The following is a 237,098-nucleotide window of genomic DNA, read 5'->3' on the forward strand; positions in this document are numbered from 1 at the left end:
ATGCCACATGTTCAGGCTACACTAAAGCTGTGATCCCTAAGAATTTACACAATGGGCGGACATAGAATTCACAGTATCTATGCCGCTACAAAGGGTATATGGTACAAACAATAGTCTAACCTAAACAATAGTCAAAACACTGGAAAAATACAAATTTATACACAAATTTATTTACATATTTTCGATGCCGACTCGTGGTCCGCAACATTGGGATAGCCACTAAGCTATAATTCTCTCAAATTTAAAAATAATTAGGTAAATATTGTAGAAGGAAAACTAAGGAACTGAAAAGGAAATAAAAACAATACACAGGTACTCCTGTGCATTGTTTTTTATTTCCTTAATTGGCAATCTCAGATTATGCACAGCTACCTGGGCACCGCTGCCAAGAAAAGATTCTCTTCATTTGCGTTTTTAAACGATATTAAGTTTTGCAAATGCAGACTAAACGTTTTATTATGTTTTAAAGAGAGTGTGTATACTATTGGCCACGATACAACGAACCTACTCTTTCCTCCCAGCCGTGGAGATACTCAGATGTATATATGTATTTGTTACAAATACATATATAAACAAATTTATCATCGAAGTCCATACATAAACAATGAAACAAAATTAATCTTATATATAAAATTCTCGTGTCACAGTTTTCGTTCCCATACTCCGATTCCACTGGTGCCCCGCCAGTTATGTATACACTATTTTAAGGCTGGCGGGGCACCAGTGGAGGATGATAATATTGTTAGAATTTTATCATTATTGTAGAAAAAATCTGATATTTTAAAAGAAGGTAGTTTGTTTTTAGTACTAATGAAGTACCCAATGTAAGGATTATTACGAATATTGTAAATAGCGCCATCTAGTATTTATAGACCAACCTACTACACTGACTTTGGTCTATAAATACGGAGGTCGGTAGTTGAATAATCCTCTTTCGTTGCGTGAGCCGCGGCATTCAGTCGACGAGCGCAGAGCGTGCCGATTGTGTTTTGGATATTAAAGTGAATTGTATTAGCAATGGGTTTATCCCGGACTTAGTTGAGCCTGGGGGGAAGCTGCAAGTAGTGAAGGTGAGTGTTAATGCATTCTAAAAGGGCCTTTTAAACCTACACCCGTGTCACAAGTCACGGGCGCTACTTGGGGTTTCCCTTGCGGTAGCCGGCTTCAAAGCCTCAGTCGTCCATCATAAGTAGTGCTTCTTACAATATGAACTTGAGTTCAGATCAAGTGAATTTATCATAATGGTTCCTAAGAGTGGGTGACCCGCAATGGGATCATTAGTTCACATTACTAACAATCCCCATCCCCCTAATATTAAAGTATTTGTGTAAGTGACGGCCTCGGTGGTCCAGCGGTCCACACCGCCTTATCTCCGATGGTCGCGGCTTCGATTCCTCGCACGACACAAACATTTGTATTCATGAGTATGATTATTTACATATATCGGTCTGGGTGTTTTCTATTTATAATATGTATGTATTTACGGAAAAATATATGTATTTGTATCAGTTGTCTAGTACCCATAACACAAGCTTTAGCTAGCTTAACTTTTATCTAGATGGCGCTGTATGAATTGTCCTGAGTTTATTACTATTACTATATTACTAAAAGTATCCAACAGAGAAAGAAAACATTTATACAATAACTAGCTTTTGCCCTCGGCTTGACCTATGTCTCGTTGCTATTATTGGAATCATTAGTCCACATTATTAACAATTCCCTTCCACCTAATATTATACTGTTTAAACAACACAACTTGTTCGGCACATGGCCTACATTATGCTAAGTTATAAAAACAATTTAATTTTTCACCAGCTGACCCGGCGAACGTAGTTTTTCCATTATAAATTAATCCGTTATCGACCACCGAGAACACAAAGTTATTAAAGTACTAATATCGTTAAAAATAGCGCTTAATGATAGAAGGGTGAGAAATAAATAAAATGTTTGGGGTGAACCACCCTTATCAGTAGGGTTATAAAAAATAGTTTACGTCGTATTCTCAGACCTACTGAATGTGCACACAACATTTCGTCGGTTAAATAGAAAAATGGCATTATTCAAAATGTACATTTTTTTTGTACAAGACATTTAAAGTTTTTGTTTTAATTTATTTAAATTATTCTTTCTATAAAGTTTTAAATTTTAACAGAAGTATTATATAGCATTTTGAAAGATTTAGATAATGATTAAGACGGCGTGGTTAATTTAATTGTCTTATATATAAAGGAGGCAATTCTTGATTCTAATTTTGAAAAATGTTATTTTTCTATATATTCGATGATTTCAAACAATAGGTCAACCCATTCGGGAGGAGTTCTGTTACAAACACTGTGACACAAGAATTTTATATATTAGTGTAGTATAGTATACAGTACAATTAGATTTATTTTAAATCTATATATGGTTATGAAAAATATAATTAAAAACGAAATTGTATTCATCAAGAATAGATACAAACTTCATAGACGACAAAGATCAGAAACAAGATCATAGACGTGAGTAGAGTAGCTGCATTTTATTACATTTAAATTAATTTGTACTCGAAATCTTGACAGTAACATTCATTGTTTCACAATTTAATATTTATCATACATACTATAATTATTATTATTTTTTATCTCAAATTAAATTATAGTATCTCAGTATTTATAAGGTCCGGTACTCCAATTATAATACCTACTTTCCAAGTTCCTTTATTATTTATTTATTACACATTATTTCGTGAATGAACTGAAGTTCATTTTAGTTTATAAAAAAAAAATACATTTTTCACCCTCGAGGACATAGCTGAAAATCAGTGTTTTGCTCCTTGAGTGATTCTCCACGCTGAGCTATGTACCAGTTTTGTATTGCTGTAGCGCATGTTTACCCTTATTGAATTGTTATATTGTAGGTACTTGTCATGTGATGTTATAATTAAGCCTATATGTGTGTACTAAGATACAAATAAAAACTATTATCTATCTATCTATCTATCATACAACAATAGTATTAATTAGTTTGAGACTAGATGGCGTTGTGTGATATGTTCAGATTACTTATATGTTGCGATTTAGAAATACACTTTTTTATGGATGAATCTAGTACGATGGTAGAGTGTGGAGGGATTATAGTATAACGATTAAGTCTGGTCAGTCAGCCTATTCTGGTTAATTCACAAAGAATTAACTAAGATGGCATCCTTCCTCTTTAAAATCAGCCTGGTTAAGTCAAAGGTAAGGTCCTGGTAAGTAAGGGTCCCGCGGGGTCCATTTGACAAGATATTGCTAGCAATGAGGGTACTAATCCCATTATCAACAATCCCCTCTCCCTAGTAACAGCGTTATTCAATAATAACTTAAGAACCACTTCTTTGTGTGGAGCTCTTGCTATTTTCCTCAATCTTCCATCAATCCCTTTAATTGTTGATACGACACGACTCCAACGTTTTCCTTAATCTGCAACAGCGTTATACACACATTTTTCTATAGCTATATATCTATATATATAAATAAAATTGGAGTGTCTGTTTGTAATATTGAAATGACCGTTTTTTACTACATGCATATAAATACGCTATATACACCAAAATAACATTTTTACTATTGTCTGTCTGTTTGTTCCGGTTAATCTTTGAAATGGCTGGACCGATTTTGACGGTACTTTTTTTGGCAGATAGCTGATGTAATAAGGATGTAATTAGGCTACTTTTATTTTAGAAAAATAAAGTTATTTAAATTCCACGCGGACGTAGTCGCGGTTACAGTTAGTATATCATAATATCGCTAGATTCATCTATTTTATTCGCAAAAGAAAATAAATTAAATGCTACCAACATCATATTTTCAGCGGGCTATAAAAATACTTATATTACATTTCTTTACTGCCTTCAATATTTTTATAACATATTTTTCTTTATGCTACATACGTGATATACCTGAAGTGCCTATATATACATACATATATATACGTAGCAGTATTTTTTCTGCGATTACATTTAAATAAATCTCAACGCAATCCAACGTAATTTATCCCCTTAGGGGTGGAATTTATCAAAATCCTTACTTAGGGGATGTCTACGTCATAGTAGCTTTATGCGTGCAAAGTCTCAGCCCGATCGGTTTAAAATTTACAAAATTTCATACAAACTTTCATCCCCTTGGGAGTAGAATTAATAAAAATCCTTTCTTAGCGGATGCCTACGTCATAACATCTACCTGCATGCCAAATTTCAGCCCGATCCGTCCAGTGGTTTGGGCTGTGCGTTGATAGATCACTACGTCAGTCACCTTTGAGTTATATATTTGGATGGTAACTGCCGATGGTATAAATAAGGAGACATTGTACAAAGTCGTATAATTCTGACGATAATAGTTTGTATTCTGATACTGTGATACTTTGAAGATAGTAAGTATAATTTACTTATTACTTATTTACTGCTATGCCACACACACATGCCACTCTATCTTTAAATGGAAGATTAAAAATTATATTAAAACTATATACATACGACTAGTAATTATTTTTAATAAAAAAATTACATTGTAAAGTATAGTTCAGAAAAAGTCAATAGGTCTTTTATGGGAATAGCTATGAAAAATTACAACAAGATACCAAAGGATATATTGGAATTACCCTTAAATAAATTCAAAACATCTGTTAAATCATATTTACTGAGCAAAGCCACTCACTAAACGATTACTTGAATGACGATAGTTGTTCATGCACGGATTTTCATTTAATGTTAGACATATGTAGACACATATACATTGTAAATAAACTGGCTTTAAAAAAAAAAGTAATTTAACTGACTTTCTTGCCAGTTCTTCTCTCTTCTTCGATATATATACCGAACTGAACGGTAGGGAAAAAAATTAATTATAATGTAAAAATTTGACGGTTTCACCCCGGTGTATTATACATATAAACCTCTATCTACCTCTTGAATCACTCTATCTATTAAAAAACCGCTTCAAAATCCGTTGCGTAGTTTTAAAGATTCAAGCATACATATGGACGGACAGACAGTGACAGCGACTTTGTTTTATACTATGTAACTAGCTACTCGCCCTGGCTTCACCCGGGTGTACATGTATTATATATATAAACCTTCCTCTTGAATCACTCTATCTATTAAAAAAAACCGCTTCAAAATACGTTGCGTAGTTTTAAAGATTCAAGCATACATAGGTACGGACAGACAGCGACTTTCTTTTATACTATGTAATGATATACATACAAGCAAACAAGCGTGAAGTGAACACAAGACATACAAACAATCAGACACTACCAAGTGGTATTATTCAGCGTAAAGCGCTTCAGAAGCGGAGACGGCCACGCTTAATTAGACAACGAAGGTACGACGGCATCCCTTAATTTGTGCACATACGTAATAAAAAAATAATTAAAGCGCTTTAACTAGCGGACGGCCGGTAAATTACGCGATGTTGTGCCGTACCTTTTCAACCTCTGCTGTCCGTTCCGATTTGTCAACGTTCACGGCTTTTATACTTTCATTTTGTTAAGCTCTACGTAAACACGGGATACTCGTGTACGAAATCGAGTGTGTACCTACTCTGTACGGAACAAATAGAGAATAAGGATATTGCAACTAAAAATCATAGAAAACAGGAATTGAAATACTCGTTTGTTCAATTTCATTCTTAAGACTGCTTGTACCTTACCCCTCCTTCCATGTGAAACGTATTACTATATGTTTTTTTTATAAAATAACTAATTTATATGTTTGGGAAACTACTCTGCTACCAAAATGTTAGGGAAACGTCAGTCACGTACCTGTATGGTTCTGCGGATTTCTTGGGCTTCAGGGTCTCGAAGATATCTTCGCTAGCTTTCACACACTTTCACAGTAGGTTTAACACAGTTCTAATTTATTTTAATTCACAACAAATGCGCGCGCGCGTCAAGGCCGTTGTACGGTCAGTTTGTTACTAGTTAGGGAGGTGAAGGGAACGACGCGGGAACAGAAACTAACGGACTCTAATATAATAATCCGTGCTTACGATGGTACAGGGTAGATTTTGAATAACTAATTAAACTCGATGAAATTTTGTCCATAGACTAAAGTGACTAATACCAACGTTGTACACAAGTTAAAGAAAAGAATAGAAAGTCATTTATTCAAATAAACTTACATTCAAGCACTTTTTAATAGTCATAACATTTTTTTTAATCTACCACTCATTCGGAAAGCTGTCTCATCACAAGAAGAACGAGCAAGAAACTTGCGTGTTGCTCTTTTAAATAATTTTATTCTTATACATTTTTAAGTTTAAGTGTGTGAATACAAACTACCAATTAGCACTAATTCAATACTCAAATAGATAAAAATATTGAATATACAACCAACTGGTTAAAGAATTAATAATAAACAGTCATAGTGATTAGAGCAGACCAGTTCACGACATCACTACAAGCAACGCCGTTCACGAATATGACGGATGAGCTAGCCATCACTGCGTTCGACCATATTTTAGGGAGCCCAATGGCCCGGCCTACCACGCAGCTACAAGTCTGGACATTTTAGTGAATTATAGTGTTTAAATTTAGACAAGTTTGTTTTATGTAACTAAACAAATGGATTTCACCAAATAAGAACCAAATAACTGAGAGATCAATTTAAAAAAAAAAGACCTAATTTTAGCTCTTTTCCATGAACAATGTTAGAAACGGAACTAGAGACCCAACTGCCAGTAATATCACTCGTTAGGTGGATCTCCACGTCTTCCTCTCAGATGACATCGTGGTTGACTGAGCTGACCTGATCTTCTCATCCTCTATTGGTGCTCTTGGCATCAGCATTAGTATTATTATCAGCGGGTGCATCATTCCATCATCATACAATAAAATAAATGAGTGATATATTGTTGTATTATTACACTTATTTATATATCGGTCTCGGTGGTCTAGCAGTGTAACACACCGTTTTCTGATGGTCGCGTGTTCGATTCCTCACACGGTGCAAATATTTGTATTCATGAGTATGATTGTTTGTATCGGTCTGGGTGTTTTCTGTGTGTATTATGTATGTGTATATTATCTATACATATAAATAAAATTGGAGTGTCTGTTTGTAATATTGAAATAATATTTATAATAATCGTTTTTTACTACGTGTATATAAATATAAATATGGTACATACACCAAAATATCATTTTTCACAATTTTTGTCTGTCTATCTGTCTGTCTGTTTGTTCCGGCTAATCTCTGAAATGGCTGGACCGATTTTGACAGAACTTTTTTTGGCAGGTAGCTGATGTCCATCCATTTTATTTTAGAAAAATAAAGTTACATTCCACGTGGACGAAGTCGCAAGTCCAGCTAGTTATTAATATTTAAAAAAATATCTTAGTATTTATATCAGTTGTCTAGAACCTACAACACAAGCTCTGCTTAGCATGAGACTAGATGACGCTGTGTAAATTGTCCATTTATTTTATTTATGTATTTATTTATTTATACAGTTTTATTAAGTTTACTAATTTATTGTACCTACCTATCTAAATATATATAACTCAAAAGTGACTGGCATAGTGATCTATCAACGCACAGTCCAAACCACTGGACGGATCGGGCTGAAATTTGTCATGCAGGTAGATATTATGACGTAGACATCCGCTAAGAAAGGATTTCGATTAATTCTACCCCCAAGGGGATAAAATAGGCTATGAAAGTTTGTATGAAACTTTGTCAATTTTAAACCGATCGGGCTGAGACTTTGCATAAAGCTACTATGACGTAGGCATCCCCTAAGAAAGGATTCCACACCTAAGGGGATAAATTCATGCAAGCGAAGCCGCTGGCAAAAGCTAGTCTTTTATAATTCTTCAATGCAATAAAACATATTTTATCCATCCACTATCTCTATATAAACATACATTGTCAAGTGTATGAAATTTTTAATAAAAAATATAAAGTGTTGTTGTCTGTCACAATGTTTATTTGATATTAAAGTTCTGTATACAAAAAATGTATAATAAAATTCTTTAGAAAAATACAATATATGAAGTATAAAAGTATATGGCCAGTACGTCAGCAACATGGCGCCCCGCGGTGTGAGCACCGGTTTAGTTTGAGCTGACATGCTGGCGGTCTAGTAGAGGAACCAACTTTCGGGCTGGGCGCTTGAGGATACCTCCTTTGGTGGCGACCTCTGCCACACGGATCGTTTTGTCGGGACCGAGGAATGTTTTAAAGATACGGCCCCGTGGCCATGAACCGCGCGGAAGGTTGCCGTCGGCAATGAGAACCGGGTCTCCGACTTTAAATTCTGGTTTTTCTCCTGGTCGTCTCGGAATCAGTGTGGGGAGGTATTCCGTCAACCATCTAGCCCAAAAGTGGTCAGCAAGACGAAGGCCCCTTTTCCAATTTACTCGTCGGAAAAGGTCGCGTTCATCCATCTCTCTGAATGATCAGTGGGGGGAGGAGCAACCAATTAAAAAGTAAAATGGCGTTATACTTTCTTCGACATTAGGGTCTACGGAGACGTGGGTGAGTGGCCTTGAATTTATTAAGGCTTCGGCTTCTAGGAGGAGTGTGTGTAGAACCTCTTCTCGTGGGGATTTTTCTTTTAGTGTTGTGGAGAGAGCTGTCTTTACGCTTCGGACCAGCCTCTCCCGATGTTGTTGTCTGAGTAAATTTTAATTGGGCATCCACGCCTTGATATAAAGCGACGTAGAGCCATGATTGCCGCATCCGAGGATAAGCTGCCAACAATTTCTAGGTGGATGGCTCGTACTGTCAGGCAAGTGAAGAGTGCCACATAGCGTTTTTCGGTTCGTCGGCCAATGGATACAGTAACTGGCCCGAAATAATCTAGCCCAACAAAGGAAAATGGGCGTACGCTATGAGCCATCCGTTCTGCAGGTAGATCACCGAACGGTGGGGTCGGTGGGTTCTTTTACGAAGGTGACACATCATGCATTCGTTAGCGACTTTCTTTACGGCTGGACGTATACCGAAGATGAAATAGTTCTGTCGTAATTCGTTGACAATTAATTCTGTGTTCGCATGTGCTGCTCTGTTGTGATGGTGTTTTATTAGAAGTTTTACGATGGGATGCTTGCCGTCGAGCACAATGGGGTTGCTTGTGGTGATTGAACCCGCACAGGCTCTTGTCCTCCCTGCTAATTTTAATATTTGGGAATCGTCCAAGGTGACAGCTAGCCGTCTCAAACGACTTCTAGAAGGCAAGGGCTTTTCGGCTTTAATAAGGCGACGTTCTTCTCCAAAGGAGTCTAGTTGGGAACGCAAGAGTAAGCGGAATTCTGATGCGACTAGATCTGAGGCTTGTAGCCGTCGAGAAGGGGCTTCGTCAACCCTATTCCCTATCTTACGAAACAATAAATATATAAAAAACCTAGCAGCGAGGGCAACAGTAGCTGTAGCGCGAATAGACGTAACCAGTTACTGAAACGACAGTGATTAGCTACTACTGGCGATAGTTCCGGAGAATTATCTGTTGTTAGTGCAACTAGCTCTCGATCACATTTCATTTCTTCGGGGCCTAGTCGCACATTTGTGGAAGGTTCCTCAGGCCATTCATTTTGACCGAGTAATAGAAAGGGTGGCCCGGAGAACCATCGTGAAATTTCGAATTTTGATTGTGGCCTCGTAGCGTCGTCAGCAACATTCAGATGAGTTGGAACATATTTCCAACAAGAAATGTCTGTGAGTTCTAAAATTTCTCCAACCCGATGTGAAACGAATACTTTAAAATTGCGAGCATCACTACGAAGCCATTTGAGAACTGTCAAAGAATCTGACCAAAGGAAAATTTTGACAGGCTTATGTTTATGAGCCTCTATTAAATATTTACAAAAACGAGCAGCGATCAGAGCTGCCTGGAGCTCTAATCTAGGTATGGAGGCTGGCTTTAGAGGAGCTAACCTCGCTTTTCCACCAATAAGGCTTATTTTGCAATCGTTGGGCGTTATGAAACGCCAATACGCTACACAGGAGTATGCGTATTCGCTAGCATCAGCAAAGACATGGAGTTGTTTTTCCGTCCACTCACATGTTGTGTAGCAGCGTGGAATAGAAGTTTGGCGGAGATTTGATAGGTGCTCAAACCAATGTTTCCATTTTAATAGAATTTCGGATGGTAAGTGATCGTCCCAGTTGATACCGAGCCTCCAGGTTTGTTGAAAAAGAATTCGACCTCTTATGACAATAGGATAAAAGGCCTAGAGGGTCATATACTTGCATTAGTAATGATAGGACATGGCGCTTAGTCCACTTAGAAGACTCATGGATAGGGGGTAAACTTCGCAAAAGGCCTAGAGAGTCATCAACGATGTTCCAAGACACTCCGAGAATTTTATGGTTTGGAGCATTGTTTGCGAGATTTACCTCTAAGATATTTGTGGCACATAGATCTCGAGGAATCAAGGTAAGAGCTTCTTTAGAATTAGAAACCCAATTTCTCATCTCGAAACCTGCGCGAGAGTGGACTTCTACAATATCAGCTACGAGACGAGCTGCTTCATCTGCAGAGTCGACGCTACCCAGGTAATCGTCCATGTAGTGGTTGTTAACTACAGCATCTACGACCATCGGAAATTCTTTTTTATAATCTAATGCGTTTTTATTTTTCAGGTAGAGAGCTGTGCACGGACTGGAGACCGCACCGAAAATCATCGACGACATCCTGTATTCCAAAATCGGTTGGGATGGTTCATTACGCCACAGGAAACGTTGAGCGTCTCTGTCCTCCTTCCGGATTTTAATTTGGGGAAACATTTCCCGAATATCGCCGTTGAGAGCGATGCGGCCTTCACGAAAACGCATCAGGATTGCTAACAGAGGTTGCAGTAAATCGGGACCTGCTAAAAGCATAGAATTGAGGCTAACACCTTCAAAAGTGGCTGCTGCGTCGTGTACAACCCTAAGTTTCTTTTTTTGTGGGTGTACGACGCCGAAATGTGGCAGATACCAAGTGATTTTGGAGGGGTCTGCAGGTTCTATGCATATTTCTGCGTAACCCTTGACAATGTTGGCATTTATCTGTTGCCTATATGATTCTGCAAGCGACTTATCACCTATGAGTTTTCGTTCTAGGCTTTTAAAGCGGGACAAGGCAAGTTTATAATTATTGGGCACATCTTTTAAGTTGTCTCGCCATAGGAGACCTGTTTCAAATCGCCCTGAAGGAAGGCGAGTAGTGGTGGACTCTAGTAAATCTAACGCTCTTTGCTCAGTAGGGGTGCGATAATCTTTAGCTACAATGCCTATATCTAGTTTGTAATGTTCTTTTATAGTTTTTCTAACGATGCATAGCTGTTTGACGGATTCACAGTTGTGGAAATGGTATGGTTTACAAACTCGATTGGTTTGGTTTTACTCGAGCTGAAACCGAAAAGGACCCAACCAAGAGGGGTGAGACCGGCTACAGGCTGAGACTTAGAGCTCTGGCGGATCTCTGTGGGCAGGGTGAGGTTCCAGTTGTCGATACCAATTAAAAGCATCGGTTTAGCATGTTCATAACATATAAAATCGACCAAATCAGATAAATAATGTAAACCTTTAACAAACTCGCGATCAATATGTTGTGGACCAAGGTTCTGGTTAGAAATAGAACGAACATTTTCTAAAGAAGGCCACTCCGTACTATAACGTCCTTTGATTGTGATGGTCGACTAGGGATATATCGGACTCGGTTGACATATGTACTTTCTATACCATCGATCTTAATATGGCCTCTTCGTCCCTTTGCACCCATGGCGGACGCTACTGAAAAGTCTAAAAGGGTGGCTGTAGAGCCATCATCTAGCAAGGCAAAAGTATCGAAAGTACCTTTAAATATGTGACGGGAACTACCTTCAGTAGTGGACGCTGGGACGTAGGGAGCGATCGACTGTGGGTGACGGTTGCCGACGAACTCGGCGCTGTATCGTCACTCGATGGACTTGTGTCGTTTTGGGTCTTTGTTGGTGAGGTATATATATATATATATATATGGGGATTGCTTTGGAGGCATTTGTAACAGACTTTGTTAGCAATGACCCACTTCCATCGATCTTCTACTGTATAATATATGCACGTTTCAATGTTGTATTTGAGCAATAAGGACAAATAGCAACTTTGTCTATGGTACTATGACATGACGTCAGTGGATGACATTGACGTTTGGGCGGTTCGGGCTTTACTTGTTCAGAATAGGTTCCATACCGAACACGTAATTCCGCCTCGAGCATAAGAAATTCGGACAGTAGTTCGAGTCGAAACTTGCCCAGAGTCTCTTTGCTTGCTGCATAGTCTGCCCAACGGATCCTGAGTAATGGCGTAAATTTTGTTAAGATCTCGTTGGCCAAATCGGGTGACGCCAAATACTCTGGTCGGTTGAGCAGTCGCACGACTTCCGTGCATCTGCGTACTTTGCAAGCAAAAAGATTGAGTTCCTTCATGCTCTCATTATTACTTATTTTTGGGAGAGCTCGCATTGCCGAGATCTCTGAAAGTATTATGAATTCGGGTCTAGCAAAGAATACCTCAAGAGCATGAATGACCTCACGAGGGTCGCGCGTGGCCGCTAGCAGTATAGCTACGTGATCGCGCGCGGCCCCACGGAGACTAGCATTGAGCCTCGCCAAGTTCTCCGTTGGTGTTAGCGCCGGGCTGGACTCATCGTATGACTTTTTAAATATAAGCCAATCCGTCGCGCGACCATCGAAGAGTGGGAGCGGTGCACTTACCTTGGATGATTGGGCCGCTTTTATAGCGACGTCAGCGACTGCTCGAGCAAGGTGTAGAGTGTGATGGTTTTCTATGCTTTTATTTGTGATACAGTTATGCGTATGTGTGCCTATGGTGTTGTTTTGTGGTATGTACGGGTCCGTCACAATGGGGTGCGCCGAGAAGTGCCCACTATGGGCCGCCTGCTCCTGTGGCACGGCCTTGAAGGCAGCGCCGTGAGGGCCCTCCATGGGCATCGGCACTGCAGGCCCTGCAGGTACTGCATCGCATGCAGCAGAAATGGCAGGTGGGCTGGCTGGGTTCTGAGTCTCCGGCGCGCAGTTTGTTGCTATATCTTCTCTCGGGGCTGATGCGCAGTTCTTGGATGTCGTAGTGAAGTTAGCGTCCAACCAGCTCTCTACTGAGTTCTTGGAGCTACGGCGGCTAGAACGACTATTTAGTGCTGCTATCTGGGCACGCATTTCTGCTTCAGAAGCAGCGCGTTCTGCGGCAAGCGCTCGCTGTTGTGCCTCGCGTTCGGCAGCTAAGGATCTACGTTCGGCTTCGGCAACGCGACGTGCATGATCTGCTTCTATTGCTAGCCTCTCTGCTTGCACGGCGCTTGTTGATGAGCGATTGGAAGGTGCACTTTTTGCGGAGGTTCGCTTTGTCATGCTCCGAGTTAGCATTTTTATGAAATTGGACTAGTACTTACGTAGTGAAAATAATATACAACACAGTTTTGCACTAATATATCGATAATAATATTAAATTATTTTGTGTAGGCGAAGATTTTTATAATTTTTCAGCTTCTGACACCAGATGTTGTTGTCTGTCACAATGTTTATTTGATATTAAAGTTCTGTATACAAAAAATATATAATAAAATTCTTTAGAAAAATACAATATATGAAGTATAAAAGTATATGGCCAGTATGTCAGCAACATAAAGTATTGCGTAAAATCAGGTATTATGCAAGCATCGCGATGTTCTCAGTGTCCTATAATTTAAAATGCAATTAACGTGAGGAAACATCGCTAATTAAACGCAGATATTCGTTAATGACCCTCCCCCACCCTCGGCTGGGCCTCGCCCCCGGCCGTTCATTTAATTTGCAATGACACCGCCTCTTACAACAGCCTCTGGAACTTTGAAGAGGGATTGATTCAACTTTACAGCAGGTTTATAATAACTTTTGTTGAATATGAAATAACTCGGGGTAATTATAAAAAGTTTTAAATTATCTCATTATTGTCTCTACCCATTTATATCTTATTTATTTAACTTTAATCCACATAATACAATATATTGTAGACACACATATTATTGCCTGGTAGAAAATGTCGCATGGTGTTAAGTCCGCCAAATGTACTGTACATTTGGCGGACTTAACACCATGCGACATTTTCCACCAGGCAACCATATGTGTTACAGAGCATAATTGTTACCAAAATGCAACTAAATATAAACAGAACAAAAAAAAAATACTATATGTATATTATGATATTTTCAGGGTTTCTTTATAAAATAAACTAAAAATTGTTTCTCTGTAAACAGATAAATGTTTTATTTAATTTTATAACACAACAATTATATAACACTGAAATAATGAATCACACATATAACTCATCTGTAAACAAAGAAACGACATTTAAAGTTTATTACAATTATTATTCAATTATTACTGTTTTTAATAAGAAATAGAAATAGAAATAAACTTTATTAAGTTTATTTGAATAAAGATTATTATTATTACATTTAAGCACTTTTGAATAGTCAAGTTTTTTTATTCTACCACTTATTCGGAATGCAGATTCATCACATGAAGAATGAGCAGGAAACTTGTGTGTTGCTCTTTTAGATAAATATTGATTTACTTATATTTAATTAATAATAAGGATTAGGCATGCGACAATCAACATAAAAACCTAAGATAACCTAACATAAAATAATATATTTTATATAAACTTATTCACGTTTTTACACGGTCCCTCTAACACACTTCGCAATTAACTGCGCGGAGCGCGCCAAAATTTATATTGTTGAAATATTTAATTATATTATTATAAAGAATTTCTTTATATATATATATATAGAATAAACTTAAATATATACCAAATTATCATTTAGTGGATTGTCTATATATGGCCTGTGCCTATTTAATAGGAATGACGAGTGTTTAATCGTCTTTTGTAAATTTAGTTTACACAGTTGTCACTAGATGGTGCTGTTCAATTTCTACAACGCGATATGTTTTCGTTTTGTAGTTACTGACTAGTTGTAAGAATTATTATTGGACAGTGGCTTTTGATCTGTGTACATATTGATCCTATTACCCACCTCCGATCGATCCCTCGTCCAATTCAAACGGGGATCGATATTACGACGGCCTGAGCCGAGGTTCGAACCCCTAGTGCTGCCCTCAGACTAAAGTCGTATCCGTCAAGCGCGAGTTGGCCTTCAGCCGCTCCATAAGTCCTTCCTTTGGTTTGGAGTGCCATCTGCACTCGCCCCCTACCGTCCAATGAAGCTGTAAAGGCCAGCTGCGGCCAACAGCATTAGAGTAGTCCGAAAAAAATTATCCCATTACACTTTTGTCGTAAATTAAAGTGTTTTATTTCCCCTGACTTTGATTGTAGTACTTGAAGTGTAGTTGTGAAGCATCGGCGAATATACAACGAGCGTGCATGGCAATAGTTGATCTTCATTTAATGTTAGACACTTAATAAATATAAATTGAAATAAACTGTCTTTTAAAAAAAAGAAGTTGAGTTTCTAGCCAGTTCTTCTCAATTGGATCTATATACCGAACTGGACTGTAGGGAAAAAATAAATTATTAATATGTTAAAATGTTATTTTGGTTAGGAATATAAATACGGTACATATTTATATTCATATGCATGTAGTAACTAACGATTATTTCAATATTACAAATAGACACTTCAATTTTATTTATATGTATAGATTTAACTCCGAAAATATTTTTTTGATATATACCTGAATAAAATGAGATCTAAAGAAACTTGTTAATATTGCTTTTACGATAAAAGAAAGTTTATAAATAAAATGATTTTTTTCCTGATTATAATAAATCACCCCTCCGATCGATCCCTCGTCCAATTCAAACGGGGATCGAAATTACGACGGCCTGAGCCGAGGTTCGAACCCCTAGTGATGCCCTCAGACTAAAGTCGTTTCCGTCAGGCAAAAGTTGGCCTGCATAAATCCTTCCGCGGATTTGGAATACCATCTGCACTCGCCCCTTAACGTCCAGTGAAGCTGTAAAGGCCAGCTGCAGCCAACAGCATTAGAGTAGTCCGAAAAAAGAAATCATTCAACTTCATTTTCAATCAACGAATAAGAAAAAAGATTATAATCAACAAACAACGTACTACCCTGTTAATAAAAAGTAAAAAGCACACTTCATTTCTTAACTTACTTTTGTCGTTTGGCTTAATTACCGCACAAGATGCGTGGCATACGGAGGCGGTCCGCGCACATGAACAGCGCGAATATGCAAGGTGAACTTTGAAAATAGTGTTAAAATAAGATTTCATATAATTGTATATGCAGTGTAAGAATTCATAATGTGTATTGTTACATTATGAATTTTTACATTGCACAATGTAATGAAAACTGTGAATTTAGTAGTAGTGTAAGATTTATATAATTGTATATGCATATTGGTAAATCTAATCCTCCAAATAAAGATGGGTGACACTGCATGTTGTCAACTCACCCGGCCGGCCAGCGGTGGTTCTGGGCCAGACGGATAAGGTCTGCCTCGGTGTCACTGTTAGGCAAATTGTAACATCTCGGCTGGCGTTGCACCCAAGTGGAAATTAAATAAATATTATAATATTAAAGTAAATTAAAAAAAGGCACGGACGAATATATGTGTGGAAAGATGTATTTAAGTATGAAAAAAAAAATATGTAAGGTGATCACTTAACTTAATAAGCGTCGGCAGTGTTGGACGACCGCCAACCGCCGCTCGAGTTACGACCCAGCACAACACACCCGAGTCAGCTGTGATTAAGATTTTCGCATGACCCACAGAATTCATGCTCCGACCCAATTCAAAAATCATTTATTCATGTAGGACATTTTAGCCACTTTTTTCTGAATGATAATGGAATGGTGCACCCGCCTGCACTAACGGTTACGCTGGCGGGGCACCAGTGGACTATGATAAGATGAACATGAGGTCAGGTCAGTTAGCCAATCGTGACAAATTCACCAAGAATTTATCACGATGGTTTCCAGGTGAACCGCATGGAGGTCAACCTGACTTGGTCTTTACTAGCAATAAGATCATCAGTCCACATTACTGACGATCCCTTTCCCCCTGGGCAGTATATATATTTTTTTACAATTCACACAGCGCCATCTAGACCCAAGTTAAGCTAGCTAAAGCTTGTGTTATGGGTACTAGATAACTGATACAAATACATAGCTATTTTTTTTTTGTAAATACATACATATTATATATAGAAAACACCCAGACCGATACAAACAATCATACTCATGAATACAAATGTTTGTGCCGTGCGAGGAATCGAACCCGCGACCATCGGACGTAAAGCGGTGTGCTAGACCGCTGGACCACCGAGGTCGTCAATTATAGAGTTATAGATAATTTATAAAACTAACGTGTCTCTGGAATTTTTTTTATACTATGTTGGTAGTAAACAAGCGTACGTTTTATCTGGACGTAAACGGTTACCATAGCCTATGGACGCCTAAAACAGCAGGTCACGTATGCGTTGCCAACCCTTAAGAAACCTTAATTGAACCTTAATACAAACACTGTGAAATAAAAAAAAAAATGATAGGAAAATAACATGATCACACGCGATAGAGTGAACAAAAAAAACTGGCTATCTCGCTCTATCGCGCGCGCTCCAGATCGCGCGTGAAAGAGTCTCGTGTAAAGGCAACAAAAGGCACTGTTTCTGAGAATCCTGACTTTTTTGTCGTGATTAACCGCCGCCATCGCAACGTGTCAGACCGCGGTACGGGCAATAACTCGTGAGACACCCTAATTCCTTTCCACGAGATCAAGTATTCATTCAGCGATATGAAAAGGGGCGGAACGTAAAGGAGGAAAAAGGAATACAGAATAATTCTAAGCATTATAACATCCATTGGAGCTCGTACGTGACAATCGGGTGCAGTGCACGCCCGCGGGATGTATACCACTCGTACTTAGGATTTATCGCGCACACGTGATTGTTGTGGCGATGAAAAAGGGAGAAATAAAGCGGCGCACCCATCGAGCGCTGTAATCGCTACATTATTGATAATAGCGCTGACAAATCGGGTCGGATCGGGCCCTTTTAGACTTTCGCGTTAATCCGCTGCGAGTGTTTCAACAGCCTTTAAGAGATATGGTGTGAAATAATATATATAAAAATGGAAATTACGTATAAGAAAATGTATACTAAAGATTAACAGACATTACAACATCTGCTTATATATATTTTTTAATATATGATGATGGAATGGTGCATTGGTTATGGCGCTAGCGATTTACGCTAGCGGGGCACCAGTGAAGGATAAGATGAAAATGAGGTCAGTTAGCCCATCGTGGTAAATTCACCATTATTTATCACGATGGTTTCTAGGGGAACTGTGAAATAGAAATTGATATAATCTTTATTCAAATAAACTCATTACAAGCACTTTTGAATAGTCATATTTTATTCTACCACTCATTCGGAATGCAGATTCATCACAAGAAGAATGAGCAAGAAACTTGTGTGTTGCTCTTTTTAATCAACATAGAAATCGCTACGCACTCATTATTAGTGTAATCAGATAATATTGTCAGTTTTTAGATGTTGTTTAAATCTTTTTGCTGGCAGATTTATAACAGACTCTGGTATTTTCTTGTAAAATTGCCATAAAACGAATTACTAACTTTAGCCAAACGACATTTAGGTAAAATCAGTTTGTTATTGTTACGTAAGCTTTTATTAGTGCAATCACTAACTCTTCTGAAACTGTCTATATTCTTCCTGGCATACATGATATTTTCATAAATATATTGAGAAGCAAGAATTGTGGTAAAATAGATACTTTTTATAGACCAACGTCATATTTATTATTCATTGTTTAATGACATCCATCCATCTGTTGTTTAAAGGGATTGTATCCTATCCCCTTAAATGTTGGACGCATAGTGAATGGCCGGCTTAAGGCGCGAGGCAAACAGGATTGTTTGCGTATCGGGCGACCACCTGCGGGCCGCCGCAAGCCCCTCGATTCGCAGATGTCGAACCTGTTCAAATATACTTTGAATAATTTCTTTTCTACAACAATATTGATTGTTTACAGTCACTACTAAGAATATATAAGGAATTGGGGACAGGGAATTGTTAGTAGTGAGGACTAAAGACCCTTATTGCTAGTAATGCACTTGGAGTACTGCTCTCATCTTTGGGCGGGAGCACCTGGATACCAGCTCGGTCCTTTTGACTCGGTTCAGAGACGTGCTATGAGAATTGTCGATGATCACAATCTCTCTAGCGGTATCGAGCCACTTAACTTGAGGCGAGACTTCGCTTCGCTTTTGTGTTCTACCGATTATACAACGGACTGTGTTGTGAGGAATTGTTCGACATGATGCCGACAGCCACCTTTTACCACCGCACCGCTCGCCATCGACAGGGAATTCATCCCCACACGCTGGAACCTAAATGGTCCCGAACAGTGCGGTTTCAGAGGAGTTTCCTCCCGCGTACACTTATGAACTTCCTGCCGAGGTTTTCCCACGAGACTACAGCATGGGGTTTTTCAAGAAGGGTATATTAAGGTTTCTTAAGGGTCGGCAACGCGCACGTGATACCCCTGGTGTTTCAGGCGTTCATAGGCTACGGTAACCGTTTACCATCAGATGGGCCGTATGCTTGATTGCCACCATTATAGTATAAAAAAATATGCATGAATCGGTATGAAGCATTACTAGCAATTCAAGTCAAATTGATTTTCACGTGCATCCAGAGGGCTGGTTTCCAGAGGGAAACCTTCGTGTTAAATTCCTGATGAATTAATAACGATGAGCTGACCTAATCTCATCCTCCACTGGTGGCCCGCCAGCGTAAACCAGATGCACAGGTGGAAGCACCAATCCATAAAAAAATACTTAAGCAATTCCATTGTTTTTTAAACTAACGCCCATACTAAATCATAAAAATATATCATAAGTCTAGCGTAGAGTGTGAATGTTTGCAAAACTAAAGGTGTCACTTGTTAAATCCTTGCGACATTAACTAACTCTCTGTGCGCAAAAAGATTTAGAGCACCTATTTGTACTTTGTTTCCCTGGTCGCCTTTTGTGACTTTCTTGGTATGATAAGAAGTCTTTCTTTTGCCTCCCTCACTCCATGGACTAATAATAGTAGTACATACATACTACGGTTTTAGAATACAATACTTTGGTTGACAATATGACATTTGAGATAAGGCTGATGTAATTCATGTATATTATATATTTGAAGTGTAATATATTTCTAAAATTTACAGCAATTTACAGATAAATCTTGCATGTATTCTCTTTTAAAGCGACCTCAAAAAAGGAGGAGGACGATAGAAATATGACTGTTTTTTTTAATGCTTGTTACTTAAAACTCCGTCATTTAGAAACTGATTTCAAAAACCTATTTTCATTTGAAAATGTATAGAGATAGGCACAGTTTTTTTAAATATTGGAGTCGGTTTTTTTTAAGAAAATTATTGTAATTTAATTTCACCTTGTTCGGATTGTTACGGTATTAATTTCTTAACTATTAAGGTTTAATTTTTTCATAATCTTTTTTTTTATTCTTTATTGCACTATAAAGAGTGTACAAGAGGCGAGCTTGATGTGATATGCCATAATCTACCAGCTAACCTTTGGGTAGCTGGTAGATAATGCTATTATCAGGTACTAGGACCTACAGGTCCAGTGCTACACACTGCGACCTGTATAAATCTATTGTGCTCACCCTCTTTCAAAAATCCCAGTCTAAACTTGTCAGGCTATAATTCAGGGATATTCTTAGGAGCGATGGTTTGCATCTTCTCAATCATCATCATCATCATCATCGCAGCCCGGAAGACGTCCACTGCTGGACATAGGCCTCCCCCAAAGATCTCCACGACGATCGGTCCTGCGCTGCTCGCATCCAATGCCTTCCAGCGATCTTGACTAGATCTAGTTATCTTCTCAATATAGAATGTATACTTTCTAAAGGAGATATTTCTATACATGAGTGGGCTACAACCACATAGGATGTGTAGTGGCATCCCCTCTTCATAATTATACTTATACTTTTACAGTAAATTTAAACATCTGTTATATTGCCAACAGGAGGAACTACGAGACAATCTGACGGTGAGCGTGATGAGCTTCGTGCCCACGCTGGACGACGATGGAAAGCCGATCACCTGCAGAGCGGAGAACCCCAACGTGACCACACTGTTTATGGAAACGTCGTGGACAATTAGTGTAGTTTGTACGTATCAATATGTAAATGAAAAATTACTAGTAGTTACTCTATTCTCGCTAATTTTGAATTTAATAATTAATCTGTATTTTTGTAAACTGAGTGGGAATACAATGACTATTTTAGTAAAAATAAGTTCACTTTAATAAATGCGTATATTTCCCAAAAGGGGTCACAGCGAAGAAGTAACAGTCAAAAATGACATAGAAAAAAACAGACATCAAAAATACAAAGTTTTTAAAAAGAAAGGATCACATGTACAAGCACATTTGAAAAGAATAAGACCTGAGTTTCTTGTCAGTTCTTCTTATCTCTAATGCTGAACTGACGGCAGTTTCTGACATATCATAAGAGTCTGTAATAGACCTACATGAATGTAGATATTTAGAATTGATGTTTGTGATCATGATATTTGTATTGCCAGATCCTAGCAATACAAATTTAAACAAAAGTTGATATGACAGTGAGGTTTCTAAAACTGTAACAAATCTTAAAGTGTTGTTGGACGCACAAATAAGTGATATAAAGGTATCTTTTATACGGCTTTGTATAGTTTTCCTCAGATTAAACTGTTCTGTTCCGTTCACGGCCACTGATTAGACTATGACCTTTTGACAAAATTGCTATAGCATATGCTGGTGGTCACTCTATTCTCACTAATTTTGAATTTAAAATTCAATCTATACTTTTATAAACATATACTAGCATATTTGTCCTTTACCTCGAATGCTCTCAGACTTGACAGTAGTTTCTGACATATCATAAGCCTGTAATAGACCTACATGAATATAGATATTTAGAATTGAGATTGTGATCATGGTATTGGTATTGCCAGATCCACCGGTAGTGAAGCTGCGGTTAGGCAGCTCACTGGCGGCGGGAGATATCAAGGAGGGTGACGATGTTTACTTCGAGTGCCACGTGCGAGCCAACCCGCCCGCCAGGAAGCTCTCTGGCTTCGTGGCGATAAATATATTTTACCATAAAATAAACGTATACGATTGATTTATATTATTTTTTTTATAAATGTCATACAAATATACATAATTCCTCAATATCAATTTTCTATATAAACAATTACAAAAAACAACATACGTTAAATATATTTTACCATAAAATAAACGTATACAAGGTATTGTTTTGTATATTCGTATATTCTTTTTAAAATTAAGATTTATGCCAATGTATCCACACACGTGGCATCCAATACTAAACATTTTCCGAGTTTCCACGGGACCAGGGTCATACCATCAGGCCGTTTCCCGTCTTCGCGAACAATGCCTCTAGTACTGCCGGTATTTGTGCCGTAGATTTATATTATTGTTTACATTTACGATCGCTATCGACAGGAAATTAATCCATACACGCTAGAACTTAAGTGGTCTCGGACAGTGCGGTTTCAGAAGAATTTCCTCCAGTGTACTTAGATTGTGAAATAAACTACCTGCTGGGGCTACAGCGTGAGGTTTTTCAAGATTCCCCTAATATACCCTATATTAGGGATTCTGAAGGGTAAAAAAAATTAAATTAATGCAATTAGCAACAAAAACACATTGGCAACCAAAACGGAAGGTTGCAATGATGCCTATAGGGGAATGCAATATAAACACAACTATTTCGTTATTTTTTACCGTCTTTTTCAAATTATTTAAAATGGCACGATGTAAGTTTCTCCTAGATTATGTAAAAGAGTAACACGCAAGTTTCTTGCTCGTGCTTCTTGTGTTGAGACAGCTTTCCGAATGAGGGGTAGATTAAAAAATTAATTATTGCTATATCAAAACTGCATAAATGTAGATTTACTTGAATAAATAATTTTCGATTCTATTTTACTTTTCATCTAAGGACCTTTTCTGATAATTGTGTAGCATTGGTAGTGAAAGAAAATAAAATATATCAATTTATTTACTCAATACAGAAAACAAATTAATTTTCGAATATCAGGGACTCTTCCGAAATAAATTCCACTCGAAATGAAGCACTGCGCAGTTGAAATTAACACTACTTGGAAGCAAATATAAATATGAGGCAATTGCCTGAAAACCATTGGACTTTGTAAATTGTGGAAGAGTTCATTATTTTGTTTTATTCCACCAAAACATTGGTAACTGAAATAAAAATACAATTGATATACAGAAATTAAATAAATAGGTTCACATGGACGACAACACATTGACGGCGCTGTAAATATTCATAATGTTAATACTAGACTTAAAGACAAACTTGCTGTCCCCAAGTATCGTTTAGAAAAAGATAATAGCTCTATTACGGGAATAGGTATAAAAATTTACAATAACATACCAAAGGATATACTAAAATAACCCTTAAATAAATTCAAAACATCTGTTAAATCATATTTACTGAGCAAAGTCTATTACTCACTAAACGATTACTTGAATGACGAGCGTGCATGGCAATAGTTGTTCATGCACGGGATTTTCATTTAATGTTAGACATAGACACATATATAAATATACATTGTAAATAATCTGGCTTTAAAAAATAAAGTAATTCAGTTGAATTTCTTGCCAGTTCTTCTCAATTGTATCTATATACCGAACTGGATGGTGGGGAAAAAATATAATGTAAATGATTTAACGTTCATAAGCGGCTAAAATGTCCTACATGAATAAATTATTTTCGAATTTGAATTTCAAAATTTGCAATTGCAGCGGATCGTCTAATGTTATTTTGTTTTATCTAACACATTGAAATTTGATATAGCTAACAAAAGATTGACTGAAACAAATCTGTCGTCATCATGTGAAACAATAACGAGTTGCGGAGGCAGCAACAGGAGCGTGATGCGGGGACGGGGGTGCAGGGGCGGGGGTGATATGTACGAGTTGGTAAAGTACTAGACGCTGAAGTACGGTCCGATAATCGCTTTGTACTGTGTCGTTCGCGTTTTAATCAGCAGTTTTATTTTTATTTTTTCAACTCACCCTTTCAGAGGCAATCAGTCGCACGTTGTTACACGGATCGCGTCGCACATCACCGCGCCCGCCCCCCACGCGGCTTGTTTTCCTGTATTGTTTCCACGTTTTTGTTCATGGGCCGACCCACTTACCCCGGCGACGGCTCTCAGTCGGAGCACTGAGCGTACTTGTTTCAAATGCGATTGTTTTACATTGGGACGTTACGTTTTGTCAGATGATGCTGAGGCGATTCACTGGCTATATAGTTCATGAAACGGGACAGCTTCTGTTTATTGTTATTATCCATTGTTGGTGCTGATTATTTTTAATTCTTTTGTTTGCTTATCATCCAATTCAGATTAAAAAATAATTTATTCATATAGGACATTTTAGCCGCTTATGAACGTCAAATTTTTTATATTGTATCTTTTTTCCCTACCGTCCAGTTCAGTATACAGATACAATTGAGAAGAACTGACAAGAAACTCAATTATTATTTTTTTTAAAAGCCAGTTTATTTACAATATATATATATAGGTGTCTATGTCTAACATTAAATGAAAATCCCGTGCATGACCAACTATTGCCATGCACGCTCGTCATTCAAGGAATCGTTTAGTGAGTAAAATAGGTTTTGTTCAGTAAATATAATTTAGCAGATGTTTTAAATTTATTTAAAGGTAATTACAGTATATCCTTTGGTATCTTATTGTAATTTTTATACCTATTCCCATAAAAGACCTATAGACTTCTTCTAAACGATACTTGGGGACAGCAAGTTTGTCTTTATATCTAGTATTGATATTGTGAATATTACAGTTTTTTGGAAATAAGTGAAGATTTTTGTGAACATATAGAATATTTGAGTATATAAATTGAGAAGCAACGGTAAGAAATCGTGAGATACTTCAATAATGTAGCCGTAAACTGAATCTAATTGTTTGACTGACAAGCATACTGTAGGTACTACATATATACTAACAATGAAACAAACAAAATGTTAGATTCTTTGGAAGGAATCTTTGGAATTTCCGTAAGTGGATTGTTCTATACACACCTATGGGTAGACCGGTGCGTCGGATGGTCGGATCGTATGGAGATACTCCACCTCGCTCCTACAATATTCACACCGCTTTTTGGAGCTACAAAGCGCTTTAAACGTAGCTTCCATTTGTTAGGTTCGCGACGATACGTGTCATTGTTTTATATTGTGATTGTTTTTGAAAAATGGCGGCGTCCACAGCGCCAGAATTAAACTGGCGAAATTTACTGTGGCCATTTGGTAGCGGGGCGGCCGGGCCTCGCGTCGTGGGATTTTTGTATGGGTAATATAAATTTTAATTGGTGTTATTTTTGCGATGCGGACAATTTTTGTTTCACGGCGGCGTGTAATGGCGGCCGGACGGACCCGGCTAATGACCGAGGCGGTCATCTCGTAAGAGGGTCACTTAAAAGCTTTCTCGCGACAATGTCTGCCTCGCCCACTCGGGAGCCCAAATTATTCATTATTAATGTTAACATTAGCTCGCACATTAAAAGGGGATCGGCGGTATCACATGGGAAGTACGTCTGCACTCATTACCTACCTATTTTGGGAATACCTATATACCTTGGAACTACTATATATATATATATATATATATATATATATATATACTAGTACCAAGTTAAGCTAACTAAAGATTGTGTTATAGGCACCAGATAACTGATAAAAAACATAGACAATTTTTTCGTAAACACATACATATCAGACCGATATAATCAATCGTACTCATGAATACAAATATTTGTGCCGTGCGAGGAATCGAACCCGCGACCATCAGAAGTAAGGCGGTGTACTTAACCACTAGACCATCGAGGCCGTCAAATATGATATATATTCACACATGTGTGTCACAGCATCATAACCTAGTGGTTTAAAACACAGACTACATAAGTCTACAACGGTCAAGAGTTTGAATCTAGCTGGCGTACAAAAAACTAATTATCCAAGATCCATAACACAAGCTCTGTCTTGCTTGGGACTAGATGGCGCTGTATAAATTGTCCAAGTTTTTTTTTATTTTATATTTACATTTATTCATCCTAATTATAAGCTAGTGTAACACAAACATATATGTCTACAAACGTCGAAAGTTGGAATCTAACCGACGTACAAAAAACTACACTAGTTGTTTGTTAATAATCCAGTACCCATAACACAAGCTCTGCTTAGCTTAGGAGTAGATGACTCTGTGTTATTATCCAAAAATATATCCATTTTTTTGGAATTTGATCGCCACTGGAGAAGCTGGAGAAGGTCGTAGCGCTGGTCAGGCCGATGGCGTCGCCAACCAAACCGCGACTCGCGCGTCGTCGCCGAGGAGTCAACACTACGCTTCCGAGCTGTACCCGAACTCCATTCAACGGCTGATGATACGTCGTTCAGAGGCGAAACACGTGTCGCGATATGGGTGTAGACTCAATAACGGTCGGAATTTGATCGCCAATAGAGAAGGTCGTAACGGTAGTCTAGTTTCCACACCGAATATTCGTAATCTCACATATGTTAATTGTAGCGGAACTAAACAAAATTATATAAATCCATCGAGTAGTAATATATTTTTTTATTATATTTGTTCGTTCACTCACACCGTTTTATAAAAGGCTGTATGGGACTGTTGTTTCATGTTTGATACTATTAAAAGTAAAATAATGTACTAATTCTTTATTCACGAATTCAGGTCCATTATCAGATTGCACTACAGAAACTCTTTTATTATTAATATATTTTATTTATCCGTCTTACTCGTGAACGGGTGCTGCTTGTAGGGACTGGTCTGCTCTAATCACTACGAGTGATTTCCTCTTATTTAGTTCTTTACCCAGTTGGTTATATATTTAATGTTTTTTTCTATTTGACTAATTAATTGAATTAGTGCTAATTGGTAATTTGTATTCACTTAAAATGTAAAGTAACAATAAAATTATTTAAAAGAGCAACACACAAGTTTCTTGCTCGTTCTTGTGTATTCAAAAGTGCTTCAATGTAAGTTTATTTGAATAAATTATTTTCTATTTTTTTCTATTACTTCTTTATATTCTCTAATCTCTCTAATGTCACTGTCTACCATTACCATAAAATCATTTTTCCTTTATAAATAGTTTTACATATTTCTACAAACAATTTATTTTTTACTAGCTACTCGCCCTGACTTCGCTACACCCATGTATTATATAAACCTTTCTCTAGAGTCAAACTATCTATTAAAAAAAAACTTTTCAAAGTCCGTTGCGTAGTTTTAAAGATTTAAGCACGCATAAGAACAGACAGCGACAGCGACTTTGTTTTATACTGTGTAGTGATAATATTAACCATATGTAAAAACCAGCTTTTGCCCGCGTCTTCGCTCGCGTAGTAGTATATTATTAATTAGTGTATTATTATTATTTATATGTAGTTTTTGTGGATTTATTTTTGTTTAGCGTGTGTAAAAAATTAGGGCCTACAAAATGTAAGAAGATTTTACAAACTTTTATCCCCTATTTTATCAAAATCCTTTCTTAGGGGATGCCTACGTCATAGTAGCTCATGCATGCAAAGTCTCAGCCCGATCGGTTTAAAATTGACAAAGTTTCATACAAACTTTCATTCCCTATTTTATCGCCTGGGAGTAGAATTAATCAAAATCCTTTCTTAACGGATGCTTACGACGTAACATCTACCTGCATGCCAAATTTCAGCCCGATCCAGTGGTTTGGGCTGTGCGTTTTTAGATCACTATGTCAGTCTGTCACCTTTGAGTTATATATATTTAGATATTAGTATAGCAATAAAGACTTTTATTTTATTTTATTCTATTTACTTATTTATATGCAAGTACATATGAAAACCACGAGCCTTGGGAAATCTTGACTGTCTAACAGGCACCAGGCAGAAAATCGGGCCCCGTCCAAATGTATTCAGATAAAATAATTCCAAGACAAAGTGCACAACTATTTCTGAGCCACGAACCGTTGTTTCCCGCAACAAATATACAAACAATAAAGTTAAAAGTCGGTTCGGGAAATATAACACAACTGCCTAAAAATAATTTGTTATTTTTGACGGCGCGATAGTAGAGCAGGATGCATGCATCAATAACTGACTCGTAAGATATTTACTTCAGCACGTGTACGTGTGGGTACAGCTCTACAAGTTCTGTATTATTTAACAAACTAGCTGCTACTGGCTTCGTATGCATGGAATTTATATAATACTAGCTGTACCCGCGGCTTCGTCCGCGTGGAATTCAACAAAAAAGTTAATTTTTTCGATTTTAAAATAAAAGTATAGGCTACTTAATACAATATTACAAACAGATTATTTGTATAGGCATCTGTTTACTTTCGTAACTTTCTGAAAAGAGTAAAGAAATGGTCGAGCGAATATTTTTAGCAATACAAATCAAAATATATATAGAGATTTTTTAATATTTTTTTTTATACAGAAAAATATAAGGATGTAAAGGGAGGGGACGCCCTAAGAAAAGATGAATGGATTGTGTGAAAGATGATATGAATAAAAGAAGAGTATGTTCAGATATGACGACCGATAGAGAGCAGTGGAAGAGAATGACATACTGCGCCGACCACAAATAATGGGACAAAGGCGAGGCAATGATGACAGAAAAATATAAATATACATATATAATACATATCAAATAAATATATTTATATATGTACAATAACATAAAGTATAATACTAATTAGCTTTCCTGACTACGATTGCTTGTAATAAACATTGTCACCTTCCGACGTCATAGTCAATAAGAGAATTCAAAGTAACACGTTGTCAACTCTCGTAGAGATAACTTTTTTGTCTATTACTAGCTAAGTTTCATTGTTCTAGCTTCAAAAATGACACATTTCCATATAAACTTCCAAGAGAATAGAAAAATGAAATAGGATATTTCATTTTTCTTCTTAAGGGTAAAATTTTTATTAATTTTAAATGTCATATTTATATTTAATCAACAGCCTAAAAAATAAGTTTCAAGCTTTAAAAATGACAATACTTTCATACCACTTTTCATCTCCTATTTCAATTCCTTACAATAATTTTTTCGCATTACAAATAGCTCATATTCTCAGTCACTGATCTGTTGGTCTTAAAAACATGCTGGCATGGTTCGATTGTATATTTATAATATTATAATTACAATTTGAATTAAAATTTGGCATGTCAATATAATAATTATTAAATATGTTTGCAATGTCATTCGGATTATCAACTATCTCATCATTTATTAGAAGTCAGTCATTCAGTAGTTTTGGCGTAAAAACACAACAGATAGACAGAGTTAGTTTCGAATTTATAATATAAGTAATGAAAACCAATGATAATATTCACAATACTGGGGTACGACAAGGGTGAGTACTACAACCCCGGGTATGGGGGGGGGAAAGAAGCCACGTGTCTGGGGAAATCTGGATAACTAGTGTCGCGCCCGCGACGTGCGCCGCGGGCTGCGGGCTGCGGCCAAACTGCTTTCCCCTGGAATTAAGTTTAGCAATATGTTCCGCAACTACTTGCTCTAAACGAGCTACGTGATATATTGTCACACAATATCTATATTAATATTGTAAAGAGGTAATTTGTATGTTTGTTTGTTCGTTTTAACCTAATGGACATATTCAGTTGATTACACATATATAGCAGTAAATATAATTTGTTCTAGTTCCGATCAGTTGCACGTTACATATCAACTGTTACTTAGCAACATGATTACTTATTTTAAATGAGATGGATTACATTTTTTCTTCTAAAATCAATGTACCTAATACGGTACCTTAATCCATTACATTTAAGACACTCTACAGCTATACATTTAAATAACATACATAATATAAAACAATATACAGAAGAGTAAACAATAGTAGCAAAAAACATATCCAAAATTAAATCTGTTAAAATACTAATCACTAATTATAGTTGGACCTATACCTGGGCCTATAACCTGATGGAGATATACAGTTGATTACAATATACAGTAAACAATAAAACAGTAGCAAAAAAAGTATAATTAAATCTGTTAAAACACTAATCACTAATTATAGTTGGACCTATACCTGGGCCTATCTGTTGCACGTTACATATCAACTATTACTTAGCAACATGATTACTTATGTATTTTAAATGTCTAGGATTAGATTTTTTCTTCTAAAATCAATGAGCCTAATATAATCTGCAGTGGTGCTGCTCCAGTTTTAAAACACTTAGATTATGAACTGAACTACTTGCCGAGGTTTTCTCACGAGACTACAGCATGGGGTTTTTCAAGAACGGTATATTAAGGTTTCTTAAAGAATATCATTTATTCAAATAAACTTACATTGAAGCACTTTTGAATAGTCATCACATTTTTTTTAATCTACCACTCATTCGAAAAGCTGTCTCTTCACAAGAAGAACGAGCAAGAAACTTGCGTGTTGCTCTTTTAAATAATTTTATTATTACTTTACATTTTTAAGTTTAAGTGTGTGAATACAAACTACCAATTAGCACTAATTCAATTAAATACTGAAATAGAAAAAATATTGAATATATAACCAACTGGTTAAACAATTAATAAGAGGAAATCAGTCATAGTGATTAGAGCAGACCAGTCCCTACAAGCAGCACTCGTTCACGAGTATGACGGATGATATATCGGATGATATCTTAAAGGGTCGGCATTGCCACACCACTGGTGTTTCAGGCGTCCATAGGTTAAAAGAGCAACAAATAAGTTTCTTGCGTGTTCTTGATGTGATGAGAAAGATTTCCGAATGAGCATTAGATTAAAAAAAAAGTAATTAATTCAAAGTGCTTTAACGTGAGATTACTTGAATAAACAATTTTCTATTCTATTCTATTTTAATTATCGAAGATTCCCTCCGAGAAAGTATATACGCTCTTTTGGCATACATCGTTTTTTTTTTTAAACTACTCTAGTGGCAAACAGACATACGGCCCATCGTCATCTGCTTCTTCCTTATCCCATTTATTTGTGGTCGGCGTAATATGTTTTTCGCTTCCATTCATCCCTGTTCGCAGTCATCGCGTTATTTACTTCCTTTCTTACCATATCATCTTTCACACAGTCCATCCATCTCTTTTTTGGCCTTCCTCTGTCCTTATAACCATCCAGGAGGAATGTACATACGGCCCATCTGATGGTAAATGGTTACCGTAGCCTATGGACGTCTGAAACACCAGGGGTGTCACGTGCGCGTTGCCGACTCTTAAGAAACCTTAATAAGGCTGAAAAACCCCATGCTGTAGTCTCCTGAGAAGACCTGTCTTATGACTCCGTAATGTAATAATAATAATATCTCAGGACAATTCACACAGCGCCATCTAGTCCCAAGCTAAGCAGAGCTTGTGTTATGGGTATATATGGGTACAACTGATATAAATACATGGATACTTATATGATATTTTTTTGTAAATAAATACATATTATACATAGAAAACACCCAGACCAATACAAACAATCATACTCATGAATACAAATATTTGTAGCGTGCGAGGAATCGAACCCACGACCATCGGATAGTAAAGCGGTGTGCTAAATCACTACACCACCGAGGCTGTTATCAAATATTTTGCTTAAAAGCAAACTATTACAATTAGAAATGATCACAAACCTGTAATACACGTCAGCCGGTCAATATTTACATTGTGTACAAAATTTGTTTGCATACACGAGTTACGCCGAGACTACATTTCGAAGTCTTTATTTGACTTTTGTTCCGCCGTCACTCGCACACTTTGTTACGTTATAATGAATTGTTTCCGGTTGTATTGCATGTGAGGCGTTGTTTACAAGTCCACTAAGGTCACAACAAGATGTTTCGTCTATGAATAGAATAGAATAATAATAATAATAAGTCAGAAAATTTCTATCTTCATCACATAACTCATCCATGCTTGGCTAAGGCCCGCGTGTTTGAATCTATTACCCCCGTAAAAAGGGAGATATAATATATATGTATATATATATATATATATATATATATATATATAATAATAATCTCAGGACCATTCACACAGCGCCATCCAGTCCCAAGTTAAGCTAACTAAAGCTTGTGTTATGGGTACTAGATAACTGATACAAATACATAGATATATTTTTTTTTTCGTAAATACATACATATTATACATAGAAAATACCCAGACCGATACAAACAATCATACTCATGAATACAAATGTTTGTGCCGTGCGAGGAAATGAACCCGCGACCATCGGACGTAAAGCGGTGTGCTAGACCGCTAGACCACCGAGGCCGTCAGATAGAAAATCATTTATTCAATTTTACCTAAATGTCGTTTAACTAAAGTTAGTAATTCGTTTTATGGCAATTGCGTAAGGTTTTGCAACAAAATACCAGAGTCTGTTATAAATCTGCCAGAAAACAGATTTAATTGTCATATAGAACACTTCCTTTGCAAAAAAGCTTACTATAAAACTGAAGAATTCGTTAACAACAATAATGTTTTTATAGAAAAATTTAAAATCTATAGCACTGACAATATTATCTGATTACACTAATAATGAGTGCGTAGCGATTTCTATGTTCATTATCGCATGCCTTTTACTTGTTATACTGTATTTATTTATATAAAAAAAAAACATCTATTCAAAAGAGCAACACACAAGTTTCTTGCTCATTCTTCTTGTGATGAATCTGCATTCCGCATGAGTGGTAGAATCAAAATATGACTATTCAAAAGTGCTTGTAATGAGTTTATTTGAATAAAGATTATTTCTATTTCTATTTCAAATAAACTAAATTTAAGCACTTTTGAGTAGTCATAGTTACCATGTTTTTTTTTAATCTACCGCTCATTCGGAAAGCTGTCTCATCACAAGAAGAACGAGCAAGAAACTTGTGTGTTGCTCTTTTAAATAATCATTGTTACTTTATGATTGTTTGTATCCGTCTGGGTGTTTTCTATGTATTAGGGTTGCCAAGCCCAAATTAAAAAACCAGGATTGAAAGTCAAAATACCAGGACTATCCAGTTTAAAAACAGAACGCAGTAATAGTGTTGCAATAGTTATATTAATATGTAGTGAAATTCAAGTAATTAATATAATCAGGTTTTTAATAGCAAGTATTTGATAAAATTATACTGTTAAAAATCAGTAATCAAGAGGCGCGTATATTTTAAAAACCTAGGAAGCTGACAAATGGCTATTCAGGACTTTCCAGGACACTTCAGAAACTAGGACATGTCCTGGCAAAACAGGACGGTTGGCAACTCTACTATATATGTATTTACATAAAAATAATATATATCAGTTATCTAGTACCTATAACACAAGCTTTGGTTAGCTTGAGACTAGATGAATTGTCGAAAGATACATATATTATATACATCATCATTACATAGTATAAAATAAAGTCGCTGTCGCTGTCTGTCCCTATCTATGCTTAAAACGTTAAACTACGCAACGCATTTTGAAGCGGTTTTTTTAATAGATAGAGCGATTCAAGAGGAAGGTTTATATATATATAACTAGCTTTTGCACGCGGCTTCGCTTAATTTATCCCCTTAGGGGTGGAATTTATCAAAATCCTTTCTTAAGGGATGCCTACGTCATAGTAGCTTTATGCATGCAAAGTCTCAGCCCGATTGGTTTAATATTGACAAAGTTTCATATGAACTTTCATCCCCAATTTTATCCCCTTCGGGGTTGAATTAATAAAAATACGCCTACGTCATAACATCTACCTGCCTGCCAAATTTCAGCCCGATCCGTCGTGGTTTGGGCTGTGCGTTGATAGATCACTATATGAGTCACCTTTGAGTTATATATATTTAGAAGATACACGTACACCCGTGCGAAGCCAGGGTGAGTAGTACTTACATAAAAAAACATCGTCAGTGAACGGTGTTAAATGACGGAAACAATAAACCCATCTGATAAGGTTATTGAGGTGAGGTGAAGAAAACGAATTACCGCCATTCAACCCCTCGGAAAGTGCTCTTGTCGCCGAAACAATAAGTAAAAGACAGGTGAGGGAGCAGGTCGGGGCCACTCGGCGCGGAATATGACATTGTGACGGAGTGCGGAGGCCGGCCGCGCCCTCAACAGACCCCTCGGGACCTTATCACGCGGGTTATTACTCCAAATAAGAATGGCAATAGTGCCCTAATAAAACTGCGAGCTATGAACAGATCATAGTTTCGTGGAATATAAGTATTCTCAGGCGTAGTGTGTATGAGAATACTTATTCCCCGAAACTATTCGCGTGAGAATACAATTATGGCGGTCGTTATTGTTTTGTGATTGTATTGTATGCTTTATTTACTAAACGTTTCGTATTCTTTGTGTATATTCTTATCTAGGCATCCGCTAAGAAAGGATTTTGATTAATTCTACCCCCAAGGGAATAAAATAGGGGATGAAAGTTTATATGAAACTTTGTCAATTTTAAACCGATCGGGCTGAGACTTTGCATGCATAAAGCTACTATGACGTAGATTTTGCATAAAATAAGGGATAAGAAAGATTTTTTGATAAATTAAAACCTATGACCCCTAATTTTGGGGTTTAAACGCGATCGAAGCTGCCGGCAAAAGCTAGTATATATATATATATAATAATAATAACAGCACACACACATACAGTATATATATATATATATATATATATAATAATAATAATAATAATAATCTTTATTAAATTCAGAAGGATCGTTACAATATTATTTATACAATAGTTCCAGACAATATCAATCCTTTCAGTATTTATGTGTAGTCCTGACTTCTGAACTAGCATTAGCCGTATGACAGAAGCCAGTTCCTTCCCAATACATGTACTTTTATTATAGAAGGATGAAAATTATTATAACATAATATATATAAACAATATTTAATCAATAGAAATAGAAATATATATATATATATATAGTGAGTGACAAAGACTTGTTTTCCTGAACGTATTTATTTAGTGACGTTTGAATTCAAACAAATTCGCGAGTGGCTGCCACTTGGGCGAGAAAAATATTAAACTGCGAGAGGGAAGCGAGTTCGTGACTCGCATCAGACCTGTTTAATATTAAAACTCTCACTCCAGCCGGCGACAACCCTCCCTGATTACTTGACAAACATTTTGATAATTATTTAATCATGCTACTTTCGCGCCATTTTTGTGTTGTATTGAATTTTGTTGATATGCTCCGATTGTTCTGGTGTATAAAATAGAAAATCAACAATGTTGAAATTGATACTTTGATGGTTATTTTTGTATCGCCCGGTTTTAAAGGTGATCTATTTTTAAGCAATTTCAAATTGGAAACGATTCTCAATTCTGACGTAGTTATTTTTTGTATGTAATAATAATATGATATCTCAGGAGAATTTACACAGCGCCATCTAGTCCCAAGATAAGCAGACCTTATATTATGGGTATACTATATTACTGACATAAATACGTAGTTATTTTTTGTATGTAATAATAATATAATATCTCAGGATAATTTAATAGCCCCATCTAATCCCAAGATAAGCAGAGCTCGTGTTATGGGTACTAGACAACTGATATAAATATGTACAGAAAACACGTTATCTTGTAATAATTAATAACCATCTGGCAATTCTTTGTGGACTCCCGCGATTCTGATTCCCCTAGTGCGGGATCAAATGAATAATCAACTTTATAATATTTGTGTGTTTTAATTACATAGTATAAATCAAATTCGCTGTCCTGTCTGTCCGTACATATGTATGCTTAAATCTTTAAAACTACGCAACGGATTTTGAAGCGGTTTTTAATAGATAGAGTGATTCAAGAGAAAGATTTATATATATAATACATGTACACCAGGGCGAAGCCGGGGCGAAGAAATCTTTCTCTTGAATCACTCTATCTATAAAAAAAAACTATCTATCTATCTAATGTGGACTTATAATCCCATTGCTAATAATGTACCTGCTATGTCAGGGTGACCTCCACGTGGTTCTCCCTGGATACCATCGTGATAAATTACTGGTCACTTTAGCACGATGGGCTAACTGACCTGATCTCATGTTCATCCTATCATCCTCCACTGGTACCCCGCCAGCGTAAACCGTTAGCGCAGGCGGGTGCACCATTTCGAGTGATTTTCATATCTAAAAATCACAGAAGCATGAGAAGTATTTTAAGTAATCAACATATAGGAATTAGCTAGTCTTAATTTTTTTTTTACTATTATTATTTTGTTATTAATATTCTTATTATTTTATTGTGAAATTTTTATTAAAAAATAAATATTGTTATTAAAATTTCAGTACCATAACCGACAGGTACGCGGCTATACGTAGGAAATAGCTAGTCTTAAAATTTTTTTTTAATATTCCTAATTTTGTTAGGTACATTGTTATAAAATATTCTTATTAGGCTATACATAGGAAATAGCTTTTTGTTTCTTTTTTTTTTATTTCTTGGAGAAATCCGTCATGGAGACCCGCCCGCTCCAGGGGTAACGAGCGGGTACTGACGAACTCCTACCGGCTAAAACCCCAATCTACCGCAATAATAGTTGTGTAAGTAAATAAATAAATAAATAAACTCCGACGGCGGGGACCCATCTCAGTAGACGGGTCACTACTCTTCTTCAGGAGAAGTAGCACCTTCTCCAGGCTGCGATGTATACAATGGAAATAGCGAGCCTTACAATTTTTTTTTTTAATTGTTATTTTTTTAATATTTTATATTATTATTATAACTGGCAGTTACGCGGCTATACGCAAACCTGTACAATGTACAAGCACCTCAACATAAGCATTAACTACCCACGAATGAGCCGTCAAAATAATAAGACACAGCATAAATTTTACGTCTTAAGCCACCATAAATTTAAGGGAAATTTATATATATTATAATCTGAACAATTACTCAGGGAGGAGTCAGCGGGCCGATAACTCAGTCGCCGGTGTGGGGGCAGCTGCCGCTCGCTATGCCGATTCATATTTTATTACTGGCTGTACCCGCGGAATTGTCCGCGTGGAATATACCTTACTTTTCGAAAATAAAACAGTTTTTTTAAACAAAAGTAGCCTAAGTTACTACTTGCAAAAAAAAGTCCCCCGTGTGTGGAATTTTACTTTATATTTCAAAAATAAAAGATTTTCTGAAATAAAAGTAGCCTAAGTTACTACTTATTACATCCGCTACCTGCAAAAAAAGTCCCGTCAAAAATCGGTCCAGCCATTGCAGAGATTAGCCGGAACAAAAAGACAGACAGACAGACAGACAAAAATTGTTAAAAATATTATTTTAGTACTTCCAGAAATGAGCTTATTCCTGTTTAAAAGGCCGACAATGTACTTGCAATTCCGCTGGTGTTGCGGGTGCTCAGGGGCGGCGGTAATCACTTACCATCAGGTGAGCCGCATGCTCGTTTGTCCCCTGTGTTACAAAAAAAAACAAACTACCGTATTCATATTTAAATACACGTAGTAAAAAACGGTTATTACAATATTCAAAATCAAATTTAAAAAAAAAATCCCGTCAAAATCAGTCCAGTTATTTCAGAGATTAGCAGAAACAGACAGACAAACAAAAATTTATAAAAATGTTTTTGGTGTACATACCGTATTTATATTCATATGCATGTAATAAAAAACGGTTATTTCAATATTACAAACAGACACACCAATTTTATTTATATGTATAGAATCCGAATCCAGATAACGGAATGGACGAGTCGTATTGCTTTATTTTGATTATTCAAATTCAAACTCAAACTCAAACTCAAAGTCAAAGTCAAAGTCAAAGTCAAAGTCAAAGTCAAAGTCAAAGTCAAAATCAAAATCAAATTCAAAGTAAAATTGTAAGTATCGAAGTCGCGGGAACAGCTAGTTATATATATATAGATATGGTATTTGCAGTTTGCTCGTGTGTTAATTTCAATGTACGAAACAAATCTGAAACTAGCGCGGAATCAGTACCAAATACTCGGGCCCGGGGGACCCCGCCAACTTGTTCCCAGCTCTGCGTAATATCTTTAAACTCAGCTGCCGATCCGCGCAGATAATACCAATCTACGGCGCCGTTACAATGGCATTTCAACTAAGTTGTTATGACAGTATTCGTAATTGGGTTTTGTGGAATGGAGTTATCTAATATTAATACCTAAATGTTAGTGGATCGCGTCCACTGGGACCGTTTCTGTAATTTGAACGGTATTTTAATGTTGCCATACTACCGGTATGTAATTACTGAGCATGTTTATTGGAGCGCGATCCGATAATTAATCGCTGCGTGTTACAGTTAGTATTGTTAACGATTTGAAGCTGTTTTTATATGTCTACATATTGATGAAAGGCCTCAAGGGTGGAAGGGCTAATCTCTGAAATGGCTGGACCGATTTTGACGGGTCTTTTTTGGCAGGTAGCTACCTACCTCAGATACGCGCAGGTCTATGTAACGGATCGTATAACTATATGCATGTGTTGTACACATAAACTATACAGAATTAATTATCTGAATAATAGTTAAAACTCTATCAAAATCTGTTACGTCGTTTAGAATAAGCAAGTCAGAGGTTATCAGTATTACCAGGGGAAGAAACTTATCTGCGCCTGTCACCAAGTTGTTAGCTGTTCTGTGTTGATTAAAAGACTTTTGTTATTTAATAATTTAAAGAGCATATAATAAAATAAGTAATTATCTGTAGCTAGCTACTCGCCCCGGCTTCGCACGGGTGTACAGGTATTATATATATAAAGTTTCCTCTTGAATCACTCTATCTATAAAAAAAACCGCTTCAAAATCCGTTGCGTAGTTTTAAAGATTTAAGCATACATAGGTACAGACAGCGAGAGTGACTTTGCTTTATATTATGTAATGATATTGAAATAACCGTTTTTACTACATGCATATGAATATAAATACGGTACATACACCAAAATAACGTTTTATACAATTTTTGTCTGTCTGTCTGTTTGTTCCGGCTAATCTCTGAAATGACTGGACCGATTTTGACGGTATTTTTATTGGCAGGTAGCAGATGTAATAAGGAGTAACTTAGGCTACTTTTATTTCAGAACTATAAAGATAAACTCCACGCGGGCGAATTCGCGGGTACAGCTATATGAAATAGGAATAAACAAAAAGCCTAGACTTGCCGGCCATAAGTAGTGAGCACATGTGTACATTAAAACGTAGATTTCATTCCCTTTGATGTTTTAAATAAATTCACCATCCCTACGTGTAATTTATTTATATTACATATATTATTTAAACATATGCTTACATTTCAAATAATTATTCCCTTTAGTAGCTGCTATTGTTTCAAATATATACGTGACGCACAAAGAAATACTCACAGTGAATCCAATAACAGGGCGCCGTGAATACCTCTCTCGCAGAACATAAGCAAACAGTGTTATCAGGTGGAAAATTCTCTCTCTTTTATCGTTAATGGCACCTATTTCCCGGCCGGGGGTGCGAGGGGCGCGAGCGGGGCCACGGGGGGCGAACGGCGGCCTCCTATGATCATCCACGAGATTGTGCCCCAATGAAACTCGTCCCGCTCATAATGGACATCGTGATTGAATCACTCGCACTTCTTTCACGTGCCCGATTGATCCCGCGATCGAGATTTCGGAGACGTTACCGTGTCCGATGAGAAATGATATACATACGATCGTCTTTTGTAAATTTAGTTTACACGGTTGTCACTAGATGGCGCTGTTCAATTTCTACAACGCGATATGTTTTCGTTTTGTAGTTACTGATTAGTTCCAAGAATTATTATTTGATCAGTGACTTTTGATCTCCCATCTGATCGATCCCCGTCCAATTCAAACGGGGATCGATATTACGACGGCCTGAGCCGAGATTCGAACCCCTAGTGCTGCCCTCAGACTAAAGTCGTATCCCTCAGGAGTTGGACTTCAGCCCCTCCATAAGTCCTACCGCCTGGAGTGTCATCTGCACTTGCCTCTATAGTCCTTTAGGCCAGCTGCGGCCAACAGCAGTAGAGTAGTCCGAAAAATAAGAAACAAAAGGACCGGGCTGTTTCCTTCGCACGTACGGCGAAAGGGTTCCCCCACGTTTAACATTTAAAGAGTCCGGATTGCGAAGGTGGGGAAGTGCTCATTAAAAAGGGCAAAGGGATGGCGCGGAGGGCGCGGTGGGGCGCAGTGCGATTTCCCAAACAATTAGTACGGTGCACACAGTCCGTACTTTTTCAATGAGGATCCGATTCAATTTAAAGAAACATTTAGACGTATGCTAAATATAAACTGCTATTGTATGAACAAAGTAACGTAATTCGATATATTGTAAAAAACCAGGTATTATATATATGTATGAATATGTTATTGGTTGAATATAGACTTGATTCGGTTGATTGAGAAATTGAAATGAAATAAAATGTAATTTATTTATTTGCTACAAACATTTTCTAAATAAACATCAATCTGTATATATAAATAAAATTGGAGTGTCTGTAATATTGAAATAACCGTTTTTTTACTTCATGCATATGAATATAAATACGGGACATACATTAAAATAACATTTCTTACAATTTTTGTCTGTCTGTCTGTTCCGGCAATCTCTGGCTGGACCGATTTTGACGGGACTTTTTTTGGTAGGTAGCTGATGTAATAAGGAGTAACTTAGGCTACTTTAATTTTAGAAAACTAAAGTTAAAATCCATGCGCAAGTCGCGTGTACAGCTAGTTACACTTAATATATAAATAAGAACAAATAATAATAAATAATAAAATTTATTTTATTAATTCATGTATTTTCTATATGTTATGTGTCTGTAATTGGTGAATAAAGAGTTTATCATCTATCTATCTATCTATAAGGCAAGTAAATTGCATGAAAATGAATATAATAAAATAGTCATTGATACCAAATTCCCACTAATATTTGTAGACTTTTTTTTTCGGACTACATACTCTAATGCTGTTGGCTGTTGGCTGTCTCTCTGTTGCTGGTTGGACACTTCCATACAACCCTTCATCTCGCGTTTCAACCCCTTGCAGTACTTTTTTCGCATTAATAAATAGCCTATGTCCCTTCTCTGGGTCTACACTATCTGTGCACCTAAGTTCACTTTTTTTTCGGACTACTCTAATGCTGTTGGCCGCAGCTGGCCTTTACAGCTTCACCGGACGTTAGGGGGCGAGTGCAGATGGCACTCCTAACCCGCGGAAGGACTTATGGAGCGGCTGAAGGCCAACTCCCGCCTGACGGATACGACTTTAGTCTGAGGGCACCGCTAGGGGTTCGAACCTCGGCTCAGGCCGTCGATCGATCCCCGTTTGAATTGGACGGGGGATCGATCGGAGGGGCATTTGTAAAGACATCTTTATCAATCTTTTATACTTTTTCAATACACGTAAGAACTTCAGTTCTAATATTAGTCCACAGTATATAATTAAACACCAAAATTTCATGCAACCCACGCTGTTCCAACTAATTTATATATATATAAAAAATCGAAATAACGTTGTTTACAAGTTGTAATGTAAAGACGGGTAGTCTTTACATTAAAAAAGTCAAACAGGGGCGTAGCCTCCGCCGTATCTGCCGTATCAATTATACGGCGCCCCCGGGACATGTGGGCCCCAACGTGCGTAAGCAAAAATTAACTTCCCAATTTTTTTTATATAACAAATGTCATAGAAAAAAAAAGCAATTTTTTGCTGCATTACCTATAAATGTTTTAATAAATAAGTTTTACCGAAAAAAGGCTAGGATTATGATGAACAATATTTCTATTAATTTTATGCATTTTTTTTTCTTTTGTGAGTAATCTTTATGTAAGGACCCTCAAACAAATTTTTATACGGGGCCCCGCCAAGGCAACTACGCTTCTGCCATTAACGTCGTCCAAGTAAGCAATTAAAAATTAACTTCCCAATTTTTTTTATTTCACAAATGACAACAGTCTAAATAAGCAATGTTTTTTTGACGCATCAGCAGCAAATGATTTGAAATCAGTTTGCCGAAAAAACGGCAAGGAGAGTGTACGTTTAATTTGAATTGTTTGTAAAAATTTTGAAAAAATAATAGATAATTATGATGAATAAATATTTCTATTAATTTTAAGCATTGTTTTCTTTCTTTTGTGAGAAATATTTACCGTAAGGGCTCCAAACAATTTTTTATACGGGGCCCCGCAATTAACTTTAAATAAAAATTAACTTCCCAATTTTTTTTATTTCACAAATGATAAATGTAAAAAAAAAGCAATATCTTTTTTCCTGCATCAGCTATAAATGATTTAATTAATCATTTTGCTGAAAAAAAGTCAAAGATACTATATTTCATTTGAATTGTTTGTAAAAATTTTGGAAAAAGTGACAGATAATTATAATCAATAAATATATCTTTTAATTTCATTTACCTTTCGTAAAAAACATACCGAAAAAAAGGCTAGAAGAGTGTATATTTATAATTATGAAGAATATTTCTTTTAATATTATGCATTTTTTTCTTTTGTGAGTAATCTTTATGTAAGGGCCCCCAAACAAATTTTTATACGGGGCCCCGCCAAGGCTACTAGACTACGCTTCTGTCGTGAACGTCGTCCAAGTAAGCGAGGCGCCGGGAGCCGTCCTCGCTAATTACTCCACAAAGAGACCGCCTGTCGATTACAAGGATGCCTGCGTCAGCCATGAAACACCCCTAGCTGGCCCCTTACGTTTGATGTTGATACCCTCACTCGTATGGATCAGAGTCGCCCTGATAAACCGCATGCAACTGAAATGAGAATGTTGAGGTGGATGTGTGGTGTGACTCAACGGATTATACGATAATTCTATCAAATTATTACAAATCTGATGTGAAGCAGATGATGATGTATCTACTAGTACCTAGAGTGCAGAGTCGTGTAAACACAAACCTACATTCCATCAAAGAACCGTCAAAGGGTATTAAACAGTACTGTATACTTACTATTGCGTCAATTATTATTTAACTAGGTAGCTTCCGATATAACCTACATCTTTCAACAATATCACTAGTACAGTTACGTACTCACTGACCCATATATAGACTTGAATAATTGGAATCTATTTCGAAAATCTTTAAATTCAAATTCAATATACCTTAGTTTTTTTTTCCAAAATAAATTTATTCGTGTAATTCAGAGTCTTATGATATGTCAAATCTACCGTCAGTTCGGAATGATCGAGATTGACGAGATGAGAGAGAACATAGACGGCCTCGGTGGTCTAGCAGTTTAACAAGATTTAACTCAGCAAATATTATTCGTATTCTTTTCAAATTTTATATATGTTTTATACATGTTTACAAAATTCAAAATTCAAAATATCTTTATTCTTTTTCCGAGGCAGCTAGTATGTATATATATGTAGGTCTATTACAGACTAGCACAAGATTTAGCTAGCTTAACCGAACTGGATGGAAAAAAAATAAAATTATATGATAATTTGTTAAATCTACATGAATAAATGATTTTTGAATTTGAATTTAACTTTTATCCTGAGATTATTATTATTTTTATCTTTTCGGAATGATTTAGAGATGCCAAGTGAAAGCCAAGAAGAGCTCGTATTCTTTTCAAATAAATGTTATACATGACAAATTTAGAATTGAAAAAACTCAGTCTATTACACTCTTATGATATGTATTCAGTTCGGAATTTCAAATAAATGTTTTATACATGTTTACAAAATTCAAAATTCAAAATATCTTTATTCATGTAGGTCTATTACAGACTCTTATGATATGTCAAATCTACCGTCAGTTCGGAATGATTTAGAGATGAGAAGAACTGATCAGCTCGTATTCTTTTCAAATAAATGTTTTATACATGTTTACAAAATTCAAAATTCAAAATATCTTTATTCATGTAGGTCTATTACAGACTCTTATGATATGTCAAATCTACCGTCAGTTCGGAATGATTTTGAAATTCAAATATGGACATTTACTAAAACATTATAAAAGAATTCGTATAATTTCGAATATTTACTAATTACAAGGAAAATAATAGAAATAGTGAAATTACTATAAAAGGATACATCTTCGACGCGATCTTACGTCTACGATACGATAACATCCTGTTCAAACCTGGTCGAGGATTTGAGGGTAGGTTGAAAGATTTAAAATATATTTACGAAATAAAAATGAATTTCGATAATGTCTCATCATTTGAATTTGTTCTTTTTTCAACTTTATTTTTTATTGTTTTACGGACATGGCAACGCACGTATTTATAGGCTGCCAGTTACAATTTAGATTTTTCTTATATAGAATTGTACAACGTTTGTATTTAATTTTTTTATAACGAAACTGTACATCTACTTTAAAACTTAACTCTTTGGATGTGTATCAAATTCTAATAGCTGTGTATCTATAAATTCAGTTTTTGAAATGGTACCTTGCAAATTTATAAAATTACAATATTAATAATAAAATCTATAAGTGATTTTATAGGAAATTAGTTACTCGCCCCGGCTTCGCCTGGGTGTACATGTATTATACACATAAACCTTCCTCTTAAATCACTATTAAAAAAACCGCTTCAAAATCCTTTGCGTAGTTTTAAAGATTTAAGCATACATAGGGACGGACAGACAGCGACAGCGACTTTGTATTGTACTGTGTAATGATTCTACAATATATTTATGTTCATTATAATAATCTTATATTCATTGCTCGGTCTGTTCCACTTCAATTAAACGCCAGTTCATTGTGGAAACTTCACTAATTCATATCATTACTTTGATTAATTAGTTTTTCTGCTGGTTTCATTACACGTTTCCTAATGGTATATTGCCAAAGTAAAGCATACAATTAATATTTATTAATTTTACTCTTTATTTTGGGATGCCTGTGTATAATAGGATGCATGTCAGTGTAGTTTGTTGTGTAAACATTCCTACAGGTATAGATTATAGAACAGCATAGTTATTTTCATATCGAATGAACTTCCTGTCGAGGTTTTCTCACGAGACTACAGCATGGGGTTCTTCATGAAGGGTATATTAAGGTTTCTTAAGGGTCGACAACAAGCACGTGACACCCCTGGTGTTTCACGCGTTCATAGGCTACGGTAACCATTTACCATCAGCTGGGCCGTATGCCTGTTTGTCATCATAGTAGTATAAATATAAAAAATATAGCAAATCCATTATCCCAAAGAGCCATCCTTCTGCTTTCTCCTAGACATTTTTGTTTAATTCGCCATAATAAACTGATAGAATACTTGGATACGTATAAAGTAAATAAGCAGCGCTTTATGATTCTACTAATTACTCGCCCCGGCTTCGCACGGGTGTACATGTATTATACATATAAACCTTCCTCTTGAATCACTCTATCTATTAAAAAAAACCGCTTCAAAATCCGTTGCGTAGTTTTAGAGGTTTAAGCATACATAGGGACGGACAGACAGCGACAGCGACTTTGTTTCATACTATGTAATGAAATGATAATGATTAAAAGCGAAAATTTATACTGAAGTAATTACCAATCATCCGTGAGCAATTGTAACAATATTCCGGAATTGAAAGAAGTAGATCTTGCAGATCATGCATCAATTTGTGATCTGATAATCGTATCAGATATCAGTATCAGGTTCTTAGATTAACGAGAACGATACGAAATCGTACAATATACCTATATATCTATTTGTAGAGTAGTTTCCCTTTTGTAGAGAATCTTCGGACGCTCCCAGCGATCTCACAGGAGAAGCTCCACACTATTAGGTAGAGATGTGCTAACTCGTAATAAACATGACTATAGTTAACTCGAGTTGATTCGAGTTACCTGGAATATTTTTTTTTTAATTTATCGACCAATTTTAATGTTTTTGGACGCACCTAGCTTTGAAAGCTTCACCGAACTATAGAGAGCACTGGCATTACAGAGAAATGGCACTTTAAAGACGCTGAAGGACTTATGTAACGCATAATCATTTTAATTATAACATAATCGGACGAATATGCGAAAAAAATTGATAACAATCTCAAATTAATATTGAAATATTTATGACGAGTGAAAATTGTATGATATCAAATGATCGGAAAATTTCATGTCATTGTCGGTTCGATGACAGAATCATGCTCTCGCTCTTTCACTTGATTCATTCATTTACCAGTTGAAGTCTTCATACTCGAGTTGGCAGAATTCAACTCGAGTTAACTCGAATTATGCGCAACTCGAGTTAACACATCTCTACTATTAGAGAATTCAGCTCGGTCGTGTGAGGGAGGGTAAGGTGCGATACGAATAATGAAACGTCGGACACACCTGTTGTACCCCAGTAAGATTGATGGCGAAGGAGGCCTCGCGGAGGTCGGCTCGCTACAATGCCGCACCGCCCTGCATCTTGACCCACTTATACATTAGTTACACACGCTTGCAGTTTTGGAATCTTAGTGTTCTTTGATGCTATTTAGGACTCTATTGGCATTGCATTAAGTTTTACTTTAAATCTAAACCAGAACCCAAATATTTATGTTATGAGGTCGATGTGCTCCCTCTAATATGGTTGAGTGCAATGATGGCTGGCTCATTCGTCGTACTCGTGAACGGGTGCTGCTTGTGGGAACTGGTCTGTTCAAGTTGCGAACACTGATTAGATTTTTTGTTTTTTGCAATAGCATATGCTGGTGGTCACTCTATTCTCCCAAATTTAAATAAATCTGTATTATCGTGAACATGTACAACATTTATTTAAAAAATAAATACGAGCTGAGTTTCTTGTCAGTTCTTCTCATCTCGAAATCATTCCGAACTGACGGTGGATTTGATATATTATAAGAGACTGTAATAGACCTATATGAATAAAGATATTTTGAATTTGAATTTATCTTCTAGATTGAGACTCGTATTTATATAGATAATGATTTAAATCGTTCCAAGTTACAAAATTAAGACATCCAAATATAAAAATGAGGTAAAAAATCATCAACAACAAAATCGTTGTTAATTCTAACAACGATTTTGTTGTTGATGATTTTTTGACGACAATTTCTTATAATTCCATAAGAAATTGTCGTGATTTCTTCAGATATTACGTAATATGCTACAGAAAAGTGGATCGATGTAGAATTGCTTTAAAAACTATAAACTTTTTCAGAATGCACAATGAGAAAACATAAGTAAATAAGTTACAATTCAAAAGAAATCTGCCGCGGACGTAATGAGAGCAAAAAGCGTACGACCATTTCGTGCAGGCATACAAAGCTTTTTCCTAATTTCACGCAGCTTTTAAAATGTCTTTTTTAATTTTCCTCTTGTTCTACAAAACAACAGAGTCATCGAGGGTAAACAATTTCTGTTTGTACGGGGTTCGGCGACTTCATTAGTTGAAATTAAATTTTGCATCCCACGTTAAGCCGTCGTATATATTTGAGTGTCGGGACCGGACCCTCCTATCTCGTCACCATTTATTGGATATTGGTCCACCATATCTACACAACACACGGTCACCACTGTTTTTGGAACAAATTACGAACGACCTGAGTGGTCTAGCGGTTTAGCACACCGCTTTACTTCCAATTGCCGCAGATTCAATTCCTGGCATAGTACTATTTGTATCATATGATTGTACTAATAAAAGTGTTTATAACAAATAACTACACTAATAACAAATGTATAAAACAATATATGCATCAACATCATCATCGCAGCCCGGAAGACGTCCACTGCTGGACATAGGCCTCCCCCAAAGATCTCCACGACGATCGGTCCTGCGCTGCTCGCATCCGATGCCATCCAGCGATCTTGATCAGATCGTCGATCCACCTTGCTGGAGGCCTTCCCATGCTGCGTCTTCCGGTCCGCGGTCGCCACTCGATGACTTTACTGCCCCAACGGCCATCTCTCCTTTGAGCTATGTGCCGTATACATATAAAATATGCAGATCTATACAAATGTATTCATCTGCATATTTTCTATATATATTATGTATGTATTTGGAAAAAATACTATCTAAGTACCTGTATCAGTTGTCTAGTAATCATAACACAAGCGTTACTAAGCTTGGAGCTAAACAGCGCTGTGTAGATTGTCCAAAAAATCTATTAAAATTGTACTAATTTGTGTCATTGTTATAATTTTTCGTAATTACATTTACGTGATGAACAATTTGTGTTATTCGTCTGTATAGGTGAGGGTAGGCAAACCAATGGCACGCGTGCCATTGACGGCACGCGACACAATATTTTGGGCACGTCGTCGATCATAAAACTGTTTGAAGAAGCTGGCTCATGCTATTTTAACAATATTTTTACCTACCTATACCTACGAGTCATTATTTTCGGAGATGAATAACATTAAAAACTCGGTTAGAAACCGTTTGACAGATGAATCCAGTTCAGCATGCATTTTGCTAAAAGTAACATCGTACAATCCTGACATAAATTATTTGTCATCTAACCTGCAGCGACAGAAGTCACACTAATTTTACAGTAATTTAATTTATGCGTGTAATGAAAACAATCCAAAATGTACCTCTCTTGTGTTTACTTTATTTCATAGAGAGTTTTGTTAGTATTTATTATTATTATTTTCCAAATAATCAGAAAGTTAAAATTATTTGATGGCACGTCAATGACCCCATTTAACATTTTTTGGAAAAAATAGCACGTTAATAAAGGTGGTAACCCTGGTGGTGGTAACCCTGGTATAGGTACTTCTATCTCTTGTATTTTGGTACTAAAAAGCAAGTGGCTTACTTTGCAATCTTTATTCTGAATGGTTACATATAGCAATGAGAGAGTTACCAAGCCCGTCACAAGAAGAATGAGCAACGCACAAGTTTCTTACTCATTCTTCTTGATGAGTCTGCATTCCGAATGAGTGGTAGAATAAAAGAAATGTGACTATTCAATAGTTCTTACACTAAGTTTATTTGAATAAAGATTATTTCTATTTCTATTTCAGAGCTTGTGACGTTTATAGTGCTATCTCTAACCAACTCAAACGACACGTAGTTAAAATTTTTTTCACTCTACTTCCATAAATAGAATACCTCTAACCTCCTAAGAAAATAATTCAGCTAACCCCACTTTAGTCCCGTGTGCCTATTTTAGGAACAGACAACTGCGACCTTTCTGTGTAAATACACTGTGATAATTGCTCTTCTACCTTTTTTATAACAATAGTAATGTCTTTTTATAACTTCTTGTTTAGATTGTACTCTACATTTCTTTGGTTAATTATTGTTTTTTTTTTTGGTTAATTTGAATATACAATTAACCTTTTTCTAGCCCGTGTTATGTTTAATGTTTTTTATAAATAAACGTAATATCACCACGTCCAGTTTAGTGTTTATATAAGTGGAAAAATTATTAATTTTATGGTTTTTGCGACTTCAAACAAAATTAAAAAAAATGTAATTATGAACAATATTTATTTAAAAGAGCAACTCGCAAGTTTCTTGGTCGTTTATCTTGTGATGAGTCTGCGTTCCAAATGAGTGGTAGAATCCAAACAATATGACTACTCAAAAGTGTTTATTTTAATAAAAAATAATATTACATATTATAATATTTAATGGCTGATCTAGGCGGATAACTTTTTGAACATATTTCTTATTTAAGAAGATATAAAGATAACAAATGTGATAATAGCGAATGTACATGAAACAGGACCGGCCGCTGGCCCACAACGTGACGTCCCGGGTGTTGCACAGCAACCAGAGCCTGGTACTGCAGAAGGTGACGAGGCACAGCAGCGGACGGTACGCGTGCTCCGCACTCAATGCTGAGGGCGAGACCGTTTCCAACGAGCTGCACTTTAGGGTCAAATGTAAGTATCATCGCTTTCGAAGGCCACTAATGTATTCTAGAACCCTACTTAAACCTAACTTTTGTTATACTTTGTCTGGAAGAAATCTCTTTTAACCAATCGTTGTGCTTCTGTATAAATTTTAGATGATATTTTTATTTAGGCAATGTAATGCTATAGAAGGAACAATAAGCAATAGTTGCTTAGAAACCGTATAAATAGTGATAAATCTTCTACGCTGTTCAGTGTCTTCACCAAAATCCAAGTAAATTATTTCAAATTGCTTTATCAATGTCACTAGCCCACCTGTCCAATGTGATGAATGTAAGAGCTGTAACTTAGCAATAAAAGAAACCAAAAAGTGCCATCTCAAAAGTACAAAGTCAATAAAAAAGTAATAATTTCCTACACCACGAGATCATAGTCGAGGCGTGAAGTCGTTAGACTTCGCCGAACATAATATTATTGAAAACAAACTTAATGAGTCTTGAAAGTTGGCGTGAAAGTTGCGTGCTAAATAGAAAACTCGTCAACAAGCCGGCTTCATTACGGCACCTCTCGAAGCTGATTCAAAACAATCGACGCAAATCTGGAACAATGCGAGCCAGCGACCCACACTTGAGGCGCTCCAAATTAATTAATCGCGACGTCCGCGCATTGTCCCGCAAATACACCGCACAAATTAAGAAGCACCGCGGGGGTATCAACCCCCGACTCCCGCCCCGCCCCACTCTACCCTGCCTCGCTCGCGACGCTCGTATTTCCCCGCGTTATCGCGCCAGCTCCGGCAACTAAACTTTCCTCTAATTGTTTTTTCTCCGACGTTTGCCTTGATGCCTTCAGAAAGGAAATACTGAATGGCTAAACTTCCTTGTTTTGCGATTCGAGACTAAATGGAGTTGGTTTGTGTTTTTATTGGAATAAGTAATTCTTAACAGTTTTAAAGAGGCCGTTCAGTGTATTAGCCCGAGTTGTTGAATTGGCCGCGTTTACTGTACGACAATAACAATTTACATTTGTATTTTATTTTTCACTTTGTATAATAGACGTCTATTTAGAGTTAATTTATGTCTTTCTATTATTAAGTAATTAGTATCTACAGAAGATTAGAGAATTCGAATACTAGATATGTTACTTGTATATAATGTTCGTCATGAACAGTATCAAAATTTCATTCTAAAACCTAAACTACATTTTAACTAACATCTCAAATATTTCCTTATAGCCAAACCAAATATAGATACACACTACACTGCTACAGAGCTCCACTAAATAGAATTGAGAGAATTAATTTAGAGGAAACAGAAGCAAGTCGCAGACAGCAAGACGATTTAAATGGCAAATTTTTCCCCCCTAATTTATAGAGGCGCCTGAAAGGATTTCTAAACAATAGTCAATTAGAGTGCGGATTGGATTGCGGTGATTAAAGTCAGCTCGGTTGCTGAAGAATAAATAAAGGATATAAATTAAAGCCCCGTTAGTAGTGAGGCGCAGGTGAGCGGGTGCTCCGCTGACTAGGCCGCGGCGACCGAGCCCAGTGTTGCCACTCCAACTGTATTACCTCTAAATGTGATAGATTTAAACCCCTCTTTGGAGGGCAAAATCTGTTTTGGTGGCTCAGGCTTAGAAAATAATGATTGTAAATAAGATATCGATTAGTTATTTACTGGTAACGTTTAAAATTACCTTTTAACATATACATATTTTGTTTTTAACTTCGTCTATAATTAAACAGTTATTGCTGTTTTGCAAATGTTAAAAGAATTGTAGTTAGAAGTTTTTTTTTAATTTATTACATCACCAACAAGGTTTATACTAACGCAATTACATTATATATAACACATTCTAATATATATATTAATTATAGGTAACTACGACTTTTATATGACTTTGTGCTTACAATTAACAAAACATATAACTTCAGAATTTTACCTTATTAAAAAATATACTTGTACTGATTCAACTAGAGCAGTGTTTGCTGTTGTATATTGTTATTGAGATATCTCTTTATTAAAATTTTGTAGTTCTTTTTGAAGTTTCGTTAATATACCTCTACATTCAGATTGGTAGTGTTTTAGTTGGTTTGGAAGTCGAACTACTGAATCTTTGTTGGAAACACAACAGTGCCCTCTCCCGCCCCATCCCGCCTTCTCCTTCGGTAATAGCCAGCTATCTATTTCACCAATTGCAAGATATAATCCTGCCAAATAAGATGGGATTTTTAATAGCAAGCATAACTGTGGGTGATGCTGTAATTTTTCAAAACCGTCTTGTAATGAAGTCGTTGCGGCACGGCTCGTTCTGTATACTGGTTTTTTGATTAAACCGATTACTCATTTGTTGATTGATTGTGGTTATTAAATTAGAACATGAAATTGTTTATTATGATTCCTTTCAAATTTTGTTTTTATGTCAATATTTATTGTTGCTGGCAGCTTGTCTACCATTACTTTTATGAACTTTATATTTTTGATAATTGTTTTTATTAAGTCAGTTTTAACTCCTGTAACTTTCCTCTTCGCTGTGAGCGATTCTGGAAAATAAACAATTTTTTACTATTATTTGATTTTTAATGAAAATAGTAGTTGTGTTCCGGCTACAGTCACATTTATAATATTGAAATATTTATGTTTAGATGCAATCTTTTCTAATCCACAATTTACAAATAAGGGAGTTACTTTTTTAAAAATTTTTGTCAACTTTAACGTTTCAGAGTTTTAAGTAAAAATTATTGATTGTAATGTACATTTTAACTTATAATTGAGCAACAGTGAATCTATGATACACATTGAATTATGAATTAACCAATTTTTCTACATCTGTTCAATATTATCCTCAACATTACATAATACCATATCGGTAAGGGTTTCCAAACTACCTGCTACAAATAACATATGGCGACCTATAGATACGATGACGGCGTTTGAGTCCCTCAATATGCTGTATCCATTATTAATCGCGAACGTAATAGTTTCTCGTCCCATTCGGCGGTCTTGACCTCGGATGCACTCGCACCAGCGCCCTTTTTTTTTTACAAGGGGAAATCCGTCATCGAGACCCACACGCCCCGGGGGAAGCGTGCGAGTACTGCCGGACTCCTACCGGCTACAACCCCTTGGTGTCCTCCGAGCCGATCCGAACCGAGTGATCACGTCATTTACGTGACGTGGCGGCGTTAAGCCGGCTCGGCGAGCAAAATATGCCTCCCACCACAGTACGCTTACAGGCGCCTGCTGAAAAGCAGGCGCCTTCCGGCCGGCTGGCAAGCCGGCCGTTAAACGAACGACGCTGGGGTGGCTCACCCCAGCAGTAGGCCCGGGCAAAGAGCCCTGCTCGAGGCCCGAACCCTGCAGTCCGCAAGGACCAGCGGACGACCTTAATTCATTCATTCGTCCTCCGAGCGCCTTGGTGCCGGGGTTACGGGATCAGGTGATATTCAACCGTAAACCCCGGCAGCGCGGGCTCTTCAGCCCCACTCCTGAATGGCACGCGCGGACACCACGCGCGCCTACTCCTGGCCTCATACCTCCTTAGGTGACAGCTGACGCCTCGCGTCAGCTGCCGTGAGGCAGCTCCCATGGTGGGAGGTGACGGACGCTGCTCCTCAGCATCCATCCTCCACTCTCGCCGCCTGTTTGGGCGGACGGCATACTTTGGTGCTTCCAATTTTGTGGTCCGCCTTCTTCTTCGCCGCCTACGGGCCATGCGGCGTAGGGGCCGCACCACCGCCCTACATTAACCCCGCCACGTTATCAGCCGAATTCACATTGATAATGGCATAACATGTCCGGACTTGATCATGACGTCACTCGGTGAGTTGCGGCTCGGGTTCGGATCGAGTTATGCTCGAGTAACCAAAGTGCCCGTCGAGCCAAAGCTATACCTAACTTCTATATATACTAATACTAGCTGTACCTGCAAAAGCTGTAAAAAAGTTTCATCGTTCTTGCTTAAATAATGACGAATTTACATAGAGAATTCCAAACAACACAATCAACAGCCTAAAAAGATAGAGTTGTACAGAATTCTGTATGGAAATTTTCATTTTTGAAGCTAGAACGATGAAACTTTTTTATTGGGTTAGATTACTAAATATTTTTCATTATTTGGTCAAGGTCACTATTTCACGCGGACGAAGTCTCAAGTACAGCTAGTACAACAATAATTCTAAATACACAAATATTTGTATGTGTGTTGGTTTATTTCCGCATATCTCCGTCCAATTTCACGACCAATTACGTCGCGTTATAAACGACGTCGCGGGGCGTCGCTCCACGCCGGCGCTCGCTCGCTACCGCGCGTGCTACCCTGAACAGCCACTTATATACCCTCGGATGCTAATGTCAACTGAGTACGTTCATCATTTACAACCGACTTCGAAAATAAGGAGTTCTGTGTTCAAAGTATAGAATAGAAGAAATTTATTCTATACACTTGAATCACTCTATGTTTGGGAAACTACTCTGCTACCAAAATGTTTGGGAATTTATATAGGTAAAAATATAGGTGCATTTATATAGGTAAAAATAGGGGGATCGTCAGTCTAAATACCTGCATATGCGCCTGGTTCTGCGGATACCTGCGTATGGTTCTGCGGATTTCTTGGGCTTCAGGGTCTCGAAGGTATCTTCGCTAGCTTTCACACACTTTCACAGTAGGTTTAACCCAGGTTAGGTTTTCACAGTTCTAATTTATTTTAATTCACAACACCCGCGCGCGCGCGTCAAGGCCGCTGTACGGTCCGTCTGTTACTAGTTAAGGGAGGGGCAGGGAAAGCCGCGGGAACACAAACTAACGGGCTCTAATATAATAATCTGTGCTTACGATGATACTAGATTTTTCTATCTACTAAGAACTACATTAAAATCCGTTGCGTAGTTTAAAAGATCTAACAGTGGCAACGATATCATTTTATATGTAAAGATATGTATCAACAGTTATACCCTATCAGGCATCAATTTATAATAGATGTGATTTAAGATTACATATTTTAATTTTTTTTTATAATACCACTTCTGCCCGCTGCTTCGCTCGCGTTAATTTATCCCCTTTCAATTTATCATAATCCTTTCTTAGGGCATGCTTACGGTTACGGTTATGGTTACAGTTATCCTTGATTATTATGAATACCAAATTAGGTGTAATGTTATATGATTTCTATAAGAAATCTTATTGTCTACTAGCTGCATTTGCGACTTCGTCCGAGTGGAGTTTAACTTTATTTATCAAAAATAAAAGTAGCCTAAGTTACTCCTTATTACATCAGCTACCTGTCAAAGAAAATCCCGTCAAAATCGGTCCAGCCATTTCAGAGATTAGGAACAAACAGACAGACAGACAAATTGCTAAAAAAAATGATATCGTTGTATGTACCGTATTTATATTCATATGAATGTAGTAAAAAACGGTTATTCCAATATTATAATTAGACACTCCAATTTCATTTATATGTATAGATGTTAAGTCTATATTAAGTGTGAGCATTGCTGAGCAGTGCTTCGTGTGATGAGACTCTCACGTTTGTACCACTTAATGTATTCGATGCAATATTCGTCGCATGTCACCGTTCATTTGCCGGGAATTTCCGTCAACTATCTCCTCTTTTTACCTGATTGGATAGCTTTCCAGGGACGACTGATTCCCGATAGTGACAGGTTGACTCGCTTTATAGCTTTATCTGGGGTGGGCCGGGATGCTATTATAAAATCACTATAATACGATCCCGTTTATGCAGAACTATGTTTTGTTCGCGGCTTCGCTCGCGTTAATTTATCCCCTTAGGGGTGGAATTTATCAAAATCTTTTCTTAGGGGATGCTTACGTCATGGTAGCTTTATGCATGCCAATTCTCAGCCCGATCGGTTTAAAATTGACAAAGTTTCATACAAACTTTCATCCTCTATTTCATCCCCTAGGGGGTAGAATTAATCAAAATCCTTTCTTAGGGGATGCCTACGTCATAGTAGCTTAATGCATGCAAAGACAGCCCGATCGGTTCAAAATTGACAAAGTTTCATACAAACTTTCATCCTCTATTTCATCCCCTAGGGGGTAGAATTAATCAAAATCCTTTCTTAGGGGATGCTTACGTCATGGTAGCTTTATGCATGCCAATTTTCAACCCGATCGGTTTAAAATTGACAAAGTTTCATACAAACTTTTATCCCCTATTTCATACCCTAGTGGGTAGAACTAATCAAAATCCTTTCTTAGGGAATGCCTACATCATAGTAGCTTTATGCATGCAAAGTCATTAAAAATCTAAAACAAAATATCTATAATCATTTTTCTAGTTTATATTTTATTTCATTAATTATATTTACAGAGTCTTATTACATGACATACTAGCTGACCCGCGCGGCTTCCTCTGCATCACACTTATCATTATCATCATTCATCATTGCCTTGCCTTTGTCCCATTATTTGTGGTCGGCGCAGTATGTCATTCTCTTCCACTGCTCTCTATCGGTCGTCATATCTGAACATACTCTTCTTTTATTCATATCATCTTTCACACAATCCATCCATCTTTTCTTAGGGCGTCTCCTCCCTTTACATCCATCCACATTCATATTATACACTTTTCATAAGATATATCGCCCAATTTACATAATATATTTTTAATTATTTATATTCTATATGTTACTTGGGTGTAAAAACTTTCATCTATTTTATTATCTACTAACTTTCATTCCTTTCAAAACTTCGAATGTCATATTTATTCATATTTAATCAACAAAAATGAGTTTCAAGCTTTTAGCTTCAAAAATGACTATTCTTCCTTACCATATTTCATCCCCACTTTCAACCTCTTACAACCCTTTTTTCGCATTCAAAAGTAGCCTATGTCCTTTCTCAGGGTCTAGACTATCTGTGTACCAAATTTCATATAAATCGGTTCAGTAGTTTTGACGTGAAAGCGAGACAGACAGAGTTACTTTCGCATTTATAATATTAATAACGAGATATAGAGTATGGAATTTATAAGTAAATAAATGGATTAAAAACGTAATATGACTGTAACTGTACTGTGACCGTCCAGACTCGCCGTCGTGCCGCAGCGGTGGTGTGGCAGTGGTGGGCGCGGCGCGCGGCGAGTCGGTGGTGATCGTGTGCGAGGTGGACGCCGACCCCCCCGCGGCCGTCTTCAAGTGGAAGTTCAACAACTCCGGAGAGACTATAGACGTCGCTGCTGACCGGTACACCTCCAACGGCAGCGCCTCCAGCCTCAAGTGAGATCCTGCCACCTTAATACACAATTTTACACTCATATTATCTTTATTAGAAACACATTTTTATTATATTATACTAGCTGTTCCCGCGACTTCGTCCGCGTGGAATTTAACTTTATTTTTCTAAAATAAAAGAATGTTTCAAGATAAAAATAGCCTAAGTTACTCCTTATTACATCAGCTACCTGCTAAAAAAAGTCCCGTTGTAATCGGTCCAACCATTTCAGAGATTAACCGAAACAAACAGACCAACAGACAGACAGACATAAATTGTAAAAAGCGGTTTTAATGTGTATGTACCGTATTTATATTCATATGCATGTAGTAAAAAACGGTCATTTCAATACTACAAACAGACACTCCAATTTTATTTATATGTACAGATAATTTTACTAGCTACTCGCCCCGGCTTCGCACGGGTGTACTTGAATTATATATATAAACCTCCCTCATCGACCCAAAATCTACTTAAAAAAAACCGCTTCAAAATCCGTTGCGTAGTTTTTAAGATTTAAGCATATGTAGGGACAGACAACGACAGCGACTTTATTTTACACTATGTAATGATTACCATGAAATTCTTTATTTTTACTACCTTATGCTGTGCACCAGGTACACTCCAGTAGCAGACCTGGACTACGGCACGCTGTCGTGCTCCGCTTCCAATGAAGTTGGCACCCAACTGGCGCCTTGTGTCTTCCAGATGGTGGCTGCAGGTGACATACCACTTCTCTATTTAGTAGTAGTAGTAGTAGTAGCAATTTAACACACCGTTTTACTCTTGATGGTCGCAAGTTCAATTCGTCCGGTGCAAACGTTTGATGGGCATATATGTATATTGTTAACTGACCAATGTAGTTTGTGTATTTATTTTGTATGTTTGCTTTATTTGTTCTCTTTAATATAAATAAGATTTATCTAACTTTCAAAGCAAGGCTTGACTGCTAAAGTATGTAGGTACCCAAGCGAACAATGAACAGTCAGCCCAAAAACCTCGAAATGAAACACCACGTATGAGGAAAGAGTATATGGATATTAAAAATGTTACAAAATACTAAATTATATATATTTTTCGTACTACTCGAATGCCCAATTTACACTCAGCCCGAGTGAGCGGGGTAATGAGCACGGAAGTGAGCAGCGCGAGAGTGTAAACACGAGTGGAAAGTACCCATGCCATTGGCGCTGCCCGGTGCTCCCTCGATTGTTGGTCTTTCGTGCGCGAGTCAAAGAACTGGCAGCGTGGTTTTTTTACATTCAGTCCTCTCGCTCAGTTGTCGCCCGGCAATATTTCCGGCAGCGGCTGAGGCTGAGTGTAAACGTAGCATAATGCTGTTGGCCGTAGCTGGCCTTTACAGCTTCACCGGACGATATGGGGCGAGTGCCGATGGCACTCCAAACAAAGGAAGGACTTATGGAGCGGATGAAGACTAACTCTCGCCTGATGGATACGACTTTAGTCTAAAGGCACAGGAGTTACGAACCTTGACTCAGTTTCAATATTTGTAATAATCTCTATATTGGGTACTTCATTAGTACTAAAAACAAACTACCTTCTTTTAATATCATTTTAAAATTTTGGATTTTTCTACAATATTGATGTGAACTCTAACAATAGTAGATATAGTGATGCTCTCAACACTGCCTTCATTTTCTGTTACTAGGTAAACCTCATGCGCCACGAAACTGCACGCTATGGAACCAGACAGCAGAGTCTGTCGAAGTCTGGTGCGTGGCGGGGTTCGACGGCGGCCTGCCGCAGACCTTCCTCCTCGAGGTGTACACCGATGACAGCCCTACGCCCAGGCAAGTACCTCATTACTCATCCCCTAATTATAAGTGCTAAGGTCTATAAATTAAGGTGACTAAAGAAAAAACGGACCACGAACAGCTAGGAGTCTAGCCCAATACACATACATGGATTCGAAAAATTTTAATAATTTCCTCAGTCAGGAGAATGTGTCTTGATTGAGAATCGAATCTGAGACTATATTTTCTCAAAAGAGATATCCTTTTTTTAAAATATTTTTTATAGATAGATAGAAATAGAAGAAATAATTTTAATTCAAATAAACTCATTACAAGCACTTTTGAATAGTCATATTTTGATTCTACCACTCATTCGGAATGCAGATTCATCACAAGAAGAATGAGCAAGAAACTTGTGTGTTTCTCTTTTGAATAGATGTTTTTTTTATATAAATAATTACAGTATAACAAGTAAGAGGCATGCGATAATCAACATAGAAATCGCTACGCACTCATTATTAGTGTAATCAAATAATATTGTCAGTGCTATCGATTTAAAGTTTTTCTATATAAACATTATTATCGTTAACGAATTCTTCAATTTTATAGTAAGCTTTCTTGCAAAGGAAGTATTTTATATGACATTTAAATCTTTTTTCAGGCAGATTTATAACAGACTCCGGTATTTTGTTGTGAATGTTTATAACATCATGAATATTAAAATCATCAAAAAAAATACATCATAGGTATTTTGTAGTCATAAAATATTTCATTACCTGTACATCTTACTCCTTCCTTCGTCACATAATTAAATCGCAACAAAATTGCAATTTAGGTAAATATATAAATTTTTTTTTTTAATTATCTAAATAATATATGTATAATAAGACAAATGTCTTATCTAATATATATATATGTATCAGTTATCTAGTACACATAACACAAGCTTTAGCTAGCCTAACTTGGGTCTAGATGGCGCTCTGGGAATTGTCCTGAGATTATTATTTAAATTGTAAGAAATCGGTAAAAAATAAAATCTTACGTCAGGAACGCTATGCATGGTCAAATACGGTTCTAAGTGATCTATAATAACAAGGCATTAAAACTTTCCACCCATTTTCCAAACATCTAAATATATATAACTCAAAGATGACTGACATAATGATCTATCAACGCACAGCCCAAACCACTGGACGGATCGGGCTGAAATTTGGCATGCAGGTAGATGTTGTGACGTAGGCATCCGCTAAGAATGGATTTTGATTAATTCTACCCCCAAGGAGATAAAATGGGGGATGAAAGTTTGTATGAAACATTGTCAATTTTAACCGATCGGGCTGAGACTTTGCATGCATAAAGCTACTATGACGTAGGCATCCCCTAAGAAAGAATTTTGATAAATTCCACATTGGGCAAAAGCTAGTTATATACATGTGGTTAGGTTGGCGTGTTGATACGAAGAGAAGGAGTGATATTAATAAAAGATTGAATATATGACGGTGTATAGAATATCAGAATTAAAAATAACAAATAATAATTAATTTAACAACTTATTTAGATCAGTAATTTGCAAGCGAATGAATTTGACATTTTACAATCTATTTTTTATTAAATGTATCTGTGTTATATGGCTAGTTCATGCAAGAAGGTTGGTAGCATACATACATATATATTATTAAGAGAATTAAATGTTAACGTTTTAAATTAACAAAAAGTATTTGGTGCTTTTTTTATTATTGTACACCTCTATTATGATTTTGCTAATTTAAAAACGGGCCACTACATTCACAAATCATGCATCTAATATATTAGGTCCGTATACAAAAGAAAGTATTTCATTTACACACGTAAATCGCCAACGCGTATAATTCAACAAATGATTTATTCAATTTAATTAATTGCACATTGTAATATTGAATAAATCGTTGTTATATGGTACTTAATGGGATTGTTTCACGAACTCACTTGGCGGCAATAAAAAAACCATTTGTATAATACGAAGCGAAGGGCCGGGCGTATGCGTATATCTTATGTCCTTGAACAATTCACATAGCGCCATCTAGTCCCGAGTTAAGCTACCTAAAGCTTATGTTATTGGTACTAGATAACTGATAAATACATAGATATATAGAAAACACTCAGACCGATACTAACAATCATACTCATGAATGCTTGTGTCGTGCGAGGAATCGAACCCGCGACCATCGGAAGTAAAGCGGTGTGCTAAATCGCTAATCCACCGAGGTATGACGATGTGATAAAGATAATAATAATATCTCAGGACAATTCACACAGCGCCATCTAGTCTCAAGTTAGGCAGAACTTTTGTAATGGGTACTAGACTGATATAAATTCATAAATACTTCATTCAAGAAACAAACAATCATTTTTGAAGATCTATATACCTATGTTAGGTAAAATATTGGTTAGTCCTTTCCCAGCGGTAGAATCAAAAAACTTGACTATTCAAAAGTGTATATTAAGTTTATTTGAATAAAGATTATTTCTATTTCTATTCCACCACTGCCCATCAACCGCTTTCTGTTCTTACCTGATGGTTAGCTGGTAGAGTATGCCATATGGCATTCAGCTCGCCAAATTGTACAATTTGAAATGAAAAGAATTAAAAGAATAAATAAAATTTTTAAATGAATCAATAAAGTCATGTTTATGAATACAAATTTACTATCTTATAATTCTTTCATTACGATTCTATAACAAACTGCCAAAATCTACACTAAATCTGACAGAGAGGCAATTCAAATTTTATATTAAACAAATGTTATGTAAAAAAGTCTATTATAAAGATAGATGAATTTATAGATGATAGCAATATATAGCAAGAATAAGTTTATTTGCGGACAACGTTATAATTTATTTTTCATACTGCTTTCTTGATATATGATAGCGTAGCGGCTTTTGTATTGATTGCCGCATGCATCCTCATGTAAAATGCGAATACTGTAACTACCATATAGTAATTTTAAGTAGCTGTGTCATGGTCGAGTGGAATGAGTAGTCATGCTCGCTAAAATGTCCAGACATGTGGCGGCGTGGTGGGCCGGGTCTTTGGGGGCCCTAAAATATGGTCGAGCGCAGTGATGGCTGGCTCATCCGACTTACTCGTGAACGAGTGCTGCTTGTAGGGACTGGTCTGCTCTTATCACTACGACTGATTTAATCTTATTGTATATTTATATTTGACCCTAATAAATTAGTGCTGGTTGGTAGTTTGTATTCACACGTTTCGACTTGTAAATGTAAACTTACAAGGATTATTTAAAAGAACAACACACAAGTTTCTTGCTCGTTCTTCTTGTGATGAGACAGCTTTCCGAATGAGCGGTAGATAAAAAAAATGTCATAACCATTCAAAAGTGCTTAAATTGAGTTTATTTGAATAAATGATTTTCTATTCTATTCTTGTATATCTATTACAGACTCATGATATGTCAAATCTACTGTCAGTTTGGGGTGCTTTCGGGCTGAGAAGAACTGACAAGAAGCTCTTATTATTTTCATATGTGTTTGAACATGATTATAAGTAGACATATGAATTATTAAATTTAATTAGATAGAATTACTTATCATTACACAGTATAAAATAAAGTCGCTGTAGCTGTCGGTCCCAATGTATGCTTAAATCTTTAAAACTACGCAACGGATATTGAAGCGGTGTTTTTAATAGATAGAGAAATAGAAATAGAATAGAAATAATCTTTATTCAAATAAACTCATTACAAGCACTTTTGAATAGTCATATTTTGATTCTACCACTCATTCGGAATGCAGATTCATCACAAGAAGAACGAGCAAGAAACTTGTGTGTTGCTCTTTTTAATAGATGTTTTTTTTTATATAAATAATTACACTATAACAAGTAAGAGGCATGCGATAATCAACATAGAAATCGCTACGCACTCATTACTAGTGTAATCAGATATTGTCAGTGCTATGGGTTTAAAGTTTTTCTATAAAAACATTATTATCGTTAAGAGTGATTCAAGAGGAAGGTTTATATGTATAATACATGTACACTCGGGCGAAGCCGGGGCGAGTATCTAGTAATTTATATACAAAAACGAATACATATAAAATGACATGTATATTTTTGGCACCGTCTGTATAAGAATCTCTTTCAGAGCCGTAACTACATTTTCATGAATATAACAAGTGTGGGCGGCCGAACGTATTCCAGTATCAATACATAATAGGAAAATATTAGTTTCTTTCACGGCCGGATCTCAATTAGTGTATGTGACAGTCTTGTTTTACTTCAACTATGGAGATATAATCTGTACATATAAATAAAATTGGAGTGTCTGTTTGTAATATTGAAATAACCGTTTTTTACTACATGCATATGAATATAAATACGGTACACACGACAAAATAACATTTTTGTCTGTCGGTCTGTTTCGGCTAATATCTGAAATGGCTGGACCGATTTTGACGGGACTTTTTTTGGTAGGTTGCTGATGTAATAAGGAGTAACTTAGGTTACTTTTAGTTTAGATTTTTTTTATTGTAGAAAAAAATTTATAAAAATAAATTCCACGCGGACGAAGTCGCGGGAACAGCTAGTAATAATAATATAATAAAAATCTCAGGACAATTCACACAGCGCCATCTAGACCCAAGTTAAGGTAGCTAAAGCTTGTGTTATGGGTACTAGACAACTGATACAAATACATAGATAATTTTTTTTCATAAATACATACATATTATACATAGAAAACACCCAGACCGATACAAACAGTCATACTCATGAATACAAATGTTTATGCCGTGCGAGGAATCGAACCCGCGACCGTCGGACGTAAAGCGGTGTTCTAGACCACTAGACCATCGAGGTTGTCAAATTATATTATTGTATGAAAGGTATGAGCACCCCACCTACTTCAAAGTGAAAATCCGTGTAAACATCTGGGTCTCATTAAACTTGCTGAAACAAAGTTAATTATAAATTAACATATAGCTACCCGCCCGCCCTCCGCCCCGCCCTCCGCCCGGCTCACTGCGACATACCATGTTCACTGCAATACAACACTTCATTGCTTCAAAGACAACAACAAACAGTCGTTATTTATACATATATATAAAGGATGTATTGGAATGAACATAGAATACTTTTTATACACACATTTTGCTACTTCAGCGTCATCTAGGTATTTAGTGGATTTAATGCGAGCGAAGTCACGGTTAAATGCTGGTAATAAATATAATTACATAATCTAAATATATGTATATAACTCAAAAGTGACTGACATAGTGATCTATCAACGCACAGCCCAAACCACTGAACGGATCGGGCTGAAATTTGGCATGCAGGTAGATGTTATGACGTAGACATCCGCTAACAAAGGATAAATTCCACCCCTAAGGGGATAAATTAACGCAAGCGAAGCCGCGGGCAAAAGCTAGTCTATACATATGAATAAAATTGGAGTGTCAGTTTGTAATATTGAAATAACAGTTTTTTACTACACGCATATGAATATAAATGCGGTACGTACACAAAAATATTTTTTTTTACTATTTTTGTCTGTCTGTCTGTTTGTTAATAACATCATTCTATATCAAACAATAGAGTGTAAAAAAACATAAATAATATGTATAAAGATGCGCCGTGCACAGTTACACACCCAGACCAATACGAATAATAATATTTATGAATACAAATGCAACCTGCCAGATATAGAACCCACGACCGTCGTAAGTAAGGTGTGCACAACCACGGAGCCTATATAATAAAGAAGAATATTCGAGAATTCCATGCTTTTACCCTTTCCGTTTGGTTTCTTTCAGTAGGTGGAAAATAACAATTGAATAATAGAATTGGGATCTCAATACAGTATTCAGCGGCTACACTCAGATTGAAATTGAAGTATGAAAAATTTATAAATCTTGCTCTTTCACACGGTGTACGGGAGTAGTTAGAATGAAATAGCATCTGTCTGTTGAGACCGAGCATATCGTTGTTGTATGTGCAAGATGGTATGGCTATTTCTATCAACTTTTACAAAAAACTGCCAGAGTCTGTACCCAATTGGCCAGTAAAATCGTTCAAATGTCTTATAAAATATTTTCTTTGTAAAAAAGCTTATTATAAAATTGAAGAATTTATAAATGATAATAATGTTTTTGTAAAACATATCTAACTTAAAATTCATATCGCTGACAATGTTATCTGATTGGACAGAGATTAAGTGCGTAGCGGTTTCTATGTTGATTGTCGCATGCCTAATCCTTGTTAATGTAAATATACTTACATCAATATTTATTTAAAAGAGCAACACACAAGTTTCTTGCTCATTCATCTTGTGACGAGTCTGCATTCCAAATGAGCAGTAGAATAAAAAACTTGACTATTCAAAAGTGCGTATATTAAGTTTATAAGAATAAAGATTATTTCTATTATATTCTAATCTATACCTAGAACAGCACACAAATAATATTTACTTAATAATAATAATAATATATAACCCTGGACAATTAACATAGCGCCATCTAATTCCACAGTAAGCAGAGCTTGTGTTATAGGTACTAGACAACTGATATAAATATTTTGATACTTTTTTTTGTTTATAATATACATAGAAACCACAAATCACAATCATACTCACGAATACAAATGTTTACATCGTGCGAGGAATCGAACCCGCGACCATCAGAAGTAAGATAGTGTGCTAAATCGCTAGACCATCAAGGCCGTGTTTGAAATACTCCTATAATCTTATAAACAGAACTCGTAACCTGGATGCGACCATAGTTTGTGCGATATTAGAGAAGGCCCACGTGGAGGCGACCGGTACGCCGATCAGTTATGGTTTAGTGAGTGGCGTTATCTCGCTGTAATGGCGCATCATTTTTATCTGGTGTAGAGATGTGTCAACTCGATTTGTCATAAATTCGAGACAACTCGAGTTCTGCTAAAATCGAGAGAACTTGAGTTGTGCTAAACTCGAGTTTACTCGAGTTGTGCTAAACTCGAGTTTACTCGAGTTGTGCTAAAGTCGAGTTCTGCTAAAATCGAGACAACTCGAGTTGTGCTAAATTCGAGTTCATTCGAGTTGTGCTAAATTCGACTTAACTCGAGTTGTGCTAAACTCGAGTTTACTCGAGTTGTGCTAAACTCGAGTTCATTCGAGTTGTGCTAAATTCAACTTAACTCGTGTTGTGCTAAATTCAGCTCGAGTTGTGCTAAATTCAACTTAACTCGTGTTGTCGTGTTGTGCTAAATTCGAGTTAGCTCGAGTTGTGCTAAATTCAACTTAACTCGTGTTGTGCTAAATTCGAGTTTCGAGTTGTGCTAAATTCGAATTAACTCGAGTTGTGCTAAATTCGAGTTGACTCGAGTTGACGCGAGTTGAATTCTCCCAACTCGAGTTAGAAATGAAAGAAGGTTAGTGAAAAAGCGAGAGCGTGATTCGGTCATTGGATTGGTCTCTTAGTATGTACTCCCGCCATTACATACCGCAAGTTTTTCTATCATATCACATCATACTATTTTCACTCGAAACGCCGTGTCTTAAAAACACCTTGTTTGGGATATTTTAGAATTGCCAGATTCCCAGTGAGTGGACGTGTAAAATATAAGAAATGCTCGGATTCATTTCAAATATGTAGGAAATACCAGCTCGTTATTGAAACTATTGACAATTAATGAAATGTTATTTTTTTCTAAACATTATTTGTTTTTAAAGAAACTTCTTACTTTAAAAAGAAATAATATTTTTAATGTAAGAAGTTATGATTTATGACTAATGTTTAGAATTTATAATGCTTTGATTACAGAATTATTATTTGTACTCTGGAAACAGCAGAATACGATGAAACTTATATTATACTAGCTGACCCGTCAAACGTTGTTTTGCCTTAAAATAAAAAAAAATTAGGGGTGGACTACCCCTAACATTTAGGGGGATGAAAAATAGATGTTGGCCGATTCTCAGACCTACTCAATATGCTCACAAAATTTCATGAGAATCGGTCAAGCCGTTTCGGAGGAGTATGGGAACGAAAACTGTGACACGAGAATTTTATATATAAGATATAATTTCCACCATTTCCAGCGTACAAATAGTAATTGTGTAATCCAATTCTGACAAATAAATATATTATTATCATTATAAAAAAAACACTCAAATAAGAAGAGTTTACCTGCAACTATGAATGTCCTCCATATGTCCTTCCACGGGTTTAAACTGCCATTTCCACTTCCCTATGGTTCGGTGAAGCTGTCAAGATTAGCTGCAGCCAATATTGGAATAGTTCGAAAAATTAAAAAAAAATTCTTCCAGGTAACTCGAGTTAATCCGAGTTAACTCGAGTTACTTGAATTTCAACTCGAGTTAACTCGAGTCGTGTTTATTACGAGTTAGCACATCTCTAATCTGGCGGTGTATCGCGGCGGCTCGTCTCTGACGACGTCACAAAGGCGAGTTATCTAGTCTCGAGACACTAAATATGAAGCCGATATTTTTAACCACCTTAAAAAAAGAGAATCGAATATCTAATTTTTTTTAATGAAATGCCAAACAGACCTATGGCTGATCAGCACCATCAACGCATCATTATCACCTGCTTCTTCCTTATCCCATTTTATTTGTGGTCGTAGTAATATGTTTTTCTCTTCCATTCATCTCTGTTCGCAGTCATCTCGTTATTTACTTCCTTTCTCACCATATCATCTTTCACACAGTCCATCCATCTCTTTTTCATCATCAAAACCATCACCAAAGTGATATCCTGGTTAATTCTAATCTGACGTACAAACGAATAAACATTCGTTTGTACGTCAGGTGATTAGAATTAGACAAAATTTCAAATTGTAGGTACAATTAATGTTTAATGAAATAAAATTACTGTACTACGTCATCATACCGCTAGTCATTAATCAATGAAAAAATAATAAGAAAAAATAATAATAGAATAGAATAGAATAGAATTCGATTCTTCGTATGGTACAAACGTACCATACGAAGAATCGAACCATCTGGTTAAACAATTAATAAGAGGACCATCGGATAGTAAAGCGGTGTGCTAAACCACTAGACCACCGAGGCTGTCATACATATTTTCATGTCATATATATTTTCATTTAATATTAGACATAGACACCTATATAAATATACATTGTAAATATGTTGTCGTCAAAAATTGTTTAATATAGGAACTGGGTTTGAATTCGTCTACTGGGTTTACACAAAAAAAAAAAAGTAATTCAATGGAGTTTCTTGCCAGTTCTTCTCGATTGAAATCTATATACTGAATTGAACCGTAGGGAAAAATTATAATATAAAAAATTTTACGTTCTATATGAATATACATTGTTAATAAAACTGGCTTTCAAAAAAAAGTAATTCAATGGAGTTTCTTGCCAGTTCTTCTCAATTGAATTTATATACTGAACTGGACGGTATAGAAAAAATAATAATAATACTTTATTTGCCAAATGTAGGAAAACAATAAGGTGTTAACAATGTTGTTGAGATCCGTACATTAACCTCGTAAGAGGTGTGCAAAATTTCAAATTGTAGGTACAATTAATGTTTAATGAAATAAAATTACTGTACTACGTCATCATACCGATAGTCATTAATCAATGATTTAAAAAAATAATAAGAAAAAATAATAATATAAAAAATTTGACGTTCATAAGCGGTTAAAATGTCCTACATGAATAAATAACTACAGTTATTAATTTATTATCATAATTTAATGCAACTAATTTAATCTTCCGGTTTCTTTATTTATAATGATTTAAAATGTCCTACATGAATAAATGAATTTTGAATTTGATTTTGAATTTGACACATCATAAAAGTCTGTAATAGTAGGTCTATTGAATGAATAAAGATGTTTTGATTTGATTTGGTTGATTTGTATACATCGGCTATTATTAGAGCTTAATAAACGTAACTCAGTGGTATTAATTTTACATCTATGACGTCACATCCGCCCGGTGACATCCGCGTCGCACGACGTAATCCCCCCGGAATGCTCTGTCATTTACGTAATTTTTATTTCTATGCTATTGTCGAGTGAAAATTGTACGCAGCCGCAACCCTCCAGAGCTCCATTAAAATGTATCACGTTTGGAAAATATTTACATTTTGTTTTAGGTATAGCGATATAGTTCCTTTATTTAATTAAAAGTCACTCACTACCTTCAACATATATTGTAAGAATATTTACAAGGGGAAGCGACGGTTCAGACAAACACAATACAGTTTATAACGTCGTGATAGAGAAAGTATTAAAATATGAACATTTTGTTTTAGGTGTCGTGATAGAAAAACTCGACCCTGAATGCATTCTATTCAAGGATCCAGTTTTTCGGAGTAATATTCAAAATTCAAAAATCATTTATTTATATTACAATTTTTCCCTACTGTTGAGTTCAGTATATAGATCCAATTGAGAAGAACTGGCAAGAAACTCAGTTGAACAACTTTTTTTTAAAACCAGTTTATTTACAATGCATATTTATATCAGTGTCTCAGTCTAATATTAAATTAAAATCCAGTGCATGAACAACTATTGCCATGCACGCTCGTCATTAAACTAATCGTTTAGTGAGTAATAAAATAAGGCTTTGCTCAGTAAATATGATTTAACAGATGTTTTGAATTTATTTAAGGGTAATTCCAATATATCCTTTGGTATCTTATTGTAAATTTTTATACCTATTCCCATAAAAGACCTATTGATTTTTTCTAAACGATACTTGGGGACAGCAAGTTTGTCTTTAAATCTAGTATTAATATTATGAATAGTGCTGTTTTTTGGAAACTGGTAAAGATTTTTGTGATCATGTAGAATATTTGAGAATACGACATTACATAAATATTTTTATTTCCTTAACGATTTTTGTCAATAAATTGACATTACATAAAAAATCGTTGCATTTATTTATTTCTTCATTTTTGCTCTGAATATAGATTTCTTTCATACGACATTACATAAATATTTTTATTTCCTTTGCTGATCGCATTTATTTATTTCTTCCTTTTTACTCTGAATATAGCATTTTTTTCATACGACATTACATAAACATTTTGGTTTCCTTTGCTGATCGCATTTATTTATTTCTTCATTTTTGCTCAGAATATAGCATTTTTTTTTCATACGACTACGTTTTTTATTAAGTTTATACACCTACACATGTATCCATTCTATTTAGAAGGGAATTCTAAATTACAAAAGCGAAAAGAAACAATACAGAAGTGGAATATAATTTATTGCCCTTCATAAAGCTTAAAAACTCATAAATCAAACAAATCTACGTCGTTCTAAAATAGCAGGTTATCCACTTCCTACGCTGTTCGCCTGGTAACAGGTACTTTACTTATAATTGAAGTATGTTTGAAGGTTACGACAAAGTTACTTATAAATGTTCGTGTTACATACTATTAATATATTATACTTACTAGCTGTACACGTGACTTCGTCCGCGTGGAATTTAACTTTATTAAAAGGAAAGTAGCTAAGTTACTCCTTATTACATCACCTACCTGCCAAAAAAGTTCAGTTAAAATCGATCCAGCCATTACGGAGATTAGCCGGAACGAACAGACAGACAGACAAAAAATGTAAAACATGTTATTTTGGTATACGTACCATATTTATATTCATATGCATGTAGTAAAAAACGGTTATTTCAATATTACAAACAGACACTCCAATTTTATTTATGTTATTTATGTTATTTATATATATATATTTGTTAGTAATTTATTTTAAATCTAATGTAAGTAAAATCATTATTTTATTATATTTAGACAATAGACTAAAAGTTGTTATAAGTTGGTACATCTTTACCTAATAAGTATACTAACAAAATGTTGTGTAATTGGTAGGTCAAATTTGATATGTGTGTGCAGGGCTCGGCTGCCGTCGTCGGAGCCGTCGTGGACGGTGCGCGGTCTGGAGTGGGAGGTTCGATTCCGGCTGGCGGCCGTCGCGCTCAACTCCAAGGGCCGCTCGCCGCCTGCCAGACTCGCGGATCTGCTCTTCCGGGACCCCGAGAAGAGAACCGGTAACCTGACACATCTATTACTTACTGTCTTACCATCCAGAGGCATCCCTCTACCTGCAGTACACGCTATGTTACTCCTATTTTGAGAATCAAATTTTAAAATGGATAAATTTGGAATTTATCTAATACAAATGATTAATTCGGTGGACCGACGATCTGGTCAAGATCGCGGGAAGGCATTGGATGCGAGCAGCGCAGGACCGATCGTCGTGGAGATCTTTGGGGGAGGCCTATGTCCAGCAGTGGACGTCTTCCGGGCTGCGATGATGATGATGATGATGAAATGATTAATTCATTAAACGAATAGGAATAGGTCATTGGGCTCCCTAAAATATGGTCGAGCGCAGTGATGGCTGGCTCATCCGTCATACTCGTGAACGAGTGCTGCTTGTAGGGACTGGTCTGCTCTTATCACTACGACTAATTTAATCTTATTGTGTATTTATGTTTGACCCAAATAAATTAGTGCTAGTTGGTGGTTTGTAATCACACGTTTCGACTTGTAAATGTGGACTTACTAGGATTATTCTATTCTATTCAAATTTTTTTTTTACTTATTGTTATATGTACACACTTTTTGGATGTATGTCACTTATATATTACGATGACATTAGAATATTATATATTAGAATGACATTGACTATATATATGATAAAATGGAAATCCCGCGCTCCATCCAGAATCTATTGAAGAACCCAGAAACTTACAAACCCATTTTTGAGTACGTTATATCAACTTTTCAAGATTTGTAACTTCTGAAGACAATTATTGGGAAAAAAATTATATAAGAAAATATTACTGAAGACAATGGCTGTATGGGCTGAGTCCTTTTGCCTTTCCCTATAAAGGGAGAAACCGAACCAAAAAAAAAATGTCATTGACTTTGACTTTTACACTTTACAATAACTGAGGGCTGACTGAATTGCAACACTTATATTATGCGTTTTCATTTACTAAACATACGAATGTATTATCCGAGAATTAAACGTAAAGAGTGGTTGATATATAATTTATATATCTACTAGCTGTTCCCGCAACTTCGTCCGCGTGGAGTTTAACTTTATTTTTCTAAAATAAAACTAGCCTAAGTAACTTAGGCGCCTTATTACATCAGCTACCTGCCAACAACAGTCCCGTTAAAATCGGTCCAGCCATTTCAGAGATTAGCCGGAACAAACAGACAGATAAAAAGACAAGACAAACAGACAGATAAAAATTTTAAAATGTTATTTTGATGCATGTACCGTATTATATTCATATGCATGTAGTAAAAAACGGTTATTTCAATATTACAAACAGACATTCCAATTTTATTTATATGTGTAGATTTATTGTTAACAAGTCGTTTCCTTGCGCGACAAAGCATAGTACAAAATTATTTTATACCACAAAGTAAGTGGCAAAAATTAATAGCAGTTATTGAATAAAGCAAACACATCCAAAATTAATTACTCCTAGCAAACACATACAAAATCGAAATCAATACAACCAACGCGTACTGACTCGTACGAACCAGACATTAGCTCTCATTAGATGGCTATTGAAATATACGAGTACCGCTCTCGCCCATCACTAGTTTTTGTTCTAAATCACTCAGCGAAACTCAATTTGGAGGGTAAGGAAGCGCGGGCGGGACAGGAAGCCCCTATATACGAGTTATTAGCCGAGGGAGAGCATCAGGCCCGCCGGGAAATGTATAAGTAACGGAGAAAAGTGGCGGCTAAACGGCTCCGAACGTTTGTTGCTGAGCCTAACTTGAGCATGTCGTGATTTCTTCATTTTGCGGGGCACAGTCGAGTCGCTGAATGATTTGCCCGCTGCCTCGCATTAGGCTTTTAAAACCAACGGATAAGATACTACAGATCTTATTATGGGACGCTCGTTGAATAAATTAGCATAGCCAAAATCTTAAACGGTCTACCTTCATTTCAAATTTACAAGTTCGAAGCCACAAGTCGACGGTTGGTAGATACGAGTAAGGTCGAGACCTTGAGAATTAATTGCTAAGATTGAAATATAAAACTTGAAAGTTATCATAGTGTCATTGGATTGAAATATCGTGTTTCATTTTTGAACTACTAAATTGATAATGAGACTTTTGGTGCGTTGCAGATTTAAACACAAGTAAGTCATATAATACAACAAATATTTATTTATTCTATTTCCATATATTATGCTAGCTACTAACCCCGGCTTCGCACGGGTGTACATGTATTGTACATATAAACCTTCCTCTTGAATCACTCTATTTATTAAAAGAACCGCTTCAAAATCCATTGCGTAGTTTTAAAGATTAGGGACAGACAGCGACAGCGACTTTGTTGTATGTAATGAGTTATATCAACAATTTTAGTCACGTTTGGTTTTGTTAATAAATAAGTTATATGCAACATTTGATTATTTTTATAAAAGAAAAAGAAAGATAGACTTTTTCTTTAAGATAAACTGCATTGAGTTAGAAAATATAAAAGTTGTATTAAATATAAAATGGCGATACTACGATAGCAAACCAACCATGCACTTGTACAATAAAATGTCACTTTCACCATAATGTAGATATTTAATATTATCACATCTGATATTACTTTTATAAGGATACTAACTACTCGCCCCTAACAATACAACACAATGTAATGAAAACTGTGAAATTAGTAGTAGTGTAAGATTTATATAATTGTATATGCATATTAGTAAATGTAACTGGCTCCTAATAAAGATAGGTGACACTGCATGTTGTCAACTCACCCGGCCGGCCAGCGGTGGTTCTGGACCAGACGGATAAGGTCTGCCTCGGTGTCACTGTTAGGCAAATTGTAACATCTCGGCTGGAGTTGTACAAAAGTGGAAATTAAAGAAATATAATAAATAATATTAAAAAAAGACTAATATTAAAAAATTTAAAAAAAAAACTACTCACCCCGGGACTTGTATCACTCTATCTATAAAAAAAATATGTCTGCATAAATAGGGACGGACAACGACAGCGACTTTGTTTTATACTATGTAATGATAAAAAATTACATACATGACACATATTTATCACTATGTCCTTAAAATTTAGTTGCGTGTTTGAGACAGCCAAGGAGCTAGGCCCATAGAAGTATTTCCTGGATCAATAACTCTTGAGTAGGGCGCACGTTTCGCCTGCAACCTCAAGATAATCCCATTTTAATTAAACGAGGCTCGGATTTACCGGCGAGATTAATCAAGAGCCTCTCTCTGAATGCGTCGACTTGGTACCGGCTCACCTCCAGTCTCCCACTCCCTTGAATCTAATTACATGATGACGAGACAAGCCAACTCGCAGGAAGTCACTTGTCATCTGTAGCGGCCACTTCAAACGACTCCACTCTCTAATGGATCACTGTAATTAGCAAACATTTAGAATAATTTTATCTGGGTACTGTGAAGCTTTTTAATCTAATAAACATGGTGTAATCACTGATCACTGACGAGGGTCATACTACGGTTATTAGACTAACTGAAATGCAGATGAGGTTTAGAATAATATCGGAATTGGTAGATAATAATAATAATCTCAGGACAATTCACACAGCGCCATCTAGACCCAAGTTAAGCTAGTTAAAGCTTGTGTTATGAGTACTAGATAACTGACACGAATATTTGATAAATTAGACTAAAGTCTCAGACTAAAGTAGCCGTCAGGCGGGAGTTGGCCTTTAGCCGAGACATAAGTCCTTCCGCGGTTTTGAAGTGCCATCTGCACTCGCTCCAAGGCCAACTGCGGCAAACAGCGTTAACGTAGTCCGCAAAAAAAAATGTAAATGCATAGAAAACACCCAGACCGCTACAAACAATTATACTCATGAATACAAGGAATCGAACCCGCGGCGGAAGTAAAGCGGTGTGCTAAACCGCTAGACCACTGAGGTCGTCAGATGAAGGCATTGCGCAGAGAAAGTTGCAGGAAACAATATGGATAATGGAACAATTAATTTATTAATTATTCATTCACGTATGTTATATTTGGATACCGCGATTTAATTATCTCGCGGCCACACCGTTGCCTAGTTACGACGTTGAGAGGAAATAACAAATCTGTCATTCGAGACAGATGCTTTTTTGTATATGCATCCATCACTATCTTATATATAAAATTCTCGTGTCACAGTTTTCGTTCCCATACTCCTCCGAAACGGCTTGACCGATTCTCATGAAATTTTGTGAGCGTATTGAGTAGGTCTGAGAATCGGCCAACATCTATTTTCATCCCCCTAAATGTTAGGGGTAGTCCAACCCAAAAAAAATTTTTTTTTTCGACAAATTTTTATTTTTTATTTTTTTATGATACAACATACAAAAATACATACAATCCTAAATATTCACCCTTCTATCATCAACCCCTATTTTTTATAGCGTTATTAATTAATAATTAAAATGGCAAAGCAACGTTTGCTGGGACAGCCAGTATAGTATAAAACAAAGTCGCTGTCGCTGTCTGTCCATCCCTATGTATGCTTAAATCTTTAAAACTACGCAACGGATTTTGAAGCGGTTTCTTTTAATAGATAGAGAGATTCAAGAGGAAGGTTTAATTGTATAATACGTGTACACCCGTGCGAAGCAGGGGCACACGCCCCTAGCTAGTTGTAAATATTTCATCAATATACATAATGTAAATAGTCATCACTGGACTCATCATTTCATCACCTCCTTTCCTGCTGCTGCTACAATACAGCACACAATATATATAAATTCAAATTCAAATTCAAAAATCATTTATTCATGTAGGCCATTTTAGCCGCTTATGAACGTCAAGTTTTTACATTATAATTTTTCCCTACCGTCCAGTTCGGTATATAGATCCAATTGAGAAGAACTGGCAAGAAACTCAATTGAATTACTTTTTTTTTAAAATCCAGTTTATTTACAATGCATAGGTATTTATATAGGTGTCTATGTCTAACATTAAATGAAACATGAAAACTATTGCCTTGCACGCTCGTCATTCAAGTAATCCTTTGGTATTTTATTGTAAAAATTTATATCTATTCCCATAAAAGACCCATTGACTTTTCTAAACGATACTTGGGGACAGCAAGTTTGTATTTAAATCTAGTATTAATATTATGAATATTGCTCTTTTTTGGAAATAAGTCAAAATTTTCATGAACATATAGGATATTTGAATATATAAATTGAGAAGCAACGGTGAGAATATTTGCCTCTTTGAATTTCTCTCTTAATGAGTCACGACTCTTCATACAGTAGATCGCTCGAACGGCACGTTTTTGTAATATGAATATATTTTTAATATCTGCCGCTTTTCCCCATAATAATATTCCATAAGAGAGTAAACTATGAAAATTACTAAAATAGACTAATCTAGCAGTATCAGTATCAGTGTACTGTCTAACCTTACGCACGGCAAAAGCTGCTGAACTCAGTTTCGCTGCAAGATTTTGAATTTGTGGACCCCATTGTGTTTTATTATCTAATGTGATTATAAAACACAATGGGGTAGATATAGATAGATAGATATATAGATAAATGCTTTATTCAACAATCACAAACACATAGAATACATGAAATACATTTTTGAGGAGGTGGCTTTATGTATCGCAATGATGAAGAGGAAGCCAACTCTACATGGGATAAACTGTACACTGTAGATATAAATACAATATAAATATATAAATATTTATATATATAAATAATATATACATAATACATAAATATGTTTAATACATAAATATATTGATCCAACATGTGTTAAACTATAAAGTAGATTGAGTTCATCGCCTATACAAATCAATATCAGTCAATGATTGCTAGAATTAACCAGCGTTGACACTATAGCCATGATGTGTGTAAAGAATAGAATAGAATGAAGAAATCCTTTATCCAAATAAACTTAATAAAAACAATATTGAATAGTCATAACATTTTCTTAATATATATCGTTCGGAAAGCTGTCTCATCACAAGAAGAACGAGCAAGAAACTTGTGTGTTGCTCTTTTAAATAATCCTTGTAAGGTTACATTTACAAATCGAAACGTGTGAATACAAACTACCAACCAGAACTTATTTATTATGATCAACCTGTATTTGTAAATGATAATAATGTTTTTGTAGAAAATATCTAACTTAAAATTCATAGCGCTGACAATGTTTTCTGATTGAAAGGAGATTAAGTGCGTAGTGATTTCTATGTTAATTGTCACATGCCTAATCGTTGTTAATATAAATCTAATTAAAACAATATTTATTCAAAAGAGCAACACACAAGTTTCTTGCTTATTCCTCTTGTGATGAATCTGCATTCTGAATATATAAATAATAAAACTTGACTATTCAAAAGTGCTTATATTAAGTTTATTTGAATAAATATTATTTCTATTTCTATTTCAGTCGTAGTGATAATTTACTAGCTCCACCTGTATTTGCTAGTCTACAGCACACGGGTTCTCTTCAATGTTTCGCCTCAAAGCGTCCCTCCGCGGTTGGATTATATCCAATGCTGTCCGAACATCAATCTGATTTCATTTACTGCAGCAATTTAAAAGTAATTATACTGTACATTGCGTTTTCATTTACTAAAAATACGAATTTATTTTACGAGAATTAAACGTAAAGGGTTGTTGATATATAATTCATATATCTACTAGCTGTTCACGCGACTTCGTCCGCGTGGAATTGAGCTTTATTTTTCTAAAATAAAAGTAGCCTAAGTTACTTCTTATTACGTCAGCTACTTACCAAAAGTCCCGTCAAAATCGGTCCAGCCATTTCAGAGATTAGCCGGAATAAACAGACAGACAGGCAAAAAATGTAAAAAATGTTATTTCGGTGTATGTACCGTGTTTATATTCATATGCATGTAGTAAAAATCGGTTACTTCAATATTACAAACAGACACTCCAATTTTATTTATATGTATAGATAATCTGTAGGTTAAACGTAATCGTCATTGAAGATTTTTAATATTATAGTATTATTTTATTTATACTCTGTATTGCAACAAATACAGAACGGAAATTGAAACCTATACATATAAATAAAATTGGAGTGTCTGTTTGTAATATTGACATCACTGTTTTTTACAACTTGCATATGAATATAAGGTACATACACCAAAATAACATTTTTCACAATTTTTGTCTGTCTGTCTGTATGTTCCAGCTAATCTCTGAAATGGCTGGATTTTGACGGGACTTTTATTGGCAAATAACTGATGTAATAAAAAGTAACTTAGGCTATCTTTATTTTAGAAAAATAAAGTTAAATCTCACGCGGACGAAGTTGCGAGTAAAGCTAGTATATTACTAAAGGATGAATCAATAAATCTTAATGACCTCTAAGAGAACACTACTTAGAGATAATACCGCCTATTGTTACCTCTCTATATCTTGCTTCTTCTCTCTCTCTCATCTCTTCTAGTGATGTTTTTATATTTATTATATAAATACGACCTCAGTGGTCTAGCGGTCTGACACACCGCTTTACATCCGATGGTCGCGGGTTCGATTCCTCGCACGGCACAAACATTTGTATTCATGAGTATGATTGTTTATATCGGTCTGGGTGTTTTCTATGTATGATATGTATGTATATACGAAAAAAACTATGTATTTGTATTAGTTGTTTAGTACCCATAACACAAGCTTTAGCTAGCTTAACTTGGGTCTAGATGGCGCTGTGTGAATTGTCCTGAGATTATTATTATTATTTCCAATATATATATATCGGGTATTTTATAGTGATCACAAGGACGGGCGTATATCACCAATTATTATTATTATTCTTTACTTATTTATTTTCTCAGCTTTTGCTGGTTTACTCCACACTTATTATAATTATATAAATGTTAGTTTTTATTTGAAATTTTGCTGCAAGTATAAAAGAGTTCATTTTATTATTGTTAAGTTATACAGTACTACGTTTCTCGCTCAGTCAATTCGTTTGCCTTAACTATACATTTGTTTAGGTGTTTGTTTTGCTTTTTTACGGTATTGGCTTCACTCAACACAGCCGCCATTCTGTTAGTTTTCAATTTCCACTGATTGTTTGCAATGTTAAGCCACCGTCTCTCTGAGAGTGCCAGTGGAAATCAACCTAGATGGAAAGGTTCGTGTCGCTGCCGTGAACGGGCGGAGTATAAGGAAATCATAGTGGAAAATATAGGAAGTCAAGTGATGGCTGGCTCATCCGTCATACTCGTGAACGAGTGCTGCTTGTACTGGTCTGCTCTTATCACTACGACTGATTTAATCTTATTGTGTTTTTATATTTGAGCATAAATAAATTAGTGCTGGTTGGTAGTTTGTATTCACACGTTTCGACTTGTAAAATGTGAACTTACAAAGATTGTTTAACAGAGCAACATGCAAGTTTCTTGCTTATTCTTCTTGTGATGAGACAGCTTTCCGAATAAGCGGTAGATTTAGAAAAAATTGTTTACTATTCAAATGTGCTTAAATGAAGTTTATATGTATAAATTATTTTCTATTCTATTCTATTCATATATCTGTAAATTAACAGTTTTTAGGTTCTCGATACTATGTAATATCAGTTATATTACAATATTTAATTGTAAGGATCATGTATTTATATTCATATGCATGTAGTAAAAAACGGTTTTCAAATTACAAACAGACATTACAAAAATCTTGAATTATTTCCAAAAATCAGCAATATTCATAATATTAATAGTAAATTTAAAAACAAACTGACTTTCCCCAAGTATCGTTTAGAAAAAGTCTTTTATGGGTAGGTATAGGTAAAAAAATTTACAATAAGTTAAATCATATTTACTGAGCAAAGCCTATTACTCACTAAACGATTACTAAAATGACGAACGAGCATGGCAATAGTTGTTCAAGCACTGGATTTTCATTTAATGTTATACATAGACACCTATATAAATATACATTGTAAATAAACTGGCTTAAAAAAAAAGTAATTCAATTGAGTTTGCAAGTTCTTCTCAATTGGATCTATATACCGAACTGGACGGTGGGGAAAAATTGAAATTATAATTTAAAAAAATTGACGTTCATATGCGGCTAAAATGTTCTACATGAATAAATGATTTTTGAATTCTAATTCAAATTCGAATAATAGAATAGAATAGAATAACATCTATATATATATATATATAGGTGACTGACATAGTGATCTATCAACGCACAGCCCAAACCACTGGACGGATCGGGCTGAAATTTGGCATGCAGGTAGATGTTATGACGTAGGCATCCGCTAAGAAAGGATTTTGATTAATTCTACCCCCAAGGGGATAAAATAGGGGTTGAAAGTTTGTATGAAACTTTGTCAATTTTAAACCGATCTGGCTGAGACTTTGCATGCATAAAGCTACTATGACGTAGGCATTCCCTAAGAAAGGATTTTGATAAATTCCACCCCTAAGGGGATAAATTAACGCGAACGACAGGCAAAATCTAGTTTATAACATAAAACTTAACTTAAGTAACATTGTAATTTATATGTATAGATAAGGTAATGGAATAGTGATACTGCAGTAACCATAAAATATACAAATAAATCAAATATTATTAAACGAAATGGTGTTAAATAAATAAATTGAGTTATGGCGTATGTTTGTTTTATTTAAGCTCGATGGATGTCCATATTCGATGGTTCAATTGGATCTACGATAGATTTGGATATGACGCCAGCATATTTTTATTTGCTCCCAATTCGGATATTTGGCCATTTGTTAGGTGATATTTGAATAGCGTTCAACAGCCCGAGTGGAGTGGAGCCAACTCGCGTCGCACTAAATCAGCTGCTGAAAATGACGGCCGCCCGGCTAATCTACATTTTATTTCTGACAGACTTAAAAAACGGATCCAACGAAACGATGGGACATTCTCAATTCGTGTGCTTTTTTTCAATGTCACCGAATATCTTTGAAAATTCCACATAAATCTGGATGGTTCGTTTTGCAATAGTATTGGCTCTCGTTTTGGGCCTCGTTGAATTTGTCCCGACTACCTTGCATTTTCTGAATTACATTCAATACGCAATGTTCGAGTCGAAATAGTTTTATACTAGTACAACTAGATGGCGCTTTATTTTTCCATACATATTTCTAAAACACGCTATTAAGATTTTTTTGTCATACCTATTATATTATATTGATCTAAGCGTGCATATTTTTATATGCACGCTTAGATCAATATATGTACAGTTGTAACCTCATAACTGTATTTCATTCAATAAGTACAAACGGTCCTGATCTCCAGAACTTCGATTTTCTACATGGTCCTTCGAGCCGGATTGATATGGCTTGGTCAGGTTTTTGGTTTATTCGTACTCGACGGGCAGTGGATCGCTGTTCAAGGGGTACCATATGTTATTGGCGGGAAATGTTTCAATATTTATTGCATTCCATAATATTACATTGAAAGATGTTCATAATTGGTGCATTCTGATGTAAATAAATTATATATAAATAACCAATTTAAATATAACATTAATATTAAAGATAAATTAATGAAGTATCTGTTATTGGCTTTACTAACTATGTAATACTATATATTGTCTATAAATTGTATAAGCTGTTGATTACCTAAAATAAATAAAATAAAAAGTAAAATATATTCTGATAGAAAACTGTATATAAATATCAAAGCAAATTAAGATGCTGATTGATGTAAATGTTGGAATTCTACCGATATAGGATCAAAATGTGGGCGATAGAATGAGTGGACTGTATGTGTGATGTAAATCAAACAATGGATAGAAAATGGTAAATACTTATAATGAAGATACGTGTACAAATTGTTGTAAGACAAAAAGTGACAATAAAAATATATGACAATTCTATAAAGAAAATACATTCAAAATTGATAGAAAAATAAACATATAAAAATATGCAAACAGTTTGCAACAATGCTGATTAATGTCATTCAAATTCTACACGTGATCCCTTCTTTTGCGACAACATGCTACCCGGATCATCAAGATCTAAATGTCAAAAGGTAAAAAGTTTCTTTAGTTAGTGTCCTCGCGTTTTGTCAGACCTTTCATTTTATAGTCTACGGTAGATGCTCGGGTTGTACCGAAACTATAAAGATTCTGATAGGTGAAACTGATAAATGATACTGATAGAAACTTGATTAAAACTGTATGTTGAAACTTAAAATATAACTGATTAATGATTGTAATGAGTACGCGCGGCGTCCTTTATGACCGAATGCGAACTGATTTTAAATGAAATGTGAAATGTAAAATAAAATGTTAATGTTGCGAAATAATGTGCGATGCTAGCTCGTACAGTACAAAATATATCTTCTATACATATTCTAGTGTCACAGTGTTAGCTGCCATACTTCTCCGAAACGAATTAATTTAAAGATATATACTAGAATACGCCTTTGAATAGATTTTCATCTATTTTTTATACCTCTAACCAATAAGGGTGGCCCACCTCAACTTTTTTTAAATTTTGTTAATTTTTTTTATGGTTTCTAAATCACTCTTCTAGCGTGAACTCCTATTTTTAATAGCGATATTATTTACATGTCATTAAGTTTGCTGAGTAAACTAGTAATATTATAAACACACGTACTGCAAAGTTACTTGCCTTGTAATTATGTATTACAAGTTCAGATATGCAGTTGTTAATATTCGCATGTGATAACATCCATTCATCTCCATTATCACGGAAGGTTGTAAAATCGCAGTGACAGCAAACAACCAGAGATGAGACGGGCGCGAGGCGACGCCACACGAGTTGCGGTAGAGTCGTATTAATTTTGAACGAGGCTGCCGCATGATAAATATACGGCCGCAGGTGAGACGACTCCCGTTAGTTGAGTATCGACCGACTACGCTCAGCCCACACTCAATAATGTACCGCTCATGTCTCCCAAATACTTCTGCATACTGCTAACTCCTCTACATTCTCGAGCACGTGTTGTGTAACCGTTTGTATTCTCGGAGTATACTCGTACGCTGACGGAGACTATTGTCTATCGACAAACACTATGCAATAAATTATAGAAACATTCAGTAAATATTTATAGAAATTGCACAACTTGTATGTATCTATATGCGATGTTTAAATGCATAAGTTTCGTAGCACTTCTACGATGTCGTAGCGGGTCTACGAAAATTAGCTACGTGAAGTCGTAGCTTAGCCTACGAATATTGTCGTAGCGTTTTTTAGAACTAGCTATATTCTGCGACCTTTGCCATTTCAATTTCGATAAAAAGTGTCTTAAATGTTAATTTATAATATAACATTGCTAATAAATAATGAATTAAAAATCTGTCAGTCGTAAAGTTATGATGAACAAACAAAAGATTAATATATTTGTTTATTACATATCATGCCCGCTGTCTCTTTCCTAATATATAAAATTATCTTATCATAGATTTATTAACAAAACTCCTCCGAAACGACCAATTCTTATCAAATTTTATGTGTATACTGAATAATCTAGGTCTGAGAATAGAATATAAACTATTTTTTATACCTCTTAGTGGTAAGGTGTAATATACTACACATCCCAATATTTTTTTTATTTTTTGTACAAACTTTTTTTTTTATTCGACAAATCAATGTCGGGTCAGCTAGTAATCAAATATTTTTTAAATAGGTTATATACATATTGCCTTAATTTGTAACGACATAAATATACATTATTTGACCTATTTGGACCATATAGCAACTTTGATACACGAGTAACGATGCACCTGCGATACGCTGCCGAGGGCGCGCGGTGACTCGAGCCAGTTTACGAGCGTATAGCACTACTCAAGATATGACATCTCACGTGTATTTACACGTGCACTTAGTAGCTTCACAATAATTTAGTGCAGATGGCAGTGTAGTAAAACTGTAAGTTTCTCTCTCTTAGCTCTATATCCTAGCTATGTACCCCACATTTTGATGAGGTCAGTTTTCCTTATTTTTCTTCAGTACTTGACGTTGTCCTATATATCTAACAGATCAATATCTATCAGAAAGAAAAAAAAAGAAATTATTTTTTCTTCTTTCTTAAAATTACATCATGTCTTTAGCAATTACATTTTCTTTGTCTGTCAATCAAAACTGCATATAATGGTAATATTATAAATTTAAAAATACATATATGTATATTTAATTCAAATTAAAAAAAATTGTAATTATCATAACATGATTTCATGTAGGAAATACTCTTAAGATCGGCATATAGTATAAGCCGAGAAGATTCTGTTCTTTACTTCCCTTCATGAAACTCTACCTCATCTATACATATAAATAAAATTGGAGTGTCTGTTTGTAATATTGAAATAACCGTTTTTTACTACATGCATATGAATATAAATACGGTACATATACCAATTTTTTTATTTTTTTATTTTTGTCTGTCTGTTTGTCAGTTTGTTCCGGCTAATCTTTTTTTGGCAGGTAGCTGATATAATAAGGAGTGACTTAGGCTACTTTTATTTTAGAAAAATAAAGTTAAATTCCACGCGGACGAATTCACGAGTACAGCTAGTTTTAATATAGTCATAACACTTAAATTTAGGAATAGTATAGTGACCCCATATCATCTCAGCCCGAAATATGTCCACTGCTGGACATAGGCTTCCCCCAAGATCTCCACGACGATGGGTCCTGCGCTGCTCGCATCCATCGCCTTCCCGCGATCTAGACCATATCGTCAGTCCACCTTGCTGGAGGTCTTCCCACGCTGCGTCTTCCGGTCCGTGGTCGTCACTCGAGGACTTTATTGCCCCAACGGCCATCTGTCCTACGAGCTATGTGCCTTGACCATTGCCACTTCAGTGTCGTAATTCTCCGGGCTATGTCGGTCACTCTGGTTCTTCTGCGGATCTCGTCATTTCTGATTCGATCACCTAAATAAACTCCGAGCATAGCTCTCTCCATTGGCCTCTGAATGACTCTGAGCTTGTTGTGTAGTGACCACTAGCATGTACTATTAAATTATTGCCACGAATGAAGACAATTCAATCGGCGGCCATAATCAAAAACCAATCAAATACATTACGCGTTTAATTGCTTTCACTAAAACATGTTTCAATTTCATGGAAACAGATAATGAAATGCGAAGTAGTTGACATAACATAGATTACGTAAATTCAGTTACAATAACGATTGCTAACAATTTTATTTATTGAAACGTAATAATAATAATTATTATTATTTATTGCAAGAACAAAAGATATATATATATATATATATATGTTTGAAAAGCATCACAAAGAATAATTATTAAAAAAACAAATTTTAGGCATTCCACAGAAATTTCTTGGCTAGCGGTTGCAATCTGACGTAATGATTTTTAATTATTTTTTTCTATGTTTTCTTATTAATATTTTATTTTTTCTTTTTAATCATTATCAATTACTTAAAATTATAACAAATTATACTCTGAACTATTTACATTATTTTTATTATACACACACCGCACAGACAGTCACCAATAATATTACTCTTTTTATTTTAATTATTATTTTCACGTCTCAAATCGGTTGAAGCTGAAAATCAGTGTTTTGTTCCCTGAACAATGTTCCACGCTGAGCTTCGACCTTTTTGTATTGCTACAGATCACACATAATAACACAATTTTATAAATCTTATGTCGTATTATGTATTGTCTATTCTTATGAACATGTTGTGTGTGATTAGTAACAACAAATAAACGATATATCTATTTATCTATCTATCGCATGTCGCAATTCTTCGGGCTATGTTAGTCACTCTGGTTCTTCTGCGGATCTCTTCATTTCTGATTCGATCACGCAGAGAAAATCCGAGCATAGCCCTCTCCAGAGGGCAATCTCTGAGTGACTCTGAGTTTGTTCATGAGGCCTATAGTTAGCGACCACGTCTCTGTGCCGTAAGTCATCACTGGCAACACACATTGGTTGTAAACCTTCGTCTTGAGACGAAGGACTTGGACGAAAAGATATATCGGACCTTCCCGAACGCGACCCTCTCATTTAATGAAATATAAATTATAAATTATGCGAGTTGCTACGTACGTACGTACGTACGAGTACATAATTTAAAATCGTGTTGAAAACGCAATAATTTTCGAGCATATTTGTCGGATTAATCATGGAAAACGGAAAAATACAATAACGCGGCAATAAATCAATGATAAAGTAAAATCTATGAATAATGATTATTCATTTCGTCGTTTTTGCGTATCGGCGGCCGACGGCGATGATTTATCTGTCGGCACTGCAGCGCCGTCACGCATGCGGGCTGCCAGCGGCCGTCGCCAGTCGCAGTCGCAGTCGCAAGTAGGGTTGCCAAGTTTTTTTCACAAATAAAACAATTAATAAGGATAAAGTATTAGTTAAAATGTTATGTTTTTATTTCTTTAGAAATGTATTTTTATGTGCTTTTAAAACTAGACTTTGACAAACAACTCACAGTTGACATCTAACATTTCGTTCAGTAAATATAAATCGTTAAGTACCCATAATGAGTATTTTGTTTTACGCATCACAGTGAAGGTTGAAAATAAAGTATATTTGCATACTTTATATGTATGTAAAAGTATAAAGTATAATTACCAAAAATAAAGTTAAAGATACGTTATTATAAAAAGGCAACCCTAGTTGCAAGTCGCAAGTCACAAGTCGCAAGTCGCAAGTCGCAAGTCGCAAGTCGCAAGTCGCAAGTCGCAAGTCGCAAATCGCAAGTCGCAAGTCGCAGTCACGACTCGTCACAGCGACGCACAAAATATCTCGCTCGCTCCTCACATTACTGTAAATCAACGCGCGCAATGCAACGTTGCCGACACGTTTATGGCCAACCAATGCAGTTTATTACTTTATTTATGTTTAAAATTGCACTGCATTACACATTTAAAGCGTATTCAAATTGCATACGACATAAATCAGTATTGTTTTTAATCAAGTTTATATCTATACATCTATACATATAAATAAAATTGGAGTGTCTGTTTATATCATTCTTTATACATTCTTATATATATGTATGTATATATGTAGGTTTATATATTTATCTAATGTAAGTATGTATATCATATAAATAAATAATGTGTGCCACCTACCCTATTCTATGTACATAAGTCCTCTCTTCTAGGTTGTGTAATATACCGCCTTTTGTTAACTATTTAACCATTATTTTTTGTACACAATAAAGAGTTTTTATTATTATTATTATTATTATTCTTATGAATATAAATACGGTACATACACCAAAATTACATTTTTTTCTGTCTGTTTGTTCCGGTTAGTCTCTGAAATGGCTAGACCGATTTTGACGGGACTTTTTTTAGCAAGTAGATGTAATAAGGAGTAATTTAAACTACTTTTATTTTAGAAAAATAAAGTTAAATTCCACGCGGATGAAGTCGCGGGAACGGCTAGTTGTAAATATGTGGACTGATTTGTAACCGGACTAGATGAAATGATATAGGTTCGGCGCGATAATGGCGGGCGTTCAGTTGTGTTTTAATTTCAAATTCAAAAATCATTTATTCATGTAGGACATTTTAGCCGCTTATGAACGTCGAATTTTTTACATTATAGTTCTAATTTTTTCGCCACCGTCCAGTTCGGTATATAGATCCAATTGAGAAGAACTGTCAAGTCAATTGAATAACTTTTTTTTAAAGCCAGTTTATTCACAATGTATGTCTAACATTAAATGAAAATCTCGTGCTTGAACAACAATTGCCATGCACGCTCGTTGTATCAATGAATAGCTCGCGAATGAATATATTAGCTGGTGAGGGGGCGCGGCGCGGCGTCCACCGACAAACTTTAATCATTAATACCGCCCTTATGATTAATATTTACATTAATTTCATGCAAATTGCCGGTTTGACGCTAATTTAATGTTATTTATGAGTACACCCCCCACCCCCCACCCCGCACACCCCTACCCCCTGCCAGCTCCTGCGGAGGCTTTGTGCGAGACGTTCCTCTTACGAGTTACAAGTGACCCCAGCTGTCAAACGGAGCTGTGTGCCGTGACTTATATTTTGCCAATACTTTGCGACATCTGGTGGCTATTTTGGGAAACACCTGGCTCCGTAGCGAAACTTGTACTATGAGAGTTTTAGGTGGCAGATGATGAGTTTATTGGCATGAAATTAATTTGAATAAAATAGCGGATTTTTTTTTTATTTCTTTTTAAATTTAGGGACTTTGTACCATCTAAGTACATGCCAGTCCCATTGTACCCTAAAACTAATCACTCCATCACCTCACCAGTGAACAAATTGCCTTAACCGTACCGTTTTAAGAATGGCAGATGTAAATACAAAAACTAGTTCTCCTCCATTCCCAATGCATTATGCATTGTCAATCTGAGTCGATGTACGCCCTCTAATATGGTTGAGTGCAATGATAGCTGGCTCACGTCATGCTCGTGAACGGGTGCTGCTTGTGGGGACTGGACTGTTCAGGTTACGAACACTGATTAGATTTTTTGTTTTCAATTCTATTCTATTCTTTTTAAATTTAAATGAATCTATATTATTGTAAACATGTACAACATTTATTTGAAAAGAATACGAGCTAAGTTTCGTGTCAGTTCTCATCTCGAAATCATTCCGAACTGACGGTAGATTTGACATATCATAAGTCTGTAATAGACCTACATGAATAAAGATATTTTGAATTTTGAACAAGCATTATATTCAGACCAATTGATCGGCATATTTATTTATTTATTTATTTAAAACTTTATTAATTTTATACAATTTAGGCGGACTTAATGCTAATAGCATTCTCTACCAGCCAACCTCGAGATACTCGAAGCCGGTTAGGTGTAATAAATTAATTGTAATTATATTAAATACATATAAGATCATACATATACGTGATAATATACTACATACAAACAAATTATTAACATACATACAGATATATATTATGGATTTAGGATCTTATTGGCAAAGCACTGGACATGTAATGTAATGCTAAAGGATAATATTTTAAGAAAGGTGTTACATATGAATGTGGATGGTTATAAGGGCAGAGGAAGGCCGAAAAAGAGATGGATAGACTGTGTGAAAGATGATATGGTAAGAAAGGAAGTAAATAACGAGATGACTGCGAACAGGGATGAATGGAAGCGAAAAACATATTACGCCGACCCCAAATAAATGGGATAAGGAAGAAGCAGATGATGATGAGTGGCAAAGCACATGTGTGAGTGACAATGGAAGATTACTACAATACCATTAGTGTCCTTTAACACTGAAATACCTAATATGATAAACATCCTACAGCTCGCAGTCAGCATATTACATTCAATTTGTTTATCACGCCAACAATAACTAATCTAAACTCCAATTACGACTTCGAGCGGTGTGAGCATGGAAATGAGTTTCTAAAACTCCATCGCAGTCGTATCTGTTACTAGTTACTCGCCCCGGCTTCGCATGGGTGTACATGTATTACACATATAAACCTTTCTCTTGAATCACTCTATCTATTAAAAGAAATCGCTTTAAAATCCGTTGCGTAGTTTTAAAGATTTAAGCATATATAGGGACAGACAGCGACAGCGAATTTGTTGTATACTTACTTATGTGTTAAAGGTTTTTTTATTAGGTTATTTGGGCTATTGTGAAGTGATTGAACTTGTAGTACTGCGACCGACATAGATCTATTGTGCTCGCCCTTTTTCAAAGTTCGCTACCTAGACCCGTCAGGGACAAGAATTGAAGGATATTCTTAGGAGCGATGGTTTTTATCTCCTTGAGAAAGAGTGTTTTCTAAATGAGATATTTCGTTTATGCATCAGTAGGCAACCACAACAACAACAACAACCACATAGGACGTGTAGTGGCGTTTCCTCTTCAGTTTGGCAAATTCTGTTGTGCATTAACTGGTAAGCCAGTAATAACATTTGCGGACCGAGATCAGGGCAGACAGAATGGGCCGCCGGCTCCCTCGAGTCTCGCGCCCGAGGCGTCGCGGATATCTATACATATAAATAAAATTGGAGTGTCTGTTTGTAATATTGAAATAACCGTTTTTTACTACATGCATTTGTACATAAATGTGGTACATACACCAAAATAACATTTTTTACTTGCCTGTCTGTCTATTCCGGCTAATCTCTGAAATGGCTGAACGGATTTTGACGGGACTTTTATTGACATGTAACTGATGTAATAAGGAGTATATATTTAGATAAAAACCATCGCTCCTAAGAATATCCTTCAATTCTTGTCCCTGACGGGTCTAGGTAGCGAACTTTGAAAAATTTGCGAGCACAATAGATCTATGTAGGTCGCAGTGCTACAGGTGCTACAAACATCTGACTATATCCCAAACAACCCCAAAAAAAATTAGGAGTTACTTATGCTACTTTTTATTTTCAAAAATTATTTTATGTTAGTTCTTTTAAAATTAAAGTTAAATTCCACGCGGACGAAGTCGCGGGTGCAGCTAGTAATAATACTGAGAGAGACTGTTGCGGGTTAATCTTACCCACATTAGTTTTGGTCCAATCTGCCCTTGTGCGGGGATAATCTTTAGTGTATTCATATATGTACTCCCCGGGAGGCTCTCCGTACGCTCGTAAATGTTAAGTCAGTCGACGCTGGCCTATTTTGGCGACACGCTCCTTATTAAGCTATTAACTCCGTGCCTTGTGGGAGATGTATTGGCCAAACAAAAATCATACCCTTGCTGAGATAGCCTTTGTAATGGAATTGGCTACGTGGGTACACTGTCTCACCTATATGTGCCGTCAGGGAACTTGCTTTGGAAGCTATATTTGAGCTTTGGGCTCCCTAAAATATGGTCGAGCGCAGTGATGGCTGGCTCATGAACGAGTGCTGCTTGTAGGGACTGGTTTGCTCTAATCACTATGACTGATTTCCTCTTATTAATTGTTTAACCAGCTGGTTATATATTCAATATTTTTTCTATTTGAGTATTTAATTGAATTAGTCCTAATTGGTGGTTTGTATTCACACACTTAAACTTAAAAATGTAAAGTAAGAATGAAATTATTTAAAAGAGCAACACGCAAGTTTCTTGCTCGTTCTTCTTGTTATGAGACAGATTTCCGAATGAGCGGTAGATTAAAAAATGTAATGACTATTCAAAAGTGCTTCAATGTAAGTCTATTTGAATAAATGTTTTTCTATTTCTATTTATAATTCTGACAGCTCACAGGAACACATATTTTTTGATAATGTTTACGTAAAATTGATAGAGAACACTAGAGTTGCCAGATTATTTTTCAGCCTATAAGAGGAAATTTAAGCATTTGCCTAAAACTAGTTCATCATCATCATCAGCCTACTGCAGTCCACTACTGGACATAGGCCTCTCCCGAGGCACGCCACTGGGCACGATCTTCAGCCCTTCTCATCCAGTTACCCGCAAACCTACGTATATCGTCGCTTCACCTAGCTGGGGCTGGGGGGGCTTCCCACACGTTTGCCAATTCCCGGTCTCCACTCTAGAGTACGTCCACTCCAGCGAGCATCGGTGCTGCGACAGATATGACCAGCCCACTGCCACTTCAACTTGTAAATACGAAGAGCTATGTCAGTGACCTTAGTTCTCTGGCGAATTACTTCATTTCGGATTTTATCCCTTAGAGAGACTCCAAGCATAGCTCTTTCCATAGTTCGTTAACCGACTTTGAGTTGGTGACCGCGAGCAGGTGAGGATTTTTTTGTGGAGGATAATGGAATGGTGCACCCGCCTGCGCTAACGGTTTACGCTGGCGGGGCACCAGTGGACAGGTGAGGTTTTTTTTTTTTGGATGATAAAGGAATGTTGCACCCACCTGCGCTAACGGTTTACGCTGACGGGGCACCAGTGGAGGATGATAAGATGAGCATGAAGTCAGATCAGTTAGCCCAACGTGACAAATTCACCGGGAATGTATCACGATGGTTTCCAGGGGGAACCGCGTGGAGGTCAACCTGACATGGTACATTGCTAGTAATGGGTTATGAGTCCGCATTACTAACAATCCCCTTTCCCCCCGGACAGGTGAGGTTTTTTTTTTTTATGGATGATAATGGAATGGTGCACCCGCCTGCGCTAACGGTTTACGCTGGCGGGGCACCAGTGGAAGATGATAAGATGAGCATGAGGTCAGGTCAGTTAGCCCATAGTGACTAATTCACCAGGAATTAAACACGATGGTTTCCAGGGGGAACCGCGTGGAGGTCAACCTGCCATGGTACATTGCTAGCAATAAGATGATCAATCCACATTACTAACAATCCCCATTCCCCCCAGCAGGTGAGGTTGACTTGGAGCACTGGGCTGGTGTTCGCGCACCCTTACATCCCAAAATTAGTTATTAGGCAAAAAATATATTTTAACCCCGGGATAAATAAAAAAACAAAATTACATAATCACATTCTTTATTATTTATACTTTCTTCTGAGGAGCAAGTCTGTTTTAACACATTTTTATTGGTTTTAACATATTTATAAAAATCAATACAATTATAATTAAAAACGGTTATCACTCGCTTTTTATTAAATTAGGGGTAGGAACGTTGCGTGCGTGAGTATTTTTGTCTAGCGTAGATTGATCTATTTTATAATAAAAATTAGGGTACAGTTCAGATACGGGACAGAGTCAGTCCTACCGGGACATTTTAAACTAAGCCTAAAATACGGGACGTCTGGCATCGCTAGAAAACACCCAAACTTATTCAAATGTATATTTTTACTTAGGAATAACTCTATCTGTTACAAGGATTGAACCCGTAGAACGTCGAGTCGTCAGAACAAAATGCAATGAGATAAACTACTCCCTACGTCATCAAGGTCAAGAATAATATTAATAATCTCAGGACAATTCACACAGCGCGATCTGGTCCCAAGTTAAGCTAGCTAAAGCTTGTGTTATGGGTACTAGACAACTAATAAATACATAAATATTTTTTTTCGTAAATACTTACATATTATATATAGAAAACACCCAGACCGACACAAACAATCATACTTATGAATACAAATGTTTGCACCGTGCGAGAAATCGAACCCGCGACCGTCGGAAGTAAGCCGATGTGCTAGACCGCTATACCACCGAGGCCGTCAAAGAAGATATTGATCTTTATTTATTTATTAAAACAATAATTGGATGGACCTTACTGGTTTAATAACAGCAACGTTACAACTTAAGTAACTTATTAAATAAGTCTCAAAAATAAATCTGACTTAACGCTAGTTAGTCCAAAATGTGAGCTGTACAAGCTAAGCTGGAATAGCTCACGTGCAGCAGCTGTGAGCGGCCGCGTGCCGAGCAAGCACTCGACGCTCTACAAAAGTACCCAGCGACGCATTTGCATACTAAACTCACATAAGTTCTCCTAATCAGGCTATAGATTATATTTTCAACTACAACGAAATATCTCTGCATATCAAGTCGGTGCAAAGTCACTCTGCGCATCTGTCTGTTTTAGGATTTCTATAAGAATTTCGTTGACAGATATTCCTTTATCAAGATTTGTGTCATCCTAATATACATATATATAATCTTAGATTCATCATCTAAATATATTTAACTCAAAGGTGACTGACATAGTGATCTATCAACGCACAGCCCAAACCACTTGGACGGATTGGGCTGAAATTTGGCATACAGGTAGATGTTATGACGTAGGCATCCGCTAAGAAAGGATTTTGATTATTTCTACCCCCAAGGTCATAAAATAGGGGATGAAAATTTGTATGAAACTTTGTCAATTTTAAACCGATCGGGCTGAGACTTTGCATGCATAAAGCTACTATGACGTAGGCATCCCCTAAGAAAGGATTTTGATGTATTTGCGTTGAATGCAAACAATACTGTTTCACTGATTACAATCTATTTAAACTTTAACAGGTACTTACCATCTTCAAGCCGATTCAATCCAAATGTTTTCAATATTTACCAATTCTCTTTTAAGTACGTTTCGAACACATTCCATTAATATGTGATGCAGATCTTCTACAGTATTGCATGCTTCGCAGTTGGAATCGATCGATCGAATGGAATTATGCATTAAAATGGCAAATGAATTGGATGTCCGGAACGCATTCTAAATGCTGTGACAATAATTTTTCTATTGTATATATATTTCTCGGGCATTGTTGCATTGAGTTCTTAACTCATCTTACTATTTATGGCGAATTTACTATCTACTATTATCAACACCGTTGCCTAGTTACGACGTTGAAAAGAAGTAACAAGTCTTTCGAGAATATATCCGCTAGCTTTTGCCCGCGGCTTCGGTCGCTTAAATTTAACCCCTTAGGGGTGGAATTTATCAAAATCCTTTCTTAGGGGATGCCTACGTCATAGTAGCTTTATGCATGCAAAGTCTCAGCCCGATCGGTTTAAAATTGACAAAGTTTCATACCAACTTTCATCCTCTATTTTATACCTACGTCATACATCTACATCTACCTGCATGCCAAATTTCAGCCCGATCCGTCCAGTGGTGTGGGCTGTGCGTTGATAGATCACTATGTCAGTCAGTCACCTTTGAGTTATATATATTTAGATTGTAAATATTTCGTTATTATAAATATGTACATGGTAACAACCTGGTCTCATTCTTCTTTGCTGATGCAACAATACAAAGAGCATGCATAAATAATATCGGCCCCAACACATTGTTAAGTCCAACGATTATTATACTTAAGCATAATACTGCTTAATGCCCTGTCACAGCGGTGTGAGAATATAATGGTATTTTTTTTATTGGGTTGTTTGTTATTGTCAGATGTTTGTAGCACCTGTAGCACTGCGACCTACACAGATCTATTGTGCTCGCCCTTTTTCAAAGTCCGCTACCTAGACCCGTCAGGGACAAGAATTGAAGGAGTACAGTAGGTAGTAGTCCAGCTTCAATTAAGAAGTACTGGCAAGAAACTCAACGGAATTTCTTTCCTTTCTTATCTATCTTTTCTAATCTTCCTATATTTATATCCAAATTTAAGTGTATTATCGTTCAAATATTGATAACAAAAAACCTATTAAAGTAGTATTTTGATGTTGGTCGCCAGAAACTGAAATACCATCCTGATCATCTGGATGAATGGCGGTCTTCCACAGTGCGGTTTTCTAGAAACTTTTTGCCCCGCACAACCACATTGTGGAATCACCTTCCAGCAATGGTATTTCCGAACCGATACGATATTGAAACCTTCAAGAAAAGAGCTTATTCCTTTTTAAAAGGCCGACAACGTACTTGCAATTCCCCTGGTGTTGCGGGTGCTCATGGGTGGCGGTAATCACTTACCACCAGGTGAGCCGCAAGCTCGTTTGTCCCCTGTGTTATAAAAAAAAAGGAAGTTGACGCTGGCGTTGTATGTTCAATAACAGATTGATTCCCAACTTCAAATGAAACTGATACCAACAGATATTGCTTATCTATACACCTCTTTATTTTGATACTAGCTGCAGCCGCGACTTCGTCCGCGTGGAATTTAACTTTATTTTTCTAAAATTAAAGTAGCCTAAGTTACTCCTTATTATATCAGCTACCTGCCAATAAAAGTTCCGTCAAAATCTGTCCAGCCACTTCAGAGATTAGCGGGAATAAACAGACCGATAGACAAAAACTGTAAAATGTGGTTTTTTGGTGTATATACCGTATTTACATTCATATGCATGTAGTAAAAAACGTTTATTTCAATGTTACAAACAGACACTCCAATTTTATTTATATGTATAGATTATAGATTATGCAATGACAAACCTTCAAATGTTTGTAGGTAAAATAGTGTACTCTCAAAAGCTATTCTAAGTTTTGTAACAGACTTGAATATACTTATTCCAGTCTTAATTAAGATAAAAATAAATAATCTTATATAGAATGTATACAATTAATAAAGTATAATTATTTTCTCAAAAAAAATCGACTTCATTATCCAATTTTATATTATTATATTCAAATATATTTAATATAAAGCCTTTCTTTTAATTTCTAATTAAGACATTTTTAATTAATACTAACATAAAGACCAAAACAATAAGACTTGGTTGAGGTCAAGGTTGGGCTGCCTAGATACGATGTTCAGTTGTTGTGCTGGTAATTAACAAGTACATAAGCGATTATAGGTTTATATATTATTATATATAGGTCGATTATTTTTGCCAAATCATTACATAGTATAAAACAAAGTCCCTGTCGCCGTTGGAGTGTCTGTGTAATATTGAAATAACCGTTTTTAACTGCATGCATATGAATATAAATAAAGTACATACACCATAATAACGATTTTTAAAATTTTTGTCTGTCTGTCTGTTTGTTCCGGCTAATCTCTAAAATGGCTGGATCAATTTTGACGGGATTTTTATTGGCAGATAGCTGATGTAATAAGGTGTAACTTACGCTACTTTCATTTTAGAAAAATAAAGTTAAATTCCACGCGGATGAAGTCACAGGTACAGCTAGTCACTACATAGTATAAAACAAAGTAGCTGTCACTGTCTGTCCGTCCCTTTGTATGCTTAAATCTTTAAAACTACGCAACGGATTTTGAAGCGGTTTTTTTTAATAGTGTGATTCAAGAGGAAGGTTTATATGTTTAATACATGTACACCTGTGCGAATACAGGGCGAGTAGCTAGTTTAAGATAAAAGCATCGAGTATATATAGTATAAATAGATTTTTTTATATATCACATCACTAGTCTGAAGGGCTGTCTGCCGCAGTAACGTGCTGCCACCAAAGCTCCACACTTGCTCATAACCACGTTAATAACTTTGAAGAAACTTAAAACATATTAACTAAAACCTATTTACCTTGCCAATAGACCATCTATATATATAAAAATGAATTGCTGTTCGTTAGTCACGCTAAAACTCGAGAACGGCTGAACCGATTTAGCTAATTTTAGTCTTGAAATATTCGTGGATGTCTAGGGTAGGTTTGAACAATGATAAAGTAGTGAAGAACTTGCATGTAAAATAGTAAAAACAACAATTATATTTTCCCATACAAACTGCTGATACCTGTCAAACAGGGTAGGTTCAGAAATTCATTGCGTAATTAAACTTCGAAAAACCTTTGTCATATTTAATTTTGAGGTGGAACGAAGTTCACGGGTTAGCTAGTATATAAATAAACTAGTTTTTGCCCGCGGCTTCGCTCGCGTTAATTTATCCCCTTAGGGGTGGAATTTTTCAAAATCCTTTCTTAGGGGATGCCTACGTCATAGTAGCTTTATGCAAACTCTCACCCCGATCGATTTAAAATTGCCAAAGTTTATACAAACTTTCCTCCCCTATTTTATCCCCTTGGGGGTAGAATTAATCAAATTCCTTTCTTAGCGGATGCCTACGTCATAACATCTACCTGCATGCCAAATTTCAGCCCAATCCGTCCAGTGGTTTGGACTGTGCGTTGATAGATCACTATGTCAGTCACCTTTGATTAGATAAATAAATAACCCTGGACAATTAACACAGCGCCATCTAGTCCCACGGTAAGCAGAGCTTGTGTTATGGGTACTAGACAACTCTTATAAATACTTAGTTATTTTTTTTATAGATATATAGATAATATACATAGAAAACATCCAGACGTTAAAAATTACCATGAATCGGGTACAGTTTTGAACCGTATTGAATTTAATTAGCCATTCCCTAATTAAGCTTTCGTAATGACCGAGCGAGCTCTACAAAGCGCTACTTATGAAATACTAGCTGTTCCCGCGACTTCGTCCGCGTGGAATTTAACTTTATTTTTCTAAAATAAAAGTAGCCTATGTTACTCCTTATTACATCAGATACCTGCCAAAAAAAGTCCCAAAATCGGTCCAGCCATTTCAGAGATTAGCCGGAACAAACAGACCGACAGACAGACAGACATATTATATTAATTATAAAAAATGTTATGGAATGGTTGGAATTTAACTTCATTTTTCTAAAATAAAAGTAGCCTAACTTACTCCTTATTACATCAGCTACCTGCCAAAAAGAGATTAGCCGGAACAAACAGACAGGCAGACAGAAAAAAATTATAAAAAATTCATATACTACATGTATTTTTGGCAGGTAGCTGATGTAATAAGGAGTAAGTTAGGCTACTTTTATTTTATAAAGAACGGTTATTTCAATATTACAAACAGACACTGCAATTTTATTTATATGTATAGATTACCGCCGGAGTACTCTTTGGCAGTAGTTGTTTTGCTCCAATAACCGTTTCTTTGAGCCGGCGCAGCGCGCCGGGCCCGGACGGAGGTGAAATTGCAAACTCCTTTAAGATCAGACACTTATCTGACTTGTGATATATAACCAATACAAGTTTTGCAGTTTTCTCACTTCACAATCGATAGTGTTTACATGGTAACTGCTGGTACCAGACATGCGGTACAATCCCATTGCAAATAGAAATAATCTTTATTTCAAATAAACTCATTACAAGCACTTTTGAATAGTCATATATTGACTCTACCACTCATTCGGAACGCAGATTCATAACAAGAAGAATGAGCAAGAAACTTGTGTGTTGCTCTTTTAAATAGATGTTTTTTTTATATAAATAATTACAGTATAACAAGTAAGAGGCATGCGATAATCAACATAGAAATCGCTATGCATTCGCTATTAGTGCAATCAGATAATATTGTCAGCGCTATGGATTCAAAAATTTTCTATAAAAACATCTAATCTGTTTACCCGCAACTCTAAAAATATCAGTAACAAATTTATTTTTCATTTTAGAGCACATTTTATTTTGTGGACACAAAATGTTGTGGACACAAAAAGCGTTAAAAATTGTTTAGCAAAAGAAACATATTCATTGTACGATGGTAGAGTTTTCTGGTTTCAGTCCTAAAAATTATAAATATATTAAATTTTGGGGCTGAAACCGTCACGAGCTCTCCCAGAAAACTCTACCACTTTACTTAAAAACGATTTATTATAGAAACTTGATTAAAACTGTAATATATAGTGTTGAAATATATATTACAGTTTTGGTAAAATAATGTTGAAACTTAAAATATAACTGATTAATGATTAAAATGATTACGCCAGGATCCTTGATGACCGAATGCGAATTGATTTTAAATGAAATGTGAAATGTAAAATAAAATGTTAATAATAATAATAATCTCGAACTTGAAGCCCTGGATCGGAAAGTCCGCACAACTATGACCCTCCATAGAATGCATCACCCGAAATCGTCAGTCATGAGGCTGTACATCCCGCGGAAGGCTGGTGGTCGAGGCTTGTTAAGCGTTAAGACCATGCACAACCGCGAGATTGACAGCCTCAGGACATATTTTCTGGAGAAAAGAGACGAGGGTTTGCATAGAGAGGTCATAGAATGTGACAAAGGATTCACCCCTCTTTCTCTGGCTAAAGAGGACTGGCGAAAACCCGAAGTCCTGGGTACCTCTCAGCGGGAGGCCGTGTGGAAAGAGAAGGAGTTGCACGGAAGGTTCTTCAAAGCCCTACGTCACGGGCCGTACGTCAACACGAAGACCTCCGTGCACTGGCTACAGTTCGGTGATCTCTTCGGAGAGACCGAGGGTTTTGTCTGTGCAATACAGGATCAGGTGGTTAAGACGAACAATTACCGAAAGCACATTCTGAAGGATGGCACTGAGGACATCTGTCGGGCATGTCGCCATCCCGGAGAGTCACTCAGACATGTGCTTTCGGGTTGTTCAGCTCTTGCCAACACTGAGTACTTACACAGACACAACCAGGTAGCCAAAATACTCCATCAAGAACTAGCTCTGAAGTACGGCCTCGCGAATGAGAGGTTGCCGTACTATAAGTACGAGCCCCAGCCGGTCCTCGAAAGCGGCAGCGTCAAGCTCTACTGGGACCGATCCATCACCACGGACAGGACCGTTCTTGCGAACAAACCTGATATCGTGGTGATGGATCGGGCACACTCGAGGGTGTTTTTGGTGGACGTCACCGTACCGCATGACGAGAACCTCGTGAAAGCCGAAACTACGACCTGGCTCACAGGTGACCGAAATGTGGGGGGTGATGGAAATCATTCCAATCGTTATGTCGGTGAACGGTCTTATCCCAACCAGTCTGGAACAACATCTCAGACGGTTGGGATTCCGGGGCGGTTCACTCCCGGGAAAGATGCAGAAAGCGGTGCTGTTAGATTCTGCCCGCATTGTACGCCGGTTTCTGTCCCTGGGGCCCTGAACCCCGGCCGACTGTGCTTCTGCCGGGGGTATGTTGCCATCTCCTCTCCTTAAGAGGGGAGATGAGAATTTTTGGGAAAAAAAAAAATAATAATCTCAGGACAATTCACACAGCACCATCTAGACTCAAGTTAAGCTAACTAAAGCTTGTGTTATGAGTACTAGATAACTGATACTTATATATTCTTTTTTTTTAATAAAATACATATTATACATAAAAAACACACCCATACCGATACAAACAATCATACACATGAATACAAATGTTTCTGCGGTGCGAGGAATCGAACGCGCAACCATCGGTCGTAAAGCGGTGTGCTAAACTGCTAGACCACCGAGGTCGTCAGCTAACGTTGCGAAATTATGCACGATGCTAACTCGTACAGATGTGTTTTTACTTTTTTATTCTTCACAGTTCAGCTATCGCCCAACATCGAATTTCCTTTCAATTCAATAATTACTAACGATCTCGAGCGTTTCCTCGAATTTTTATACAGAACGCTAATTCCTTTACTAGATTGCGATTCGATTTAGCACTTTTCATTGCGAAGAGAAAGTAAGCAAATCGCCCTGGAACCTGATCAAACAAGACAGCACTAAAAATAGATACTTAACGGTACAAGGACAGGATCCGATAAAACTATTCTAAATGTACGAATGAGAGTTCCTGCGCGACTGTAGTATTTGTGTTAAAAAATACATTATTTAATGCCTTTGCTACAACTTAGTGGACTCTGATGAATCACTATCTAACAGTTAGTATATTTGTGGGTATTTTTAATTGAAAATCATTTTAAATTTTTAAACCTTTTTAAATTTATAAAGAAGATTTTATTGACCTGGTTGTGGATGTGCCAGCCATCACTGTGCTCGACCATATTTTAGGGAGCCCAATGACCCGGTCCACCACGCCGCCACATGTCTGGTCACGTAATGGAGTCACGTCCACATTACTAACAATAGTATATAATTCTGTGTGTGTGTGCAGCGCGGGAGGCGGCTCTGGGCGTGGGCGGGGTGGTGGGCGCGGCGGGGGCGGGCGCGGGCGCGGCGTGCGCGCTGGTGGCGGCCGCGTGCGCCGCGTCGCTGCGCCGCCGCCGCCGACCCCCCGCCGCCAAGCCGCCGCCGCAGCACCAGCCGCCGCCGCGCGCCAAGCTGCCCGACCTCGACGACGCCGAGCCCGACCTCATACCCAACCATTACTGTAAGTTACTATACATTTTTATTAATATACACTAAAAACAACATATGCATGATGACTAGGGCCCTCACAGGACACTGCAAATTAAACAAACATATACCAAAACTAGGCCTATGCACGACAAAAATCTGCAGATTCTGCCAAACTGAAGAGGAAACGTATACACATCCTATGTGGTTGCAGCCCACTCATGCATAAACAAAATATCTCCTTTGGAAAGTTTACACTCTTTCCCGAAGAGATAAAAACCATCACTCCTAAGAATATCCTTCAATTCTTGTCCCTGACGGGTCTAGGTAGCGAACATTGAAAAAGGGCGAGCATAATAGATCTATGTAGGTCGCAGTGCTACAGGTGCTACAAACATCTGATAATAGCCCAAACAACCCAATAAAAAATATACATTATACACTAAGCTGTATAAAATTAAATGCTTATATATTATATAAGCTCCATTATTGTAAAATTTCATTAAATTCAGAGTAACAAACAAACATACATTCATCCACACTCACTGACATCCGCGTCTATAATAGTAGTGCGATATATTTCTAGTAATTTTATCTAAAACTAGCTGTCTCGGCAAACGTTTTGCCATATAAATTAATAACGCTATAAAAAAATAGGGTTGGTGATAGAAGGGTGAAAATTTAGGGTTGTATGTATTTTTTGTACAAAGAATAAAAAAATATAAATAAAAAATTGTGCCCAAAAAATAAAAAAATAATGTTAGGGGTGGACGACCCTTATCACTTAGGAGTATAAAAATAGATAGTAGCCGATTCAGAATTTGGGACAATTATTCAGACCTACTGAATAATTGTCCCAAATTTTGTTTAACGCTGCAAAGGTAACGAAAAGATAAACTAACTCTTTATTACCGCTAAGCAATGATGTGAAAGATCCGTCTCGAAGGACCAGATAGTTATATTTGAAAAATTGCTGATTTCAGTATCTCGTAAATAAAATATTACGATGTATGTGATTCGGCTGTTTTATAAAAAATCTATGTTTAGCCGTTATATAAAAATATTTAATATCTCGATATCTTTCTTATTACTCTCTACATTTCTATTAAATAATTAGTTAATCAATTTTATTCAGTAAAACTATTTAATAAGCTTCAAGCTACTGTAACTACCATATAGTAATTTTTGTAGCTGTGACGTGGTCGAGTGGAATGAGTAATCATGCTCACTAAAATGTCCAGACATGTGGCGGCGTGGTGGGCCGGGTCATTGGGCTCCCTAAAATATGATGGTTGGCTCATCTATATACTCGTGAACGAGTGCTGCTTGTAGGGACTGGTCTGCTCTTATCACTACGACTGATTTAATCTTATTATATATTTATATTTAACCCAAAAAATTAGTGCTGGTTGGTAGTTTATATTCACACGTTTCGACTTGTAAATGTGAACTTACAAGGATTATTTAAAAGAGCAACACACAAGTTTCTTGCTCGTTCTTCTTGTAATGAGACAGCTTTCGGAACGAGTGGTAAATAAAAAACAAATTGTTATAACTGTTCAAAAGTGCCTAAATTAAGTTTATTTGAATAAATGATTTTCTATTCTATTCTATTCCAGAGCTTATTCCTTCTTAGAAGGTCAGCAAAGCACTTGCATTACTGGTGCTCATGGGCGGCGGTAATCACTTACCAAGTAAACCGCAAGCTAGTCTGCCCCCTATACTATAACAAAACAATTCATAATATTGAACTGACGACCCTACAATTTTATAAAGATGGATTTAACCAGAAACTAGCCACAACCTCAGTCACGTAGTACCGTGCGGCGACACGAGTGAGCGACGTAGTGACACGAGACACGAGACACATGCGGGCCGGTGCCGCGTCGCTAACGACACGCAGACGTCTCGTCGCCGCCACTAATGAACTTCTAATGTCTATCAGTAGAGTACTATTCTGTAAGCATCACTTGCGAATTCGAAAGCGGAATCCTTGGTGAGATTGTACATTGATATTCTGTAAAACTCGATAGCGGCTGCAGCGCTACACGCTCGAGAGTGGCATGGAGGTATTTTTTTGTATATTGGGTTGTTTAGACTATTGTCAGATTTTTTTATTGTGAATGATAATGGAATGGTACACCCGCCTGCGCTAACGGTTTTCGCTGGCGGGGCACCAGTGGAGGATGATAAGATGAGCATGAAGTCAAGTCAGTTAGCCCATCGTGATAAATTCATCAGGAATTTAACACGATGGTCTCCAGGGGGAACCGCTTGGAGGTCAACCTGATATGGTACATTGCTAGTAATTGGTTCTTAAGTCCATATTACTAACAATCCCCTTTTCCCCCTATTGTCAGATATTTGTAGCACCTGTAGCACTGCGACCTACTAGATCTATTGTGATCGCCCTTTTTCAGAGTTCGCTACCTACCCAGCAGGGACAAGATGGAGGTAAACAGGCAATAGTGATTTTTTTTAAATATAGGCCTACTCAGTAGACACTTTATACTTTATCAAATGCTACGTTTATATTCAGCCGCTTCCCCTGCCACTCGCGCTGCCAGTCCTTTGACTCGCGCACGAAAACCGACAATCGAGGGAGCGCCGGGCAGCGCGAGTGGCAGCGCCAATGGCATGGGAAGTGTTTCCACTCGTTTACACTCTCACGCTGCTCACTTCCGAGCTCACTTGCCTGCCCGCTCGGGCTGAGTGTTAATTGGGCATATGGATACAAGTGGCTTGCGTGAAGCGATGTGTGAAATGAGTTGATGAAACCCTTACGGAATCACATGTTTCTTGTTACGCCCTCCGCCGGGGAATCAACTAATTTGTTTCTCTATCGATCTTAATTTGCACATGTAATTGAATTCTGTGACATAAACATAAACATTTTCAGATATATTACGTCAAATTAAATAATTTTTACAATATTCTTTCCTCTCGCGTACGCTTAGGTTGTGGAATGAACTACCTGCCGAGTTTTTCTCACAGCATGGGGTTTTCCAAGAAGTTGGGTCGCAACGCGCATGTGACACCCCTGGTGTTACAGACGTTCATAGGCTACGGTAACCATTTACCATCAGATGGGCCGTATGCTTATAACAAATATTATATAATATAAGTATTCAGTTAAGTTTAAAATGCCTAAACTACACAACTACGATATAGTATTTTTCAAGAATGGTATATTAAAATTTCGTAAGGTGGTAAGTTTCGTCTGGTGTTTCAAGCATCAGTTACCTTAGCCTATGGTAACCGTCTACCATGAGATGGGTCGACTGATATAAATACATAGAGATATTTTTTTTTTAAATACACCTATACTAATATTATAAAGCGAAAGAGTTTGTTTGAACGCGCTGATCTTAGGAACTACAGGTTCGAATTGAAAAATTTTGTAAGAGGTGGGGAAATGAAACGCACACGAAGTTGCGCGTGTCAACTAGTATATAATATATATCTATCTGGGAACAGTATCTGCGTATTGTACATAGAAATCACTCAGACCGATACAAACAATAGTATTCATGAATATAAATGATTGCATCGTGCAAGGAATCGAACCTAAAATATGGTCGAGCGCAGTGATGGCTGGCTCATCCGTCATACTCGTGAACGAGTGCTGCTTGTAGGGACTGGTCTGCTCTTATCACTACGACTGATTTAATCTTATTGCATATTTATATTTGACCCAAAAATTAGTGCTTGTTGGTAGTTTGTATTCACACGTTTCGACTTGTAAATGTAAACTTACAAGGATTATTTAAAAGAGCAACACACAAGTTTCTTGCTCGTTCTTCTTGTGATGAGACAGCTTTCCGAACGAGTGGTAGATAAAAAACAAATTGTTATGACTATTCAAAAGTGCTTAAATTAAGTTTATTTGAATAAATGATTTTCTATTCTATTCTAAAACCCGCGACCATCGGAATAAAGCGGTGTAGTACACCGCTTTATTGGTAATTTTTCACAATTGGTAATTAACCACTGGACCACCGAGGCCGTCAGAATAATAAATAATATTCAACAACATTATAATTTTTCACTATTAAGAACGATTTAACCTTGGTATCTGAATGTACCTAGTACATTAAAACTAGTGAGGCCAATAGCGGAGCGGTTAAAACCTAATATTATTATTATTATTTTATTCTTATATCATAACTAGAGGGTGCGTGTGTGCGCGGGCCTCAAGAGGCCCGCGAGGCGTTGTCGTTGATTTTTTTTGTGCAGACGGTTTTCTTTTCGAATAGACTTGGTTGGCAAGTAGAGTTGTCTGTTTTGATACGATTAGGTGACTTCCTATTGTAACAGTGAATTTTTGTTTCACGTGTACCATCCTGTGGCGAAACTTTGTATTGCAATGGTCACAATACAAAACCTCACATTACCTACCTTTCTGTATTAGTATACAGAAATGTATGCTTAGTGTTGCCACCTAATTTTACAAAAAAATCGCATGAAACTATTAAGATGAGATTTATTATAGATCCCCGTCACTCTTATGTTAGAATGTCGAAACAAAAAATTCCCACATTTTGGGTTTGCAAAATTACCTAAAAATCGGGGAAAATTTGTAGCCTAGATAATATTTCAAACCGAAATCTACCATGGCTCAATAAAGGCCGACTCGCTGCAGGGAAGCCAGGTACCCCAAAATGTATTCCTAAATTTATCATCAGAGATAAAATACTCGAACTCGGCCGCCATCTTGGATTTTTCCTTTTTGAATACTTTTAACTTATCCACTTTGGCGATTGAAACATTTTGTCCATACATTGTACAGAGCTAAGGTGACTCCTAGTAGTTCCTTAGTACTGTTTACTATGAAAATTAGTTAATACTTCGCACCGAGAGTTTCCATTCCTCAATACAAGTCAATTCGTTGCAGGGATGATGCCACAGAACTGAATTTTAAAAAGTTCTTAAAATTGTCATCATAGATAAAGTATCCTAATTCGGCCGCCATCTTGGATTTTTTATTTTTAAATACTTTTAACATATACACTGGTGATAGAAACATTTCATCCATATATTGTACAGAGCCCAGGTTACATACACCTAAGAGTTCCTTAGTACGGTTTACTATGAAAATCGATGTATGGTGTTGCCAGGAGATTTTGACAAAAACCACCTAGGGCCCTTTGAGGGATAATTTTGGACCAATGCTTATCACTGTTTTGTTCAAATTGACGAAAAAAAATTCCACGTTTTTTTACTTTTCTTCGAAATTACCCCAAAATCGGGAAAATTTTTTGGACCAGGTAATATTTCCCACCGAGAATTTCCATTGCTCTATAGAAGTCAACTCGCTGCAACGTTTAGTGGTACCCCAAAATTGAATTTTTAAAAGTCCCTAAAAATGTCAACATAAATTAAGTACCCTAACTCGGCCGCCATCTTAGATTTTTACTTTTTAATACTTTTGACGTATTCACCCTAGTGACAGAAACATTTCGTTCATACATTGTATAGAGCCTCAGTGACTCCTTCTAGTACTATTCTCTAAGAAAACTGATGTAAGGTGTTGCCAGATAATTCTGACAAAAACCACCTAAAATCAATAGGGGGATTGTTTTTGACAGATTTTCATCATTCTTTTGTTTGAAATGTCCGAAAATTATTGTCCCACTTTTTAGGACTTATCTCAAAAATTACCCTAAAATTGGGGAAAATTTTTATACCAGGTAATACTTTGTATTGAGACACATCATCTCTCCATAGAAGTCGACTGGCTGTGGGGTTGGCAAGTGTCCTAAAACTACATTTAAAAATATCCCAAATTTTCTCCGAAAAGCAAAACTCCCCTATCTCTGCCGCCATTTTGGATTTTTACTTCTTAATACTTTTGACGTATTCACCTTAGTAACAGAAACATTTCGTCCATACATTATGTAGAGCCTCGGTGACTTCTTCTTGTACTATTCCCTAAGAAAACTGATCTGAGGTGTTGCCAGATAATTTTGACAAAAACCACCAAAAATCCTTAAGGGGATGACTTTTGACAGATTTTCATCATTCTTTAGTTTGAAATGTCGAAAAAAAATTTTTCCACTTTTTAGGACCTGTCTCAAAAAATACCCCAAAATCGGGGAAAATTTTCATACCAGGTAATACTTTGTGTCAATAGACATCATCTCTCCGTAGAAGTCGACTCGCTGCGGTGTTGCCATGTGTCCTAAAACAACATTTAAAAATGTCCCAAATTTTATCCGAAAAGCAAAACTCCCCTATCTGTGCCGCCATCTTGGATTTCTAAAATTTCATAATTTTCACTAGATGCCGGGTCCTTCGGCTATCCGACGCCGCACAGTGCGTTGACCTAGCACACTCGTAGGTACCCTATCAATTTCAGTTTTTAAAGCTAGACCTCAATTTCAATATTTGTCCCATGATGTATGGGTGTTGCCAGCGAATTCTGACAAAATTCCCCTAAAACCCTTCAGGGGACGATTTTTGGTAGACCAACAAGACTTTTTCATTTGAAATGTCGAAAAAAATTTTTCCCACTTTATGGGACTTTTCTCCAAATTTAACCCAAAATCGGGGAAAATTTTTAGCCCTGGCAAATCTTCTTACTGAGACTTACCCATGTCAGTAGGTGGCGTTTAGCTACGGGGTTGCCATGAGCAGCAAAAACGCGATTGAAAATATCCCAAAATTTTTCCAAAAACTAAATCTCCCATAGCTTGGCCGCCATCTTGGATTTCTGAAATTTCATAATTTTCCCTAGAGGCTGGGTTTTTCAGCCTCCCAATGGCCTACAATAGGGATCGGTAGTATCCCCGCAAGTACCCTAGGAATTTCAGTTTTTGGAGAGACACCCCAATTTCTATTTTGGTCAAACCATGTATGGGTGTTGCCAGCAAATTCCAACAAAACACATCTAAAACCCTTTAGGGGATGTTTCTCGATAGGGCTTGATGCCTCTTTTGTCAAAAATGTCGAAAAAAATTTTTCCCACTTTTTGGACCATTTCTCCCAAATTACCCCAAATTCGGGAATTCTTTTTAGCGCTGGCAATACTTCTTACCGAGACCCATCATCGCCCCATAGAAGCCGACTCGCTGCGGGGTTGCCCTGTACCTAAAAAATGACTTTGAAAATAATCCGGATTTTTAGGACCAATTTCACACGCCCCCAACTCGGCGGCCATCTTGGATTTTCCAAATTTCATAATTTTCCCTAGAGGTCGGGTCCTTCGAGTTTCCTATGTCCCACAACCGGAGTCGCCAGCACCCCCGCAACTACCCTGGGAATTTCGGTTTTTGAAACTGTAGAAAATTTTCAACCAGTTTTTGGCAATTTTTTCGCCGCCATCTTGGATTTTAATTTTTTGTTTTTACGCCATATTCTGGGTCCCGCCGAGACGTGCCAAATCACTCTTTGAACGGAATCGATCCGAGCGAAACTGTAAAAGTTAGCCGCCATCTTTGTCCGCCATCTTGGATTTTCCCAAATTTCGGAATTTTCTCGTGGTCACCCTAGCCAAAGGAACATTTCCCCCATACATCGTCTCGACCCCCGGACGCTCCTTCTGGGAGAACAACTATGTCAATCAGTGAGTGAGTCACCGTAATGCAGCTTTATATATTATAGACTAGAGGGTGCGTGTGTGCGCGGGCCTCAAGAGGCCCGCGAGGCGTTGTCGTTGATTTTTTTTGTGCAGACGGTTTTCTTTTCGAATAGACTTGGTTGGCAAGTAGAGTTGTCTGTTTTGATACGATTAGGTGACTTCCTATTGTAACAGTGAATTTTTGTTTCACGTGTACCATCCTGTGGCGAAACTTTGTATTGCAATGGTCACAATACAAAACCTCACATTACCTACCTTTCTGTATTAGTATACAGAAATGTATGCTTAGTGTTGCCACCTAATTTTACAAAAAAATCGCATGAAACTATTAAGATGAGATTTATTATAGATCCCCGTCACTCTTATGTTAGAATGTCGAAACAAAAAATTCCCACATTTTGGGTTTGCAAAATTACCTAAAAATCGGGGAAAATTTGTAGCCTAGATAATATTTCAAACCGAAATCTACCATGGCTCAATAAAGGCCGACTCGCTGCAGGGAAGCCAGGTACCCCAAAATGTATTCCTAAATTTATCATCAGAGATAAAATACTCGAACTCGGCCGCCATCTTGGATTTTTCCTTTTTGAATACTTTTAACTTATCCACTTTGGCGATTGAAACATTTTGTCCATACATTGTACAGAGCTAAGGTGACTCCTAGTAGTTCCTTAGTACTGTTTACTATGAAAATTAGTTAATACTTCGCACCGAGAGTTTCCATTCCTCAATACAAGTCAATTCGTTGCAGGGATGATGACACAAAAATGAATTTTAAAAAGTTCTTAAAATTGTCATCATAGATAAAGTATCCTAATTCGGCCGCCATCTTGGATTTTTTATTTTTAAATACTTTTAACATATACACTGGTGATAGAAACATTTCATCCATATATTGTACAGAGCCCAGGTTACATACACCTAAGAGTTCCTTAGTACGGTTTACTATGAAAATCGATGTATGGTGTTGCCAGGAGATTTTGACAAAAACCACCTAGGGCCCTTTGAGGGATAATTTTGGACCAATGCTTATCACTGTTTTGTTCAAATTGACGAAAAAAAATTCCACGTTTTTTTACTTTTCTTCGAAATTACCCCAAAATCGGGAAAATTTTTTGGACCAGGTAATATTTCCCACCGAGAATTTCCATTGCTCTATAGAAGTCAACTCGCTGCAACGTTTAGTGGTACCCCAAAATTGAATTTTTAAAAGTCCCTAAAAATGTCAACATAAATTAAGTACCCTAACTCGGCCGCCATCTTAGATTTTTACTTTTTAATACTTTTGACGTATTCACCCTAGTGACAGAAACATTTCGTTCATACATTGTATAGAGCCTCAGTGACTCCTTCTAGTACTATTCTCTAAGAAAACTGATGTAAGGTGTTGCCAGATAATTCTGACAAAAACCACCTAAAATCAATAGGGGGATTGTTTTTGACAGATTTTCATCATTCTTTTGTTTGAAATGTCCGAAAATTATTGTCCCACTTTTTAGGACTTATCTCAAAAATTACCCTAAAATTGGGGAAAATTTTTATACCAGGTAATACTTTGTATTGAGACACATCATCTCTCCATAGAAGTCGACTGGCTGTGGGGTTGGCAAGTGTCCTAAAACTACATTTAAAAATATCCCAAATTTTCTCCGAAAAGCAAAACTCCCCTATCTCTGCCGCCATTTTGGATTTTTACTTCTTAATACTTTTGACGTATTCACCTTAGTAACAGAAACATTTCGTCCATACATTATGTAGAGCCTCGGTGACTTCTTCTTGTACTATTCCCTAAGAAAACTGATCTGAGGTGTTGCCAGATAATTTTGACAAAAACCACCAAAAATCCTTAAGGGGATGACTTTTGACAGATTTTCATCATTCTTTAGTTTGAAATGTCGAAAAAAAATTTTTCCACTTTTTAGGACCTGTCTCAAAAAATACCCCAAAATCGGGGAAAATTTTCATACCAGGTAATACTTTGTGTCAATAGACATCATCTCTCCGTAGAAGTCGACTCGCTGCGGTGTTGCCATGTGTCCTAAAACAACATTTAAAAATGTCCCAAATTTTATCCGAAAAGCAAAACTCCCCTATCTGTGCCGCCATCTTGGATTTCTAAAATTTCATAATTTTCACTAGATGCCGGGTCCTTCGGCTATCCGACGCCGCACAGTGCGTTGACCTAGCACACTCGTAGGTACCCTATCAATTTCAGTTTTTAAAGCTAGACCTCAATTTCAATATTTGTCCCATGATGTATGGGTGTTGCCAGCGAATTCTGACAAAATTCCCCTAAAACCCTTCAGGGGACGATTTTTGGTAGACCAACAAGACTTTTTCATTTGAAATGTCGAAAAAAATTTTTCCCACTTTATGGGACTTTTCTCCAAATTTAACCCAAAATCGGGGAAAATTTTTAGCCCTGGCAAATCTTCTTACTGAGACTTACCCATGTCAGTAGGTGGCGTTTAGCTACGGGGTTGCCATGAGCAGCAAAAACGCGATTGAAAATATCCCAAAATTTTTCCAAAAACTAAATCTCCCATAGCTTGGCCGCCATCTTGGATTTCTGAAATTTCATAATTTTCCCTAGAGGCTGGGTTTTTCAGCCTCCCAATGGCCTACAATAGGGATCGGTAGTATCCCCGCAAGTACCCTAGGAATTTCAGTTTTTGGAGAGACACCCCAATTTCTATTTTGGTCAAACCATGTATGGGTGTTGCCAGCAAATTCCAACAAAACACATCTAAAACCCTTTAGGGATGTTTCTCGATAGGGCTTGATGCCTCTTTTGTCAAAAATGTCGAAAAAAATTTTTCCCACTTTTTGGACCATTTCTCCCAAATTACCCCAAATTCGGGAATTCTTTTTAGCGCTGGCAATACTTCTTACCGAGACCCATCATCGCCCCATAGAAGCCGACTCGCTGCGGGGTTGCCCTGTACCTAAAAAATGACTTTGAAAATAATCCGGATTTTTAGGACCAATTTCACACGCCCCCAACTCGGCGGCCATCTTGGATTTTCCAAATTTCATAATTTTCCCTAGAGGTCGGGTCCTTCGAGTTTCCTATGTCCCACAACCGGAGTCGCCAGCACCCCCGCAACTACCCTGGGAATTTCGGTTTTTGAAACTGTAGAAAATTTTCAACCAGTTTTTGGCAATTTTTTCGCCGCCATCTTGGATTTTAATTTTTTGTTTTTACGCCATATTCTGGGTCCCGCCGAGACGTGCCAAATCACTCTTTGAACGGAATCGATCCGAGCGAAACTGTAAAAGTTAGCCGCCATCTTTGTCCGCCATCTTGGATTTTCCCAAATTTCGGAATTTTCTCGTGGTCACCCTAGCCAAAGGAACATTTCCCCCATACATCGTCTCGACCCCCGGACGCTCCTTCTGGGAGAACAACTATGTCAATCAGTGAGTGAGTCACCGTAATGCAGCTTTATATATTATAGATATGATAATGCCAGTCCCATCGTATCTTATTAATAATATTATCTTCTACTGCACAATGAAAATAAAAATTTTGCTCCAGATGATACAGGATCAGATAGTATATCGTGGTACATACCAACATCAAACCGATTCAGTCCAAATTGTTCTAAAAACAATTCCCTTTTAACAGCATCTCGGACACACTCTATTAATATGTGATGCAGATCTTCTATAGTATTGCATGTTTCACAGTTGGGGGAATTCGATTTATGCATTAAAAAGGCAAATGAATTTGACGGATAATGTCCGGAATGAAATGAAATTGAAACGAAATGAAATGAAATTGAAATGAAATGAAATGAAATGAAATGAAATGAAATGAAATGAAATGAAATGAAATGAAATGAAATGAAATGAAATTTATTTATTTGCGTATTATACAGTTAGATATTATAATATGTCCAGGTAATAATATTATTGGCAACTGTTTAATTGCCCCAATTTACGGGCATGTAAATTTTGGGTATATTAAAATGGAATAATCTATAATATTATAATTTAAAATTAATGTCTTATGTACCATTCTAATTATATAGTAATAAAAAAAAATCTATAGCTTGTTATGCGTTTCCTGTCAAACCTATATGTGCTGGTACCCACTGCAATATCAAACATAACCTAATATTATTGTAATAGCAATTCAGATTAATTCATTCTGTCCAAAATATATGGGCTACCATTTAAATGCAAAAAAGGGGCCCACTCTCTTGACAACCGGCGCGGAGCTTCGGCGGCAGCGGACCATATAAAGCGGACGTGTTAACAATTAAAAAACCGTGTAAATCAGTTTAATGTCCGCCCGCAATGTTCAGAAGCACAGCGTATTTATTATAATGCGTTTTGGGCGCGAGTTATGATGGTCATAACTTCTGAAGGCGTCACGCAGCCGTAATAATAATAATTAAATATCTCAGGACGAAACACACAGCGCCATCTAGTACCAGAGCAGAGCCTAAGAAATAAAAGTATGTGATAGTGACCGAAATGGCTATGGGCAGGGCACATAGCTCGTAGGACAGATGGCCGTTGGGGCAGAGTCCTCGAGTGGCGACCGCGGACCGGAAGACGCAGCGTGGGACGGCCTCCAGCAACGTGGATCGACGATCTGGTCAAGATCGTTGCGAGGCATTGGATGCGAGCAGCGCAGGACCGATCGTCGTGGAGATATTTGGAGGCCTTTGTTCAGCAGTGGACGTCTTCCAGGCTGAGATGATAATGATGATACAGCGACTGATCATCCTTTTGATAAAATTGCTATAGCATATGCTGGTGGACACTCTATTCTCACAAATCTCAATTTAAAAATAAATCTGACTGAATAAAAATGAATGAATGACAACCTCGATGGTCTAGCGGTCCAGCACACCGCTTTACGACTGATGGTCGCGGGTTCGATTCCTCGCACGGCACAAACATTTGTATTTGCCACGCTTACGCAATTGCCATAAAACGAACTTTAGTTAAACGATGTTAGACGATTGAAAAGTTTTTTAAACTATATTTTGTACGTGTCCGTGTCAGGAATGTAAGTTGTAAGAACTTGTGACCATGGGAGGTAAAGCAGTGTGCTCAACCACTAGAACATAGGCCGTCGTAATGATATAAGCCCGCTCTCCGCTCTCGCTTCCGCGTCGCACCTAGCTACTACTCTTATCACAAACTGCTAATGGAAGAGTTCTGTCTACCTCATCAGGACAGGTACCTACATCGTAGCGTCTTCCTCGTTATCTCATTACAGCAGCGAGACAGCGACGTACAAGTTTTCAATTGGCTTCAAGAAGGAGTTTCTTAATTGCAATTGTTTTTTGCGTATTTTGGTAGTAAGAATCTCTGACGTTTATTTTTATTTATTATTAGGTACTCGCCCCGACTTCGCCCGGGTGTACATGTATTATACATATAAACCTTTCTCTTGAATAACTCTATCTATTAAAAGAACCGCTTCAAAATCCGTTGCGTAGTTTTAAAGTTTTAAGCATACATAGGGACGGACAGACGGCGACAATGACTTTGTTTTACTCCTTATTACATCAGCTATCTGTCAAAAAAAGTCCCGTCAAAATTGGTCCAGTCATTTTAGAGATTATCCGGAACAAACAGACAGACAGACAAAAATTTTAAAAAACGTTATTTTGGTGTACAGACTGTATTTATATTCATATGCATGCAGTAAAAAACGATTATTTCAATATCACAAACAGACACTCCAATTTTACTTATATGTCTATACATATATATACTATAATCTATATTATAGATAAGAAAACCAGGGCTATACTATACACATGTTGACACAATTTATAATCACAGTAAACCACTGACAGGATTTCAGAAATAACAACAGTTTAATTGTGGTAAATTGAAAATCACTACATGTGTATAAAAAATCACAAATCGAGAATATAAAATTAGAAAAAGAAGATTACAATAATAAATTAACACAAATATATACATATATATACCTGGCTTAGTTACATTCTTCAAATTGTTCATTTCTTATGGCCTCATCCCATTTCATTTGGGGTTGATCTCTAGTGTTGTCTATTCTGGACCGGCTCTACGGTCAAGCGCAGTGATGGCTGGCTCATCCGAGGACGAGTGCTGCTTGTAGGGACTGGTCTGCTCTTATCACTATGACCGATTTAATCTTATTGTATATTTATATTTGACTCTAATAAATTAGTGCTGGTTGGTAGTTTTTATTCACACATTTCGACGTGCAAAATATGAATTTACAAAGATTATTTAAAAGAGCAACACACAAGTTTCTTGCTCGTTCGTCTTGTGATGAGACAGCTTTCCGAATGAGCGGTAGATTAAAAAAAATGTTATGACTATTAAAAATTGCTGGGTCTACGGTCAAGCGCAGTGATGGCTGGCTCATCCGAGGACGAGTGCTGCTTGTAGGGACTGGTCTGCTCTTATTAATATGACCGATTTAATCTTATTGTATATTTATATTTGACTCTAATAAATTAGTGCTGGTTGGTAGTTTTTAATCACACATTTCGACGTGCAAAATATGAATTTACAAAGATTATTTAAAAGAGCAACACACAAGTTTCTTGCTCGTTCGTCTTGTGATGAGACAGCTTTCCGAATAAGCGGTAGATTAAAAAAAATGTTATGACTATTCAAAGTTTATTTGAATAAATTATTTCTATTCTATTCTATTCTATGTTGCCGTTGTCCTTAAGGTATTTACTTACTACTACTTACATGTTAGTCGGGGTCGTCCACGCATTTTCGATCCCGACTTGAGGTTGAGAACTTCTCTCGTCAAGTGGCCTTCCGGTCTCCTCATAATATGGCCATACCATCTAATTCTTTAAATTGTTATCTTCTAAATATATACAACTCAAAGGTGACTGATTGACGTAGTGATCTAACAACGCACAGCCCAAACCACTAGACGGATCGGGCTGAAATTTGGCATGCATGTAGATGTTATGACGTAGGCATCCGTTATTAAAGGATTTTGATTAATTCTACCCCTAAGGGGGTAAAATAGGGGATGAAAGTTTGTATAAATCTTCTTAGATTTTCGACTGATTGAACTGAAATTAAAGATTAGAGCTACTATGATGAAGACGTTCGCTTCGAAAGGATTTTGATAAATTCAACCCCCATGGGGATAAAATAAGGGATGATGCAGGATGTAAATTTATAAGTTTGAACCTATAAGTACCTAATGGAACGAATAAATTAAGACGAACAAAATAATTTTTAGTTCTTTAGGCTACTTTTATTTTAGAGAAATAAAGTTAAATTCCACGCGGACAAAGTCGCGAGATCAGCTAGTTAATAATAATAATAATTTATTATTCAAAGAAGGGCTCAGTTACCTCCGACATTTAGAACAAATATATACCTTATTTTTGTAGTCAAAAGATTTATTATACTGTAATATTTTATTTTTAAATTATTGTATGTTTCAAAGACATAAAAGATATAGTACACTCCCTGAGACAAAATGTGTCGGATTAGTATTTGGCACAGGTTCGATTCCTGTCTCAGGCCTTGATGATGTTAAATTTCATTAAATTCTATGCGGTGTCTATCCACCGGGGTGTATGGAGTAAACAGATAGCCAGAATTACATTTGCATTCATAATATTATAGGACTACATGTTACCGTGTGAAATTAACTTTTTTAATTACAATAAAACATTTTATGTAATAGTAGCATAAGTTATAAAATTAGCTATTTGCAATAAAGTCTCGTCAAAATCGGTCCATATGTTTCAGAAAACAAGAACAACGGGCAGGCATTTTTTTTTAATTAATTAATTAATGGAATTACCGTATAGTCACATACTGTCATATGCATTTAGTGAAAAGGCGTTAAATTGAATTTAATTGTATAGTTGTACACTTGAATTTTAGATTTTTGTATCTTATAATTGAAAAAATAAATCAAAATATCTTTATTCATGTACATGTATCACAGACTCTTATGATATGTGAAACTTGCCGTCAGTTTGGAATGATTTCGAGATGAGAACTGACAAGAAACTCAGCTCGTATTCTTTTCAAATAAATGATGTACATGATTACAATAATACAGGTTAATTTTTAAATTCAAATTTGGGATGATATGAAAAATCTAGTGGAAACAATAAAAGTGAAAACATTTTTCTGTATATTAAACAAAGAAAGGAAGCAATGAAAATATTGAGAGAGAAAGAGAGAGATAATCTTTTTCTTTCTCACGATATTTAATTAAATTACGTCCAGGCAATATTTAACTCACGTAACAAGCTTATTAAGGTGCCGAAATAATAATTTAGAATTAGAATTTTTGTAATATTCTTAATAATATTCTAAAACTTCTTTTTTTTATTATAAACTAGCTACTCACCCTAGCTTCACCCGGGTGTACATGTATTGTATATATAAACCTTCCTCTTGAATTACTCTATCTATTAAAAAAACCACTTCAAAATCTGTTGTGTAGTTTTAAAGATTTAAGTATATACAGGGACAGACAGCGACAGCGACTTTGTTTTATACTATGTAATGACTAGCTCCTCGCCCCGGCTTCGCACGGGTGTACATGTATTATATATATAAACCTTCCTCTTGAATCACTCTATCCATTAAAAACAACCGCATCGAAATCGATTGCGTAGTTTTAAAGATTTAAGCACACATAGGGACTAATATTGCTTTTGGTAGTCCACATCCCATTCTATATTTGTGGTAAGTTTATTCCAAAACCACTCAGCCGTTTATGCGAAATTTAATAACAAACATCCAAACATTTCCTTCAAATTTCATGTTTATAATATCGGATGTATATTGAAGAGAAATTTGCAAGTAAATAAATATCAAATCCATTATTCATCGCGGCGTTCGTTAGTTCTCCTGTTAAGCTAAATAATAGCTTGTTCGTGTGTGAGATCATAAATTCTAACTATAATTATTGTCTATCCAGCCGTTTGTTTATTCATCCAGCGTGTGGTCCAGCATCCAGACTCCGTCCTGCGTTTACTCCACCTCTATTCAATACTTTGTACGCAACATCAAAGCGGCCGTTTCGACCTTTCGGGGGTTTTGCGGGACTTTCTATACACGTTAATCCCGGATTAACATTTCTATGAGGACCGTATCAAAGTCAGTGATGTCCAGATAGGTGCAGGTGGGCAGATAAAACTTTACAGGTTCGTGTGACTGGAGTACGGAGTGACAACCGTCGTTGTAAACCTACAGTAAAATGTGAACGTGTTACTTGTGTTAGTTAGACGGGACTCTTAGAAAGTCTCCAGCTGGCACTTGGGCTAATATACTAGTACTTATAATTACATAGTATAAAACAAAGTCGCTGTCGCTATCTGTCTCTATCTGTGCTTAAATCTTTAAAACTACGCAAAGGATTTTGAAGCGGTTTTTAATAGATAGAGTGATTCAAGAGGAAGGTTTATATGTATAATACATGTACACGCGTGCGAAGCGGGGCGAGTAGTTAGTTATATAATATAAAACACAGTCGCTGTCTGTCCGTCCATATGTGTGCTTAAATCTTTAAAACTACGCAAAGGATTTTGAAGCGGTTTTTAATAGATAGAGTGATTCAAGAGGAAGGTTTATATGTATAATACATGTACACGCGTGCGAAGCCGGGGCAAGTAGCTAGTTGTATAGTATAAAACAAAGTCATTGTCGCTGTCTGTCCCTATCTGTGCTTAAATCTTTAAAACTACGCAGCGGATTTTAAAGCGGTTTTTTTAATAGATAGAGTGATTCAAGAGGAAGGTTTATATGTACAATATATGTACACCCATGCGAAGCAGGGGTGAGTAGCTAGTTACAAATAAATGTGATATCAATTCATAAGTGATAGACAACCCAATTCAACATTCATAATCGAGATTTATCTGTGTCCGCGGGACTGATGTTTACTGCGAGCAAGTAGCGGGGTACGGGGTACGGGTCGAGTGAGGGAGGGGGGGGGGGGGGGGTTGGACCTCATAAATCGCGAGGTAATGAATGCCGTTCTCGCCTCAATAAAAGCTCGCACCGTTATGATACAGGGCGATTTATGTTGAACCGCCGTCCGCGCGGATGCCCCGCTCCCGTCCTTTACATTATCTGCCGCCGGAAATATTTTAATATTCTGTATTACACACTTCACACGTTTACGATACAATAATAATAATAATAATAAGTTTTTGGTGGATATCACCATACCGCATGACGAGAACCTCGTGAAAGCCGAAACTGAGAAAAAGAGAAAATATCTCGACCTGGCTCACGAGGTCCACCGAAATCATTCCAATCGTTATGTCGGTGAGCGGTCTTATCCCAACCAGTCTGGAACAACATCTCAGACGGTTGGGATTATTATACATACAAAAATCCAAACCGATAAAGATGCAAAATACTAATGAATACAAATGTAGGTTCTGGAGCATTGTACGCCGGTTTCTCTCATTCGCTTCTGAACCCCGGCCGACTGTGCTTCTGCCGGGGGTATGTTGCCATCTCCTCTCCTTAAGAGGGGAGATGAGAATTTTTGGATGATAATAATAATAAATGACAAAACACCTATCACATAAATTAAAAGCTCACAATATGTAAACACACACGCATACATCCACACATGCACACACACACACACGTACACACACACACATATATACACACACACTGAACTTACTTGGTTTCGGCCTGTAATTGTGGAAAAAACTCAGCAAAGGCTGAGAAAATGTGAAAGAGAATAATAATAGAGAGATTTATAATAATCTCAAAACAATTCACACAGCGCCATCTAGACCCAAATTAAGCTAGCTATAGCTTGTGTTATGGGTACTAGATAACTGATACATATACATATATAACTTTTTTTTCGTAAATACATACATATATTATACATAGAAAATACAAAATAAAAATAAAATGTTAGTTTTTTTTCCTTAAAATCTACTTGTTATTGTAGTAATTACAATTATACTATATGTAGATATGGACCACTCTTTGGGTGAAGGCTCCTCCATCTTTTCCCAATGTTCTCTTGTCTCGTTTTAGTATAGTGTTGCGGGTACTATGATGATACTATGTTGTTTGTTGAGACGATGTATATTACAGATGATAATTGACTAACAATATAAATATATAAAACTTAAAGGTGACTGACATAGTAATCTATCAACGCACAGCCCCAGATCACTGGTCGGATTGGGCTGAAATTTAGCATGCAGGTAGATGTTATGACGTAGGCATCCCCTAAGAAAGGATTTTGATTAATTCTGCCCCCAAAGGGATAAAATTGGGCATGAAAGTTTATATGAAACTTTGTCAATTTTAAACCGACTTTGCATGCATAAAGCTACTATGACGTAGGCATCCCCTAAGAAAGGATTTTGATAAATTCCGCCCCTAAGGGGATAAATTAACGCGAGCGAAGCCGCCGGCAAAAGCTAGTATGTACATAAATATATTGATCTTATATACTAAATGACAATAGGAAAATGTAAGGTGGGGTCACACAGGTTAGACACGGCAGTGCCACGGTCAAAAAATAAATGTGGAAAACTTATGTTTTATTATACCATATTTTAATAAAAACACCAAAAGTACTTGCTGTTATAACTTGAAAATGGTAAATATTGATGGTATGATATTTTACTTATAGTTGACTGTAACTTCGTTTTAACTATGATAGTTAAATCGGTTTAAAAGGAGGTTTTATGAAAGAGAGATGAATAAACAAATCCCGTAACAGGTTTTATTTTAATCCGTTGCAGTCTGTAAAATACAAGCAAAAGTGATACCATATTTTAGCTATATCGGTGACGATTGAAAAATATTTCGCATCGACGAAGGTCTGTGCGAGCTTAGAGGGTGCTGAGCTGGGGAGAGGTATAGGTGTATTCATGAATATTGATACAGCATCGTGAATATTCAGAGAGCGACACTCGCAATTGAAAACAGGCCACAAAGTGCCGCCGCGGACAGTGGCCGGTACACCACGCAAACGACTCACTACATCCCCGGATAAAATGGAAGCTTACCTCAAAACTGAGGAGTTATCTATTTATTTATTGCTTCTATTATTAATAAAAAGTACATAAGACATGCGATACCCCGTAGGGGCATTGCAATTGTATTATAACTATATACAATCTTAAGGGTCGGCAACGCGCACGTGACACCCCTGGTGCTTCAGGCGTCCATAGGCTACGGTAACCATTTACCATCAGATGTGCCGTATGCTTGTTTGCCACCATAGTAGTTTAAAAAAAAAATATTAGAGTAATTAGATAAGTTCATAAATAGATGTCATTTATACAATGTTAATAAATTTATGAATAAATTAAATAATAATCACACAATATAATAAATCGAACAATCAAATCATACAGAGTCACATATAAGTCTCAGGTTCAGCCGCACATGGAGTACTGCTCTCAACTTTGGGCGGGAGCACCTGGATACCAGCTCGGTCCTTTTGACTCGGTTCAGAGACGTGCTATGAGAATTGTCGATGATCACAATCTCAATTACTAGTTACTTACTAGACATTATTAAATCCAATTATTATTTTGATGTATAGGTAGGTAACTGTCTCCCATATACGTAATTTTTTTTATATTATATTGTTTTCCCTACCGTCCAGTTCCAGTATACAGATTCAATTGAGAACTGGTAAGAAACTCAATTGAATTACTTTTTTATTTTTAAATCCAGTTTATTTACAATGTATATTTATATAGGTGTCTATGTCTAACATTAAATGAAAATCCCGTGCATGAACAATTATTGCCATGCACGCTCATCATTTATTCACATAGGACATTTTAACTGCTATATTTTCTATTTTCCCATCATTCAGTTCAAACGTAATTGTCCTTTTACCAAAACTCTCGTGTGAGACGCACTAATCCTTTGAGAATAAAAAAAACCAACGTCCATTCATTAGGTGGGTTTTGAACTCGATCGAATTGTAATCAAATCAAACGCTGTCAACAATTGATCACATGCTATGAATATCTATAAAATCAGGACAATTCACACAGCGCCATCTAGACTCAAGTTAAGCTAACTATAGATTGTGTTATGGGTACTAGATAACTGATACAAATACATAGATTTTTTTTCGTAAATACATACATGTCATACTCATGAATACAAATGTTTGTGTCGTGCGAGGAATCGAACCTGTGACTATCGGAAGGCGGTGTGTTAACCCGCTAGACCACCGAGGCAGTCGAATATGAACGATTCAAACAAATATATTGCAGATATATCAACAAAAATGCAGATATGTAAATGGACTATGAAATAAATCTTCTCTAATGCCCTAAAAAGGTGAATACTATCAACTACATATCACTATTCGACGCATTGCCAGTTCTATCTCTAAAATTGCCGTGCAGTTTATATGCCTATATTACGTGCACAAAAAACAAAAGTCACCTTTTGAAAAATCAGTTGAAAATAAACGTAGACGCATTCGAAAAGTAACATTGGACGGTGTAACAGTGAAGATATCGCGTCGCGACTCGACTGAAGCTATTAATGAAGGCAATTTGAATAAAGTCGGTCATATTATGTCTGCGGGTAGCGGCGGGTAGCGGCGGGTAGCGGCGGGTAGCGGCGGGTAGCGGCGGGTAGCGGCGGGTAGCGGCGGGTAGCGGCGGGTAGCGGCGGGTAGCGGCGGGTAGAAGCGGGTGGCGGCGCTCCAATTAATTATTTCTTGTGTCCTGACTTACGGTCGCCTTCGCTTTGAATGTAGTGATTAATCAGGTTTTTTCCGGAGCGGGCGGGGATAAATCTCCGGGCGATCTCGGACCGGACGAGTAGGTGCCCGGGTGGAATCTCGCCGGTTATTTATGTGCGCCGCGAGCGCCCCCGTGCGGCGCCGCGGCCGCACTGTAAGCCTCCGGGATTGTTGAATCACTCGACCTAACCCAGCATCGTCTGTGACATATCCTGCAACTGTGACATACGTCTTACTTCTAGTCTCGGATATGTCTCGGATGTCACTAATTAAATTTACCTTAGTTTAATAATAATAATATTAAACACCTCCTCTACAATGGACCTATTACCGTCATACTAAACACATCCCGAATAGTCAGAAAATTTCTATCTTTATCACATAACTCATCCATGCTTGGCTAAGGCCCGCGTGTTTGAATATATTACCCCCGTAAAAAGGGAGATATAATAAATATATATATATATATATATATATATATATATGTAATAATAATAATAATAATCTCAAGACAATTCACACAGCGCCATCTAGACCCAAGTTAAGCTAGCTAAAGCTTGTGTTATGGGTACTAGACCACTGATACAAATACATAGATATACTTTTTTTTCGTAAATACATACATATTATACATAGAAAACACCCAGACCGATATAAACAATCATACTCAAATGTTTGTGCCGTGCGAGGAATCGAACCCGCGACCATCGGACGTAAAGCGGTGTGCTAAACCACTAGACCACCGAGGTCGTCAAGTTTGAATATTATCATTAGCTAAAGGTTTGACATTTGACGGCCTTAATGGTCTAGCGGTTTAAAACAACACTTTTCTTCCGATGATCGTGGGTTCGATTCCTCGTACGATGCAAATATTTGTATTCATGAGTATGATTATTAAACCTATTGTCAATGCAACAGTCTTTCATCAGTATTTATTTATTCTTTTATTGCACTTAAAAATAGTACAATTTGGCGAGCTTAATGCTACATGACATAATATTATGTATGTACTAGCTTTTGCCCGAGGCTTCGATCGCGTTAATTTAACCCCTTAGGGGTGGAATTTATCAAAATCCTTTCTTAGGGGATGCCTACGTCATAGTAGCTTTATGCATGCAAAGTCTCAGGCCGATCGGTTAAAAATTGAAAAAGTTTCTTTCTTCATCCCTTTCATCCCCTATTTTATCCCTTTGGGGGTAGAATTAACCAAAATTCTTTCTTAGCGGCTGCCTACGTCAAAACATCTACCTGTATGCCAAATTTCAGCCCGATCCGTCCAATTGTTTGTACGTTGATAGATCACTATGTCAGTCACCTTTGAGTTATATATATTCAGATATACAAAAAAATATTTGTAAGTAAGTCGGATCAATAATAGCTAGCAAGGTAAACAGATCTTGTGCTATGGGTATTAGACCTATAGCACAAGATCTGCTTAACTTGGGACTAGATATAGCACTGAATGAGTACAGGGTTATTTTATTATTATTCAAGAGGACTAAAATGTGGTGACTCTTGTACTATAATTGCCTTACCTCGCCTTCGACCGAAACACTACTTACAAAGCTACCTGCTTAGCGCCTGAATCGGTTTTTTTTTTTCGGACTACTCTAATGCTGTTGGCCATAGCTGGCCTTTACAGCTTCACCGGACGATAGGGGGCGAGTGCAGATGGCACTCCAAACCCGCGGAAGGACTTATGGAGCGGCTGAAGGCCAACTCCTGCCCGACGGATACGACTTTAGTCTGAGGGCACCACTAGGGGTTCGAACCTCGGCTCAGGCCGTCGTAATTTCGATCCCCGTTTGAATTGGACGGGGGATCGATCGGAGGGGCGCCTGAATCAGGTCAGACTGTACGTTTTATAGTCTCTCACAGTGCCTTACAAAGTGTCCTTCCATTATTTGGTGAGTGTAACTTAACAGCTTATGTTTAGTTAGTCCATACTACTAATATAGTACTGTATAGTACTGTATTCTCTATACATCTATATATATAAATAAAATTGGAGTATCTGTTTATAATATTGAAATAACCGTTTTTTACTACATGCATATGGATATAAATACGGTACATACCTCGGTGGTCTAGCGGTTAAGTACACCGCTTTACGACCGATGGTCGCGGGTTCGATTCCTCTCACGGCACAAACATTTGTATTCATGAGTATGATTGTTTGTATCGGTCTGGTTGTTTTCTATGTATATGTATACATATGTATTTACGAAAAAAAAAATCTATATACTGGTATGAGTTAACTAGTACCCGTAACACAAGCTTTAGCTAGCTTAACTTGGGACTATATCTGTATTTAAGGACTATTCTAAAAAATTTAAGATTCTTTGTAGGTACTAAAAATGCACGTGGTGTTGAGTGGGGGAGGGGCGGGGGTAGTTTTAAACCTCAACACGCTTCACCAAGGGGGAGGGGGGTTAAAAATGCTTCAAAAAAGATCACGTGGTTAATGGAGGCCCCTATGATATGTCAAATCTACCGTCAGTTCGGAATGATTTCGAGATGAGAAGAACTGACAAGAAACTCAGCTCGTACTCTTTTCAAATAAATATTATACATGTTTACAATACAGATTTACCTTATTATTACAGACAGAATCAATCGACGTTGTAATCACTTCGTTCAGTACACACGATTGCTCTTCAAGAGTACGTCATAAGACTATATTGTATTGAAGTGAATATTGAGATGATATTCATCGGGTTCTTGATAACTAAATATATGTAAATATATAAATACATATTAGTAACAAATAGATTAATAATAATAAATACATATAGTAAATAATAATAATAATAAAAATACTTGAATAATTATAAATTAACAAATAGTGGTAAATATATATTTCTAAGTTACTAACACCATAAATTTGTAATAAGCAAGAAATAAAAAGGCTTTTTTAATTTTTTAATTTTTAATTTAATTTAATTTTAATTCATCGGCAAATCTGCCGAGTTGTTTGTCATGTGTTTATTTTATATTGTGGAACTAGCTGTTCCCGCGACCTCGTCCGCGTGGAATTTAACTTTAATTTTCTAAAATAAAAGCAGCCTAAGTTACTCCTTATTACATCAGCTACCTGCCAAAAAAAGTCCCCTTATAATCGGTCACGTCATTTCTGAGATTAGCCGGAACAAACAGACAGACAGACAAAAATTATAAAAAATGTTATTTTCTTTGTATGTACCGTATTTATATTCATATGCGTGTAGTAAAAAACGGTTATTTCAATATTACAAACAGACACTCCATTTTAATTATATGTATAGATGAATAAAATGTGTAGATTAAACATAACTCTTTGATCTGGTTATGATAGTCAGTATTCTTAAAGACCTCTTTTAAAACCCCGCAGTACTGCAGGGGGTGATTTCCCAAAATTTCATTTTATATAGATAAAGTAACCAGTACTACCAACTTTAAAGTTATAATAAATAAAAATTCAGATCATTGACTATTTATTTATACATAATATATTTTTTTTCTCTCAAGGGGGGAATATCCCAACCATCAGACCAATTCAATATTCAGTAGCAGCAGCAGTAGCAGTGCTTAGTAGACTAAGCACTGCTGTGTCTAAACTGTGTCCCATAACTAGCTTTTCCCGCGAATTCGTCCGCGTGGAATTTAACTTTATTTTTCTTTTTGTTCCGGCTAATCTCTAAAATGGCTGGACTGATTTTGACGGGCTTTTTTTGGTAGGTAGCTGATGTAATAAGGAGTAACTTAGGTTACTTTTATTTTAGGAAATTAAATTTATATTCCATGTAGACCAAGTCGCTGGTACCGCTATCTGTAATAAACTGCTTGTTTGCAGAACTAAATTAATTATTTTGGTTATATTTTTCACTGGCTGTACCCAGCTAAGTACAACTGAGTGTATACCAACTGAGTATAACTATAAAAAAAAATTACAATTAATATAATAAACTAATAATTAATCGTATACATAACTTTCTTAATAATATCAATAGTCTAGTTCATTACTGCTCCTCTTATGAAGAGAAATCTCATTTCGTTACAGAGGATTATGTACAAAACTAGCTTTTGCCCGCGGCTTCGCTCGTGTTAATTTATCCCCTTAGAGGTGGAATTTATCATAATACTTTCTTAGGGAATGCCTACGTCATAGTAGCTTACCTATAGCTCTATGTCAGTCAGTCACCTTTGAGTTATATATATAATAAAAAAAGAAATAGATATTAAACAAATTATTCAAATTAGATACGATACTGTAAACAACTGAGGTATATAATTAGGTAATTCAGAATTATTTAGCAACGCGATAAATGAAAGTGCGATGAGTCGTCAGGAAATCAAACGCGATGGGTGGGATCAAAGAAATCAAATTAGGGCCGGGCGTTGGTGACGAGCGGCGGCGGGCGCGGGCGCGGGCGCGGAGGCGGCGTGACGCTGCACGCGCCGCCTGTCCAATTAATTACTGGCCGGTGTGACTGCGGCGGCCGCGACCACGCGTCCGAGCGGATTAATCACACCGATCTTCTGTCCGCGTCCCTTATCAATATAAATCTCGTTACCACGACCGACCAATTTGGCCTCCGCGGAAATTGGAAAAACTACTAGTGCCGGATATTTCAATAGCTAATCGAGGGCGGCGAGGTCGACGCTGGAAACTGCTCTGTCATCCACGAGGACGGCGCGGGAAGGGGCTGGGTCACACGCCGCTGAGCCGATTACTTGTGCTTACATTTCACATAATTTCATTACAACTGTGCGTTTACATCTTTATTTTAATGAAGGATATATCGCACACTTATTATTATACTGGCTTAACTCAAAAATTACAAATTTTGGAGAGAGAAGAGCACTTTATAATATCATTAATATTATTTTGCCCCAAAAATTAGTGCTGGTTGGTAGTTTCGACTTGTAAATGTAAACTTACAAGGATTATTTAAAAGAGCAACACACAAGTTTCTTGCTCATACTTCTTGTGATGAGACAGCTTTCCGAACGAGCAGTAGATAAAAAAAATTGTTATGACTATTCAAAAGTGCTTAAATTAAGTTTATTTGAATAAATTATTTTCTATTCTATAACTGTGGCATTAAAGTCTCATTTAAAAATTTTAAATTCCTGAATTACACCAGTATTGTACTAAACATGCGATATATTTTCCTTTTTTAAATATATTTAATAAACAAATATATTTTAAAATTTACTTTATAAATATATTTGTTTATTTATTTAATGCATATTACAGAAATATAAAGTACATGCATACAGAGTGTGGTTAATTTTCGCAATTTTTTGTTTCGCCCTGAATTGGTACAGAACCCAATATTATATTTGAAATGTCAAAATGTCCTATACTGTAAATAATAAATATGCATTACAAAACAGTGTCTTATCCAAAGTACATCATTATAATACTAATATCTGTATTAAAATATATAATATAATAATAATAATCTCACAACAATTCACACAGCGCCATCTAGTCCCAAGTTAAGCTAGCTAAAGCTTGTGTTATGGGTACTAGATAATTGATACAAATACATAGATAATTATTTTTCGTAAATACATAAATATTATACATAGAATATACCAACAATCATACTCATGAATAGAGATGTTTGTGCCGTGCGAGGAATCAAATCCGCGACCATCGGACGTTTAGCGGTGTGCTAGATCACCGAGGTCGTCAATATGTGGTAATGGATACGGAAAAATAGGATGTTACACACTCAGGTATTGCTATACTTACTACATCATCCCTACACTATATTATTGTAATTAATTTGTTTTTAAAGATTTTTTTTCATTTTCATTTTCATTACGAAATGAAATGAAATGAACTGAAATTTATTGTTTAAATGTGCTTTTACTGTGATGGTTTAACATAATATTAGCATATATTAGTTCAACACATTAGTCATTTCTGACATACAATAGACATGTGGCATCTAACAGTTGTATATACATACATAAAATAATTAAAATTACATGTCCTTAATATATTCCCAAAATATTAGTCAATACAGACAGTCAAAATTGATGAAATTATTACATTAATAAATCTCAGGACAATTCACACAGCGCCATCTAGACCCAAGTTAAGCTAGCTAGAGCTTGTGTTACGGGTACTAGATAACTGATACATATATATAAATATTTTTTTTGTAAATACATACATAGTATACATAGAAAACACCCAAACCGATACAAACAATCATACTCATGGATACAAATGTTTGTGCCGTGCGAGGAATCGAACCCGCGACCATCGGTCGTAAAGCGGTGTGCTTGACCGCTAGACCACCGAGGTCGTCATTGACATTGACATTGAATTATATTATATTATTAAATATTTATGTGGACAAGGACATATATAATCTACACATACATATAGAAAGAAAGAAAGAAACATATGAGGCGAGTCTCTACATTACCTTCCCTTTTTTTCTAATAGATATTCATTAGTACCGTAGAAGCACTTGTTTATAAACCACTTATACAGCTCTTTTTTTAAATTTATGTTATTTAATTGTTTATCTGGCAAGTTGTTAAATATTTTAATTGCCATAGGACAGCAGTTTGAGCTGGACAATGATATCTTTAATAAGGGATAAGTCAAGTTGCTTACTAAGACAACTCCACTTTCCACAAAATAACGTCACTGAAACGTCATTGGCGGTTGACTGTACAACATTTGATGTAGGCAAATCTATATGTTAATAATATTATAAACGCGAAAGTTTGTAAGTATGTGTGTTTGTTACTCATTCACGCAAAAACTACTAAACAGATTTTGATGGAACTTTACAGTAATATAATAATAACTTATGCATGAGAATAACACATTGTCTATATTTTATATAAAAAATTAACGTGAGTGAAACCGCGGGCACAGCTAGTTTATAATAATAGAAATAGAAATAATCTTTATTCAAATAAACTTAATATAAGCACTTTTTTTATTTCTTCCGCTCATTCGGAATGCAGACTCATCACAAGAAGAATGAGCAAGAAATTTGTGTGTTGCTTTTTAAAATAAAAATTGTTTTAATTAGATTTACATTAACAAGTATAAGGCATGCGACACTCAATATAAAAACCGCTACACACTTAATCTCTGTTTAATCAGATAACATTGTCAGCGCTATGAATTTTAAGTTAGATATTTTCTACAAAATCATTATTATCATTTATAAATTCTTCAATTTTATAATAAGCTTTATTACAATTAATTCTTATGTCATATTATATTGTTTTTGTTGCAGGTGAAGCGACTAGCGCGCCCAGTTTATCAGTATCATCGCCCGGGCGGACCGCGCCCGCGCCGCTCACCACACCGGTATGTCCCTAAATTATTTTAATTTATTGCAACCACCTGATGGCAAGTGATAACCATCGCTTATCCGACCTGCATCTCGGAGTCACTTTATTAGATCTTTTTTATACCCCGTAGGTGGCGATTGGACCCATTTGATGGACACCAGGGGTGTCACGTGCGCATTGCCGACCCTTAAGAAATCTTAATATATCTTGTAAATGCTCGTGATACCCTCATACGTTGCTATTCCGCAAGGACTAGGATTCTATGTCTGCATATCATGTAATTCCACTGTCATAGCTTAGAAAGAGACCTGTTTGAAATAAGTGATACCGAGGTACATACCTGACTGTTCAAGACCTACCTCTGAATTGTAACATAATTCAAAATTCAAATTCAAAATATCTTTATTCATGTAGATTTATTATAGACGCTTATGATATGTCAAATCTACCGTCAGTTCGGAATGATTTCAAGATGAGAACTGACAAGAAACTCTGATAGTATTCTTTTCAAATAAATATTCAATTTAGGAGAATAATTATGACCTATGCTATTGCAAAAGCAAATAGTATAATCAGCAAAATAGTAATCGTAATTTACCTTTCCAAAGTAAATATTTTTCCAAATAATATGAGTATTATAACATTCATTTTAAAATGATAATGTGATTATAAAAGTATATAATTGAATATGTAAAATTGTTGTCCTTATTTACTATACGAGTGTAATGCAGTGTGCGGTCCGATGCGTTGCGGTGCGGTGCGTTGCGGTGCGATGCGGTGCGATGCGGTGCGATGCGGTGCGATGCGGTGCGATGCGGGCCGTGCGCCGCTCAATAAACAAAACGGCAATCCATTTGCGGCCCGATCAGCCATTACACGCGACACACGGCCATCAATCCGATCGCATTCTCATCTCCTAAAAGCCTCGTCTAGTAGCAGCACCCGACCTGCGCCGGCCCCGCCGCCCCTACTCAAATCCTATTTATTTATATTAACATTAGTTGTACGCGCCGTGTGCTTGTACAATTTACAAAAATTCTTCCGTGACATTTTTTTTAAACGGTTTTCAAAAGTAATATACAGCCGCTGTAAAGATCTTTTTTTATTTTAGTAAAGCTGATATTTAGCAACCCTGATATTTGTAAGGAAATTTTTAAATTAGGAAAGCTAATTTTTAATTTAGTTAAATATATTGTTGACTAAATATCAGCTTTACTAAATTAAACTTATTTTACGTCTAACTTATTAACAAACAAACCAACAATCTTGTGTGTTTGTCGGCAAAAATATTCCAATTTCCGTAATTTTGTTATGTGTTAAAAATATATGTGTACATATATCGGATTCGGTTGCAATTCTATTATTTAATAATAATATTAAATAACCCTGAATAAATTATACAACGCCATCTAGTCCCACGGTAAGCAGAGCTCGAGTTATGGTTGCTAGACAAAAGATATAAATACTTACTACATATATATATACTTTTTTTTTTTTATAAATATTGTTTTTTTGTTAATATATACATATATAATATACACATAAAACTCCCAGGCCAATACAAACAATCATACTCATGAATACAAATGTTTGCACCGTGTGATCAAATGTTGGCCACCCTCAAATACGAGTATGTAAATTAATATATAAATTATTTACATGTCAATCGATTCAAGTGATTTCTTTGCATAAAACATTACTTATATTATCATAATGCAAGATATGATAGTGCTCATCGGTAGTGAGGTCTCGAGGGCCACCCGGTGAGTGGCGTCGCGTGACAATAAATAGTTACCGTTCCTCGTTAACTGAATGACGTCTTTATTTATTTATTTATTTACGTTACACTAAGTTTTACAGTCTCCCAATATGCTCACTTAGGAAGATTGTATACAAATACCCATATTTATAAACACTAATTACTAATACATATGTACATACTAATTACATAAGGAAAAAAAAAGAAAAATAAGTATCGTTTAGAAAAAGTCAATGGATCTTTTATGGGAATAGGTATAAAATTTTACAATTAGATACCAAAGGATATATTGGAATTACCCTTAAATAAATTCAAAACGTCTGTTAAATCATATTTACTGAGCAAGGCCTTTTACTCACTAAACGATTACTTGAATGACGAGCGTGCATGGCAATAGTTTTCATGTTCGGGATTTTCATTTAATGTTAGACATAGACACCTATATAAATACCTATGCATTGTAAATAAACTGGATTTAAAAAAAAAGTAATTCAATTGAGTTTCTTGCCAGTTCTTCTCAATTGGATCTATATACCGAACTGGACGGTAGGGAAAAAATTTTTGTTTTTGAATTTGAACTTATCTTGATTTTACATACTATATAAATAATCTACTGCCATCCTACGAAACTCCAGCAAATTACAAGTAAATATGTCTAGATCTGGAAAGCGACTAACTACACCATTGAGTAGACATTGAGTCTACTCAATGGTGGTCAGAGAAATAGGAGCCTGTTTGTCCAGCTCTGTTCTTCTCCATAGAACAATAAGTAAGTTTCGTCTTCTTGCTTGTACATAATTATTTGTCGCTCTTATGGATACTGATGTTAATTTATTAAATACTAGCTGTTCTCGCGACCTTCGTCCGCGTGGAATTTAACATTATTTTTCGAAAATAAAAGTAGCCTAAGTTACTCCTTATTACATCAGCTACCTGCCAAAGAAAGGCCCGTCTAAATCGGTCCAGCCATTTCAGAGATTACCCGGAACAAACAGACCGACAGACAGACAGACAAAAATTGAAATAAATGTTATTTTGGTGTATGTACCGTATTTATATTCATATGCATGTAGTATGAGGCATGCAACAATAATAATAATAATCTCAGGACAATTCACACAGCGCCATCTAGACCCAAGTTAAGCTAACTAAAGCTTGTGTTATGGGTATTAGATAACTGATACATATACATAGATATTTTTTTTTGTAAATACATACATATTATACATAGAAAACACCCAGACCGATACAAACATACATACTTATGAATACAAATGTTTGTGCCGTGCGAGGAATTGAACCTGCGATCATCGGTCGTAAAGCGGTGTACTAGACCGTTAGACCACCGAGGTCGTCCAAGTAAAAGACGGTTATTTCAATATTACAAACATATTATTATTTATATGTATAGATTCGTCTCAATATTGCTGTTATCCGTCGATAAAGAATATACGTCCCGCCGTATATTACATTTTTGGATCTAAAAAGACATGCCAGGTCATAAAATCCGCCTCGTGTCGCATAAAGTCGACGAGGCTCCGCGACGGACTGCGAGTTAGCGCGATTTTATCTACTCAAAGTTGTCAGCCATTTATTTTATGTGGACGGGTGGGTATAGTAGGAGGTGGTCACTCTTTTCGGCTATCTTTACGACGTCTGATCTCTATAACTGGCTGCTTTATGTGCCGTCACAGATACAGGATCATATTTCTTTATGTTCGTCGGTCCCGCGGGAGGCCGTGGGCACTTATCGCGAGGCACTTCGCACATGCGTCGACGCGTTTATCGCTGACCCACGCCTGATGAGCCCCCAGAGTCTGTTGGTTTTTTACTTTCAACTCTATATCTACCGCAGCCAAATGATATATATATATTAAAATGGCAGCTTCTGTGTGCCGAGTATGTCCACACTTTTACGCAAATTCCGCAGTAATCTATACATGTAAATAAAATTGGAGTGTCTGTTTGTAATATTGAAATAACCGTTTATTACTACATGCATACGGTAAATACACCAAAATAACATTTTTTTAAATTTTTGTCTGTTTGTCTGTTTGTTCCGTCTATTCTCTGAAATGTCTGGACCGATTTTGACGGAACTTTTTTTGACAGGTAGCTGATTTAATAAGGTGTAACTTGGACTACTTTATTTTAGAAAATAAAGTTAATTTCACATTCAGATCAGATTATCTCGCCGCAAAGCCAATGGGATACAATGAACGAGTACAGTAAGTGGATAACGCTATACAATATTCTATTTGTCGTCTGTACGCATTAAGATACTACGGCTGCCGCCGTGGAGCGAGGCCGGGTCGGTTATGCATATTTATAGTGACGTCAGACGGGTTAATCCACTGGGAATAAAAAAAAATCTACTCTTTGTTTCCCTTTCTTGAAGACGTTGGTAATTCTTAAATTAGTTAAATCAGAATCGAATCAAAGTTAAACAGTACATTTACTTTTTCGATGGTATCTGTTTATATGGCGTTATCAAATGTCTATCTTACACATTCATATCTATACATATAAATAAAATTGGAGTGTCCGTTTGTAATATTGAAATAATCGTTTTTTTACTACATGCATATGAATGTAAATACGGTACATAAACCAAAATAACAATTTTTACGTATGTTTATTTTTGTCTGTCTGTCTATTTGTTCCGGCTAATCTTTGAAATGGCTGGACCGATTTTGACGGGACTTTTTTGGCAGTTAGCTGTTGTAATAAGGAGTAATTAGGCTACTTTTATTTAAAAAAAATAAAGTTAAATCCCACGCGGGATTCATATGCATGTAGTAAAAAACGGTTATTTTAATATTACAAACAGACACTCCAATTTTATTTATATGTATAGATTTGCAGCGAAATTATTTATTACGGGGTAATAATACGATGTTGTCGGTTGAGATGATGTATATTACAGATGATAACAGACTGACAATATGTACGTAAACATATTGATATTATATACTAAATGACAATAGGAAAATGTAAGGTGAGATGACACAGGTTAGACACAGCAGTGCTTAGTACACAATATTGGATTTGTCTTACTAGACATTATTGCAATTATTATTTCAATGTATCTAGTAACTGTATCCCATATTATTATAAATAAATGTATAATACATGTAGCTAATTATTTGCAACGGTTTTGATTGACAATTCCGGTACGCACTCAAACTGTGCGGGTTGTAGCCGCACTGCTGTGGCCCCCTGGCGGCACCTCGAACGAGTGGCTACATCGCGCGGCGGGGCCCATCTAAAGTATCTACCGCGGCAAACCGCTTCCTGTGAAGATTAAAATATTTCAACATCTTCTGACATCCAACTTTATCGTATTTGCATGGAAACTTCTCGACGGAATTACTTCGAGGACTCCTCATCAAATAGAAACACGAAAGTTCATTAAACTGAGTTACGGACCGATAAAGTAACGAATGAGTTGAATTTTAATGGCGACTCGTCAGCAAATCTAAACTCGTAACCGTTAATCGAGTTGATGTTCAAACGAAACATCATCGGGATGTTGAGGGGTTGGGTGTAATTTGCGAAATGGCCCTTGTACTTTATTGGTCAGTTACTTGACTTTAAGTACGGGACACGGACAAATTTTGAAAAAAATCACAAGATTTATCATCTTGTCGATTGCAGAAAGCGTTCAATTTATAACAAAATTATTAAGTGACATATACATATATAAAGAATAATTAATAGTCATAAATATTGAGAAATAGAATAGAATAGAAAATCATTTCTTCAAATAAACTTACATTAAAGCACTTCTGAATAGTCATCACATTTTTTTTTTAATCTACTTGTCTCATCACAAGAAGAACGAGCAAGAAATTTGCGTGTTGCTCTTTTAAATAATTTTATTCTTACTTTACATTTTTAAGTTGAAGTGTGTGAATACAAACTACCAATTAGCACTAATTGAATTAAATACTCAAATATAAAAAATATTGAATATACAACCAACTGGTTAAATAATTAATAAGAGGAAATCAGTCATATTGATTAGAGCAGACCAGTCCCTACAAGCAGCACTCGTACATGAGCCAGCCATCACTGCGCTCAACCATATTTTAGGGAGCCCAATGACCCGCCCCACAACGCCGCCACAAGTCTGGACATTTTAGTGAGCATGACTAAAAACGTGTTAAAATATTCAATGCCATTGATTTTTCACACCGCAGAATATTCATGAAGTCGGATTGACTTACATGTCGAATAATTTCAGAATATCCAATGGCCAAGCTGTGCTGCAAATAAGACATCCAATTGATTTGTGTGTCCAATTTTCGAGAGAACACGAGCTGGTAAAAACCAATTTTTCACGCGTGGCGATTTTATTGTTCGCTAGATCACGCATCGAGACGCTAAAATGCATCTGCTCCCCGAATATTTCTTTAGTTCCTTTACATTTTCTCTATAATAACGTACTCGTTCAACTATAAAATTTCACAAAGATATCGCATTCACATATAAGTGACATTATTTTATAAACTCACGTAGTCACGGGGTATGCGAGGGGAGGATAGGCTTACAGTGACATGGTGACAGCGACACGCACCGTACCAATTTGTTTTTCACGCATGACAGTGGGTAGAAACCACCGGCGAGAAAAAGGTAATCTGATGTCACACGTCACCACATTAAACCTTTACTGAAACGGTCTACTACTAAATTAAGAGTTTACGTTCAAGTTGATACTGTTCAATTTGCAACATTTCTTAGCTAATGAATAAGCCGAACAAAGATTCTTGAACATGCCTTTTAGTTGAACGCAATAAATCCACTTTTCCTTCCACTTTTCCTAGCTGATTATCCGGCTATATAAGTGTAGCGGAGATAGCATTGTGCGAGGGCACGCCTCCGCCGGCTAACAAGGGGACGTTTTAATTAAGGCCCGCGATAGTTTTATCAGCGAGTTCTTTTGTCGCATCACCTTTACGTCGCGGCTCGTCGTTCGCACGCCTTTAGTGCGTGTCGCCGTTTTGAATTAGTTTTAATTTAGCGTTATCAGAGCGCGACAATGGCTCGGCTAATTCGGCGGAGATGCGTCCGGCGATAGTCGTGATTACAGTGCGGCTAATGTAATGTAACGCGCCGCAGCGCCGCTGCGCCCTAATTATGCCTCGTTGATTGGATGGACGCCCGCGCCGTTCTCCGCGTGTCTCACTACCGACCCCATTAAAATAATGCAGCCCCGAGCTTTGTCCGTGTTGCTCGATTAACTCATTAATTTGTTCTCACGTGGAACCGTATGTAGGTCGAGTGTAGCTTAGTGTTTGCGAGATGAGAGTTTCGATATATGTTTAACAATAGATCTATTAAAACCATACTCCGTGTTTCCTTTAGAGGTTCCATTTAGGGAATGCAATCCCGACTCGAGATTGCTAATTCGGGATCCCGCGGGATTGATATTTCTAATCCCGGAATTTTCGGGTACCCGTCTAAATTTTCAAAAAATGTTGAATTCAGATGACTGAAAAAGCTAATAACTGCTTGCTTGTGATAGTGAGGTTAACTAAAATAACATATTACTCGAAAGAAAATAAAAATCTTTATCCTTTAATCTTACCAACTAAATAATAATCAGGTTGTAAGGAAATTAACGTAGGTAAATTAGGTAATCAAAACAATAAGCTTATTTCAAGGGAATTAGGAAATAGAGTGATTTTGAAAATGACTCCTTAAAAAACAAAGGGTATTAATAGTTTCATCTCCTAAACGGCATCTAATGTCCGTTGCAATGTACCCCGCTGCTGAGAATGCCCTATCCGACTCAACGCTGGTTGGCAACAGCGTGGCGAAGCAATTATATGCAAACTTCAAAAATCGCCCCCTTGTTCCTCCACACTCAAACAAATCCATTTCTTTTTTAATGGTAGATTCTAATTTGTCTAAGCTCGTGGACGTGGATATACGTGCAAAAGGACTTTTAGAAGCTCGCAGAGTTTCTTCTAATTCCTCTTGAAGCGATTTATTAGTTTGTGCAGCACGTAAATTTAAATCTTCTGCAATCATTGAAAGAGGCAAGTCATCTTCGATTAGTACTGCCGTATTAATATCTGCTTGGTTTGGTTCTTTACGATATAATCGTTTATTTCGTAGTTTATTTCTTTTTCACTGCCGCCCAATCCCGTCAATCTCGAACGGGATCTCGTCATATGATGCGTCGGGATTGATCCCGAAAAATTACACGAGATCTCGCGAGATCGGGATCCCGCGGGATCGGGATTGCATTCCCTAGTTCCATTACTTCAAAATTCTTACCGAGCTTTGATCCTGCTATTTCGTTTGTCTTATAAATGAAACGTAGCGTCGTTTCATAGTCACTACACCACAACATAACTCCTAATATCTAAACCATTAGGTCTTATCATATTGGGCTTGGGCTCCCTAAATATGGTGGAGCGCAGTGATGGCTGGCTCCTCCGTCATACTCGTTTACGAGTGCTTGTAGGAACTGATGTGCTCTTATCACTACGACTGATTTAATCTTGTGTATTTATATTTGACCCTAATAAATTAGTGCTGGTTAGTAATTTGTATTCACACGTTTCGACTTGAAAAATGTAAACTCACAAGGATTATTTAAAGGAGCAACACACAAGTTTCTTGCTCGTTCTTCTTGTGATGAGACTGCTTCTGAATGAGCGGTAGATTAAAAAAAAAGGTAATAATTTTCAAAAGTGCTTAAATTAAGTTTATTTGAATAAATTATTTTCTATTCTATTCTAATGTTTTAGATATTAGACTCAGACCACCATTCTACTAACTAGTGCATAGTATTGATACTCGTATTGTCCGCAGGCATGCAACGGCCCCGGCGCGTCGTGGACGTGGGGTGCGGGCAGTGCGGGGCTCGCGGGGGTCACGTCGGGGGGCGCGGGGGTGTCGGCGGGGGGCGCGGCGCTGGGCCGCAGTGCGTCCGCCACGCTGCGCGCCCCCGCCGCCGCCGACCTCAACGTGGACGCCATCAAGGAGAAGCTCCTCGACCATCGGATCCCCGAGTCCTGCGTGTAGATTCCTCCCTAGTCCTAAGGGCCGTCACGCTTGTCGCCCGTCGCCGCCCGAACCCGCAACGTGCAGCCTTGAAACGAGTATCACAGTTTTATTTTTTTAAGGAATCCTGAAAACTTAGACGAGGATGCGATTCGAGGCACGCTCGAGATAGAATGAGACGGCAGTATTCTGCATCTCGTCTTCTCATACAAGCGATGAGGATCATCCACGTTATCGATAAGATTCTGTACTGTCTAATTAACGAAGGAACTTTAAAGTACCGAGGAGTTTATTGATTCCACTGATGTATCTGAATCAATATTAATTATATGATATATATAATACGAGACTCCATCAGCGATCCGGTCTAAGGAAAAGCAGAAACTGTAGGCAGATCACGTGAGGGTCAGGCCGTGCGCGCGGCGCCATTACTTCATTGTACATTTCTGATGAAATTGTCCTATGTAAATGTTGTAGTTAGGTAGAAAGTTTCCAGTGCGTCGTCCGTCACACGGAGCCGCACTACTCCAATGATTATTTCACATGCGCAGGGAATATTCCATTCCGTTATCAGATATCAGAACAATGCTACATATCGTCCAGCCTACACGTGCGCACCCCAACCTTTTTTTAATTAGTGTAATTGCAGCGACCTACTACAATATCAAAACTACACGACAATAATTTGTGAAGTAACAATACAATACAATGTTAATCAGCCGACGTCGGATATTCTTTGTGCATGCCACTAAAATTAAACTTCATCTGTAATTTTGTTTTAAACAAATTCTGTGATGTACATAGTAGCGTGTAAGCGTATGAGTCTTTGCCACTTTTTTACATGTCTACGAAGCTCTAGTTAACAATTTACAAGTTAATGATTAAATCAATAGTTCAATGGATTTATCGTTATCTGTATAAATCGAATAAATTTATGTAAATAATGTTTGTACTTGATTTTTAAGATTTAAAATCGGCTTAAGGAAAGACGTGTGAATGGTGCGTGATGGAATTAGAAGTCGAAGAATTTTGTTTCAAGTCAATGGTAATTGAAAAAAATGATGCTGGAAAGTTATTATTCTATTCTGAAAACAAACAGTTAATCACAGATAGCTGTACCCGCGACTTCGTGTACGTGGAATATAACTTTATTTTTCTAAAATAAAAGTAGCCTACGTTACTCCTTATTACATCAGCCAATAAGTCCCATCAAAGTCAGTCCAGCCATTTCAGAGATTAGCCGAAACATACAGACAGACAAAAATTGTAAGGAATGTTATTTTGGTGTAAATACCTCATTTATATTCATATGCATGTAGTAAAAAACGGTTATTTCAATATTACAAACAGACACTACAATTTTATTTATATAGATAGTAATGACTTAACAATGAGCGAAGTATAATGCAGGTAGAGTTACATCATTTGTCCTTTCGAATGCATAGTTTAATGTAATTTTACATTTGTTGATCACCAACTATAATAATATTCCTATAGCTTCACTTACCAGTGACAGTAATAAAAGTTGGAGATACTATTGTAAATTTTATTCCAATTTTGCATTCATATTTATTTATATATATATAAATGTGACAGTAAAATAATAGTATGGAAATATCGTCAATTTTTAAAGAACCTTGAAACTTATATATTTAAACTTAAAGTATAAACTTATATGTATATATTTTTAGGCTCTTGAATAAATATGAGAGTTAAAGTTTGTAAAATTGAAATAACCGTTTTTACTACATGCATAGGAATATAAATGAGGTACATACACCATACACAATATTTACTATTTTTGTCTGTCTGTCTGTCTGTTTGTTCCGGCTAATATCTGATATGACTGGCCCGATTTTGACGGGACTTTTTTGGCAGATAGCGGATGTAATAAAGAGTAACTTAAGCTACTTTTATTGTAGAACAATTCTCAAATAAATTGGTTCATAGCTTATTGTCCCTAGTAATGAATATAAGACTAAAATACGGGACGTCCCGGGAAATACGCGACGTGTGGCAACGCTACATGTAACTGTTGAACTGGGTCGAGTTGCTTGCTATCTAAGTGATACACCCTACACATATATAGTTTTATTTAATTGCTACCTGCTCGCGTGTTACTGCACTTTGTTTAGTTAACACGCTGTTCATCTACCATTAACTGTCTCAGTCTAAACCAGTGATTGCCAAAGTGGTCTATATCAACCCCCAGGGGTCTATTACAAACTGCAACGGGTCTACGACAGCGGTTATCTTGTTGTTTTTAACACTTTACTACAGTTAGAAATTTACAAAATGGCAAGGGGTCTAGGAGACAAGAAAGTTTGGGAACCTCTGGTCTAAACTAACCTCGACTTCTAATTACAAGATGGATGCTAGAGGGCGGCCAGTATCCTTGTAAATATCAGTGTATTTATTTTATAAGTGTATGTCTACTTAATTTTGAATATTTTTCAATCTTGTATACTAATGTAATAGACTTCGATGTGGTAGCCAGGGTTTTTATTTATTACTATCAGCACAGATAATATAATAATTAATTTTATATTTTTCTAAAATAAAAGTAGCCTAAGTTATTCCTTATTACATCAGCTACATGTCAAAAAAAGTCCCGGAAAAATCGGTCCAGCCATTTCAGAGATTAGCCAGAACAAACAGACAAAAATTGTAAAAAATGTTATTTTGGTGTATGTACCGTATTTACATTCATATGCGTAAAAAACGGTTATTTCAATATTACAAACAGACACTCCAAATTTATTGATATGTATAGATTGGAGACACGCGCACTACACGTCCGTTCCGTTCGCGAGCTGCTCGTGTAATGCCCTTTTGGCGAGTCACTGCTCATAAGCCGCCATCTTGTGCCCCACTACTCTTGAAATAGTTTCTCATTTGAAATTTATACACAAAATTATAATTTTACGGGCCCGATGTAAATTGAGTTGTACAGTTTGAAACTGTTTGTAGGATTGTATACAATCACAATTTATCAACTTCAATCAGTTTCAAATAACAATGGATTGTAACTGCCGTACATAATCAAAACTCCAGGTAGGAGCGGGGGGGCGGCCATGTCCACCCCTCCCCACCCCTCCCCACCTACCCCCTAGCTGAGTATCTTATTAGCAAGTGAGCGTTAGCTCAAAGTTCTCTCTAAATTAACAAAATTTGTCTTTTTTTTATAATATATTTGACTAGCTTTACCCGCGACTTCATCCGCGTGGAATTTAACGTTATTTTTCTAAAATGAAAGTACCCAAAGTTACTTATTACATCAGCAACCTGATAATAGAAGTCCCGTCAAAATCGGTCCAGCCATTTCTGAGATTAGCCGAAACATACAGACAGACAAAAATTGTAAAAAATGTTATTTTAGTGTATGTACCGTATTTATATTCACATGCATGTAGTAATAAATGTTCATTTCAATATTACAAACAGACAATTCAATTTTATTTATATGTATAGATATAAAAATGTTCGTTGTCTGTGTGTCTGAACAAAACCCTAGCTACCGTCGGGTGTATTGAGCTTTGTTTTAAACGGCCGCTCAATGATCGTTGTATGTAAGTAATCGGAACGCATTGCAGAGGATTTCGTCTATTGTCACATATCCCTGAAGAATAATATTGGTTTTATATTAATAAAGGTATTGAAAAAAAACAAAGAGTGACGCTCTGCTAAGTATACCGGCAACATTCTATAATCTACTACAAATATCTGAGAAGAAGGAGAAGAAATTATTTTCTTCTTTTCTTCTTCTTCTCTTCTTCTTACAAATATCTGTCGGTATAATAAACATTTATTTATAGGTAGTAAAGACTATACACTATTTATATATATGTACTAGCTGTTCCCGCGACTTCGTCCGTGATTATTAACTTTATTTTTCTAAAATAAAAGTATCCTAAGTTACTCCTTATTACATCAGCTACCTATCAATAAAAGTCCCGTCGATATCGGTCCAGCCATTTCAGAGATTAGCTGGAACAAACAGACAGACAGACAGACAAAAATAGTAAAAAATGTTATTTTGGTGTTTGTACCGTATTTATTTTCATATGCATGTAGTAAAAAATGGTTAATTCAGTATTACAAACAGACACTCCAATTTTATTTATATGTATAGATGTATATATAAATAATATGTTTATGTATTATGGTTGTCGGTATATTTAGTTCATGGCGATTATTGTAAATGAACTCATATCAGATCATATCGTGTAGGAGTACAGTGAGAGCGCAACGGAGCACATCACAACCAGTATGATATCAATCCTTCTCAGTTTGAGTTATGAACAGACTGAAATATTTGTGAACTTGTAGATAAATGAACTAGGTAATTTAATTTGTAAGTAAGACGTGATTTGTTATTATAAAGTTTAAAACAACTCAAAGAGTTCGCCCTACTGTTGACATAATTATTTTGGACGAGAATAAAGGTTGTCTTGGAAGTACATTGATTGTTTTATTACATCTCTCCGGATTACACGTGAAGCAAACCTTCGTTGGGGAACGTCCCCCGCAATAAATACTACTCGTACATACAATACATACTTTGGACATGTTTTTTGCTACTATTGTTGTATTGTTTACTCTTCTGTATATTGTTTTATATTATATATGTTATTTAAATGTAGAAATTAAGGGACAGTATTAGGTACATTGATTTTACAAGAAAAAGTGTAATCCATCACATTTGAAATAGTAATATTGCTAAGTAACGGTTGATATGTAACGCGCAACTGATTGGAACGAGAATAAATTATATTTACTGCTGTATATGTGTAATCAACTGAATATCTCCATCACGGACCGACCGACCGACGGACCGACGGACCCTCACAAGAACAGCTGTCGTCGCACAATTCAAGAATAGGTTTGTATTCGCACAACATTCAAATTAAAAATATAAAGTAACAAGGATTATTTAAAAGAGCAACACACAAGTTCCTTGCTCGTTCTTCTTGTGATGAGACAGCTTTCCCAATGGGTGGTAGAATAAAAAAATAAGTATGACTATTCATTAAGAAATGCTTAAATTTAAGTTTTCTTGAATTATGACATTTTTTCTATTCTATTTGTCGTCAATTCTCGACCTCATGGTAAATTCAATGCAACACATGCCTTGCCCACATCTCTGGCTATGTTTGAATTCGATGTGGCAGTACAGGAAGCGAACCTATCGTCATCTCTAAGATTAGTGTATTGAATGGTTTAATTAAAAATTAAATATTTTGATATTTGTAATAAAAAAGAAGTGGCAGAAAATGTGACGTCCTATCAACAGCACATGATGGAATTCTGTCCAAATAATAGAATGCGAGTTGTTGAAATAAATTGTGTAAAGTCTGAGGGAACTAATATTAAAATGGGTGTTCCTCAGGGCTCTATTCTAGGTCCTTTCTTGTTTTTAGTTTACTTAAATGATCTTTCTTATATGGTAGAAAAGATAGCTGACATAGTTCTGTTTGCTGATGATACTTCATTAGTATTCAAAGTCAATCGACATATTGATGATATGGACGAAGTAAAGAGTGCTCTCTCTTATGTTTTAAAATGGTTTACAGCTAATAACACGCTACTAAATGCAAATGCTTATTTAGTTATGGATTGGTCAAACTTAAAAGACTTGAATCTACGAGTACTAGTTTTAGCTACAAAAATAAAGTTTAAGTCATATATATTACTAGCTCTATATATTACTAGTCATATATATTACGAAACTGGGGTGGGTACCCCAGTTTCGTACGGGTGTACATGTATTATATATATAAACCTTCCTCTTGAATAACTCTATCTGTTCATTATTTATATTATTAACCGGGTCCTAAATACCTACGGTAAATACCTTTATTTGCCATAAAATTAGGTCGTTTTAAGACTATAGATATAGAATAATATAATATAGAATGTATATTAAACACGAAAGTTTAAAAACAACCACTCTATCTGTTAAAAGAACCGCTTCAAAATCCATGGCGTAGTTTTAAAGATTAAGCATACATAGGGACGGACAGACAGCGACAGCGACTTTGTTTTATACTATGATAATGATATCTGTTGCTGTGATAATGATGCTGTCTGAAATATAAAACAATAGAAAAGTTATGCGGCAGTTGTCGAGCCCTCGAGTCCAGCATCAGAAGGAGGAAGCCCCCACTCGAGGCGCGGTCGAGACTCCACCAAGTTTCAAGTCGCAGCCCGCTCCAAGGACGCGAATCAAACACTGAACTTGAGTAAGAGCGAACTGTCTACGACACGCTCCGAGGGACCCGACATCCGTGAGGGCAAATGTATTTCTCTTATAAAACTACTTTTATTTCAAGACTACGGACAATTTAAATCGTAGTAGAAATCTCTGCAGCTCAATTCTCGTATATTCAAATTCAAATTCAAAATCATTTATTCATGTAGGACATTTTAGCCGCTTAGGAACGTAATTTTTTTTATATTATAATTTTTTTCCCCACCCGTCCAGTTCGGTATATAGATCCAATTGAGAAGAACTGGCAGAAAACTCAATTTAATTACTTATATATATATTAAGTAATCATCTCTAGGGTCCATTTAACTACACATACGGGTGACACTGGTAAAACACTACACACTCCGATCGCGACGTCGATTCGACGAAAAATATTATATATATTGTTAAGCATTGTATTGTATATACCTTAGTATATTTTTAATAAATAATTTTATAATAATAATAATATTTCTGCACAATTCACACAGCGCCATGTAGTCCCATGCTACGTAGAGCTTCTTTTATGGGTACTGGAGAACTGATATAAAAACTAGATACTTTTTTTTTTGTGAATACATACATAATATATGTACACTAGCTTTTGCCCGCGGCTTCGCTCGCGTTAATTTATCCCCTTATTTGAGGTGGAATTTATAAAAATCCTTTCTTAGATGATGTCTACGTCATAGTAAATTTATGCATCCAAAGTCTCAGCCCGATCGGTTTAATATTGACAAACTTTCATACAAACTTTCATCCCCTATTTTATCCCCTTGGGGGTAGAATTAATCAAAATCCTTTCTTAATGGATGCCTATGTCATAACATCTACCTGTATGGCAAATTTCAGCCCGATCCGTCCAGTGGTTTGGGCTGTGCGTTGATAGATCACTATATCAGTCACCTTACTTATATATATATATATAGATAATAGGGGGGAAAGTGGATTGTTAGTAAAGTGGATTGGTTATCTTATTGCTAGGAATATACCATGTCAGGTTGACAGCCACTGGTGCCCCGCCAGCGTGAACCGTTAGCGCAGGCAGTGCACTCCATTATCATCCAAAAAAACCTATACATAGTAAACATACAGGCGATACAAACAATCATACTCATGACAAATGTTTACTGTGCGGGGAATCGAATCCGCGACCAACGGAACTAAAGCGGTGAGCTAAACCGCTAAGACCGTCAAAGTAACCAAATTTATGAAAACGAGTAGTTTTTCCAACAATCAAACATATCAAGTAGAGAGTTATCTATTACAGAAACTGTTAGTGTGTGGCAGCGGCACTTTTTCCGTAACTAAACAAAGGTACGACGTCCAGGTCAGTTACATTTAGCTAATTATAAAATTGCACAAGCTTGTGTAGTTCTAAGTGAATAAATAATTCTGTAGTCAAAGAATATATCATGTTAAGAATTAAAAAGAACAGTGTCCTCTAAAAATCAATGCATTATCCATTATTCACTTATGCGATAGAAACTTAGAGGAAATTCTGAATATCTTATTAATGATTAAGAGATTCTCGAACTCCATAGTACTTGAAAGACGTCTAAAATTAGGCGAATTGTTGTGAGAGGTAAATATCTTTATTTCCAACATATTTATTCAAGTTTATACCTAATTAAATATATTAATGATTTAAATTAAAAATCTAATAGAAAATAAAGTTCAGCACTATTCAGAAATATTGTCGGTGCAATATGAACGACGAACATCGGGCAAGACGTATGCACGCAGTGAAAGCTCTAAATCAGTGCCAGATGCATCTCTTATGTATAATATAATCAAATGACAATCTCAATTTTTTTTTTATTTTATTTAGAATCACCAACAATTATCACAATCACACAATTTTTTTTAATTAGATGTAACGAGTTATGTTCTAAATACACAATTATTCACAGATTGAATAAAATAAAAAATTACAATTATGTACAAAATGAAGGTGGATGACAGGGAGAAGACAAGCTGGTGCAGAAGATAATTATAATAATAAAGTCTTTTTCAGATATTAATTATTTTACATTTACAATTTTACATTTCCCATCGTATCTACATTTGTTTGCTAACAAGCAGCTATCAGAATAGAATAGAATAGAAAATCATTTATTCAAATAAACTTAATTTAAGCACTTTGGAATAGACAAAATATTTTTTAAAATCTATCGCTCATTCGAAAAGCTGTCTCATCACAAGAAGAATAAGCAAAAAACTTGTGTTGCTCTTTTAAACGATCCTTGTAAGTTCACATTTTACAAGTCGAAACGTGTGAATACAAACTACAACACTGCAGTGATGTTTTGTATAACTTTGTTTTTCCCTTTTACAACGTTTTTTTTATAGTTACGCCCTTATTTCCATAGACTGAAGGTCCATGTCTTTTTTGCAATTTTTTTTATTAATCCTCGAATAATATGCATTGTGGCGTCCCCCAGTTAATAATGTTTTTTTATTTATATATATATATTTTTATTTTATTTTATTTTTATAATACATTATATTATTATTAGTCAATTTCCTACGGGGAGCCAACGCTACTGATTAGTTACTGTATACATTTACCATATTTACATAAAAGTTATTATATTTATTATTACATTATTCAGTGGTTTTGTTCCTTTCTTATACTAGAATCCGTTTCAGCGCTCCATACATGTTTATTTATTTCTGTTTATTGATTTCGTTGCTATTTTTACAGCGAATTCAATGGAAGTGTCTGTTCTATTTTCTACTATTTCTGCCAGTTCTCTTATATCTTGTGTTTTATTTAGCCCCTGTTCTATATCATACCTTCTCTGACATACATTTGTCATTTAAGTAGGATGTGTGGAATATCCTCAGATTTCTCAGGTCACACACACAACTCGGTCTATCCTTGAGTTTGAATCTTTGGAGATACTGACCACCATGTCCAGTTAATATTTGTGTTGTTACTGAGTCCAGTTGTATTTTTTTTATGTTTTACATGCTCTTTTAGCGTCCGGGAAGAAAATTTTTGTTATTCTTCCGGTGTCCGAATTGGTATACCTGGATTGCCATTTCAGAACCGTTTCCTCCCGAATCTGCGTCCTTATATGACTTATTGCTAACCCTTTTACAACTTTACTTTCATTAAAAATCATTAAAAATTAAAAAAAAAAAAAAGTAATTCAATTGAGTTTCTTGCCAGTTCTTCTCAATTGGATCTATATACCGAACTGGACGGTAGGGAAAAAATATTATAATGTAAAAATTAGACGTTCATAAGCGGCTAAAATGTCCTACATGAATAAATGATTTTTGAATTTGAATTTGAATTTGAATTACATTAGAAACTGGGCGTAAAAGTTTGAAAATCTCCAGTTAGATTAAAATTTCTTTAAATAAGTGCTCTCTAGTAAAAGATTGGATAAATTTACCATTTGCAAGAACTTTCTAATTCAGTAATGTTCTGCTTGATTCCAAGTAATCATAAAAACTGAAGTACATCGCGGATGTTTTAAGCTGAAACATCAGAGGGCCGTCTCGTGTACGCTAACAGTCGTAAAGTGTGATGGTCCCACATTTGAATCCGGACTAATCATCGCGGAATTAGCGCAGAGCCGCGGAACACGCGCGGAAATGTACCATTTCTTTGGGCGAGTAATGCCGTGGAATGCGGCCTACAGAAACAGATTCGACTTAATACCGGGGGCTAGGGGGGGCTACCGGGGGCTAATAAGGGGATTGTTCGTAATGTGGACTCATGACCCCATTACTAACAATGTACCATGTCAGGTTGACCTCCACGCGGTTCCCCCTGGAAACCATCGTGATAAATTCCTGGTGAATTTGTCACAATGGGTTAACTGACCTCATGCTCATCTTATTATCCTCCACTGGTGCCCCGCCAGCGTAAACCGTTAGCGCAGGCGGGAACACCATCCCATTATCATCCATAAAAAAAAAATACTTGCTACCAACGATACAACGAAGGTCAGATTAGTTTTTGAATATTTAAAGATGAGATGTACAGATAGATTTTCTATAAAACTGTAAATGTTGTGTTTAACTAATATCCTATTATTTCCAGTACAAATAAATCTGTTTAAATCATTACATAATATAAAACAAAGTGGCTGTATTAATACTTACTTTGCTCGAGAGCACTCAAAACTGATGGTAGATTTAAGATATCATAAGAGGCTGTATGATAGACCTACATGAATATTTAGTTTTTTTTTATTCTTGCACTATTATTACGTAGTATAAAATAAAGTCGCTGTCGCTGTCTGTCCCTATGTATGCTTTAATCTTTAAAACTAAACAACGAATTTTGAAGCTGTTTTTTTTAAAAACATAGAGTGATTCTTGAATAGAGATGGGATTTTGCCCGGATAAAACCCCAATATGGGGAAAAATAGGGAAAAAACCCGGGGAAAATTCCCGAATGGGATAATATTCGGGCTTTTTCATATTTACCATATGTAACACGTAGGTAAATGTGTAGAATTATAGATACATATATATATATATCAAATAGTACGTACTATTTAAGTACTATTACTACTAGTTAGACGTAATCTAACGTTGTTTATTGTCATAATTCAATAAATACGTTGGGTTTTTTCCCACTGCCCATCCCTATTCTAGAGAAAGGTTTATATATATATATAATAGATGTACACCCGTGCGAAGCCGGGGCAAGTAGCTAGTATCTGATATATTTACATAGGTATTGTGTTTATTTAAATCAAGTTTATTTCTAACAACATACACGAGTGTCTCGCTCAGTCTCGCTCGGGATGTCACGCCACGTGAGCCACGAGTGTCGCGGCAAACACTATGACGGTAACTGTCAGTACTGTCGTATCCCGCTGTCGCAAACCACTTCAATTGTCAGCCAACGTACACGTAACAGCAACTTTCAGATATCACAAATGTTTGTATCAAACACAGAAGCTTTAGCGCTACCTTACTTCAGTAGTCTCGTCTGGCACGACGCGACATCACCATTGCAAGGCTAAATCCAGAATAGGAAATCAATTTTATAATGTTTATTTTTAAACTTTTGCGTTATGTGTTGAGTAATGTGTACTCACCACACATTATTAGTTACCAGCTACACGCCCCGGCTTCGCACGGGTGTACATGTATTATACACCTTCCTCTTGAATCACTCTATCTATTAAAAAAACCGCTTCAAAATGCGTTGCGTAGTTTTAAAGATTTAAACATACATAGGGACGGACAGACAGCGACAGCGACTTTGTGTTATACTATGTAATGATAATAATATCTCAGGACAATTCACACAGCGCCATCTAGTCCCAAGCTAAGCAAAGCTTGTGTTATAGGTACTAGGAACCTGACTGGTATATTTAGATACAGTTTTTGTAAATACATGTTTAATATAGGTAGTAAGGGGTCGGGGATTATTAGTAATGTGGACTAATGATCCCATTGCTAGCAATGTACCATGTCAGGTCGACCTCCACGTGGTACCCCCTGGAAACTATCGTGATAAATTTCCGGTAAATTTGTCACGATGTGCTAACTGACCTGACTTCATGCTCATCTTATCATCCTCCACTGGTGCCCCGCCAGCGTAAACCGTTAGCGCAGGCGGGTGCACCATTCCATTATCATCCACAAAAAAAAATATATAAGTACATAGAAAACGACGACTTCGGTGGTCTAGTCGGTCGCACACCGCTTTACTTTCCGATGGTCGCGGGTTCGATTCCTCAACATATATTCATGAATAAGATTGTTTGTGTCGGTCTGGTGTTTTCTATGTATAATATGTATATCTTTATGAAAAAAAATTTATACAGCAAGGGTGGGTTTTTTTAATCCCTCCCCCTTGGTGATGAGTGTTCAAAAGTACCCCCCTCCCGCACTCAACATCACGTGTATTTTTAGTACCTACAAAGAATCTTAAAATTTTTATAATTTCTGATTGATGATATATTTTGATTGGCATAAAATAAATACACGTGATGTGTTACTAGCCCCCCCCCCCCCCCCATCAGCCCTTGTGATATTTCGTGATTTTTTTTCTTTTTTCAACCCTCCAAATTTATGGGATGACCTCTTATTATTGTAGTTATATATATAATAGTAAACTTATATAAACCGTAAACATATTATTATTCCTGGAAGCACTTCGTCATTCAATTGACATTTCGACTGGTAACAGTTAACTGAAATGTCAACGCCATATCCTTATGTGAAGTTATTTTGGGAACATGTTAAGTATAAAAATTTTATGTCTATATATAGTAATATGTAACCTGTAAATAAAATTGGAGTGTCTGTTTGTAATATTGAAATACCCGTTTTTTACTACATGCATATGAATATTTATTTTATATTAATATTTATTTATTTAACGACTTCGGTGGTCTAGCGGTCTAGCACACCGCTTTACGTCCGATGGTCGCGGGTTCGATTCCTCGCACGGCACAAACATTTGTATTCATGAGTATGATTGTTTGTATCGGTCTGGGTGTTTTCTATGTATAATATGTATATATTTAAAAAAGTATGTCTATACTTGTATCAGTTATCTAGTACCCATAACACAAGCTTTAGTTAGCTTAACTTGGGACTAGATGGCGCTGTGTGAATTGTCCTGAGATTATTATTATTATTATTTATATTGTGTAATACCTTACGCAATTGCCATAAAACGAATTACTAACTTTAGTTAAACGACATTTAGGATTGCCACATATGTACTCGTATTTAATCTTACATCACAAGTACTCAGTCTTGTCCAGTCTAGTTTTAATCAGACATTTATCGTCCCGATCAGGTACAAATTGGGACGCGTCCCCAGAGCCCTGAAAATCGGGACGTCCCGCGCAAATCGGGACACCTGGCAACACTGGTGAGCCTATTGCCGCCACTCGGATTAATTTTTGGTATCGTAATCGGTGTTTTCTTCACTGGAAACAAAATTTTCTTCCTTGTCGATTCCTGAAGGCTGGTCGTGACCACCAGGAATGCTTGTTCCAATATCCTCATTATCATCATAGGCATCTTTAATCTGTGCTAAGCGGATCACCGACTGTATATTTCGATTGAAGGCATCTCGAACAGAATCAGTCGATCGTGCAGGTAGTTTACCTTTTTCCCTTATTAAATTAATGACATATAAATTTCTATCTTTGATGTCCGATTTGAACCGGTGACCTTTTGCGAATAAGTCGAGGCAGTTAACAACTCGACGCCCACAATATTATTGTTATCGTATTTTATATATCTATATATTAGCTGTTCCCGCGACTTCGTCCGCGTGGAATTTAACTTTATTCTTCTAAAATAAAAGTAGCCTAAGTTACTCCTTATTACATCAGCTACCTGCCAAAAAAGGTCTCGTCAAAATCGGTCCAGCCATTTCAGACATTAGCCGAAACAAACAGACAGACAGACAAAAATTGTAAAAAAATTTATTTTGGTGTATGCACCATGATTCATCATCATATGCATGTAGTAAAAAACGGTTAGTTCAATATTACAAACAGACACTCTAATTTTATTTATATGTATAGTATATAGATAATGGTAAATTCAAACTTTCACAGGTGGGAAAGAAAATAACTGAAAATTCATAGTCATCATCATCATTTTAGCCAGGAAGACGTCTACTGCTGGACAAATGCCTTTTCCAAAGATCTTCACGACGATCGGTCCTGCGCTGCTCGCATCTGTGTGATTTTACAAACAGACACTCAAATTTTATTTATATGTATAGATATAGGATTCCTTACTATTAAAACAAGTTTTTCACGAACTTAGGAATATATTAAGAGTAATATTCTTAATATGGGTTGATTAATATTAATTGTATAATCTCAAATATAACAGGTTACACCTATATATTTCATGTAAACATATTGAAAATAATAATTTTAATAAAATCTACTAGTAGGTAGTCGGGACGGTAACTAGTAGACCTCGACGCTCTCTTGATGATGGACGGTGTCCTGTCGGAACATCTCGACGTCAGCCTGGCTGTCCGCGTGGATCATCTTTGCGCGACCCTCCTGTCACAAAAATAATCATCATAAGTCCTTCATGCCTGTTACATGTCGTAAATATAACGTCACGTTACACTTGAATATCAAATCTAAATATATATATAACTCAAAGGTGACTGACGTAGTGATCTATCAACGCACAGCCCAAACCACTGGACGGCTCGGGCTGAAGGTAGATGCTATGGTAGATATATACATATATATACGCCACTTCGTCCGCGTGGAATATAACTGTATTTTTCTAAAATAAAAGTACCCTAAGTTACTCCTTATTACATTAGCTACTTGCCAAAAAAAGTCCCGTCAAAATCGGTCCAACCATTTCAGAGATTAGTCGGAACAAACAGACAGACTGACAAAAATTGTAAAAAATGTTATTTTAGTGTATGTACCACCACGCCGCCACCTGTCTGGACATTTTAGTGAGCATGACTACTCATTCCACTTGACCACGTTATTGCTACTTAAAATTACTATATGGTAAATGAAGAGAATGTCACAGCTGACCTTGGGGTGCATGAGTATGAAGGGCAGCTCTGCGACCAGCTCCCCGCTGAGCGCGCCCAGGTACAGCTTCACTTTGGCGCTGTAGCTCACCACAATGCCGAACGCGTCGCGCTGCTCCGGATCCAGAAGTCTGCACATTATTGATTACACCACGCTTAGAGTTCATCAAAACTGAACATATGTAGCTTCCAGCAATGGTATTTCCGATACGATATTGAAACCTTAAAAAACAGCTTCTTGTTCCTTCTTAAAAAACCGGCAACACACTTGCAAGTCCTCTGGTGCTACGGGTATTCATGGACGGCAGTAATCACTTACCATCAGGGGAGCCGCCAGCTCGTGTGTCCCTACTATGCTCTTAAAAAATGTAGTTTTCAGATAAATACACATTGGTCTGAATATAATATTATATTCTCAGGACAATTCACACAGCGCCATCTAGACCCAAGTTAAGGGTACTAGATACTGATACAAATACATAGATTTTTTTTCTTTTAAATACGTACATATTATACATAGAAAACACCCAGAGCGATACAAACAATCATACTCATGAATACAAATGCTTGTGCCGTGCGAGGAATCCGCGACTCGAATCGGGACCTCGAAAGGAATCGAATCGAATAGTTAAAAAAAAGTGGAGTTACAGTGTGGTAGAGGCGAGGGTGGCGTCTGCGCGCTTGAGTTGTCCGTCGAGGGCGACGCCGCGCTTGTCTCTGTTGCTGCGCAGCGACGGCGTCAGCTGCAGAACCTTCTGCAGGTTGGAGCCCGGCTGCAGCGGGCACCCGTCCCTGGCACACACACACCAATCCATATACACAGAACCATTTGCGTTGGCTAAATGCAATTTCATATTTTTGACCACTATAGAAATAGAAATAATCTTTATATATATAGTCATATTTTGATTCTACCACTCATTCGGAATACAGATTCATCACAAGAAGAATGAGCAAGAAAATTGTGTGTTGCTCTTTTTAATAGTATATAGATATGATCAAGTAAAGTTACCAAAATTCACTTATTCAACTTACACAATCTATTCAACAGGGTTATTTAGGTGCTTCCTTGATTTAATCATATTTACCAATAAAATTTCCTCAGTAGGTTCAATACGCTTCATTGAATAGATCTTAAACGATTTATCGATGTTTAAATCTCTTCTAATCTTATAATAAATCTCAAATAAGACAGAAGGGGATTTTGAGTATTGTGACCACCTCGCAATTCCCCCTGGAATCCAATGTGGTAAATTGCTATTTGTCAAGCCACATTGACTTGATTTCCAGTTACTCCATGCTAACTGGCCTGACTTCATGCTCATCTATATCATGTTCCACTTCTAAAAAGTTACGTTAACGTAAACAATTAACGCAAGCAAGTGTATCATAGTATTATCATCCATAAAACAATATCGTCAGACTGTTTAAAACGCGTGCCTCTTACTGGGTCTCGACGCTGGCGACCACGTTCCGGTACTGTCCGTTCTGGAACAGCATCACGTCGACGCCCTGCTGGATGCTCGCCTTTATCTTCTTCACCACCTTATTGCTGTTGTTGCGAATGCTCATGTTCACCGCCACCGTCTCCCCGTGCATGTACAACTGCACTCATCAAAATCGGCTTTTAATTTAAAGGTGAAGTTAACTTAAATTTCTTTCTGTACCAACCAAGAAATTTTGCTTCGACTGTCATCCGGTTTATATAGTTGCATTCTTACAACGTCATATATATTATATGTATAAAAATCTTATTTAATATATCATAAAGGAGAAAACTTTGAGTATGGATGGATGTTTGTTACTCTTTCACGTTAAAACTACTGAACGGATTTTCATGAAACTTTACAGTAATATAGCTTATACATCAGAATAACACATAGGCTATAAATAATCAAACAGACGGAACTGTGGGCATAGCTAGTCTAGTATAAAATACGTTCATACAGAACCAAAACTATTTCAATAGCAAAGTGTGATTTGTACGATTTGCCGACATAAATATAATAGGCGCTTGTGAAATGTGTGATTTTTAATAATCAGCATAATTATAATCAAGTATTTTATAATAGAAATGACATAAAGTACAAATATATCGTTTAGAAATCTAACTTGTACTACATATATTTGTAAAAGTAAACATTTCTTAATAATTCAACCAATAACCCCTTATTTTCTGATACGATCTTCATTCGTTTGAAGTTTATGAACCTTTCTTTTCAGGTTTTATATATAATTATTATATACTTTTATATAATATTTTATTTATAATATATGTGTAATTATAATATAATATATATACCCTACAGTGAAACCTTCTATTAAAAACTTCCCCTGTAACAAATCGCAGCGGGAGCTTAAGAATTTATAAAACCAAATATATATACGTATAAAAAAAATAAACTGTGAAACAAATAAATGAAAAAAATATATATTTAAGGTGTCACTAATAAACTTTGATTGGACTGAAAAATTGGAGTTTAATTCTCGCATCTCATAATCAACCGAATGAATATCGGATTCATGCGAACACTCGGCTTTATCATTTCAGAGCATACCCACAGTATCATGTGTCATGATTTGCTATAGATACTGCCTTAGTAAAGGAATAAAATGTGGGTTGTTGCTACTATTGTAAGAAAGTTGATAGAGGGCGCCACTAAGTTATGCGTGGCGTGGAGATAGCAGCGCCATATTTTATAGACTACTTTTCTAGAATGAATATCTGTGCCTTTAGCTAGTCTATGGCACCCCATGTCACATTGGTGGTAGAGCAATAGCGACTACCGGCGACAGAATACATTTGAGAGGAAAAATTCTAAATTCAAATTCAAAAATCATTATTCATGTAGGACATTTTAGCCGCTTATGAATGTCAAGTTTTTACATCATATATTTTTTTTCCTACTGTCCAGTTCGATATATAGATCCAATTGAGAACTGGCAAGGTTACTTAATTACTTTTTTTAAAGCCATTTTATTTACAATGTATAGGTATTTATATAGGTGTCTAACATTAAATGAAAATCCCGTGCATGAACAACTATTGCCATGCACGCTCGTCATTCAAGTAATTGTTTAGTAAGTAATAGACTTTGCTCAGTAAATATGATTTAACAGATGTTTTGAGTTTATTTGAGGGTAATTCCACATATCCTTTGGTATCTTATTGTAAACTAGCTTTTGCTCGCGGCTTCGCTCGCGTTAATTTATCCCCTTAGGGGTGGAATTTATCAAAATCCTTTCTTAGAGGATGCCTATGTCATAGGAACTTTATGCATGCAAACTCTCAGCCCGATCGGTTTAAAATTGACAAAGTTTCATCCCCTATTTTATCCCCTTGGGGGTAGAATTAATCAAAATCCTTTCTTAGCGGATGCCTACGTCATAACATCTACCTGCATGCCAAATTTCAGCCCGATCCGTCCAGTGGTTTGGGCTGTGCGTTGATAGATCACTATGTCAGTCACCTTTGAGTTATATATATTTAGATTTTTATACCTATTCCTTAGGACACTTAGGTCTTGATGATGATGATGATGATGATGAGTAGTGAACAACTATCTAGTACCACTTAGAGTTAATATAATACATGTCGTATTCGCTGAATTTCTAACTGTTACGCTTATACCTTTTTTTTATATTGACTTGATATATTATATGTACCTGTTTGTCAAGAGTGAGCTCGAGCTCTAGTTGTCCAGGAGACAGCACGAAGTCCTTGCGCACCACCGTGCACGGCTGGGCGCCCTTCTTGTCCGGCGCGAACTGGACCTTGCGTATACCCAGGGCTACTGTACTCCTGTGCAACAAATTAACAATAATAATAATAATAATAATCTTAGGACAATTCACACAGCGCCATCTAGACCCAAGTTAAGCTAGCTAAAACTTGTGTTATGGGTACTAGATAACTGATACAAATACATAGATATTTTTTTTTTTTTTAATACATACATATTATACATATATAGAAAACACCCAGACCGATACAAACAATTTTTAAAATCACTAGTATCCTGACGACTTAGGCGTAATGCCGATTAGTCAGGGAGAGAAACACCTCAATGCCTACAATATTCACAATTATCTATCTCTTATTTGTTTTTATAATAATATCAACACTTTCGCTCCAAAACTCCCGCTGCCTCCGTTCAATCGTCCGTCATCCACTTGTCAATGTCACATAGATTACTTTGGCTCTGGCCTCTGACGTTCCGTTTCAGGTTACATGATTATTGACTTTACCATTTTTAATTAATGGTGCGTCACACGATAGTTAACAGTCGGCCATCCTGCAATAGTGTCTGGCCCAGACACATAGGTAACTGATGAGCGTAGTCATGCTTATCAAAGGATATAGTGTCTACAGGATCATATAACAAATACTTAACTAAATAAACTAAAGATACACATTACTTTCATAACATTGACTATCTTAGTATACTGTCAAAGGTTTACAATCTAAAATCAATACTAACAGAGCTAAGTTTCGGCATGCATTCAGAATGCACAAAATATAACATAACATATATTAATTTACATAATCCAAATCACCCAAAAACATGAACAACCTTTTAGAGTAACAAACAATTATTTGGCGGTGATTGACTTCTATGAGTCAGACTGTAACATATCACCATCACAATGTAAGTTTCCGATCCGATGAACATTGCATTTTTTTTATACCTCCAAAATAGAACTTGACATTTCTCATCATGAATATTTTAACGGATAAATTTAACATATCACATTACAAAAGGTAAAACTTAATTACCTACATATATAGAGAAAAAAATATAAAGAGAAAGTATTATTCTCGTGACATAAAATTAGAACAAAATCGCTGCCTGCCTTCACCTCACCAATAGAAAATAACAGGTCAATATTATTCAAGTGGTTCTAATACCCTCAATACTACTACTACTATTTTACTTCGACGATACTCTTGATTTACCAGAGAATTATTTTAATATAACATAATTCATTGAATTTCAGTTATGATTTACGTAACAATACCATCAGCTCACTGGTCAAGTAATCTATTGCACCCTTTGAACCCTGTACATTTAGGGAACTATAAATGATTGTAGATACTGATCTCAATTTTCTTTACAACACCAGTTTAACATAAACCAAAACCCACTGTTCCAGATTAATGTGAAATAGAAATAATCTTTATTCAAACAAACTTAATATAAGCACTTTTGAGTAGTCAAGATTTTTGAATCTATCGCTTATTCGGAACGCAGATTCATCACAAGAAGAATAAGCTAGACACTTGTGTGTTGCTCTTTTAAATAAATATTGTTTTACTTATATTTATTTAACAACAAGGATTAGGCGTGCGGCAATCAACATAAAAACCGCTACGCACTTAATCTCCGTTCAATCAGACAACATTGACAGCGCTATGAATTTCAAGTTAGATATTTTCTAAAAAAAATCACTGATTTATAAATGATGACATTTATAAATTTTTCAATTTTATAATAAGCTATTTTTTTTTTTTTTACAAAGAAAATATTTTATGACACATTTGATTTCTTTTTCTGGCAAATTGAGTACAGACTCTGGGAGTTTGTTGTAAAACCTTGCGCAATTTCCATAAAACGAATTACTAACTTTCGTCAAACGAACGTGAGTTTAGTAAGCCTACTATTCACTTTATATTTTATCGATGGTATTCGTAGCCACTTCGGCCATCCAACGTTATCGAAGGGCCTCATTCGATATTATCATAACAGTTAACATTGGGTAATATAATAAAATTAAAATCATATAAAATTTAGTTTGAGATACTTTACATACTTAAAATATGAAAGTTGCCACTGACAACTACACATTACATTTCAACATCATGAATTCAGTCTTTGTTATATTTTTCCGCCTTAAGTTGTATCATTTAATTTTTCACACCAGGTACTAGTCAGCATCTCTGCAAACACGGCTGCCTAGCTAATTAGTGAAATACCTGTTAAAACAAAACATTAAAAAAATGTCACCGCTTGCCCACTATGACTACGGTCTCAACAGATCTGGATTTTATTAGACTCAGCCACCGCTTGCCCGCACAAGGAGCTACGGCCTCAAACTGGTCAAATTCTCATTAGACTCAGCCACCGCTTGCCCACACAAGGAGCTACGGCCTCAAACTGGTCAGATTCTCATTAGACTCAGCCACTGCTTGCCGCCACAAGGAACTACGGCCTCCAACTGAAACACATCAAATATTTAACAACTGGTCATTTTCTCAATGAGGCATTCACCGCTTGCGCACGCAAGGAGTTACGGCCTCCAACTAGTCATATTCTTTATGGTACTATGCTATTTTTACTTCAGCCTCAAGTGCTCTACATTGCAACTCAACTATGGGTTATATGCACTCCCATCAAAATTTACTATTACTTTTTATTCTATTACATATCTTTAAGAACTGGATTTCCTGGTTCAATTTTACTATTTCTCCAACGCTTTAAAGGACTTTATAACATTTAATCATAAGTTAATTCAATTTAATTATGTACCAAATTCGAATTATATATCTGGTTGATATATATCTAGTATCTACCAATTTCTGAACGAACATGCAATATATTACTACCACATACCCTACTCCTATTATTATCTACCAAATCTTGAGTAGCATCAACAAAAAGCGAGTCGTTCGTTGTACGTCGCATTGAGCACACGCGGATCCCCATTTTCTCCGTGAACTAACGTATACGGAACCATCAGCCGCGATCTCAGAGCAATCATCTCATCAGTATATCATCAAATCTAAATCACCATCATTTACCTTAAAATCCATAAATCGTATTCATAGTCATATGATTATTATATTAATCTCATAATTTCATCAAAGTATTGCAAATCATTTTTCATTGTCATATCAACCGCCCGTTCTATTAGCCATTTTGCTCATAATTCAGCTTGTCATCGATTGTAACTCATCATTGTATCACTAGCATTCCTTAATCTTTCAGATCTATTCGTTACGTTATGTACAACTCTTCACCGCTTATATTTACCGACTATTTTCCATAGAGGTGTATCAAATTTTACCTTGTGATCGTCCTTACTACAATCTTGCAGTGTAACTATCTTGTACACCTCGAGCGCTTTATTCATAATATTTCTAAAGTGTCTGTATACGGTGTCTGGGTTCTATAAATTAGCACCTCTTCTAATTTCCCATTAATTACAACAGACACATAAAATCAATTCTGAAAGGATTAATTTCAATTTAAACTATTTAGTTAGTACAATAGTCAATCCGATTTCTCCAAAGGGCGTTCAGCCACACATACAAGTGCATATAGGTGCTCAGACTAATCTATGGAATCAAATGCCCAGCATTTGATTGCGTTGATCATTACTTATAAAAATTTTAACTTCCGTCGTCGTCAAAGACAACGCTTTAAATTTAATTCAATCTTATTTATCTGATCAATATCAACCAAATATTTGAAAACAACATCACCGTTATTATTATAAACTTCCAATATCTCTACACCTGTAATTTTGTACAATTCAACATTAAAACACCCTCACTTATTTAATACATCCGTTCTCGTATGCTATGCAAGTGACAACATCAATTCTTATATGTTGATGAGTTTACTATTAAAAGCCTTAGTTAACACTCTTATTTTACTTCAACTCAACAGTTATGTCAAAAGTGACAATGGTCTAAATACAACACATCCAATCTCATATTCCAGTCAATTGAGTCAACATGTATACCAACAATTCTTACATGCTCGTTAATTTAGCATTATACGCTTCGATTATACTCTTTTTTTTTTCAACCAATTAAAATCTTAATAGATACAATATCTCAAGATTTAACAAAGGTTAACTAGAAATTAATAAAATTGGCAAAACCATCTACAACAGTAATTTTTAACTGTAAACTGTAATCTATTGTTAACAATATTTAACTTTCTTATATCTTAACTTTCATTTATATCCTCTAGTAACTTTTCTTATATATTCCTGGGATTAAATTGACAGATATAGCCTTACTTCCACAACTTATATTATCTCTCATTTTATTTGCATTGGATATAAAGGTCTCTTAAAACAGTTATAGGTTCAATAGGATCCTTTCAACTTAAATCTAGTATACCCATGTACACTTTTCAAAACTTTAATGCTCATACATTTAACAACAATCAATTGTCCTTTTATTTTTGTTTTTGTTTTAACTACCTGTGCTTCTTAAATTTGTATTCACTATAATACCATTATAATTAAAGAACAATGGCTCAGCTCGCAAACCTTTTCTCAACAAATAATTCTCTATAACATGTAAAACTTACAATTTAGACCATGCAGTATTTATTTTTCATTCTACATATATGCTATTCATAAAGTAGTTTATTATCCATCAGTAAACCATATAAAAATCTCATAAATTACGCCAGTATCCATATTCATAAACCAGCTCGTCCATACTGACTATCCATGTCTCTCTCTATGGAAGTTTGCATCCAGTCTTCTCCTGCTGTTTCCTTTTTTTTTCTTATGTCATCTGCTTATCTTTTTTTCTGCTGTCCTACGTTTCTTTTGTCTGTCGTCTCTGCCATTTTCTTATATATATATATATATATATGGCTTATAAATTTTTCATTTCATTATATGGCGTCCTACAATCCAATCAATCACAATACTATTTAAATGTTAAATAGGCATTACTATATGTATTTATACCTGTACATATGATACAATTTTCTTTTGAATCATTACTATTTATATATTTTTTTCTTCTATAAATTATACTGATACTGTGCTTGTGAATCACTGTTCATCCCAACGGATACCAACATCTCACTTTCAATCTAAGTTACATTTGCAGTGATTAACTTGTGTTCACAAGATATTGAGGATATTTCCTATTCTTTTTTTTTTTTATATATTCCTGTCATAGCTATACCGAAATCACCATGCACTGTCCTCTACAGTACAGTAGATTCACAGAAGATAATTGGAAGCTTGCCACAGTATAGAAGTGCTATCTTCATAAAACCGACTAACTTCAGTCTCATCCTCTTTGGTAACAAAGTTATATTAAATAAAACAAACCACATGCTTATAAAGGCATAGCATAAAACACCAACAATCAGGAATTCTCATAAATATATAACGGTTGTATAGAATGGGAACGAATTTCTATGCATGGACAATTATGCAGCCTATTAATAACCACATTACCAAGGTCATCAGCAAAGTTTTCTAGAATATCCATATCTCTTTTCTTTCCTAACAATCTTGTCTGTCTGTGTCTCATAATTTTCCTCTATAATAATTTTAAAGCTTATGTACTTTGAATATCTTAACATTGCCTCCCACAGAGACTATTTAATAATAACTAATTAATATACAGAAACTTCATTAGTCAAATCATAAAATATTTTATAATCCTGTAGTCTACAAATACATAGAAGGTAAGTTACATAAACCATTTAAAAATAGTATCCAATTTTTCCTTTCTCCTCTATTTCACCATATCACAGTTTACATGTATTCACTTAATTCTCTCCCATCTGTCCATACCTATATACAACAAAAGAGTGCTATGCACTCATTTATTTCCATTTTCCTGCCATAATATCTGAATTATAAAGTTTATTATCCAAATTTCACAATTCTAGACCACACTGTTTGACACAATCCATGTGCTAACTTCAAGATGAGTTCATTATTAACTCATGAATGCTTTAAATTAGTTATTATCTTCTGATATACATTTATTTATATTAATATTCAATAATATATTCTACTTGTTTTTTTTTTATTATCTGTACTTCACAAATATATAATACAATTTGAATTTAAACAATGATTTCCTCCTTGGTTCACATTTCAATTCCAATACAGATTTAACAATGAATCTGTCCACTTTATAGTTTCTTAGTACTATCATTCTACAAATGACACTAAATAATAAAACTCAATGGATAACTTAAGCTCAGATCCTTGCAGCAAATCTTCAGTTCATTAGCTTATGCACTACACAAGATTGGACAATATAGCAATACATTGCAATATATTACAATAGTCTATTTTCATTATTGTGATAACAATTGTCGTATGTTGTACATATTCATATTATAAAATCATGACATTTTGTGCAATTTACTGTATGGAGAGTTATAACTCATCAAAAGGCAAATACTCTCACTGTTGCGACTCAATATATATATCCAAACATTCTGTATGTACACAAATATTAACTTATTTCCAAAAACTTTTATTCATATTCATAACACTAATAGTAAATTTAAAGACAAGCTTGTTGCTCAAGTATTGTTTAGAAAATTCAACAGGTTTCTTGTACAATCAATAATACAATCAAGAGCCAATAACATTCATTTCTGGAGTTACCAAAAGCTTTTCTTTAGGTTAAAAGACAACTTCATAAATTATAAAACTGAACCATGTAAGAATAGTCTTACCTGTAATCTATCACTTTCTAACATGTCACATATTAATGTGGTGCTTATAAATTCCAACACTCACTTACTAAACATTGTCTCAAATGACAAATGTACATAGCTACAGGTACCTGCACAGGACCTTTATTGATCAACAATGGCTGCTAAGGGCCATTCTAATGAATTTCAAGAGAAGCATCAAAGAAGTGAACCAATTGCTCAAACATATAATACATTCAATCTGAGCATACATATAATATATTATTCCAGCATAATATGACACCTTTGAGGAATCGGATATCATTTCTAGGTGCTTTTTCAACACATTAATAATCAATATCATATGATTATGATAACCTTGAGGATCCTAATAGATCTCAATTGGATTTTATACTAAATAATGATTAAATAAGGAACTATTAATAATAATAGTTTACAGTTATTCGGTTTTTTAACATTGGAGTTTACTACCAATTGTTAGCCATTGCTATATATATAAAATTCAAAACACAGCAAGAAATAAATATAATAATTGTACTATCAGAGTTAAGTACTATTTTCACTGAGAGCTTCACAGCTAATCAAGAGATAGCATCTAAAATGTCTTTAATATCTAATATTATAAAATATAACACGTTATGTTGCTGGTATCAGTTTATGTCAACAATATACTGTGTCTATCTATATTAATATGCTTTATTAATTCATTAATAAACACATATCAAAGTATCAACCAATATAATATATATACATATGACAGTGTCTCAATTTGGGAATATAACCACCATCAAGACATATACCTGGACTATGCCTGTGATTGTCATTTATCTGAAATGGGATCATCAAACATATATGTGTACCTATGTAAAGAAATAATAACAATTCTTCAATTCAATTCACGTAGAACAAACACACAAAACTGAACAGTAAGTTAGACTAATTTACTGTGAATTAGCAACAAACTCAGCAATACCATTACACTGTTTATATGTATAACATGGTATGTGTTCTCATGTTCAACCTGTATGTCAACATAGTTAATGTAACTGTTTCTAATCTGTTGATATCCTATCATACTCTATCATAGGCATTAATAACATAACAATAGTTACTCTGTATTTTAAACTAATTAGATAGCCATGTTGTTCTATACTTAATGTATTCATAATACTTCTTTCTTAGGTATATTGTATACCTGAATATCGTGCTACATGTCATGTCATTACTCTCGCAAGTTATCGTACATACTAAATCTATTTAATATGTAGAAAGCAATTCATCCAAAAGTTCAATAAAACAAGTGAGAAACTGCGTTTAATGGTATGCGTGTTATTAACGTAAATTCACTTACCACAACTTCTAGTCAGAATTACCTTACAGTCGAATTTGTAGGCGGGATTGGTACCGCTTCTGAACTTTTAAAATCACTAGTATCCTGACGACTTAGGCGTAATGCCGATTAGTCAGGGAGAGAAACACCTCAATGCCTACAATATTCACAATTATCTATCTCTTATTTGTTTTTATAATAATATCAACACTTTCGCTCCAAAACTCCCGCTGCCTCCGTTCAATCGTCCGTCATCCACTTGTCAATGTCACATAGATTACTTTGGCTCTGGCCTCTGACGTTCCGTTTCAGGTTACATGATTATTGACTTTACCATTTTTAATTAATGGTGCGTCACACGATAGTTAACACAATCATACTCATGAATACAAATGTTTGTGCCGTGCGAGGAATCGAACCCGCGACCATCGGTCGTAAAGCGGTGTACTAGACCGCTGGACAATGGACAATATCCACACTTAATTTGGGACTAGATGACGCTAAGTGCCATGGCCGTGGTCATTTGTTTAACGACATATCAGACAGTATCTTCTGACCCCAAACTAACTGGCACATATCAATAGAAAGACGTTAATAGATTTTTTTGTAAAATACAGAACACTTATAGCAGGACTGATAAAAAAATACGCATACAAGTGTAATCACGTGATCATTAATTGTGGTCAATGACTGTTTGTGGTCGATTAAAATTTCTATAATTGAATTGCTCAAAGCCAGAAACAATATGTTTAGATATATTACAATGCTATTTAGATATATAAGCAAATTATACAACGATAGGACCGTGCCTGTAATAAGTCTCTAACAGCGTCATAAGATACACGATAGGACCGTGCCTGTAATAAGTCTCTAACAGCGTCATAAGATACACGATAGGACCGTGCCTGTAATAAGTCTCTAACAGCGTCATAAGATACACGATAGGACCGTGCCTGTAATAAGTCTCTAACAGCGTCATAAGATACACGATAGGACCGTGCCTGTAATAAGTCTCTAACAGCGTCATAAGATACACGATAGGACCGTGCCTGTAATAAGTCTCTAACAGCGTCATAAGATACACGATAGGACCGTGCCTGTAATAAGCCTCTAACAGTGTCATAAGATACACGATAGGACCGTGCCTGTAATAAGTCTCTAACAGCGTCATAAGATACACGATAGGACCGTGCCTGTAATAAGTCTCTAACAGCGTCATAAGATACACGATAGGACCGTGCCTGTAATAAGTCTCTAACAGCGTCATAAGATACACGATAGGACCGTGCCTGTAATAAGTCTCTAACAGCGTCATAAGATACACGATAGGACCGTGCCTGTAATAAGTCTCTAACAGCGTCATAAGATACACGATAGGACCGTGCCTGTAATAAGCCTCTAACAGCGTCATAAGATACAGGATAGACCGTGCCTGTAATAAATCTCTAACAGCGTCACAAGATACACGATAGGACCGTGCCTGTAATAAGTCTCTACCAGCGTTATAAGATACACGCTAGGACCGTGCCTGTAATAAGTCTCTAACAGCGTCATAAGATACACGATAGGAGCGTGCCTGTAATAAGTCTCTAACAGCGTCATAAGATACACGATAGGACCGTGCCTGTAATAAGTCTCTAACAGCGTCATAAGATACACGATAGGACCGTGCCTGTAATAAGTCTCTAACAGCGTCATAAGATACACGATAGGACCGTGCCTGTAATAAGTCTCTAACAGCGTCATAAGATACACGATAGGACCGTGCCTGTAATAAGTCTCTAACAGCGTCATAAGATACACGATAGGACCGTGCCTGTAATAAGTCTCTAACAGCGTCATAAGATACACGCTAGGACCGTGCCTGTAATAAGCCTCTAACAGCGTCATAAGATACACGATAGGACCGTGCCTGTAATAAGTCTCTAACAGCGTCATAAGATACACGATAGGACCGTGCCTGTAATAAGACTCTAACAGCGTCATAAGATACACGATAGGACCGTGCCTGTAATAAGTCTCTAACAGCGTCATAAGATACACGATAGGACCGTGCCTGTAATAAGTCTCTAACAGCGTCATAAGATACACGATAGGACCGTGCCTGTAATAAGTCTCTAACAGCGTCATAAGATACACGATCGGACCGTGCCTGTAATAAGCCTCTAACAGTGTCATAAGATACACGATAGGACCGTGCCTGTAATAAGTCTCTAACAGCGTCATAAGATACACGCTAGGACCGTGCCTGTAATAAGTCTCTACCAGCGTTATAAGATACACGCTAGGACCGTGCCTGTAATAAGTCTCTAACAGCGTCATAAGATACACGCTAGGACCGTGCCTGTAATAAGTCTCTACCAGCGTTATAAGATACACGCTAGGACCGTGCCTGTAATAAGTCTCTAACAGCGTCATAAGATACACGCTAGGACCGTGCCTGTAATAAGTCTCAGCGTCATAAGATACCAGCGTTATAAGATACACGCTAGGACCGTGCCTGTAATCAGTCTCTAACAGCGTCATAAGATACACGATAGGACCGTGCCTGTAATAAGTCTCTAACAGCGTCATAAGATACACGCTAGGACCGTGCCTGTAATAAGTCTCTAACAGCGTCATAAGATACACGATAGGACCGTGCCTGTAATAAGTCTCTAACAGCGTCATAAGATACACGCTAGGACCGTGCCTGTAATAAGTCTCTAACAGCGTCATAAGATACACGCTAGGACCGTGCCTGTAATAAGTCTCTACCAGCGTTATAAGATACACGCTAGGACCGTGCCTGTAATAAGTCTCTAACAGCGTCATAAGATACACGATAGGACCGTGCCTGTAATAAGTCTCTAACAGCGTCATAAGATACACGATAGGACCGTGCCTGTAATAAGCCTCTAACAGCGTCATAAGATACACGATAGGACCGTGCCTATAATAAGTCTCTAACAGCGTCACAAGATACACGATAGGACCGTGCCTGTAATAAGTCTCTACCAGCGTTATAAGATACACGCTAGGACCGTGCCTGTAATAAGTCTCTAACAGCGTCATAAGATACACGATAGGAGCGTGCCTGTAATAAGTCTCTAACAGCGTCATAAGATACACGATAGGACCGTGCCTGTAATAAGCCTCTAACAGTGTCATAAGATACACGATAGGACCGTGCCTGTAATAAGTCTCTAACAGCGTCATAAGATACACGCTAGGACCGTGCCTGTAATAAGTCTCTAACAGCGTCATAAGATACACGCTAGGACCGTGCCTGTAATAAGCCTCTAACAGCGTCATAAGATACACGATAGGACCGTGCCTGTAATAAGTCTCTAACAGCGTCACAAGATACACGATAGGACCGTGCCTGTAATAAGTCTCTAACAGCGTCATAAGATACACAATAGGACCGTGCCTGTAATAAGCCTCTAACAGCGTCATAAGATACACGATAGGAGCGTGCCTGTAATAAGTCTCTAACAGCGTCATAAGATACACGATAGGACCGTGCCTGTAATAAGTCTCTAACAGCGTCACAAGATACACGATAGGACCGTGCCTGTAATAAGTCTCTAACAGCGTCATAAGATACACGCTAGGACCGTGCCTGTAATAAGTCTCTACCAGCGTGATAAGATACACGCTAGGACCGTGCCTGTAATAAGTCTCTAACAGCGTCATAAGATACACGATAGGACCGTGCCTGTAATAAGTCTCTAACAGCGTCATAAGATACACGATAGGACCGTGCCTGTAATAAGTCTCTAACAGCGTCATAAGATACACGATAGGACCGTGCCTGTAATAAGACTCTAACAGCGAGTCATAAGATACACGCGTCATAAGATACACGATAGGACCGTGCCTGTAATAAGTCTCTAACAGCGTCATAAGATACACGATAGGACCGTGCCTGTAATAAGTCTCTACCAGCGTTATAAGATACACGCTAGGACCGTGCCTGTAATAAGTCTCTAACAGCGTCATAAGATACACGATAGGACCGTGCCTGTAATAAGTCTCTAACAGCGTCATAAGATACACAATAGGACCGTGCCTGTAATAAGCCTCTAACAGTGTCATAAGATACACGATAGGACCGTGCCTGTAATAAGTCTCTAACAGCGTCATAAGATACACGATAGGACCGTGCCTGTAATAAGCCTCTAACAGCGTCATAAGATACAGGATAGACCGTGCCTGTAATAAATCTCTAACAGCGTCACAAGATACACGATAGGACCGTGCCTGTAATAAGTCTCATAAGATACACGATAGGACCGTGCCTGTAATAAGTCTCTAACAGCGTCACAAGATACACGATAGGACCGTGCCTGTAATAAGTCTCTAACAGCGTCATAAGATACACGCTAGGACCGTGCCTGTAATAAGTCTCTAACAGCGTCACAAGATACACGATAGGACCGTGCCTGTAATAAGTCTACCAGCGTTATAAGATACACGCTAGGACCGTGCCTGTAATAAGTCTCTAACAGCGTCATAAGATACACGCTAGGACCGTGCCTGTAATAAGTCTCTACCAGCGTCGTCATACGATACACGATAGGAGCGTGCCTGTAATAAGTCTCTAACAGCGTCATAAGATACACGCTAGGACCGTGCCTGTAATAAGTCTCTACCAGCGTTATAAGATACACGCTAGGACCGTGCCTGTAATAAGTCTCTAACAGCGTCATAAGATACACAATAGGACCGTGCCTGTAATAAGCCTCTAACAGCGTCATAAGATACAATATTTCACCTGCGATGTGAGCGGTCTATTTCGCTGTCCCCCACGAACAGCTTGACGTAGTAGTGGACCCCGCAGGGCTCGCCCTCGTCCTCGAGGCCGGGCTGCAGCGTGACGGAGCCGGGCGCGCCCGCCGGCACGCTCAGCCGGAACGGGTACGCCATAGAACCCAACTTCTTTATCAGCCGCTCCTGAACACAAGTCACATGACAGCAGGGAACGAAAGCTAAGTGCCAATTATCTTGCTTATTTATTTACTTTGAATAGGTTCAATTGTTGTTACAAATTAATTTACAGTTCCATATATGCGAAGTTCATAATTATTTCAATTGTTAAATATCCAAAATTAAGTAATAATATATATGTCCAAAATTAAGATCAGAGAAAAGGAAAGTACCAAACATTGGCGTCGGTGATCTAGCGGTTTAGCACATAGTCTAACTTCCGATGATCGCAGGTACGATTCCATGTACTTTACAATTTTTTTTATGTGTGGGATTGTTTGTATCTGTCGTTGTTTTCTATGTATATTAGGGGCCATTCATTAATCACGTGAGGCTTGAAAGGGAGGGGTTTCACGAAATATCACAAGGGGTGAGGGGGGTCTAGTAAGACATCACATGTATTTATTCTATGCCAATCAAAAACAATCTGCAACCTTTCAGTCTAGGCATTTTTATCGTGGTCCTTAATTTCAGAATTATACTTATATCTGTATTTACGGATAATATTTTAAAAATTTTGAGATTCTTTGTAGGTACTAAAAATACACGTGATGTTTAGTGGGGAAGGGATAGTTTTGAACTCACCACGTGTTACCAAGGGGGAGGGGGGTAAAAAATGCTTAAAAAAATATCACGTGATTAACATAAAATTATAAAATTCAAATTTGGAACGTCAGGCATGGAACATCGATATATTTTGTTTAACTTTATATACATTTCTTCACTTGTTCTCGAACTTTACATGTGTCCTTTGTTATATTGTTTGTGCTTCTTCTTTACTGTACGTTGCAAATAAAGTATATTCTATCTATCTATCTAACTTTCCGTGGCGTCACTATAAAATTAAGTGTAGAATACATTCAAACCATTTTTTTTTTCAATAATACAACAATTTAAACATTGCAACATTCGTCCAGTTGTTTTTTCCTGTCGTACCTGGCACTGTGTGAATTGTCCAGGTTATTATTATTATAATTAAGTAATATTTTTACTTTTCGGAGACATTACCTTGTCTTCAGGATCAACCATCGAACATCGATTGGCAACCTTGATGTCAGTTTACTATATATAAGTATCTAAAGAGCCGCAGGCAGCACTACAGCAGGTCATTAACACTAAATACACTCCTAGTTGTATCAAATATTTGAATCAGACTCCTTTAATTCTAGATTGAAACCTATTTCGGGAACTTTCACTCGCGATAACTAATATTATTAAATTTACTTATATTATATTTATTTTCACAAATTTATTTTTATTAAAAAAAAGGTATCTTTTATGCGAACGAAGCTAAGGGTAACAGATAGTTTAAGATAGAAGGTAAGATAGCCGCAAGAGCTTCTACAGACCTGTGTCCGTGAGGGCTCATAAGATCTCTTCTCAGGCGGAGGGTATATCTGCTCGGAGGCGAGGAACAGCTCCTTGTAGAAATTAAGGCCCATGACCTCGTCTTCTTCGCGGCCATATCGGAAAGTGCAGACCACCTGACCGAAGACCTTCCGGCCACGCACATACTCCTCGTCCAGCAACACCACGCCATCTTGGATGAGAGGAATAGATATATTACTATATACTAACATTATAAATGAGAAAGTTCGTCTGTATGGACGGATAGATGGATGTTTGTTACTCTTTCAGACAAAAACTACTAAATAGATTTTATTGCGACCAACGTATGTAAACTGAAGCCGTCAATAACAATATAATAATTTTATATTTATATTTAATCTATTAATACATATATAAAAAGGTGATATAATCCCGATAATATGTATATCTATACATATAAATGAAATTGGAGTGTCTGTTTGTAAAATTGAAATAACCGCTTTTTACTACATGCATATGAATATAAATATGGTACATACACAAAAATAACAATTTTTACAATTTTTGTCTTCCTGTCTTCCTGTCTGTTTGTTCCGGTTAATCTCGGTAATGGCTGGACCAATTTTAACGGGTGGCAGGTAGATGCAATAAGGAGTAATTTAGGCTACTTTTATTTTAGAAAAATAAAGTTATATTCCACGCGGACGAAGTCGCAAAATAAATATAGAGGTACACTTTTTTAAATCAGATAAGTTAAACAATGACGGTGCATTCACAATCCCGCAGTCAAAACTTAGATTTTCATTTTACAATTTTAACTCCTTACGTAAAACCAATATTGAAGTTGGGAATGGATTTTCTGTTTGGAGCGCAAACAAATCTTCCCGTAACAAACAACTATTAAAAACGGATCTATTCTAGTTTCAAGACGCAGCAGCCTAATGGCAAGAAGTTGGCTCATCGTTCTTGTAGACGGCAGACGGCAGACGGCAGCCGCTGATGGATGGCGCCGACTGTTACCTGCACTGCACGCCTCACGCCTCACTCCTTCATTGTTTCCTACTACGACTCTACTTACTTTAACGCTATTAATTTTAGTCACAATTCCTATATTACATACATTCAGTAAAGACTGTAAGTTTCTTATGCCATTGTGCCTACACTTGTAATATTTCTGTCAACAACACGAGACCCTTCCATTAGTTTACGTCTTCACGAACATAGATTTAAGTTAAGTGTAAAACAGTCCGCATTACGACTCTGCGTTGAGTACTGGCATCTCTAATAAATATTGTAGCACATTACCAATACCAATAAATAATACAATTATTACACCTGTATACTCACTGTTTACATACTACAATAAATAGAATAGAATAGAAAATCATTTATTCAAATAAACTTACATTGAAGCACTTTTGAATAGTCATCACATTTCTTTTAATCTACCGCTCATTCGGAAAGCTGTCTCATCACAAGAAAATCGAACAACAAACTTGTGTGTTGCTCTCTTAAATAATTTTATTGTTACTTTACAATTTAAGTTTTAGTGTGTGAATACAAACTACCGATTAGCACTAATTCAATTAAATAATCAAATAAAAAAATATTTAATACACAACAACTGGTTAAATAATTAATAAGAGGAAATCAGTCATAGTGATTAGAGCAGCACCCGTTCACGAGTATGACGGATAATAATATATTATGTAGCGATACCTCATCACATCACAACATATATAACAGTGGTGAGGATAAACCACCGCGCTACACCATTGTAACAAAGAATACATCGACATTTTGAGACATAAAGAATTTCCTCGATGACACACATTTTACTTGTTAATATTACAGACAGGTAATGGACGTTAAAAGCAAGAGGACGTTGAAAGTTTTAAATAATGTTTAAAACAGGACATTGTAGACTACTGTCGGTCACTCAATTCTCCCAAATTTGAAATTAAAACACCCTGTATTATTGTAAACATGTATAACATTTATTTGAAAAGAATACGAGCTGAGTTTGAAATAAAATAAAATGATATATATTCAGTAGATGTTAAAAAAAACTAAAGCATACATTAAACAAAAAAAAAAACTCAATCATTGCAACAATTACAAAAAAAAAAAAGTATATTCACCATTTAAGTACATTTGTTATAAATTACAAATTACGTGTGCGAGGGTGCGTGCATGCTTAAGTTCTTTTCATCTCGAAATCATTCCGAACTGACGGTAGCTTTGACATATCATAAAATTTTGTAATAGATCTCCATGAATAAAGATATTTTGAATTTGAACTATATACCGGGAATAACCTGACCGAGTCAAAACGTGAAATTTAGGGCGTTCGTGGGCAGGACCCCACCGACATGCTGCCCACCTTCATGAAGGAAGACTGCTAGCAGAAGGGTGTGGTGTATCGGCGCAACATTGGCAGATTGCCGTTGTCAGTGCTGTGACTACAGAGAAGTTATATTTATATTGTTATCTTTATATGTAAAAAACGTGTCACGTTATTTGTCCGCGATGAACTCCTAAACTACTGAACCGATTGCAAATTTGATTTGCACATTGTGTGCAATTTGATCCAACTTGAAAGATAGGATAGCTTACATCTCAATTTATAGTCGCAATATTATTTTATTCAAGAACCTTAGACAGAGCAACGCGTGGCCGGGTCTGATAGTTACATATATATGTATGTTAGTCCATTAGTCTAAGATATTTACAACATAGGATATCTAAACATACATATATATAACACAAAGGTGACTGACCGACGTAGTGATCTATCAATGCCACTGGACGGATCGGGCTGAAATTTGGCATGCAGGTAGATGTTATGACGTAGGCATCCGCTAAGAAAGGATTTTGATTAATTCTACCCCCAAGGGGATAAAATAGGGGATGAAACTTTGTATGAAACTTTGTCAATTTTAAACCGATCGGACTGGGATTTTGCACGCATAAAGCTACTATGACGTAGGTATACCCTAAGAAAGGATTTTGATACTTTCTCCCCCTAAGGGGATAAATTAACGCGAGCGAAGCCGCGGGCAAAAGCCAGTTATTCATAAATATGTGCTGGCAATACGGAAATATGTTGATTATTGTTAATTTAGCAATTCACGTACTACGATTGTCACGTCGTTTCACGTCGTTTCACGTCGTGTCACGTCAGAGTCTACACGGCCGTGTCACAATCACTTTAGTATATGTCAATGATTTAGTGGCATCATTGGTATTTATTATTTATTGTCAGTTGAAATCGTAACTGTATCAAAACAACTCGCCTAATTGTAACGTAACAGAATGTTATGTTGTTGATATCCAATAAGCAAATGGTTATTGTATATTAATAAGAATAGAATAGAATAGAAAACCATTTAATTTAAGTACTTTTGAATAGTCATAGTTAACATTCTTTTAATCTACCGCTCATTCGGTAAGCTGTCTCATCACAAGAACGAGGAGAAACTTGAGTGTTACTCTTTTAAGAGGTAATAATAACATGTTAGGCCTTAAACTAAAATAAGGATTTAATTAACTTTGCAATTAATTTACTTCTCGTGAATGTTGCTATATGGAAATTAAAGATTTTTGAAGCAAAACTTCTATATAGACGGAAAAATCCTAACAGGAGTTTAGGAGTTTCCGGTGACGAAAAAGCGTGGCGGTAGACGAGATATCGCGTTATCTGTTGATGTATCACTTCTATGTATACCAGAATACATTCCTTTTTTTTACACTCTACATATGTATATAATAAATAATAATAATCTCAGGACAATTCACACAGCGCCATCTAGACCCGAGTTAAGCTAGCTAAAGCTTGTGTTACGGGTACTAGACAACTGATACAAATACATAGATATTTTTTTTGTAAATACATACATATTATACATAGAAAACACCCAGACCGATACAAACAATCATAATCATGAATCAAATATAATATTTGTTGTGCGAGGAATCAAACACTTTTTTTTCGGACTACTCTAATGCTGTTGGCCGCAGCTGGCCTTTACAGCTTCACCGGACGTTAGGGGGCGAGTGCAGATGGCACTCCAAACCAAAGGAAGGACTTATGGAGCGGCTGAAGGCCAACTCCCGCCTGACGGATACGACTTTAGTCTGAGGACACCTTTCGAACCTCGGCTCAAGCCGTCGTAACATCGGTCCCCGTTTGAATTGAACGGGGGATCGATCGGAGGGGAATCGAACCCGCGACCATCGGATCGGCGGTGTGCTAAATCGCTAGACCACTGTAGTGTACGCATATACTACAGTAAATGATTATTATAATTGGCGATCTCTTCCTATCATCTCAACACAATTATGCTAGAGATCTAACTGCAAAAATATACCAAAAACAATAACTACTTCTTCAAAACTTATACAGATAAAGTCAAATCACATAGAAATTATCACTTTCATGTAAACACTGAATCCTCACAAACAGACCTATGGGTTCCACATAGGAGATGTGATCGACGAAATCACGTTTTCCCATGTACAGCGTAATTTTCCCATTGGGCGCGCACTTTTTGAACACCTTAAAATTGTACACCATGATTACAAATCAAAATATATAGAGTCAGAATTGTAGAATACACCAGTGGCGTATACTGAGCACAGTGCTCCCGTGAACGTACGTATAACGTATATATATTCAGGATTATTTGCTCGTGGGGCTTCTGAGCCACGTTAATCTCATTTGCTTCATTAGTTGTTCGCGTAAGTGCCTACTGTAGGGTTTGTCTGAAGGCAAACAACGGCCACGATTTCTGTAATCATGTTTTTGTGGCTCTGAAGGTCAAGTTATTCAACCTACCTTCAGTTTGCGTCACTAGAATTTGCGTACAACAAAAAAAGAAGTAGGTTTGCTGTAGTGACACGGGCTATTGCCTAATACTGTTCTAATGACACGATGAGACAGGTGGATGTTCCGTATAATAGAAATTTGTTGGAATCGATGCTACTCTACATAATAAATAATAAATACCATATAGTAATTTTAAGTAGCTATGACGTGGTCGAGTGGAATGAGCTGTCATGCTCACTAAAATGTCCAGACATATTACGACGTGGTGGGCCGGGTCATTGGGCTCCCTAAAATATGGTGGAGCGCAGTGATGCCTGGTTCATGAACGAGTGCTGCTTGTAGGTACTGGTCACTATCACTACGACTGATTTAATCTTATTATATTTGACCCTAATAAATTAGTGCTGGTTGGTGGTTGATATTCACACGTTTCGACTTGTAAATGTAAACTTACAATGATATTTCAAATAGCAACACGCAAGTTTCTTGCTCGATCTTCTTGTGATGAGACAGATGTTCGAATGAGTGGTAGATTAAAAAAATATTATGACTATTCAAAAGTGCTTAAATTAAGTTTATTTGAATAAATGATTTTCTATTCTATTCTATTCATAGAGAGAGATAGCATGTCTGAAATCTAGTCTGAGAGTTAATTGAAGCCCTAGACATCCGCAATCCTAATCACGACCTATTACTCCAGTAGTTACCTATAAAAACAAGGTACCTTCGTATTTTTCGTCTGTCAACACTCAGCGTTCTGTTGATAAAGATTGTCGATGAAAATAACAGTGTTTCACGGCTTACCCGCGGCCCGGCGCAATATAAACACAACCATACCATCGGTTTACTGTAAATTGAAAAACTCGTCATGAATTGGCGCGGGAGGGCGCGGGTGAGGTCTCGTAAAAAGCCGCATATTCAATAAGCGTCCGATTCCGAATAAATAAAGTCATCTCGTCGCGTCGTAAACCCCTCAAATCGGTCACCAGCATCCCCCGCCCCGCCGCGCCCCGCCGCGCACCGCCCCGCCGCCCCGCCGCCCTCTGTTTGCTTTATTCTATATTCCCATTCTATTTTTCTGTTCGCGTATTTTGGAATACAAGAAAAACTGAAAATAAATGATCTGTAGATGGTAGTAGGGCTGAGCTGCAGGCTACTACTAGGGTCCATAGGTGGCGGATAATGGAACGACTTTGAGATATCATAGCTAACTGAGTAATCAGTCCCCGATTGGAATCAGCGGCAATGTTTGAGGGTGCAGCGGATGCTTCTCGGGATGAATGCTTCTCTTCCCAATGAAAACTATTGTGTCATGGCGTGTATGTGCCGCCATTAAATAAGTACTCCCTGGTACATGGGCAGCTGCACGTACTGTAGACATACGGGTGGAGGTCATGGGGACTGGTACAGCTGAGTGTCAAAACTACTGCAATGGCAGTAAACAACGATGTGAAAGGCAAAGGGAGAACCATCGCATTATTTTTCCCAGGACAATAATTACGGCATTGAATAAAAACAAAATGGCCCTTAGTCTCCGGCAGACCTTACATCATCAAAGGGTGCGAGGAATCCCCGGATGCAGCAATATAAAAATCGCCACTTGGAATGTGCGGAGCATGTTCAAGATAGAGAAAGTATCCAAGAAAAAATCCAGGGCCTGCGAAGACCAGGCAGGCGCCGCACTCCATGGCTAAAGAATCTAAGGCCCACTGCCTTTGGGGTTAGCACCAGATCCTTGTTCAGAACAGCGGTGGACAAAATTAAGATCGCCAGGATGATCGCCAACCTCCGGTATGAGACGGCACATAGAGAAGAAGAAGATGGTAATGTTCAAATTTAATCCATTGTGCCAGTTTAATTTTTTATATTAATACTAGCTGATCCAGCAAACGATCATATAAGTTGAGGTACTAATGCCGCTATAAAAAAGGTGGTTGATCCTAAAAAGGTGAAAATTTGATTTAGCATATATTTTTATACTTTTTTATACTCTATCTATTTTTATACTAAATGTGGACTTATAATCCTATTGCTAACAATATACCATGTCAGTTGACCTCCACGAGGTTTCCCCTTGAAATCCTTGTGACAAATTTGACCTTCAGCCGCTCCATAAGTCCTTCCGCGGGTTTGTAGTGCCATCTGCACTCGCCCCCTTTACAGAAGCTGTAAAGCTGTAAAGGCCAGATACAGCCGACATTAGAGTAGTCCGAAAAAAAAACTTTGTACAGTAAATATATTAACAGAAATTTAGGGTTTTACTATTTATTTAGGGGATGAAAGTTTGTATGAAACTTTGTCAATTTTAAACCGATCGGGCTGAGACTTGGCTTACATAAAGCTCCTATAACGTAGGCATCCCCTAAGAAGAGATTTTGATCAATTCCACACCTAAGGGGATAAATTAACGCGAGCGAAGCCGCGGGCAAAAGCTAGTCTATACATATAAATAAAATTGGAGTGTCTTGTTGCGGGGTAATAATACGATGTTGTCGGTTGAGACGATGTATATTACAGATGATAACAGACTGACAATATGTACATAAACATATTGATATTATATACTAAATGACAATAGGAAAATGTAAGGTGGGGCGACATAGGTTAGACACAGCAGTGCTTAGTACACAATATTGGATTTGTCTTACTAGACATTATTAAATGCAATTATTATATTGATGTATCTAGGTAACTGTGTCCCATATGTATGTTTGTAATATTGTAATAACCGTTTTTTACTATATGCATATGAATATAAATACGGTACATACACCAAAATAACATTTTTTATCATTTTTGTCTGTCTGTCTGTCGGTCTGTTTGTTCCGGCTAATCTCTGAAATGGCTGAACCGATTTTGATGGGACTTTTATTGGCAGGCAGTTGATGTAATAAGGAATAACTTAGTCTAATATATTTTAGAAAAATAAAGTTAAATTTCCACGCGGACGAAGTCACGTGTACAGCTAGATTAAAATCGCAGCTTCATTTCAGCAATGAAGCGGACAGCAAGTCAGGACTCCTAGTCTTACAATAGTGGAGCAGTTTTATAATAATTGTAAACTGTCCATACAACAATGAAATGTTTAACAATTTATCTATACTTTCTATGTCTAAGTTATGACGACCTCGTGGTCTAGCGGTTTAACACACCGCTTTACGTCCGATGGTCGCGGGTTCGATTCCTCGCACGGCACAAACATTTGTATTCATGAGTATGATTGTTTGTATCGGTTTGGGTGTTTTCTATGTATAATATGTATGTATTTGTGAAATAAAAATTTATGTATATATATCAGTTATCTAGTACACATAACATAAGCTTTAACTAGCTTAACTTGGGTCTGGATGGCGCTGTGTGAATTGTCCTGAGATTATTATATTATTTCTTCAATATGTTACGAGTTCTGAACAGACAGATGATTGTAGCCTTATATATAGTATGTAATATTATGTTATCTGTGTATATAGCACAGATATTGGTATATAGTATGTCACTTCATCTACAAACATTTGAGCTACACATAACGAAACCTTAAAGTACGTTTATTCAATTTACCTAAAGTTCAATTATACCACCGGAACCAAGAGAAGAAAAAAAAAGTTCGATTTTCAATTTAATACAGTTTTTTTTGTATACCCTTTAGGAAAGGCAAAGGAAACTGTGCTCATACAGCCATGTTAGTTTGCTTTTAAAAACCTAGTAAAAAATTATAGTCCGTATAAATATAAGTCCGTTATAAATCAAATGGCTTCTGCAATTATTATACTGCCGCATAAACAGTATGTAATAAATACTAATGTAAGTAATGTGTCATTCAAACTGTCATTCTGCTGACTGTGTGAATTTAAAATTGGAACAGCAAACACAGAGTGCAGCGATCCGATCCAAGAATACGAAAGTGATCAAGACGAGCTGGCGTGACGTCACCACCGCTTCACCGGACATAGCGGCGCCGGCGCACGTCTCACCGGGCCCTCCCCCCTCAACTCCCCCCTTGCCCCTTTGCTGCCGCTACCGCGCCCCTCTCTCGCCCGGAACAACAGTTATACTCACTACGTTGAACCTATACACTGTGTCTTCTATTTTGTGTAATTGTCTGTTTGTTAGAAACCCTGTGATATTGTTATGTACTGTCGTTCTAGTTGAAGCTCGACGGGGATATTGCCAACTGATTCCTCCAGTCAGAGCCGTGGTGTGACTTCGGTACGTACCTACTCTGTTGTTGTGTTGTGTTACTGTTGTGATAGTTTTGTGTTCTCTCTATGCCAACACGATTTAATAGCTTATTGGCATTTGATTTCTTTTGATGCATACATGTTTCAGGTACGTACCATCTTTGATAATATTTTAACGAAATTATTGAACAAACATGGTACACGGGGAGACGTTGTTTAAGAGTGACTACCTGACTTGAGATGGATCAAATACATAAACAAACTATGTAGAGTGAAGCAATGGCCTTTATTATGACATACGTGTGAAAGAAAATAAGAGGTTTTTTTGGTTAATTTCTTTTTTATAATGTTCATTTTTAATTCGTCGAAACTCGTTAACTTTATAAGAACAATACTATATATAACGTTATAAATCATTTACAGATATATTTTTATTGTTTCTAGATACTAAACCACTATAGAGCAAGAGTCGTGAAATGTTGAGAAAATTCCCAGTTAAAAATATATAATTTATCTACCACCTCTTATGATATATATAAAATTTCAGATTTATTAAAATAACGTAAGTTTATTTATAAAATAATATAGTTTAGGGGTGTGCGGGGGGGTTGGAACCACACTAAGTGTCTGGTAATGTACATCGGGGTCATTCAAATTCAAATTGAAATTCAAAATCACTTATTCATGTAGGACATTTTAGCTGCATATGAACTTCAAGTGTTTACATTATAATTTTATTTTTTTCATAAAAGTAAATAATAAGTTCTAATGATGCAGTGAGCCAATAGTTTAGTTCCACATTGAACAGCACGCCGAGCCGCCGTCATTCATTAGCGAAAATATTTATAAAACCTCTCGATATATTTCAAATAATCAGAAAGACCCCTTCTTTCTGATTATTTGAATTTTATTTCTGTGTGTATTATATACATCGAGCATGTATATAATACTCACACACATACACACAAACACAAGTGTGGAGAAAACCAGCAAACTATGAATATATTATATTAGTATAAGATTATGATAAGAGTATAAAATCCTTACTTCCTTACTCCCTTATTAGAGTTATTTTCGTAGTAACTAAATTTCGTAATAACTAGTAAGTGACTCTATCTGTCTGTGTCTCGCTCCGCGCTAAAACTACTGAATTGATTTAAATGAAATTTGATACACAGATAATCTAAACCCTAAAAAAGGATATAGGCTACTTCATAATTCGAAATAAGGGTTGAAAGAGGAGATAAAAGTTTGTATGGAAAAGCGTCATTTTTGAAGCTATAACGATGAAACTTTTTTTGGCATTTTGATTTAGAATATTGAATATTTCTTCTTTATTTGATCAACTCTACAACACGAAGTCGCGGGCACAGTTAGTAAGATATTTTTCAATGTACTATTTTGATTATTTCAGCTGATGGATGTAGCGTAAAAGCGGAGCATGCACACCAGCTCGTCGTCAGCGCGCGATGTACGCGAGCCAACCGACTCACAACCGCCAGGTTTATAACAGTCATTTAATTATATACACTTACTAAAACTTCACCTAAAAGAACTAGAAGTGTTGTGAATACTCTTTCGTTAAACTTTTTTATATTTAAAAGTAATACGACCTCGGTGGTATAGCGGTCTAGCACACCGCTTTACGTCCGATGGTCGCGGGTTCGATTCCTCGCACGGCACAAACATTTGTATTCATGAGTATGATTGTTTGTGTCGGTCTGGGTGTTTTCCATGTATAATATGTATGTATTTACGAAAAAAAAATATCTATGTACTTGTATCAGTTATCTAGTACCCATAACACAAGCTTTAGGTAGCTTAACGTGGGTCTAGATGGCGCTGTGTGAATTGTCCTGAGAAAAAAAAAAAATAGTTGTATAGGTATCAATATGTATTAAAATTTTGATAGTTCGTTCCTCAGGTTGTTTGTAAAAAGTGTTGTATTTTTCCTTGATTCACTAAAATATTTTATTTCTTTAGCTAATACAATATATATATATATTAGTAGACATGAATCGGAAAGTGCCATTCGTCTATTAATCTATTCATCCTATGTATCCGCTGTCCTGGAACCTAGTATACTTTATCCACAACATCATCGATTTATCCGATCCATCACAAGAAGCACATATAGTCGGTTCAATAAAACAATGGCAATATTCAAAATGTACATTTTTTACGAGACAATCACTTTTCCTTTAGTATTAAATTCACACAGAAGTATTGTATATCATTTTAAATGTATTTAGATAATGATTAAGACGGCGTGGTTAATTTAATTGACTATATATAAAATTCTCGTGTCACAGTTTTCGATCCCATACTCCTCCGAAACGGCTTGACCGATTCTCATGAAACTTTGTGAGCTTATTGAGTAGGTTTGAGAATCGGCCAACATCTATTTTTCATCCCCCTAAATGTTAGGGGTAGTCCAACCCTAAATTTTTATATTTTATTTTTTAGACAAAATTTTTAGTTTCTATTTTTTTATGATACAACATGCAAAAATACGTACAATCCTAAATTTTCACCCTTCTATCATCAACCCCTATTTTTCATAGCGTTATTAATTTATATGGCAAAACAACGTTTGCCGGGACAGGCAATTCTAGCTTCTAATTTTGAAAAATAACATTTTTCTATTTAATCAACGATATAGTTACGGAGTATTACAGAAAGTAAAACAAAGCAGATTTACTAAAGGAACAAAGCACAAGATTGTGCAAATGCAGTTGGGAAACAACACTTTTATAATGGTCACACAGCGCATTCAAATGAAACAAGAACTGCAGCTAGGGAAAAACTAACATTTATTTATTAGACTGAGTTAGATTAATCTAATAAATTTATTACGTATCATTACATAGTACGAATGTTAGGGGTTGAAAGGGGAAATAAAATATTGTATAAAAGCAAAGTCATTTTTAAAGCTAGAAGGATGAAACTTATTTTTTAGACTGTTCATTTAATATAAATAAATATGACGTTCAAAGTTTATAAATAGGGGATGAAAATTTGTATGGGCATTCGTCATTTTTGAAGCTAGATAGATACAAAACTTTTCTTTGCGTGAAATAAACTGTAGGAAGCCACAATACATATTTTCGCGGAGCAAGAAAAGCTAGGAAAAAAAAACAGAATGGATAAAAAAATAAAAAAGGGCATGGACCTCCAGTCTATGGAAAATAAGGGAATAAGTTATAAAAAAACGTTGCAAGCGTTCGTGGCAATAACCGCTTACCCCGGGGAGATATGTACATACAATAACTTACTTTCCATCCATATTTAATTCATATAAGAAACATATTAATTTCCTGTTCGAATTACTTGATATTTATTCAGTATATATGTATAGCGTTATACAGTTTTGGTATTTACCATATATATATATATATATATATATATATATATATTTGTTTATCATATATATAACCGAGAAAAAGAGAGGCTGGCTCACGAGGTGACCGAAATGTGGGGGGTGATATCCACCGAAATCATTCCAATCGTTATGTCGGTGAACGGTCTTATCCCAACCAGTCTGGAACAACATCTCAGACGGTTGGGATTCCGAGACGGCTCACTCCCGGGAAAGATGCAGAAAGCGGTGCTGTTACATTCTGCCCGCATTGTACGCCGGTTTCTCTCCCTGGGGCCCTGAACCCCGGCCGACTGTGCTTCTGCCGGGGGTAAGTTGCCATCTCCTCTCCTTAAGAGGGGAAATGAGAATTTTTTTTAAGCTTAAGTTTAACAGACTTTTATGATATGTCAAATCTACCGTCAGTTCGGAATGATTTCAAGATGAGAAGAACTGACAAGAAACTCAGCTCGTATTCTTTTCAAATAAACGTTGTATATGTTTACAATAATACAGATTCATTTTTAAATTCTGTGAGAATAGAGTGACCTACAGCATATGCTATTTCAAGAGCATATATATCATGACTAATTCCTGGTGAATGCGGCTATGTGCTGACCTGACCTCATGTTCATCTTATGACCCTGGTGCCCCGCCAGCGTAGACCTTTAGCGCAGACAGGTGCATGGTGCACCTGAAACATCTACTATCTGTCCACTAACATCTATTAAACAAATGTGTTGAGGCGTGGTGGAGCTGCGCGAGGACGTGCCGCTGAAGGCGAGCCGGCTGGGGGTCGGCGGCGCGGCGCGGTGCGGCGGCGGCCCGCGGTTCATCCTGGGCTGCTTCGCCGCACTCTCCGCCGCCGTCACCATCGCGCTGCTCACACAGATATACTACGGCGACTATCAGGTAACACACGCTGTCTAATGTCATTATAACAGAGTATAAAACAAAGTTGCTGTCGCTGTCTGTCCCTATATACGCTTAAATCTTTAAAACTACGCAACAGATTTTGAGGCGGTTTTTTTTAATAGATATATATTTGTATAATACATGTACGCACGGGTGCGAAGCTAGTAATGTTATAAAGCTGAAGTGTTTGTTTGTTTGTTTCAACACGCTAATCTCAGGAACTACTGGTTCGAATTGAAAAATTCTCTTTATGTTGGATAGTCCATTTGTCGAGGAAGGCTTTAAGCTATATAACATTACGCTACGACCAATAGGAGCGGAGCTGCAATGAAAATATTGTAAAAGGTGGGGACATGAAACGCAGACGAAGTTGTGCGGGTCAGCTAGTTAGTGATAACGTAGTACTTACAATTCCTGCAAGATTAGAAATACCCAAGTTTAGCATTTTAGAATTAGTCCAGTAGATATTCTTAACGAATGAATGCAATGGATGCAATGCAACGGACGCCTTTGTCCAGCAGTGGACGTCTTCCAGGCTGAGATGATGATGATGGTGAATGCAGTGCTTCTTTTTCTCTGAAGTCAATAGCAGTCTAAACGCATTTATGTATACTTTTGCCCGCGGCTTCGCTCGTAAGTATTATTATTAATTAGGTGTAGTTGTTGCGACTTTTTGTTTAGCGTGTGTAAAAAATTAGGGCCTACAAAATCTAAGAAGATTTATACAAACTTTCATCCCATATTTTATCCCCTTAGGGGTGGAGTTTATCAAAATCCTTTCTTAGCGGATGCCAACGTCATAACATCTACCTGCATGCCAAATTTCAGCCCGATTCGTGAAGTGGTTTGGGCTGTGCGTTGATAGATCACTATGTCAGTCACCTTTGAGTTATATATATTTAGAAGTTAGGAACGCAATGTTAGCAAGTAGCCATATTTGCTTCCGTTTTTCGGTAAGGCAAAGATGCTTCATCATTCAAGCAATTTACCCTTTGATGAGCCGTATTAGTAGCTACATTTCCACCCCTCATCCCTCCGATCGATCCCCCGTCCAATTCAAACGGGGATCGAAATTACGACGGCCTGAGCCGAGGTTCGAACCCCTAGTGGTGCCCTCAGACTAAAGTCGTATCCGTCGGGCAGGAGTTGGCCTTCAGCCGCTCCATAAGTCCTTCCGCGGGTTTGGAGTGCCATCTGCACTCGCCCCATAACGTCCGGTGAAGCTGTAAAGGCCAGCTACGGCCAACAGCATTAGAGTAGTCCGAAAAAAAAAAAAAAATTCCACCCCTCTGTCTTCTAGGAATAATACACTGGTATTTTGCTAATTAGGACCAAAATACAATTATAATCTTTGAGCATAACTTTCAAAATTTAAAAGATTAGAGTCCTACTATTTTTTATGCAAATGGCATGTTAAACTAGCTGACGGATCGTGCTACTGAAACGGGACCAGAGGCGGATCTACCTAAGGGCTTTTTCGGCTGCAGCCCAGGGCCCCGAGGATACAAAGCTAAAAATATCTAGAATGTCTAGCGAAAGAAACGGAGAATTTCTGGTCGATTGTCGGTCGAATTTGGTCGGTGAATTTTTTTAGTCTATACATATAAATAAAATTGGAGTGTCTGTTTGTAATATTGAAATAACCGTTTTTTACTACATGCATATGAATATAAAAACGGTACATGCACCAAAATAACATTTATTACAGTTTTTGTCTGTCTGTTCCAGCTAATCTCTGAAATGGCTGGACCGATTTTGACGAGACTTTTATTGGCAGGTAGCTGATGTAATAAGTAGTAACTTAGGCTACTTTTATTTTAGAAAAATAAAATTAATTTCCACGCGGACGAAATCGCTGGTGTAGATAGTTGAGTACTATAATTAGGTAAGATAGGTAGGCCGCTAAGTATATTTAGCCCAGGGCCCCACAAATTCACGGTCCGGCCCTGGTTGGGATTAATAGTTCTGCGTGTGCAGGTGGTGCCGCACGGCAGCGTGTCGTCGTCTGCGGCGGCGTGCTCGCGCGCCGGCACGGACGCGCTGAAGACGGGCGGACGCGCGATGGACGCCGCACTCGCCGCCGCGCTCTGCCTCGCCGTCGTCGCACCACACCGGACCTCGCTGGACGCGTACGTATCCCGACGTGCACCTCGACGTCCCAACGGTACACCAGTCGACGGGTTAACGCGCGCACCTGCGATACCTCGCCCCTCTCCACGCGCGACCTACTCTCCACCGGGTGATCGCGTCATTTACGTGACTATGAATCCCGCCACACGACTCCATCAGCCGGCTGCTGGAAAACAGCCGGCTTCCGGCCGGCCAGCATTCAGAATGCTCGGGCAAGAAGCGTAAGCTCGAGGCCCATACCCAGCGGTCCACACTGGACCAGCGGACGAGCCGGTCAGTCAGTCAGTCCCGGAGTGCACGTGGTTGTGACGTGGACGGCGCGTGCTCGCGCACGTGCACAGACGCGCTGAAGTCGTGAAAGTCGTGCTCGCCGCCGGTTGCTGCTGATGCTCCAGATGCAGCGACGATACATCTTAGAACATTCTCTTTCAACTTACAGCTTAGCCGCTACTAATATCTACTTTTAGTAATAGCGCCATCTATGCGATCATACTGATACTAAACAATTCATACGAAAACAAACTAAGCAACCTCGCTGCTATATGCCGCTACTGCTGTAGCAAAGAAAATGGAATGCTGTTGCTTGTTTGAGTAAGTTTTGACGTCTTAACGATAGAGGGCGTTAAGTTTAGATGTTTATAATATTATAATAAACGTTTTATGGCCTTTCTATGCAAATAGAAAATTATATATTCTATATCAATTTAATCAATCTTTGCTTATCGGAGAGGTCAACGCCACGTAGTTACGGTTCCGTTAATATGACCGGTTACGCGGTTGTTAATTGCCAGCACATGAACCAGATGCGTAATGTACCTTGGCGGGGCCCCGTATGGAAATTTGTTTTTTTTACGAAGGGTAAAGATTTCTCACAAAAGAAAAAAATTGCATAAAATTTCAAATAAATATTTATTAATCATAATTATCTATTTATCATTTTTACAAACAATTGATATTAAATGTACACTCTCCTTGCCTTTTTTTCGGCAGACTAATTTATTAAATTACTAGCTGTCCCGGCAAACGTTGTTTTGCCATATAAATTAATAACGCTATAAAAAAAATAGGAGTTGGTGATAGAAGGGTGAATATATGGGTTGTATTTTTTAATGACACTTATTAAAAAATATATTATTAATAAAAATATTTGCCCAAAAAATAAAAAAATAATGTTAGGGGTGGACAACCTATCATTTAGGGGTATGAAAAATAGATAGTAGCCGATTCTCAGACCTACTGAATATGCATATAAAATTTCATAAAAATCGGTCAAGTCGTTTCAGAGGAGTATGGTAACTAACATTGTGTCACAAGGATTTTATATATAAGATTTATAGTTGATGCGGAAAAAATAAATTGCATTCATTTACTTTAGTCATTAGTGAAATAAAAAAGAATTTGAAAGTTAATTGTTGCTTATGCACGTTGGGGGCCCCGTATAATGGATACGACAGTTACTGCGGTAGCTACGCCTCTGACATGAACACTAAAAGCTTTACATAGTTTATCATATTAACGCTAAATTTTATTGCTAATTTTAATATTCAATTTGTACACTTGTCAGAGCGTACGAAAATAAACCGATAGTTACCCGATAATATGTTATTACCTACCTGGTTGCAATTAATATTTCTATACTGATTACTGACAGATTCAAATCGTGCAAATAGAAAACGAATAGAGTGTACAATCGATGTCTGTGTACTCGAATTATTATTACGTATTCGAATTATAGAAATAGTAGAAATTGAAATAATCTTTATTCAAAATAGAGCAGATATTAATAGCTTCATCATCATCATCGCAGCCCGGAAGACGTCCACTGCTGGACATAGGCCATCCCCAAAGATCTCCACGACGATCGGCCCTCCATTCCCCTTAATAACTTATTTGGAATCATTTTTTGCTTGAAAAGCAAGGACTACCTGCCGCAGCTGGTCTGTATGAGTCTGCTGTGACTAGAGTTGCCAGATTTTTTTTCAGCCTACAAGGGGCAAACGCTTTAATAGGCAAATAAATAGGGGAATTTAGTTTTTTTCCCGGAACAAATTGTCAAAAGACAAATGGTCTAGCGTAGATCGGTCGATTTAATATTAAAAAACGCAGCACGATTCGAATACGGGACAGTGTCAGTCCCGCCGTGACATCTTAAACTAAGCCTAAAATACGGGACGTCTCGGGAAATACGGGACGTCTGGCTAGCTGTGGCCCACAGAATCTGGATGCCTTGATGTATAAATGATAAGTCCGGGCTGCTTTCCAACTTGATTTATTGAGTACACGATGATTGAGTGTGGACTGATGCTTGTTTGTGAGTATTTGGTGTACTGAAGGGAGAATGATATGTGTGGACGTTATATGGACGCGGAGCGGTGTAAAATGATGACGGTTGCACGGTGACGCACCGTACATGCTGCCGGGCGGGAGAAGAAGGAAGTGTTGTTGATGATATGATATGATATAGTGTGATAAGATATGATATAGTGATTACATTAACTTAAAAATATTATATCTTAATTAACAAGGTAAATAATAAAATTGTCAATTTCTTCATTCTTCTTTATAATTCTAAATGTCCCTCTTAAATTGTTTGCTGATTTAGAGTTTCACTGGACGAAAGAGGGCGATAGCAGATGGCACTCCAAACCCACGGATGGACTTATGGACTTGCTGAAGGCCAACTCCCGCCTGACGGATATGACTTTAATCTGAGAGCACCGCTGGGGGTTCGAACCTCGGCTCAGGCCGTTGTAATTTCGATCCCCGTTTGATTTGGACGCGGGATCGATCAGAGGGAATTACTAGGAAGCATGTGTGAAGCGTAAGTTTTGTGAACAGGAGCGGGTCGTTGTTGTACTGGGAGTACCGGCAGTCGCGCACGCAGGGCCCGCTGCTGGCGGAGTGGGGCGGGCCGGGGCCGGGGGCGGGGGCCACGGGGGCGGGGCAGGGGGCCCGCCTGGCGCCCCGCACGCTGTCCGCGCTGGCGGCGCTGCACGCGCAGCTCGGCGTGCTGCCCTGGCCGCGGCTGCTGCAGCCTGCTATAGACCTCGCGAGGTATACCACACTTTTCTTTCTATTATATATAATGTACAATGACGTTGACGATCTCGAGTGTTTAGTATTTAGCACACCGTCTCACTTTCGATGGTAGAAGATACATTGCACGGTACAAACATTTGTGAAGAGTATGATTGTTTGTATCGGTCTGGGTGTTTTCTATATATATTATGTATGTATTTATAAAAAATTGTCTAAGTATATTTGTGTCAGTTGTTTATTACCTAGGCTCTGCTTAATTTGGGACTGTATGGCGTTATTTAAATTTTCGAGTTATGATATATATGTGAACCGAATACTTCATTATTTACAATATATGCCGTCGAAGACTCAATTATCATTAATCCTTCGAGCCGTTTCTGCAGCACTGGTGCCATGGCGGAGCTCGTACTCGTAAATAACGTAACATAACGTTGTGAACGGAGTGACGCAAAGAAAAAACCAAAGTTGGAAAAAATTACAGTTTTCGAGAAACAAATGCATGAGTAAATAGCTGTATAAATTTGAATTTGGAATTCCTAACCAAAGAGGAGACATTTGAGATCAAAGTGGCCAATACGACAAAACGACAATTTCATATGTTAGGACCTAATATTTAAATTGGTTTTGTTGTCCCCGTGTGTAACAGTGAGGGATTCCCGGCGTCCGAGGGCTTGATGACCGCGGAGGCTGCGTCGGTCCCGCAGGCCGCCTTCCGCCGCGCCCCGGAGCTCGCCCAGTACCTGCGCGCCCTGCAACGGAACACCAGCGCCGGTAGGGGGCGGTTGTACGCTACATTCTAACACTTTGGAATTCAAGTCTCACACGATAAATGTAACTGGAGAACTTAATTAAGTTTATTGTAAAATGTTTGGACCGAAATCAGTGGTTGCTCAATTTAGATTCTAAAGTTGAGTTGCCAACGGTCCTGTTTGCCCAGGACATGTCCTAGTTTTTGAAGTGTCCTGAGAAGTCCTGAATAGTATAATTGGCAGCGTCCTGAGTTTTTAAAATTCGTGCGCCTCTTTATTACTGGTTTTCAACACGTATAATTTTTTTAAAGTACTTTTTATTAAAAATATTATTACTTTAATTACTTGAATTTAATTTCACCTATTTAACTATGGCTTTAATCCTGGTTTTTTATATTTGGACTTGGCAACCCTATTCTAAAGTAAACTTGGAAGATCGAGAGTAGACAGTAATGAAGAGTTCGTGAACCTCCATAGAGCTGGCGGCTGCGTGGGGAGCGGGCGGGCTGGTGCGCGAGGGTGCTCCGCTGGCGGTCAGCGGCGGCGGCTGGCGGGCGTACGCGGGGGGCGCGGGGGCGGCGGGGGGCGCGCTCGCAGCCCTCGCCGCCGCCCTGCAGCCGTCCGCGGGGCCCGACGACGACAGCCTCAGGTACCGGCACAAGCTAGTATCAGTTTTGATATAAATCAGTATTGCATGAACTCCTGCAACACGTTCATCGATCAGTCTGCTCCCTCTAATATGGTTGAGTGCAATGATGACTGGCTTATCCGCCATACTCGTGACTAGGTGCTGCTTGTGGGGACTGGTTTGTTCGGGTTACGAACACTGATTAGACTATTCGCTTTTGCAATAACATTTGCTGGTGGTCCCTCCATTCTTCCAAATTTGAATTTAAAAATGAATCTGTATTATTGTAAATATGTACAACATTTATTTGAGAAGAATACGAGCTGAGTTTCTTGTCAATTCTTCTCATCTCGAAATCATTCTGAACTGACGGTAGATTTGACATATCATAAAAGTCTGTAATAGACCTACATGAATAAAGATATTTTGAATTTCATCGTAAAGTGGTATCAGCTATGATATCAGGTATATATGATGCCATAGCCTACCCAATTTTCACCGCGCCCCGAGCTGACCTATGTGTAATGGAATTTCAGAGTGATCAGCTCGCTGCAACACGCTGCGGCGGAGTCCAATGGCACGTGGCCGCCGAGCAGCGTGGCCACCGGACTCGCCGTCGTCGACCGCCTCGACACGTACCTCGCACTAGTCACGTGAGTTGACACTCTAAACCAGTGATTCTCAAAGTGGTCTATATCGACCCCCAGGGGTCTATGACAAATTGCAAGGGGTCTACGACAGCGGTCATCTTGTTGTTTTTAACACTTTACTGCAGTTAGAAATTTACAAAATGGCAAGGGGTCTAGGACACAAAAAAGTTTGGGAACCTCTGGTCTAAACTAACCTCGACTTCTAATTACAAGATGGATGCTAGAGGGCGGCCAGTATCCTTGTAAATATCAGTGTATTTATTTTAGAGGTGTATGTCTACTTCATTTTGATTATTTTTCAATCTTGTGTACTAATGTAATAGACTTCGATGTGGTAGCCAGGGTTATAGATTTCTTTTAAATTTTCCAACTGTAGTTTAGTTAAGTTTAGTGTTAAAAACATAAAGTTTTTTACTTATATACCAGATAAGGGGGGTCTACCCAAAATCGAAAAATATGGCAGGGGGTCACACAAAAAACTTTGGGAACCTCTGCTCTAAACAGTGCCATGTATCAAACATCCTAGAGAATAAAATATACATATTTTTACAGTGGATTGTCTAAACCATTCGGGTCGGGCCCACCGACTGCGGAGGGCTGGATACGAGATGAACCTTCCGAGCCCCTCGACCTGGCGCCGGCTATCATTACGGAAGACTTCGTGTGCGGTACGTTTGGTCGCCCGACTGCCGGTCGGTGATTATTAATTTTATAGTACGATGGTGGTAAACAAGCATAAGTCCCATCTGATGGTAAACGGTCACTTTAGCCTTTGGACGCCTAAGACACTAGAGATTTTAAGAGAGACCTTAATATACCCTTCTTGAAATACCCTATGCTGTAGTCTCGCAAGAAAACTTTGGCTGGTAGTGTATACCACAATCTAAGTGTACGCGGAAGGAAGCTCATAAAGGGGCGGGGGGGGGGGGAGGTTGTCGTGGGGGCGACCATTAAGTATGGTGGTCCGCAGGGTCGCGGTACGTGGCGGGCGCGGAGTCGTGGTCGGCGCTGGCGCAGGCGGCCGCGGCGCTGGTGCGGGGCGGCGCGGCCGGCGTGGAGCGCGCGCGCGTCGCGCTGTGGCCGGGGGGGGGCGGCGCGCTGGCGGCGGAGGGCGCGGGGGCGGGGGCGGGGGCGCCCTACGCCGCGCTGCCGCCGCCGCCCTACAACGCGTCGCCGCCCTACGCCGCCGTCAACGTGGTGCAGCAGCGCGCCGACGCGCTCCTCTCGCACGCCGACAGCCGCGGCGGAGGACTCGGCTCGCGGTTCCGATGACGACCTCGCTGCGTGTTCTACTTTGTTTAAGACATTTATTTAATTTATTTTAATAAATAAAATGATTTTTTTTTCATTTTTATTACTAAATTTTAAGCACGTTTAATTTCACTTGATGTTATGTGATAATGCAGCCCAAGCTCTTAAAGACAATTAGTGTCTATTCACTCTTGACTTGAAAGACCCAATGTTGTAAGATGCACACAATGGCGCTGGAAGAGAGTTCCACTCCTCAACTGCTCACATACGGAAAGATGATGCAAATCGGTTGGTACGAGCAGAAGGGATGTCAACTGTTTATGGATGGAGCCGCTCTCTACGTCTTGTGGTGAAACGATGCTGGAGGAATGTGACTATGGAGTTTCTGAGCACATTCGCCGAAATAGACTGCATTTCGGCGAATGTACTCAGAGAACACCGATAGATAAACCATTTTACGTCGTAGACTATGAAGCCTCTTAGCCACAAGTGATTCGTCCCCGATTAATCTTCTAGCTCGTCTGTCGACTTGATGATGTACACCAGTGATTCCCAAAGTGGTCTATATCGACCTCTAGGGTTCTATGACAAACTGCAAGGGTCTACGGCAGCGGTCATCTTGTTGTTTTTAACACTAAACTTTACTACACTTAGAAATTTCAAAATGGCAAAACCGAAATATATGGCAAGGGGTCTACGATACAAAAAAGTTTGGGAACCTCTGCTCTAGACCATCAAGTTGATACTGAGCGGACCCATCCCACATGTGGAACAATACTCTATGCAAGATCGGACCTATGCTTGGTTTAGTGTCAGAAGCTATGGATCGGTGGACTGTATGGGTGCCTAAATGATGAAACACGTAGTTTATATAATAATATAAGTAGTAGCAATAATATAATATATCCATTATTTAAATTATTAACCGGGTCTTACCACAAATAATTTTATAGCAAATTAAATAATCTTCTGGGTGGAATCCAGTCATAAATAAATTAAAGCAAAGTTCAGTAGCGTCAACAATCGATAAGTGTACGGATACCGTGAGTGCTGTGTGTCGCAAAACTTCGTTGAAAAATCTTGTGAAGGTAGATGAAAAAACTGATGTCACCTATCTACATTGACATCGCTGTTACACCAGTCAGCTCGGCAACTTAGTCGAAACGTCGAGAATAGACTAGAATAGAATAGAAAATCATTTATTCAAATAAACTTACATTGAAGCACTTTTGAATAGTCATTACATTTTTCTTAATCTACCGCTCGTTCGGAAAGCTGTCTCATCACTAGAAGAACGAGCAAGAAACTTGCGTGTTGCTCTTTTAAATAATTTTATTATTACTTTACATTTTTAAGTTTAAGTGTGTGAATACAAACCACCAATTAGCACTAATTCAATTAAATACTCAAAAAGAAAAAATATTGAATACATAACCAACTGGTTAAACAATTAATAAGAGCATAGTGATTATACAAGCAGCACCCGTTCACGAGTATGACGGATGAGCCAGCCATCACTGCGCTCGACCATATTTTAGGGAGCCCAATGACCCGGCCCACCACGCCGCCACAAGTCTGGACATTTTAGTGAGCATGACTACTCAAAACACTAGACCACGTCAAAGCTACTCACAATTACCATCTGATAGTTATAGTATTCACATTTTACATAAGAATGCATGCGGCAATTAATACAAAAACCGCTACGGTTTCATATTTCTAAAATCAATCAATTAAATCAAGAAAGCAATGAGAAAATAAAATTATAACGTTATGTGCTAATAAACTAATTATTTACTTGATATGTTGTCATCTATGAATTCGTCTATCCTGTAATAGGCTTTCTTACATAAAAATTGTTTAATATAAGATTTGAATTGCCTCTCTGTCAGATTTAATGCAGATTCTGGCAGTTTATTATAAAATCTTATGCAATTACCATAGAATGAATTACTGATTTTGTGCAGACGGCATTAAGGTAAAATAAGCTTATTTATATTGCGTAAGTTTCTACTTGTACAGTCTTTGAGTTTTTTAAAACTCTCTAAGTTCTTCCGTGTATACATAATATTTTCATAAATGTATTGTGAAGTAACTGTGAGGATATTTGAGTCTTTAAAGCACTGACGTAATGACTCTCTTTAACCCATACCATAAATAGAACGTATGGCTCTCTTTCGTAAAACAAATATAGTATTTATATCGGCTGCTTTACCCCACAGCAGTATGCCATAAGACATTATGCTATGGAAATAACTAAAATATACAAGTTTAGCCGTCGCCACGTCTGTTAATTGCCTAATTCTTCTAATTGCATATGCAGCAGAAGTCTACTGGCCAATTTTGAAATATGGGGTCATTATATACATAACATACTAATATACATAACATTGTAATTTCGAGTCCACTGTTATACCTAAAAAAACTGTATCATTAACAAAATTTACTATTTCGTCATTAAGCAATAACTGTGTATTTATTAGTCTTACATTAGGAAGTGTAAATTTTATACACTTTGTTTTGCTGGAATTTAATAATAGGTTATTACATGTAAACCAATTTAATATTGCAGACATAGCACAATTTACATCGTCTAATTGATTACTTTGACGTCCAATTTTAAATACTAACGAAGTATCATCCGCAAACAGCACTATATCTGCAATTTTCTCTACCATAAAGGGAAGGTCATTTATGTAGATTAAAAAGAGAAAGGGGCCTAAGATTGACCCTTGTGGAACGCCCATCTTAATATTAGCTCCCTTAGATTTTACACCGTCAATATCTACAGTTTGGACCCTATCCTCTAAATAAGTTCTCATTAATTTTAGATCATTATCTCTTATACCCTAATGTTCGAGCTTGTACAAAAGCGTTTTATGATCCACACAATCAAATGCCTTTGATAGGTCACAAAAAACTGAGTGCATCCTGTGACTTCTCCCAGGATTCGAAAATATGTGTCATTAGCGCAACACCTGCGTCAGTGGTAGACTTACCGGCGGTGAAACCATATTGCTGACTGTGAAGCAGTCCGTTAACCCTGAAGTGTTGTAACATTTGATTTAACATTATCTTTTTAAAGAGAGGTAAATACCTTTATTTGCCAAAAAATTATTCGTGTGAAGACCCGGTTAATCTTTTAAATAATGTATATTTAACATGAAAGTTTAAAAACAACTATTTCGAAATCTTTTTTACAGCATGCAATTTTCATTGGCATTAATGAATTAGTCTCCTCAGGTTTACGTATTCCAGCCAATAAAAAACTTACTTTATAAGCTGTATTTCAGTTAAAAATTGAGACGAGGTAATGAAATTACGCGATAAGAGGTAGGAAACATCTTGGTCCTACCCAATGCTCATGAGCGGTTTCATTGTTACTGTATTCGTGTACTCGTGGTACGTGAAAACAGCAATAGTCATATAGGGACGGTTACTAATTGATATCATGTGTGCCGTCAGCTCTGGTAACTACTCCCCAATACGAACCACTCCACTGTGGAGTGTTAGATGTGCCAGTGACATTAACACCTTGGTCAACATGATTTATGACCGTAGTACTGATTAAAAGAAATAATCATACCTAATCTTTATTCACTCACAATATAAATAGGTAGAATAATAGTTTTTCCTTATAAGTGTGGAGTCTGAATTAGATGAAACCTGTACGACAAGTTTTTAAAATATAGGCTATGTTTGGTAATCACAGGCAGCTTGTCACGTTAGTGGACAGGTATCAAAAGAAATAAAAAAGGTGTATGTGTTATAAAATTTATTACAACATCGTTACAAAATATTACAGGAGGAGAATAGACCTATCGTCTGATTTTAGGGCTAACAGGGTCTTCAGGAACAAGTATGGATGATCATGAAATTACTAACAGTTTAGTGCAGAATAAAATAGAGAAATCTGAAGGGTTTGCCTCGGCGCGCTTCTCTGGCGCAGATTGGTGCTGGAGAATTCTCTAGGCCGAGACGTTGAGAATTAGCCAACATTGAGATAATAAAGCATATTGGCTTTATTATCTCAATGTTGGTGCGTCACGATGTATCTTCAATTAATATGCTCACGAGTAAATGTAATTGCGTCAGAGGGACTTCCAAATAGTGCGCTCGTGTTTTCATATTTCATTCGAGGCAATAGTAATGTGATATAGTGTTAGAGACACGTCTTCTTTTATTTCTCGTCCCATTTCCTTCGAAGGATCTCGCCGAGATCCCTCTCGATCCAATTGCTTTCTCCGAACCTGGACATCATATTCGTCTTAAAGTATTTAAATATGGCGTTTGAATAACAAAGTAACAAATAGGTAGATATAAAACTAAATTTCATTCAACACTTGTCAAGCTTGTTTGCCATTCTACTTGCATAAAAAATTATTTAGAATTAGCAAAGATATCAATACGTTTAATTGACAGGTATAATTGACAGTTGTAGAGAACGTTTGAAAATAATAAAAAAATATAATGTCGATTGAAAAACTGCATTAAAGTCCGGGCGGCGACGGTACGTAATTATGCTAAGCACTTATATATAACGTGGAAAGATTGTGACCGACCAAGTCATTACTGCATGCAGGAAGCAATGCTACGGAAACCTGATTAATTGCTTTAAGATTTGAGCCAGTAATTAAGTAATACAATCGTGCGTTGACAACTTAAATACATTTAATGCACTTTCGATTTTTGTATAAATATTTGACCGACACTGAACAACTCGCGGTCCGATTCTGTTCGCTAAAGCTATTTCAGTCTTCATCATAGAGCGAGCCTTTGGAATCCGGCAGCTTTGAGAATTCCCTTTGAAAACATTAGCTGACAACTAGCGAGATAGCAGCAGTGCCAGATTTATATTTTTTATGAGTGTAGACCACTTTATTTCTGTCGCCCCATCTATAGACCTTTCAAAAATAACAATTTTCCATTTGTAATAAAGAAAGTCTTGAAGTTAAATAAACTGCTCAGGAGCCCTTCAAGAATTATGTAAGCACTATAGCAGTGCCGCCATCCTATGGAGAGACGGCCCGATGACATTTCAGTAGAAAATTTTATCCCCAATGTGCCACAGGAGTTGTCCTGACAACGTATGTTGTTGAAGTTAGTCCACAATTCCCCATTACCCCTCCTGCTAGTGCCCATTGATTACCTGACAAACAGCAGGGACTTGTTAACAATTGGTACACAATTCCTCATTAGCATTCTCGGTCTTATTCATTGATTACCAGACAACAGAGACACACTGCATGCTGCATTTCACATTACTTACGTTGATTCACCATCGACAGGGAATTCATCCCCACATGCTAGAACCTGAGTGGTCTCGGACAGTGCGGTTTCAGAGGAGCTTCCTCTCGCGTGCACTTTGAATGAACTGCCTGCCGGGATTTTCTCAAAAGACTACAGCATGGGGTTTTTCAAAGAAGAGTATATTAAAGTTTCTTAAGAGACGGCAACGCGCACGTAACAGCCCTGGTGTTTCAGGCGGCCATAAGCTACGGTAACTATTTACCATCAGATGGGCCGTATGCTTGGTTGCTACCATAGTAGAATAAAAATATAATAAAAAGTTGATTATATATTATATTTACTTAATTGAGAAATACAAAGAGATTGCCGTGTTTTCACGTATAGGGTTTAATTGGTCGACACACAGTCGAATAATGAAGTTTTAATGTAATGACATTTTATACAACAACTCCTTGTTGTAGCCTGAGTGCTAAATAATACTAATCTATTACTGAATAATAATAAGCCTCGAAGGTCGCATAAAGAACTACTCAGAAATACTGATACTTCATCTGCAGACATCATAAATAAGGAAAAACAGTACCGAAACGATTTTTTTTTTTTTTTATTTTCAATAATAACTAGCTGACCCCGCGGACTCCGTTCCAGCTCAAAATTAAATATGTCAAAGGTTTGTTTTTATTAGGTCCGCACTTTTTTGACACGTTTGACAGGTATCAGCAGTTTGTATGGGAAAATATAATTGTTGTTTTTACTACTTTCCATGCATTTTTTTTATATTTTATCACCGTTTAAACCTACCCTGGACTTCCACGAATATTTCTATACTAAAATTAGCTAAATCGGTTCAGCCGTTCTCGAGTTTTAGCGAGACTAACGAACAGCAAATAATTTATTGTTATAGATGTATATGTATAGATGTATTTTTATATGTATATTGTTATTATATATATATAAACCTACCTATTGAATCCAATTCCTTATACAAAATTACAAAGTATTTTTTTATGACAGGACCATACGAAGCAATCAACATTAAACTTTAAGAAGATTGTGGCGCAATTAAATTACTCTGTAGGTATTCTTAAATACTCGTTCTGTCTCTATTCAGAGACCTTGCATCTCCGCTCACCGAAGCGGGACAGCAATACTCTCAATCGAAATGTGGCCGTAAATATTTACGTTCCGCTCTACTCAGCTTACACAATTGTTACTTTAAAGATAAACATATATTTTCTTGTTATTCTGAAAATTCATTACAGTTCCAATGTCTTGCATATTTTATCAAATTCTTATACAAGTTGTACAATTAGGTTATGTAAATACTAGTAATAAATATTGGTTAATACCATTTCAAAGTATGAAAAAAAAAACTTTTTTGACACATTACATTTGTTAACATTCTATTAAATGTCGTACTAGTCACAAATTTCCAAAATAATAATAAATTCTTATACTACATCGGATTCATCGTCATCTGCTTCTTCCTTATCCCATTTATTTGGGGTCGTCGTAATATGTTTTTCGCTTCCATTCATCCCTGTTCGCAGTCATCGCGTTATTTACTTCCTTTCTTACCATATCATCTTTCACACAGTCCATCCATCTCTTTTTCGGCCTTCCTCTGCCCTTATAACCATCCACATTCATATGTAACACCTTTCTTAAAATATTATCCTCGTTCCTACGCATTACATGTCCATACCATGATAGACGATTACTGTTCAACCTCTCTGACACCGGCGCCACTTTCATACTTCCTCTAATGTATTCATTCTTTATCTTATCCATTCTTGTCACACCACACATCCACCTCAACATTCTCATTTCAGTTGCATGCAGTCGCCTTTACGGGCCAGCACTCTGATCCATACAAGACAGCAGGCCGGATCATGGTCTTGTAATATTTATACTACATCGGATTGTTCATACGAATAGGCTAAACTTATGTCCTTTTTTGTAAACTTCTGGTTTAACATTTACTTTTAATTAAATCATATTTACTGAGCAAAGCCACTATTTATTACTCACTAAACGATTACTTGAATGACGAGCGTGCATGGCAATAGTTGTTCATGTACGGGACTTTCATTTAATGTTAGACATAGACACCTATATAAATATACATTGTAAATAAACTTTTATATAAATATAATAGACTTTTAAAAAAAAAGTAATTCAATTGAGTTTCTTGTCCAGTTCTTCTCAATTGGATCTATATCGGTATATAGTTCGGTAACTGGACGGTAGGGAAAATAATTAAAATTATAATGTTCATAGGCGGCTAAAATGTCCTACATGAATAAATGATTTTCGAATTTGAATTTAATTCTAAAACAGACTTGTTTATAGAATGCCTAACTGGTTTGAAATATTAATATTACTTGTCTTGTTCTACGGACAAAATTTAATCTCGTTTAATTAATTATTGTAGAAAAAAAAATATAGTAACATGTTTTATGCAGCCTTAATAGAGAATAACAAGTTAACAACAACCGTTACGAGAAAAACATAGGAAAATATGTGTATAATTGCAATTTACATATGTATATGAAACTTATAGATAAATTGCAATTTCATATGATTACGAGTAGGCTCAGAGAATGCAGTCACTGGAATATTGCATCATAGAGCGCTAGACGCAAATAGTGTATGTAGAGTAGGTACCTACATCACTAGGGTTGACAACCTTTTTTGACAAAAATAAATATATTAACTAGTTTTGATAGGAAAAAAGTTAAGTATTTTTCAAATTCTATGTTTTTATTGCTCTAAAAACGTATCTTTGTGTGCTTCAAGGACGGGCAAACAATTTTATGTTATCTTTAAGATAAGATGTTGCAAAGCTTGTTTGAGAATCAACATTTAAATTTAAATAAATAAACAATTCGTTTTTAATCTTCAATTATAAACGAAACCAGCGGATCATTTTTGGACGATTTCGTCGATAGTGAGTAACATCACTCTCAACTGACATCTAACATTTCGTTCAGTAATTATAAATCGTTAACTACCCATAATGAGTATTTAGTTTTACGCATCACAGTAGAGGTTGAACAATAAGTATTTTTGCATACTCTATTTGTGTGTAAAAGTATAAAATATAATTACCAATTATTAATGTAGGATACGTTATTATAAAGTATGGTTGGCAGCCCTAGGTACATGAGTGTTGGTGAGTGCAGTGCGCAGTAGAACGACTACGACGCAGCGCGCGAGATAGCGGCGCCCGCGCCGGCTCGTAAACAATATTCCAATGTCAGGCCAACACGCAGGGATGCCGCCGACTACAACTAACATAATGAAATATTAAAATTTTATAATAAAAATTAAAATGTGTTTTAACACACACTAAACAAAAAAAAAACAACAAAACATTGCAACAATTACAACAAAATATCCCTTTACCATTTATTACTACAAAATTTAAAGACATCGGTGGGCTAGCGGTTTAGCACATCGTTTTCTGTCTGATGGTCGCGGGTTCGATTCATGAATATGATTGTTTGTATCGGTCTGGGTGTTTTCTATGTATAATATGTATTTACGTAAAAAAAAATATCTATGTACCTATATCAGTTATCTAGTACCCGTGACACAAGCTTTAGCTAGCTTAACTTGGGTCTAGATGGCGTTGTGTGAATTGTCCTGAGATTATTATTATTATTTACACTATTGTGGCATTTTCTCAGCTGTTGCTGGTTTTTTACAACAGTTATTATTATTATTTATATATGTTTTATATATCTCCCTTTTTACGGGGGTAGTACGTTCAAACATGCAGACCTTAGCCAAGCGTGGAGGAGTCTAAAAGTTATATGAGGATAATGCATGTGACGATTATTATTATTATTAAAATTACGTGTGTATGTATGTATGTCAAAGCATCCACCGAATAAGTCCATGCTCAGCACAATGCTGTAGCGGCTGTGGTGCTGCAACGTTGTTTGTCAGCACAACCTGGAGTGGCGTGTTGCTGTAGGTATCATACCATTTGTTACTCAATATTCAAATATTACAACAATATATTCAACAATTCTATTCACATTCACTTTATAAATGTCAAAGGATATTACAAATTCATACGAGAACTATAGTAAACTAAACAGGTATCGTAAAAGAACGATTTGAATATTCGTAATTAAGTTGTGACTAAGACGCTTCGATCTCTACAAAAACTATTAATATTATAGTTTTTAGTAGGCGTTACGTTCCCCCAAGAAGGGAGAAAACGGGTTCCGAGCGGCGGTCGTCTAGTATCTATCCACCTACTGTTAATTTGCATAAATTCCTTGGCTATTATTTTTACTAATGGAAATAATATCAAGGTAGTTAACATACTAGTTTTGTCAGCAATAAAAACATTCATAAATGTTAATTTATACGTGTGAATTTTTAATTCAATAAACACAGTAGAGTTGTGCCTAGCCATTTAAGTATAACTCTGTCGTCTATAGTAAATAACTTTTTATTTTCTAAATATAACCTCTCAGGAGATACTTATGTTCATTAATCACCTAGCACACCTATTATTGAATACCAATTTTTTTTTATACTACAATGGTAGCAATCAGGCAGGTATCACGTGCGCGTTGCCGACCCTTAAAAAACCTTAATATACCCTTCTTGTAAAACCCCATGCTGTAGTCTCGTAGGAAAACCTCGGCAGGAAGTTCATTCCACAATCTAAGTGTACGCGAGAGGAAGCTCCTCTGAAACCGCACTGTTCGGGACCACTTAAGTTCTAGCGTGTGGGGATGAATTCCCTGTCGATGGTGAGCGGTGCGGTGGTAAAAGGTGGCCGTCGGCATGTCGTACAATTCAATTAACTATGGAGAAAGAAGCCATGAATATACTTAAGTAGGTATATTGTAATCATACGGCACTCTTAACAATAATCATAAATAATTCTCACAATACTCAATATTTATTGCATTCCATAATATTACAATGAAAGATGTTCTCAATTGGTTTTAGATCATTATGGACCGTGTTAGGGCACGGAAACATAACATTACTATTATTATAACTAACTATAACATATAATTTAATATTATTCATACATTTATCTATTACAATATAACATTAATTAAATATTACATAAAAACTAAAATATATCATTTAAATATTCGCTTACATTGTAATATTGTTTTTTAAATAGTAAATCCTTTAAGTATTTTATAAATAGACTATTCTTATTCGAAGTTCTTATAGAAGTTGGGTGTTGGTTAAATATTTTACCAGACCATACCAATGGGCCACTAGTATGTAATTTGAGACGAGAGGTGGGTAATTGTAATTTTTTATCATATCTACGTGCTCTCGCAACTTGTACAGTTCCGGATATTTTTTTACAAATTTGCACACTTCCAAAATATAAATGCAGGCAGTATTTTATTTGTTATAAAATAATGTTTACAGCTATCTCGGCTTATTATGTTAAATTTTATTCGTATTAATTGCTTCTGGAGAGTGAAAAGATCTAAATTTATTATTGTTTGAACGAAGTTTATATCTGAAAGTGAAGTGTTCTCCATCCTAAGGTTGCCTGGAAGAAATCGTTATTTAGTGATAAGGCCGCTCATTGTTTCATTTAGGTTTTATTGTATTTTTTTTTTCATTTTTGTACAAGTATTTTTTTTTTCTGCGAAAAAAATTTGTTTGTCATACATTAATTTTATTTAAACGTTCGCTAGCGATCTTAACTAATTCTGTTGGCATTTTATTTAATACTAGCTGTACCCGCGACTTCGTCCGCGTGGAATTTAACTTTATTTTTATAAAATAAAAGTAGCCTAAGTTACTCCTTGTTACATCAGCTACCTGCCAAAAAAAGTCCCGTCAAAATCGGTCCAGCCATTTCAGACTGACAAGAAGCCAGAACAAACAAACCGACAAAAATTGTAAAAAAAGTTATTTTGGTGTATGGACCGTATTTATATTTTCTTATTTATTTATTTCAATAATAGAAACAGACACTCCATTTTATTTTTTTTTTGGCAAAGGATACAATGTATCTTTCTAAATCATCTAAAAATAAAATAGCCACTTTAGTGGCTTATAATATTGACTACATGAACAGTTTACATGGTAAACTTAAACATAAAAATACTGACATAACAAATAATTCTATTAATATTTGTGACATAAATACTATGACTGCAGATTTAAACTGCTCACAAAGACAAAGGGAAAGCAATCAGAATTAATAATTGTTCATCAGAACATACAAAGTTTTCCCGGCAGCGAGTTAATTATACAATTATTTTTAGAAAAGTATAATATTGATATTGTCTGTTTCACAGAACATTGGCTTAAAGAGAGCAATATGATGTTCAATTTAAATAATTATAACGTTGTCAGCTGCTTCAATAGAAAGTCAGTTAACAGAGGTCTATGATAATTGCAAGATATAATTTGTATGTGTAGATGAATAGAGATGTTGAACGTGTCGTAATTTCGTCAACTGTGATATGTGTAAGGTGACAGCCCTGGTTGTGCGGCCACACGCGTCACTTACAGAACTCACCTCAAGTGTCATTTATTCAGCGGCGAACACAACAACACAGACAGACGGTACTCAGGTAACCCGCAACTAAATACTACATTATTACACTTGTTTTTCTCACGAAATATTTGTCTGTACAAGTGAACAATTGTGTTATAGTAAACAGCGATACGGGGGGGGAGGGGGGGGGGAAGGGGGATTGGTAGTAACTAGCTACACGCCCCGTCTTCGCACGGGTGTACATGTATTATATATATAAACCTTCCTCTAGAATCACTCTATCTATTAAAGAAAACCGCTTCAAAATCCGTTGCGTAGTTTTAAAGATTTAAGCTTACATAGCGATGGACAGCGACTTTGTTTTATACTATGTAATAATGTAAATTAATAATCCCATTGTAATGTACCATGTCAGGTTGACCTCCACGCGGTTCCCCCTGGAAACTAACTGGGCTATCTGACCTGACCTTATGTTCATCTTATCATCCTGCACTGGTGCCCCGCCAGCGTAAACCGTTAGTGCAGGCGGGTGCACCATTCCATTATAATCCACTAAAAAAACAGTTTTTCGATACGTAAGTATGAATATATACAGCGGGCCTTGGCCGGCCAATTATCTATACCATATAAATAAAATTGGACTGTCTGTTTGTAATATTGAAATAACAGTTTTTACTACATGCATAAGAATATAAATACGGCACATACACCAAAATAACATTTTCTACAATTTTTCTCTGTCTGTTTATTCCGGCTAATCTCTGTAATGGCTGGACCGATTTTGACGGGACTTTTATTGGCAGGTAGCTGATGTAATAAGGAGTAAGTTAGATTACTTTTATTTTAAAAAGTTCTTAAATAAAGTTTCCACGCGGACGAAGTCGCGAGCACAACTCGTGTACCATACATTACATTACGCGGCCCCGCTGTTATCGTCTGATTGCGCAAACCAACCATTTTGATAAGAGTGGCGCACAGCAGTACAGATTTGAGCCCACTCCAAACCATTATATTAATCCAAATATATTATACACTTAACTTGATAAGTGGTTACACGTTCACACGTCCGCGCCTCGTGTCCGCTGCAGCAACAACTCCTCACACAAATATCATTAAACTGTGTCGCTTATTGTGCACTTCCTAGTTTCGTCACTATAATTAAAATAATTTTCTTGAGCAACAATAGAGATCACGGAATATGCAACATTCCGACATATTGTACGAGATTAGGTACACTCAGTAACTGCACGCAATGCGCGACCGCGCCAAATATAACAATCGAATAGAAAGTATGAAGTGGCCAATATCGACTTAAATCGTTAGTATTGGAAAGCAAAACATAAAATAAAAATAAAATTGTAGTGTCTGTTTGTAATATTGAAATAACTGTTGTTTACTACATGCATATGAATATAAATACGGTACATACACCATAACAACATTTTTTACAATTTTTAGCTGTCTGTTTGTTCCGGCTAATCTCTGAAATGGCTGGACCGATTTTGACGAGACTTTTATTGGCAAGTAGCTGATGTACTAAGGAGTAACTTATATATATACAGCTAAACGAAGCATATTTACATACATATGTACAATTACCTACAAATGATACAGTAGTGTTAGCAGTAGTTTTTTTTATGTAATTAGAATTGTAAACAAGCGGCCACCTGATGGTAAACGGTAACCGTCGCTTATATCCGTGAACATCATCACGGATATTTCGTTATCATGTGTCGCCCATGATACCAGCCATACGTTCCCATTCTGTAAGACAAAGATGTTATTACTTATATCCTACAATACCATTGCTTAATCTCATCTCCACTTCGATCGTCCAATTCAAACGGGGATCGAAATTACGATGGCCTGAACCGAGGTTCGAACCCCTAGCGGTACCCTCAGACTAAAGTCGTATCCGTCAGGCAGGAGTTGGCCTTCAGCCGCTCCATAAGTCCTTCCTTTGGTTTGGAGTGCCATCTGCACTCGCCCCCTATCGTCCGGTAAAACTGTAAAGGCCAGCTGCAGCAAAAACCATTAGAGTAGTCCGAAATCTCATCCAACAATCGAAACAGCTAACAAAGCTATCTGGGACTGAGTTACTTTTTAGAAAGTGTACCTTGGTAACGATTCCAATAGACTAATGATGATGATCACACTCATTATAAATGATGCCACTGAAGACTGTAAGTGTGAATTAGTAGATAGGTCAGCATTCAGAACGGTTACTCTATTCTCACAAATTTGAATTTAAAAATGAATCTGTATTATTGTAAACATGTACAATATTTATTTGAAAAGAATACGAGCTGAGTTTCTTGTCAGTTCTCATCTCGAAATCATTCCGAACTGACGGTAGATTTGATATATCATAAGAGTCTGTAATAGGCCTACATGAATAAATATATTTTTAATTTGAATTGGATGCGCAGCGCCACTAATGTTGCACAGAAGGTGTTCTGTGATGACAAAAAAATATTATAGTTTAGACCAATATCTTTTATGAACTGTACTTATATTCTAACACACTTGTATTATTGTTTTATGAATAAACTAGTTACTCGCCCCGGCTTCGCCCGGGTGTACATGTATTAGACAGAGACAACTTCCCCCAGAATCAGACTCTATCTATAAAAACAAACCGCTTCAAAATCCGTTGCGTAGTTTTAAAGATTTAAGCATACATAGGGACGGACAGAAGGCGACAGCGACTTTGTTTTATACTGTGACTAATGACATTAGGTGGGTATTTGGTTAATGATTATTCGCTAGATATGACCACGAACATTGTATCTGTTCACATCATTGTTTACTACTCGTAACTAGATAATTGTATTGTAGTATTTACTGTATTACCTGCAGCGCTGCGTCTACTACCTACTTGAGTATCACACAATACTAGTTGCATATACTTGACGTCATTCATTACATCTAAAGATTAGATGTAACGAATGACATTAGTATACAAATATATACATAGCTGTCCCGGAAAATGTTGTTTTGCCCTATAAAAAAATAGGGGTTGGTGATAGAACGGTGTAAATTTAGGGTTGTATGTATTTTTAAATAATAATAAAGTGAAATAAAATATTATGTCGAAAAAATTAAAAAAATATATTTAGGGGTGGGTGTATTAGCCGATTCTCAGACCTACTGAAGATGCATATAAAATTTCTTAAAAATCGATCAAACCGTTTGGAGGAGTATGGTAACTAACATTGTGACACGAGAATTTTATATATATAAGATAAATAGAATAGAATAGAATAGAAAATCATTTATTCATATAAACTTAATTTAAGCACTTTTGAATAGTCATAACAATTTTTTTTTACCTACCGCTCGTTCGGAAAGCTGTCCCATCACAAGAAGAACGAGCAAGAAACTTGTGTGTTGCTCTTTTAAATAATACTTGTAAGTTTACATTTACAAATCGAAACGTGTGAATGCAAACTACCAACCAGTACTAATTTTTTGGATCAAATATAAATATACAATAAGATTAAATCAGTCGTAGTGATAAGTGCAGACCAGTCCCTACAAGCAGCACTCGTTCACGAGTAAAATAAAATAAAGTTGTCGCAGTTGTCTGTGCGCTTGTATCTTTTAAATTACGCAACGATTTACATGCTGTTTTCAATAGTAACAGGCAACATGATGTGGAGTAGATAGAGTGATTTATAGTTTATAAAAAATAAATGTGTTGCACACACATAGAAATGAACAAGCCGAGAAACTCTAATATTTCTAATGCATCCGTGAAAAGCCGTGTCGCTAGTTTATATCAAAATACTGTGAACTTATTTAAAATGGTTAGTCATAGGTGACTCAGTCAGAAAACAAATAATTACTTCAATTGTAGCAGGTGCTTTAACTCACTAACATACATACATACTCGTATTACGTACGTACAGACGCAACAACATATTTACTTTCTTACATTTTTAAATGACTATCACTTTGGTTGTAGTACCATTACAAAGTTTATTTGAATGAATATTATATATATTTAGTTATTATTCTTTGTAAATTACGTAGCGATATAGTATTGGTTAATTTTGTACCTCCTTGGACTGGAGCCTGTTTTAAGTCAAAGTTTCTATAACTAATGACTTCCGATTCCTGCGACACAAGCCTTGAGCTTAGTTAAATATTTTGTCTATAACCATTGATGTAAAGTGTACAAATAAATAAATAAAATTTTTTTTGGAAAAATATTGTAATAAATATTAGAAACTATATGTAGTTTTACTGAAGATGCAATTGCATATCCAACGAAATTAGAATGAACTCAACACGAAAGTATTGAAAGAAAGTCATCGTAAACGGTTGTCGGCTGGTGAATGTGCTGCGTATGCATGTAGGAATGAAAATAATACAAAATCTAATTGACATCATATATTTTACATACATAGGATACATCTAATATATTTTAGTTATTATATTATATTTTTTAAGCTTTTTAATTTTAGCTTCTTAGTTGTATAATTAAGTTATGTAAATAAGTTGTTTTATATATCAGACTTTACTTCTATTGACAATGTTTTTTAGTCGATTATAATGTTATGATACGATATTTGATATTTTTTCTACACATTTGTGTGCATCTTAAGTACAATCTAAACTTGACCTGGTGGATGCTGGAGTTGCAATCTCTAGACTGGACAGAAGTCAGTCTAAAGTTGCAGAGATATGGGTGTTCGACAGTCCCGCAATTTCAAACGAGTAATATTTATTGACTAGCATTTGCCCGCGGCTTCGCTCGCGTTAATTTATCCCCTTAGGGGTGGAATTTATCAAAATCCTATCTTAGGGGATGCCTACGTCATAGTAGTTTTATGTACGCAAAATCTCTGCCCGATCGGTTTAAAATTGATAAAGTTTCATACAAACTTTCATCCCCTATTTTATCCCCTTGGGGGTAGAATTAATCAAAATCCTTTCTTAGCGGATGTCTAATTCATAACATCTGTCTGCATGCCAATTTTCAGCCCGATCCGTCCAGTGATATGGGCTGTGCGTTGATAGATCACTATGTCAGTCACCTTTGAGTTATATATTTAGCTGGACACTGTTAAATTTTGAGATTATTATAAGTACCGTATTGTGACATGAATTCTCTGTACACGCAATATAGATATTTGAGCAGAATTTTTTTAAAGACATTTTACTTCTAGCTGTACTCCCGACTTGGTCCGCGTGGAATTTTGCAACATTACTTTATTTTTGTAATATAAAATATTTTTCCTAAAATAAAAGTAGCCTAAGTTACTCCTTATTGCATCAGCTACCTACCAATAAAAGTTCCGTCAAAATCGGTCCAGCCATTTCAGAGATTAGCCGAAACAAACAGACAGACAGACGGACAGAGAGACAAAAATTGTAAAAAATGTTATATTTATGTATGTACCGAATTTATATTCATATGCATAGAGTACAAAACAATTATTTCAATATTACAAACAGACACTCCAATTTTATTTATATGTATAGATTACGATACACATCCTATGTGGTTGTAGCCCACTCATGCATAAACGAAATATCTCCTTTGGAAAGTTTACATTATTTCCCGAGGATTCTTCAATTCTTGTCTCTGACGGGTCTAGGTAGCGAACTCTGAATAAGGACGAGCATAATAGATCTATGCAGGTCGCAGTGCATCACCTGACAATAACCCAAACAACCCAATAAAAATAACTATTACAATATTATGTAATCTGTGCTATTACTATCGAAATCTGTTTTATGTCTGTAATTTGTGAAGACAAGGTAAATGGTATCAAATGATTAGCAGATAAGTCACAACAATAACATGAACCATCTTTATTGTTATAACCTCTAGTTTCACCTTTATAGACTGCTCTATTTATTGACATAACGACGTAAGTTCATGTATGTTGCCTATGTTGCCACTTACCATCAGGTTGATCGTCACGTAGGAGCTTACTCTAGTTAATAATAGTAATATCTCAGGACAATTTACACAGAGCCATCTAGTCCCACGCTAAGCAGAGCTTGTGTTATGGGTAATAGACAATTGATATTTTTTTGTAAATAAATACATATTATACATACAAAACCCATACAAACAATCATACTCATGAATACAAATGTTTGTACCGTGCGAGAAATCGAACTCATGACCATCGGATAGTAAAGCAGTGTGCTAAACCACTAGACCACCGAGGCTGTCGAACACTAGTTGTTCTCTTGTCTCTAGTTTTATGTATGTGAGTTCTCTTTTACTTTCTTATCTTCTCTTCATTCTCTTCCACTACTTCCACTGACCTTCCTATACTGTTTATCATATATTACATAGTATCTGTCCGTCCCTATGTATACTTAAATCTTTATAACTACGCAACAACTTGTATATATAATACATGTATACCCGTGCGAAGCCGGGGCGAGTAACTAGTGATTTATTAACTAGATCTAGATCATCATCACAACAAGAACCAGTAAGAAACTTGCGTGTTGCTCTTTTAAATAATTTTATTATTACTTTACATTTTTAAGTTTAAGTGTGTGAATACAAACCACCAATTAGCACTAATTCAATTAAATACTCAAATAGAAAAAATATTAAATATACAACCAACTGGTTAAACAACTAAATAAGAGGAAATCAGTCGTAGTGATTAGAGCAGACCAGTCCCTACAAGCAGCACCCGTTCACGAGTATGACGGATGAGCCAGCCATCACTATGTAATTATTATTAGTAACGTAGAACTTTAATTAATATTATTGACATGTGTAATAGTAGCAACATGATCTTATGTCTTGTAACTCAGAGCATGGTACGGTCACCTAGATATATGTGAACAGTTAGTGTAATACGTATAATTAATAAAAATCACGGGATCTTACCACGTTTTATGTTTATTTGCTGAGTTCCCGATATTTCGGTAGTGTTTCGACCACCATGATCACGGGTAAACTGGGTAAATATCTCGGGAGCTCAGCAAATAAACATAAAACGTGGTAAGATCCCGTGATTTTTACTAATTATACGTATAAACAATGACCGCGTCAAGTTTAAAACAATTAGTGTAATTAATTAAGTATTAGAATTGTATAAAATTACGATAGATTTTTATTGCTGTATCTTATGTTGGTAATCCTTAAAAATAACATATAAATAAAAGTGGAGTGTCTGTTTGTAACATTGAAATAACCGTTTTTTACTACATGCATATGAATATAAATACGGTACATACACCAAAATAACATTTTTTACAATTTTTGTCTGTCTATCTGTTCGTTCCGGCTAATCTCTGAAATGGCTGGACCGATTTTGACGGGAATTTTTTTGGCAGGTAACTGATATAATAAGGAGTAACTTAGGCTACTTTTATTTTAGAAAAATAAAGTTAAATTCCACGCGGCGAAATCGCGGGAACAGCTAGTACATAAATAAAAGCGACGCCGCGACGTGGCGACGCTGCTTGACCGTCGCGTGGCGTGGTGGACGGTCACATGTAACTCGCAGCATCGTTGTGTATATAAGTGCATCACTCCGATCAGTCACGCGAGTCCTATACCTACACCTATATAGATAGCTATTCAATAGATCTGTGGCGACGTTGGCAGGTCCGGTGTTAGATTGGTTACGTGATCACTGAGAAATGTTTGTAAACACACCATATATGTAAAAGTCTTACGACCTCGACACACCGACACTCAATATCAGTGAGAGTTACATTTATGACGTAACATTCAGACATTTTTAGAACATATTTTTACTAACTAGTTCATTTTTATGACACAAAGAACTCATTCAAATTTTTTTTATGGATAATATATATTTTTTTTATGTATAACAATGGACTGGAAAAGCCAACCCCGCATAGAGTGGGACCGAGGTAAGAGGAAGTATGTAAATTAAATATTGTAATGGGTGAAAACTGTGATTGGTACAGTTTATGCTGTAAATAATATAAATGACGTAGTGGAGTAACTTGAAACAGTCATGCTCGCTATAAAGTTCAAACTTGTGGCGGCGTGGTGGGCCGGGTCGATGTGCTCCCTCTAATATGGTTGAGTGCAATGACGGCTGGCTTATCCGTCATACTCGTGCACGGGTGCTGCTTGTGGTGACTGGTCTGTTCAGGTTGCGAACACTGATTTGATTTTTTATTTTTTTTTTATATAGCATATGCTGGTGGTCACTCTATTCTCCCAAATTTGAATTTAAATGAAATAGTATTATTGTAAATATGTACAACATTAAAAAAAAAATACGAGCTGAGTTTCTTGTCAGTTCTTCTCATCTCGAAATCATTCCGAACTGACGGTAGATTTCACATATCATAAGAGTCTGTAATAGACCTACATGAATAAGGATATTTTGAATTTTGAATTTGAATTTTTTAATTTTGAAGAAGAAGAAGATAATAATGGAATGCCCGCCTGCGCTAACGGTTTACGCTGGCGGGGCACCAGTGGAGGATGACTGAGGACTGAGGATGAGATCAGGTGAGTTAGCCCATCGAAACAAATTGACCAGGAATTTATCACGATAACTTCAGGGGGAACCACGTGGAGGTCGACCTGACTTTGATAGTTGCGGTGCACGCCGTCGGCCCCAGTCGGATCGGTAAAAGTGTAATAAAATTATTAATTTGCGTTTCGCTCCTAATACTAGCGAGCGTACACCGGTAGCGTAAACTGTATTGAAAGGAGATCACAATGTAAATTCACATAAATAAAAAAAAATGTGTCCATGAACCATGTGTGTTTGTCTGTTATCTCCGTAACGTGGTATTAACTTAGTCATACTATATGTATGTATCCACATTGTTTTCGTCCGACTTTTTCTGCACAATATTTCCGTCGTGGATCAATTCCGTGGGAACATTCGTTTCGTTACCGGTTCGAGTCGCCTCGGACTCGATAAGGGTGACAATTTATTATTTAATTGCGACCACCGACCAATTATATGGAGCAAATCACTACATAATATAAAACAAAGTCGCTGTCGCTGTCTGTCCGTCCCTAAATAAATAGGCTTAAAAATTTAAAACTACGCAACGGATTTGTTGCGGTTTTTGATTGATACAAATACGTAGATTTTTTTCTCGTAAATACATACATGTTATACATAGAAAATACCCAGACCGATACAAACAATCATACTCATGAATACGAATGTTCGTTCCGTGCGAGGACTGAACCTGCGACCACTGGAAGTAAGGAGGTGTGCTAAACCGCTGGACCACCGAGGACATCATCATTACATAGTATAAAACAAAGTCATTGTCGCTGTCTGTCCCTATATATGCTTAAATCTTATAACTACGCAACGGATTTGATGCGGTTTTAATTTAATAGATAGAGTGATTCAAGAGGAAGTTTTATATGTATAATACATGCATAATATTGTAGAGAAACACTGATCAATTTAGAGGTATCTAATATGATGTCGTAAATAAACATATTTTTTTGTGCTTATATTGCACACTTTAAGGTCGACAAAAAAGTCTGCGATGATATATGTCTGTCTTTTTAGTATCAACATTGCACCCGTGCGAAGCCGGGGCGGGTCGGTAGTATATATTAAACCTTTTATGGTGATTACTTCGTATGTACCGGATATAAGAGACGATTTGTTTACTTCTAGCGTTCTCTTGCGTGAACGCAACTCGAGTGGTTAAAACATTACGCCGTTCTGATTATTTTAATCCAAGGTGACTATACACGAATTTGGCCTTTCTACAGCGCGTTGCCACAACGCTCAGTTATGTCACAGGCCACACATTATTCGTCACAATGCTCCACTCTACATTTTTGATTACGTCTTTGTAATTCTCTTGACATAATAGCTATGATAAGAAATTATAGAAAATTAGGTTTCTTTGCACTTAAAAGTACATATATTGTAATTTCACAAATAAACATATAGTATTGTATTTGACACGATTCAACATTGATCCGAGATCGTGCGAAGTATATCTACTATCTACCTGTAAGTAATACATATGATATATCTATATATATAAATAAAATTGGAGTGTCTGTTTGTAATATTGAAATAACCGTTTTTTACTACATGCATATGAATATAAATACACCAAAATTACATTTTCTTCAATTTTTGTCTGTCTGTCAGTCGGTCGGTTTGTTCCGGCTAATCTCTGAAATGGCTGGACCGATTTTGACGGGACTTTTTTTTGGTAGGTAGCTGATGTAATAAGGAGTACCTTTGACTAGTTTTTTTTAGTAAAATAAAGTTAAATTCCACGCGGACGAAGTCGCGGGTACAGCTAGTAGTACTACATAATAAAATTATAACAGTATTTAGAGATTAGAAAGATATATTGATATATGACAGTAGGTCTCTTATCGATGTAGGGGGCTGCTGAGCCAGGTTCGGTTCGGTTTGTTTATAGCAAATGATGAAAGTTGGTTCATAAATTACTTAACTAATATTTGTTGTATATGTCGCGGTAAGAGTAGCGCGGTGAGTTCAGTACGATGCGTCAATGTGTGTCAGACAGTTAGATTCTATTTATATTTACATATAAATCATATATTAAACATATACCCGATTTATATGTAAAGACTAGCTGTACCCGCGACTTCTTCGCATGGAATATAACTTTATTTTTCTAAAATAAAAGTAGCCTAAGTTACTCCTTATTATATCAGCTACCTGCCAAAAAAAGTTTCGTCAAAATCGGTACAGCTATTTCAGAGATTAGCCGGAACAAACAGACAGACAAACAAAAATGGTAAAAAATATTATTTTGGTGTATGTATTTATATTCATAAGCATGTAGTAAAATACGGTTATTTCAATATTACAAACAGACACTCCAATTTTATTTATATGCATAGATTTAGTGTGTATTAAACATACAAACAATTTATATGTAAATATAAATCGTAGATACTGTATTCTAATATTACTAATCTACTAAATATTAAAAACAAAAGTTTATGAGTATGAACGAATACATCGACTCATAGATGTTTGTGACTCCTTCACCCAAAAACTACTGAACGAACTGTGATGAAACATTACAATAATATTTTGCTAAGCTTTAGAGGAAACGCCATTGTATATCCTATGTGGTTGTAGCCCACTTACTCAAGTATATACACTCTTTCCTGAGGAGATAAAAACCATCGCTCCTAAGAATATCCTTCAATTCTTGTCCCTGACGGGTCTAGGTAGCGAACTTTGAAATATGGCGAGCACAATAGATCTCTGTAGGTCGCTATTTTTTTAATTGATGATAATGGAATGTGGCTCCCTCCTGCACACTGTTTATGGTTTACTGGCCGGGCTCCAGTGGAGGATGATAAGATGAACATGAGGTCAGGGCAGTTAGCCCATCGTGATAAATTCACCAAGAATTTATCACGATGGTTTCCATGGGGAACCACGTGGAGGTCAACCTGATATGGTGAATTGCTAGTAATGATATTATCAGTCCGCATTGCTAACAATCCCCTTCCCTCTGCACTTGCTATTGTACATAATAATTTTGAATTGTTTGGATGTAACATACATGCAGTGCTAGTAAATATAGTATGTATGTACTATAAAGGAATATATAAAACATTGTGCTCTACAAATGTTCCAAAATTCATAGAGTCTGAAAGCAGCTGTTTACATTAGTCCTTTCAAAACTGGCGTGCACAGTTGCAGACTTAACATATCATTTAAAACGATTTTATAATTTCCTATTGAAAACGATCGTACTCATTTGTTCACTTATAAACTACTCAATTTAGTATTACTCATTTGTTTAAAAAAAATTAAGGCTAAATGTTTCCCCTATCGCTATACGTCAGTTGGTCATTTTTTTTTTTTTTTTTTTTTTTTTTATTTATCTTGGAGAAAATCCTTCATGGAGACCCGCCGGCCCCGGGGAAGCCCGCGGGTACTGTGAGACTCCTACTCACTAAAAACTCCAAGGTATCCCGACGAAGCGCCTATAGCCGGAGTCGCGAGATCGAATGTCAGTCCACCACAACTCCGGCGGCGTCGGCCCGCTTTAGTTTGCGGGCCCCTTCGCTTTTATTTTGGGTGTCCACCCCACCTATTGTCAGTTTTTTTTTATGGATGTTAATGGAATGGAGCACCCGCCTGCGCTATCGGTTTACGCTGGCGGGGCACCAGTGGAGGATGACAAGATGAGCATGAGGTCAGGTCAGTTAGCCCAACGTGGTAAATTCGCCATGAATTTATCACGATGGTTTCCAGGGGGAACCGTGTGGAGGTCAACCTGACATAGTACATTGCTAGTATTGGGTCATGAGTCCACATTACTAACAATTCCCTTCCTCCCAACACCTATTGTCAGTTGGTCAGACCTATACCAACTGACATAGTTTATTATACATCAGAACACATAGGCTATAAATTCCATGCAGGTGAAACCGCAGGCACAGCTAGGTCATATTACCAATGTCAGTGGCTATTTATTTACAACGTATTGATGACAATGTATTCATTTAAATTTGAGACAAAAACTCAACTCTCACTTCCATAATGGCGCGTGAAGGCCACCGCGTATTTTGTTATTTATCTGACATTTTCATTTTAAATATATACCTCATGATGCAAGCTATATTACGCATTGTTACAAAAAGTTACTCGTATTCGATTGCCGTTGGGAAAGTACAAATATAGATCTTTGTCTATACATATAAATAACATTGGAGTGTCTGTTTGTAATATAGAAATAATAACGGTACATACACCAAAATGACATTTTTTACAATTTTTGTCTGTCTGTCTGTTTGTTGCGGTTAATCTCTAAAATGGTTGGACCGATTTTGACGGGGCATTATTTGGTAGGTAGGTGATGTAATAAAGAGTAACTTAGGTTACTTTTATTTTAGAAAAATAAAGTTAAATTCCACGCGGAAGAAGTCGCGGGAAGAGGTAGTTAATAATAATAATAGTCGCTGCCAGTATCTTCGGAACGTTGCCTAAAGGGACCCCTTTTAATAATATATTTTAGTCATCATATTATATATATTTTTTAACCTTTTTAATTTTAGGGTCTTAGTTGTACAGTATTGATATTCATATGCATGTAGTAAAAAACGGTTATTTCAATATTACAAACAGACATTCCAATTTTATTCATATGTATAGATACTGCTATGAACGTAATAAAGTGAGCTAAGAATAAACAGTTCTGTAGTTAATTCTTACAGTCTTGACATCTCAGAATTCCTTATATTAATTAATTCATCGTAAACCATATTAATAACGTCATGTTGGGGAATCATGCAGATTTTTTTTTGTTGTTATAATTATAAAATGTTCCGATGGTGTCAACCTTGTCTAATGGGGGGAAGAGGACTGTTAGTAATGTGGACTGATAACCCCATTGCTAGCAATGTATGGTACATTGCTAGCAATGGGGTTATCAAGTTTGCGGGTTTACCGCTTAAAAGAATCCATTTATCGTATCTCCTCAGTTTCAAGACACTCTCCTTGATGTGAAGCCAAATCTCGAGGTCCTTGGCGTTGATATATCCAGTGACGTTCAGTTTTGCAGTCATTTGGAGGACAAGGCTAAAATAGCCTCAAAAAAGCTTGGTGTGCTCAGTAGAGTGAGACGGTATTTCACGGCGGCCCATCGCTTGCAATTATACAAGGCACAGATCCGGCCGCATATGGAATACTGTTCTCATCTCTGGGCGGGAGCACTACAATACCAGCTACTTCCATTTGACCGCATTCAGAACCGAGCAGCCAGTATCATTGGTAATCAACGTCTATGTGACAGACTCGACCCTTTGGCTTTGCGGCGAGATATTGCATCTCTGTGCATTTTCTACCTCTACACGTTTGTCCCCTATGTTATAAAAAAAAAATATCAGGTCGACCTCCACGCGGTTCCCCCTGGAAACCATCGTGATAAATTCCTGGTGAATTTGTCACGATGGGCTAACTGACCTGACCTCATGCTCATCTTATCATCCTCCACTGGTGTCCCGCCAGCGTAAACCGTTAGCGCAGGCGGGTGCACCATTCCATTATCATCCTTAAAAAAAACCTTGTCTAATGTAATTTAATAATATATAAACGACTTTGAAACATGATCACATATTACAATTCATTAGAAATTGAACTGTTTCAAAGTATGCTTTGTGAAGGTGAGTGTTAGCGAAATCTATGAGTCGTTCGATACTCTCGTCACGCACACGATATGTTAACGACGAGTAAACGTACATTGAGATCGATTAAGAATTTTATTAGACAATTAGGTATTATTTTGACCGATTACCAATATTAATAATAATCTCAGGACAATTCACACAGCGCCATCTAGAACCAAATTAAGATAGCTAAAGCTTGTGTTATGGGTACTGGATAATTGATACAAATACATTGATTTTTTTTCGTAAATACATATATAATATACATAGAATACCGACCGATACAAACAATGATATTCATGAATACAAATGTTTGTGCCGTGCGAGGAATCGAACCCGCGACCATCAGACGTAAAGCGGTGTGTTAAGCCGCTAGACCACCGAGGTCGTCATAATTATATATCATTGAAAATTAATAATGTACCGAAAAATCAACCAGCAAGAGAACCAGTTAGTGCGCAACCCTAATTTTATATTTAGATTAATTTAAAAAATTACTTGAATGACGAGCGTGCATGGCAATAGTTTTTCATGCACCGGATTTTCATCTAATGTTAGACATAGACACATATATAAATAGTAAATAAACTGGCATTTAAAATATAAATAGTAATTCAATTAAGTTCTTTGCCAGTTCTTCTCAATTTGGATCTGGACGGTAGGGAAAAAATATCATATAAAAAATGTTACGTTCATAAGCGGCTAAAATGTCATACCTGATTAATTATTTTTGAATTTGAATTTGAATTTATTGTCCATGAGTGATAGGTAATGCAAAATGATCGGCGTTACATCACAGGTGGTAGCTGGTGGCATAATGAGTACTGAGAAACAACTTGTTTATCATCGAATTCCGCGCACACTATTATAATATATCCTCTAACTTGATTTATTCATGTAATACGTTTCTCAATCTTTTACATTTGTTGATAATAAAAAACGTCAATCTTGTACTTAAACAGCTTATTTTATTACGGCTGTTACTAATTATTATATTAGATATTAGAAATGACCAGCAGTTAATAGAGTGGAGGCCCTTTCAGCTTATAGCGATATACTAGTTTTTAAGTTAAGTGTTGCGATCACTGATTAGTTTTTTTTTCAATAGCATAAGCTGGTGGTCACTCTATTCTCCCAAATTTGAATTTAAATTAATCTGTATTATTGTAAATATGTACAACATTAAAAAAAAATACGAGCTGAGTTTCTTGTCAGTTCTCATCTCGAAATCATTCCGAACTTGCGGTAGATTTGACATATCATAAGAGTCTATAATAGACTTACATGAATAATTAATATTTTGAATCTGAATTTGAATTTTGATTTTAAGTTTTCTATATTTTTACTCTGTACAGCATCTTAATGCTAAATAACTTATTATTATTATGTAATATTATGTTATCTGTGTTATTATTATTACTATTTACACTATCACATATATAAATCGTAGATCAATTAACTTGTCACAAGTGTCTATATTGCACCTACACGAATAAAGATATTTGGAATTTAAATTTGTCAAAATTCATATAATATATTCACATTGACAGTTTGTATTTTCTGTCACCATTCAACAATATTTAAATGCATAATTTACTAATTATTGCGCTATTACAGACAGAGGTTATGAGTTGTCTTATATGAGTCCTACACGTGGAACTGACAAGTGCTGTTTATGAAACACTGCAATATATATAATAATACCTACCTCCTGTTCCACTTACATATACATACTTCGGCGAACACATCTGATGTAATTGAAGAATTTATTTAAATCAATAAAAATTGTAACAATAATAATATCAGGATAATTCACACAGCGGCATCTAGACCCAAGTTGGTGGCTAAAGCTTTTATTATGGGCACTAGATAACTGATACAAATACAAATATTTTTTTCGTAAATACATAGAAGATACAAACAATACATACTCATGAATATAAATGTTTGTGCCGTGCGAGGAATCGAACCCGCGACCATCGGAAGAAAAGATGTCCTTAACCGGAAGACCACCGAGGCCATCAAAAAAAAAACAATAATATGTTTGGATCCTAAACAACTACATTAGTTTATAAAAAAACTGTGTTGCAATAATTTTTGCCTATCCCCAGAACAAGGTATACATTTAAACGAAAATAGGCACATCTCGTAGGAACACAATATTGTTGTGCTAAACTTATAAAATAATGCAAGCATGCAGACAGTGGATGTGTGTGTGGAATTAGTGGTGTATTTATTCAGTGGGTGTGCTGAAATGTTATATTTATACCAACTGTACTCGCGACTTCGTCCGCTTGGAATTTAACTTTATTTTTCGAAAATAAAAGTGGCCTAAGTTACTCCTTATTACATCAGCTACCTGCCAATAAAAATCGCGTCAAAATCGGTCCAGTCATTTCAGAGATTAGCCGGAACAAACAGACAGACTATGACAACAGACAAGTATGTATGTATATATACATATAAATAAATTTGGAGTGTCTGTTTGTAAATGTGAACGTGGGGAGTCAATTTACCAGCGGTTCCCTTGGCATCCACCTGAGTTGCCACCTACTTGCATCGCGCCGGATATGTTGGATATGACTGAGTTCACCTTTCAAATATTCACAGTCTAGTGGGCGAGGTATTACCAAACTACCAACTCAGGTTGCAAGCGTCCCCCCCCCCCCCCCCCCCCGCCCGCGCCCGCGCCGCTACAGATGTCCATGGCAGTGGCACTATGTTATTTTTATAGTCTGTGGATTTACTCATACATATATATATATATATATAAAAATGTAATTAAAACAATATTTATTCAAAACAGCAACACACAAGTTTCTTGCTCATTCTTCTTGTGATGAATCCGCATTCCGAATGAGTGGTAGAATCAAAAGAATGTGCATATTCAAAAGTGCTTATATTAAGTTTATTTGAATAAAGATTATTTCTATTTCTATGCAATAGATGTCATGCTGTGTGGTGTTTAAAGAATCAGAGGAGAAAAGTGATCATCTCTGCAAAGGGATTACAAATGCGTCGCACCGTGATAGTGGGAGCGAATCACTTTGATATGTTGCGACAACAATCGGTGACAATGTTTATTTATATCCCGAAGTATATGGATTTCTGCACTGTTCAGTATAAATATACCAGTAGATAGGTATACCGCGCTAAACCCACGCAGTATTGTAAGATATTTTTTCTGCATCTACTATATTCATGCTAGAAGGAAACTCTTTGAAAATGTTATTTTTCAATGAAATTTATAAATTACTAGCTGTCCCGGCAAACGTTGTTTTGCCTTAAAATAAAAAAAAATAGGGATGGACTACCCCTAACATTTAGGGGGATGAAAAATAGATGTTGGCCGATTCTCAGACCTACTAAATACGCTCACAAAATTTCATGAGAATCGGTCAAGCCATTTCGGAGGAGTATGGGAACGAAAACTGTGACGAAAACTTTTATATATAAGATGTTTTTTATCTCTACTGCGTTTGTATTTAGATAGATACATAGATAATTTATTTGCTTCTACATTTACAGTGTACCTGAGATCAGACATATGAGGCGAATCCGCCTCATATTCAGGAGGCATCCAAATTATAATTCTTAATGGTTTACAATTAAATTACATTATAAATACACAATGTTAAATGTCAAGTCAATTCTCGCAAAGAGTATCAGCATTTTTAACAAGTCATTGGTGTAGTTCTATTTTAAATCTATTTATCGGTATCTCTCGAATTACTTGTAGTATTACATAGTACAAAATAGAGTCGCTGTCGATGTCTGTCCGTCTCTATGTATCTTTAAAACTACGCAACGGATTTTGACGCGGTTTTTTTACTGAAGAGGTAGGTATATATGTATAATACATGTACACCCGTGCGAAGCCTGGGCGAGTAGTGCTAGTTTTATTATATATTTGTATGGAGCTGAAGTGTAAGTTATTTTTATGCAAATTATTTTCTATATTATATTCAGAACGTTAATGAATCTTTAACGATTTTGTTAAATCTCTTCCAATTCACAGTGTTACTTCCGTACTGGTTTACATGAATTGTGTCACGAAATAAAACTTTTTTATTGGAACGAAATCTTAATTTACGAGTATGTTTTTATTACGTCGCTGCCGTGATCACCTCTCACACATTACATGGTTCCTCTCACACATAACAACGTTCGTTGATGGAAAATTATATTAAGGTACTTACTTACTCTAACTACTCGTAGTCTATACTCATGTTTTAGTATTTAACGCATGGAGTTTGTTTGTAATACTTTATTATACAATAAAATTATAAATAAAAAGATTGTGTCCTTTTATTTAATTTGACTTATAGGATAAAGACTTATTACGTCTTACCCTAAAAGTCGGATTTCTTCCAGTCAACCACTCAATGAGTGACTTAGAGGAATTGTGGAGTGGTGGAAATATGTAGCTACAATGAATAATACGCGGCACAATAATATATATATATATATATATATAGGGAGTTAAATAATAATAATATATGCAAGGAGTGTTACTTGTTACAGCACTATAACATTAATTGACGTGACTCATCTCAAATGAATGTTAATTTCTAGTAGGAGCCGTCCAACAAGCGGGCCTCCGAGCCCAACGTTTATACCAAGTACCGATGTTGAAACAATTTAGTGTTATGTATGTGTATGTGTCTCGTTGTTAATTATACAGAACGCCACTAGTGGTTTATTACAACGACTTACACTCGGAAGGTCGTAAATTCAAATCTGGCGGAAACCAAGAATCAATGTATAAATTCGTCTATTTATATTTTCAGAGTAGCTGTACCCGCGAATTTGTTCGCGTGGAATTCTACATTATTTTTCTAAAATAAGAGAATTTTACTATAATAAAAGTAGCCTAAGTTACTCCTTATTACAACTACCTGCCAAAAAAAATCACGTCAAAATTGGTCCAGCCATTTCAGAGATTAGCCGGAACAAACAGACAGACAAAAATTGGTAAAAAAGATATTTAGATAAAAGATTTTAGATAGTGTATGTACCGTATTTATATTCATATGCATGTAGTAAAAAACGGTTATTACAATATTACAAACAGACACTCCAATTTTATTTATATGTATGCTCGTAGATTGACTCTTCGGTAAAAAAAATAGATTATAAATATAGAGAGATGGCGGTAGACTGGGCGAGCCTGGCACGTTGGATTCAGTAATAAGATTTCGTAGATCAAGTGTCACTTACAGTTGCATTCACTGTCCGTTACATCGACTATTACAATGACTCTGACTACCCCATCCGCAGTAACAGTCATAACCATATATTACGCATTACTACCATTACTACAATTACACAACATTTTTTTTTCTCCTTATTTTGACACATACAGTCATTAAAAAAAACTTATATATAATACATTATTACTAAAAAAAAACATTAAGTGTCGAAACTTAATTTAAAAGTTGTATAAAAAAAAGATTCGTTGACAATCATTACATTGTATAAAACAAAGTCGGTGTCGCTGTCTGTCCCTATGTATGCTTAAATCTTTAAAACTACGCAACGGATTTTGACGCGGTTTTCTTAATAGATAGAGTGATTCAAGAGGAAGGTTTATATATATAATACATGTCACTCGTGAGAAGCCGAGGCGAGTAGATAGTTAATAATATAGTTGAATATGACAATCTAAATATATATAACTCAAAGGTGACTGATATAGTGATCTATCAACGCACAGCCCAAACCACTGGACGGATCGGGCTGAAATTTGGCATGCAGGTACATGTTATGACGTAGGCATCCGCTAAGAAAGGATTTTGTTTAATTCTACCCCCAAGATGATAAAATAGGGGATGAAAATTTGTATGAAACTTTGTCAGTTTTAAACCGATCGGGCTGAGACTTTGCGTACATAAAGCGACCATGGTGTAGGCATCCACTAAGAAAGGATTTTGATAAATTCCCCCCTAAGGGGATAAATTAACGCGAGCGAAGCCGCCAACAAAAGCTAGTTAGAGATAAACATTTATCATTGAAAATTTGGTTAATGCATACAATACATATCTATTATACCTTCTTTTTTTATAACACATAATATATATACCTATATATACAAATATACAAATACACCATAAATACAGTAAAGACTCAAACGCGACACCTTACCGACTGACATAGTGATCTATCAACGAACAATCCAAACCACTGGACGGATCGGGCTGAAATTTGGCATGCAGGTAGATGTTATGACGTAGGCATCCGCTAAGAAAGGATTTTGATTAATTCTACCCACAAGGGGTAATAGGGGATGAAAGTTTGTATGAAACTTTGTCAATATTAAACCGATCGGGCTGAGACTTTGCATGCATAAAGCTAGTATGACGTAGGCATTCCTTAAGAAAGGATTTTGATAAATTCCACCCCTAAGGGGATAAATTAAAGCGAGTGAAGCCGCGGGCAAAAGCTAGTAATATTATAAAATTTGAATCTTACTAGCATTAGATTTAAAATATGTAAATGACTAATAATGGGCCATTGATGGCACAATTAATAAACACATTCGTTATTATTACCACAGATAACATAATTTATTACTAAACATATATATGTGTGTGCATAATCTTATATATAAATTCTCGTGTCACAATGTTAGTTACCATCCTTCTCCCAAACGGCTTGATCGATTTTTATGAAATTTTATGCATACTCAGTAGGTCTGAGAAATGGCTACTATTTATTTTTCATAACCCTAAGTAATAAGGGTTGTCACTTATGGGTCCCTTAACATTTTATTGTTATTTTTTGGAAAATATTTTATTCTTTTCTAATATGGCATTAAAAATACATACAACCCTAAATATTCACCCTTCTATCACCAACCCCTATTTAATAGCTATATTATCACTTAAATTTATTTGGCAAAACATTTGCCTGACTGCATAATAATATATGTATTCTTTTTTATTTCAATTTAATTTATTTATTGTTTTTGCTTTCAATTTTGTGATTTCTAATAGCGCGATATGTGCAAAACATATCTATACATATAAATAAAATTGGAGTGTCTGTTTGTAATATTGAAATAACCGTTTTTTACTACATGCATATGAATATAAATACGGTACACATATACCAAAATAACATTTTTACAATTTTTGTCTGTCTGTCTGTTTGTTGCGGCTAATCTCTGAAATGGCTGGACCGAGCTGATGTAATAAGGAGTATCTTAGGCTACTTTCCACGGACGAAGTCGCAGGGGACAACTAGTTCTATATATTCTTTTTATTTCGATTCAATTTGTTTGTTCTCTTTCTTCTTGTTGTGATTTCTAATAGTGCGATATATGTAGACCTATACTTGTCCTAAATAACACTACTTCCATTATATTTGTATCAAAATCATCTCAAATATTTCCGCAGCCGCATACACAAGATATCATTGTCTGTTAGCTCTGGTTTCGTTTTAACATCACTGTGGTGTTGTGGTTATCAAACTTTGGAACCGATTGTTACAAGTAACTTCGCTTTTTAAAACGAAAGCTGCGTGTCCATTACTGGGACTCTCTCCGATACCAACTTTTCCGCTGCATTATTTTATATTGCCACTTTCTTCAATAAACTTGTGGTTTCAACTAACGGCTGCAATGTTTATTCGTGTGCTGTTTTGTTGTGTGATATCTTAATGCTACACCTACCAGCGCTAACGGTTTACGCTGGCGGGGCACCAGTGGAGGACGATAAGAAGAACATGAGGTCAGGTCAGTTAGCCCATCGTGGTATTTTTTTTTTATATTCTGATGGTGGCAATTAAGCATACGGCCCATCTGATGGTAAATGGTTACCGTAGCCTATGAACACCTGGGACACTAGGGGTGTCACGTGCGCGTTGCCGACCTTAATATACCTTAATATACCCTTCTTGTGGTAAATTGACTATGAATTTATCACGATGGATGGACGGATGGAGGTCAGCCTGACGGTACATTGTTAGTAATGAGGTCATTAATCCACATTACATTCCCCTGCCTCCGTGTTGCGTGATGTTATATTTGCGTGAGCACTCGTTCTATTGATAGTTTAGTTGAATGACACCGTGTTTAGTAAAAGAGAGCGTTTCATCATCATACGTACCCACTCGTACCTGTAACGAATAGTCGAGCTCTCTGTACATTAATACCTCAGGACAATTCACACAGCGCCATCTAGTCCCAAGCTAACCAGAGCTTGTGTTATGGGTACTGATATAAATACATGGATACATTTTTTTGTAAATAAGTACATATTATACATAGAAAACCCCCAGACCGATACAAACAATCATACTCATGAATACAACTGTTTGTACCGTGCGAGGAATCGAACTCGCGACCATGGGATAGTAAACCACTAGACCAGCGAGGCTATCAAACATTAACACTGTATGTCTCTTACCCCTACCTCAATACAAAACGTGCTATTATGATAATTTTCGACAATAACTAACTTAAATTAGAGGAGATTTTGTCCAGTAAACAACATTCAGAGGGGATGTGGATTAATTACCCCATTACTAGCACCATGTCAGGTTGAACTCCACGCGAGAAACCATCGTGATAAATTCTTGGTGAATTTTGTCTCGATGGGCTAACTGAGATAACCTCATGTTCGTCTTATCATCCTCCACTGGTGGCCCGCCACCGTAAACCATTAGCGCAGGCGAGTGCAGCATTCCATTATCATCCATAAAAAAGAAAAAACGTTCAGAAAGTAAGAAGGTATGCTAAACTGCCACAGCATCGAGATCGAGACCGTCCTATTCTAACTTCCCGTATGTTTTATTCCAAATGGATTTTGTTATATGACAATGATAGCAAACATGCATACAGTCCATATGATGGTAAACGGTGACTTTATAACGGTAACGGCATAGCCTATGGACGCCTGAAGCCGCGAATTTGGCTAGTTTCAGATTATTTTCATCAGGTGTAAATTATTATAAAATCAAGGTACATTTAAGAGAATAATTTGTTAAGAAAATTAAAAATTAAAATATATATATATATGTGTGTGTAATTCAGTACATTGTATATTTAAATATCAATTACTTGATGTGCAATATACGGACAACTAGTCGGACAGGTGGTGGCGAGTGCACCTCAGGGCGATAGGTCAGTCCACAGGTTCAAATCGGCCGGTCAACGGTCGGGAGACGACCTCATCGACGATGTTTTAGTCCAAACACAAAGTGTAGTGGTGACATTCTTTACATTGCGAGCTGTCATTCGCCGCTCGTCAATGGGTTCAGCGACCTTTTTCACTACGTGATTAGAATTCAATTATATTCTCATTTCGGCAGAAAAACATTGAGTTGAGTGGTGTAGGCCAATGGATCAGCGAGCAGGGGTGAACCACTGCGGCAACCAGTCCAACATACAGCTCGGGTATTCATTGAAAAGAATGAGAGCTGAGTTTCTTGTCAGTTCTTGAACTCTCAAGCACTGTGAAGTGACGGTAGATTTGATATATCAAAAGTCTGTAATACTTCATTTGATTTATTAGCCCACTAAGAAGAAAAATTTGGGAGTAACTTTGTACGAACTGAGGCTGTGCTCCTGAGCTTAATAGTCTGTAGTCAATGAAATGACGACTTACTTATATGTACACTATTGTAGATTAGAGTACAAATTTTGCGTAATATATGAATGAACTACGTACGTACTATGATTGCATGGTTGGTTATGATGCCTCTATCTATCTAATGCAATCAACAGATAATTAATATCTACATTATACATATACGTATACATTAAATGTTTTTGAAAGCAGTTTGATCTGGCTGAGAAAATACAATATGTATGTAGAACATTAGCTCAGAAAGGTGTACCACGGGCGTCGCAATATATTTTGTGATATCCACTTTACTGTTTATCGCTATAAACTACCGATACTACCATTTTCCTCGAGAGAAGAAAATAACTAAAACGTTCTGCGAACTAGGAAGCTGCATCAGTCCTGCGCAGTAACATCAACATTAGCGTATTTTAAAACTGCGCAGTACGAGTGAACTCAATGAAATCGACGGGCCGGCGCAGTATGCAGTATCGACACAGAAGGCCACGGCCACTAAAACACAGTTAAAAAACAAACCGAATGATTATTATAATTACGCGGCTGTGGGAGCGAGCGAGAGAGGCCCGTGTTAATAACAGGTTCATCGAGTTACTTTGTTTTTATCTACAAAGGCAGCATTAATTATTACGTGTCTAATGATTACGTTGACGTGCGCTAGTGGCGCCTCGCACACCATCCGGCCAGTCGGCAGCCGCCGCCGCCTGCCGGCAGCCGGGCCGCTAATGAAACGACCGCCAACCGCCTTCTCTACTGGTGGTAGGCTCGTCAGATGTCCGGGAAATCCGGGATTGTTCCAGAATTTTGCGTCTTGTTCCAGTAATTAGACCTTATTGTCTCGAATTATCAAAACCTACTAGTTTTGTAATAAAATAACAACGAATGACGCGGCTGGCCTGCCTGTGAGTTCCTTTTCAAATACAAATATAAATTCTATCAAAATAAAAAACAAGATACTTTTTAGTATGGCCACGACCCGACACCATTGTCCTAGAGCTCTAAACCTGGCAGCCCTAACTGGTGGTGAGTGAGCAGTGAGCGTGCTCTCTCCGAGTGCCGGCTGCCGGCAGTAACAGTGCAGTAACTAGCGTGGCGCGCCGCACCGCTTCGCACCGGTTCCGCCGACAATTTGCACAATCAAAATAGATAATGTAACAAACACGAACAAGTCTCGAATAAAAATAGTGGTATACGAGGAGAGCTGCCAAATTGCTGTCATTTGATCGAAATAAGTGTGCAGCTCTGAGACACGGATTTTGTTTAATAAATTCGTTGGCAAATACTACAATAACATCTAAAATACGTGACGCGAGCGCACACTCGCCGCTCGGCCGTCCACATCTATGATAGACTAAGTTAAATTAAAAGTTAGACGTGCGGCAGCGCAGCGACATGTCTTAAATAGTAACGACAAAAAGCTGATAAGCTCGACATGTGTCAAGCTTTGTTACAAACTGTCGACTGCTTAGTATTCATAGTTAAATTACTTAAATTAAATATAAGATAAAATATAGTTGAAACATTTGACGAGCCCCTCCATGCTCATACTGTTGTCGTCATACTGTAGTTCCTCTATAATAGCTGGACAGAGTACGGCTGTTTATAGCTTACGTCACAAGTTGACTCACTACAAACAGATACGTACCTACATACAGTGTAACGGACGGCATGCACTTGACACTATCTGAAAATGTGTCAAAGCCTCTTACACGCACGTCGAAGACAAAGATAATAATAGGAATTCATTTATATAAATATCTATTTTTATGTCTATCATAATAATGATTAAAATAAACAAATTTATATATGTGTGTAACACAAATGGGGACAGGTGATCGCGCAGTTGCATTTCTTAACGACTTGGCATCTTAACCCTTCCAGACCTGAATTATTTTTTTACATCCGATGGAGTTGGTAAATTACATGTGTCTAAAGTATAACAAGGAGACTATAAAAAAATTTAGCCTTAAACTTTTTAAAACATATTAGTAATACCACAGATAACATAATATTACATAGTAATACTAAATTGAGTAGTTTATAAGTGACCAAAGAGTACGATCGTCTTCAATAGGAAATTATAAAATCGTTTTAAATTATATGTTAAGTCTGCAACTGTGCACGCCAGTTTTGAAAGGGTAAATATTTTGATGCGATCAATCTACTGGTTTCGTTCTACTACTGACACAAAAACACGCAAACTTACGAAAATGTAACCACCGTAATACAGATATAATGGTGAATGATACAAAAATGCATATCCAATTAACAAATATTAATGTATACGTATATTATTGCTCTGCTTTGTTCGGAACTGCATGGTGCTATATTATTTACAGCTACTCGCCCCAGGTGTACATGTATTATACATATAAACTTTCCTCTTGAATTACTCTCTGTCATCTCACTCACTCATACTCATCTATTAAAAAAACCGCTTCGAAATCCGTTGCGTAGTTTTAAAGATTTAAGACAGACATCGACGGCGACTTTGTTTTACACTGTGTAATGATCATCAGCTACGTTAACATATTAAACATTTGAAAACAACGTAATTAATTTAGTTTTCCTAAAGAATGCCATCGTTTAATTAGTGTAGTGTCAATGACAAACGTTTAATTGGTGTTCCGCAATGAAAATAGAACAAGAGAACGGCGCGGCGCGGGCGGGACGGGACGGGACGGGATGCCGGCGCGTCGATGTTGATCTGTCTGTACGACGAAAACAATAAACATCACATGTTACACTGCAATGAAAATTACAAAATAATACGCACTCGTTTGCAACAATAACAGTGTAAGTACCTGATCACTTGCACCTCACGCCCACCTGGCTGTTTGTTGTGGCAGTGCAGAAAAAATATATTGTGGTGCTGCAAATACAAGTAGGTAGGTAATGTTTTGTTTTATGGTTTTATATTTATTATATTGAAATAACCGTTTTATATTCTGTCTGTTTGTTCCGGCTAATCTCTGAAATGGCTGGACCGATTTTGACGGGATTTTTATTGGCAGGTAGCTGATGTAATAAGGAGTAACTTAGGCTACTTTTATTTTAGAAAAATGAAGTTAAATTCCACGCGGACGAAGTCGCGGGTACAGCTAGTATGATAATAAATTGTTAAGGATACGTGGTTATGATCTATAATAAGCGCTATAAACTTGGTGGGCGAGTTGATACATATTGCATACATATAACGTACAAGGTCGGCCCTACAGCGCGTCATTGAACTGCAGGTGTCTCGCGTAACCGCACGCACTGCCTCGAGCACCAGGGCCTGTTACCACCACACTGTTTTTTTCCGAACTATTCTAGGGCCATTGGCCGCAGCTAGCCTTTACAGCTTCGTCGAACGACAGGCGAGTGCAGATGGCACTACAAACCAAGGAAGGGTTTATCGTTCGTTGAAGGCCACCTCCCGCCTGACGGATACGACTGACTACTGTTAGTTTGAACGCACTGCTAGGGGTTCGTTCAGAACGTCGTAATTTCGATCGCCGTTTGAATTGGACGGGGAATCGATCGTAAGGGACAGGATACAGTGAGTGGTCGTTGCATAACATCACAGGTCGAATGCACAGCTCATGGGGCAGCTAATCATTTAGGAAGAACGTACCTGTACCTACCCGGGTCCTAATCCTTGAAATAGAAAATAAAGCGCGTGATTGTCCTATATATGTATATATGATACGTTACCATATGTTACAAGTCTAAGTTGTCGGGGGGAAAGTGGATTTAGAAATGTGGATAGTTAGTAATGTGGACTGATGATCTTATTGCTAGCAATGTACCATGTCACGTTGACCTCCACGCGGTTCCTTACTGCAAACCATCGTGATAAAATCATGGTGAATGTACCACGATATGCTAACTGACCTGACCTCATGTTCATCTTATGAATCCTCCACTGCTGCCCCGCCTGCGATAACGGGTTACGCTGGCGGGACACCAGTGGAGGACACCATTATATCATCCATTAAAAAAAGTCTAGGTTGTCTCCGGATCTCTTATTGATCCTTGTTTTTTTCTGTTTTTATTACGCTGGCACTATTTATATAGTAATAGTGCTAACGCCCAAATAAGAACGACTTGGTGTATACAATCATGACAATTTAATAATTTACTAAAATCCGAAATGCAGTGACGAAGCAACAAGCAAAGCTATAATATTTGGGGGCCGGGGCCACGTCCGCGCAATAAAATAATAACGACAAGGCTTTGACTTAATTTAGTTCAGTTTTATTTTTAAGTTGTGTATAATTTTAGTAAGACAACAATGTAATATTTGTTATAATTATTTTGTTTTGTATAAATAGGTTTCATAAAAAGAACACTCAATGTAACTCGAGCGGGATCACTGCACAATTATTTAAAAAAACAACTATTCACATATATATATATTTAAATAAATAATGGTAATTATATTATTTACTTCATTCATTCGTCCGTCCATTGAGTACATACATAGTTGTGCCTGTGACCTGAATCGGTGTTCACTACCAGTTCCCCTGATCACTGAAGGCAGCTCCTTTGATATCGTCTCATTTATTTTATTGCTTTTGATGAAGCATCTATTATTGTCTCAAATGGACTCGCAAACAATACTCTGTACTTACGTAGCTAACTCTATTGTTCTATAATTATGTATTATAGAACTGTAACCCATACATTCACATTAACTCCACAATGTGGCTCTATATCGGTTCAGGTTAAGAAAAGATCACAATGTATCAATACTTCTCATTCCTGGGATGAAGTATTGTAAAGGATAAGCAATAAAACAAAACATAACTACAATACATCTACAAGGTACAAATATGGCTAGTGTAAGGCTATCTGAGACTACATATATACCCTGTGTTCAGTTATAGTGATAAGTATTAAAAAAAATATCTGTGGAATATCGTTATCTTTGGTATATAATAATAATAATCTCAGGACAATTCACACAGCACCATCTAGACACAAGTTAAGCTAGCTAAAGCTTGTGTTATGGGTACTAGATAACTGGTATAAATACACGATTGCATTTTTTTTGTAAATAAATACATATTACTTTTGTCACGTTGGGCTAACTGACCTGACCTCATGTTCATCTTATCTCCACTGGTGCCCCGCCAGCGTACTCCGCTAGCGCAGGCGGGACCACCATTCCATTATCATCTTTTAAAAAATAAATACATATTACTAGCTGTCCCGGCAAACGTTGTTTTGCCATATAATTTAATAACGCTATAAAAAAATAGGGGTTGAGGATAGAAGGGTGAAAATTTAGGATTGTATGTATTTTTGTATGTTGGATCATAAAAAAAAGAAACTAAAAATTTTGTCTAAAAAATAAAAAATAAATTATGGGTGGACTACCCCTAACATTTAGGGGGATGAAAAATAGACGTTGGCCGATTCTCAGACCTACTCAATACGCTCACAAAATTTCATGAGAATCGGTCAAGCCGTTTCGGAGGATTATGGGAACGAAAACTGTGACACAAGAATTTTATATATAAAATGTTTTTTATGTATGTATATGTATATGTAATACATATGAATACAAATGTTAGTGCCGTGCGAGGAATCGAACCCGCGACCATCGGAAGTAAGACGGAGTGCTAAACGCTAGACCACCGAGGCCGTCATACTGGGATATTATTATTATTATACTATACAGACCTGGTTGCTATGTGCACGCTCAGATCATCTGTAGTCTTGTGTTCTAAATTCTTCTGAGGCAGTCACCTGTCAGCGATTTCTTGTTCCGTAATGTTGCCATGATTCTTATTGCCCAATCTAAGACAACAATAAACAATGACCTGGCAATTAGTGTTAGTCGGTATGATTTTTTGTTTTTGTTGCATGTAGTCGGTAGTGCTAAGTATTGTAACATTGTATGCTAATAGTAACTTTTACACCAAACATATAGTATTTCTAAACTGCATTGTACGAGTATATGATTTGAAAAGAATAGCAGGTTACAGTTTCATCAGCACGAAAAAAATATTTTTAGTTTTATAATGTACTGTACGATTTCAGTATAAGAATACACACGTATCCCTGTAATCAAGAAAAACATTTACCAACACATTGTAAATGCACCGAATTGGAATATGTTGATAAAATTAAGTACCTCGGAGTATTAATGGATAACAAATTAAATTGGAATCCTCACATCTCATATACTGCAAAAAAAATTAGAAAACTTATAATAATATTTAGAAATCTAAGGGAAGTGGCTAACAAGGATCTGATTCTGCAAACTTTTAAGGCGTTATGTCAATGTATTATTAATTACTGCATCTGTACGTGGGGATGTGCCTCAAAATCATATTTAATTGAACTTGAGAGAGCCCAAAGGGCGGTGATTAAAGTTATGTTTTCACTACCATATAGACATCCTACGACGCTGGTATACGAACATGCTGATGTTTTGTCAGTGCGTAAAATGTTCATATATCAGTGTTTAAGACGATATCATCGTGTAACTGTGCCAGCAATAACATGTGTATAAACAAAACGCATTATTAGAAAATTTAAATATCCAATTCCATTTGTGAAAACAACATTTGCAAAGAAGCAATTTAATTATATAGCACCTCGGTTATACAATGCACTTGCTGGCAAGGATAATGATAAATTAAAGGATAAATCTATATCATGATATAAAAAAGATTATTTTGAAATGGCTAAAACCACTTGAATATGAAAACTGTGGAACACTAGTGTCCTCGTATTAATATTGGTATTAATATTTATCTCTCTCCTTCTTCTCTCTTATACTCTCTCTCACACACACACACACACACACACACACACACACACACACACACACACACACACACACACACACACACACACACACACATACACATACACTTTGCAAGTAAATAATGATAAGCTTGTATTGTTACATTATTTAATTGTCTTTTTATAAATTGTAATTCCAAACATTGTGAATTGTAAGAGGAGGGAACTGGTACCTGAAATACAGGTTTCTACTTAGTTCAGGTACCAGGGAACAATTTAAATTGTAAATATTGGATGCAAAATAAAATTATTATTGTTATATAATTTCAGTTAATGAAATTAATCTATACATATAAATAAAATTGGAGTGTCTGTTTGTAATATTGAAATAACCGTTTTTTACTACATGCATATGAATATAAGTACGGTATATTTACCAAAATAACATTTTTTACCTATTTTGTCTGTATGTCTGTTTATTCTGGCTAATCTCTGACGACCGACCGACCGATTTTGACAGTACTTTTATTGGTAGGTAGCTGATGTAATAAGGAGTAACTTTGCCTACTTTTATTTTAGAAAAATAGGTGTTGCAAATATAGGACCACTCATAACGAAACATTCAAAACTGATGATTTTCTTTTCATGTGTTGTGGCACGAGACGGTTTTGTAACTAAATTCCAAGGACAGCTATAGGAGAGCAGAACAATGAGAAATTAGATATACATAATTATATTTGTATACTCATACATTATTTCTATTGGATGGTAATATTTAAATATACACGAGTGGCTAGTAATGTCCTTTGAATGTAAAATTTTGACTTTTAAATAAATAATAAAAGTTATTTATACACTACTAGGTAGCCGCCCCGCTACCCGGCGCTGCGCCTTCGCTTCTGTTGTACCCCACTATGTAAACATTACACAAATTATTACCATCACAGTAGGCATTTGAATCAATAAAATAATTTTCTTTACATACATTTTAAATATATTTTTTATATTGTCCATATATAATATACTGCTTTTTGCTCGTGGCTTCGCTCGCGTTATTTTATCACGTTAGAGGTGTAATTTATCAAAATCCTTTCTTAGGGGATGCCTACATCATAGTAGCTTTATGCATGCAAAATCTCAGCCCGATCGGTTTAAAATTGACAAAGTTTCATACAAACTTTCATCCCCTATTTTATCCTCTTGGGAGTAGAATTAATCAAAATCCTTTCTTAGCGGATGCCTACGTCATAACATCTACCTGCATGCCAAATTTCAGCCTGATCCGTCCAGTGGTTTGGGCTGTGCGTTGATAGATCACTATGTCAGTCACTTTTGAGTTTATATATTTAGATTTATTTTAATTATTGCAAATACTATAAAACAAGAATAACCTATACTGAGGTGTGATTGCATTCAGCAAAGAATTGTATTGTACGGCACGTAGTTATGTTATCTGTGGTACGGATACCTGCCTACGCACAGATAACATAATATGCTACGGCTAACAAAACACTGGACTTCGTAAGTCGCACTATGTCGTATTTTTACTTGGTACTCTTACATAGTATATATCGATCAGTAATTATATATATACATATATAAGTACCTGGACATTATTAGGTATCGCAGATAAATACATTATAGATTGCGTTAAAAATAGAAGCAGCCATACGATCCACATCGCGTCCATAACTAAGTAATGCGCTATTAACATCCAATGTTGTTTTATTTGTTGGTTCACTGCTTCTACTGCCGCAGACTAATCGCACAATCAAAAATTATTCAAATACAAACGTACGGGCAACCGCACGTGCCTGCTTACTGTGC

At 36.6% G+C, this 237,098-nt stretch overlaps 3 protein-coding genes across 3 annotated transcripts; 2 read left to right on the forward strand and 1 right to left on the reverse strand.

Annotated features, from left to right (window-relative positions):
* The first annotated feature begins 19,619 nt into the window (after nucleotides 1-19,619).
* On the forward strand, nucleotides 19,620-139,541 carry LOC131843394 (neural cell adhesion molecule 1-B-like). The gene is made up of 11 exons (XM_059192024.1): nucleotides 19,620-19,631; nucleotides 21,032-21,176; nucleotides 22,003-22,130; nucleotides 49,679-49,838; nucleotides 56,860-57,049; nucleotides 57,662-57,765; nucleotides 58,714-58,855; nucleotides 70,687-70,841; nucleotides 100,921-101,136; nucleotides 129,661-129,734; nucleotides 138,303-139,541. Exons 1-11 carry the CDS (start codon nucleotides 19,620-19,622, stop codon nucleotides 138,513-138,515), a joined length of 1,539 nt encoding a protein of 512 aa, XP_059048007.1. The 3' UTR covers nucleotides 138,516-139,541.
* A 13,012-nt stretch (nucleotides 139,542-152,553) lies between these two features.
* Nucleotides 152,554-175,952, reverse strand: LOC131843373 (arrestin homolog). Its single transcript, XM_059192001.1, has 8 exons — nucleotides 175,802-175,952; nucleotides 171,351-171,545; nucleotides 169,794-170,022; nucleotides 156,932-157,067; nucleotides 154,713-154,870; nucleotides 153,914-154,057; nucleotides 153,267-153,396; nucleotides 152,554-152,765 (listed from the first exon to the last, which is right to left on the reverse strand). Exons 1-8 carry the CDS (start codon nucleotides 175,908-175,910, stop codon nucleotides 152,667-152,669), a joined length of 1,200 nt encoding a protein of 399 aa, XP_059047984.1. The 5' UTR covers nucleotides 175,911-175,952; the 3' UTR covers nucleotides 152,554-152,666.
* Nucleotides 175,953-181,754: 5,802 nt separating this feature from the next.
* Nucleotides 181,755-193,109, forward strand: LOC131843388 (glutathione hydrolase 6-like). Its single transcript, XM_059192017.1, has 9 exons — nucleotides 181,755-181,842; nucleotides 184,444-184,610; nucleotides 186,591-186,742; nucleotides 189,582-189,797; nucleotides 190,429-190,553; nucleotides 191,009-191,180; nucleotides 191,696-191,812; nucleotides 192,362-192,477; nucleotides 192,780-193,109. Exons 1-9 carry the CDS (start codon nucleotides 181,782-181,784, stop codon nucleotides 193,079-193,081), a joined length of 1,428 nt encoding a protein of 475 aa, XP_059048000.1. The 5' UTR covers nucleotides 181,755-181,781; the 3' UTR covers nucleotides 193,082-193,109.
* Nucleotides 193,110-237,098: the final 43,989 nt, after the last annotated feature.

This window comes from Achroia grisella, unplaced genomic scaffold (assembly GCF_030625045.1).
Source record: "Achroia grisella isolate CSIRO2021 unplaced genomic scaffold, CSIRO_AGI_Agris_v1 utg3071, whole genome shotgun sequence".
Lineage (NCBI taxonomy): Eukaryota > Metazoa > Arthropoda > Insecta > Lepidoptera > Pyralidae > Achroia > Achroia grisella.

What these genes read in the sequence shown, in the direction of transcription:
- LOC131843394 (XM_059192024.1), top strand. An exon ending in GTGGACAATTAGTGTAGTTT is followed by an intron (nt 21,177 to 22,002) that starts GTACGTATCAAT and finishes TGGTATTGCCAG; the next exon opens with ATCCACCGGTAGTGAAGCTG. An exon ending in CCTCATACCCAACCATTACT is followed by an intron (nt 101,137 to 129,660) that starts GTAAGTTACTAT and finishes TTTTTGTTGCAG; the next exon opens with GTGAAGCGACTAGCGCGCCC.
- LOC131843373 (XM_059192001.1), bottom strand. Translation starts at nt 175,910, where the DNA reads ATGGTGTACAATTTTAAGGTGTTCAAAAAGTGCGCGCCCAATGGGAAA. An exon ending in CTCCTATGTGGAACCCATAG is followed by an intron (nt 171,546 to 175,801) that starts GTCTGTTTGTGA and finishes CTCTCATCCAAG; the next exon opens with ATGGCGTGGTGTTGCTGGAC. An exon ending in ATAGACCGCTCACATCGCAG is followed by an intron (nt 157,068 to 169,793) that starts GTGAAATATTGT and finishes TTTGTTGCACAG; the next exon opens with GAGTACAGTAGCCCTGGGTA.
- LOC131843388 (XM_059192017.1), top strand. Translation starts at nt 181,782, where the DNA reads ATGCACACCAGCTCGTCGTCAGCGCGCGATGTACGCGAGCCAACCGAC. An exon ending in CCTGCTATAGACCTCGCGAG is followed by an intron (nt 189,798 to 190,428) that starts GTATACCACACT and finishes CGTGTGTAACAG; the next exon opens with TGAGGGATTCCCGGCGTCCG. An exon ending in CCCGACGACGACAGCCTCAG is followed by an intron (nt 191,181 to 191,695) that starts GTACCGGCACAA and finishes ATGGAATTTCAG; the next exon opens with AGTGATCAGCTCGCTGCAAC.